This window comes from Misgurnus anguillicaudatus, chromosome 8 (genome assembly GCF_027580225.2).
Source record: "Misgurnus anguillicaudatus chromosome 8, ASM2758022v2, whole genome shotgun sequence".
NCBI lineage: Eukaryota > Metazoa > Chordata > Actinopteri > Cypriniformes > Cobitidae > Misgurnus > Misgurnus anguillicaudatus.
In genome coordinates, this window is record NC_073344.2 from 28620234 (window position 1) to 28872400 (window position 252167).

The following is a 252167-nucleotide window of genomic DNA, read 5'->3' on the forward strand; positions in this document are numbered from 1 at the left end:
GTGTGGCCAATAATTAAACTTTGCAAGCAATTTGCTGTCTTTATAATATTACAATTACCATTTTTCTAACAACGTTTAAATGTTTTTAGATATATAAATATAAATATAGATATAATTAAATATAGACATATTTTTGGAAAAGGGTCGCTCGCTTAAGGTTCATCATGAGGTCCCTGACTATAAAAAGTTTAAAAACCTCTGCCTTACACAACTCGGGGTCTTTTACAATATTTCAGGTGCTGTTAAGAAAGATGTAAATGTAACTGTAATAACAATTATACAGCATTTTATCGTGATTATGAAAGTTGAAAGATTTTAAAGGTTGAAGGCCTGATATTACAACGACCGGGCTACTGGCAGATTATTTGCATCGGTGTTGAATTTGAAAGCGCAGGCTTGTTAGGATCAGCTGATGAGCGAAAATGTTTGCTGTGTGTTGGACAAGACAGATGTTTGGACAGTGTGACGGTCTCTTCTGCAACATAAAGGATCTCTCAGGGACCGCTGTTACGCTTGGCAGATGGCAAGATGCAGACTGCAGAGACGCCGCCACAGTGCACACTCTCGCTGCCAGGTACACAACTGTCCTTTCACAAAGCCAAATGAAAGATAAACAGAGAACGCAACAGCAGTTTCGACGGCGATCGTGTGTAAAGTCCTTTCGAAAGCATTCCAAGAAAATCCGTCTATTAGCCAGAGGGTCATTGCTCAATTTAGATCAGGGAAAGCAGCCCAGAGTGTCTTCCATTTATTTCTGCTGCTGGACTCGCTCTCGGTCTCGAGTTAAAGAGGCATCTCTCAATCATACACACTGGATGGACCGTGTGTGTGTGTGTGTGCGTGCACTTGTGTGTTTTTCTCTCTTTCCCCGTGGCAGGAGCGGTAGAGTGGATGTGTTGGACCTGGAAGGCACTTTTCAGCCTGGTCACACACACTCGGGCCCTGCTGCTTGGCTGCGCACCATGGGTCACCGGCTTACATTAGAAAAACCCAGCCGAATACATTCATGCGTGTTACTCCAACATACCTGAAAAAACACAAGACTGTGCACAGAGCCCAAAAGAGACCAACGCTACATGATCAAACGAGACGTTTGAATAAAAATGTACCACTTGAAGATTGTATTATTTCAAATCGGTATAAATGTCAGGATTTGGCATGGTTGTCTGTATCAAATGCAGAACAAAATCATTTGATGGTTAATCTTGGATTAAGCACATTAACAGGGCGAGATCTGAAATGAAACGCAAGGTCGATTGTTTTGATCGGGGCTTTCACACCTCTGTGAGATAAATCTATTTCTTGGCAGCAGGCTGGAAAATGAGACGGAGACACGAGGAGAAATGGAGGTCTGCCGCTGGTCACAGAAGAAACTGAGACAGACCCCCAATGTGAGTCACTACACTTTTCCCTCGTTATATTGGGGTCACAGCCACAATAAATAAATAAGGATAATTAAAAAAACATATTTGTTTACATTTATTCTTATATATCAGAACTCTTTTGTAAGAATAGCATGTTATATATATATATATATATATATATATATATATATATATATACATAAAAAAATAATAAATAGTAGTACTTTATATACTGTATACTACACAAGAAACATTACATTGAATATTTATTACATTTATATTTATATTATACTATCCTACAAAAAAAATTGCTGTCATTTTTACTATAATGAATACTACAAAATACTATAGTATAGGATTAACAATTATTATAATAAAATACTACAGTATACTGCAATTAATAGGCTATAAATTAGGCTACTATAATATACAGAATTTATATTTGGGATTATATTTATTATTTATTTTAATATAGTCGATTATGTTTTATATTCATATTAAAATTTGTCCCAATTTGCTGCAGAAATATTCACGTGTTGCTGAGGTATCAATAAAAAAACCCACACAGCACAATAATGTCCACAATAATGGACAGAAATGAAAAGCTGTCTCTCAGGAGGACACGAAAGCGCGTTCCCGCGCCTCATCTCTCGTGCGCAATGATTGACGTGCGCTGAAAGCCGTCTGTGGGCGGAGCAACGCGATCTACGCGTCCAATCGGACAGCGAGGGCGGGGCTTAAGCATCAGTCCGAGCTGTTAGTGTTACAATGTAACAAAAGCAGCAGGATGAAACATTGAAATAACGCGCGCGTGTGTCAAGCGCTTGCCTTTACGCGGGAACCGATTAGTAGCAGCGCAACGCGGCACCGACAGCTCACGCGCACGGGTCCATTCAGTGTGTAAGGTCCGGCTGACACCGGCGGTAAGCGCGCTCAAGGTCTTGGCAAGAGGAGCACCGGGGTCAGGGTGAGAAACGGGACCGGTCCGGAGAAACCTCCGCCGCAGCGTGACAGGAGAACGTACGGGGCCGACATGGACGAGCAGCCGCGCCTGATGCACGCTCACGCGGGCGTGGGGATGAGCGGGCACCCGGGTTTGTCTCAGCACATACCGGAGAACAGCGACGGTGACGGGAGAAAGCAGGACATTGGAGACATCTTACAACAGATCATGACCATCACAGACCAGAGTCTGGACGAGGCGCAGGCCAGGTGACAACCAACACTTATTACATTACTAAATACACAAGAGTAAAATTAAAGAAGTGCAAATAATAATTGAATCAAATAACATAAATTACACATTTTATACCTGAAGTTTATATGGAGCTATAATTTACACACACACACATATATAATTGTTTATAAAAAGTGTAATTAATTATTGATTCATTAAAATGATTATTAATTAAATTATTACGTAAATACAGTTTTAAAGAAAATAAGAAATCATTCATTTATGCTCAATATTAATTATAATGCAAAATTAAAAGTGGACATGCATGCATGCACACATTTTTACATTTTAGGGTAATTAACCTCTCAGGTGAATAAATACTGTAGTATACTTAGTAATCACTACACTTTTTTACTATTTGTAACTATAGTGAACTCAAATGTGTAGTAAATACTGTAGTATAGCCTGCTATTTTAATATTTACTAAGTTATACTATATTTACTATAGTAAATACTACTTGAGTATTTTTTATCTCAGCTGAATTGGTATATTGTCAGTAACCCTTAATAAATGTAAAGTGTCATACAATCTCACAGGTAGTGTTCAACCTGTACCATAATATAAGAAATCCATATAAAACCTTCACAATCTTTCTGTCATTTTGTGTTTGCTTTGTTTATGACAGCTGGCTCACACTACAACTACAATTTTACTGTGGTATGACTACAGTAAATGTAATATTTGTGTTATGTTGATTGTCTGCATGGGTTTAGATGTTTGCTATCAGTATATTATTTGGCTGCATATATGCACATCTGATGTTATTGATAAAAGTAGATATTGAATGAGAACACAATAGCTGTTGTCAGTGTCTGGTGACAGACATCAGGGGATTTTTTTGACATGCGGTGCTCATTTTTTGTCAATAGAAATGAACAGATGCCAAGATAGAAGGTGACAGACAGCATTGAGACTCATATCATATGTGTAATGTTGGCCTTTTACTCACACAAGTACTGAACAGAGGTTTTTAATTTATAATTCAGTAGATTTGAAAATCTGATTTTTGTTCAGAAGTGTGAATAGTTAATATTGCAAAAAACAGTTTAAAATGTAAGAAAAAAAAATAAGATAAATTGCAAATTATTTCTAGAGAAATAATGGAAGATTATTTTTATTTTAGATGAATTATGTAAACAGTGAACGATTAAACTAGTTCTGGGTTGTTACAGACACAGCTGAAATGTATATAATTAATAAAAATAACTATTATTAATAATTGCATTTTTTAGTTTAAATAAAAATGCATTTGATTTCACTAAGACCATTTCACGATTAGCCAACAGGCCTAAAAAATAACTGTGTAGCAGAGTGAAATATCGAGCTTTTCGAATGCTTACCGTGGCCTTTCCATGTGTTTCAGGAAACACGCTCTTAACTGTCACAGAATGAAGCCGGCTCTATTTAACGTCCTGTGTGAAATCAAAGAGAAAACCGGTAAGTGATGTTATGCCTTCGAAATATACATCATGATCGCACGGGCCATTTAGCATTATATCCATCAAAGGATTGCATTGTTGAACATCACTTGGATATTTCGACTGTGGCTCTATATTTTAGCATCTGCTCGAAGGTTTCGTGTTGCATTTAAACGTTTGCACGTCGTGACGTATTTAGTTACGTAAATAACAGCAGTAAAAATATTATAATTGGAAACTCAGTGTTGTGTTGTAATGCCATGTTGTGATTTTATTTATTTATATTTTTACATTGTGATTGGCTGGTGTGTGAATGTGGCCTTGTGGGGAAATGAAGTAAACCTCTCATTGGTAAATCCTATTTACAGTATCGCTCTCATACTGTACTCGGTTTGTCTTTTTGCTCCCAAAACATCAATCCAGCTCTGTTCTGGTTAGGAAAGTATAATATTAAATTACAAACCACCATAACTCGCCTAGCTGCGGTGTTTATTTTGGGAAGTTGAATGAAATTTGTGTTTGTGCATTTTTGGAGCTGTCAATCATGGATTTTGTGGCTGTGATGTAATTTTCCAGCCATCAGAATGATTTAATATGTTGTATATGTAATAGATGATCTGCTGCTGGAAAAGGGGCAAAAGTCACATTTGTGGTGAGCGTGTCACGCTGGCTGTAGTATTGGTTTTTTATGTGGCTTCCTCGAGAGGAGGAATTACGTGTGATTTGCACTTGTGAGATATTGAGACGCTATCGCTCGGTGGTGGAAAATGGTTCCAGTGTGTTTCACAGTCATTAGTGCATGAAATAAAAAGGAGTAGATGAGGGATAAAGCAGATTTCTTTATCGTTATCTTTGTTCCAGCTGTGAGACGGTGGGAGATTGTTTATTTTGTCTCCTCGGCTGCCTGCCGTGATGCTCCTCGATGATGTTTTCATTGAGTTTCAGGCCTGAGCGCGGCCTGCTGCTAAGCTCCTGCTCTGCGTCCGAGAGAGGAGTGACACACAGCTATGCGTGGAGTTTCACTCCCTGCCGTTTCCTTCTCTGTTTGTTTTTCTTTTCGGAGTTCACTCAGAGTTCGAGCTCACATGAAACGCCGAGCGTTCACGGACGTATCCCAGACTGCACCGCTCCTCTGCGCCCAGTACATCAAAAATATGAAGGGCCAAAACTTGGAGCCTCGTCTGGGTCCCAGTTTGAGCTTCAGAGGACAGCACGGGTTAAAAAGAAGAGTTTATATTTGAGATTTGTTGTTTATCATTGCTGGTATTGTAAAAATGTTATAATTTGTAGGTAACATCTGTTTTATTTTAAACTTGAATGGATAAAAACATTTGGCATGGGTCACGTCTGAAAATATTTTGGAGTTTGAAATCCTCAGTGTTTACAAAGTCGAACCCAAAGAGCTACAGAGTCATGGTTTTATTTCGTGTATGATTGTTGCTTTGATTTGAGACTTGAGAATTAAAGTTTTTTGTTTTGTTTGATGTATGCGGTTTATCGACAAATGTGTGCATAAAAACCGTTGGAGATCACGATGTAAGATCATAAACATTAAGTTCTGACTCATGAATGTTATTTTAAAATGCAAAATGTTTTGTTACAGCCGAAATACGGCTTATTTGTGTTACCTAAACAAGATATTTAACAGAATCAATTTAAAAAAATTTAATTTAAGCATGTAATTTTCTTTACGGCAGTTTTAAAAAAAGTTTGCCTGTAATGTTTAATTCCCTTAAAAATGCAACCCTGTCTGTGAAAACCAGACTTAAGTCTCAAAATCGCATTTGTAGTACAAAGTTTGATTTCAACCATTAATTTCACATTGATTTTAATCTTTGCCATGGCTTTACTCAGGCAATATTAAAGATATCAAGATTATATTTTCACTAAATGTTCTTTACATTATGTAGGATGATATTATTTAACAGTAAATCTAAAAAAAAAGTAAAAATTATTTACTATTAATTGTTTAAATATTTCCACGTTTACTATTATTTTGTATCATTTTTAATTATTTATATAAAATAAAACACATTTTTTATTATAACAAATATAAAATTTGTTAAGTTTTACCGGGATTTTCAAAATAAAATTAAATGATGATTTGTTTGTTTTACAAACCAGTTTATGATGTTTTGAGAATCTTCTTCTATTGTGACTTACAAATGTCTTGTGTTTTTTAGTTAAAAAATCCTTTTGGGACATTTAAACGAGTAAAACCTGTACAGTCAAATACATGTAGCTTTCGTAAACATTTTTTTAACCTTTGCTAAAACATCACAATACTATAAAATCATATAAACGGATAGTTTTGGAAAAACAAAAAACTAGGAAATAGTTTTAATTACGAAGTCCCATTCATGAACGTGTGTGTGTGTGTGTGTGTGTGTGTGTGTGTTTGTTGAACTCTCAGCGTCCTGATTGACACCTGTAGGGAGGACATGAGCTCAGGTCACGACCCGACCTCATGACCCGGCTCTCTGTTTTTACTGAGATACACAGAACCACGGATACAGAGCGAAATCTAAACAGAGTCGCAAAGAAGGTGAAACAAGTGCTTTATTTTGCGTTTCCTCTGTTGTCTGTACATTCACTTTCATTCTCATCTGAGGAATGTAGTCTTTGCAACGGCTATTGTGTGTTTGTGTGTGTGTGTGTGTGTGTGTGTGTGTGTGTGTGTGTGTGTGTGTGTGTTTGTGTTTGTGTGTGTGTGTGTGTTGAAACAAGTGAAGGATCTGTTTATCTTTTACGGGATTTAAAGTGTTTTTATCCTAATGTAGTGACACCTTGGATGTCGACTGAGTGTAAAAACTCATTTGACACTCAATTCTGATTGGATAAGTTGTGCTTTAGGTCACATGTGAAACACTTTATATCAGAGGTCTTTAACCTTTTTCAGGGCAAGGACCTCTTAAAGGATATAGAGGAGGAGGAGCAGGGATCCCAGCATGCATCAAATCAAAATATTGATTTTATTGGTTTTATCTCATTTTATATGGGAACTTTTATTTCAGTTAAGTTTGTATAATTTCTATTATTAGCCTAATGCAGATTAGTTGGATGCATAATTTAATTTATTAAAATCAAACAATATTTGGAGGACCCTGAGTTATATCACCACGGACCCCCAAGGGGCCTCGGACCCCCTGTTACTTTATATTGTACTTGCATAGTTTGACGACCATAAACAAAAGTGTATTACTTGAGGGACTTTTATTGTGCTAAACTTTAAAAAGTTTATTTTATCAATTTTAGAAAAGTAATAAGCCGCTCAAGGTTGTAAATAAGAGTAACTTCACATCCTTTCCAGAAAATACAATTGTGCGGTTTAACTTCATGTTTAGATGTAATCCTAACAGTTGTTTGCTAGTTTATCGGCATGCATGCTAAAATGTAATCTGGAATGTAATGAGTTTGATTTAGAAATGTTCTGCTTGTTGACACCTTCATGAAAACAGAGGTAACGTCTCTCCGGCCATCTGTGATCTTTGAAGCGTGTAGCCTTGACTGATGTTGGAAATGTTTGTCACCGAATGGTTTTCCAAAAATACACTCTCAGCTGGCTCGCGCGGATCCAACAGCATGCAGAACCGTTTTCATTATTCTTTATAACGATATAAACCCAGTCGGCACTTGAAAGGAACACTGCAAATATCTTTCTTCCACTTTTGGTTTCCCGACACATGGAAACTCGTCTCCGTGGAAGAGGAATTCTTGGATCTCGTGGAACTTCAGAACGGTGTCAGGCATCTAATTGCCGATTGTCAGAGTTGGTTCTGTGACATCACCTTGAACCTTCAGCTTTGACAGAGAAACAGTCACGACACTTCACCGCCTCAGACTTCAGTTTTCAGCACCTGTCAGAGATTTTAGATGGCGTACGGATAGTTGTTATCTTCATAAACCTCCAAATGAAGCTCTAATAGAAAGTGTTTATCTGCACAGTGGGTTGTTTTTGTGTATTTCTTTCCTTATCTTTCAGTAGTTTTTCTTCGCTTAGCTATAAAAATGTTTATTTTTTCTATAATGAGTAAAAGTTTTGCACTTTTGGGTCATGAACACACCATCCGGCCTTGACCCAACCCAATCCAAAGAAAAATTAAGTTTTGTTTTTTGTTGACAACAAGCTGTTTATCTACTTGTTTACAGAATATGCTAGAAAGATTAATTCTTTTCTGAATACAATTTGGGTAATAAAAAATACTAGGATTTTTTTATTGCAAATGTAAATATCCCGCAACCATTATTTAAAACCGCTGTCAAATCAAACAAATCTCAGCTTGCAGTGTTTTTCCTGCCAGCGCTTTTAAACAAAAGGCTAGTTTTTCTTCTGGCATGCGTTTAAACGCCGTAAGGTTTAGCGCCTGGGGTCGGAGTGATGTAATGTTATTTTTTGATGTGTGAGGATAAGGTGAAAAGAAGGCAGGGTCGGGAATATTTGACAGGACTAAAATGAGCCAGAGATCCGTATGGCTACGTGTGGATTTTTCAGTCCTGTGGGAAGTTCGTCTCCTCTAACCGAACGCACCAGCGGCCAAAATATATACGTCTGCAGCTCATTACAACATAAATAAATCATCTACAGCGTTTCTTTGCGTGTCCAAACAGCAGCCTGACACACATTTAACACCTTTATAAAGGTTATACTGCTAACAATAACATGCCCGTTGTCACCGAATGGATTGAAAGGGGGAACATTCTGGCATTTTCTGGATTTCCTCACAAATTGTTACGATTGGTGCTAACTATTTCATCTTGGATTAGTTTTGTCCAAAAATGTCTTGGCAGTCGGTTGAGTTAAGAAACAGATGTTAAAAATCTGATGTTACTTTTGGTTTATTTCAAATGCTGGAAATGAAAAGTCAGACTGCAGATCTTGAACAGAGTGCATTATGGGATGCAGGATCTCATGCACTAATGCACATTTTGGCAAAGTTTTGCATACAGAAAATGTGCATGTTGTATCATATACAGCATCAACAATTTATCCATTAGTTATTTATACCAGATTGTGTTCTCCATCAAAGCTCCCAGAGATCATAAGTTGTTGCCTGTCGTCAATACCGCAGCTGTAAATGTTATTTCAGATATACTGGAGATGACCAGGGCCGGGCTCAGTCCTAAATTGTGTTGCAAATTCTTTCATTCGGTTGTTTTTTGCACATGTCCTTTAAACATGCTGATGCAGCATCTCTCCGCGGAGAGGGAACGAGCAGGATACGAGAATCACATCTGTCGGACGGGCTCATCATCCTTCGAGCGGAAACGCTAAAGCCTAATCCAGCACATAATAGAGCCACATGCAGCTGACTGGCGGCGTGCGGCCAACGTGGCGTTTTTTGGAACGGTTTCGCCGAAATGAGATTAGGAGAGCACGCGACAGCAGTTACGGAGAAATCTGTCATCGTTCGCTCTGAGTATACACTGGAGCACAATCGCATTACCTTATGAATTATGCAAATTGTCAGTGGCCTAATTGAGATGTGTTAATCATATTAAGAAGCTTAATAGCTGGAATTTAACTGTGATGCTATTTGGTAATTAAGCACGACGGCGAGTTTGGGGTGTCGTTGATTTAACTGCTTATGGAAGACGACGTCACGGCATCTGTCTGCCCGTATCGTGATGTTATTTCTCATTGTCACCTTAAACTATTAACTAGAGCTGTGCAATTAATCGGTTTTGATTTTCGGTTTTAATTTTTGATTCAAACAATTACAAAAACAAGATTATCGAGGTAAAACAATTATGAATTGCATGCTGCTAGACCGATGTGTATGTGAGGCACTTCGAAAGCACCACTGCTATGACACATGTAGCCTATTGCAACACTTACTTAAAGGTAGATTTTCTTTTTCCGGGTGGATCATCAAGACTATTGGTCCTCCTAGGTGTCAATCAGGAGTGTTGGGCAATTGCATTTTTTAAAAAAGTGGAGAAGGCGGTTCTTTTCTAAAATTCGAGAAAATCCTCCGCTACACCTTTAAAGGGGACATATCTTAAAATCTGACTTTTCCCATGTTTAAGTGCTATAATTGGGTCCTTAGTGCTTTTATCAACCTAAAAAATGTTAAAAAGATAAACCCAGTATCTTAGTTTTGGTAAACCACTCTCTGCAAGCATGTGAAAAAGTAGTTCGTTGAAATTTGGCCCCCCTTGTGATGTCAGAATTGGATAATTCAGCCCCTTAATCTGCACTATCCAACCTCGGCACTGTCATTTAATGCAGAGATCAGCTCATTTGCATTTTAAAGGACACACCCAAAACAGCACATTTTCGCTCACACCTACAAAGTGGCAATTTTAACATGTTATAATAAATTATCTGTATGGCATTTTGAGCTAAAACTTCACATATGTGCTCTGGGGACACCAAAGATTTATTTTACATCTTAAAGTCTTGTGAAATGGCCTTTTTAATAAAATGGTTAAATAAATGCATGTTTTTAAAGCCACTAAGTAATCGTGTTTAAGATTTCCCAAAATAACCGTGATTATAATTTTCGCCAATAATCGAGACACAAAGCATTATATGTTAAAACCACAGTATCTTCAAAAGTATTTTTTAATATAACAAATTTGTGGGTTTAGTTTTTTCAGAGATGTACTGATAAACGGCCATCTAAGTTTCGAAGTTTGTGTTTTTTTGTACTAAAATTGTTAAGTAACTACAAGTCATTTAAACTTTCATTTTGTTGAGTTGCTGTAACTTATAAAATAAATTTGAATTAGCTTAATTAGTTTTTCATCACATCACTAGTCAAGATAAAAAAATAAACGTTTATATGACTTGTGAATCCAAGTCGATACTACTTAATAAGTCGTCAGTTAAGAGAAAACGCTTCCCTGCCAATGACGCGTTTTTTCGGCAATCCGTCTTTCCGTTATTATCCACCAGGTGGCGCTCTTACCAACTTTTTAAAACCCGTAAACAATCCCTCAGGTCAAACAGTTCAAACTCAATGTATGTTTTCATCATCGCTCTGAATCTGATCTCTAACAAAAGTTGTTCACAAAAACGCAATTATCTCAGCTTTTTGCTAAAAATTTTGAGAAAAACCTACACATATTTGAAAAAAAGAACAAATGAAGATAGGATGAAATGTTTTTTCTTTTTGAAATTTGATATATTGCTTGTTTATACATTTAAAGAAGAACATTTTCTGGAAGGCATTAAACTTTTGTGAAAATCATAAAAAATGCTGGCGCTGGCTGTCAACAAAAAAAAATGCTTGGCGGGGAAAGAGTTAAAATTTTAAGTGCACATTTTCTCTATGTGTTTCTGATTTGTATTGATCTGTATGACAATAAATAAGCTAAAAAAAAAAATATTGATATAAGAATCTAAATAATTGGCCGTTCAATAAGATATTGCGATATGTACATGCTGCTAAGTCGCAATTTTTTTGTGTTGCGCGTTAGAAATTGTCAGATTTGTGTCTGAATGGCGTATCTAAAAATATTACACAGCTACTGCAATTTTAACATAATCTGTCTGATGTTTTTCAGCTAAAGCTCTTCTGGCGCTGGCCGGCCACCTTTTTTTAATGCTGGCGGGAAAAGAGTTAAAATTTTAGGTGTAATTTTTTTGTATGTGTTTCTGATTTGTATTGATCTGTATGACAATAAATAAGCTAAAAATAAATAAAATTATTGATATAAGGATCTAAATAATTGGCCGTTTGATGAGATATTGCGATATGTACATGCCGCTACATCGCAATTTTTTGTGTTGCGCATTAGAAATTGTCAGATTTGTGTCTAAATGCCGTATCTAAAAATATTACACAGCTACTGCATTTTTAACATAATCTGTCTGATGTTTTTCAGCTAAAGCTCTTCTGGCGCTAGCCGGCCACCTTTTTTTAAAATTCTGGCGGGAAAAGAGTTAAAATTTTAGGTGAAATTTTTTTGTATGTGTTTCTGATTTGTATTTAACTGTATAACAATAAATAAGCTAAACAAAAATTGATATAAGGGTCTACATAATTGAATGATCGATAAGATATTCCAATATTTTCGCGTCGCTATTTGTTGTGTTGCAATGCACATTAGAAATTGCCAGATTTGTGTTCACAATAAGTCTGAATGTCTAAGAAAAATATTACACAGCTACTGCATTTTTAACATAATCTGTCTGAAGTTTTTCAGCTAAAGGTCTTCTGCGCTCAGAGAGATCTGAACGGTCGCTGTTTACTACCATTAAACATCTCGGCGTGCAGTACATCAACGACACGCCGGCGATTTGATCAGTCCGTTTGCTTTGTTTCGTCTGTTTCAGGCAGCTCTTTATAAAGCGTGTAGGTGGAGACACACTTGGCCCGGCGTTACTGCCAGCTTTCTTTATATGTTACGACTTTAATCAAATCTGAAAATTTGTAATGCGCATTAAAGTGAATGAGAAGTGCTTCTTGCTAGCGCGGTTGCCATACCAACCCCAGAGGAGTCGTCTGTCTTTAATGCAAGGTTCAGAATCTCATTTCCTCCCCCCTGTCGCCATCACAGCCACTACAGGCAGTCGCCACATACAGAGAGAGAGGGAGAAGCGTCTCTTCACGTAGTGGAAATGACACAAATTAATATACACTACTTAAACCAGACCAAGATTAATGGTTGCCTTTCACTGCAGTTTAGTCCCACTGTCAGTTGCCGGGTGTTCTGTGGACAAAATCAACACTAATCAACGTTTATCCCCCTTTTGCCCTGGGCTCTTAGGATGCCCACAACCACCCCCCCGTTACGCTTTTCACCTCTCATGCATCTCGGCCATACATCACGATCCCCACAAGCCATACCTCAGTGCGGTACGTCGCATTACTGGCATAACCTTTTTATTTGCATCTTTGCCTCTGATATTTAACAAGACGCCGTATACGACACTTTAGTCGCTTTATGCGTGCTATCGCCTTTCATTCATAGTGCAAGTGGGATTATATACGATATGCTCTCATAAATTCTGTATTGTGAGTGACTATCTGTGCTTTTGTTTTCATTTTGTTTGCATGTTTTGCATTGGTGTAATTCAGACACTGTATCAAGATGCCTTAAAGTTATCCTTTTGTGTTTCGTAGGAAAAATTTTTTGTCTGACTTAACTGTGTCCAGACAAAACAGGGATGACTTTAGACTTAGACATAAGCTTTGTAAAAGCCTCGTATGGTCATAAAGTGTGATTAGAGATTGAATTGATGTGTTTCTCTGTGGTGATGTTACAAATCAATATAGGGATAACTGTTCCCGTGAGCATCCCTAGAGAGATAAGTAATGCCACGCTCTCTCTCTCATCCTTTCTCTTTGTCTCTCGCTCAAATGGATGGCCTTTCTATGCAAATTGCACATAATTAGACATGCTAATATATGGCTGCTGTCTCTCAGTATTTCTGTCTGTCTCCTCATTGTGTCCAGCGACAAAATATTTCTTACACTTTCAGAATCTTAAGTGTATTAGTGACATTACATTCACATCAGAACATTATACATGCATTCGTTTATTCAAAGTCACAGTTGAGCATCCGGTCTCGTGTGTCCGTCTTAAAATAGCCCCTTTGACACGGCATTCGTGGCACGGAAGTGTTTTTTTAAGGAAGCATGTGGAGTCTTGTGCCCCCTGAAAGGAAACAAATGTTTGCGAGAAGCAGCGCGGCGGTTTTGGCCGCTTTCCCAGCACAGACTCGAGTGCCATCCCGGAAGAAAAAGTTCCTGTCGCACATTTAACTCCAAGCACTTCGGGTTGTGCAGTGGCGTAGATGACCGAACCGTGGTCGTTTAATGCTCGAATCGGACGTTTTATGGTCCGTAACCCCATCTCACCTCGCTTACATGGGGAACGATGAGCTATTTTCTCTCCGGTCTTGTTCTTAAAGAGCTTTGGCGAGCTGTAGTTATGCTCTGTTAGGTCTTAGTGGTTTTGGTAAATGGAGGACATCTCCGTCCAGCTGGCTCAGCACTTCAGAAGACATTGTCCTCACGCAAACCTAGTGCGCTGTCAGGGATGTTAAAGATAAAACAGGTGCTCGCAGGTCATCTCGGGACTTCACCGTCGAAAAGGTTACGGCTGGAGACAGGCACGTTTGTGTTATTTGAAACAGAGGCCTTGACAACTTTGATCAGTTGTTGTGGAACGTGTAGTTCGTCTTGTACGCCTCTTTCGCTTTCATGACTTTTCAAAAGAGATTTCGAGATATGCGTTTCCTAGAGTTTTTCTTCTGTCCGTGCAGATTTGCTGAGCTTTCTCCTTCTATTTCTTTGGCAATTTATGACTTGTGGCCCAAAATACATGCATGAGTCATCTGGACTCAGAACCAGATCAGCATAACAAGCGTATGGCACTTCTCTGTCCCGTCACGCTTCATTTACTGCTGGCTGCATCCAGCTTGGACAGATTCAGTCCTACGTACAACTTTATGTGATGTCAGTGTAGGTATGCCAGATTTGGGGGCATTAACAAAAAGTAACCAATTACGAGTGCTCCCCATGGGTGATTTTACACTAGAACCTGAAACCGATTGTGTTTGGTGTGAAAGCGAGGGTTTACATTTTTATTATATCACTGATGGTATAAGACAGATCATACAGAATAGTGAAATTGCTCACAACAACATTAACTTGACTACGCTTAATTAATTATACAATAAAAATGCTGGGTTATTTCAACTCATGGTTGGTTAAATTAAAGACAAACTAGGGATGGGCAATATAAACGATATGCAATATAAACGATACAAAATTGGCTTACGATAGAGATTTTAATTCTATTGCACTATCGCGATAATGCATGTTGATGACGTTATCAACCAGTGAAATTTAGAGCCACGAGCTGCTGCCGGCTGCAACGCATAATCATATTCGTCATTTTGAATAAACATGGCTGAAAGCGTCAGCGAAACAGAGGAGCTCGTGAAAAACACTGGTGCAACATCTATTATTTGGACTTGGTTTGGATTTAAGCCGTCCAACAAGCAGCAGGAAAATATACTATATATATATATATATATGCAATATATATGCAAAGGCAATGCCAGTAGATCGCTCATAAGTTAACTGCTGCTTCACGCGCAAAATTGGCATTATGGACTTAAACACTTTTTCTAAGGGTCTTTATAACGTGTTCTGAAACAAGTTTATTAAAAGCATCATACCGCAATACATATCGCTATCGCAAGAGGCTGCAATGTATATCGCAAAATGGATTGTAGGGCATATCGCCCATCCCTAAGACAAACCTATACCGGGATGTTTTAACTAGTGGTTGAATAAAATATTGAAATTTTCTAGGTTAATTTACCAGTGGTTGGGTTTTTCCTTATTTTATTTAACCATGGGTTTAAACAATACAGCTTTTTTAATGTAGCATATTCACAGGAGATGGATCACCAACGCTCCTGGCATTTCGTACGTTTTTACGAAGTGATTAACTCGTACGACCACATTCGTACATTTTTGTATGATTAGCTTTGACCCCTGTGACGTTGGGGTTATGGGTGGGGTTTCGTTGTTGTTTTTATAATAATCATACGTTTTTGCATTTTGAAATTATAAGAGTAGCAATACGTAAAGTTTGTACGAATTCTATTGACATCAGGCTAAGATCACAGATGCTACACTGCATTAGTCCCATTGGTAATTGTTGCATTGCATCACTGCTAATTTGCATACATTTTGTTAACAGAACATGTCCACTTTTCTAAAAACGACCAACTCCTTACGAAAACAAATTCTGATTCTCGGTTCTAAGGCTGCACCGTATTGATGGAAATGCAATATCTGATTATGCTTCATGTTTGTAAAAACAAATTCCATTATATTGTTACGTAATGTAACGTAACTTTACGTTTAAGTGTTTTTTTTAAGGAAACATGTGGAGTCTTGTGCCCCCTGAAAGGAAACAATTGTTTGCGAGAAAGCAGCGCGGTGGTTTTGGCCGCTTTCCCAGCACAGATGCGAGTGCCATCCCGGAAGAAAAGTTCCTGTCGCACATTTAACTCAAAACACTTCGAGTTGTGCAGTGGCGTAGCTGACCGAACCGTGGTCGTTGCATTGCATCACTGCTAATTTGCATAAATTTTGTTAACAGAACGTGTCCACTTTTTTTAAAAACTACCAACTCATTACAAAAACAAATTCTGATTATCAGTGCTAGGGCTGCACGGTATTGATGGAAATGCGATATGTGATTATGCTTCACGTTTGTAAAAACAAATTAAATGATATCTTTACGTAACGCAACTTTTAACGTAACTTTTAACGTAATGTTTACGTCTTACGTAACTTTTTTGAAGTATTAAAATTATTTATTTATTGCAAACCATTGCTATATGCTTATTGTGACATTTGCAATTTCTTTGGTTGTTTTGGTACCCGGTGCTGTTTTTTAAATGGTGTGAACCGAAATGAAAGTTTGCGATAACATGCGGCCTGCGCAGTCGCTGCTTCTCATCTGTGATCAGCAGATCCTCTGCATTTTCAGGAGCACCGTACAGTGTTCCTAATGTAAATGGCATTCAACATCACGGTTATAATCTTCTCCAAAGCTCCTAGATTCATCAGACCGCTGATGGCTTTTCATACGTTCTTCTTTTGGATCACGATAGCTTCATCTGCCGTGAGCGTTTTGGAGGTTAAGGTAACCTTGATAAAAACGCTCATCACAAGTGACGCTCGTCTTCAATCCATCTTCCGCCATCATAGAGTATTGAAACGAAGCTGTCAAGAGCAACACAATACCGAGCAGTTAAATGGGCCATTTCAGATGTTTTGTGTACTGCCGAATCTCTCCCGTCTATTTTGCGTCACTTTCTTATCTCCTGTTATCTCCCCTCTCCACCTCATCTACTTTTCCTCCTCCTCCTTTTTTATTCACAAGCCATTTGTGTTGCAGCCAGTAACACAAATTAGGAATATACAGCCGGGTGTCAAAACGAGTGCTCATAAAATATTAACAGCGTGTAGGAAATTTTACACGGCCACATTCTTTTTCATTTTTGGTTTTGTCAGCACATGCGCTGGCACTGTTATTTGGGTACATTTATCTATTTTAATGCTGCTCAGCCTCAGTAATCTCTCAAGTATTTGGAGAGCCATGGATGTTTACTGGTTTCGACTAGATGTCCCACAAGTATCTTTTGCTTGATCGTGTTATCTGTATACGTTTATATCTTAAGGTGCTTAACTGTTTAAATTTATTTGTGGCCAAATATAATTGTGCCAACATATTCATTTGGGATATGAAATACTGTTGATCTTCGGGTAAGACCTCAAGAAGCTACTTGATGAAATTTATACAAAAATAATTAAATCTTAACATATTATGATATATGTTGATTTTTTTAGTAAAAAATAATTCCTGTAAAATTCATGTTATTTCATAGTTTTGATTTATTTGGAAATAAATCTCAGGTCTCACAGATCAACACTCTTGCAGAAACGTTGGCTATAAATGAATACGCATTTTTAACATCGGTTTGACATCTATGAGACATCAATCTGGTCAAATGTATCCTCTGGACATCAGATGATTGATTCTGAATCTTTTCATCTGCATGCTTTCACGACTGCGTCTGTCCGATTGGGCGGAGATGAACCCTGAACCAGCCTTTTCACGGGACGACGCCAATAAAGAGCAAGGTGTCAATCATTCGCCCCGGAGCCCGTCCGACGTCCTTCAGGCCCTCAAAGCCGTCACTCAACGTCCCGCCACCCAAGCGCTCGACACAGACGGCCGAACCTCCTCGGGAGTCACATTCGCATTGATAGGACGTAAATTACGACTTTCTTTAAGTAGGTGTGCCGCTGACAGTACGTTTATTAATCAGCTCTGACACGTTTCATTGTTATTCTCGTCCGCTGACATGTTTCATTGTTTTGATTGGTCCTCCTCTGCCAGTTTCGCGACAGACGGCTGAAATGAAGCAAGCATCAAATGTGAACGTGTCTTTGAATGTGTGTGATCTCATGAATGAAAGAAAGTTTAATTGGCAGTCAACTTTCATTTTGTTTTATCGTTGTTAACCTTTTTGCTTTAATATCTAGACATGCTTGTTAAAAGTACAAGTAAACTACACAGTTCATAAAAGTAACGAATGTAATAATTATAATCCAATTAGCAAAATACTCTTTAAAGTGGTTTTAAGATTTTTTTACAGCACAACACAGCGTAGGAAATCAACTTATTAAAAGTATTTTACATCAGCTTTTCTTTGTAGGTTTTGTCGCAATTCCAACTAGGAATGCATAACGATTAATCGCGATTAATCTATAGCAGAAGTTTTTGTGTACATCATATATGTGTGTGTATTGTGTATAAAAATTATGTACATGCATGTGGGTGCATTTATCTATACAAAGTTATTATACACAGTTCACACACACATATATTATGTAAACAAAAACTTTTATTCTGCTATAGATTAATCGCGATTAATCGTTATGCATTCCTAGTCCCAACCTTTAATAAATCCCTGTTTTTTAATTGTCTGAAAAGTGAACCAATCAGACAGCTCCTTGTTTATTCTGAAGTGGTCCGGTGAATTGCTGAATAGTGCGGTACGAGTTAATAAATACAATCTCCTTTCACCACAAACATCTCCGACACACACATAGGCGACAGTAATGATGAAGTCAAGCTCAGCTCAGGTAGCTGTCAGACTGCTGTGATTAATTAAATGCAAAACTAGGCCAATTTGTCACTTTCTTTGGTGCGGTCGGATAAAGAGACTCGCACCGTTGTCTCGTCACTCTCCCGTATGTTTATTTCTTCAATATAGGGGCGGAAGTTTATTCACAACGTCTTAATTGCTATGCGAATCCGAAATTGTAGTTGAAAAACGCAGAGCTGGTGAAGCGGCCAAGCCAAACATGCGTGGAAGTGCCTGACCCACAGTACGACACTCGCTTTCCAAGATGACTTTTTGCCAATATGACTTTTTGCCTAATAAATCAAGCGCCGACTGTTGATTTATTAGGAACGTGAATGAGATGGTTGGAGATATTCTTCTAAATGTCAGAGCTCGTGCTGTTGGGAATACGCTTGATCTCGCGGCTGGTGTATAGTTAGCTACTCTCCAGGTCTCTGGATCCCGGTTTAAATTTGTCAGCGGTCTGTCAGATATGCTAACACCCCGCGTCATCCGCAGGGTCTCGAATTCACCTCCGATCTGAATCGTTGTTTAGTTTTCCTGGCAGATGACTGTCAAGGCCGGTTTTTCAGAATTTGAAGATGAGACGTTCGGAAAGAGGGTCAACCGCAGTCCCGACCCAAACGAGGTACGTCAGATAGCTCACGCCTCTATGTCGGTGATGTCGGATTGTGGTTTTAAGGGATGTGGTGCGGTTGACAGCTAGCAGCCTACATGGAGAACGAGACCAGCAGCTTTTTGATTTGAAAGATCTCACGTGGATGTACACAGAAAATCGATAGTTTAATACATTTCCACTCATTGCATGTTTGTTTTGTAATCCAAACTAAACACTGAAAATCACCAACAGATACTTTATTCATTATCATTTCTGACTTAGATACTGTCTCAATTTCATTCCATTAAATCCAATTCCAAAGTGCGTTTTGATCTGGAATCACTGAACACTTGAATACATTTCTTCATGCATGTAAACAGAAGAGGACTGGTTAAGAGAAGTTTAACTTGTCACTTTACCGGTTAAATTTTGTTCATCACTTCTGCTGTTTTGACTGGCATAAGTGATGTGAGCTGGAGGGAGTCGTCTCTCTCTCTCTCTCTCTCTCTCTGTTTCTCTCTCTCTCTCTCTCATTGCCGCCAACACACACATTTCTGTTTCCCGTATGCATGCTCTTTGCGTTGGCATTTCAGTTGATCTGTAGTGAAGCAGACAGAGATGTCTGTGTACTTCATATATTCCGTCAGGCACATTACCGGCGAGCCCTGAACGCAGGCACTTTGACGTTAATCATTTAATTGCAGACGTGTATGTAGATGTTGTTGGATTGCCAGAGACATAAAGTGATGAATTCTTTCGGTTCTGAATGTGGTGTAGCGCAATCTAACATAGGGAACCACTAAAATCTTACATCACAGTTTGAATCGGTTTATTAATTTTTACTAAACGATTCTTTGTGAGGGTATTTGGTTCAATAAACACCCACTGAACCTTTCTGTTGCACCAAACGGTTGAAGTGGAGAAGATAAATAACAGAATTTTTAAGACCATAAAACTCAAGAAAATAATGTGTTAAAGGGACATTGTGTAACTTTAAGGAGGATCTCTTGACATACACCGTGGGTCCCCTTACATGGAAGTCGCCGCCATGTTTCTACAGTAGCCCTAAATGGACAAACTTCTCTATAGGGCGCGTTTTATCACTCTGTTGTCTCAGATGATGATGTGGCTGCTACGTAGCTTTACTTTGCGTTTCGAAAGGAAGGGGTGAGATGTCTCACTGCTAGATGCCACAAATTACACTTTTCCATTGCATAGTACCCCACAGTTTGGTTTGGGTCAGGTCGGGTCAGCTCACCTTACTTTGGCTTGGTTAGCTTTTCCATTGAGTTTAGTAACACTTTGGAGTGGGAGGGTTTATAGGTGTGTCGTTATATTTGCATTGTTGGAACGCTACATCCCCATACATTAATTTATTTCTGAGTCCGCCACAAAATTAAAATTGACATAGATGTTTTCACATCGCGTTTATTAGGGATGCACCGATATGTAAATTTTGGCCGATAACTCTTTATATTTGGGGGGCGATAACCGATATATATAGGCCGATAAATATTCATATATAATATTCACATGGCCAGCAATGAGCAAGTGAAGTGGTTCAACAAACCAAAATAATCCATAATTTATCGGCTTTCATTTATCAGCCTAATTTTGCTATCAGACCGATAACCGATAATATTAAAAATAAGCAGTTCGTTATCGGCCGATATATCGTGCATCCCTAGCGTTTATTACTACCCTTGTCTCACATGACAGTTTCTGTACAAACACCACTGAGCCTTATTTAAGTTGCATTTAAGCATATATGTGGACGTGCACATCACGAATATGCCGCCACAAACTGCAAATCTGGAAAAAACTGTTATGGTGTCCCTGATTCTCAACCTGTGGATGTTTTTCATCGCTAAAATTGAGTTTAGGAACTTACAGCAAAGCACAGATGACACCAGATTTACACAAGACAGCGCAAGCTAGCACGAAGGTAAAGCTAATCTTTATATTATAGCGATGACGCTGGTAGTGACGATCTGGTCTCAGACCAATCAGTGATCTACAGTGTTTTCACCTCAAGTTTTTGTATCAGCTCGGGTCGCTTGAAACCCCAACTGAGGTGGTACTAAAAAAAGTATTGGGTGCTAGTACGTACTACACCCAGTGGAAAAGCCTCCAAAAGTAAGCTGACCCGATCCAAACCGTGGGGTACTATGCAATGGGAAAGACCCACATTGCACCTTGAAAGTATTATCTAAACCGCATATTGTTTATCGGATAATTTAGTTATTACAAATTAAATTATTCGTCAATATCGTACAGCCCTTATATTGACTAAGGTCATATCAAAGATTGAAATCAATGTGAAATCAAACTTCAATCCTCCTAATCTCATAATCTGATTGTGAGACTTTAATCGGGGTCACATATTATAGGAATTAATAAGATATATTATTAGTGGGATATAAAGGCCTTACATAATGAACCGTAATGTATTTATTTACTTTGAATGAGCCGTTTTAATCTACATACACCGCGGGTTACATGGAAGTCGCCATTTCATGTTTCTACAGTAGCCCTAACGGACAAACTGATCTATAGAGCGCATTTTGTCTCAGACGATGATGTGTTTGTCCTGTGGCGGCTACCGTAGCTTCTCTACGTGTTTTGAAAGGGAGGGGTGGGCTGTGTACTGAGTCATTGGTTGCGAATTACAATCTCACCGCTAGATGACGCTAAACGGGGTCGCACATCGGACGCATAGCTCAGCCCCGCGTCGAGGACAACTCTGAGGTATCGTAAAACGGAAGTGCACATTAAATAGCGCGAGCTTCGTCAGATAGCGTCTACTTCAAAATGCAAAATATACGTTATATAGCCAATGTTAATCGTTAATGATTTGGGACAAATATGATGTTATTTAATGTTAAACTATGTGAGTGGCGCTCTGTGGCGCGACAGGGATTTGAGGAACTTCCTGAGTCGTAGCTGGGCGGCGCGGACAGGCGCCACATGTTGGCGCCAGTGTGCATATACTCATAATAAAAAATGTGTTTTTTTTTTTATAATGGCGCGGCGCTAAGCTGCGCGTCCGGTGTGCGACCCCCTTAACAATCAATACAGTGAAAGTCGAATAATTTTTATATAAAAATTAAAAATGACTAGTTTTATCTTTTACACTCCAATTTCTTTATTTAGCTGAGGTAAAATAAATTGTAATGTTCCTATCCACACATGATTTGATTTCTGACATTATTTGTGGTGTAGGAACTATAAACTCATCATTACAACCTGAACAAATTTGTGCTGTACTGTATGTTTGCACTCTTCATCACTCTTATGTGTAAATATAAATGTTTCATGTGCAAATGACAGTCCTGGCCAATAATAGCCTCACCAAAATATCTACAGCCGTGTATACTGTCACGCCGCCCGTCGCTCCTCTCACGGACACGCATTTCCATCCGCAGCCTCTGTTTTCATCAGTCTGTAATAACATGCGGCTCGGGGGTCCTGCGGGCGTCTGCTGTGATCTTTCGGGGGCTGGAGGTCTTCAGACCCTGAGCTCGCTGTCCCTTTAGCCCAAACCTTCACTGCTGACAGGGTTCATGTTTATTTCATCTGGTGTCTGCTCTGTCTCGGTCCTCGGCAGCCTGGCGTGTCATTAACGCGGGAGAGAAGACCCTGCAGTGGCGCGGTTAATGAATTCCACTGCGGCTCGGCTCTCCTCACCTCGTTACCCTGACTCAGGGTGTCAAATTAAAACTGCTGAAGAAAAGAGAGAGAGAGAGAGAAAGAAAGAGAGAGAGTGCATGTGGGTGGCTGTGAGTCGCTTCAACATTGCGGTCAATAATCAAGAGCGTGTGGTTGCTAGGCTGGAAATTGTGGTGGTGTTTGAAGGAAGCCGTCAGATTGATGGTGTTAGCGGCCTGGAGATGTTGATTGTCGCGCACGTCTAATGATTTCTTTGCTGGGATGAATCTAGAGATGGTTATTAAGGGCATTGGATTGAGTTGTCACGAGGGGCAAATTTACGGATAAGTCGCTTTGTATGCTTTGTATTTTTTAAGTGCAAAATCTTATTCCCTAACCCCCCATTTCAGTATGCATGACTTTTTCTTCCCTAGCTGAAGTATTATACTGAATTGAACTAAAAGATATTTGTGTGTATTCCCTATTAAAGATGCCAGGAATCATTTAACAATGGATTGAGACCAGCGCTATAACCCGACATATCCAGATGTGTAAAGTCAAACACATTTTTTTGGTATTTTAAAGAGTAATCTAGCTGCTTCTTCACTTTTGGCCTGTTGACTTTATAGACTTTTTAAGCTATTTTATTTGTGTATTAATCGTGTCCAACAGTAGATACACACGCATCACAGCAGAATTCTTACATTTTGGTTTATATTACATTTCCAGTTTCTTGAAGTCGTTCTGTATGGAAAATTATGTTGATGTGATATAACAAGTAATTTTATTCAATTCAATTATATTTAGATAATAAAAGCATTATTTAAAGTGAGTTAAAAAGACAAAAAAAGGAGAAATAATGTTTTTCTTTGTCTTCACTGACCACGTCTAATATTTAATCTCATATATTTTTTTATTAATTTTATTATATTTATATTTTAGGATACTTTCCAAGATTGTTTCAATGTGACCTTCATATGACAAAAATTAAAAGGTCAAAATTGCATGTTGTACCGTATTGTAAACTGAGATACTTGCTATAACATTCATTAAACTAAATTACCAGTGGAAATGTCGTTTGTGACCCTGGACCATAAAACCAATCATAAGTAACCGATAAATTGTGACGATTATGACGATTAATTGCCTGTTTTATTGCTTTGACATTTAATTATCATAATTTTTGTTTGTTCATGAAATAATTTTCACAAATTGTTGTGATTATTTAAATTAAATATTTTGCAAGGTTTTCCTGGCAGTAAATATTAATAGACACAACACATATTTAAAAGTAATTATTTAATGAATATATCTTTCAAAAACTGAAAATTCTTCATAAGAAATAAACACAATAAAGTGTCTCCCCCTTGTGTTTTTTTGAGAGATGTGCAATCATTGCGGTGATCTCAAATCATGAGGTCAAACTATCGCAATAAGATGATTATTTATTCATTGTGACAGTCCTTCCTGTATCCAATTTTTTCCGACCCACTTACATCATCTTTTAAAAGCGACTCGTATCTGATATCTGCATTTACACCAAACACTTAGAAAAACAATTGAAGGTAGACATACTGACAAAATGATTATACAAGATTATAGAGCTTTGTTTCTGTAACAAGACATAACACGTCAACATTACTCCATTAAATGGTGCCATCGTGCTCCATTGCCCTGTTAAAAAGAGTCGTGTCATTGTAGGCGGTGTTCACCTGAGTTGACGTAATTTGCCAGCGTCACATTTTCAATGAAGCACGACATGTTTTGAGATGGGAATATCAGATCTGTACGCTTATATTGCGGACATGAATGCATGTATCCGATTCAATATGGGATTTATTTCCGCATATAAATTAAGCCTGAAACCGAATAAATATCAGAATCTATGCGCTTACACGTTGGTGGGTCATATCACATCTGTGCCACATGAGGGAATTGAGTCACTTTAAACATGCAATACTAAATATGGACAAATTTTTCACATTTTCTTTTATGCCAGAAATCATTAGGATATTAAGATCATGATCCATGAAGATATTTATATTACTAATATATAATTATTAGTAGTAGTAATATGTGTTGCTAAGGCTTCATTTGGACAACTTTGAAGGTGATTTTCTCAATATTTAGATTTTTTTGCACCCTTAAATTCCAGTTCTTGGCCAAATATTGTCCTATCCTAACAAACCATACATCAATGGTAAACTTATTTATTCAGCTTTCAGAGGATATAAATCTCAATTTTAAAAAATTGACCCGTTTTGTGTTCTAGGGTCCCATTTATATTATTAATGTATTTTAGATTTTTCTACTCATGAAGATATGCAGATACGTCTCTTTTGTGATGGATTTAAAAGCTTTAATTAAAATTATTTATTTTGCAAACAAATCAGTGCATTTTTGCATCAGGGTCAATGGAAATATAGTCGGGGCAAGTAGAAATCTGAAACGTTGGCAGAAAATATGCTGTTGGGTCTTGGCAGGACCGTATGTGTGTGTTTCTCAGAAATTAAACAGAAATATTCCCTCTTTCTCAAATCTCTCTCTCTCTCTCTCTCTGTGTGTCTCCGACAGCACTGGCAGATGGGAAATGGTGTCAATCAATTCATCAGAGCTGTGTGTCTCCTATGGGAGTGTGTATATCAGTATGTGTGTATATCTGTGTGTGTTCGGCGATGTTGATGGGCGGGGCTTAAAGATCTAGAGAGATGTTATAATACAGACCGTCTGAAACGAGAGAAGCACTGCTTTTGTCGACAAAAGACAACACGTGTCATCTCAATGTTTGTGCATCATTTTGTCCACAAAAATACATTTTTGATGGTAGCATAGATGTGTCTAGGTACAACTCTGTAAAAATACTAGCATTGTAGATTATAGATGATTTATGCTTTCTATGATATCCCACAATCCTAAGCGATTTGGTAGTTTATTGAAAGATTTTGATTCGCTATTTAAAGCTTTGGTTAACACATTGCAAAGCATGACACAAACCTTACCTTCATGTAGCTGTGGTGTTTGTGAAGCAAACAATAAATATGGAGCATTAATAAACAATATCTAAATATCACTGAACGGATTTGCATATTGAGAGAGATTAGCCGCATAGGATGCATGATTTATTTTAATTAGATAATAACTGAAAAGTAATGAGACTGTTGTTAGCTTCTCAGCAGAATATAAAGCGCTGATGTGTGCCTCTCAGGGTCTTTCCTAAACAAACCGCTCGAAAACATCACGCCGGTGGCCTTGATGTGAGCATTGAAACGCTGTGGTCGCATGTGCGAGCGTTGCACTGCGGCTCAGAGGCGATGGGACACGCAACGCTAGTTGTGTTGGCAATTATGGTAATGGGATGCTATTAGGCCATGATTCTGTATGAGTGATCTGGGAGAGGAAAGACCCGGCGCTGGAAACGATAACAGAGCGCGTGCTTATCCTTGATACGACTCCAGCAACATCATTTGCATAATGAACCTCTTCAAGTAATGAGGGGGTGTGGCCTAAACCTGCTGTTCAGCAGAGAGAGAATCCAGAATAAACTCATAGATTTGGATTAAAGGGATGAAAGGTATGACCAAAAATATGCATTTTTAGCTTGTCTGATAACCAGGCCTCTCCCATCTTCTTTGACAGCACAAGACTCTAAGACAGGTGTGATTTCTCATGGCGTCCATCTCAATAATATCTGTCAGATGATAGGGACCTTTAACAAAAAATGCCTTATAGCTTTACGAGAGCCAGACGGATGGTGTCATTTCCATTTATGGGATGCTTTTATCCAAAGCGGTGTCTTTAAGTAAACTAAATACTGATAAATTTCGGTTTATCGGTTCTTTATTAATTTGGCCGAGCAGCGTGACATCTTGATGTCTGAAGCTTCCTCTCTCTGGCTCAGTATTGATGTTTTATTCCTGTAATCTGCGTCGTGGGTTTGGACGAGAAGGCCCGTCATCTCCGCGCCGCTTTCAGTGGATTTGATCGGAGCACCGTGAACTCTCAGAGGGAGATATTTAACACTCGCGGCTCGCCTCTGGCTCTGCATCTCTCTCTCTCGTCTTTTCTCATTCTGCCCTAATGAGAAATCCTCCTAATTATTTCAGTGGCTGTATTGGGGCTGGAACAGGAGCTGTGGGACGTGACTGTGTTGCTGATGAACGCTCACGATCAATAATTTAAGTCTGAGCGGTAATGACAGGGCTGGTAGAACACAGCACATCTGAGTCAGAGGTTACACCAGCGCCAGATATAGCTATTCATCCTTATGTGCTTTCTTTCATTTAAAGGAATATAGACCAGGTTATTTAAGACTTGTGAGTGTCTTTACAAAGTCTGGTCTAGTTTGAAACCCCTATGCAAATGCATTATCAATATTATAAAAATAATAGATATGCAACGACATTATGTTTTTCCACCAATACCGGTAGCCGATTATTTAGACTGATATCTACCGATACTAAACCGATATCTGCCGATAACTTGCATTAACAAATTTCTCAAGATTGAATTTTTATGTGATGACCATTTAATATTGAACATTAAAGGGGACATTTCACAAGACTTTTTTAAGATGTCAAATAAATCTTTGGTGTCCCCAGAGTACGTATGTGAAGTTCTAGCTTAAAATACCCCGTAGATTTATTATAGCACGTTAATGCCGTTTTTGGGTGTGCCCTTTAAAATGCAAATGAGCTGATCTCTGTACTAAATGTAAGTGTCCTGGTTGGATAGTGCAGACTAAGGGGCGGTATTATCCCCTTCTGACATCACAGGGGGAGACAAATTTCAATAAGCTATTTTTTCACATGCTTGCAGAGAATGGTTTACCAAAACTAAGTTACTGGGCTGATCTTTTTTTTTTTTTTTTACATTTTCTAGGTTGATATAAGCACTGGGGACCCAATTATAGCACTTAAATATGGAAAAAGTCAGATTTTAATGATATGTCCACTTTAAACTAGTGATGTTTTTTACATTCTCTATACATCTAGCTCAAATTCATTGCATTTTCCTGTACTTTTTTGATTGACAAGATCTATTGGCCATGACTATCGATTGATATCTGATAGTTTTAAAAAATTGCATTTATCGACGATACCGATTATTGCCTGAAATATCTCTAAAAAATAATACTAAAAACAGAAAGCCGAGACTCTTTTACCTTTCTAAAAGCACACCTTTGGTACAATGTTTGAATTATGTCAAAGATTTATGTCCCCTAGTCAAGCATTGTTGGGGGCGCCGTGATTTCACAAAGTAAGACGTGATCCTGGATCAAAGTTTTTATCAAAGAAACCCCAAATTACCCTTAACTCTAATCTTTTGGATTAGTTTATTGTGAAATTGGAACAAATAATGGAAAATATTGTTTTGTAATTTTTTAAATTTATGTAGTATTTTGATTTAATTAAAAACCAAGGGACCCCCCATTTTATATTTTAGCTTACAGGAGGTCCGGGACCACCCCTCAGTTTAAACACTGCTTTGGTCTAATGTGCATTGTTAATCAGATTAATCGAATGTTATAACTTAAGCTCCGCCTCTGAAACAATGTTTCTAGTTGGCTGATGTCATCAAGCCCTCTTATTTTAAGCCCCTCCCCTTCAATCACCTGCCTCCATTCTGGCATGTAGCACTGACTCCAATGAAGGTACAATATATGAAATAGCTTTTATAAAATTAAATATCCCGTTTCACTCAAAAATACCTTTGTTTCCTGATGACTTTCCAGGTTTAAAGTTCACGTGAAGTTTGAATAGACGCCATGTGATGTAAAGCAGTCTTTTCCTTCTCTCTCTCTCTCTCTCTGGAGGCATCCATCTTTTAAAGTTACTACCCCTCCGACAGGTCTTGCCTGTAGCCTTTCACTCAATTATTAAAGTCTGTTTCCTTCAATCTTTCTGTCGGAGGCTTTTTCTATGCAGGAGAGGGGCTGAATGTACCCAAACCCCCTTCAGCTCTTCTGACTTTACTCAAATCAAGGGCAGACCAAAGACGATCCTAAAAGCGGCTCAAAACTGCAGGATGGAAGAAGTGAATGCCCTGTGACTGCAGCGATCAAACCGCTTTCTAAAGGCCATCCGCTAATGGTTTTAGTAAATCCAGCTTTGTATCTGTTGGAAATATTCGATGATTTCGGTGCATGTGGGTTTAATATTTCAGACATAAGATGAATTGGGGGTTGTGCTACAGTTTTCTGTCACTGTGTTGGATATGTGACTGTGTGTCATATGAGGGATGCATTTGTTTCATATGTGCTCTTTGATTAATGTGTGGGGTCTTGAGTTTTTCTTCTCATTAAAACCAAATGCCTCTTTATTTAAAACATTTGCTATGGAGTTTTTGCATTTCAGGCCTTGTGGTAGAAAGAAAACTAAATCTGATACATTTTACATCCCTGACACAACAATTTACCATGGTACACATAGTTCCTGTCAGATAGCTTCTACCAGGGACGAAGGAATGAAAAGAAACATTTTGTAAGACATGCAACAGGGTTTAAATGCCAGGTTGCCACGGTTACTCTCATATGAGATATCATTTCAAAGCCTTAAAACTAAACTTAAAACATCTGTCAGTATATTTTTGATCATAAGTTTAGTAATTAGGTTTTAAAGAGTCATGAATATAAAATGCATAACTTTTCATTCATTTTTGTTTTTAATACCATAATTTTGGATCTGGCCTTTATATTTATGTAATTTTGTCTTTTTGATGGAAATGGATGCCATGGCAAATTTTTAAGAAGAGGATTGGTTAATGTTTTGGTAAACCCGTTCTACTGGAATTTTCACATTTGACATAATACATGTCAACATAAATATCAACAGTTTTTGAGAAACCATGATTCGGGTTCAGTATTATTCACAGCGAAAGAAACGGCTAAAAACTATTAAAATGACATGCAATAGTTGCTCTTTTCTTATGGCCTGTTGCCACAGCTGATCTGAGATCTGACAGATTTTAATGTTTAATCGCTGAATTCAAATAGATTTTGCATTACTCAGCGTGCAGTCAATATTCTGTCAGTCTGTGAGCAGGAGGCAGTGATATAATGTCTGATATCTGTACACACATCTACAGTCGGATCATTGACAGAGAGGAAAACAAGAGTAACACATAGACATCTGCTGTGACTTCATTAAATACTTCATGTCTCATTGATGTCTCGTCCAGAAATTTGTGACGATTTTCCACATTGTGGCTGTCGGACTGCCTTTTAAGTCTTCAATCTCCACAATTTTCAAAGTTAACTCTTTCCCCACCAGCGGGTTTTTTTTATTTGCCAGCCAGCGCCAGCATTTCTTAAGATTTTACAAAAGTTTAATGCCTTCCAGAAAATGTTCTTCTTTTAATATATAACCATACAACATGAAAAGAAATGAAAGATCAGACCCTCAAACAAAAAACATGTTTCATCCTACTTTCATTTGTTTCTTTTTATCACCTCTCAAATATTGGTAGGTTTCTTAAAAAATACCAAATTTTGAGCCAAAAGAGATCAGATTATCAAAACATACACAAAGTTTGAACTGTTTGTCGTGAGGGGTTGCTTCTGGGTTTAAAAAGTCGGGTAAGAGCGCCACTTGGTTTTTCCGACAATATGGACAATCCCTGCCAATGACGGAAAAACGCGTCATTGGCAGGCAAGCGTTTTCTCTTAATTGAATTCTCTTAATTATAGACAACTTGTCAATATTGAGGAAAGAGTTAATGTCAGCACAGATTCATAAAAAATCTGCATATTTTTATTATTTCTATTATTTTCTTATTTTGGAATCACTACTGAACATTCAGGTCCTATTTAAAAAAGAAAAAATAAATAAAATCTATATATGGACTAAGCCCTGTTTATGGACAGTTACGAATATTTGCATCCTGACTATAGTGCTTATTTTCATAACAGTTAAGCACATTTAAAGCGGAAAAAATAAAATATTTTAAATAATAATTTTTAATAATATAATAATTATTAAAATCATATATTATTTATTTTGTACTGTAATGTGACATGGATATGTTCTTGATAAGTTTCATGATATATCTGTGTATTCTTTCATTTCTCTGGAGCCGCTAAGGGGACATGGAGCAAAAATTAAATTAAATATGTAAATTAAATATCGCGGTTAGTTTCGCGTGTGCACGTGAAACTTTCACGCGCACGTAAAAAAAGCGAAAGATTCAAGTGTGCACAAGAAAGTTTTGCGTGCTCACGCGAAACTAAACTTTTTTTACTTCAATGTCACCTTGGGGGCTCGGTACATTTTCAATGCCTTTGAGCGCTTCTTTATTTAGTCCCTTTCATACACAGAGTACAATTTTTTTAATTTTGGTTCATTTGCACTGCAAAATAAATTCCGGAATAGGGTTGTAACGGTATGAGATTTCCACGGTATGATAATCATTTCAGAAACTATCACGGTTTCGCGGTTTGTCGGTATTAAACACTTATTTGATTATTATTATTATCATTAGCTACAATGACCCTTAAATTAATAAAAACAGATAGGGGTTTGGGGTTGAACATATGGTTTATTATATCAAACTTTTTTTGGGAAAAAAATACACTTTTCAAAAAAAGTTAACTTTGATTCTTTATTTATTACTATTTTTAATTTTATTCTTTTAAATAAAATGATAAAATCTCTCAGAGCTGCTCTGGATATATGAAATGTAAAGTTTTTATTATATGGCCTAAGTATAATCAATTTAAATTGATCTGTAATATAAATCACTTAAATGGGCTTTAGTGCCTCTTTTTGCAGCCACTCTTTGTCCACATTTCTTGCAAACTGGAAATCCATCTTCAAGGACAACCCCGCATTCATTTTTTGTATACCCAAAGTATTCCCATACTGTAGATTTTAACTTTTTTCTGGGGGGGGATAGAGGATAGAATTTGTAGTCTCTGACATTTCCTCTGCTGTACATAAACGAGTGTCGACAAAAGTCCAGCAGTCATTGTTGCATGTGCGTAGTAGCAACGGTGAGATCTGCTTTATTTTTTTTCCAAAACCGTGTAAGAGCAAATGTTTACGGTATGATCGTAAAAGTTAATATAAAGGTATACCGGTATACCGTTACAACCCTATTCCGGAATTCACATACATCCTGTAAAGATCTGCGAAGACACTTCTCGTGCATTGTATTTGTAGTCGTGCACTTGGTGGATTTCTTACACAGCATCTTAAGTTTGCCTATTTTCGCAATTTCTCTCTCGAGAAACCACGCACGTACAATTTTCTTTCTGATTTGTTCATAAACGAGTGCACAAGGTGTAGTTCAGGGAGTACGAGGCTCCCTTATTTCTGCCTTATTATTGTGTTATTATGCTAATCTGTCCTCACTACGGCACGCCCCTTACCGAATTGTTTTTGTTTTTTGTTCACACAGGACGCGTTGTGTAAATGTTACGGCAATGATCCCAGAATCAATTACGGGACGTGTTTGCGCTCACATTGCGTTTATGTGACTTTTTGTGCTGTGTGAATGGTGGCATAAATGCTGTATATGAGATTGAAGAATCATGCTGTGTTTAAACCTGTTACACTGTGAGATTGTTTTCACATCATTTATATGAGCCAAATGCCTAATTGTCTCTAAATAATCACATCACAGTTTGAGATCTCTGTCTGAATGTAGACAGTATGGAAGCAAAACGGTCCTCTAAATGGACAGTGAACGGCAGGACAGGAGTGAATTTCTCCGTTACGTGCGGGTCACAGGCTCTGGTCTGGATGGTAAAAGCATAACCAGACCCTTGAGATGGATAATCATGACAATAAAGACATCAATTACTCCTAGGACGACCATTTCAAAGTGCATTTTATCGTAGAGTCAAGAAGAAAAGGCTTTATTGGTGCATTTTACACAGGGACAGAGCATTGTGCTGTGTCCATTTTATGGCCCTGTGGTGACAGCTTAAACTTTATTGAACAAGACTCTCTAACATAAAGGAGGAACATAAATAATCATAAATTCTTTATAGTTTTTCTGTTAGTGTAATAATGGATTGAATGTCCAATTGTTACATCTTTAAGTCTTTTTTAGTTAATAGTCTGCCGGTTTAAGTCTTTACTGGTGATGGAGAGTTTTTTTTTAAAAGCTGGTGATGATGCAAATACTTACCTGTCCCATCAGAGGCAATATTTCAGCTGGGCGGTGCTTTCTGGAATCCATTTAAAGGAATATTCCACTTAAAAAAAATCTGATAATTTACTCGCCTCCCATGTCATCCAAAATGTTCAGTCGAGAAGAAATTAAGTTTATTTTAGAACTTTTTTTAGACTTTAGTGGACCTCAACAGATTCAATGCAGCTTCAAAGGTCTCTAAACGATCCAAGCCGAATCATAAGGGTCTTATCTAGCATCTAGTCATTTTCGCAAATTAATAAAAACGTAACCACAACTTTTTGGTTTGCACCAGCCGTGTGACGCGCTAGCGTGATCTTATGAATTACGTAATCGCGTCGAAAGGTCACGCATGACGTATGCGAAACTACTCCTCCAGTGTTTACATGTGTGGAGAAAGAGGACCAATCAGACGTTGTTTGTGAAATGATACTAATTATGTCTTTGTATCAGTTTATTGTTTAAAATGGTCCACAGGTGTGCATTTCACAATTGACCTTTTGATGTGATTACGTAATACGCAAGGTCACGTTGGCGCATCACACGGCTGGTGCAGGATGAGAAGTTGTGGTTTAAAAGTACTTATTTTTTATTTATTTTGGTAAAAATGATGATCGTATCGCTAGATATTACCCTTATGTCTCGGTTGTGATCGTTTAGAGTCATTTGAAGCTGCAATGAAACTGTTAACTGTTGAAGTCCACTAAGTCCACTATATGGAGAAAAAACCTGGAACGTTTTCCTCAAAAAAACTTAATTTCTTCTCGACTGAACAAAGAAAGACAAACATATTGGATGACATGGTGGTAGTAATCATTTAAGGTTGATTTACTTACACTAGGGCAGTATTGAAAAAAGCTATGTGTAACCATGGGCCAGTTACTGGTTTCAAGGTATACAGAGGTTTTAAAGAGTCAAGGTTTCAAAACCACTAACATTTTATGTGATACCGTTTTCAAGGTATAAGCTGTGTTTACACAAAATTAGTTAAATTATTAAGTCATGTAATTGATTTGATGTTTACATTAAACAGGGTTCCCACGGATCCTTGAAATCCTTGAAAGTTTGTGAATCTGAGGGAAATAATTCAAGGCCCTGGGAAGTTTTTGAAACTATACATAGATAGATACAGGTCATTGCAAATGCTTGAATCCATTTTATGCAAGAAGTTTTCTGGAAGAAATCCATATTATTCCCTGTGTAGTGTTGGATAAAATCATAAAATTTCTAGACTTTTTAAGCACACGTACTAAACTGTTCGCTTTAAATGCTTATATCTTCTGTATGTGAATGTTGATTAGAGCCCGACCGATATATCGGCAGGCCGATGTTATTGGCCGATATTAGGCATTTTCCAAACGATCGGTATCGGCATTCATAATGGCCGATAAATGAATATTTAAAAAAAACGGATGAAACAGCCTTCAACCATGTTGTTATTTATCAGAACTTAACAGAATTTGTCTCCAGTCCTATTTAAAGTTATATTTATGAACCAAGTCTTTTAAAACTGGTAACTTAGATTTGGTTGTTGTTGTTTTTGTGTTTTTGTTCAAAGGCCTTTACGTTTCATATCGTAAGTTTGTATTTTTATACAATTTATTTATCAGATCTTTTATATATTTTGATGTTCCTCTGTTCTGTTGTGACAATAAAAGAAACAAGTTTCTTTTTAAAATGCATTATCATATTATTTGAGTTAAAACTTATAAATAAACTACAAATAACTAATGTTAGGGAAATCTGTTAATGTTTTGCGGCGCGTTTCTGAAATAAAAAAGGAAAAAATATCGGCCGATATATCGGAATATCGGATTTTAAAGCCAACAAACATTTGTATCGGTATTGGCCTTCAAAATCCTTTATCGGTCGGGCTCTAATGTTGATTCATACCAAAATGCTTTTTACATAGTTGTGTTTGACACATGAAAACGTCTCGGGTTATGTATGTAAATGTTATTCCCTGAGAAGGGAACGAGACGCTGCTTCTCCCTTGCCATACTTCCTGCATCCCTATAACGCCGTCTTTGGCAATATTTCAGATAGTGATATACTTCCTGGCCCCCGCGTCACCCTGTCTTTGTTGTGAAGCCTCACCATTGGTTGAATTTGATATACACATACAGACGCACTTACCCCTGGAGGTGTCCCCAAAGTGTCACCGCAGTGACGCAGCACGAGTTCCCTCGAAAGGGAACTGTAACAATGTATCTTTAAAGGTAACACGATGTAACCTTGCTCTCACTTGAAATGCGTCCCACATTTAGTCCTTGAATTTGAGAGTATTGGACCTGGAAAGTCCTTGAAATGTCCTTGAATTTGAAGTTAAGTAGTTAAGTATCACTTTTCATTGTACCAGCCTCTGTATGGACCTAAAGCTTTGACCACACATTACTTTTTTAAAGTATTGACAACATATTTTAATTTGCGATATCCCAAGCATTTTCCGGTATATCTCGCAGCCCTACTAAACACCAGCATTTTGACAGATCAGGCTGCTGTACTGTGCTGTAGGTGGAGGATGATGCTCTCCTCATCCTCAGTCTCATTAAGTGTTTGCTGTTGGATGGAGTTTCAGTCGAATGTGAGAGCAGTCGGGGAGGTAAAACTGCGCAGGGGAAAGCAAACCAGAAAGTCAATAACACCTGAATGTTTTATGAAGGCAGAGCTATTCACATCACACCCAGACTGGCGGTATAGCAGGCAGACGAGAGGATGAAGATGTTTTTCTTTTAACCCTAGACTCATTAACGCCGAGCTGTAGTTCTGTGCTCGTCTATCAGAGCATCTCTCTGTCTTTTCTTCTTATCATTACACGAGTGTGAACAGACTTCAGCATTCGCTTTGAACTCGGTGAAATAATGAGCTTTTATTCAACCAAAGCTCAAGAATACAGCTAGCTAACACATTTGAATCTTTCCAGGCAAAAGCGCCACAATAAATGTCAAACTGGTTTGAAACCAGGTCAAAACGTGGTCCGTGTTACTCATTGTGTGTTTAGTACCGTCACATCTCTCTTTCTCTGAGATTGTCTTCTGTTGACGGTGTCGGTTCAGCTTCATGATATAAATTGCTGAAGGACTTCTGGCACCTGTGTTTCTTCTGTTCTGACGGTAGCCAGCGGTCTGTTCCCCCCCGTGTCATTAATCTGGAGGGAAAAGCCATTTTTATCATCACTGTTGAAGCTTGCAGAACAGAACGCTGTAGGAATCTAGCACACAAGGAGCAAGGTCACCTCAGCGCTGCTCAAAGACGTCTCATCAGAGATCCCTGGAGTCAAAACACAACACCCTGATGTTGAAACTGATGCTGGTGACAACACGCAAGCACAAGTGTTGGGCGATATGACTCAAAATGATAATGCAATATCAGTCATCAGTTCATATCATCATAATAGCATGTCCTGCTGCTACTTAACTAATTCACTAAATTGTCCAAAAGTAGCCATTTTGGTAGGATATTTTATAAATTATGCAAAAAGGTATTTGATTATTATTTATATTATTTTAGTTTTAACTCATTCCCCGCCAGCCTTTTTTGAAAAGTTGCCCACCAGCATTTTTTGTTGTTTTTACAAACGTTTCACAAAATGCCTTCCAGGAAATTTTTCTTCTATAAATATATAAACATACAAATATATCAAATGAAAGAACAAACCCTCTGCTTTCCTGAGCTTTTCATCCTATCCTCATTTGTTTTTTATCATCTCTCAAATATGGGTAGGTTTCTTCACAAATACCAAAATTTGAGCAAAAAGCTGAAATAATAGAATTTTTGTAAGAGATCAGATTCATAATGATTATCAAAACATACACAGAGTTTAAAATGTTGTTAAATTAGTTTTTGCTTCAGTTTTTTGTAAACTGGGTAAATTGCAGCATCTAGTGGATAATAGCGGAATTACAGATTGCCGTAAAAACTTGTCAGGAAATGTTTTCTCTTATTTTATTAAATAACTCGTCAATTGCGGTGAAAAAGTTAATTTATATAAAATTTGTGTTGCTCTGTATATTGCGATATCGCACATGGCCATATTACGGTATGCGGCTTGGGGGTGGCTTGCGGTATTTGGATGATAATAAGCTACGAATAATCAACAAATTCATACATATTTTACGAGTTATCTAACTGGATGATAGCAATATATTAAAATGTACAGTTATCATAAGAAAACCCACCCCTAACCCCAACGTCAAGGCGTCACATTTCTATAGAAATCATATAGAAATGTGCGAATATGGTCGTGCCAATTAATAGCCACCTTGTAAAATACATACGAATTGCCATGAGATACAGGACACAGAGAGACTGCTAAGACAGGTAAATTCAGGTAAAATCACGATTATTTTGGTAAAAATCATAAACCATAAAGATTATATTACACAATTACTCTGTGACTTTGAAAACATGCATTTGTTTAACCAATTTATTAAGTTTTGCAATTGGCTACACGTGTCAAAGCAGTGGTGCCTTCAAAGTGCCTTAAAAAAACACACCAGTCCAGCATCACGCAATTTATATTTTAATCGCACAACAATTGTTTTATCTTAATTATCTTGTTTTTGTAATTGTTTGAATCAAAAATTCAAAAACGATTAATTGCACAGCCCTAGCACCAAATAAATGCAATATAAATGCGACACATACACATGGCAGCCATGCAGTTGCACTTACACAAACATGCAGCAGTGAGGTGTTTGCAATTGAACTTCATTTGTTTGCATCTATGTCTACCAATGCCAACATGGTTTCATTTTAAGTGAAAAGCTCTCGTCTGCGGATGTTTATGTTGTTATTGATTAGCCGGCGCATGCGAGTGTCACTTTGCGCGTTTGTGTTGATGGTGTATGTTTGTGTATATGTCAGGCTTCTTTCACACCGTTCCTCGATCACAGCTCTTTGTCTCCATTAAACACATTGGTGGAGGGCTCATCTCATTTGCCATGCAGATCAACACAAACAAGTGACAAAAGCTGCCAAATGAGATGGGACCGGAAGAATGAGCCATTGAGGGACACAGAATACATATTGGGCTCTTTTAGCGCTGCCAGAACCACAGATCCATTCCTATGAGGTAAAGAGAACGAGGTGCGCCTTTTATTTAAGCGCTGAATAAACTGATTCACTTGAGCGTTGTTTGATTATGTATGCGTCCGTCGCAGGCTGCGTGTGTGTGGCCCGTATGTTTGGGTGCTGATAGAGTGTGGATTTGTGTGTTTGGGTGGCAGATAACCGGCTGTTTATAACCTTGGCAAAGTGTTGAACTCTAATCTGGTGGAGGCATATTTCCTCTCAGCGGACGATAAGACACTGCTAGTGACTTTATCACATTCACTGATACTGTAGAGCAGACACACACACACACACACACACACACACACACACACAATGCACGCTGTTGGGATGCTTTATTTTTAGAAAGCTCGCTCTACCCCCCCCCCCCCCTTCATTCCCCCGGTAAGAGCAATCAATTTCTACATCTGCCTTTCCCGGCTTCATGGGGACAATGCGACAAACCCAAAGGCCCCGGTGCCGTCATTAAAGCGTTTATTCTCCAGCTCTTTTGTTTTTATGGAAATCCAGTCACCTTTAAAAGCGAACAAGCAGTGTTTTGTTAAGCTCCTGTCAATGCTGAGTCTCGCATTGTCTTTAGTGTAAATGTTATAAGGCACAGAGGGAATTTTGGAGGAAAATCAGATGTTTTTGTTTTGTGGATATTTTTAAAATTAGATTTGATGTTGGCTGTTATAAAGTAGAGATGCTTGTAGTATCGGGGGAGTTACATAGAAGCGATAGTTTGCTACGAGCTATTCATAATAATTTAAAGCCACAATATGTAGGATTTTTACCAGTAGAGGTCGCATTTTCAAAACAATAACAAAGGCGAAGCTTAGTGACATTATGATGGAAAGTGGAACGGTGGGAGATCCGGAAACGTATGGAATTCACTAATCATGTTCCCGGATAAGGTAATGAATTCATGCGTGGATATTAAGTCACTAAAAGGGCGACAATTAGAAGGAAGACAAGAGACGAGCTATTATTTGAAATAGTATTTTTCCTGGATTTACAAATATTTTTGAGATAATGTAAGTACACAACTGCATTAAATATATCACACTGTGCAAGTAATTTTTGGATATTTTATTGCAAATTTTACATATTGTGGCTTTAACAGAATAGTTTACCCAAATAAAACAAACCTTCTGAAAAGAATTTGGTGCCTTTAAATGTGCTGTCATATACATGGATCACGGTTTTAGGACCCCCTTGAAAAAGAGATGATGCATCTTAAGGGGCTATCCTAAAATAAATAAATAAATTAATAAGTACATCATGAGGATGACTATTTCAGCAATACAGTTTGACAAATAACAGTACTGTTTGTTTGTTTGTTTTTTTACTGTGTTTTGATCTTGCTATTGATTTGATAGTTATAATTTTTAGGTAGTTACTCCTCAACATTATGTAAATGATTCAAAAGTGTGTTCATTTAAGGGTTGTTCACATTATAACGATAACCATATCAGGGAACTACACTAACCTTTTCCACTGGTGGCACTTGCGCTACCAACTTTTTCAGTTACTGGCGCAAAATATGATTTGGTCGCACATATTTTTTTCAAGTTATATTAAGGCGCTCTGGTTAATAATGAACAATAATGAAACTGTATTGCATACAGATATGCTTTTTATTTTACTTGCCATCTTTTAAACCACATGCCGCCTTGTTTTCTTAAACGTTTCAGTCAGTGTTTCCCACAGATCTGAAATTTACTTGGTGGTGGTAGCCGGTGAAAAGGGCAATCATTACCCACTGACAAATAATGGTCTACTATACATATGACGAAGAACTAATAATGTGTGACACAACACAATACTTTGATTTATTGAAAATTAAAATTAATTTGACATTATATTTCATTAATCTAAACACTCCAAACTTCCTTTGCCATTAACAAAGCTGACACTGTTTGTCAAAGCACCACGAAAACACTTACTGTTTTTGCACTGATATATGAAGCAATTAGACCCCTTTTATCAAACTCAATATAATACAATACTATGTATAATATATTAATAGACAGTGCAGGTCTATGGATTATAAATGTGACTGATGTTATGACTGATGTTATAATGGTAATAATTTCTATTAAATAGGCACTTTTACTGCTTCTGCTCTATCTTTCTATTTCTCTCTTGCCGATTTAAAAAGCTTAATCCACTTATTATTTCAATAATATTATTCCACTTATTTTATTTTCAAATCTACTTGCTGTCCCGGTGACAAACTTTACATTGCTTTGCTCGTTTAGTGCAATGGGCTTGACATTAGCACTGCTTTTTTGCTACAATCTGTGCAAACTTAATATGGATATGGTTTTAGAAAATATATGGTTTATTAATAATAAGATTATTAAAATGATTATACATGTGAGAAAAAAAACGCAGCGCGTGGTCGTAACAAGAACCATCGCCATAGAAACCGAAGGCACGCTAAACTGCACTCGAGCTTTAGCGCGGTAGCACTCATGGCCGTTTTCCGAATAAACTCAATATTAATCAGACTTGGGACCCAAAGTAATTAAACTAGGACCTAACCGGACCCGACAGACCATTTAAAATATAAACCCAGAACCATACGGGTCCCGCGTCCTCAGTGAAGAAAGACCTCTGCTCAAGTTCAGAAACATGGAAGACACTGCGCTTGCGTCGCGTCGCACCTAGTCTCAGCCTCAGACGTCACGCCCACAAACTGTTGGCTGAACGTCTGATGTTTTTCGTACACTTTTCTGGAAACCCTGTGAGAATGTTAAAGTCGTCTTTGATTGGTTGAAAAAAAACGGATTTCCAGGAGATGCGAGTGTCGCGATTAGTTTCAGTCCCTGGAAAACAAAGCTCTGACGTTCCATTGAGGAAGAGAATCAGTCGTGTTCACGTGGATAATAATGAGCAGTTATCATGATCAGCTAAACATTGGATTTTCAAAAATATGCAAAGTTCGCGGCATCGACTCTCTAAAAGATGTCCAAGAGTTTTGCTTGAGGCAGTTAGTTGAGTCAAAAAGTTTGGTTCTCCTGAATTGCTTGTATGTGTTAAAAAGTAGAGAGATATGCTTCAAACAGACGTTTAACGGGAGCATCTCATTGGTGTGGCTGTTGATGAAGTGCACAACGTTGTTCTATGGTGAGTAATGTTGTTTATTTAGATGCTATTCGGTTGCGACTGGTTATTTCAAAACCTGACTTGTTGCCAGCCGGCTCGTTATTGTGGGGAGTCCAAAACGTGACGCTAGATGAAACAAACTGTGATTGGTTGTTTGATATGTCGGTCAAACAGCTCGTGGGCGGGCTTTGTCCAGAAAAAGCAGCGAAAAACACCAGACCTTCAGTATTGAAGGTCTGGCTACGCGAGACTACGTCGCACCCAATTCATTGAGAAACAGCTGAGCACGCAAACGCACACTGATAGGAAGAGACACCACGTGCTTTTACGCAAAATGAAGCCAACGTGTTGATGGCTCAGAGCACGTTATTAAACGTATTCTTAAAATCCACATTTATGTTTTAATAAATGCTCATAGTAAATCATAGCATATGGTCTAAAACATTAGGTAGCACATTTGCGACCCATTAAAAATTAGGGTCGCAACGGCAGTTCAAAAGGTCGCATATGCGACCATTTTGGTCGCAGTGTAGCTCCCTGCATATTGGTTGAACGTGATTTCATCAAGTAAGATGTGATCCTGGATCAACACCATTGTTGGTCCTGGATCAACATTTTCATTAACCAATCAGATTGCAGCATTAAGATTAGTGTGCATGTTAGATTAAGGTTTAGGATTGGGTTAGGGGCTTTTAAGAAATACTCCTCAAACTAATATTTCACACTAATTTGAGGGTTTAAAAATGGTAAGGGTTTAAGTTAAGGGTAGGTTGGGGTATCTTTGATTAAAACGTTGATCCAGGATCACATCTTACTTGGTGAAATCATGGCGACCAACTATATTAGTGTCCACACCACCCGACGATAACGATAAATTTATGCTAATTCCACTTTATTGTTGTAATTATGTTGTGAACTAACGATTAACCGTGCAAATGTGCGTTTTCTCAATAAATGAATTTTAATGAATTTCGGTGAAATCCTGGCACTTCTAAAAGCCAGGGGGCGCTCTCGTGCAGAAACTCCCTGTGTGACACTAAAGAAGTAGCTTTACAAACGCTATTCCAGGAATATTTTGAATGATTTTGTTTAACGAGTGTTGCTTTTTTAAATGCACGTTACAAAGGACTCTGACCCATAATAATTTTAGATTGATAAAGACTTCCTACTGACCAAATGCCGTAGTACACGCACAAGCTGTGCATGAAACACAGAATCGCAGCCTTGCGATTCAGAATCGATTTCAGACAGCCATTTTTAATGGGACACACGATTAATCGTTACAGCCCTAGTGTGAACTCCGCTATTCAATGTAACTCATTTTCCGTCAGCCATTTTTTAAAAAGTTGCCCGCCATCATTCTGATTTTCACAAAAGTTTCACAAAATGCCTTCCAGGAAATTTTCTTCCAGGAAAAATATATAAACAAACAATCAAAACGGGAAAAAAAATTCATCCTATCTAAATTTTTCTCTGCTTATAAACTCTTAAATATGGGTATTTTTCTTAAAAAAAAAATGAAATAATTGCTTTTTTGTGAAGGAATTTTGTTAGAGATCAGATTCAGAACGATTATCAAAACATACATGGAGTTTTAAATCAGTAAATTATTTTTTGGCTTCAGTTTTTTCATAAATTGTGTAAGTGCGCCCAATTATCTACTGGATAATCGCAGTATTGCAGATTAACACAAAATTCTTCAGAAACACATTTTTTCATGCAAATGTTTTTTTCTTAATTGACGAGATAACTCATCAATGGTGGGGAAAGAGTTAATATTAAACAATTTTTTAAACTCTATTTTAGTTATATTTATAATGTGAACAGCCCTTTGCACTTGTTAAACTGTAATCCTGTCCCTAAATACAGCACAGACGTCTAGGCTAAAACACTGCAATTTGGGCTGTCAATGACAATTTTGTATACGTCTAACCGTAGCCCAAAAATAAATGAAATAAAATCAATAAATCACCAAACACCTTGTAGTAATCACTGTTGGAATATGAGACAAGTCAAAAACAACATTCAAGTTTATTTTGGCTAGAAGTGGGTTATTGATAGCCAGACTAGATTGGTATAGTTAACAACATGGGCAATGATGAAATGATGGTTATTGCTTGCTAGGTACATACAGGTGTAGTTTGTTGCCTGTAAATGTACATTGTTTCAAGCTTATTTTTCTTTCTGACATAATGACACAAATGTTGCAGTCTCGCTTCGCTATCGGCACAATTATAAATTGGTATCTTCTTTGTAAAAGGTTAAATTGTCATGCGTGCTGTAAATTACCGCACGTCAAAGATGCTTTATCTGTTGTACACTCAATTCTGTCCTTGCTCAGTGTGGAAGAATTTCTGCTTTGGAAAAATTGCTCTCCTGCATGCGGTGTACTTAAGGCTAAATGCAGGCCATGAGCATTAGCATAAGATTATTCCTGTCAGAATGGAGGAATAAAATCTCTCGGCATGTGTGTGTGTGTGTGTGTGTGTGTGTGTGCGCGCGCTCATCCTCCGTCAGGCGCTCGTATTCTTCTGAGTGAATCCAAACTGTGTTTTTCTTTCAGAATTCTTGATTTTTTTCTCCATGGTGTCTTCTCTCCATTGTTTCAGCTGTACAAGGACTGTCAGTTTTTCCTGAAACTTTCCTTCAGTGCAGACGCTGTGTTACTTTTCTACAAACATCACACGGTTCTGCTGAAGGAGAACAACACGCTGGAAGATGCATAGATGCATCTGTATTTTTATATATATGAAATGCACACATAGACATTCGGTGCCTGCTGCTACTTCATAAATTACAATTACACATTCACAGAGAGAGAGAGAGAGAGAGAGAGAGAGAGAGAGAGATAGAGAGAGAAAGAGAGTCTCATGAGGGCCACAGCATCTAGGGCAGAGTGATTTTATCATTCAGTCGGTAGCTGCAGAACGCAGGAGGAATTCTTCAGAGACGGCTGAAGTCGGTTACTACACAGCGCAGTAAAGTTTCTTAGACTAATACAAAAGCTTCAGGGATGTTATTAGCACGCTGCACTTGAGCTCGATAAATTTAATAAAGTATAAAACAGCGTGGACACTTAAGTCAGACCCAAAGATAAACTGTAAATACTCCTGACTTATTCTAGATCAGGGGTCTCCAAGGGCACCATGTTGGAGACCACTGCTCTAGATACTTACTTATACTTACTTATTACTTTATTTGTCCCTGTTAAGGGAAATTTGTCTTGGGCAGTACAGGTAAAAGTAAAGTAAAGCTGCACAACAAAAACACCTCTATCAATACCAATTCACAATCATACAGTCGTGTACTCAGTATATATGCTCTGTACTCTACTCGTAATGCTCTTTATATTGTACTTTAGATGTACTTTAGACATATAGTTTGCTCTACATTTACTTGCTTTAAATATATTCTACAAACTCTAGATAAACTCTACATACTTTAGATATACTTTAGAGTATGAAGTGTTTGGTTCCAAAACGCAATAAATTCATTTTGATTAATTTATGTAAAAATGTGTTTTCTATACCAAGAAAGAGACAAAATGAAAACCACTATTTTCTGTTACAAACATTCACATAGCATCTCTAGGTTATAAAAACATAAAAAAAATTCTAATCCATAGTTTGATTTTCAAAGATTTATTATAGAAACATGTTTTTTTTTTTAAATGCTATAAATCTATTGAATCAATATATAAATGTGCATTCATCTTTGCCATGTTAAATTCATTTAGTTGACTAGTGGTATACACTGATTAAAAATAAACATTAATGGCATAAATCAAAACACTTACTTTGTCATATTAAGAACACTGTCATTGCTGCTGTCATTCTCTGTCATTTTGACAGCGATCAGCTTATAATATGTTTTGGTCCTGCTAGATTTTTATTGGCTTTGAGTGAAACAATGAAAAGTTTTTTATAAGATCCTCTGGAGTCAATGTGTTAGCATGAGAGAAGCTTGATGCTGTCGGGAGAACAAGCAACCAGCTTCTGAGTGCCTCTTGCGTATATTATTAGATTTTGATGGCTTACGTTTCTTCCCCGCCACAGAAAACCACCACAGGTTTATCAATGCCATCAAAGTATGTATTTGTTAAGGACAAAGTAGATGAGGAAAACTAGGATTCTGTGTGTATTCAACGCACTGCCATTATTGTTTACAATTCGAGGAATGGGGCGCTGTGATTTGTTGAGCTGATTTTTTGCAATCTTTAGAGATGGAGGAGTGGCGTTTATCACATTTTGAGATTACAGATTTTGGATTTTGCGTAAAATTATGAATTGACTTTTTAATACTGACCTGATACACATAGACTGTGTAAAAAACATGGATGACATGTCTCCATAGACTTCCATAAAAAAATTAAGCCAAAATGTTTAAAAAGAAGCCAGCTGACATCATGCACCAATGAGGTGAAACCACAGTATCAAGGGCCCACCCATTTTCCCATTTGGCTCAATCACATTCAGACAAATCAAGTCGTCCCCCCCATTTTAATGCCATCTAATAACTAACTTAAAACACATTTAACATGATAAGTAATAACTTAAATAACAGAAACCATTGAAATTTGATTTTTAAGTTTGGTTTTTCACATTTACATAGAGGGTGGGGTTTATGAACTACTGCAGGCAGCCACCAGGGGCAATCTTAATGTTTTGGCTTTACTTTTTAGGACGTATGTGGCACGCCTGATCTAGACATACAGTCCTGGCCAAACTTGATGTCTTTGCTTTTATTCAAATATATTATTAAAGATGTTTTTTTTTTAAGAATTTATGAGGCTTGGAAAAAAATTACAATCAAGCCTCAGGAAAATGGCTACAAGATATTACTGCAAGAAAGTAAAGTTTTAATTACTGATTAAATTAAATTTAAAAATTGTCATATATAAAATTATTCATATTTCCTTTTGACATTTTAGTTTTTCTACACTGTTAGACTTTTTATTGTATATATTCGGTAACATGTTGCCAGTGAGTTACTGTAACTGCCCCATTACAGTACCATAACTGTACATGTTTTTACAGTATGATGCCTTTACTGCAGTTCCATTTTACAGTATAATACCCTTACTGTAACCTAGTTTTAAAAATCGACGGTCAAGCATTTATCCACAATCCCTTTCTTGTTTCTATCTACAATTCTTAATTAAAATTATTTACACTGCTGAAAAACAATTCACATTTTGAAATTTGCTTCACTACTAAAAGCATAACAGATAAAATGTATTTCATTTCATAGATATATTTTTTTTACCATTTTATATGCTTTTATAACACTATTTTATTCAACTACAGTAGCACTAGCGCTGTTGTTTTACAGCAGTCTACCGCAAATTCAAAACATACAGTAAATCACTGTAAATTAAATGTTAATACCCATAATGCAATGCATATTACAGTAATGAACTGGAAAAGAAAATGATGGTATTTTACTGGGCATTTTGTGGTAAGTAACTGTAGAAATTACAGTTAAGTCTAACAGTGTACATATGTTCGAACAAAACCCACATTCCATGCTATGCTGTAGTTTGATTTTAAACATTTGGTTTTTTGTCCATTTTGTACCATACACCTCATATTTGGGTGGTTTAATCTAAACTCTCCCCAAACATTACTTTTGGCCACTACTGTACTCTAGATGCTTCAGATGTATAGTAGACATATACTCTAAATTAGGGTTGCAAAATTCTGTGAATATGGGATATTTTCCATGGAAATTATACAGCAATATATGGGAATTGTGACACACATATGAAGACGAGTCAGACATTGAGGAAGCTAATGTTTATATGTGATGCAGTTTGTAAAAATGAACAAAATTGTACAAATAATTTCCTTTAAAGTTTCCAACTTGGAATATTAAAAAAATTCCTGAGCTTTGCAACCTTAATCTAGATATACTCTTGCCATGTATGTGACTTCAGACGCTGGCTATGCAAGACTGATTTCATGTATAGTTTGCATTTTGAAATGTGTTACATTCCCAGTGTCTTCTATAAATAAGTGAATAGCACACTTTTATGTTTTAGCGTTTAAAATTTAATTCTGCAGATTTTCTCAGAAACTCCAGCGTAGAAAATGACTTGAACTCAAACACATAGAGGAAATCATTCTGCAATATAAATTATATGATTTTTCAAACACCCGAGTGCATGGGACAAAAGCAGGTGAGAATGTGCACGTATGTGTTTTGTCTGTGAATGATAAATTATGGGGGATCGGGTCCATCATCTCAAGCCCATGAATAGTAATGCGTGACCCCCCCATCGTGTCTGTGATCCGGGGCGTATGGGAATATTCCTGCCCAGACCCCAGACAGCACAGGCCCTGGGGACAACTCCATCAGGAGGACTTTAGCACACGTGAGACCGAGATAAGGAGGAGCTTGGACGTTCATTACACGGCCACTATCTGGGTCACAGAGCAGATGCAAATGTAGGTCACGGGGAACTCCTGTTGTCAATCAACACACAAGAAATGAAAGAGCTGAGCTGAAGCGAAAGATCACGACCGTTCGACTGGACCATCAGAGAGCAGATGAATTGAATATTAGACTGGATGAGCACGGGTCAGAGGTCTCCAGACAAAGAGGACACCTTAAAGCAGATTAAAACCTTAAGCATCCGTCTGAAAGTGTCTGTATAGATATGACTCGGGACAATGTCAGTCTGTGTCGAGTGTCATGAAGGGCACCTATAGTTTAAATGCATATGCAAAATGAATAATATTTAATGCATTTATGTTGGGTTAGTTATATAAAAATGTATAAAACCAATTCATTTAAATGCTATCACATGGGCCACGGATACATTACATGTATAGTATAATTTTAAAAAGTTTACACAGCCTAGCAACTCACATTTTTTGGCTTTTATTTGTAAGGAAACACACGATTCTTTACACAATTCTTGTGTATTCGTATTAAAGTGTTTTCGATGGTATTTGTAAAGTCTCTCCTGCTCACGTAGAGGTTTGTGTGTTAACGGAAGGTGACATATTTTGATGTGTTGTATTACGCGTCTCTGAATGGCAGGAGGAAAGTCGCACCGCCCGTCTCCCGAACAAAATAAACCGCGTGGAGGACCCGTGGGAATACGTGCTCTTGGTTTCTCATTCGGTCTTTTTCTGCAGCTGTGAAACTCATCTCGGAGAGACGGTACCAGACAAACAGATGAAGCTTCGCTGGCAAACACAAAGAAAAAGATATTTATGTACCTCCAAATATGAGCAACAATACCTCAATCCAAGAGTTGGTATGCCGATGTCTCGGAGCAGCTTGCTGTACTTTTATCACATTTGTTTCAAGTTCTCTGTTTTACATCTGTAATGCTGTATTGTGGGCGTGTTTTAATATAAATTCTCAAAGAAGGCAGTAATTAAACTGCTTGAGCTTGCGTGGACCACATGGAACAAATTTCATCTTTATTTTTTCTACAATGTAATTCCCAGGAAAATCCGGATCCAATGTCAGTCTGGCTGTCTTTTGAAAAGTCTGTTTGTGTGAGCTGAGTTTTGAATTAGGGGTTTACCAATATGTGTTTTCCAAGTAGACCGATAGACCAAATTTGTTAACGATAATCATAAAAATGCTTAATAAAAGTGCCAATAATTGGTCCACCCCTATTTTGAATGTTATTAAAGAGGACACATCATGAAAATTTGAAAGTGCCATAATTGGGTTCCCGGTGCTTTTATCAACCTAGTAAATATGAAAAAGATCAAACCAGTAACTTGGATTTGGTAACCCATTTTCTGCAAGCACGTGAAAAAATAGGTCATTGAAATTTGGCTCCCCTTGTGATGTCAGAAGGGGATCTTATTATAATAGTACCGCCCCTTAATCTGGACTATATCCAACTATGGCACTGCCATATAGTGCAGCGATAGGGAGAGAGAGAAAATTATTAACAGCACAATTGAGTTTCAATTTGAACAAAGCACCATTATGGTGATCAGTGTTTGCATTTCATCAGCTCATTTGCATTTTAAAGGACACACCCATAAACGGCACATTTTTGCTCACACCTACAAAGTGGCAATTTTAACATGTTATAATAAATTATCTATGTTGTATTTTGAGCTTAGGGTTAGGGTTATACGTATACATGTCCCCTTTAAAATAGTCAAATTATGCAGATCAAATTTTGGAGATTTCATTTATATCTGGCAACCAAAAACAGCCAAGCACAAAAGAAAATGCAGAATTGGCATATAGGAACCATTGTTTTAGGCAAAGGACAAAGAATAGATTATTTTTAACAATATTTTCTTTGCAGACCTCTAACTTTTTAAATCTTTGATGTGTCATTCATCCTAGACCATTTGTGATAAATAAATGATCCCTAAAATTGTGCTTTGTTAAAATGGAATATACATTTTTTAAGAATGTGACTGTCCTTTGGCTTTGGTCACTGGTGTCAAGAAATTTCCTCCCTGGTTTAAAAAGAAGTTCATCTCTGTATCCATAAGTGTTGTGGATCCTGTGGATGTTGTGTTAGAGGAGTCCGCGGTCGTCCCACAAGCCTCGTGTGATGTTTTAATGAGAAGTAGAAACTCGAAGCGCTGAGCGCTCGGCTGCGTTTCCTTAAACTGCCAAGTAAGAGCCCCATTAATAATGCAGCTCATTAAAGTGTGTAATTAATCGGGTGCGGTGTAACGGGAAGGGGCGGAGGGGGGGTCGCATAGGGAGATGCGATGCTCCCTGCAGAGAGAGAGAGACTGCAGCGCCACTGCCACACGCCTCCCACTGATGCATTATTTATGTGCCAGAAGAGCAGCAGACTCAAATGAAATGAGATAGATTTGCTCGGCCTCAGTCACTGCTGGCATGATCGGAGACTTCTGCTGGCGTTCCGACCAATCCGGAATTCTGCAGAGAGCAAAGTGTGTGTGTATGTGTGTGTTTTGTACAATAAAAGACCAGCTTCTGTTATGCAGTCTCTGTGTTGGACTGGAAAGGTCACAGTCTTGGCTGGTGAGGGTTTTTGTTCTTGGGTTGTAAAATCCCAGCAGGTGAATTTCAAGCATTGGTTGCACACTAAAAACAACCCAGTTAACTTTCTTAATATGTTATTTCATCTGTGTTGTTATTCCAAAGAATGACATAAAGATTGGATTTTATAAATTAGTTTATTTAGGTTTCTAAAGAGTTTATTAAAAGGCCATTGAGATATTAGAAGAAGCTCTCGAGGCTAAACTTGACCTTTAGCCTTTATGTTTGTGTCAGAAGCCTCTTCAGAAGAGATAGCTAGCCGTGTGCTTATGGTGGAGAGGACTGTATTGTAGTCAGTCATACCTGCTGCTGGTTAAAATGCAGTGTGTGTGCATGCGTGCGTGTGTGCGCGTGACAGTAAGGGCAGTGCATCATGGGTAAAGGTCTTGCTTTATAAGCATCCTAACCCACCCAACCCTGATATAGTTGATGCAGTCTTCAGCGGGTCGTGGAGAACCCACACCTCCCCAAAGCTCCTCGCTTCACATGCGCTGCTGTAATTTACTGCGACTCGGCTAATCAGAGTAATTATGGCTTAATTACGGTTAATCACTTTTACATAAACTTGTTGGCTGAGAGAATGATGCTGTATGAAATGTGCCAAACACTCGCAGAGAGAGAGAGAGAATGAATGAGTGACAGAGACACTAGCCTGGTTTGCATTAAAGATATGTGCAATTAGTGTTATTTTGTCGAAAACTTTTCCATTAACCGATGTTTTGCGACTATAATGTAAATTTTGTCATTCCAAAAACCATGGGGACGGGTGTGTTCGGCTTCATATGGTGCAGCACAGACCGATATGCGGATGGCATCAAAATATTGTGAGAGCAACACAAAAGCATACAGAGCAGTCGACTCTCGAATCGCTCTTGTGGTATTTTGATGTCATGCACTTGTCGTGAAGTCGAACACACATTTTTTTTTATCTTGTCCTTCAACCAAACATACCGGGCCTTATTTAAAGAATGTGAGACTTTTATGCACGTCGAACTGCCTGAAAAACCACCTCAAACTAAAAACATTTCTGCATTATATGGGAGTTGAAGTGAAATTGCAGCGTTTGGATTTGAAATAGAATTTTCAGTTTGCTGTTTTAATTTGCACAATTTTAAGGAAAATAGAAATGTGAGAGCAAGAATGTGAAAGAGAGTAAAAGAGTGAGATAACTAAAGAGACTTGGTGAGAGTAAGTGGGAAAGTGAGAAAGTGAGCGAGAGAGTGAGCAAGAGTGAGTAAAACAGTGAGTGAGTAAGCAAGTAAAATAGTGAGTGAGCTAGTAAGTGAATTAGTGAGTGAGTGAGTGAGTGAGTGAGTGAGTGAGTAAAATACTGAGTGAGTGAGTGAGTGAGTGAGTGAGTGAGTGAGTGAGTGAGTGAGTGAGTGAGTGAGTGAGTGAGTGAGTAAAATATTAAGTGAACGAGGTGAGTGAGTGAGCGAGCGAGTGAGTGAGCAAGCGAGCGAGCGAGTGAGTGAGCGAGTAAAATAGTGAGTGACTAAAAGAGTGAGTGAGTGAGTGAGCGAGTAAAATAGTGATTGACTAAAGAGTGAGTGAGTAAGTGAGTAAGTAAAAGAGTTAGTGAGTGACTAAAGAGTGAGTGTTTGAGTGAGTAAGTAAAAGAGTTAGTGAGTGACTAAAGAGTGAGTGTTTGAGTGAGTAAGTAAAAGAGTTAGTGAGTGACTAAAGAGTGAGTGTTTGAGTGAGTAAGTAAAAAAGTGAGTGAGTAAAATAATGAGTGACTAAAAGAGTGAGTAAGAAAAAAAGTGAATGAGTGAGTGAGTGAGTGAGTGAGTGAATGATTAAAATAATCAGAGTGAGTGACTAAAAGAGTGAGTGACTAAAAGAGTGAGTGACTAAAAGAGTGAGTGACTAAAAGAGTGAGTGACTAAAAGAGTGAGTGACTAAAAGAGTGAGTGACTAAAAGAGTGAGTGACTAAAAGAGTGAGTGACTAAAAGAGTGAGTGACTAAAACAGTGAGTGACTAAAACAGTGAGTGACTAATCGAGTGAATGACTAAAACAGTGAGTGACTAATCGAGTGAATGACTAAACGAGTGAGTGACTAAACGAGTGAGTGAAATAGTGATTGACTAAAAGAGTGAGTGATTGAGTGATTAAGTAAAAAAGTGAGTGAGTGAGTAAGTAATAAAGTGAGTGAGTGAGTGAGTGAGCGAGTAAGTAAAAAAGTGAGTGAGTGAATGACTGAGTGAGTAAGTGAGTGAGTGAGTGAGTAAAATAGTGAGTGATTGAGTGAGTAAAATAGTGAGTGAGTGAGTGAGTGAGTGAGTAAAATAGTGAGTGATTGAGTGAGTAAAATAGTGAGTGAGTGAGTGAGTGAGTGAGTGAGTGAGTAAAATAGTGAGTGATTGAGTGAGTAAAATAGTGAGTGAGTGAGTGAGTGAGTGAGTGAGTGAGTGAGTAAAATAGTGAGTGAGTGAGTGAGTGAGTAAAATAGTGAGTGATTGAGTGAGTAAGTAAATGAGTGAGTGAGTAAAATAGTGAGTGAGTGAGTGAGTGAGTGAGTGAGTGAGTGAGTGAGTGAGTGAGTGAATGAATGAATGAAAGTGACAGAACTAGAGAGATTGGGTGAAAGTAAGTGAGAGAGTTTCTCATGATTTCTATCCATTGTTTCTACAGCAATGTTGAGTAGATAAATAAAAATATGTACACAGGCTGTTTTCTCTCTCAGGTCAGTTTCTGTCATGCAGTAGCAGAATAACAACACATCAGGTGTAATGATGTTTGAGGGAGACTCGATTTCCCACGTAAAGTTCTAAGGCTTGTATTAAATGGGAGCCGACAAATACAACTTGCTGGCCAGTCTTTTAAATCAATACAACAGTTTAATGGTTTGATGACGGGTTGGTGCCACCACAGCGAATATTAGTGTTTAAATTGTGATTGTAGTAGGGTCTGGCAACAGATTGTAGCCAGTTACTATCACATACTTTTTATCAAAACAGACATACACCACACTTACTGTACAACACAGAACACACTATTCCTGGAGTTACATTATTTGCTCAAGGTCATCTTGGGTTTGAACCTAGAAATCTTTTTGCTGGTTTACCAGTGTTGTGCATGGACTGACAGACTCATGATTCTGCTCTGATAGAGTTGTGTGTCCGTGACCCGTACAGGACAGGTACATTGATGATGAAAGCATGGAGAAGACGTTCAACTCTGTCTGACGTGAGCACTGACCACGCCCCTCGCATGCACTCATGATGTCATTGGTCATTCTGCCCTTTGTGGTTCTTTGAGATCCAGACACGATCCCTGTCGTCCCAGAGGATTGACTTTAATAAAGAGCTGCGGGGCAGGGATTAATGATACGCCTGTCTCTGACTCTTCCGCACCTCAGGGGTGCAGTGGGGGGAGAAATGGACCCCTGATGCTAGGGTCTTCATAAAGCTCAAATTTATATTTCTCACCATGTTTAACAGAGTTGACCTTATGTTTTTATGTACTTTAAGAGTTATACAATGTATCTATAGCCATGCAAGTAGCAACCAGTATATTGATTTATGTGCACATCACTATTATGCTTATTGCAATGGCTTGCTATAACAAAAATTATTTAAATACTTAACTTTTTTAAGTATAGTCTGAGTTGTAGATAGATGTAGATAGCAGTGAGACTACCAAGATGGAGAGAGTGATGCTTCCCCCCAAAAATGTGAAAAATGCATGTTGGTCGTATATTTTATTATCATTTAAATTAGCGTTATAAACAATATCATATCGTATATCATAAGTTATCGCATATCGCATTTATCTTCAATACCATGAAGCCCTACTGGATATTGTTGAGAAAATGTGAGGGTTTTGCATTTATTTAAAAATGTGTTTGTCCTGCGGTACCACCAGTCGACCCCCAAAGCTTTAGTCTTATATGTAGACTCTCCAGCTTATAGATCACATATATGTAATAGATCATATATGTAATAGAGGAATATGTCTGGCCTGAGGCTGGGGATGCTTTCATATGAGTTAAACTACTTTCTTTATGAATGACCTCTATCTCTCTATCTCTCTCTCTCTCTCTCTCTCTCTCTCTTTTTCTCTCTCTCTCTCTCAGGCTGTGTCATTACCAGCTACCCTCAGGCCTGTAATGATTATAATTATGATTATTAGACTCGACTCTGGAGTCGAGTACAGGCGTGTTGTGCTGGTCCAATGGACTGGGATCTGCTGGTCTTAGGTTCTTCGAAACACACACAGCACCTGTCAGTTCTGTTTAAACACACTGTCATGTCTGCACAGGATTATTCTTTTAATTGACTTTCTAATTTGTGATTTTATTCCATTTTTAATTGATTCATTTAGCTCACGGCACCTTTTATGCGTTACCTTGATGCGTTGACCTGCTTCTCTCCTCATAGTGAGCTTGAAATATTAGACTATTTAATATTAGAAATTATTAATGAATTTTGGCACTTACTAATATAATAACGTTTTATTAGTTTTTATATGCGTGTTGGGTATGGTAATGATTTTTCCATATGATCTTCAGGGTTCCCACGGGTCCTTGAAATCCTTGAAAGTTTGTGAATCTGGGGGGAAAAAATTCAAGGTCCTGGGAAGTTTTTGAAAATATACATACATAGATACAGGTCATTGAAAATACTTGAATTTAATTTACGGAATACGTTTTCTGAAAAAAAATCCATTTAATTCCCTGTGTAGCTTATAATATCATAAAAATTCTAAACTGTTCACTTTAAATGCTTATATCTTCTGTATGTGAATGTTGATTCATACCAAAATGCTTTTTTGCATAGTTGTGTTTGACACATGAAAACGTCTCGGGTTATGTATGTAACTGTTGTTCCATGAGAAGGGAACGAGACGCTGCGTCTCTCTTGCCATACTTCCTGCGTCCCTGTAATGCCGTCTTTGGCAATATTTCAGATAGCGATATAATTCTTGGCTCCCGCGTCACCCTGTCTTTGTCATTAAGTCTCACCATTGGTTGAATTTGATATACACATTCAGACGCACTTACCCCTGGAGGTGTCCCCAAAGTGTCACCGCAGTGACGCAGCGCGAGTTCCCTTGAAAGAGAACTGTAACAATGTATCTTAAAAGGTAACACAATGTAACTTTTATCTCTCTTGAAATGTGTCTCCACATTTAGTCCTTGAATTTGAGGGTATTTGACCTGGAAGGTCCTTGAATTTGAAGTTAACTAAGGTGTGGGAACCCTGGATCCTATACAAACATTGTACCATGGTACAGGTTCAGTACTTTTCTTGTAAAATTTTTTGTCAAGGGTGCATTTCAGGATATTTTTGTGCTTTTTATTATTTTGTATTGTTCAAAATCAGCTTTACAGATAATATGTTGTAAAGCAAACAGTAGCAAGATAAGGAAAAACAGTATACAGTCCTTCCAGAGTTTTTTTGTGATTGTTGTGGGCAAAAATCCTTGATCTTGCGGCACTTTTTCTTACAAAATGCGATGAAATATGCAGGATTTTTATGCAATGAAATTGCGTGAACTTGCAAAAACTGTTTGCAGCTTTTGCATTTTCATTGATGTTAACTTCACGTAATTATGTCACTTCCTAACATTCCCATGACAACAGGGGACATGGCTGCGCATGTGTGAAGTAAATGCAACATTATTCAAACTTTCTGCTAAGATATATGTGACTTTTTGCTATGAAAATGCGGGGATTATGAAATCACGCAAGCCCGCATATTTTGTGAGCGGAAATCTGCAATTTATGCAGCGAAAGTGCGGCGTATTTAAAAAAATGCGGCCCATGCATAAATATGCGGACTTTGGCTTATCATGCATTGAATCATGTGATCGCATAATCACGTTTTTCTGGAGGGACTGAGTATAGAAATAAAGATAAAAGAAGTCATTATAATATAGATTTGTTCAACTTAAAAAAAATAAGTTACCTGCTTGCTATAAAGTTTTGAGTTAATTCAACTTAAAAATATTAGTTAGTTTTTTGTAAAAATTGTCAACTAATATTTAAAAGCTGTAGTACCAACTCTTTTAAGTGTAGTATTATTGCATTGTCATAAGATGTACATTAGCAATACTAACTTTATCCTTATTGATCAGTATCAATTCCCCAAATTTGCATGATATGCATTATCCCTTACGAAAATTAACCACCTTTTTTGTGGTAAAAGTATAGTAACCTTGTATTTTTGGTGTACTGATTACTATTAGCAAAACCATGGTTTTACTACAGTAAACATGTTTTTTAGTTTTAACTGTAGTAAAACTATGGTTAATTTTTGTAAGGGATGGGCTGCTGTATGTTTTTGGTTATCTTCTTTGATAGATTCATTTTTCCTTTCCATGCATTTTTGTGACAGAAATGGTCTGATTAAACAAATTGATCACTGTTGTGTTGGTTTCTTGGTGGTTGTGCTCCACTCATGACTATATAATGAATAATGTTGGCGTTGAATTAGCATGAAGCTGGCATTTGAACTGTGGTCCGGTGATCTGGACCACCACAGCACATGCCGGTGTCGACCCACCCTGATTTATCAACTGCTGCAGCCACACTCGACTCAGCAGCGCAAAACAAACACGGCCAGAGCTGTCAGTGTAAATCTGAGCCAACGGCTTCAACACAGACCAACCAGCGAGGATTAATCTGACAAACACTGCAGCCTCTGTTTTAATGTTTACAGTGAACGATCGGCTCTCTGTAGGCTTGCTGTACCGATTTTAGATGCAAATGTATGGAAATACAGGCTTGAGTTTGTACAATAGTAAATAATAAATGCAATCATAAAAAATATAATAAAAGAATGAAGGAGTAAAAAGTAAGAAAAGAAAACAAGCAATAAAAGGAGCAATTATTTAGTTTCTAACAGCAGTATCAGGTAAACATTTTGTATAGAAGCAATCAAATATATAAGTGTCTTTTTTGCGTTATATTAAAATACAAAAGTATGAAACTTGGCCACGATACAATATGATATGGATTCTTTTAGCCAGCGATACAATGTTAGATAAACTCTTTAATACCTTTTTGTTTTGATTCGATTCAGGGGTATATTGATCATTTGATCAATTTTTAGACGAAGTCTGACAGTAGACACAAATTTATATGCAGTCTTTTCACTGCTTTGTTCATGCATAGAAATCTGATGCACAATCAGACAGTATTGTTTGTAAATAAAAATGCACACTTTGACAGAAAAGTGTAGACCAATGTTATGCAAACTTACATATTGATGTTTTACCTGATGCATCGTTACACGTGTGATGGATGCATTGATCCATATTGATGTATTGTTACACTCATACTAATCATTATGTTTTCTTTCTTTTAGTAACCATACCATTCCTCTGTATTGATGCATTTGGGTTAAAATTGCATTTGTAATTGTTGGCATAAATTATTAATAAACTACTGGAAGTGATCCTTCTGCTCCCTGCATAACGTACAACTGTACAACTTTTATATTTACTTGCTCTTGTCCAAACCAGTGTACAAAATAGAGCAGCGCTCAATGTGTGTGAAACAAAGCAGAGACATGTTACCCACACAAGACTGACAGGTAAACTGAACATCATTCGTTCAGCATCAGCATCACTTCTATCACAGCATCGCCATGACGACCAGCCATGCCATCCACCACTTTTGAGAAATCCACATAGGATTTTGTGTTCTTCCGGGTATTGACAGTCGCGTTTTATCCTGGGGTAAGAACTGCAGGGCAGATCCTGTTCATTATTTTGGGAGGAATTGATATTGCCGTTCAAACCTGTGGCATTGATATGGATGTAATCTCATGAATTGACCGCTGCTATCTTATGGCAATTTGTATGCATTTTACAAGGTGGTTAATTCGTATTAATTCATAGACCACGTTTGTACATTTTTGGTTCGATTTGCTTTTTCGGGTTAGGATGGAGTTTTGTTAGTTTTTTGTTTTCTTTGATAATTGTACACTGCAAAAATAACTTTCTTACAAACTTTTATTTTGTATGCAACTAATCGCGATTAGTCTTTTGACAGCCCTGATATTTGTAAATATAAAATTTTAGCTCACGACAATTTGTATGTATTTTATGAGTTGGCTAATTCGTGAATCGTACAAAAACATACACCGCAAAAAATGACTTTCTTACTCAGTATTTTTGACTTTTTTTCTGTACAAATAAAAACTAATCTAAAATCAAGATGAGTTTCTTTAGAAGCAAAACAGAAAATAAATAAAAAAGAAAATAAATTGAGTATTTAGACCACAAATATAAAATTTAAGTGAATTTGTGCTAAAACAAGCAAAAAAGAAAGAAAAAACATTCGGCCAATGGGGTAAGAAGAAAATTATTGAAATAAGTTACTTTTTTCTTTAACACCTAATTTAAGAAAAATTTTCTCACCCCATTGGCAGATATTTTTGTTTGTTTTAAGCACAAATTCACTTATATTTATTTTTTAATCTAAATGTTAGTTCATTTTGCTCATCAAGAAAAAGCATCTTGATTTAAGAATTTTTTTATATATTTCTACTGAAAACAAGACAAAAATACTAAGTAAGAAAGTCATTTTTTGCAGCATATTCCCGAATTAGCCAGCTCATAAAATACATACAAATTGAGCTAAAATTGTATATTTAAAAATATTAGTTGCATACAAAATAAAAGTTTGCATATTTTGCATAGTATATTTGTGTGTTTATTGTGTGTAATTATTTTGTATATATAAATACACATACACATATACAAAATGTTATATATTTATATATATTTTAATCTATATATAATATTAAATATATCAAAATAGTAATAAACATATACATAGATATGTGAAAGTTTCTTAAATACATACATGCATGTGTGTGTATTTATATATACAAAATAATTACACACAGTGCACACAAATATATTAAGCAAAAACAAACTTTTATTTTGTAAGCGATTAATCGTGATACATCTTTTGACAGCCCTAAAAAATACAGTACAAATAGTTTTGTGTCATGCATATCTGTTTCTTTTATTGAATTTTTTTTTTTTTTTAGAAATTGCTTTTGCACTTGGTACTAATAATTATCATAAAGCTATAGTAGTTTTCACAAGATATGATTTACAAAAATACTACAAACGTAAAGCAGCATTTAGTAGAGATTTAAGGAGGTGTCTTCAGAAACGCTAATGGTTTTTACTCTTTGACACGGTCCACTCACAGACTGCCATTTGTGTCTCGTGCTTGTTCAATTAAGACTGAAGGTTCAGCTCCAGCGATCTCGGCCTCCTTTTATAGAAGTTCAATTAATATTTCAGTATCTGTGGGAGTCCTGGCACAGGCCGAACCGCTCGGATGTTCAGTTAATGGAAAATGCAGAGGACCAGAATACTAACCGTCCTACAGTACACGAGAAAAAGACAAACACAGGGCTTTTGGAGAGTTGCCACCTTGAGAAGAAGCGCATAAATCGTGCATATGCCTTCCACCAATAACACGAGCGCTTCCAGAGCACTTTCTCGGAAACCAATCGCCTCCGATAAACAAGCCGACGGAGAAAAAACATCCATTGTCCGCTCTGGTTTCTTATTAAATATTGATTTGATTTGTAAAAGGCCACACGCCGAGAGACATAGCAAATGTCGTGAACTCCGGTTTGTTTTGTTTGGGTTCTCTAACAATCTTTTGAGTCGGAGAATGTTTGGTGTTTTGGGTCAGCGGCTGAAGTAAAAGCCATCCGGTATGCCTGACATCTAAACGGAGATCCGGCACAGCGACCCTGATTTATTTGCAAATATCGTTTTTGTTGTGCATGTGGGAAATAACTGGAGACTGGGCTGACAAAACAAGCCTGAGCGGAGTAAATCTTCTGGAATGTCTTAGCCGAAATGTTCGAAGGAGGTCAGTCAAAATCTAATCATGATTCACCATCACTTGATGGAGTTCTGGTCGCCAGGCAACAGCTGTCCAGCATCCTTTCAGGCTCTCAATGCCCATTCAGCTTCATAAAAAGCTGGATAAAAGCTAGTGAAACCGACAGTCCAGATGTTAACATCTTTTTCTTTGCATGCACTCCTTCCATTAGAGTTTTCAAATCAAAAGGTTTAATATTTTGATTTACTTTGTTCAACTTTTTTTAAACTGGAAACACTTCAGACCATTAAAAGTGTTCACCGTTGTGCTTTATTACAACAGTAAAGCATGCCTGCAGATGAGAAATGGACTTTTTGGTTTAAAAAGAAAACATTGTTAACAAGACTAGGGATAGCTTTCATCCCTCAGCTATCTTGCAGATACTGCAGCGTCGCCCTGCATGGAGGAAAATATTAGCAGGAATCAATTAGTCGGCCATTATGGAGTAAAGTGGCCTTCAGTGATTCGTGTAATTATGACCCACAGCCAAACGCAGGAACCTTTCTCATCATTCTGCATAATTGTATTTATTTAGAAGAATCCATTCAGCACTTTTAATTATGTGCTCAGGTTTACCAGATAGATGAATAAATCATCATTTGTCAAGTGAATTTTCTTTGCATGCGCTCTTTATCCCTGCGCTTTTCACTTTCCAAAGAAACATTCGAAACCAGCACGTGCAAAACTATAAACAGCTTCACGATGCCGGGTCTGTTATACGCTTGTAAATCTCACTTTTGATTGAAGTATTGCTCAATATGACCTCATCAAAATGCTATGCCTCTCAGTAAACGCTTGTACTTACAGATTATTTGTTCCCGTGACGTTTTTCTCTTTCGGGCGTGCGTATCGTATCGAGTTTGACTGCTTGGTTTTAGGCCCTTTACTGGCCGAACAGCTTTTCTTTTTAACAGACTGATGGTGTAGTCGCTCGTAGCCAAGTTAAATAAACACCCGCGTATGCGAGGCCGGGGTTTGGCAGAGGGGGAGCGAATCGCTCCGTGAACGAGGGAATTTTTATGTTCCATTATGCTTGACAGTCTAGACGTTTTATAACATTGGATGGAATTCTGTTGGCCTTGACTTTCCGCTGATGTCTCCCTTGTGCTCGCAGTCGACGTTCCGACTTCATCTAAAACATGTGCTAGTTGCATTTACGCTATAGATGCATTTGACTGTTAATAGAGTGAAATGCAAATACAAAACACTTTGTACACTTTGTATCATTGCTGTTGATCCAGATCTCAACATCAGCGTCATTTCATATTAGTTTAAGATAATAGGTCATTTTGTACATAATGATGCAGATTTTTTGTATTCACATTGTTTAACACGATGTCTTTATAAAGTACAGGTTTTGGCCTGTGTTCAAATTATGTCCGAGATTATGGGGGTCCTCTAGCGAAGCCCCATTCCCCTCCGCCTCCGCCTGTCCTTAAAGGGGGGCGCCGTGATTTCACAAAGTAAGATGTGATGTGCTGGATCAACATTTGTTGGTCCTGGATCAACTTTTTAATCAAAGAAACCCTTTAAATTACCCTTAACTCAAACCCTAACCATTTTACTCCTCAAATCAGTGTGAAATAATAGTTTGAGAAGAATTTTTAAGCCCCTAATTCTAAAGATTACTAAAGATCATAAATAAAGATGATTACTGTCAACGAGGTGAAAATAATCCACAAGTAGAGACATTGACTCGTATGTCAATTCCTCCAGAAAACAGCATGAAGCGCACTTGAGAGTTTACATTTATTTCAGACAGAAATCTTTTGGATAAGTTTATTGCGAAAATGGCACAAATAATTGAGGTAGATTCGTGTAGTATTTTAAATTCATGTAGTATTTTAATTTGAATAAAAACCAGGGAACCCTTTAGGTCTGTCAAACGATTAATCACGATTAATTGCATACAAAATAAAAGTTTGTATTTGCATAATATATGTGTGTGTGCTGTGTTTTTTATGTATCATATATATATATATATATATATATATATATATAATAATACATAATACATAATAATATAATTATACATAATAATTACACACAGCACACGCTCATATATTATGCAAAAAAATCACTTTTATCTTGTATCGCGATTAATCTTTGCCCAGCACTAATTTATATATATATATATATATATATATATATATATATATAAATATATATATATAAATTAAAAAATTATATATAAATAATTTTTTTCTTCAATACATACCTGTATGTGTGTGTATTTATATAGACATAATAATTACCCACAGTACACACACATACTGTGTATTTTGTATATGATTAATCGCGATTAATCGTTTGACAGCCCTTGCCCCCTAAATTGTATTTTTGTGCTTTATAGGGGTCCCTAAATGCTTGGGAGGTCCAGGACCATCCCAGCCATCCCTTAATTTGGTGTAACACAGTTTTCATATCAAAATGTATTTATAAAAACAACAGTAGTTGACCACTGTGCTGTACAAACCTTGCTAAAAAGACATAAAATAAAACCGTTTTTTGACCGCAAATACACTAAGGAGGAAAAATAAAACCACTGACTGATGATAAAAGATCCTTATACTCTAAGGACGACCATAAGCCTTGGAAAAAATGTAAGTTTTAACTTACTTTTAGTTTAGTGTTATGAGCTGTTAACATCCAGCAGTAATGGACTGAACTTACTGTGGCTCTAACAGAGAAACAACTGCTCAGTTTTTGCTTGCATTCGTGCCACTAAAATGATTTGCTTTTTATTGCTAAAGCATCATGTGCTGAAGTGTTATTGTAGCTCAATTGGTTTACACAAACTGATAAAACGTATAGAGTAAATGTACTGTAAGTTACTTTATATAAGCGTCTGCCATCTGCCAAACGCATAAATGTAAATGTAAGCATCATTGTTGTGCAATCTTAAAGACCTGAGACATATCTGGACATCAAAATATCATAGAGCATCTTGCACATCAGATGCTCGCTCTTGCACGATAATCTTAATAATATCTTGTAGTTTGTGATGCGCCATGATTTTCAGATGATTTAAAAATCCTGTAGTGTAAGGCTTTTGATAATTAATCAAACATCTATAGCAACCACCCAGAACACCCTAGCAACCATAAAGCTATGCCTTGACAACCATCAGCATCTCACAGACAAAGCTGTGTCTTTTGAGCGTCACATTTTCTTTAATATCTAAAATATTTATTTGGGGTTTTTTTGTCTGCACACATTGTCAATAACTTTTTAACAGGGTTCATGTCAAACATCATAATGATTCCTTGCATCATAATGATTCCTACTAAACACTAAACACATTATTTCTGACATTTTCATTTAAATGGGCCGCTCATGCCTTTAAAATTTTCATCTAAACACCTAAAAACATGATCCATGTGCTTCCCCTGTGAGTTTCACGATAAATATGTTTGATAATGAAACCGGATGTTTTCTTTTACCCGTGAAGCGCAGTAACGCAGATTTGCACAGTCCTGCTGAGCCTGAGGTGTTAACCCTTGACCTTTCCTGCTCACCAACAGTCTTTGCATTTGCATTTTGTCTTAAAGAGGAGGTCAGAGTCACCCCCCTAAGCGTTTTCCCGCTGGCCGTACAGCAGGCTCCGTTCTCACCGCCGTCACGTCCGAAACCGGTCTGGGGTTAATGCACCAGCGCAGGGTCTTTGTCTATGGATTAATGATGAGTTTTCCTTCATTCCCAAACAATGTGTCCTATAATCATCCTGTTTGACCATGTGTCATAATCTATATCTGATTGTTTGAATAGGTCTGAAGTTATAATATGACAGAGGAGAATGTCACTGAAATATTAAAGCGAATAGAAAATCAAACCGGGCGGCAGCAGGGTCATGTGACATTCAGAAGAGAATTGAGAATAAATTCATTCATTCCTAAACTTGAATTAGAAGAAAAGATGCAAAATTAGTCGAGTTAGATTTTAGGGAATGAACTCATAATAAATCTATAAGCATGTTATCATAAATGTATGATTTTATGTGAATGTGTGTGTTAAAGTATTAAAGATCACAGTTGTCCTGAGTCCATCTGATGTTAAATATAAACTGTAAGGCCCTCTAGTGTCCATCCAGCAGATCACAGGGGAGACACTTTATTAAACAGGACGTTCATGATATGAATTCGATCAAGTTGTATCATCATCAAACTTGGCAATGTAAACTGCAGCCTTGGCCTTTTTGTTGTTTTAGCCGAAAACAATTTATCAGAAAATTCATGGATCAATGTAGCTGCACTATTCAAAGTCTCAGGTGTCCTGCTGTCACGCAATGCATTCTGGGATATCGAACTGACCTCCTTCCTGTTTTTGTTGCAGTGTTGAGTATCCGTGGCGCCCAGGAGGAGGAGCCTCCCGATGCCCAGCTGATGCGATTGGACAACATGCTGCTGGCAGAGGGCGTGTCCGGGCCGGAGAAAGGAGGCGGGTCTGCGGCGGCGGCAGCGGCGGCTGCTGCGTCGGGTGGAGTCGGAGCCGATAATTCAGTAGAGCACACGGATTACAGAGCAAAGCTCACTCAGATCCGTCAGATCTACCACACAGAGCTGGAGAAATATGAACAGGTCAGCACATTTACACATCACGAACACGAGCGAAAGCCTTTTTTAAGTGTTTTATGTTGGTGAATACAAAAATGTATAATTACACAACACGAAGTATAAAAACTAGTGCTGGGCAAAGATTAATCGCATACCAAATAAAAGTGTATTTTTGCATAAATTATGTGTCTGTGCTGTGTGTAATAATCCTGTATATTTAAACACGGTCACTTACATATGAAGAGTTGCTTTGCAAAACGAAGATAAATCCGTTTTTTTAATTGTTCAGAAATCTAGTTTTTTGGTTGTTCATTCCAATTAATATCAATTCAACTGCAGTTGGTTTGTTTTGATTTAAACCTTCATAACTTAAAAATACAGCTAAGTAGCACCATAAAACAAAATAATAACATGATAACATAATAATAAACATGTTTTGACAAAAATGGAAAAAAATGGATTTATCTTGTTTTGCAACAAAACTGTTCATATATAGATTTCAGAACATTTGTATTTATATATTCATATATATATATATATGTAAATGTAAATGTTTCTTAAATAAATACATGAATGTGTATATTTATATATACATAATAACACACAGCACACACTCATATCTTATGAAAAAAATCACTTTTACGATTAATCGTAATTAATCTTTGCCCAGCACTAATAAAAACTGTTATTTTGGATGGATTCATCTCTACTATAAACTGATTCTTGCACAGTAACAACCAGATGATTTCAGAAACTAATACCATAATGCAGTGCTTCTCAATTATTTTCTGTCACACCCCCCCCCCCAGGAAGAAGTAAACATTTCGCACCCCCCAACTCTCTGCCGCGCCTGTAAATAGTATCATTTGTCTATAAAATGACACATCTGCAAAACATTGTATCTTTATTAACATTAAAGAAAACACAAAAATAGAAATATCGATCAACTTACAACAAAGAATAACTTTATTAACATTGTTTTTTAATCTGTAACAAAAAAGACTTAAAATGCATCAATTTGCCTGAAAAAAAATCCTTATTTAAAGTATAATATTTTTTTATCATTTGATACTGAAAAATTAAATTAAATATAATCAATAAATAATAATAAAAACTCAAGCGGCTTATCAGCGTGATTGGGGTGTAATGTCTTTAAGTGACAGTGCAAAAAAAATCACTTCCTGAAAAAGTTTTTCCCCGGGGTCTCGCGCGCCCCCCCCTGGTGTCGCTTCGAGCCCCCCCTGGGGGTCCCGCCCCACTATTTGAGAAGCAATAATGTAAGATATGTGTAAATGTGTTTCTGTCCCAAAACAGAAACATACTGTACACTATAATAAAAATACCTGTTTTACGGTAAAAAAACTGGCAGCCGTTAAAAAAATACAGGAAACACGTAAACAAATCTACAGTTTTAAACTGTAAAAACAATGACAACATTTTACCGCAACATTTTTTATATTTTATGTATATTTCACAGCTAAGTTTTGTATGTTTTACATTTTAACCTATATATATATATATATATATATATATATATATATATATATATATATATATAATATATATAATATGTTAAAATGTATATATGAAGAGTTTCGTCGATTTTTGTCAAAACATGTTTATTATTATGTTATGTTATTATTTTGTTTTATGGTGCTACTTAGCTGTATTTTTTAAGTTATGAAGGTTTAAATCAAAACAAACCAACTGCAGTTGAATTGAAATTAATTGGAATGCACAACCAAAAAAGGAGATTTCTGAACAATTAAGTAAACGGATTTATCTCGTTTTGCAACGAAACTCTTCATATATAATATGGTTGCTATTATAAATTTAATTTGTGCCTTATGAAATACAGTACAGTACAACATAACACAGGTTATGAAATGGACAGCCACATGATCAATCAAAGTGGTCATACCAGATCATTGCTAATAGTTGTGTAACGATGCACACCAGTGATGCGCGGATTGATCCGAAATGAGGTTACGAATCATCCTAAAATATTTTTAATAATATTCGGGTTGCGTCGGTCGGGTCGTTTGAAATAAAGATGCCAATTAACTATTTTATAAAATTAGTACTTTTAAAAAATGTGGGCAAGGGAGCGGGTCGGGTACAATATTTTTTTTTTTTTTTTTTTTTTTGCAGTCCGAGTTGCGGGCAGGTTAGTTGAAAACGTTGGTCGGGTGCGGGTTGCTTATACATTGACCAGCACATCACTGATGCACACACGTACAAAGGGTAACACATGTGACATGAGAATGATGTTATAAACAAAATAATGGTGTAAAATGTAGCATAAAACACCCTAATGTACGTATTTGGTAACAAATAATGAGGAGAAACATAATTATTTAAATGAACTTTTATCAAATGTGAAGAATCATGCAGGAAATGATGGGTAAGTCCATTTACGTTTTTTACCATAATTGTTTCGGTGACTTGTAATTGTAACTTAAAAAAACATAATTTTAACAATATTTTACTGTAAAAGTGTGTATATTCGTTTGTTAAACGAAACACAGATTCTCATTGTAAAACACATGGTAATTCTTAACGTTTACTATCCAAAAACATACATTTTACAATGTCTTGTTATATCTATTACAGTTTGTATCTGTTTACGTGAAGGTTTTATAATGAACAGCTTTTTACGGTAGCACATTTATTTTGCTATTAAAATTACGAACATTTTTACTATGTATTTAAGATATCACAGCATGGGCTAATAAAATAAATGTTATTAGGCTGATTGTGTACCGTTATAGTTCTTCTTCCCTGTGTTCGACAGCTGGATATATAAATGCCAGCCATATAAAACGGCGCTTGAAAACAGCGGTAAACCGAATGAACGAGGAAGCACTTCAAAATCTTCAAACATAGTGTATTTGTCAAGTGAAAGGTGAAGCCTGTTTTTTGGCCTGTAAAGGAGTAATATTTCATCAGAGACTGCATCAGGCTATAAAATACTCATTAGAAAGTTTATCAGTTTACTACATCAATATCATCCTTCATTTATAAGCTACGTTTATGAAAAATGAAATCAGTAGGTCTTGTACTCGCTCTCAGTGTGGCCGGACATTAGATCCATCAATGATGATATACGATTTTGACATGGCAGGGGTGATGCACTGAAATGCATTCTGGGACAGAGGCAGGTGTCCTCTGTTTGTTTGTTCACATAAGGAGGACATTCATAGCTGTCATAGAGGACCACAAACACTCCTGCCGCCCCAAAATCACCCACGGACCACCCTGTACAAGAGCAGAAACGTCCTTCATCATCCTTGCATTGGTGTTTTTGCCGTTTTGAATCGTGTGTTTTGTGTCTCTCTCCTCGTGTGCCCATCTGTGTGTGTGTGTGTATCTGTGAGTTATGAGAGCTCTCACGCCAGACAGGCCATTTCAAAATGAACTCACGAGTATTAAAAGTCTAACAACTCAATCAGACCTCAGTTTTATGCATGATAAATGGATACTAGAACAGAGCTGCTATAGAAGAGCGGACAGTATATGGGTGGCGCTGGTTTGAAAGATGGATGAGCTTAAACATTATTTTTATGTGCGTCAGTATATTAAACTGTATAGGGATGGGAATCAGAACCATTCAGATTCTAGTAAGGCGATTTTTTTCTCTGTATAAAGCCAGTTCATGCAGCATGATTTTTGGCTGTCCCATGAAAAATTTGTGACTGTCTCCTAAGATTGTAGATTTTAAACGGTGGCCCTTCGTCATACAATGAGAAAGATTCAAAGACTGCTGTTGTAACACTCTTGCCATCAAAGATAGAATGTGATTTTTTTTTCCTTTTAGTGTCAACATGCTCCTACAACGTGCCTGTCAACATTGGGATTTGAAAATAAGGAAAATTTCCTAAACCACATTTTTTGTAACTTTGCACGTGGTTCAGTATCGTCCATCCTCGCGATGCTGTTCTTCTTCTTCAACTGCTTTTTCTTCTTGTTTTTTATTGCCGGGTGTCATGAGTTATCACATCATTTAACTCTTTTCCCGCCATTGACGAGTTATCCCATCATTTAACTCTTTTCCCGCCATTGACGAGTTATCCAATCATTTAACTCTTTCCCCGCCATTGACGAGTTGTCCCATCATTTAACTCTTTCCCCGCCATTGATGAGTTATCCCATCATTTAACTCTTTCCCCTCCATTGACGAGTTATCCCTTCATTTAACTCTTTCCCCGCCATTGACGAGTTATCCCGTCATTTAACTCTTTCCCCGCCATTGACGAGTTATCCCATCATTTAACTATTTTTCTGCCATTGACGAGTTATCCCATCATTTAACTCTTTTCCAACCATTGACGAGTTATCCCATCATTTAAATCTTTTCCCGCCATTGACGAGTTATCCAATCATTTAACTCTTTCCCCGCCATTGATGAGTTATCCTGTCATTTAACTCTTTCCCCGCCATTGACGAGTTATCCCATCATTTAACTCTTTCCCCGCCATTGACGAGTTATCCCATCATTTAACTCTTTTTCCGTCATTGACGAGTTATCCCGTCATTTAACTCTTTTTCCGCAATTGATGAGTTATCCCATCATTTAACTCTTTTTCCGCCATTGACGAGTTATCCCGTCATTTAACTCTTTTTCCGCCATTGACGAGTTATCCCATCATTTAACTCTTTTTCCGCCATTGACGAGTTATCCCATCATTTAACTCTTTCCCCGCCATTGACGAGTTATCCCATCATTTTACTCTTTTCAAGCCATTGACGAGTTACCCCGTCATTTAACTCTTTCCCCGCCATTGACGAGTTATCCCATCATTTAACTCTTTTTCCGCCATTGACGAGTTATCCCATCATTTAACTCTTTCCCCGCCATTGTTTAACCTCTTATGGAACGGCTGAAATTCCACAAGGGGGCATATTTGTTCCTCAGACGTTGCACAATAAACGTGACATCCGAAAATATTCATTATAAATTGTGAAGTGAGATTCGAACGAATGTCCGTTAGTGAAGTAATTGTATACACTATTTATATCGTAATTCGGTCAGAAACCTCAAGATTGTGAGATGAACAAATCGTTTTGGATTAAAAGGCTTGGATATTCCATTTCCTTGGACTTTTGGGGATTTATGAACAATTTGTTTTGGACAATTTCACCGAAGCGGATAAAGGGAAGATTTTGAAGGCAAGTAAATATCCTAAATCGGCACCGCCCGGTTCAGGTAACTAACAACTAGATTACAGTTTTATGACTGCTATAAATCATATGATGCTTTGTGTGTGCGCTTAATGGAATCCCGAAAGTCTAAGCTTTCAAACGTGCCGCATGACCGTATATTTTGAAGATTTAATGCTTCAAAGTTACAATGACGTTTATGCAACAACCTCACGTGCAAGGGAGGGGGTGTGCCGTGTACGGCACAGTGTTCCTTATCAGGTTAATTATCTTGTCAACTAAGAAAAAACATTTGCATAAAAAAGTGTTTCTGAAGAATTTTTAAACAATTTATAAAAAAACTGAAGCCAAAACGTTATTTACACATTTTAAACTCCATGTATATTTTAGTCTTCATTCTGAATCTGATCTCTAACAAAATTCCTTCACAAACATGTAATTGTTTCAGTTTTTTGCTAAAACATTTGTATTTTTAAAGAAAAATGCCCATATTTAAGAGTTTATAAGCAGAGAAAAAAATAAAGGTAGGATGAAACGTTTTTTGCCCGTTTTGTTTGTTTGTTGTTTGTTTGAAAGCAGGGTATGAGTTAAGAGAAAAGGTTCCCCTGCAAATGACGAGTTTTTACGGCAATCTATATTGGCTCTTACCCAACTTGTAAAACACTGAAGCATTCACTGATCCAAAAACAGTAAAAACTCTGTATGTTTTGATCATCGCTCTGAATCTCTAAAAAGTCCTTTCATTTGATATATTGTATGTTTGTATATTTAAAGAAGAAAATTTTCTGGAAGGCGTTAAACGTTTGAGAAAATCAAAAAATGCTGGTGCTGACTGGCAATTAAAAAAAGCACTGGTGGGGAAAGAGTTAAATATGTTTTACTTCACAATCTATGTAAAGACCCTGCTGAACTTAACATTGCAATAGTCATGATAAATATTCAGTATTTCAGTACTACCAAATATACTGATGACGTTTACTACGGACCGTAGACTTCAACATTGTACAGTCCACATACAGGTCCTACCCAAATGTATTAGATGTCGCATGGTGTCATAATCTTATAAGATGTCAGAAACCACACAGTCTTCAGCAGTTTTAACTGGTTTGTTTTTGTCTTTACAGGCGTGTAACGAGTTCACGACTCATGTGATGAACCTGTTGAGGGAGCAGTCTCGCACGCGGCCCATCTCGCCCAAAGAGATCGAGCGTATGGTCGGCATCATCCACCGCAAGTTCAGCTCCATCCAGATGCAACTGAAACAGAGCACCTGCGAGGCCGTCATGATCCTGAGATCGCGCTTCCTCGATGCCAGGTCAGTGCTCGGCAGATAAGCACATTTGTTTCAGAGCGAATTCGAGCATAATCAGACCCCACGTTCCCGTTGCTGTTTTTTGAGCAAATCCGTGTAAACAAATGCCCCAAACCTGAGCTTCAAGAGCCCTGTCCAAACCCACACACACGCTATGGCGTGTTGAGTCCATCCCTGCTTCAATGTAATCGCTTGTTCGCTTTGAAACATGCTTGGGATTTGCATACATTTCGTGGCGGATAAATGACACGGGGAGCTTGGAGTCGAAAGCAGAGCATTTAAATGAGGTTCATGTTTTCTTCAGAGCATGCTCAGTTCCACCGGTTAATCCCATCTCTGCCTGAGAGCGTGCTGTGCTCATTTGCATATTGTGAAGAGGGGTTTCGGGGAAGAAATCGGCTCAGTTTGTACCGGCCCTTCATTTGTAAAACCCCTAAGCTCACAGGATTTTAACCCTTCAGAGGAGTGATTCAGAGAGGAGGTTACATTTATTGACACCGTCATATTTGTGTGGGGTCTGCTTTATGTTCTGCTTTCAAGACAATAAAAAACTGGCGTACAGAATTTGCTATGCACATTTGAATGCCATTACATAACCCTAATCCTAATTAAAAAATGTTAAAAGCTCTCTCATTTGCAAGTCGCTTTGGATAAATTCATCCTCTAAAGGAATAAATGTAAAGTATACGGTTTGCATATGTTAGAACAGCTAGCCACAAAAGGATATCACTATAACGCATACCCTATATGGGTGCCATGATACAGATCCCCTTAAAGGTATATTTCACTGAAAAATGAAAATTATTTTATCATTTCCTCATCTTCATGTTGTTTCAAATATTTATAGATTTCTTTGTTCTGCTGTACACCAAGGAAGATATTTTTTAAAAAATTATTTAAACAGATCTGGGGCACCATTGACTTCCATAGTATTATATTTTCCTATTCCTATTTTCCTATTATATAAAGCATGTGGTATCAACTATGGTGTGAATACATTAGCAATCTAAGTAAGTTGGAGGCGAAGGTGTAGTGGGATTTAAGAGTTTGAATCCCGACTCGAGGTCCTTCATCACCCTGTACTTTCCTGTCTTCTTCTTACACTGTCTATCAAGTAAAGGCAAAAATAGCCCAAAATATTACTTTAAAAAACAGTCAAAGATTACATGAGGTGCTGTATTTTACATTTATTTTTATAAATATTTTTCCTTCATTTAATAAAAATATGGCAATTGATTTGACCCTACGTTTACACCAGCCATGAGGCATCAAAATCGTGTCTACCACGTCTAGTTTGCCGCTTGAACATTTTGAGTTTACTTGCTTCATTTGCGCCTGAAAGCCCCGTTTGAAATTCTAGTCATTGAGACATTCACACGGAAATTCACGTCATGGGAGGGGCTTCTGCGACTCCGCTCGCTTTCTGTAATCACATCACTACTAGAGCAAGCTCCTGATTGGTTAACAAGGCGCGTTTTTACGCCAAAGTTAAAATTTTTCAACTCGCACGTTTGCTGCGGCATGAGGCGGAACTAGACGCGCGAATGAGGCGGAATCAGTTCTATCGCGCCGCACTAAACGCTTCATGCGCGCCGCGAGACCTCCAGACGCGCATCAACGCATCTTCACATTTACTTAACATTGAAATCACTCACGCTTGACGCCTCTACCGCGGCTGGTCTGAACGCAGCATTACACTGTCTATCAAGTAAAGGCAAAAATAGCCCAAACGTTATTTTAAAAAAACGGCCAAAGATTAAATTATTATAAATCTTGACAAGTTTTTCTTTCATTTTATAAAAATACGGGATGTGCCTAAATTTAGTTTAGAGCCCTGATGAAGGTTTTTTTAACAATGAAAATTCTAATTTGTGTAATGAAATCATTATATTGTTGGTTTCTCTCTGCTCAGGAGAAAAAGACGAAATTTCAACAAACAAGCCACAGAAATCCTGAACGAATATTTCTACTCGCATCTGAGTAACCCGTATCCCAGCGAGGAGGCCAAAGAGGAGCTGGCGAAGAAATGCTCCATCACAGTGTCACAGGTGAGATGCACCGAACAAACCATCATCACTATAATACAACATTACAAATAACTACTACAGTAGTACTGTACCAAATCAAATTAAAGGTGCAGTGTGTAATTTTTGAAGGATCTCTTGACAGAATAATATACAAAACTATATTATCAGGGGTGTATAAAGACCTTTCATAATGAACCGTTATGTTTTTATTACCTTAGAAGAGACATTTTTATCTACATACAGAGAGGGTCCCCTTACGTGGAAGTCGCCATTTTGTGACACCATGTTTCTACAGAAGCCCTTAACGACGACACTTTTTTACTAAGTTTTCTCCGACAATTACATGTTTTTCCGCTGGCAGCTACCGTAGCTTTTCTATGAATTTCAAAAGCAAGGGGTGAGCAGTGAACTGAGCCGTAGGTTGCAATTCACAACCTCACCACTAGATGCTGCTAAAATTTACATACTGCACCTTTAAACTATTGTACTTAAATAGAGATGCACAGATACTACATTTTTCTGCAAATATCCGATTATTAGGAGTGATGTCTGCCGATACTGATAGTTTGGTGGTTTTGCCGAGTTATCTAGTCAATTAAGTGAAAACATTTCTCTGCCAATGACACTTTCCTGATGAGTTTTTGCAGTAATCTGTCGTTCCGCTGTTATCCACTAGATGGCGCTCTTACCCGATTTATAAAAAACTGAAGCAAAAACTAATTTAATTATTTTTAAACTCTGTTTATGTTTTGATCTTCATTCTGAATCTGATCTCTAACAAAAGTCTTTCACAAAAATGCAATTATTTCAGCTTTTTGCTCAAAACTTTGTATTTTTGAAGAAACCTACCCATATTTGAGAGTCTATAAAAAAGAAAAAATGGAGATAGGATGAAAAAAATCCAGGTTTGTTTGTTTGTCTGTTCTTTCATTTTATACATTTGTATTTTTACGTATATTTATAAAAGAACATTTTCCTAGAAGGCATTTTGTGAAACTTTTGTAAAAATAAACAAACCTTTTCTCAAACTAACATTCTTAGCTCTAAATTCTGAATATTAAAATAGTTTTTCTTAAGTTTTATGAAATCCACGTGGTTTGGCCCGATGTTTTTTTTTTTGTTTACAAACTATTAAGTTAAATTTAGTTTAATACTATCTGAACATCAAGCTAGTGATGATTCTCTACGTGAAAATGTGCTTTTACCGGCTGATACCGATTATTGTCTGATATATCGGTGCAAATAATGTGTTATTATTTACAGCCCATGTCTGCTGCTTTCTTGTGAAATATACTCGCAAGTTAAACCTCGACAACAAAACTGATGAAAACCAGATGCCGCTAATCGCCTCTTTGCATTTTTCATCTGCATGTGTAAATGCATAATGCATGCTAAATCATTTAATAAATTTAGCTGAAACGACCGTACAATACGTTTGGAGTCACGTTGGCAGGGTGAGTGATGATGCGAGCGGTGTTTGTAATATAGAAACACTTTTAGTCTCTCACGGGAACAGGAAGCTTAGCGTCAGGATTGATTTGCTTTTCATCGTAATGGTGTTTATCATTAGCTGGTGTATTAGCAGTAATGGATGTCGGGTGTGTTGAGTGAATGCTGTCGTGTTTAGTGTGATCACATACGGTGAGATAGACAAACGTGCCTCTGTGAGGGTGTGTCTGGCACCACATGGTTTGTCGGTTGTGTTTCTTCCATCCGTGTATTAATGTGCCAGTGTTCATGAAGCTTAATTGCTAAAGCATTGCATTAGCAGCACTAAAGGTCATGGGTTCGAATTACAGAAAACAAACAAATGGATTTATAAAATGTATACATTGAATGCATTGTAAATTAAGTACCCTGAAAAAAATGATTCATTAAATTTACTAAATTTTTGTATTTATTTAAGCTACTTTTTAAATAAAACAAAAAAAATAGAAAAACAAAAAAATTGTGTTTAAATGTAGCTTAAATAAATTTATTGTGACCACTTACCTTAAAAAATTGAGTAAATTTAATGAATCATTTTTTTCATTGTATTTAAAGTGCAACTATTTAATATGAACTGCTTATTGTTGCATTCTACACTGTATGTACTGTATCCTTTATTTATTTATATTATTTTTATTAGTATTAAAATTTTATTTGAAACTTGCATATTATTGTTGCATTACACCATGAAGAAAAAATGCGATATGCTATAGAAATGCTAAATAACGCCCAACAAATTTTTTTCAAATATCTATTTAAATTCTATTAAAATGAATACTTTTTAATTATTTAATTATTTAAATAATATATTTCATATTTTCGGGAACAGAAAGCATTGCAACATATTCTGAAAGTGAACAGCTGTTGCGTAAAACAAATCAGCCATTTAAACAATGTAAACAAAGAAAAATAAATTTTAAAAAATCGCTGATATCATGCACAGTTGCACAAACATGCATATCCAATTTTTGGACCAAACATTACTTTTTGAAGTATTCAAGTTAAATTGCTTATTTTTTGCAAACTATTGCGATATGTATGTTTGCCTTAGGAGTGGGCGATAAATCCCCTGCAATTCTTATGCACATTACGGCAGTAAAGCCGACATTTACTACACAAAGCCATATTTACAGAGAAGCTCAGCAAAATCGCGTTCATAATCGTGGACAAATCGTCTCCGATAATGTATGCGATTTTGTCGGCTTTACTGATGAGATGCGCATGAAAATCCTATGAGAACCCTAATTTGCCTTTTTTGATATATTGCACAGCCCTAATCCTATGCACATCCCATGAATGTCTTGTATGTCATCCTTGTTTGTTTTTGCTTTAAAAACACATGGCTTTTGTGGACAGGTGTCCAACTGGTTCGGAAACAAACGAATCCGATATAAGAAGAACATCGGAAAGTTCCAGGAAGAAGCCAACATGTATGCCGCCAAAACGGCGGTCAACGCCGCGAGCGTGTCTGCGCATGGCAGTCAGGCCAATTCACCGTCTACTCCAAACTCAGCAGGTATGAAAGTAAACCAGAGCGTTCCCGAACATCGATATCTCTGTACCGATCGCATATCTTTATTTAGTAATGTCTTAAGTTTACACACTCGTTGCGTCAGTATTAAATCTCCACTGAATTTCTACTGCTTAGCTTGTCTTCTTTATGGTCTGCTGGTACTTTATGCTCTGTAAAGCAAATCTAACTATAAATCTGCATTTCTGCGCTCTTGAATTTTTCATTCTCTGTGATGTCTGTGTGGCCTTTTCATTTTTTCCTGCTCCTCGCTCTTCATCTCCTCCTCTACCCTTTTCCTCTTCTTTCAGGTTCTGCTGGCTCTTTTAACATGTCAAACTCTGGCGATTTATTTATGAGTGTTCAGTCTTTGAACGGGGATTCGTACCAAGGCTCTCAGGTGGGAGCCAATGTGCAGTCACAGGTATAAATACAGAAACTTCAAAGCATAAAAAATAACCTCAGGTGTTTATAGAAACTGCAGCGGATTCCACCGGGGTTATAGTACAGACCTGAAGGCCACCTGCTAGTGTATATTTGATTTTTTTATTTGTAAATAGCATTTCTGGCCACTTTCTATTCAGGTTGAAACCTAAATGCTTTATGTCTGCTGTCTACATAGTCAGATTTCTAACTGAAGTTGAACACTGCATAGTCAGCATGCCACACAAACAGCACTTGCATTTGATTTAGTTAGATTTTGACACTAGCTAGTGACCTACTACTCCAGTAAGCATAAAGGTGCTCTATTTACCATCTAAGGGTACGTTTACACGACAATGATGTAGTAAAATACGGACGTTTTTTCTTTGATTTTTTTTTTATTTACATGTGTGCACAACAACACCACAAAAAAGATTTTCCGCACGGTTTACACGGTTTCGCGAAACTTGAATAGTATTGTGCGTGGCAAGACAGTAAATGGCGATGTTATTTTGGTAAGAAACACTACACGCCTGCTCACAGATCAATCAAGTAGTTACGCCAACTTAGCGACTTTGTCACTATATTTAGGAAGTATTCAGACCCCTTTAGCAACATGATAATATGCTAATTTATGATGTCATCTAAAAGCATCGAGAAGTTTTGATTAAACTGACGTTGAGGTAGATTTATTACTACAAGTGACCCTGGAGTATAAAACTTGTAGCACAAACAAAGTCCTGTGGGCCGTCATTGGGTCTCATTCATTAAGCATGCGTATGCACAAATTTGCATACAGATGTTTTCACGAACAAATTATGATTCAACAAAAACTTTCGTATCAAAATGTCTTCTAAATTTACGCAAAAATTCAAGAAACCTAAAACCACTCATACACAATAATCACATACACTATAATCAAATACTAGGATATAATTAAAATGTTTATAAAAATGTTGCTATATAAAATTTACATGATTATATTTTATATTATAATATTTTCTGTTTTATATATTATTATTACCGAGCCCCTAAGGTGACATTGGAGTAAAAAAATCTAAAGTTTAGTTTTATGTGCTCACATGAAACTTTCATGTGCAGAATTTTTTTTTAAAGTGCCTGTGAAACCTGCAGAATTTTTCTTGTGCGCATGTGAAACTTTCGCTTTCATGTACGCGCGATAGTTTCACGTGTGCATGCGAAACTAAACGTAATAGTTTCACGTGCGCACACGATAGTTTCACGTGCGTACACAAAACTAAACTTTATAAAATTTTTGCTCCATGTCCCCTTAGGGGCTCTGTATATTATACATGATCTATATTATTATTATTATTATATACATTACATTATACATTATTATAGCCTACTTATTTTTTTCTACACAAAGAAGATGCACGTAATGAAAAATCTTCACGCATTCCTTCCTCACTTTTTAAATCTCTTAATGTCTAATGTAAACATCATGTAAATGTAATGAGAAGTCCGAACGTCAATCACTTGATCTCCTGTCTGTTTTATTTTAGATACAGATGCTCTGTCATATTAATTAATGTCATATTTGTTACTTATTAACGTTACTCCGGTCGGTGGACATCGCTGGCCTTCTCCAGCGACAGCAAAACCTCCCAAATAAAAATGCAAAACTTAACTTTAATGGTAATAAATATGATCATGGATTTTTTTCAAGTTCTTTTGCTTTAGTGTCAAACTGCTATAAAATTTTCTGTGGATCTGCGCTGCAGAAAACCTTTATATGGAGCTGGTATGGGCGTGTTTTATGCAAATTACCAACCTTGTGTACGCAGCCGCTTATGTAGATTACTCCAAATTCACTAACGTAAGAACGAGTATAAGAACTAATTCATGTGCGGAAAGTTAGGCGGAAAAATACGAAAAACCTACGCAATTATTAGTAAATGAGACCCAATGCTTTTTTGGTTGTACTCGCGCATGCCTATAAACTGAATGCGCATGACATCACCGTTATCACAAAGGCATTGTGATCAAAAACGTTTGAAACCCGAAAGTTGAGTTTACAGAATCCTAAAATGGTGTTGTTGTGTAAATAAAAAGCCAAACCTAATAAAAACTTCACCAGTTTCGGTTGAAAACGTTTTCATGTAAACGGCCTCTTAGATACGAGTTGTTTTCTTCAGATGTTCAATACATTAAAATGTTGTCTGTGTAGGCAGTTTACTAGGTTTTTAGTCATCTTTTGTATCAGTTTATTTTTGTTTGTTTGCCATCATTGCTTGTTTATCTGATTCAGATCGTCTTTGACTTTGTGTTGTCTTGTTTCATCATGTTTACTTTTTTGTCTCTTGCTGTTTGTTTTCTTTGACCTTGCTTTCTTGTTTGTGGAGTTGTCTGACCTTGCTTTGTTTGCACGTGACGATTCGAGCGACCTTGTTGTTTTGTGTTTCAGGTGGATACACTTCGCCACGTTATCAGCCAGACAGGAGGATACAGTGACGGCCTCGCAGCAAACCAGATGTACAGTCCGCAGGGCATCAATGTAAGGCGAGAAAAAAACACTTCTTCTTGTTTTGCCCTCTACCAATTATTTCTAAGCCATAGGGCTCAGAATGCCACTTAGTGCGACTTGTCTGGAAACCACGCTCACTTACTTGATTGCCCGCGTGTTGCGAACGCCACGGGCGTCGCGCTGCCCGGCGAGACGCGGACACGAGTCTGGCTCTCTTGCGCCCGGCGTCTGTCTGAGCTCATCACGTCCAATCAGATCGACCCGGCACCTGCAGCCACACACCCCGCCGATGGGAAACAGGTGACGCTTGGTACCCCAAAGTCACCTGACCCTGATTATCAGCCAAAGGGCAGCCAGACAAAAAAAACACTTTGTGGAAAATCTCGCAGCCATATTCTAAAAATAAATGCGGGAGGACCTCGTATGTGTTTAGCTGCTTTTTTACTTTGGAAAGGGGATGGGAGGGGTGCTGCTGGCAACTTGGCACAACGAGAAAATTCACAGCGACAAGCCGTGTGGTAAAGGGGAAAATCAATACGACAGACACACAGAGAGCGGGCGCGGACTCGGGACAGCAATCCAAGCACATTGCTCAGATCACGTTCCTGCCGAATTAATGGCCTTGACAGCGCGCTAGGATGAGCAGGGGGGGTCAGCGACAGCGTCTCTCGATCCTGCTTCCGTTCTGCCGTATGCTAATGAGATCAAGCGCACGGATGTATTAAAATCCCACCCAATCCTCCCGTTAAAGTGTTCGTTTGCAGGTTTGGGCAGGGGATTGTGGGATTGAGAGTATTAGCATATCCTGAAGGACAGCTTTCGCTTTACACATTAATAACATTTCAACTTTGTTTACATAAAGCCATGTTGATTTAATAAAAAAAAATCAAATTAAAACATAAGTAAGGTTTGCAAAAATGCAAAAATGACCCATGTTTAATAAATCATTACATTTGGTAATAATCACAATAACAAGGTCAAACATTAGGTTTTGCAGGTTTTCCATAAAATGGGCCGTGAATATAGTTTTGGAACGAATTAACATAATTTAACATTTTATATATGGTGTGTAAATAAGCGATTTTAAATATTTAAATTATTATGCTTTATCAAGTCAATCCAAATATAGTTTTAGACAAAATTAATCCAAAAACTTTTTAGTTTTATTCTATATAATTAACCCTTATGCATTGTTTAAATTTACTACCCTTTCGTGGTCACACGCACACACAATAATATGCTTTTATTAAAGAGTTATTCACCATATAACTCAAGGTACAAGCCAGAAATTAAGCTTTTTTGTTTTTCCACAGGCCCACTAAAGGGTTAATGGTGCCACATGCTGATCAACAGTAAAAATGACAAATTTGACCTCTTTGTAAAAGGAAAAACCACCAACAATCAAAAATGCATGATAATAAGATGTCATGGCTTTGCAATCAAAAAAATTTGGTTATAATGGAAGTCAATGGGACAAAAATAGCCACGAACAGTAAATGAGGGAGAAAAAAATAAAAACTGATGCTGCACAAAAACTAAAAATGCATCAAAGCCAACGTTTTTACTAATCTTTCACTTCCCCAAGAATGTGAAAAAGGTTTTAAAAAATCCAGTCCACAATCACTTTTTATTTTGAAAATCTGTCATTTTGTGAGTTTTTCCCCAAAATAAGTGACGTCATGTATGATCTTGGCAATTAAAGAGTTAAAATCACTGAATTTTTAGTACTGAGGTTTATTTAACAGATTTATGCAATATATATATATTTATTTTATTTTTTTGCATAAATCTGCAATAATTATGTTTATATAAATACACACACATACATGTATAATTTTAAGAAAAAAATATATTTATATAAATTGGCAAAGTAAAAATCTATAATTTTTAGAATTATACCCATGGTCACATATTTGCATACTCATTATAAATCATGTGTCTTATTTAATTATTAATGACTATGTTTACGCTGCAAAGATGGCATTACGATTTTTTGTGCCGATATAAAACAAAATGCAAACCGAGTCTCATAACATGTCGACTCTCTGTTCTATTACTGTCAAATATGAGAAGCTGTTTTCTATTCAGCACATGTAAATCTAGCTGTTTATTCATGTTGTCGGTGTTATAAAACTGTCATGGCACGAATGTATGTATAAGCGTGTGTTTTATTGCCTGGTTATTATACATATTGGTTCTCAATCTGTCTCAGGCAAACGGTGGTTGGCAGGGCCCCACGACTCCCTCCTCCGTCACCTCCCCAACAGAAGGACCCGGAAGCGTCCACTCCGACACCTCAAACTGATCCCCCGGCCCGGCACATCCCATCACAACCCTGTTCACCGCACGGAACGGACGGACGAGACACTCCATTCATCACACATGTTTGTGTGTAAATGACTTTTGTAAACACACGAGAGTATCATCAGACCTTCACATTACAGTGCTCATGCTACCTCGCAAACATTTATAAAGAATAGCGACAATAAACCAATCATGACAAAGATAATAGGGAGTTTAGTATAGACGTATAGATCTATATCAACCCATCTTATCATTCAATGCCTTCATCATTTTAACAAACATTGCATTACCATAGTGCCAAAGTACTTTTATACATTAACACATCTCAATAACCATTTTTGTGTACTGTATTTTTACCTCAGCCTTTTGGTTATTTTTAAAAAGCAGTCGATTGGGTTTATACACTCAAGTTAACTATATTTTGGTCCGTCTAATGATGAAAATCATTTTTATGTTTGATTCATTTCTGAAGGTAATTGTAAAATACTTTTTTCAATGATAAAGATCATCACGCTTTCATTTAAGGCATCCGATAAGTTTAACAAATTCCTATTTTAAATGATAACTCAATTTTTCTCCACTGCAATAAAAGGCAATCAAAAGAAGCGAACGAATCCGAAATGTGAATTTTCACCGCGCCGTTTTTTCCAGTTTCGCACCACGTGAGCCTGATCATCGGGCGATCTTGATACCAAAAACCACAGACGTGTCCGTTCTTTACATCGCTATCACTTTATTAATATTGTTCATGTTGTAAATTGTGTAATATCGTCGGCATTGGGCGACGGCCCGGTGCGGTAGACTCGAAACCAAAAATCCAGTTCTGTCGTGTTTCTTGAAATGAAAAGAAAATCAAATGATGGCACACAAATGCAGAAATTGTTTGGATATATTTTTGATGCCCTCCTGTTGTGAATAGCCATTCTCGTTTCTTATTTCATATCCGGCTTGTTTACAGGGCAGCCATATATTTAGTTTCCTCACGAGCATAATGTGAATGAGAATGCGCGCTAGCTTCTATATGTAGATGTGCACCTTTAATCTTCATTTGCTCTTTTGATTACAATCGCGTCCATATACAGACTGAAAAGGAATGAGAGAAGTGGGATATGAGGATATATTGCATTGCAGTGTCGATGAACTGAATACATTTTCGGAGCGAGCGTGAGGTCATCTAGAGGAATTTGACCTGTAGATGGTATCTGCTCGTAGTCTTGTAAGAAACGTTTAAATGGCTTCAGATTCAGGATCCTTTTGCTCATAATGTTTGTATCACTGCCTGCCCAGCAGCAGCACCAGGTCCAGATAAGCCTCATATGATGATGCTTTTAGTTTTTGCATATAAAGCAGTTTGTAAAACATCAAATGTTTACTTTCTTGCATGTCTTTCGTTCTTTCAAATCCTGCAGTGTTTTTGAATGTTTCTTCTTCTTTTTTTTATATCAAGCGCTGAGACGCTCTCTTCTCCAGTTTTAACTTTTAAGATCTCTGCATATGTACAAAAGGAAAAACATTGAACGGCAAACGTTGTCTTTCTGATTCCAACTTGTTTTTGTGAAGATAAAACTAACAAGGTGTAGGTTTTTGGTCTCTTCATTTGTACTGGTAATGCATATTCTGAATAAATAGTTTCTTTTGTTGCTATACGTTTCTCTCTGGTGTGTAATTTTTGTGATTTCATGTTATGAAAGAATTGAATGTGAAGAGCCTGCACTGCAAAAAATAAAGATTTTCAAGAAAAAAAATTCTTAGTATTTTTGTCTTGTTTTTAGTAAAAATATCTAAAAATTCTTAAACTAAGATGCTTTTTCTTGATCCAAGAAAATAAGTCTAGTTTTTAGATCAAAAATATAAAATTTAAGTGATTTTATGCATAAAACGAGCAAAAAAAATCTGCCAATGGGGTAAGCAAAAAAATATTGAACCTTGTTCTTAAACACTAAATTCAAGAAACATTTGCTTACCCCATTGGTAGATTTTTTTTGCTTGTTTTATGCACAAAATCACTTAAATTTGATATTTTTGGTCTAGAAACTAGACTTATTTTCTTGGGTCATTTTGCTCATCAAGAAAAAGCATCTTAATTTAAGAAATGTTATATATTTTTACTAAAAACAAGACAAAAATACTAAGAATTTTTTTTCTCTAAAATAATTTTTTGTAGTGTGTAATCCAGTATGTGAGGTCATTATCATTTATTTTTTATAGTGATGCATCAGACAGTTTGGCCTGTATTGATAGCCAATAATGATTGCTTTTATTGGCAATGATGGATGATGGTTTATATTATACATTTTAGTTATTGTATTGAGAGTAAAAAATTGTCCCTGGAGTGGTACCTTTTCAAAAACTACAGCTTTGATCCTAAAGTTCATATAAAGGGTCATATAAACTCTTTCCCCGCCATTGACAAAGAAGAAACGCTTTCCTGCCAATGACGAGCTTTTCCTGCAATCCGATTGTTTCGCTATTATCCAAATTATAAAACCCAGAAGCAACCGCTTAGGGCAAACCGTTCAAACGCTGTGTATTTTTGATCATCGTCCTGAATTTGATCTCTATCAAAAGTCCTTCACAAAATTTAACTTTTGTGAAAATCATTAAAAGGCTGGCAACTTTTTTTAAACGCTGGCGGGGAAAGAGTTAAAGGGAACTGCCCCAGTGACAGCTACATATTTTAAAAATTTCTCTTAGATTGTATTGAAAAACAATGCTCCACAGTACAATCTTTACAAAATATACTGGTCAACATTCGAAGTGGATCAAAAAACATTCATCAAAGTTGTCCTAAGACAAGAACGGGTATTGGGTATTGGTTTTGGGACAACTTTTAGGAAAGGTTTTGATCCGCTTCGAATGTTGACTAGTGTATTTCATGCATTAAGTAAAAGTGGACATTGTACAGTGTATAAAAGCTGCAAAAGTTTAATCAAATGGGTTAAGCAAATCAATTCAAACTTTTTTGTCAAGTTTTTGACTAGTAATGAGTTGATGTAACTTATTAAAACATGTGTTGATAATGACTTGCAGATTACAATATTTTTACAGTGCAGCAAATGAAGAAAAAAGTTGAGTACTCTTTGAATAAGACAACAGTTAAGTAATGTTATCTGGTTTTAATACTAAATATTCATATATTGTTAATGAAATTAAAACATTCCTATAAATAAAAAGTAAAAGTTTGATCTATTTAATTACTTTATTACTTCAATTTATCAACTTAAATTTTCTTGTTAGCTCTTTCAACTTACATTTTTCTCTTAAAATGAGAAAATTAAAGTAAAAATTTTTTTTTTAGGTGTTATCAATTGAAGATTTTTTTTTAAGGTTCAACCAACTTTCACGTTTTACAATGTATTCATGCGTGTACCTTTTAAATGCAAATGAGCTACAGCTCCTCACACCTTTACCAACCGACAGTGAGCGCTTTTGGTTAAAAATAGATCTGATTTCTGTGAATGCAGTTTGAGACAATAGTATATTTAGCTGCATTAGCACTACAATGTGCTAACAAAAACATTTAGAAAAACTTTTAGGTAAAGTTAACCTGTCAGTCATTGACTGTGAATAGAGCTTTATCAGTGTGACATCACATTAACAAGAGAATCAAAACAGCATGTCTAATGATGCTTTGGTTTAATGGGGATTTAAAAAAGGGCTTTTTTATTGTATGGTGACACACATTTTAGTCCAAACACCTTGTAAAAGTGGATTTTGCATAATAGGTGCCCTTTAAGGCTTGCAACATTAGCAACATATTGTACAATTGAACGATATTACAATGTGAAAGTCACTTTCTTTTTCAAAATTTTTAGAATGCTGCCCACCTCCTCCTAAATATTATTTGAATTAGTGTTCAACTGATAATTTATTCAATAATTGATTTCTAAATTATAATAGAAACATTTATTTCTTGGCACAGAGTATAAAAATATTGAAAATATTGAATTATATTATACTGAGTCACACTATTAAAATGTTTCAGTATTAAATCTAAGCGCAATATTACTCTTTAACACATTTATTATTGGGTCAATATCTAAAAGACCACTGAAATGCCACTGTTGTGGTCCTACAATGTCTATGGCAGATATGATTCCTCATATCAAGGTGATATATATTTAAAATGCTTGTGTGTTCTCCAATGTACTGTAGTAAACAGTGTGGTAACAATGCAGTTGATGTTAAGATGATTTCATTGAATCTCTGTGTAAAGATGTGGAGCTCTCGTATGTGCTCTGATATTCAGTCTATTCTTCAGCGGCTGCACTTTATAAATAAATGAGCTCTCAGAAGAAAGCTTTCTCACTCTATCTGCTGTTTCAGGACGCTCTTCTGAAAGGTCAGATGCTGAGGGACTGTTGTCTGGAAAACACATTAAGAGAGGAAGATGAATACAAAGCAGAGCGCCACGCATTTATTGATGGCCACCATTTAGAGCATCTCTGTAGTTCATTTTTCACTCGCCATGAATGAGACCTTGTTCTGAAATTGAATTCAGAGCGGGAACCTTTAGGTGAAGTCAGAATGCAAGATTGAGAAGAGACAGAAAACATCACAAACCCCTGAGGAGAGAGAGAGAGAGGAAAAGAGAGGTAAACAACACAATCTCATGACAATTCTTATGTATTTTATGAGGTGGTTTACTCGTATAAATTTATAAAACCATGTGTATGGGTTAAGTGGTGAGCTATCTTTTTTTTCTGAATAGGCATTCAATTTTTGTAGGATTCACTCACAAAATGCCTACGAGTTCCCGTGAGATCAGGTTGGGTAAACATTCAACACTTCTCCAAATTGGACAAACATTGTTTACATATAATACATATTTTCAGATGGGCTGGTTTGGAGACTTTCTCAGGATTTTTTTATACCCATGTTGGGTAAATATTGGAGAGAACACACCGCTGGGTTGAAAATGACCCAATGCTACATTGAAAATGACCCAATGCTGGGTTGAGAATGACCCAATGCTGGGTTAAAAATGATCTAATGCTGGGTTAAAAATGACCCAATGCTGGGTTGAGAATGACCCAATGCTGGGTTAAAAATGATCTAATGCTGGGTTAAAAATGACCCAATGCTGGGTTAAAAATGATCTAATGCTGGGTTAAAAATGACCCAATGCTGGGTTGAAAATGACCCAATGCTGGGTTAAAAATGATCTAATGCTGGGTTAAAAATGACCCAATGCTGGGTTGAGAATGACCCAATGCTGGGTTAAAAATGATCTAATGCTGGGTTAAAAATGACCCAATGCTGGGTTGAGAATGACCCAATGCTGGGTTGAGAATGACCCAATGCTGGGTTAAAAATGACCTAATGCTGGGTTAAAAATTATCTAATGCTGGGTTAAAAATGACCCAATGCTGGGTTGAGAATGACCCAATGCTGGGTTGAGAATGACCCAATGCTGGGTTAAAAATGACCTAATGCTGGGTTAAAAATGATCTAATGCTGGGTTAAAAATGACCCAATGCTGGGTTGAGAATGACCCAATGCTGGGTTAAAAATTATCTAATGCTGGGTTAAAAATGACCCAATGCTTGGTTAAAAATGACCCAATGCTTGGTTAAAAATGACCCAATGCTGGATTAAAAATGACCCAATGCTGGGTTAAAAATTACCCAATGCTGGGTTAAAAATGACCTAATGCTGATTTGAAAATGACCCAATGCTGATTTGAATATGACCGAATACTGGGTTAAAAATGACCCAATGCTGGATTAAAAATGACCCAATGCTGGGTTAAAAATTACCCAATGCTGATTTGAAAATGACCTAATGCTGATTTGAAAATGACCCAATGCTGATTTGAAAATGACCCAATGCTGATTTGAAAATGACCCAATGCTGGGTTAAAAATGACCCAATGCTGATTTGAAAATGACCCAATGCTGATTTGAAAATGACCCAATGCTGGGTTAAAAATGACCCAATGCTGATTTGAAAATGACCCAATGCTGATTTGAAAATGACCCAATGCTGGGTTAAAAATGACCCAATGCTGATTTGAAAATGACCCAATGCTGGGTTATAAATGACCTAATGCTGGGTTGAAAATGACCTAATGCTGGGTTGAAAATGACCTAATGCTGGGTTGAAAATTACCCAATGCTGATAATGCTGGGTTGAAAATGACCCAGTGCTGGGTTAAAAAATTACCCAATGCTGGGGCAAAAATGACCCAATACTGGGTTAAAAATGACCCAATGCTGATTTGAAAATGACCTAATGCTGGATTAAAAATGACCCAATGCTGGGTTAAAAATGACCCAATGCTGATTTGAAAATGACCTAATGCTGGATTAAAAATGACCTAATGCTGGATTAAAAATTACCCAATGCTGGATTAAAAATGACCCAATGCTGGATTAAAAATTACCCAATGCTGGATTAAAAATGACCCAATGCTGGATTAAAAATGACCTAATGCTGGGTTGAAAATGACCCAGTGCTGGGTTAAAAAATTACCCAATGCTGGGGCAAAAATGACCCAATGCTGGGTTATAAATGACCCAATGCTGGGTTAAAAATGACCTAATGCTGGGTTAATAATGACCTAATGCTGGGTTAAAAATGACCCAATGCTGGGTTGAAAATGACCCAGTGCTGGGTTGAAAATGACCCAGTGCTGGGTTAAAAAATTACCCAATGCTGGGTCAAAAATGACCCAATGCTGATTTGAAAATGACCCAATGCTGATTTGAAAATGACCTAATGCTGGATTAAAAATGACCTAATGCTGGATTAAAAATGACCTAATGCTGGATTAAAAATGACCCAATGCTGGATTAAAAATGACCCAATGCTGGATTAAAAATGCCCCAATGCTGGGTTGAAAATGACCCAGTGCTGGGTTGAAAATGACCCAGTGCTGGGTTAAAAATGACCCAATGCTGATTTGAAAATGACCCAATGCTGATTTGAAAATGACCTAATGCTGGATTAAAAATGACCTAATGCTGGATTAAAAATGACCTAATGCTGGATTAAAAATGACCTAATGCTGGATTAAAAATGACCCAATGCTGGATTAAAAATGACCCAATGCTGGATTAAAAATGACCCAATGCTGGGTTGAAAATGACCCAGTGCTGGGTTGAAAATGACCCAGTGCTGGGTTAAAAAATTACCCAATGCTGGGTCAAAAATGACCCAATGCTGATTTGAAAATGACCCAATGCTGATTTGAAAATGACCTAATGCTGGATTAAAAATGACCTAATGCTGGATTAAAAATGACCTAATGCTGGATTAAAAATGACCCAATGCTGGATTAAAAATGACCCAATGCTGGATTAAAAATGACCCAGTGCTGGGTTAAAAAATGACCCAATGCTGGGGCAAAAATGACCCAATGCTGGGTTGAAAATCACCTAATGCTGGGTTAATAATGACCTAATGCTGGGTTAAAAATGACCCAATGTTGGGTTAAAAATGACCTAATGCTGGGTTGAAAATTACCCAATGCTGATTTGAAAATGATTCAATATTGGGTTAAAAATTATCCAATGCTGGGTCAAAATTGACCCAATGCTGGGTTAAAAATGACCAATGCTGGGTTAAAATTACCCAATGCTGGGTTGAAAATGACCCAATGCTGGGTTATTATAACTCATGGTTGCAACAACAACCCAACATTGGGTAAATTTTAACCCAGAATGTGTTTTGTCTAATATTTACCCAAAATGGGTCAAAAATAACCCAGCCATTTTTAGAGTGAAGAAAGATTTGAACTTTCAGTAAACCAAGACATTGTGAGAACATTCATCATAGGTGAATTATTCAAATTATTGTTATTCAGAGATACCTGATTGTTATATAATACACATCCTTTTTATAGAAAGTGTTATAACATCCTAGTCGAGTGGTTTCAGTATAAACATCACACAAGTTAAGTATAGCCTACTCTGGAGCTCACAGAAGATTATTTATCCCAAAAGTTCTCTATAGTGTCAAATGACATTTTTAATCAAATTTGTCTTAAACAAGCAATTTATGCTTAAAACCCTAAAACATTTTTACACAGAATTTTGCTTTTATAATTTCGCTTCAGAGCCATCGGTGTACATTATCGCTTTTTGCATAATGCACAAACATCAATGGCAGTACAATGCACACAAGCCCACCCCTGTGCGATCGACCGGGACCCGGAGGGATGGAATTAAAAACCAAAGCTGATTGTAAGAGAGTCTTTGTTCCTGTGCAGGGATTATGGAAAAGCGGATATCTCATGTGACTATACGGGGGATGAGCCACGTCTTATCTCCTCTTGTCTATACTGAGCAAAGAAATTTGAAGTGTTCTTCACGGGAGGTTTATTATATTGACATGTCGTGAATTCTGTACAGCCGCAGGGACTTGAACTTCTTCAAAGCAGGAACATCAAATTCTTCCCTAATGCCTCTGGTTATATTGCTGAAAATACAACAATATCAATTCTAATGGTTTCCATTACAAGTACTATTATGAACCACCAATAAAACCATTAAACGAGTCCATTATGTTGTGTGTTTTAGGCCTAATTCAAGTAGAACCCAACACATTCACCCAGACAGCAGGCCAGATCCGCACCGGAACTGCTGACTCCGGTTCGGATCTGGCCCGGGGTCGTCTGCTGTCGGTGCAGTAGAAAGACCCACACAGTTTCCACGAAATCCATTAGAATCTCTGTGATGGTTTTGTTTGATGATATAGATTAGAGGACTATGTTAGATTGTAATTTAGGAGGACACACGTAACAGGGCCGCTGGATTTGTTAAGCATTGTTGCCTCAGGGGTGTGCTTGCACCCACAGAGAGATAATAAATTCCCTTGATCTGTCTCAGACACCAACTTTTCCCAAAAGAGAAGCGCTCGTCTCCGTTTGTTTGAGGAAGATCCACGGTTGGTGTCACTCACGCGCTTCATGTTGATCAAACCGCTCACGCGCTGAACTTTTGAGATGTGGGTGTTGGAAGTTAAACAGTGATGCTCGGCAGTGTTTGCCTAAAGAGTTTCAATGTTAATGAATCAGACGTCTGAGAGTCGAGGCTTTGAAAACAACGCCTCGAGACAAACAAGAAACTTATCTCTTTGAAACAAACTGCGAAAGTGATGCGAGGGTGGCGCGTGTTGTGTTGTTCTGGATGAAATCGGAGTTTCTTTTAAAGACGTCCTGGAGGAGAATTAACCAAACCTGTTTACTGTCTTACTTGTCAAACAATTACTGTTATGCGATCAAACTCAGAGAAATGTGTTTTTAAGGATTAAGATGTATCACAACTATTTTTGGCAGGCTGTTTATATTTTAAACGTTCAATTTGTAATGTTGGATCAGGATAAGTTTGTTTGTTTGTTTGTAGGTTGACAGCAAACACGGGATAAATGAGTGGTTGTGTTGTTATTTTGTCTGCAGAGATCTTTTAGTGTGTAAAACTGGGAGTATAGTTTGTTTTTTACGTGAACACGTACGTGCACGGCAGAATGCACAGCCTGTTTATTTGACTCATTAGCTCTGTCCCAAATTTCGGCTTCATGTGGACTTTCAGACTCGTGGCCTTAAAGGGACACTCCACTTTTTTTGAAAATATACTCATTTTCCAGCTCCCCTAGAGTCAAACATTTGATTTTTACCGATTTGGAATCCATTCAGACGATCTCCAGGCCTGGCGCTAGCACTTTTAGCATAGCTTAGCATAATTGATTGAATCTGATTAGACCATTAGCATCGCGCTAAAAATAACCAAGAAGTTATATTTTATTTAAAACTCGACTCTTCGATAGTTACACCGTGTACTAAGACAGACGGAAAATTAAAAGTTGCTCATTTCTAGGCCTATATGGCTAGGAACTTTTCTCTCATTCTGGCGTAATAATCAATGACTTTGCTGCTGTAACATGGCTGCAGGAGGCGCAATGATATTACGCACTGCCCGAAAATACTCCCCTGCCATTAAAAGTTACTAAGGGGACTATTTTCGGCTGCTGCGTAATTTGTTATTTTCAAAAAAATTGGAGTGTCCCTTTAAATTGCGTGTGCTTGCTTAGTATACGAGTCCATAGGGTGTCCCATCTGTAATTTTTACGCTGTGAAGTGTGCTCATCAGCGCCCTCTTTGCACCCTTAATGCCGTCTTCGGCGAAGCCCCCACTGCTGCAGGCTCCACACACTTTACAAACCCAGAAGTCCTTGCGAAAGAGCAATCAGACAACGGATGGGTGGAGTCATTTACGCAGACCTTCATGCGCCGCAGTGTGCATACTATTCCCTTAGACGATGACACTACCGTAGCTTCTCTATGTGTTTCAATACAGGTTTGTAATAACATGAGTCAGGTAATGATGACAAAATTTTCATTTTTGAGTGAACTGTCCCTTTAACAGTCGCACCGCTAGTCGCTGCTGAAGATTTAGGTTTATGTGTGAGGGTTGAATATCTTCACGAACGGTGAAAAATCATGAAAACTATTTCGGTGCTTACACGTTTTAGTAAAGGTTAAACAAATAAAAAAACTAAATTAATAGAAAAACAAAGAAAATCTATGAAATGATCTCAGTAATATAGTGCAGCAGACATGTTTTGTTTGTGTAAATAAGGAATCTGGTGAGTTCTTTATTTCTCTGTAGTATAAGCGCAGGGTTTTCACAAGGATTCACGTCTGAGACTCAGATGAGACTCAAGGCGGGAGGCGGCTGTCACATTGAGTCTCTTTGTCGTCTCAAACACAAATCGGTTTTCAGCCTCAAACCAAAAGAGCCCAGCCCTAGCGAATGTCCTGCGTGACAGATCCTAAAATTCACATTAATGGTTTTAAATAATCATAGATTATGGGATTTAAACCATCCATGACAACAATGAAAAAAATCATTGATGTGAAATTTGATGGATACACTTTGAATTTATAATTTTACCTAGACAAAAATTTTCAAGAAAATGTGATGCTTGCTCTGGTGTGGCCAGAGTCTTGAAAAAAGGAAATATGGTCTGATTAACATTGTAGTTTATTCAACAAAAACCTCCTGTTTGGATGAAATTTCGTGAAGGTTTAGTGAATGCACATCAGGATGCTCTTAGGTCCGGTGGGTGGTTGCTAGGGTGTTGCTATACACCTGCTAGTGTAGTGAATGTCCCCCAGACAGCAGACGACTCCGGGTTGAATCCACACCGTAGCTGCTGACTTTGGTGTGGATCCGGCACAGAGTCATCTGCTGTCTGGGTCATTGCTTTAAGCGGTGCTTTAAGTGTTCTAGGTGGTTGCCATGGCATTGCATCTGGTTTCTAGGGGATTTTCACATCTGTTTGATGATCAATTATGAAAGTGACAGCAAACGTCATGAGGATAACCATAAATATGAGATCAAATACACATGTTGTGACACAATCATGCTACTTTTATGGGGACATACAGACTTATTTACCATGGTCACTTTAAAGAATATTTAGATTAAAGGGATAGTTCACAGAAAAATGAAAAGTCTTTCATCATTTACTCACGTTGTTTCAAACATGTATACATTTCTTTGTGATACTGAAAAACAAATATAGATATTTTGAAAAATGTTTGTAAACAAAACAGATCTGGGGCACCATTCACAATATTATTTTTGGTCACACTTTATTTTACAGTGTCTGTGTTACAGTGTAATTAGATAATTAAATACTAAGTGATATAGGGGCGGTTTCCCGGACCAGGATTAGCTTAGTCCAGGACTAGGCCTTAGTTTAATTAGGAAATATAACTAGTTTTAACAAACATGCCTTACTAAAAACATTACCTGTGTGCATTTTGAGGTAAAACAAAGGGAACTGATGTATTTTAAGATATGTAAGTGCAAGTTGTTTTCAGTTTGGAGAGCTCTTAAATGTGTTTAAGTCTAGGACTAGTCTAATACCTGTCCGGGAAACCTCCCCATAAAGTAACAACATGTACTTACTATAGGGTTAGGATCGGGGTTTGGTTAAGGGTTAGTTTCATGCAATTATGCATAACTAAACGATATTAGTATAGTAAGTACATGTAACTTGTGTACTAAAGACACTGTAAAATAAAGTGTTACCTTATTTTCTCTTAATATGGAAGTCAATGGTGCCCCAGATCTGCAGAACAAAGACATTTGTAAAAGTTTGGAACAAATTATGACATTTGTCCCTTCAAGATAATTTCCCAACATACAGTGTGTGACAATTTTTGTTTCCTGGTAAAATACTCTTTATAAAATTTTCGCATTATGTTTCTGCTGAGACCAAAGTCAGTTATTTCTTGGCTAATATTTCCTGATATGTATTCATCGACACTCACAAAACACAAAAGAGAACTGAAATTTTATACATCATTTGTGTGCAAAAGTAGGAATGTGATTAAATTTAGGAATCCTCTGAGAAGATTTGTGTGTCTTCCGCCTGACGTGCTAATTGGATGCTCGAAGAATTAGAAAGAGTCCCAAGCCGCTTTCATTTTCACTTTTAAATTGATCATTAAACACCCCCGGCATGTGAAATGAGACTGAATATGTGTGATTTCATGGGATCAGTAAAATTTCATACACGATGAGGTGCTGACATTGAGGATCTGAGCTTTAAATATCATCAGGTTATATAAACTTTATTGATACAAGACACCAACAGTAATAGATCAGTAGTCACAGAAGTGTCACATCATAAACTGCAGTCACACATAAGTTTACTGAAATTGTTGTAATTTAAGTTATTTTCAACCTAGAGTTGGGTCAAACCTATATAATGGGTTAAATTAACCCAGAAAATGTTTAGATTCTGTCATAATTTTTTCACTATCATGTTATTACAAACCTTTATTTATTTTTTCTGATAAACAGGAAGGAAGATAATAGGATAAAAGAATACTATGAAAGTGAATGGGGCTCATGAATGGTTTGGTTTTGCAGTGTGCATTATTTTCTAATAATTCAACGACCCGTCATCAATTATTCCTTTCCTATAAAATTAAGATTTTAAAGTGTGTTAATATCTACACTATAAAAATGCTGGGTTATTTTCAACCCAGCGTTGAGTCAAAAAGGGAGGAGCCCAGCTAAATTAATCCAGAAAATGTTCATATTTGACACAACAATTGGTTGAAACAACCCGGCATAGGTTAAATTACAACCTAGCAAACTGGGCTTGTCTCTTTTTGACCCAACACTTGGTTAAAAATAACCAATCATTTTTAAGAGAGTACGCTCAGTTATTATATGTGAACTTCATAAAACAAATAAAAAATGTCTAAATATGAATTATTAAAATAGGTATAGTTGTTTTGTCAACCCTGTGATTGCTATATTATATCTGTAATATTTTGAGCTTTTTTAGATAATATTGATGTAAACTAATAAACAATTGAAGGTCATGTTACTATTATCAAAATTCATTTAATTTTTCTACTTGTGTTGACTGTAATATTAAAAGTAACTAAGATCTGTTCTTAAGAAATATACACTTATTACGTGAAATGACACAGTAAGTTATCACAAACACTTACTCAAATGCCCACATATGGACTTGAAATTGTTTCTATAAACATATTTATGACTGTATGACTTTTTTATATGTCCCCCGTTTTGTTTGTAGGAATGACTAATATGTGAACATACAACATATACATAATAAATCACGCTTTTAAACATTTTCTATAAACTTACAGCTGTATATTTCAGATATTTTTAATAACCTAAAATTTACATTGTAAACCCAAACTTTCCAGTTAAACTTAAAATACTACATGAAAATATTTTTCCATCTATACATTATAGGGCGATCCTAAGGTAAATCAAGTAATAGGCCAATGCTGCCATCTAGTGCTTGAAATAGGCAGATTTTTTTAAATACAAAGGAATTTCAGCATGTGACTTTAAATCATTGTTAAAAAACTGTCATAAATGATTATTTTAACAAAAATGTTTATTGAAGATGCACAAAAACAATTAGCATTTCTTCTCTTCCATTCCACACAAATAATCCTTACAAAATGCATTACTGATGTTCATCGATTGTAAGGATGCATAGATGCAGACTTGATGTTAGTCTTGATGTTACTGGGCATTTTCCCTGTTGATAGAGAGAGAAACACAGCATTAATGCCACATTACAACTTTGACGCTTCTATTGGCATTATACAGATTACAAATGTGGTACCTGGTTGTCCGGGCTGCTGTTGAGTAACCTGTCCACCCATTCCCGGCTGATGGCCTGAGCTTCCAGCAATAGTGACCTGCTGCAGTGTGGGACCTCCTGACATCATCTGTTGTCCAGGATGACCAGGAGCGACCTGGCCCGGTGGTCTGCACTTGGAAAGACCCTTTCCGAATCCCACTGCGGCAACCAGTGCGTTAGTTTCAGCTGGATTGAATGATGGTTTGTTTTGACGCAAAGCTAAAGAGAAAAAAAAATGTAAATCTCTGTGCACTCATGAAAAGCTGGAAAATATGCAATGAGACAGTTCAACAACCTGAGGTTTCAGAGTCTCTGTCATCACGAGGGTTGTTGAGCTTCTCCAAAAGGTTTGAGCACAGTTTATTTAATGTTTGAATCTGTTTCTACATACAAAAGGAAATGAAATTTAGTGAGTGATGTGAAAAAAGTGAAATGGATTTCATAGTCATATCCATGTGGCCTATGTTTCTGTGCAGCCTCAGGTCCGATCCTGGCTGCCTCGGCACTCAGTTGTTTCTCCTGTTCCTCAACCTCGGGGTCGGGTTTGGTCCTTAGATGGTCTGGCACAATCTCATGACTGAATACAGGAACTCGCTGCTCTGTTAGTTTCTAGATCATGAGTAGAAACATAACAATAAAGTTATTGCCCGATATTTGGATGTTTTAAATTATCATCCCAAACCAGCTTTACTGATTTATCGCCCACCCCTAGTTAAAAAATAGATCTGATTTCTGTGAATTGAGTCTGAGACAATATTATCTTTATCCACATTAGCATTACAATATGCTAACAAACACATTTAGAAAAGCTTTTGGGTAAAATTAAACGTGTCAGTCAGTGGCTGTGGGCGGAGCTTTGTCAGTGTGACGTCACATTAACAAGAGAATCACAGCAGCATGTCTAATGAGATTTGTTTTAATGAGGATAAAATAGAAGGATTATGGATTTTTTTTCATTGTAGGGTGGTTGTGTTCACACCCTGCCAACACACATTTATGTCCATTTATGCATACTATAGGCGCTTTAAGATTTCTAAATGTAAATAATATCTGTTATGATTGATTAATCTTTGATGAGGATACTCACAGCCAACTCTTCATCTCGATCAGGAGACAGCAGCAGTGGGATGATAACTTGTGATCTGTATGACGGAGTCTTTTCATTTCTTAAGAGTTTGTTGATGGTGTTTAACTGCCCAGACAGAAGGGCAAAACTATCCAGGACTGAGGGCCTGAAGTAAAAACATCAGTCAGTAACAGTGATAGTTACTACTTTAATCGGATGAGTTTTTTTAGTCTACTCACCATGTCAGTCTGTCAAATTCATTCTCCAGTTTATAAATGAAACTCTGTAGGGAGCCTTTTAAATGAGCCACGCGAGTGATCAGAGACTCGACGGATGCCTCTAACTGCTTCTCCTCTCGTTGCTATTAAAATAAAACACAACCTCTCATGTTTTTACATTCAATAATAACAATATCGCTCATTTTCCCTCTCGTGTACATCTCTATGGTGGGCATGCTAGCACTCTTTATGAGCAGAATAAACGATTTCAAATGGGGCTGTTCTACGAAATAAATAAATAAAATATGATATTCGAAATTTTAAAACAGCTGCAAAATGTCCACAAATGGATATGTGATTATCTTACCTGCATTTTACAGCCGCTGGATAAACACCACAACAAAGAGCGTTAAGCGGAAGTAAACAAACACTTGCAGCACTAAATAGAATCCGACTGCCGACACGCGCTGGACAGAAACGTTCCTTTAAGTTTGCGACAGAGGCTATTTAGCTATTTTTGTTTCCTCTGTTTAATAAAATGTTTTAGTCTACGATTTTAATCGGTTTATATTTGTCTATTTTAATCTTATTTTTTATCCATCTGTAGCTTGCATCAATATTTGATTGCCAGACATTTTTGATAAAGAAAAGGTTGGTGATTTGAATGAATGACTGAATAGAATTTAAATTTTAGTAGCTTGAGTTGATATTTGTATATGTGAAAGTAAGATTTGAGAAACGTTATAAGCATGGTTATAAGATACTGCTTTTAAATTTTCCATGTTGTACCTTTATACTAGGAAAAATATTTAGAAAATGAAAAATAAAAAAATAACATTCTGTAATATTTAAAAATGGTATGCTGATAATATAAAATCGAATGAAAAATAATTGCAGAATGTTTTATAAACTTTTACAGAAAGCATTCACCACATTGTCTTAGACTTTTGGACTTCAGCAAAAAAAAAATATATATACATATGTACATACATATATAAACATTATAATTCTTGATTAGATTTTTAATACGTTCAGTGCTATTTACAAGAATCTCCACAATATATAGAAAGCCTATTTATTTATTGAGCGAGAGCTTTTATTTTGAAATAATGTGCCGGAAGTGAAGAAGTCAAATTGGCTGCAGTTTACAGCTCTGTTGAGTTCTCAGAAAATTAAAACCCTGTAAACTCAACCGTAGCGCTGAAAAACAAACAGCCAGTAATGAGAAGCACGGCATGGCAGAAAGACAGGACAATGAGGTAAATTAAGCTCTTATATTTACCGCCTTTTTTGTTTTAGTCAGTTAACTTGCACGGACTTGTTTACAGGTTCAGAAACAGGACAAATAAACAGACCAGGAAAAAAAATTATATTAGGAAAAATATGAGACTTCTATTATGATATGTATTTTTCTGTAATTGATACAGTATGTTAAATAAATTTATTTAACTCAGCTAAATACATTGAACGCAGAGGTTTATATTGTCAAGAAAATCAATTGAATGCAGTTCTGTCATGTGCTTGCAGCCCCTCCCTCTTACAAAACAACATCATGCTGTTCTTGACTGACAGTGCACGTGCACACACTAGCATGTATTTACCACTTCTTCAATACTGTTGGTTAAAGCCAAACACTAGTAGAGTGATGTTATTTTGAGTTAAACTGTGTGCTTATAAAAGGTTTCTCACTGCTTGTCTACGCTGGTCACTGCAAAGGGTTTGTGGACATAATGGTCTGTTGTCTTTAAAGGGGATGATGTAATCAATCAGGGTTCATTTATCATTATCAATATCACCAATACAGCAGTAAATATTGACAATGAATACCAAAGTATCATATCTATCTATCTATCTATCTATCTGGTTACACCAGTTTGAGCACTAGCTGTGGAAAGTGAACATTACTGTTTCTTTGCATTTTCATAATAAATATAGTTTGTGTTGATGCTAAAGTTTGTATTTCTGTGTTCAGGTGGAGGAGGCTGATCAGGTGTATCTGCTGATGAAAGAGCAGTACAGGTTATCACGTAATGTGCGTCTGTCCTGGTTCCTCAGCAGATTAAATCAGGTCATCCGACCCAGTTCCCAGTCTGACCTGGTAAGAGAAGGAACTAGCCTTAACACTTACAGGCCAATGTTATGGTTCAGCAATTAAAAGGAACATAATATCATTAACTGTTTTTACATGCAAACAAAATGTAAAAATGTTTATTATTATCCACATATAAGATTGTAGGACTGACACAAGTGGGAAGTAAACACATAGTTAGTTTGAATATAATGGGTGTTGCATGATAATCTGGTATGATAATCTCATAATGACAAAATAATGTCTAGTTTGAGATTTAATAGATGAAATCGATTTCAGTTTTTTGTTCTGTCCTCAAATTAAAGTTTGTGTTTGACCAACAGCACTTAATATATTATTTAGTATTCATGCAAATCTTTTAAAAGTCATTTCTGAAAGCTCTTTTTCTCCATACCCTGTGATGATGTTTTTATGATTTGTGCTCAGCTGAAATCAGAGAACGAGTTGGATGTTTTGAGTGTCCTCCCGAAAGGATGGCAGCCCGGTTCTCCTCCCTCGTCTTGCGCGTGTCTGCTGGTTCCCTCCACACGCGTGATCTTCCTGGCTCGCCGGTACCGCCTTATCATTCAGCTGGACCTGAGTCCTTCTACCGGGATTGTGGTAACTGAACTTAATCATCACATGCAGTGAAATGCAAAAATAATCACCCTTGCTCACGCCATTGACTAGATCACAGAGCAGTGTTTTGGTTTACATTTACGGTGTAAAACAATAGCGCTTTTAGGTGTTGGTTTGTGTAGTTTTTATTAAAAATGAATTCAATATATTGCTAATATAAGTGGAATGTCTCTTTAGGATGATAGCACAGGAGAGATGATCTTTGATGAAGTCTTCCACGCTCTCTCTCGCTGTTTGGCCGGACTGGCGAGACCCTTTGTGGTTCCAGGAACTGGGCACGTGTTTAAGCCTGAGATCTTCATCACCATTTTGGCCTATTCCTCCATCATCGGTCTTAGTTCTCATCAGGTGGGTAGAGTTTCAGGACGTTTCAAACAAAAATCCTATCCTTTCATCTTACCTTCTTTTGTTATCTTTTTATTACCTCTCAAATATGGGTTGGGTTAGGGCACCATCTGGTGGATGATAGCGGATATACAGATTGCTGGAAAAACTCGTCAATGGCAGTGAAAGAGTTAAAGGAAATGCGATGTGCGACATCTTGCTAAATCATGCAATGTGCGATAAAGTAATGTTTTAAGTTTGTAAAATCAGTTTGAATAATAATAAAAAGTATTTAAAACCGCTAATCATATAACAACATGCATATTTGCATTTTTTTCTGGGAAAAGAAAGCATCACTGTCTCTGTCTCGCCAGTCTCTCCCCTATCTGCATCAATCTAAAACTTTGACTATGCATATTACATTTTTTTTTTAAGTATTTAAAAAACATTTAGTTATTGCAAACCATTGCGATGGGTGTTTTGTAATATGCACTTTTGCGATATTTTGATAATTTCAATGTATCTTGCTGCCCCGTGCATTAACCGTATTTTAACCATCAACAAATATTAATGATAAATTGGTTCCCTTTAGCTTATGCATTTACTGCTGTTACATTATTGTACAGTGTTATCAGTGAAGTAAAGATAAACTGAGTTTCTATGGTTGTATTCTGATTGGTAATAATCCTGGCCATCAGGTGCTAGTTCAGGGCTGTCAGCTGGGCTCCATGGATCTGGAGAAGTTCCTGCAGCAGATCTATCAGCAGCTGAGAGCCGTGGAGAGCAACATCGCTGTGGTCCTTCAACAACAGCAGAATCAGGCAAGACCAACTAATTTTTTTGTTCAATAGCATCTGTGCATTCAGTCTTTTAAAATATTATTCAGTTTTTATGGTAAGTCACTTGTTCAAGTCTGTGAGCGTTTCGCCAGACACATGTGCTTAAAACATAGCCAAAATTAAAGTGATGAATACATTATTTTACTCCATAAAAAGTGCAGAAACTCTTCAGAAGGTTTTTGCAGATTGTTTTTTAGTGCAGAAGTCTGTTAATTAAACGGTAAGTTGTTGTATCTGTTCGTTTAGTTGTGTGGATTTCTGAGTCAGTCCTTCTGTAATGATGCTGTGGAAGAGACGTCTCAGAGGAAGCTGGCGGTTTCCATGGTAACAGCGGATGTTGGACTGGTCAGCATGGTGAGGCAGGGGATTCTAGCACTACAACTTCTTCCTCCAAACTCTGGCGCAGGTCAGTGCAACACCTGCATTAACTCTTTCCCCGCCAGCATTTTTTTTTACATTTTTTTATGATTTATCACAAAAGTGTAATACCTTCCAGAAAATGTTCTTCATTAAATATATAAACGTACAATAGGATAGGATTTTTTTGGGCCGATACCGATTTAAACAGACAACTTCTGTCCAATACCGATATTAAACACTTGTATACAATACTATACAGTTGGTCTATTAGCTAGTTTATTTCTGCATCAAATTATTTTTACTGAACATGGATTGGATCTAATTAACATTCAACTGACCAACATAATAAGAGAGGCACAAATTAAGCTAAAACAAATATAAGACGACAACATGACAACCTTCAAGGTGGTTTTTGCAATTCAGCATTTCTTTTATTAACAACATTAACTCATTTTTTACATATAATGGATTTCTTTAATAAACATAAATAATGCCGGTGCTATTGCAACTTCAAAAAAAAGTTGGACTTCTTTTCCCCCACTAAAGTGCAGTCTGTTTCTTTTATTGTCCAAGACATTTGAGCCAGCTCAACAAAGGTTTTCTGTCGGTGCTTAAGTATAGTGCACACCAGACCATTAAATCAATTTAACTGAACAACAGACATGCAACTCATTGCCTTTATGTGGTTAATTAAAAAACAATCGGTATCGGCCTTTCTTGTGCTATTACCGATATGCCGATGGTTTCAAATTCATCAAATATCGGCCGATAAATATCGGCGGCCGATACATCGGTGCATCACTACAATATATCAAATGAATATACAGACCCTTTGCTTTCAAACAAGAAAAACGTTTCATCCTACCATCTGGTAGATAACATGGATTGCTGGAAAATATTGTCATTGGCAGGGAATGCTTTTTCTCTTTATTGACTCGTCAATGGCAGGGAAAGAGTTAATGACCATTACAGTCTTGAAATATGGCAATTATTTTTGCTTTTTTCTATAGTCATGGTCACTTTGCAACATCAAATAAGCATTAATAACAGTATAAAACTGTAAAAGTAGACTGTAAGAAACATTGTGGCAATAATCAATGTTGTGTTATGTGCTGACGTACAGGAATAATAATCATTACGGATGGAGTGACGAGTGTTCCTGATGTAGCTGTATGTGAAACTCTACTGAACCAGCTGAGAAGTGGAACCATCGCCTGCTCATTTGTCCAGGTCCTGCAAATCTTCTTATTATTGTGTCATTTATCTCTCGTATAAGTTTATAATTGATGTTACAATATTTATGTCAATTTAACAATGAGTTTTCTTTAGGTGGGCGGGGCTTATTCATACAACTGTAGTTTTGGCTACATCCCCAATGTGGAGATAATGAAGTTTATCTCCATGGCAACCTTTGGCTCATACCTGTCCACGTGTCCAGAACCCGAATCTACAGGCCAAGGGATGAACGCCTATCACCGCGCCTTTCTCACATACTCCTTCTTCAGGACGGGCGAGTCTATGAACCCAGAGTATTACTGCTGTAAGCCCGGTGCTTTACCTTGTTTTTGTTGTTTCATTTAAGCTAGATTTAGATAGATAACACAACGGGCAAGTTTGCATAAACATAGCCATTAAGTTAAGACTGTGTCTTAAGAACTAATCTGGCAAACTACCAATTAGTTAAGACTAAACGGCTTCAAATTAGACTTTAAAAAGTTATGACCAGTTTTAAAGAAAAAAAATGAAATGACTGCAGTTTATGCAACCAGTCAATATGCAGGCAAGCTATGCAAGAAACTACTTTTTCAAAACTATCTTTACTTTTCCAAGCCTTTCTTGCAATGACAGGGTTCCCACGAGTCCATGAAATCCATAACAGTATGTGAATCTGGGAAAAAAATTCAAGGCCTTGGAAAGTTTAAAAAAATATACATACATAGATACATTATTAAATGTGCTTAAATCTATTTTGTGCAAGAAGTTTTCTGGAAAAAATCCATATTATTCCCTGTGTAGTGTTGATCCATATCAAAATGTTTGACGCATGAAAACGTCTCTGGTTACGTATGCAACCCTTGTTCCCTGAGAAGGGAACGAGACGCTGCGTCTCCTTTGCTATACTTCCTGAGTCCCTGTTATGCCGTCTTCGGCAATATTTCAGATAGCAATATATTTCCTGGCTCCCGCGTCACCCTGCCATGACGTTACGCCCCACCATTGGTTGATTTGAACATTCAGACAGACTTGTGCCTGGAGGCGTTCCCAAAGCGTCACTATGGCGACGCAGCGTGAGTTCCCTCACAAGGGAACTTTTACAATGTATCTTATAAGGTACATGATGTAATCTTGCTCTCACTTGAAATGTGTCCCCACATTTAGTCGTTGAATTTGAGGGTAGTGGACCTGGAAAGTCCTTGAATTTAAAGTTAACTAAGGTCTGTGAACCCTGAATTACTTTTAAACAACTGTTTTTGAGGTTATTGGATGTATGTTCCTTTATCACAGATTTGTTATTTTCCTGTAAATCCTCTTCGCATCTTAGTATGCCTGCTTTTCATCAGAAAGTTGCTCATGTTACATTAGAGAGGGTTTCATAAATGATCATGAGTTGTGGTTAAATATCACTTCTCTAATGGTCATAAGTCATATGATCCTTCGTCGCCCTCCTTCCAGAATGTTCAAATGTTGCCGAGTCCTTAAAATAACTGTAGCATCTGTCTGACACCGCAGACCATCGCAAGAAACCACAAGTGTTTATTTCACTTTCACTACCAGAGCTCTGGCTGTATTTTTGTATTCAACACACTTCGTATGATCCATTCAAATACACTAATACAAATACAGCCTTTTCAGGCCACGGACCCCTTAATGGACAGAGAAAAGGAGCAGGGACCCTCACTAGAAATGATGGTTATGCAACCAAAATATTAAAATAATCATCTTTGGTATACATTCACATTCTGTTACCTACATAATATTTCAATTTTACTGAATAGAATTTCAACTGTGAACGTTATGCTCTTTATTTTAATCAAGTTTTAATTTTCATTATTACCGTGGGTTTACAACAGCATTTGAGGTGTCAAAATTCGCGTCTACTGCGCCTAGTTTGCCTCTTGAACAGTTTGAGTTTACTCGCTTTATTCACGCGTGAAATTCTGGTCATTGAGACAATAACGCGAAAATTTGCGTCATGGTAGGGGCTTCTGCAACTCCGCTCGCTTTCTGTAATCACGTCACTACTAAAGCAAGCTCGTGATTGGTTAATGCGGCGTGTTTTTCCGCCAAAGTTCAAATTTTTCAACTCGCGCGTTTGCGCTCAATTCACGTCTTCACATTGACTTAACATTGAAATCACTCAACATGCTGCGTTTACACCAGCCGCGTTTGAGGTGTCAAAATCTCGTCTACCGCGCCCAGTTTGCCACTTGAACAGTTTGAATGCGCGGAAAAAGCAAGTGTTTGACGTGCATCAAAGGCGAACTTGTGTGGTATAGCTCCGGGTGACTGCTTACAGACAATATCAAGCGTTGGTTGAATGAGTGACTCCGGGCGGGGCTGCGCCACAGCAGCAAGCAGGCTCCTGATTGGTTAACGCGGCGCAAAAATCCGGCAAAGTTAAAATTGTTCAACTCGGGCGTCAGCCGCAAATTCGCATTAACCGCAAAATGCCCAAAAAAAGCACCATTTGCGCGTACCGTGCCAGGCGCTCAATTCACACCTCCAGACGCAGTAAACGCGTCTTCACATTGACTTAACATTGAAATCACTCGCGCTTGACGCCTCTACCGCGACTGGTTAAAAGGCAGCATTAGACTAATTTGATTAATTTTTTTAAATTCAAACAATATTTGGAGGACCCCGTTAAAACCACCACAGACTACCAAGGGGCCCCGGACCCCCTGTTGAAGACCCATGCACTAATAGATAAAACTGCACCTTGTGCTACTTTGTTTCTTGTTAATAATAATCGTTGTTGTTCTGAAATATTGTTTCACATGAAATTGTTTGCATATATTAACTTTATGAATGGTATAATATCATGTGTTTGTTCAGTCTCCCAGCACAGATTGTTTAATGAACATCTGGTGTCGGCCAGCGGAAACCCGGCGCTGGTCATGCGCAGGAAGAAACACACGGAAAAGGAAGTTCATGCCGATTTGATCAGCGTGCTGTCTGTCAGATTAAGAGAAGGATACACCATCCGAGAGATTAACATCACTAAAGGTACATTACCTCAGACCTGTGGAGCAAGAACAAACAAGATTAAGAAAGTTTTTTTTATTGACTATGACATGCTACATAAAGTCAAAATATTTAAATGTCCTATTAATACTCACTGCAAAGATCTTTTTCTTACCTAGTTGTGCACAACAATTATCAAAACATTGTTAATATAATATAGTTAGAAAATGTTTTTGCAGCGTTAAAATCCAATACAAAGCAAAGTTTTGATAAGATAAGGAAATAAAAAGCTTATAAAATCTAGACTGCCAAAATAGTTTTTTGGTCTCTACTTCTGCACTCTATAAATGAATTGAAATGTAATTAATTATTTTCATTGACTTTTGTTTAAAGGATTAGTCCATTTTCTTAAAAAAAAATCCAGATAATTTACTCACCACCATGTCATCCAAAATGTTAATGTCTTTATTTGTTCAGTCGAGAAGAAATTATGTTTTTGAAGAAAACATTCCAGGATTTTTCTTATTTTAATGGACTTTAATGGACCCCAACACTTAACAGTTTTGATGCAGTTGAAAATTGCAGTTTCACAGGACTCTAGGCGATCCCGGGTGGGGCATGGGGGTCTTGTCTAGCGATACGATTGTCATTTTTGACGATAGAGATATGCACTTTTGGACCACAACTTCTCATCTATTTCCGGTCCTGTGACGCCCAAGCGACCTCACGTAATACGTCATCACGTCAAAAGGTCACGGATGATGTATCAAAACTACGCCCCAGTGTTTAACAAGTGTGGAGAAAGAGGAGCGTTCCGACAATGTTGTATGTTTAATGTCTTTGTGTCAGTTTATTGTTTAAAATGGTCCGCAAATGTGCGTTTCATATATGTAACACGTGACCTTTCGACGTCACTACGCAATTACGTGAGGTCGCGCTGGTGCGTCACAGGACTGGAGATAGACGAGAAGTTGTGGTTTAAAAGTGCATATTTTTTATTTTCTTGTCAAAAATGACAATCGTTTCACTAGATACGACCCTTATGCCTCGTTTGGGATCATTTAGAGTGCTTTGAAACTGCAATTTTAAACTGCATTAAAACTGTTACGTGTTGGGGTCCATTAAAATGGGAAAAACCTGGAATGTTTTCCTCAAAAACATAATTTCTTCTCGACTGAACAAAGAAAGACATCAAAAGTTTGGATGGAGTAAATTATTTGGATTTATTTTTAAGAAAATTGACTAATCCTTTAAATCTCTCTTTCTCTTTAAAGGAGGAACTCAGCTGGAGGTGAAGCTGGTTCTCCTCTGGAAGCACAACATGCGTATCGAATACCTCGCTGTGGCTCCCTGGCCCCTGGATCCGGCCAAACGTGTTACGTGGATGGAAGTGACCATGGAGGGCAGCTATGACATCCTGCACGACATCAGCTGTACCATGCGCAAGCCAATCACGAGCCCCTATCGCACATCTGTCATACGGCGATTCTGGAACACACTGCAGAGGTCAGAAATCATCTCTGAAGATCTCTTACATTAAATGCAGCTTTGCAGGCAGAATGAAGATCGCACACCTGTCTTCCCCGACTTCTTTTTTTGCTGACGTTGTAGTTTTATGCAAATCTTTCTTTTGAACAGCATTAACCAGACAGACCAGATGCTGGTACACCTGCAGTCATTTAACTCCATCCCAGAGCATTACACGATTCCTGAAAGCACAAAAAATGGAGTTCCTCTGTTTTATATCCCACCTGGATCCACCACACCGGTACGTTCACACCAAGCCATATAGCAATACGGCATTTCTGCATCTGACTGATGTTAACACGCTTATCATCATCTTGCTCTCCCTCAGGTCCTCTCCCTCCAGCACAGTGGCTCTAAAGACTCCAGCCAGTCACAGTTTGCCTTCTACTGGAAGCCCATCCTGTCAATGGACGCCAACGTCTGGCAGCGCTGGCTGCACATGCATCGCATTGCCATGATTCTGGAGCATGACATGTGAGTTCGGCCGGCAGGATCACATTTCTCTGTGTTGACCGCTGAAAGGATACAGAGGGTTTTGTGTGCAACTGCAATATAAAGTCTATGTTTTATAAATCGTTAAAATGGCCATATTGAATGTTTTGTGGCATCAATATGCATTGTAAGGATTATAAAGATTCTTCTCTTTCCTGTGATTTGCTTTGTGTCTGTTCAGCCCCGTCCCAAAGCATGTGCACAATGCCGGCAGTAACGGTCGATTTAGTACCATCCAGTGCAGGATCTCGCATTCGGCCCTCACCTCGCTGCTGAGAGATTGGAGCTGTTTTGTCCTGGTGGAGGGCTACTCGTATGTCAAACTCATATACAGGTACTCCACATGTACAGATGGGTGTATCCGATAACATGATCTACAGTCGTAGTGTGTAATAATCAGGATTTTTCTTGCAGTGGCCCTGAGTCGCCGCCCGTCTCTTTCTACCTGGTGCGTCTGATCTCCAAAGCTCCCTGCATGGTGCTGCGATTAGGTTTTCCTATAGGAACTCTAGCCCACACCAGGAACAAGGTAACAAACACATATTTTTACTGAGATTTGCTTTACAAAAGCTTTACAAGTGCACTTTAATCTTGGAGAACCCACGGGGTCAAATTAGGCAGCTGATAATTGCTGCTACCCAAAATCTTCTTGGGTTCACCAGGGTTAAATTTCATGTAGTCTCTACATTAACATGAGCTTATTAAAAAACATTTTATGCCAAGTTTTGCCAAAAGCACCACATTTTGGAGCACTGCCCACTACACCATCAGCTCCGACCACACTATAGGATTTTTAACCCCGATTTGCAAGTCATCACGCTCACCGACAGTGCGGCCTGTGATTGGAGGCAAATCAGCGGGCGATCAGCAGGCAAACAGCGCTCGCCAATCTTTATTTGGTCGCTTATGCATCACAGACGCCAGACAAATATCTAGTATGATAAATATCTGGAGCTGTTGTTCCCATATATATACATAATAAAGGTTAGATGTCTTACGGCGGAGTCTGTAACGTCATCACCGGCGGCCATCTTGTCACAGGCAAGTGTTCTGTCGGGCTTTGTGGTACCTAATGTAAAACACTCTTATCTCGCTAAAATCTTGAAGGATTTACAAATGGTTTGGTTTCTTACAAACGTTATTTACTTGGCTACACTGCAAAAAAATGATTTTCAAGAAAAAAAGTATCTAAAAATTCTTAAATTAAGATGCCAATGGGGCCTGCAAAAAAAAAGTTTCTTAAACACTAAATTCAAGAAAAATTCAAGAAAAATTTGCTTACCCCATTGGCAGATTTTTTTTGCTTGTTTTATGCACAAAATCACTAAAATTTGATATTTTTGGTCTAAAAACTAGACTTATTTTCTTGGTTCGTTTTGCTCATCAAGAAAAAGCATTTTCATTTAAGCATTTTTAGATATTTTTACCGAAAACAAGACAAAAATACTAAGACATTTTTTCTTGAAAATCATTTTTTGCAGTGTGCAATGCAAAAAATGATTTTCAAGATAAAAAAGTATCTAAAAATTCTTAAATTAAGATGCTTTTTCTTGATGAGCAAAACGACCCAAGAAAATAAGTCTAGTTTTTAGAACAAAAATATAAAATTTTAGTAATTTTTTGTGCATAAAACAAGCAAAAAAAATCTGCCAATGGGGTAAGCACATTTTTCTTGAATTTTTCTTGAATTTAGTGTTTCAGAAAAAAAAATTTCTTTGCCTACCAAATTGGCAGATTTTTTGCTTGTTTTATGAACAAAATCACTTAAATTTGATATTTTTGGTCTAAAAACTAGACTTATTTTCTTGGGTCGTTTTGCTCTTCAAGAAAATGCATCTTAATTTAAGATTTTTTAGATAGTTTTACAGAAAACAAGACAAAAATACTAAGATTTTTTTTTTTTTTTGCAGTGTGGGATTAAGTTTATTTTTCTTATTGCAGTGGCAGATATTTTGACTTGTTTTAAGTAAAAAAAAAAAACCTCTTGATTTGCAGCATTTATTTCAATAAACAAGACTTAATATCTTAACCCACTTGCTTACCAAGTAAATGTATCTCAATTTTAGAATTTTCAGATATTTATATTAGAAAACAAGACAAAAATACTTTTTTAGTATTTTTGGAGTGTGTATATTTATTGCACCTATCTGTTCTGTTCAATGTTATTTTCATATGGAATTCCATAGTTATAATTATTCATAAGTATGCAGTGTCATAAGTACATCTCTGACATTTATAACAAACCAAACAGTTTGAAAATCGATAGAAAATTGAGCAAGAGTTATGAGTAAGTAAGTGAGCTGACTGTGGCAAGATGGCCGCCTGCTGCAGACTTCGACCTCCATTGGCCAGCAGAGTGGATGAGACATCTAGCCTTTATTATGGATACCTCTGGTTGTTCCAGTCGACATCCTGTGATGTCACGTGTTGCGATGAGCTACAACCAATTAGGGCTGGGCGATTTGTCCCCCTAAAAAAATCTGTGATTTAAAAAAAATCTGTTTTTTTATTTTTTTTATTAAAAAAACTCGATTTATGATTCGATTCAATTTTTTCCCCCGCCCCCATTTAAAACAAAATAATTGCAGACTGTACATATATTTTAAAAATATATATTTATTATATTTAATTTAAATGCATCAACATGAAATTTACGTAAATCCAAACCAACTTCACACGACTGAAGTCGAAGAGCATTTTTTTGGAAGGAGCTGCTCTCTGTCCCTGGCTATTTTTGCCATGTTGTTTGTGTATGCATGTGCTGCCATCGGGAGAGGGGAGGGGCAGAGGGCTGCGCCGCAGGGATCGTGCTACGGAAACCCTGAAGGAAGATTTGGCGAATGCAAAATGTATGAACAGCGCTATACTGCAGAGGGGGAGAAAAAAAAATCTAAAAAATCGTTTTTTTTTTTTTTTAAATATGATTCGATTTGACCTACCAACTCAATTTTAAAATCAAATCGATTTTTTCCCAGCCCTACAACCAATAAGAGCAAAGCATGGGTTGAGGTACCCAAATAGGCCGATTCATTTTTCCGCCCACATTCTTTGTTTTCTCCTTTCTTTTATTTTGAGCAGATTATCAATCTCTGAAGTCCATTTTTAAATAAACAATTCCTGTTTCACGGTTGTTTTGCGTCATTTCCCGTTCCAGTTTTCGAACGTTTTTTCGTGACTAAACTTGGTTTGGGGACCAGATAGAGTCGCCGCTGGGAGTCATCTAATCTGAACAGTAATGCTATCGGCCGACGTTTAAAGTCATGTAGTGTGAACTTGGCATTAGATCATGTCTATCATTTGATCATTTCTTACTCTAAATCTTTTTGTAGATCGTGGATGAACTTCGACAGCAGATTCTACGACTGCGCTTCCCTCATCGCGTCCAGAATAAAGAAGCCACCCCAAAGACCAAACGTAAGATTTTGGGTAACTCATCGCCCTCGAAATCGCCACCTCTTCCTGCTCCAAAGCCTGCGCTGTCCGACCGGCCATGCGTGGTGCTGCTTAACAAACCTCTTGAAAAATTACTGATCAGGTTGGTGATGTAAAACAGTCTGGCCACCAAAAAATCTGGCCACTGATGTCATTCTAACCTCTACTGACATGTCGCAGGTACGACAAGCTTCCGTCTGATTTCCGCACGCCTTTCATTTTAAACATGGAGCCGTTTGCCCAGCCGTGCCCAGCCATGGGCGGCTCTCTCAGCGTTGCCGCCAGCCGGACCGCGTCCTCCACCATGGCAACGCTCTCCAGATACTTTCTGCATCAGCGTTGGGTTTGGGCTGTGCAGAACGGACCGGGAACCGCTGTATCCCTGCAGGCTGTGGCTCACATCCTCTCCATGCTCTCGGAGTGAGTTTGTTACCATTCATTTACCTATAAAAGGTGTTTGGACAGCTATAACACTATAACAATACTGCCATTGCTTTAGATATCAATAGCAAAAAATACATGATAAAGATGTTTTACAGTGTTACAAGGATCCATATATTTTTCAAGCTCACTGTTAGTGATGTTGACATATTAGTTTAAGGCGGGGTGCGTGATTAAAAAAAAAACACTTTGGAAAAGAGAGTCGGGGCGACTACCAAAACACACTTGTAGCCAATCAGCAATAAGGGGCGTGTGTAGTAACCGTCATCGTTGCCTGGGTTGCGTATGTGTGGGGCGGGTCTATCAAAAGAAGGTCCAGATTTTATTGGGGTAGGGCCGATCATGCACCACGCCTTTAAAGATGAGCAGATAACGTAACAATCGATAGCAACACCTATCATAATTCTTTGCAATTTTTTCCCATAAGCCTCTCGGAGGTGAATGAATCCTTTCATTTATTAAAAGGTACCATGGTTATAAACACATGCATAGTTTATTAGTTTAAGAATGGGATTGGCAATATGAATGTGAAAATAAAAACAGTACAAATGTCATATAGTTTCAATGAACTTGAAAAAAAAATCAATTTTGTTTTTCATTACTGTACGTGACGTCAAATGGTTGTATTAAAACTCGTTCTATTAACGCTACAGCGAGGTAAACTTGATAAACAAGTCTTCAATCAGTAGATTAAACAATTATGTGTATATTCATAGTTGGGGTACCTTTTAAAAGGCAAACATTATGACAAATTTTCCAAGATGTAATATAAAGATTAGGTATGTCTAGTATACAGATCATTTATTATAGCATTTCCAAAATGCCCCTACTTGGGTGGGAGCAAAAAGCACTTTTTCATGTGTGTACCTTTAAATGCAAATGAGGTACAGCTCCTCACTCCCTTACCAACAGACAGAGAGTGCTTTCGGTTAAAAATAGACCTAATTTCTGTGAATACAGTCAACAATAGTAGCATTTAGAAAAGCTTTTGGGTAAAATGACCCAGTCAGACAGTGGCCGTGGGTGGGGCTTTATCAGTGTGACATCACATTAACAAGAGAATAAAAACAGCATGTCTAATGACATGTAATACGGATTTAAAAAGGAGTGGGTGGATGTGTTTAATGGAGGGTTGCCAACACACCTTGTCGTCCAAACTTCTTGTAAAATTGAATTTTGCATAATAGGTGCCCTTTAAATGATTATTTTTGTTTACTCAGGATCCGACTCTCTGAGGGCTTCCATTTCGCAGCCAGCGCTGAGGGTATCGTCAACATGGTGATCGAACTGCCAGTACAGGTCAAATCTCTTACACCACCTATTCCAGTACTGCTCAGTTGTAGCGTTTTGGTTGATGTTTTCATGAATTTGATGTATTGTAACATTCGGTGACTGTGTGTGCAGAGTGCACCTGTTGGTTTGGACCGAGAACAGCACACCTGTATAGTGCAGTATATCCTGTTTCCACCTCACTCAACCTCCACCAAAGACAGGTAACCGAGTCGATCTGAGTCAAATCTAAATTTGTTAAATTGTTGCTGCAGAGCAACAGAGATTAACCGACAATGCATTTACCTATGCAATAATATGAGGCACGGGTTTAAAGGCGGGGTGCATGATCTCTGAAAGCCAATTTTGATATTTAAAATAATCTAAACACACACGCCCCTACCCCAATAGAAGGACCTTCTTTTGATAGACTTTAAAGGTGCATTTTGTAATTTTAAGAAGGATCTCTTGACAGAAATGCTATATAATATATTAACATAAGTACAGCAGGGAAAATAAGTATTTGACACATCAGCATTTTTATCAGTAAGTGGGCTATTGACACAAAATTTCCACCAGATGTAGCCATCAAGCCAAATATTGAATTCATACAAAGAAATCAGAATATTTAAGTATACAAGTTGAGTCATAATAAGTGAAATTACACAGGGAATGAGTATTGAACACACTTTATTTAATAGTTTGTAGAAAAGCTTTTGTTGGTGATTACAGCTTTTAGATGCTTCTTGTTTGGAGAGACCAGTCGTCTGCATTGCTTAGGAATGATTCTGGCCCATTCTTCCACACAAATGGTCTTTAAATCTTGAAGGTTCCTTGGGCCTCTTTTATGAACTTTGATTATCAGTAGAGTATAAAGACCTTACAAAATGAGCTGTATTGTTTTTATTACCTTAGAATAAGACGTTTTTATCTACATGCAAGTTGCCATTTCGCACCGTCATGTTTCTACAGTAGCCATAAACGAACAAACTGCTCTATGGAGCGTGTTTTGTCATTACGTTGTCTCAGACGATGACATCTTTGTCATACTGGCTACTGTACCTCAGGGGCGTAGCCACGAGGGGGCCTGGGTGGGCCTTGGCCCCCTCATTTACATGTCCGCCCAGATTTCCAATTGCTTAAAATAAAATAAGATTGCTGATTTCTTAGTCCGATTGATAGATTGACCAAACAAAATGATGTGCGGTAAAATGCAGCTATTTTCAAACTTGATTGGATTAGCTCATGTCACCGCGTTGTTGTGCTTAACTTATATAAACTATATATATACAAGTTGCCCCCTCATTTTAAGATAGGACCCCCTAAAATAAAATTCTGGCTACGCCCCTGCTGTACCTTCTCTATGTGTTTCGAAAGGGATGGGTAAGCTGTGAACTGAGCTGTTGGTTGCAATTCACAGTCTTACCACTAGATGCCGCTAAAAATCTACACAGTGGACCTTTAAATGGAGCAACATAATGATAAGTGAATATCAATGTTTAAGAAAGAAACGCATCAGGCTTGTTGTTTACATACACCGTGATCTGTGCACAAACTGCTTTATCTTGTATGAATCCAGAAGATTAAGCAGTTTATAGTCTCCACTTTTTTATAAAATAATTACCATCTGGATATAAATTTGTGCTCCTTCTCCTGATTTCAGCTATAATACTTGCAATACTAATGGCGTAATTCATGATGGCTCTACTCAGAGTAAATACCCAGAATGCACTTCACTTTCTGTGAAGGGCTGTAGCTCGTCTGTATGTATAAATGCACAGGCTTCGGTCTCTGATGTTCTCTGTGCTCACAGTTTCTCCACAGATGATGATAATGACACAGAGGTGGAGGCTATAGATGTGGACACGGAGCTCAGTTTGGTGACCGAGTGTTGGGTGGAGCCTCAGAGTGGAACCGTATGCAGTTCACTGGATCAACATCAACACTTTCAGAACCTCATGTATCAGGAGATACCTCAGGCTGTTAGTCATCACATCAATAATAATGATATTAGCAACACATAAATAGTGCTATTAAAGTTTAGGGTCACTTGTTCTAAACTTATCCAATGGGAATTACAGTTGTGTTCAAAATTATTCAACCCCCAATGCTGTTAAGGGTTTTAGGGATTTTAGTGTACATTTGTAATTGTATTCAAAATGAAATCCTACAATGACTTCTTAAAGAACCATATGCAACTAAAATGACATCAATTGGTTTTGTAATATAGTAGTAAATGTTTCTTTTGTGAATTCTTCATTGACACAATTATTCAACCCCTTAAAGAACTACCACTCTGAAGAACAGAGTTTCATTGAAGTGTTTTCAATCAGGTATTGAAAACACCTATGGATGTCAGGGAACAGCAATAAAGCCTAATAAGCACCAATTAGGCAGCTTTAAAATGACTGTGATACTCAACTCCTTCTAAACATTTACTGGTGTGGTTACAAACATGGTGAAGTCAAAAGAATGGTCCAGGAAGACAAGAGAAGAGGTGATTAATCTTCACAGGAAGGGCAATGGCTATAAGAAGATTGCAAAGATGTTAAACATACCAAGAGACACCATAGGAAGCATCATTCGCAAATTCAAGGCAAAGGGCACTGTTGAAACGCTTCCTGGTCGTGGCAGAAAAAAGGTGCTAACTGCGACTGCTGTGGCTATCTGAAGCGTAGAGTGGAAAAAAGTCCCCGTGTGACTGCTGAGGAACTGAGAAAAGATTTGTCAGATGTGGGTACTGAAGTTTCTGCTCAGACAATACAGCGCACCCTGCGTACTCAAGGCCTCCATGCCAGAACTCCCAGGCGCACCCCCTTGCTGTCTCCAAAGAATAAGAAGAGTCGACTGCAGTATGCCAAAAGTTATGTGGACAAACCACAGAAGTTTTGGGATAGTGTTCTGTGGAAAATTAGAACTGTTTGGGCCCATGGATCAACGCTATGTTTGGAGGAGGAAAAACAAGGCCTATGAAGAAAAGAACACCTTGCCTACTGTGAAGCATGGTGGGGGGTCAATCATGCTTTGGGGCTGTTTTGCTTCTGCAGGTACAGGGAAACTTCAGCGTGTGCAAGGTACCATGAATTCTCTTCAGTACCAGGAGATATTGGATGACAATGTGTTGCAGTCCGTCACAAACCTGAGGCTTGGGAGACGTTGGACCTTTCAACAGGACAATGATCCCAAGCATACCTCCAAATCCACTAGAGCATGGTTGCAGAAAAAAGGCTGGAACATTTTGAAGTGGCCATCGCAGTCACCAGACTTAAATCCGATTGAGAACCTCTGGTGGGACTTAAAGAAAGCAGTTGCAGTGCGCAAGCCTAAGAATGTGACTGAACTGGAGGCTTTTGCCCATGATGAATGGGCGAAGATACCCGTAGATCGCTGCAAGACACTTGTGTCAAGCTATGCTTCACGTTTAAAAGCTGTTTTAACTGTAAAAGGATGTTGTACTAAGTACTAAGATTGAATGTCACTTGGGGGTTGAATAAAACTGAAAATGATGTGAGCACAGAAAAGACATTTGTGGTTATTTCATTATAAATGTTATGTTATATTTGTCTGACCTACACATGCCTCTTTGATGTAATTGTAAGCAGGATGACTGAATGATCAAAATCAATGTCAAACCGGCCAAAACAATCAATTTCAGTTGGGGTTGAATAATTTTGAACACAACTCTATGTATTATGTAGTCTAGTTTTAGCCTGAGATGATTAACTCTTTCCCTGCGTTTAAGAGAAAACGCTTCACTGCCAATGACAAGGTTTTTTTGGCAATCCATATTTACGCTATTATCCACTAGGTGGTGCTCTTACCAACTTACCAAACATTGAAGGATCCACCGATCCAAAAACAGTAAAAAATCTGTGTATGTTTCTGATCTCTATCAAAAGTCCTTCACAAAAATGCAATTATCTCCAAAATGTGGTATATTTGAAGAAATCTACCCATATTTGAGAGGTGATAAAGGAGATCAAATGAGGATAGGATGAAAAGTTTTTTTTAAGCAAAGCGTCTTATTTCTTTTGATATATTGTATGTTTATATATTTTAAAGAAGAAATTTTTCTTGAAGGCATTACATTTTATGAAAATCATAAAAATGTTGGCGCTGGCTGTTTTTTAAAAGCGCAGGCGGAGAAAGAGTTAAAGATTATTGAAGGACTTCTATTTTGGCCTCTTATTGGCAATTTTTTCTTGATTATTTAATCCATTCAAGTGACCCAAAACCTTTGACTATGCTGTAGCCATTTTTGGAGATATTAATCGAATCTTTGATTGTTTTCTTTTGCAATTGTAGATTTTTCCACGCGATCTGTCGTGCATGTCTACGATGATTACGTTTGAATACCTCATTCAGCTGTGTCAGAATAAAGAGCAAGTGTGTCCTCTCAATAGCGGCAGAGACGCTCCAGGTACCCACCGCATCACATCGAATCAGTTTGGCTGTGAATGTGTGTCAGTTTTGTTTATCTGATATTTTTCTATCAGGCGAGGTCACCACCACCCCTGTCGATGACTGCATACACATCGTGCCTTTCCAGTTTGACCTGATGAAGCTCCTGCCCAAGTGCCAACAGATTGAGCTCTTCTTCTATACCTTCGGTTGGGGTACGACTCCATTACCTGACCCCTAACCTGTCCTTTCATTCTTAAATACATTTCCAGATTTTAATTCGAGGGCACTTAAATTAAAAAAACAAATAATGACCACATGGATAAATAGTTTAAAATGAACCCTGCAATTTTTCCTTAAAAATAACAGCAGTCAGTTTTGATTTCATGGGGACTTTAACACCCAAAAAAGCACCCAAGAGTTTCACTCAGTGTATCTGTCGCAGATCAAGAGGAATCGACTCAATGCTCCACCTCTCTGCCCAATGACATCCTGTTGAGCCTCTTCCACGGCTCTCTCCAGACCGAGCTGAGTGATCGAGAGATCCCATTGGACAGCGGAGATCATGTGGCATTCATGCATCACATTCTGGAGCGGGAAAGGGACGGTCACCTGGCTCCGTTCTCATTACCTGTCATTAAAGGTAGTCTGTGCAAATGTCTTCCCGGAGACAAATATGTTTGTAAATTCTTAAATTTCTGAATGCACAAATTGGTTTAATGTGTCATGATAAAAACCTTTAATAAATTAATAGCATCTTGATCGGTGAAGGAGACCATAGGGCTTAAATTAATTAAAGGATACAAAAACACTAAACCCCCTTGAGAAAATTCATGCTAATGGATGTCAACCATCCCAAAATGTCCTTTTATTGCTTTATTAGTAATTTGTATTGCCATAAAGGGCTGACCTCAGACCTGTCCCTGTTCTCTTTATCTATGCGTGTTTAGAGGAGTGTTTGAGGGGTGCAGAGAGACAGGACACCGTTTTGTCCTTCAACACTGTTGAAAGCAGTAAAGAGGTGACGGGTTCATCCAGTACACTTCAGGTACGAATCGTATTGTAGCAATGCACAAACACACTCATAACTCATGCACCTGACCCGCACAAAACTAAAATACAACACTTTGTGTTTGTTCTGACAGAGTTTCAGTAATGCAGATCTTGTGGAGGATGATGGGATAGCAGGCGTGGAAAGAGACGACGCCTTACCTCAGTGGAAATGTTATGCCAAATACATCAGCCATCAGCAGATATTACTCACTTTCCTTCCAGCAACATTTACAGGTGCGTTATATCTCAATATCATCCTTTTCTGACTGAATCATCCCTTATTTAAACGTATCAAGGGATTAAAGACAAAATCTATAAGCTTTTTGCGTTAAAATATCAAAAAAACACTAGCACAGTGTTATATATGTGTTATACTTTATCCTAAATGTTCCTAAGTGAGTTTAATAAGTGTCTTGACTCTGCAGATGTGCATCTTTTAATGTCATCTGGACTGGACACCGAAGCTCCCTTCAGTAGCAGCCTGCAAGAAGAGAAGGAGACCTGTAGTCATGACAACAGCCAATCACAGCCAATCAGCAGATTAGGAAGCAATGGTCAAGAGGATGCAAGTCATGCTGCTGATGTTAAAGATGACGTTAGCTCCACAGCGGGATCAGAGTCAACTCTGGAAACATCTAAAGATCAAACAAGCATGAGTACAGGAAACGCAGGTAGAAAAAAAATCACTGCATCCAGAAGTGGCACATTACCGAAAATCGTTGTTTGTGCTATTTTCGAAATCACCCTTTATCCTCTTTTTATTTTAGACATTTTTTCTAATGCGTTGTGCTGGGTTGTTCTGTCAAGTGTGAAATATTATTGGTCCAAAACTTGAACATCTGTATATATTAAATAATGCTGTTAATTGCGATTAATCGCATACAAAATAAGTTTGTGTTTATATTTATACACACACACACACTTCCTTTACTTCCTGCTCACTATGCAGGACTGGTCCCGAAATCGCTACTGCGCAGACTTAAAACCTAAGATGTCAGCGCCGTATCAGGACACCGGCTGCTTCACCTTTTACCAATGGAAGAGAGCGAACGGGGGTCGTCCATCATGTTTTACAGACTATGGTTAATAGGAATGTGTAATTTTTGAACCAATTATAATTGACAATTTGCGGAACAACCCAGAAACTTTTATTTTGCGTGCGATTAAAGGATTAGTCAATTTTCTTTAAAAAAATCCAGATTATTTACTCACCACCATGTCATCCAAAATGTTGATGTCTTTCTTTGTTCAGTCGAGAAGAAATTATGTTTAAAAAATGCAGCTTTAAATTGCAGTTTGAAAGGACATGGTGGTGAGTAAATTATCTGGACTAATCCTTTAATCGCAATTAATCGTTTGACAACACTATTTAATCTATATAAAGATGTGCAATTTTGAACCAATTATATTTAACAATTGGCGGAACAACCCAAAAACTTTTATTTTGTATTCGATTAATCACGATTAATCGTTTTACAGCACTATTTCATATATATAGAGAGATGTGCAATTTTAAACCAATTATATTTTACAATTGGCGGAACAACCCAAAAACTTTTATTTTGTATTTGATTAATCACGATTAATCGTTTGACAGCACTATTTAATATTTATATATAGAGATGTGCAATTTTAAACCAATTATATTTTACAATTGGCGGAACAACCCAAAAACTTTTATTTTGTATTCGATTAATCACGATTAATCGTTTGACAGCACTATTTCATATATATAGAGAGATGTGCAATTTTAAACCAATTATATTTTACAAATGGCGGAAAAACCCAAAAACTTTTATTTTGTATTTGATTAATCACGATTAATCGTTTGACAGCACTATTTAATATATATAGAGAGATGTGCCATTTTAAACCAATTATATTTTTCAATTGGCGGAACAACCCAGAAACTTTTATTTTGTATTCGATTAATCACGATCAATCTTTTGACACAGAGAGAGAGAGAAAGAAAGAAAGAGAGAGAGAGATATGTGCAATTATATTTTTCAATTGGCGGAACAACCCAGAAACTTTTTTTTTTGATTAATCATGATTAATCGTTTGACAGCACTATTTAATATATATAGAGAGATGTGCGATTTTCCTTGATGCTGGACACTAGTGTTACACTGTGTGAAGATATGACGTCTACAGTTTATTATGGGCTCTTAAACTACAGTTGATCAGAACCAAGGGTTGTTTAAAAAGATTTACATTTACGCTCTCCTCTAAATCTCAGATGCAGGAGAGAAAGACGGCGTCCAGTTCTTGGAGCCCCAGAAGCAAGATTGTCGAATCACATTCAGCCGACAGACGTCTCAGCCGAGCAGCGGTGACGCAGCTCGACCCCGCTGCCCGATCTACATCTACAACTGCACACTAGACTCCCTCAAAGAACAGCTCGTCCATCCGCGATCAGGACGTCAGCCCAGAGACGTCTTCTTCAGGTACCGAAACACACGCTTGATCATTTCCACCACGAAATCGCTATTTTATTTGTGTAGTTCAGTTTTTACCTCAGTGAAGGTCTCAGTACAGTTATGAGCTCTGTTGCAAATTCTAGTGAGCTGGCTTGACATCTACTTAGGCAGCACAGATTATCACAATGCTTTTCATGAAAAGAAAGACACATGTAATGGTGCTGCCCACTTAAAGTGTCAGCTAGGTAGACCGCTCACTATGTTTTGTTACAGAGCTATTGTGTTTGGTTATGTGGCCTAATGTTATACTGTTTGGTTTTTCTTTGGTCGAGAATAGACCTCAAGAAACAGATTGCTGGGATTTGAATCAGCAGCTCAAATACAGGTAGCCCTGCTTACTGCTTCCTGATGCTGCGGCCACCCTGTAGCTGTCATGAGGGTCATGATCTGTCACGTATTTCAGGAGATGGGCCCGTTTTTGTTACTTTAGGGATATCTTTAACTTTTTCTCTCTCTCTATCTTTCTCTCTTTGGAGGGTTGAGCTACTACAGGCTGGAGTCTGCACAAATCTATGGCTATGAGGTCTTAGAAGTAGCCAACAAGAGGAAAATTATAGTTGTACTCTTTTATCTTTGCTAAGTCCATATGTACAGTCAGTACAGTGATATGGATTTTTTTTTTGTTGTTTCTCATACATTTTAAGACCTCATATCCTGCTGAGGATTGTTCTCTCTCTTTTGAAATCTTTGCCCTCTGCTTATGATTCTGATATAAGTCGACTTAACTTGAGACTTGAGACTTCCCAAAGTTCCTAAACTCTGACTTTTTCCAGTTTGGTGACTAGATAAAGCTCTCTTATACACATAAAAAGTGCCACAAGGAAAATATTGCTCATTAGTAAGTCGATTTTTTGAGACTCAAAGCCTTCCCATAACTTCATCACCATTAGTGTGAATGTCAGACATGCTTTCTCAGGTTCTGAAGAGTAGAAATAAGTAGGAATGGTATTTGTTGGAGAATTTGACTCTTGTGTTGCTACAGCTGTGCTTATATATTGGCTGTTTTACAATCAAAATTTTATATACAGTGAGGAAAATAAGTATTTGAACACCCTTTTATTTTGCACGTTCTCCCACTTAAAAATCATGGAGGGGTCTGAAATTGTCATCGTAGGTGCATGTCCACTGTGAGAGACATAATCTAAAAAAAATCCAGAAATCACAATGTATGTTTTTTGAAACTGTTTATTTGTATGATACAGCTGCAAATAAGTATTTGAACACCTGTCTATCAGCTAGAATTCTGACCCTCAAATACCTGTTAGTCTGCCTTTAAAATGTCCACCTCCACTCCATTTATTATCCTAAATTAGATGCACCTGTTTGAGGTCGTTAGCTGCATAAAGACACCTGTCCACCACATACAATCAGTAAGAATCCAACTACTAACATGGCCAAGACCAAAGAGCTGTCCAAAGACACTACAGACAAAATTGTACACCTCCACAAGGCTGGAAAGGGCAACGGGGAAATTGCCAAGCAACTTGGTAAGAAAAGGACCACTGTTGGAGCAATCATTAGAAAATAGAAGAAGCTAAACATGACAATCTCCCTCGGACTTGGGCTCCATGCAAGATCTCACCTTGTGGGGTCTCAATGATCCTAAGAAAGGTGAGAAATCAGCCCAGAACTACACAGGAGGAGCTGGTAAATGAACTGAAAAGAGCTGAGACCACCGTTTCCAAGGTCTAAGACAGTGTTTCCCAATCCTGGTCCTCGGGCACCCCCTCCCAGAAAGTTTTAGATGTCTCCTTATTTAAAACACCTGATTCGACTCATCAGCCTCCTTCTAAAATGGTAAACATATGTCCCTAACGAGCTGATGAGTTAAATCAGGTGTGTTAAATAAGGAGACATCTAAAACTTTCTGGGAGGGGGTGCCCGAGGACCAGGGTTGGGAAACACTGGTCTAAGATGCCATGGTTTGAAATCATGCATGGCACGGAAGGTTCCCCTGCTTAAACCAGCACATGTCCATGCCCGTCTTAAGTTTGCCAATGACCATTTGGATGATCCAGAGGAGTCATAGGAGAAAGTCATGTGGTCAGATGAGACCAAAATAAGAACTTTTTGGTAATAATTCCACTAAACGTGACAATTTCAGGCCCCTCCATTATTTCGAAGGGGGAGAACTTGCAAAATAGCAGGGTGTTCAAATACTTATTTTCCTCACTGTATATGTCAATTTTATAATTTTTTATATGTGAATAGCTCAGATGCAAAAGGCGCTAAACGTCACCTCCATCAAAAATGAGAGAATGATATTGACCAAATGCTCTCGGCACGTATTATACGTTCATCGAATACTTTCACTTGAAATACGGTTAGTTCTGGCCTTAGGCAATTTAGAATGATTTTTTTTTGGGGCAGAATTCGTTAAACGACACAACGATTTTTCAGCAAAGTCCTCTAAGTGCACAGAAGAAGAACCGGATGAAAGACAGCAGGCTTGCATTGTATTTTAATTGTCAAGCCTTTTTCCAATTTATCAAATATATTAGGATATTGACCGAATTCTGGAGCATTTTATCTTAATTCAGAAAGGACAGTGAAGAGTGACTGGAGACTTTTTTCCGAAGTGGAAATTTTTGCATTTGTACTTAAAAGGTTTTGCAGCGAAAGACAAATTTGTTAATTACCGATAAAATGACTTAAGGCCGAAGTATGGTCAATTTTTTTTATAAAAGTCCACGAATAATGTGCATGACGCAATTTTTGTCAGAAGAGTGTCCACATACTGCGCCTACAGGAGAATGTAGTATGGCCCTGTCCCAAATAGCACACTCCAGACTTGTGGTCCTCCTCAGAGTCCACACTTTGATAACATCATGTAGTGCAGACTTTAGGGACCCTTGATGCGAGTCCATGTGGGTGCACTGGAGTCGTATTTTGGGACAGACTCGAGTGTCACGCCGGAAATAGGAAGAGGAGTTGCCCGTCAGTGTGAACTCCTCCCTACCGTCGTCTGACTGGTCTGATTGCCCTTTCGCAAGGACTTCTGGGTTGGTAAAGTGCGCAAAGCCTGCTAGGGGGCGCTGATGAGCACACTTCGGGGTGTAAAAAAGACAGATGGGACACCCTACGGACTCATTGACTAAGCGAGCACGCGCAATTTAAGGCCACGAGACCGAAAGTCCACATAAAGTGCGCCATTTGGGAGAGGGCCTACGTAGCCCAGGAGATGCATTGCATTTTGTCACAATGCGTTTGCGTCAAAGTCTGTGTATACATACGTGTAAAAAAAACTATACATTGCAAGATTGTGTTCGACTGCACATATGTTTAAAGCACAGAATTGATCTTTACGTTTGATTAAAATTTCTTGCGTAAGCGTTCATGACAGCTCATCTTATAAATGATTATAGTGAGTTTACTGTCATGAATCCTCAGGTAAGTAGACAATTTTCAACAGATATCTTTGATCTACTTTCTCAATAACTTACTTTCTCTCATTTTCAATAATTTTTTATTTGGACTGCAGCTTTAAAACGTAAACTTTCTGTTGAACGGCCAGCGCACATAGCAGTATTGCAATACATCTACACTTGGCTGTATAAAGGTCATCATTCTTTATTAGATGAAACAAGATTTCGGACCTAACACCCGACCTTACATCTGTATAGTTCAATTTGTGGTGTTTAATCTCAACTAATGATGCTTATGGCTGGAAATCTTGCTTGCTGCAAAGCCTGTCAGTATATTAGATTTCAGGCGACTCTGGGCCGAAGCCACACTGGATCCGCTCACTTAGGCCCAGATCCGGTGCAGATCCGGCCCAGAGTCATCTGCTGTCTGGGTAGCATATAGATGTAAAGATCATCTAGAATGTTTATATAAATGCCATCCAGCGTAATCTGGGGTGTTAAAACTTATTTTTTGGTTGTCACTTACAGTCTTTTGCTTTTTTCTGTTGTGTTGGGCTGGTGTCTGGGTTTAAACGTACAGTTAACGGTCAGTAAACGTTAAGACAAATGTGTCTTCATGTTTTTCTGGTGGTGTGTGTGTGTTTTGGCAGGTCTATTTCTCAGGAGCGCAGTAGCGCCTCCTCTTGGACTGAACTCATGGCTCATCCTCACAAACACAAAGAACTCGCCAACTACTGCAACCTGCTACAAGAGCATTACTATCAGAGCTATGTCAAAGGTCACAGAAAGGATGATTTTTTATTTAAAAAATTGTATTACAATGATACAAAGCTGCACTAGTAACATTGTTTTTGATAACATTTACGATGATTGACAGGTGTATATCGCAGCTTGCAGCAGTCTTACAGCGTGAGCTCTCAGGACGTGTTGACGGCGATGGATTACTGCGAAGAGTCGCTGCAGGAGATCGACATCACTTCCTTCCTCCAGACTCTGTGCGGACACATACGTGTGTTTCGTGAGAAACACGAACTACAGGGATACGTCGAGGTTAGCAGGTCGGGCGACGTTCCCACTACCTTCATCATCGGCGAAGATGAAGACGGAACCGACAGAGCAACACTCATGTCTTCATCCAGGTACCTGCAGTGCATTGTGTTGTTATTGTTGTAGTTATTGTTTGTGATTCATCAATGTTGGTTTTTTATGTCAAAAGTGTTGAACTGGAAGACGTGAGCGAAGCGGATTCCAGAGGAAAACTCTCTGTCCCAGCTTCCCCTCTGGCACTGGATGAACCCAAGTCTCCCAAAATCCCAGAATTCCCTTTGTCTCTCCTGCAGTCCCAGCAGAAGTGTGAGGTGTATGCTGATTTGCACAAAATCATACAGGTATATATAAGAGTACAGCTGTTAGGAGAGATACAAGAGTACACAATATCACAAAGTTTGCTTGTTTCTTTTCAGGATAAGTTCATGGAAATTGGAGCTCAGTATTTTAAGACTGTGCCTTCCAATCCGCATTATTTCTTTTACTGCCTTCCATCTTCCAAGAAAGAGGTATGTTAAACCATTCACATGCATTAAGGTTTTAGTGATTTAAATCATGTTTAAACCCATTTTTATCATAATCCATTTAGGAGGAGTCAGACAGAGAGGGCGACAGGAGACCCAGCGATGAGTGTGAAGTGTCTGATGCTGAACTAGCCACAGAAGATGGTTAGACTGAATTTAACTACAACAGGGTTAAAAGTCGTATGCATGCTGGCATTTCAAAACTGACCACGAGTAAAGCAGACCATGCAGGTCACACTATGTATTTTTAAGATATTAATATGGCCAAGCATGGTAGTAGATGCAAACGTAAATAAAAATGTCTGCTCGTTGTTTCTTCTGATCGATCCATCACTTTAAAACTCACCTAGTCCGAAAACAACTCGAGGTGTGCAGAAATAAGTGTTTTGCATGTTTGCAGAGAACGTGTCTGGCTGCTGCATCGTCACGGAAAGTGATACAGATTTGGAGGTGGAGTATCAGGAATGTGTGAATGGAAAAGCAGAGGATGTTGAAGAGGAAGTTGGGGAGGGCAGGTCACCGTCTGACTCTAACACTGTGAACCAGGACGATGATTCCTTCAGCATTTTGGATGGGGATTCACTCCTGGAGCCCGAGAGACCCCAGCCGGAGATGCCGCCTCTATTTGTGCACCTTACCTGTTCGGTTAACATGAAGAGCTGCCACGGCTCCATGCCCACACAAACACTGCCCACCTGTCTGGGTAAGACACGGGACCCGGACTGTGGCAGTAATATTAGTCAAACTTTAGCGGCTTGTGTTATGTGTGTTAAAGCTGCAATCCGTAACTTTTGCACTTGCGGCAGTAATATTAGTCAAGCTTTAGAGGCTTGTGTTGTATGTGTTAAAGCGGCAATCCGTAACTTTTGCACTTGCGGCAGTAATATTTGTCAAGCTTTAGCGGCTTGCGTTATGTGTGTTCAAGCGGCAATCCGTAACTTTTGCACTTGCGGCATTAATATTAGTCCAGCTTTAGCGGCTTGCGTTATGTGTGTTAAAGCGGCAATCCGTAACTTTTGCACTTGCAGCAGTAATATTAGTCAAGCTTTAGCGGCTTGCGTTATGTTTGTTAAAGCGGCAATCCGTAAATTTTGCACTTGCAGCAGTAATATTAGTCAAGCTTTAGCGGCTTGCTTTATGTGTGTTAAAGCGGCAATCCGTAACTTTTGCACTTTGGGCAATAATATTAGTCAAGCTTTAGCTGCTTGTGTTATGTGTTAAAGCGGCAATCTGTAACTTTTGCACTTGCGGCAGTAATATTAGTCAAGCTTTAGCGGCTTGCCTTATGTGTGTTCAAGCGGCAATCCGTAACTTTTGCTCTTGCGGCAGTAATATTAGTCAAGCTTTAGCGGCTTGCGTTATGTGTGTTAAAGCAACAATCCGTAACTTTTGCACTTGCGGCAGTAATTTTTTGTCAGGCTTTAGCGGCTTGCGTTATGTGTGTTAAAGCGGCAATCCGTAACTTTTGCACTTGCGGCAGTAATATTTTTCAAGCTTTAGCGGCTTGCGTTATGTGTGTTAAAGCGGCAATCCGTAACTTTTGCACTTGCGGCAGTAATATTAGTCAAGCTTTAGCGGCTTGCGTTATGTGTGTTAAAGCGGCAATCCGTAACTTTTGCACTTGCGGCAGTAATATTAGTCAAGCTTTAGCGGCTTGCGTTATGTGTGTTAAAGCGGCAATCCGTAACTTTTGCACTTGCGGCAGTAATATTAGTCAAGCTTTAGCGGCTTGCGTTATGTGTGTTAGAGCGGCAATCAGTAACTTTTGCACTTGCGGCAGTAATATTTTTCAAGCTTTAGCGGCTTGTGTTATGTGTGTTAAAGCGGCAATCCGTTAATTTTGCACTTGCGGCAGTAATATTAGTCAAGCTTTAGCAGCTTGCCTTATGTGTGTTCAAGCGGCAATCCGTAACTTTTGCATTTGCGGCAGTAATATTTTTCAAGCTTTAGCGTCTTGCGTTATGTGTGTTAAAGCGGCAATCCGTAACTTTTGCACTTGCGGCAGTAATATTAGTCAAGCTTTAGCGGCTTGCGTTATGTGTGTTAAAGCGGCAATCCGTAACTTTTGCACTTGCGGCAGTAATATTAGTCAAGCTTTAGCGGCTTGCGTTATGTGTGTTAAAGCGGCAATCCGTAACTTTTGCACTTGCGGCAGTAATATTAGTCAAGCTTTAGCGGCTTGCGTTATGTGTGTTAAAGCGGCAATCCGTAACTTTTGCACTTGCGGCAGTAATATTAGTCAAGCTTTAGCGGCTTGCCTTATGTGTGTTCAAGCGGCAATCCGTAACTTTTGCACTTGCGGCAGTAATATTAGTCAAGCTTTAGCGGCTTGCGTTATGTGTGTTAAAGCGGCAATCCGTAACTTTTGCACTTGCGGCAGTAATATTAGTCAAGCTTTAGCGGCTTGCGTTATGTGTGTTAAAGCGGCAATCCGTAACTTTTGCACTTGCGGCAGTAATATTAGTCAAGCTTTAGCGGCTTGCGTTATGTGTGTTAAAGCGGCAATCCGTAACTTTTGCACTTGCGGCAGTAATATAAGTCAAGCTTTAGCGGCTTGCGTTATGTGTGTTAAAGCGGCAATCAGTAACTTTTGCACTTGCGGCAGTGATATTTTTCAAGCTTTAGCGGCTTGTGTTATGTGTGTTAAAGCGGCAATCCGTAACTTTTGCACTTGCGGCAGTAATATTAGTCAAGCTTTAGCGGCTTGCGCTATATGTGTTAAAGCTGCAATCCAAAAGTTTTGCCTACTCGGTGCGGATGAATCTGAGGTTACCACATCAGAGTGGATCTGTCATTTTACATTGACATGACACTAGAAGTACCTCCTAAAAATCATACGCGCTGTTTTCGTGTGTGTACCTTTAAATGCAAATGAGCTACTGCTCCTCATTCCCTTACCAAAAGATACCGTGGGCACTTTCAGTTAAAATTTATAGGATTCCTGTGACTACAGTCTGAGACAATAGTATCAATAGTACAATAAATTTACTTACATTATACATGTTTAGTTTGAAACCGATCACTCTGTCCTTTAGTAATTGCCATGTGTTTGTGATTTGTTGTTGCAGGGGAAGTTATTTCCTGTCTTGAGAATGCAGAGAATCTTCAGTCTGTGGATCTGAATGAGTTGTCGGTGACTCTTGACATATTTGTGCTTACGTTACCACTGGAGATTGAAGCCATGCCCCCTGATTTCTGTCACAACAGGTCAGTGCTTCATGAGCCCTGCTTCAAAACCAAGTGAAGTGCCCTACTTGGCCTGCCTCATAGGCTGATCTGTTATGCACTACGTAGACAGCAACTTTGTGCACCATTAACACAGCACGTTCCCTTTTTCCAACATTTACTTTTTTCCTCTCAGACAGTGCATTTTGAGTACATTAGTGCTGCCGCGAATAGTCGACGTAGTCGACGTAATCGACGATGAAAATTTGTCGACGGCAATTTTTTTAGTCGAGGAGTCGCATATTTATTTTTTTCCGTCTCAAACGGCCCACTGTAATTCTGTCTCATGTCTCAAATGGCTCAATGTAATTCACCTCCACACCAGTCTGTGCGCTGTTTGCGCCCTGCTGGTTAATCTGCTACGCTATCATCTTTCTTCCCTCTCCCCCTGCCTTCACTGCTTTAATTTTGAAAAATTGGCGGTGGCAGGTGAGTCTATGGAATTATGAGTCGGAAAGCTTCCGAAGTATGAAAGTATTTTAAGCCAAGTTGTGATAAAAGAGTGGTCTGTTACACCGTGCCAAACGTCGCTGGCTTATCACGGGAGCACAACGACAATGCACGAGCATCTCAAACGAAAACACTCGGGAGTTATTGACGATACACCCACAGAGAATAGGACAACGTAAGTAACTGTTATATGATTATTAATGAAACAGCGAGCTAGTCAGTACTGTTTTATTAACTCTTTTGAGAAGTACAATGACTCTGTCTTTGGATGTTAAAGGCTATCAGTGTTTGCTCGTGATTCCGCCACGGAATCAACACTGGGCGCAACAAATAGATTTTTCATGATTCCCATTTACATTTTTATTTTACTATTTTAAACGGCTCAATTCATTGTTGCGAGTGTTCAGCGCGTCTCTCTCTCTCTCTCTCTCTCTCTCTCTATATATCACTCATGTTGCTTGCAGCGCCTCGACCGCGCGCGCCTCTCTCTTACGTGACAGTGAAAAGGTGGCAGTGTTTTTAATGTACTTTCTTTTTCGCGTAAACGTCAACATTCACAGATGTCTCTGACAAAGACGACTGTTCGAGTTAACATGACTTGAAGAAAGATTAGCAGTAGTGTGAGTCTGTGTGCGAGCTTTCTCCCTCCCTATGATGCTGTATGCCGTGTTCTGTAGTCTATGTAACAACAACAACAGTGTATTCTCTTATATTTCTGAATTTGCACCGAATTGTCTGTGCTATATCACTCGCATTTAAAATCAAGAAATGGCTCAAAACACAACAACAATTATGAGAAGAGCAACAGCAGTAAAGCTACAATGTAAATGTATGGTGATTTTTGCATATCTAAATCAGGATTTTAGCAGCAGTTAAAGGAACAGCTGGTTGGATAAAAAACGAGGTGATGGGTCATGTTTAGTCACTATTTTATAGGCTACAACAGAACAGATAATATGTAAAATAGCATTCAGTTGTGTTAAAATGCAATATAAGATCAAAGAGTAGAAGTGAAACATTTCATATTTTTGTTAAGCATCTTCTTTGCACTGGAAGTTTTTATTATTATTTATATTGTTTACATTGTAATTTTTTATTTGGTAACATTTAAGTTATTCATATTGTTTATGACACACCGGTGGGTTCAAAATAAAATGGACACAATGAAATAACAAACACTTGAGTTTTTTTTAATTAGTCGTTTAGAATAGTCGACTATTCGAAAAATTAGTCGAAAGATTAGTCGTTAGAAAATTAGTCGTTAGTGGCAGCACTAGAGTACATACAGGGCTTTTTCAAAAACAATATAAGATAATTTATCTGCTCACCAAGTCGTAAAAAAGCATCATTACTTAATTATGTAAATGTTTGATGTATGCAGGTACACCTCAGAGAGCAGCGTGTCTCTGAATCGCTCTCCTGGACAGCCATCATCTTACCGCTCAGACGAGGAGCTCATGGGAGATCTAGACGGCCTGCGAGGGGTCGGTGTGGAGGGGTGAGTATTTAGACATCAGCGGATCTTAAGTCGTCTCTAAACACGGGCATTCAAACCCTTATTCATTTCATCTTCTGCAGTATGTCTGGAGATCCTCTGTCCAAACTTCCAGTCCCTCACAAAATGGCAGTTTTGGCCACCATGGATGAGGTAAGAGTCAGTTTTTATGGCTTGGTTACATAGTCAAATATGAATTAGTTTCATATTGTTTTTCTGATTCGTTCAGATCCGCTGGCTACTGGAAGATGAGATCGTCTCGGCTCTACGACACTCCTCCGTAATCAACTCCTCCACCCTGCAGAAGGTCTCCGATCACGTGTGCCGTTCCAGCGGCCGACCGCAGTGTTACAGCGAAGTCGTTCCTCTGCAGTTTGTGTTCGGTCCCGAACAATCCCTGGAAAAGTTTCAAGAGGTTCGATGACCTTTATTAGTGTAGATAAGACTCCTCAGAACAGGTGGAGTATAAGAGATTACGTTCTCCCCCGCTGTTTAATAACACACGCTCGCTTTGCCACCGCAGGAGTTCAAGAGGCTATCGATTCCCGGATACCTGCTGAACGCCGAGCAAGACAACTTCCACTACGTGTCTCTCAGTCGGCAGCGGGCTCACAGACTTCAGGCTGCTAGACAGCTGTCTCGCATGACGACTGAATATTCGCAGCAGACCGACGTCTGTCCTGAGGTGGGCAATAGATCCACAGCGACCCTCACCACATGTGACGAAGAACCAATAAAAACAGAGCTAGATGTTAAGGTTATTAAAAAAGCAGTGTTTTCACCATAACTAGTTAACCATGACACCTTCTGAACAAGGGAGGTTTGCTTTGTAAAGTCCTGTATTGCTTTCTCCCAACAGAATTATCACGGAGACGGAGATACCCAGCAGGTGTGGAACGACTCAGACCCGCGACCCACCGAGTCATCTGATCCTGGTCCGATCAAACAATCAGAGGCGGAAGAGACTCAATCTCAAAATGCATCCGTCCTGCAGATGGGCAGCAGCATGGAGCGATCGTCCGATCACACGTCCCCTCCTAAAACACCTTCTGCCGCCAGTTTGGCCGAGTCCATGCAGTCCGTCACACACAGTAAGTGACCGATAGTGAATCTGTGGTCTGTTCGTGGCCTTAGATGGTCTGTCAGCATCACAGCTTATTTTTTACCAAGAAAGGTTCACACATTTGCTTTTTAGGCAGTGGGAAACGGCAGCCCAGTCGAGTTCAGAGCGTGGTGTCAAGTCAAGGCAGTCTGGACTCAGATATGCTGGGTAAGATACGTTTACTTAATGTGCATTACATCATCATTCCTCGTGTTCCTCATCTGTCTGTATGTGTTTCAGGTTATGATGGAGGCAGCAGTGATTCGGAGTGTGACGGACCCACTATGAACGAACAGGAGAGACGGACGCCCCTCATGCCTGATTTCTGGCTCATCATCAGAATTCATCACGACAGGGTGGAGGTCTTCTCTCACGCCAGGTACAAAGACACGCACGTTTGAAATTCATGTCTGGAACGTGTCAAATACATCAAACCAATAGTTAGCAATCTTTAGGCTGTTCCAAGCTTTATAATGGTAGAAAACCGGATCCATGACTTTCAAACCAAAAAAGTACATCCTTGGTTAAATCGACTTCTAATTCGTAACTGCCGTTGTTTTGGTCTCTCTGTGTTCGACGCTATTGTCAGTGGCGTGCTGTGACTTCTCTTCTGGGGAGGCAGGAATGCGAAACTCGTCAAAACATGCATGTGTGTCGCTCGTGTGTCGGTCAAAATATGTGTTCGGCGCATCATGGTTCATTTTAAAATGTGGGCCTGCTGCAGGTGCGTCGAAGCGGTTTATGATAAAAGAGACGCTCGCGCTTGCCAAATACTCGCCTAAACTCATGTGAAATCAGAGTTTAAGTGTTAAGCGTTTAGTATCGTGTGAACTCGAGCATCTCTTTTATCATAAACCCCTCTGGGCACCAAGCACGTATTTTGACGTATTTTGCATGATGCACATAGGTTCACATGACACGGCAACTAGGGGTGCGACGAGATCTCATCCGACGATCTCGCGAGATTAAATATGTATCACAAAATTAATTATGTCACGAGATTTCTCGTGGAGGTGAAATGCCGGGCGTTTCTCAGACAAAAGGCTGCATCCTTTTGAGGGCGCATTTGTAGACGTCATAAAGACTGTCTTATTACAGAATATTAACAATTATAAAGTTTACTATTATATTTAGTTAATCGTAAATTGTTGTAATATGCTTATGACTTGCGAATGCAATGCTCAGTTAACTGAAATAAAGCAGGCTTGATGACGTATGCAGCCTGCCTATACGACCTCTTGATGCTGCAGCTTTCTGTTTGAGAAACGGACACTGTCCTCCTGATATAAAGTTAAGTTTCTGGCTAAACCTTTTACAGAGCATGCATTATATTCTGTCTTTTACTGCGTGTGCTTTTTTGTTTGGGTTTCCAATAATGTTCATCGGAGACGCGTTGTGTTTGTCTGTTAATCAGTGTCAGATGTGAAGTCTCAGCAGATTAACCCCTCACTCGAAATTGACATGATTTTATGTCTGCATGTATCATTTCAACATATAAACGTTGTTTTGCTAAAAAGTAACCTTCTGAAATAAAACTAACAGAAGCGGGTCCTTTTGCGCCCCCCTGCAGGCATTTGTTATAATACATAATGCTGGTGTATTACAAAGGGTACATAGTCATACTATATTACTGTAATGTGTTTACTTGTTTTGATGGTTTATTTGAACCAGTTATTACTGCATTATTATGTCATTTTAAAGGTTACTTCTCACTTGGGGCTATTTTTACCACCAAAAAATATCAAATTACTTCATTATCAATTAGCAAAATAATTGTTAGGGACAGTCCCAGATTAGTTAAAACATTTCAAAATAACATGATTTGAGTTTCCTCTTAATTTATTTTATCATTGAGGATTTCTTAAAAAATGTCAGAATCTCGTCTCGTTCTTGTGAACCCAATATCGTGTCTCGTCTCGTCTTGTGGATTAGGTGTCTCGTCACACCCTTAACGGCAACACACATTTTGACATGATGCATGATGCACATTGGTTCACATGACACGGCGAACACAAATTTTGACATGACGCATCATGCACATAGGTTCACATGACGCGGCGAAAACATATTTTGACATGACGCATGATGCACATAGGTTTACATTTTGGCATGATGCACATAGGTTCACATTTTGACATGATGCACATAGGTTCACATGACATGGCGAACACTTATTTTGACATGATCCATTGGCTAATCACATGCCTGCGTTGTGTTTTCCTGCAAATATAGAAGAGAAAAAACAAGATGATAAATATTTTTCATAAGGATTTCAAATTGTTTATGGGCATAACCAGGTCATCATTTGATTGATTCGAGCACATTCTCACAATGTCTATGTTCAGATTTAAGCTTGCAAACATCAAGGCGAACATGAGCCTTGAGATTTCTCTCCCTTGTATGTTTACGTTCGTAATGATGGTCTGCGTTCGCTCGCTTCTAAAATACACCGCTAACAAGAGCATCAAGGTTTTTTATAATGAGTCAATTGCAAATTTGTGTCCCCGGACATGCAAACATAGTTACGTTTTGCATTTCTATCTGTGACCATTAAACGCTTTGTACTCGTTGAACTCGTTGAAGTTTTTTTTTGCATTATGGGATGATTTGTGATTAAACCTCACGCTCTAGACGTTTGTTTTGTGTCGACAGGAGCTTCAACAGAGGAAAAGAGGAGGAAGAGGATGAGATCCCAGAGTTCTTGCGTCTTCATCAGCTGGTGGTGAGGAGGATCGGAGAAATGTGCAGAACGGTCAACCAGGTACAAAGCAGAATAGTCTTAGAAAGCTTAATCGGGCCAAGAACATTTGTCTGACATGTACAGATGACAAATCGAGGGTGGGAATATACTACACAGGCTTTCGTGCTCAGATTTTAAATCGCAATTATTGCTTGCGTGTAGCACAAAATATATTGTCCAGCTGAATATCTTGGCCTTAGTACTTGGATAAGTAATGGGTCCTTAACACCTTTTCTCAGTTGTTTTTCGCTAACCTTTGAACTTTTTGCTTCACAGCGCCTCCTACTGCAGGACCTGCATGATAGTCACGTGTGTCACTCACTCCTGGTGGCTGAGAGCGAGGAAGACATCTGGAAACATGAATCTCTCTACAGGCCTCGCATGACCAATTCAGACGGTACAGAAGACATCTACATAAGAGCTTAACCCGTGTTAGCTACATATACCAGAGCCACACACTGTTGGACAATGAGTCTTATGGCATTCAGTAATAACACCTAACGATTGCTCTTTAAATTCAATCACATTCCCACAATAGCACACTTTGCAAAAACCCACAGGAAGTTCATATCAAGGTTAACATGAATGAGAGATTTTGGCAGCTGCGCAGGTCCCCTCTTTCGCTCCAGTTTTATAGCCGCAGTTTAGCGTGAATTACTGCTAATGTCCCAATATCGCAGACTGTTTCGGCTCTGACTGTGCAAATGAATTTGATCCAGAACACAGCGGAGACAAATTACCGAATGCCTCAGTTGTGTCGTACAACTCTGTCGAGTTCAGATAATCCCGCTAATCTCTCCTTTGTTATAAAAGTGTTACGATGAAAGTCTTTATTGCACCTCTTTTCTGTCCCAGACTACAATGCAGATGAGAGCTATCAGCCTCGGGACTACCTCGCCGCCACCATGCAATTCATACCTGGGTACTTTGCTTGCGATGTGGTTTGGAGTACCGTCATTTACATTCACCCGCGCCTCAAGATGGGGCCCAACATGGGTGTTGCACGCGGTAAGTGTGCGGCTGTGTGCCGTTCCTCGTAAAGTATGTATTTTATATCCCAAATATAATTTTTCCTCTCTCTTTTGTTTAGCTATGCAAGCTTTGCGTTCGGTCCTAAATGCCTTTTGTGTGGTCAACCGTAAAAACATGTTTGTGTATCAGGAGCGATCCACCAAATCCGTCTTCTATCTCCGGTGAGTCAATACCTCGTAATCAAGCATATATATATTCGTTTTCTGCAATTGTTTTTTATTCCCATCTCTCTCTCTGTAGACTCTCTGAGACTTGTCAGACAGGGAGATACAGCGATCTGGACAGAAACGTGCACGTGGTTCGCTCCGTGAGTCTGGCACGCAGCCAGGAGCCGCTCGGCTCCGAGGACCTCACGGTAACGTTCACATACTGTCACTTCTCATTAAGCTTTAGGAAACTGGAGCCCTCAGGAGCCATTAGGGCTCCGATTGCCGTCTAGTTTGAATGATTTACCTGCTGCTTACAAAGCACCGACCTGTCCTTGCATTTATGGCGCCACATCCTGAAGTGATGAGAGAGATCTGAGAGATTGTGTTGTGTTTATAGACTGAAAACAGGTCAGGGAATGTTTTCCCAAGAGCATCTTTAATGCATCTTACGTGTACACAGGGTCCTCGCTCATCTCTGGAAAGTTCGAGGCTGGTTGGACAAGTGGACAAACACATATTATTGCTGGTCCACGGCGTGGGGACTGCAGGTGAGAGACAAATAGTGCATTTCTTTCTACGTGCCGTCTGCATAATTGCAAAAGCAATTATGGTGATCAGATAATGACATGATCACTCAATCAAAATTTGTGCTAAATGCGTTTTGGGTGATTCTCACAAAATCCAGATTTAAAAGGTGTCCAGCATCACAATTTTTAAAAAGCCCTTGAAGCCATTTTTTTGCACATATAAGATTAAGGTCTGAACTTAATATAACCATTATTTTTGGAGGATTTAAAAAATATTTCCTATAGAATTATTTAAATGTTTTAGATTATCATTATCAAAAATGATCATTACCGCAACATGATATTACATTAAATATATGCATTTACAAACTCACGTTTTGGTAATGAGAACTACAAAGTTGTCTAGGTACTACGACAAACAAAATTTCAACTTTTATCTGGAAAGAAAAAATAAGAACTGCTTACCTGGTAGCCATCTTGAGTGTCACAGTCAATTATGTCCCTTCCAACAAATTTTGAGGGCTTAAACAATGATTGAAAATTGTTGCGGAGGATGAGAAAATTGGTCTTGGACACATTTATATTCCTTATTATTGTCTCTACATTTACCAATGATCACCAAACACCACATGTTTCTTTACTGTAAATGTTTATAGTTTTACATGCACTGAAGCTTTTTATTTTTTAGATTTTTTATTATAAATATTTTCATGTCAAAGAACCCAAATCATGAACACATTGCGGTAATGAAAAATGTTCCCTTAAATGTGAAAAAAACAACAAAAATTGGTTTGTATGATGTCATTTGAAATCATGTGAAAAAATAGTACATGAAGAGATGTTTGTAACTGTATGCTGCTTATTTTGATAGCATTTACTTTTTTATCAAAATGTTTCATGACACCTCATAAGTCGAATTTTGCGAGAATCACCCGTTTTGCATCATGCGGGTCAATTTTTTATAAAATTGTATTTGTTGCTGCTAAATGTGAATGCTAACTTCACAATGTCAATTGTGTCAGTAAAGTTGTGTAGTTGCATTTTATGAATAAGACCTTGTCTGTAATGAGCTTTAATCACATGGTAGGCGTGTTTACAATGTAATAAATGATGACTTGATTGAAATGCTGGCGCTATTTCAGCGCTTTTACTTTCGAGCTAGTGAATGATGTACTGCACCCAAAACAGCAGTATTGATTTTGGGCAGAATCAGACTCTCAATGTCATTTAAAACCACCTGCATTACTTTTTGGAGTATGTAGGGGGCACTGTTGCTCTTTATCCTGTGTACTGACAATAGGGCTATGATGTCATTTCTGTGCTATAAATGCTTGTACTTTAACTGCAGGGCTATTCACAGCAACCCTTTAATAGTTTTCCCATTTTACTTATGTAATGTGACGTGTTTGTGAGTGAAACAGAATATTTGATCAAATAAGTGGCATTATGAATTGATAGGACATAAACAAGGTTTCTATGTTATGGATGGTTCTTGATGACATCATCGAGAAAGGAAAGTCATTTATTTGATTGAATTTTAATAAAAGACAATAATTTTTCAGAGATGATGAATTGTGCATAATACGTTAAAGGGGTCATATGACGTTGCTAAAAGAACATATTTGGTGTAATGCAATCTGTTTATGCATTTTAAGGCACACTGTTTTCACATGCCGTACGGTATTGTTGCGCCTCTATGCGTAATCTTTTTATAACATAAATTTTTAACAAGCTCATCGTACTGAAAAGTGCGGTGTGCCCTGATTGGCCAGATCTCCAGTGCGTTGTGATTTGAACAAATTATCTTATATAAGAAATAAATAAATGTTGATGGGCTGATTTAAAGCGCTGGTTTAATTTGTGTTTGTCCTGTGATTGACAGGTCCAGAGATCACTGATGAACTAGTTAAGGTTTTGAGGAAGCGTTTGGACGAAGCCACGTTGGACATCATCACTGTCATGCTGGTCAGAAACTGCAAACTGACTCCTGCAGATGTGGAGTTTATTTCGACTGTTTCTGTGTTCGTCTTTCTCCCCTTTAGACAACTATAAATGAATCTGCAGAGCTTGAACAGAGCCAAACACGTGACCGTCAGCATAGTGTCTGAAAATCTAACAGATATAACAGCCAGACACGTTTCATATGTGAGCATATTTAAAAGTTGTGTGGCACGTTGTGGGTTTATTTCAAAGCGATCAGATGTATGATTTGGACTTGGTGGATGATGAAAGGAGGAAAAGAGTTTCATGCATTATATGCGTCTTGTTTCCGATGCATTCCCACAATGATCCACAGCTGCAGTGCATTTCTCACCACCTGGATTCAAGAAAAATGAGTCTAGTTAGTTACTTAGTTAGTTTCTCTGGCAGTCGCTCTTGTTTATTACATTATTTATTATACCTTTTAATTCCAGCGTTTCATCTTGTTCTCAGTTTATTCAGCCTCCAGGCTCTCCTGCTACTGAAGTGATGGAGTTCTGCCTGCCTCAGTACTGCATGCCGTGGATCCAGGCTGTCGCTCACTACCTCCGTCAGAACCTCCTCATCTTCCTCCACATACCCAAATACACCGACAGCAACACTGTACACCACTTCAAGGTAAAAGCAGAGGATAGCCTTTCATTTATGTTGTAACAGCATTGCTTCAGTGGCGCAGAGCATTGCGTTCATTTGCAATGGGACACACATACCGATAAAATGTATAGCTTTAATGCCCTGTAGGTTGTTTTGGATAAAAGCATCATGTAAATGTGACCATAAACGTTTACTAGAACTAGCGGGTATCAGATTGTTTTAAGGAAGGACATTCTCATTCTATAACGCATTTATTTGGACAAAAATTTGGATAAGAGTTGCCTCAGAATATAAGTGCAAGATGATGTCATTATTGTTTCTGATAACTTAGAATTGAAAAAGCGTATGGAGACCTCAAAGATACCAGACATGGACAAAAAACTCAAATAAAATATAAAAAAGTGGTGTATATGTCGTGTTTTTTATATGCTTTAAATGGGACTTTTTTAAGATGTCAAATAAATCATTGGTGTCCCCAGAGTACATATGTGAAGTTTTAGCTCAAAATATCATATAAATAATTTATAATAACATGTTAAAATTGCCACTTTGCAGGTGTGAGCAAAGATGTGGTGTCCTTTAAAATGCAAATGAGCTGATCTCTGTACTAAATGGCAGAGCAAACTATCAGATTTTTCTCTTGACACAAATACAATAGCATGGATTCAATCTTATCTTAATGACAGACAACAATGTGTTGAGGTAGATAATACAAAATCACCCTTAAGATCCTGCAGCATGGGAGTGCCACAAGGCTCCATTCTGGGCCCCCTGCTGTTTACATTATACATAAATGGTTTGCCAACTGTGTGTAAGAGTAAAATTATTATGTATGCTGATGACATGATGCTATATGCACATGGTAAAACTGCGGAAGTTGCTCAAAAACTGACCGTAGAGATGAAGAAAGTTTCTTTGTGGCTGAAAAACTCATGCCTCACCTTAAATCTCGATAAGACTGTTTCAATGTTTTTTACAAATCGTTATAAAATACAAAATTGCCCTAAGATTTTAATTGATGGACAAAAGATTTCAAATCCAGAGCAGGTAAAATATTTAGGTATCATATTGGAACAAAACTTAGGCTTTAAAAAGCATATAAAAAAGTTATCAAATACAATCAAATTTAATATGGCACAGTTTAGATACATTTGAAATTTCCTTACGATCGAGGCCTCAGGAGCCTATTTAAATGATATAATCGTTCCACATTTTCTTTATTGTATGAGTCATTGTATAAAAGTTCTTTAAAGATTCATGATAAGAAAGGCAGACGGATGTTGTGCATGTGAAGTCTTGACTTTTTATTTGACCAATTTAAATTTTGTACTCATTTATGTATGTATGATGTAGTATGTATTTTAACATAACAAAAGCCTGCCCAGGGACTACGGATGGGAAATAGCTCTTGAGCTATAACCTGTTACTATGCATCTTTCCTTTTGAGGTTAATGTTTAATGTATGCTGTTCCTGTTTCTTTAAATAAATAAAATTCAAAATTCAAATAGAAGCACTGGGGACCCAATTATAGCACTTAAACATGAAAGAAGTCATAAAAATGTCCCCTCGCAAATTCATCTTTCAACACCATTGTTGAGTGTTTTTGCCATAAAATTAGAGTTTTCCGTAGACGGTCTCATTCCGGTGGTTTAAAATTACCTCGGTTTCCTACGTCACAAGCATTTAACCAAACACATCATTACAGTTAAAAAGCCATAGATATTATTTATGGATGCCGCACATACTCGCCCTAAAAAGATTAGTGATGCAAATGCGCAGATCACGTATTCATTGTTTTGAACCAAACTTAGCAGTATTTTCCGGACTATAAGTCGCTCCGGAGTATAAGACGCATCAATCAAAAGTGCGTCATGAAGACAATAAAACATATATAAGTCGCAATGGACTACACGTTGCATTTATTTAGAAAATTATTTCACAAAATCCAAGCCGAAGAACAGACATTTAATCTGGACATTCGCGGCTGTAGACGGTAATGATGTCTCTTGGTTCATATGTCAAAATTAATTCATACTGACTTACAAGTCGCACCTGACTAGAAGTCGCAGCACCAGCCAAGTTATGAAAAAAATGTAACTTATATTCCAGAAGATACGTTATGTCTCTGAAACTGCCAAATGTAGCATCTATTTAAATATATATCCATGGTCGGAGGTGGTGCTAAAATGTGGGGGGTGGACTAATTTGCATATTCATATCTATGGTCCAAGCTGTGTGATTGAGTAGAGGGGCTAATTTGCATTTTCATAGACCTGTGTATATTAAATGAGGCAAGGTGTAGAGTTGCATTTAAGCTGTTTTTAAGCATGAAGAAATTACTGTCACAAAAACTTTTAAATATGCTGTTATGATCCCAAAGATGAGTTTTCAGTGATAAAATTATAGACTACAGGAGGACTTTAATAACTCAGAAAAAATACTACTTTATTTTGTTATTACCAGCTTCTTTCAGATTCATACACTTCAGAATCTCACAGGCGGTAAATTACATCCTTAAAAGTAACAGGACATTTTACCCTTTGATCAGTTTCATTTTTATTGAATCTTTTCTTGATTTATTTTGTTTTGCACCATGCGATGTACATCTGTGTCAAGTTAAAGTAGTTCAGCTTAATATTCTCCAGTCAATAATCCTCATTCTCTCTTTCTTTCTCTCTCTCTCTCTTTCTCTCTCAAGCATTACTTTCACACAAGCAGTGAGATGCCTGATCATGATATCTACCTCTACAATAAACCTGGAGGTCAGGGTACGGGAGGAAAAGGTAAGTTATATTGTCCCTCAAAAGTGTCCTGCCCACCTGACCAAATAACACAAAACTGAAAAAAGACAACCTTGAGTAAGCTCTGATGTTATTGGGTGACTTTATGGCTTTATCTCGCTTATTTATTTTCATGCAGGTCTCTGATTAACACAAACTATTAATCAGACTCTGATTGGTTGCTTTACATGTCAATCAGACGCCTATTCTATCACGCTGGGCGGGGCTTGTCCCATTGGAGCTGCGAGCTGCAGCCGAACTTTCGCCGCAGTCTTAGATCAGTCTAAGCGTGACTAATACTCTCCCAGCTCAACAGGAGAAAAGCTTTGATTTGTTCCTGCAGCGACTTGTTTAGCACCTCCTAAATCTCTCTGTTGACTTCGATACCCCTGAAGTCCTGCAGAGTTACACAGACTTCGCTTGTTTACCGTGCAGAAATAATTTAGTGTGGTTTATTGCATCAGTGTTTGTTGGCAGGACTGCAGAGTTTCCCCGTGTTAAACTGTGAGGTGCTGTCTGATGATATTTTTGGTTTTGCTGACTGGTGAGCGTGTCGTGTATTTATTGCTTCACCCTAATTAACAAGTGGAGGCAGTGGTGTAGTCTAGATTTTTGTAGTGAGTATACTGTGATTTTTCCCTCTCACCCTTATGCTCACTCGTCCCAGAGTGACACCCCATAAGCACCACCACACTTACAGATGCATACAGTATGGATCTTCATGTAATCGAGAGCATTCTGAGAGTGTACTCATAAACACATAAACTGAATGTGTTATCAACATGTCAGTTTATTATAAGAAAAAAAGACTTTAACAGTCAATGGGTTTACAGCTGTGGAAACTGGATGGATTTTTAGACTGGTTTAGTGTTAATCAACATCTAACTCAGGGCCAAAAGTTACTCAACTGTTAATTAAAATTAAATAAATTGTTTCCAATCTTCAATCCGTGGCTAACACATGCATTGAAGGAGAAAAAAATATCCACTCTTTCAATAGCTATTATCTGACAACTATTGATAACATTACCATGTGTAATTTAATGGTGTAAATGTTTTTAATTAATACACATTTAAGATGAATTAACTCTAATTTGCATAGTCACTGAAATAAAAGCTTATTTTATGCATATAATACAAGCAGTGTCTAAAAATGAAAATAGGCTTTTACTTAATTATTAATACAAGACCATCAAGTATCCAAATATTATACACAAAAAAAAAAGTGAAGAAAATTATCTTTAATAAGCAACAATGAACTGAACAACAACGAAGACATGATTAACATCACAAAATTTTAAGATAATATACATATTGAACGTAGATATATAAATTAACCCAGATAAGGAAAGTTTAACACTATGAACCACAAGCAAACATGCTTAAAGCTAAAACCACCATGATATAATTACGGTCTTATTTTTTTGCATTTGGAGCATTACCTCCAGATAAAGTAATAAACTGGACTGATGTTTTAAATGTTGTTTACTCACATGTGCGTTGTTAACTTTCCGGATTTTATATTGCAGCAGCTCGTTCACTTCACATGGATTGTTTACAGTGTCGCGTGAGCAGCTACACTGCAGGTTCGACTTCATTTGGCGCTAAGCAGACCCTTTGGTGATGTCAAAGTACCACGAGAGCGATTCAAAGCAGATTTCTCCATGTGATAAATGCAATCGCTCTCGCGGTACTTTGCTGTCACTCGCATGTGGGTTCTTCTGGTGCCACACCAGTCTGCTCCCCAGTCACTTTCGCGCCGCTATGGTAATTTGATTTCATACGCGAATCGGATCGCGCAGTTCAGCAGAAATTCAAACACACCAAATATATAGCCTAATATATATGCAGTTCAACCCGCTAAAATAGCAAGTGTAGCATGCTACTGGTCAGTGCTTTACATCTGAATTATGACTAAAAGTTTGAAATGTCAGAAAACCATGCTTACGCTGTTACGCATCGTCAAGCTATTTTTAGTGGGTATACGGAAATCCTTGACAATTTCTAGTGGGTATACGGCGTATACCTGCGTATCACGTAGACTACACCACTGAGTGGAGGACATTGCTTGACACACACACACACACACACACACATTTAAGATTTATAAGTCTAAGTAAGATAAAGCTCAGCTTATTTTATCCTACTTCAGATTTTAAGCAACGTTTACATGTCGTAGATTTAGAAAAAACAAACCTTTTCCTTTGAATCGTTACAAAATTCCACATACACACGACACCGCTGAAATAATGCACACCCAACGTGGTAATGTGGCACGACGCGAAGCGGTGTGCATTATTTTCAAATAATTCAAAGGACCGAAGTCAATTATTCCGCTTATTTCACGGTAACCACAAACATTGCTCTGGTGACAATTTTTAAGATGTTTGACTAGTTAGGTGTGCGGTTTTTGAAAAATAATGCAGATTACAGCATTCAAGACCTGTGGTTTAATTATAAACAATCAACGAAGGCAAAAGCATTGAGTTTTTTTGTTTAGACAGATAATGAAGTAGGTTTATTATTGCAAGTGACACGGGACTAAAGTGGCAAAATTGTATAAACTTTGTCGGAGAAGTGTTAATAAACTGTAAACTCTTGTTTATACGGAGATGAACTTTAAAACAAGTCTTCAAAAATTTGCGTTTTTATGGCAACAAAACATCATTGTTGTTTAAGGAATAGCCAAACCACATAAAACTTTCCTGGTTTTGGTTGAAAACATTGTCGTGTAATCCGCTATACCGCTATTATAGGTGACGCACTTTCGCAACTTATAAAACCCGGAAGTATCGCCCTAGGGCAAACAGCTGTAGGTCCGTCTAAGTTTTGAGGATCGCTCTGCATCTGATCTCTATCAAAAGTCCTTTACAAAAATTGAATTATCTCAGCTTTTTGCACAAAATTTGGTGTTTTTGAAGAAACAAAAAGAGAACAAATGAAGGTAGGATGAAACTTTTTTTTTAAGCAGAGGGTCTGTTCTTTCATTTAATATATTGTATGTTTCTCTTGGCTTTCTATGCCATTTTGTACCTTGTTCTCTTCATGTGTTCAATACTTATTCCCTGTGTCATTTCACTTTATTTATTATGACTCAACTTGTATACTTAAATGTTCTGATTTCTTTGTAAAAATTCTGGTGGAAATTTTGCCCACTTAGAAATTCCTTTACTGATGAAAATGCTGATGTGTCAAATACTTATTTTCCCCGCTGTATATGAAAACTGACACGTCAAGCCTGTGCAGTAGGACCTACGCACAACTATAAATAGCCTATTAGACTTCAGTTTTATTATTGAATCCACTTAGGATGTAAAGGTCGTAAAGTCGGTCAAACTTTGTGCCATTTCAGGTTATTTCTAGCATCTACATCTCTGCATAACATTAGAAACAAGTCTGAAGTTTACTTTTATAAGAGTCCCTGTTAATTTCTCTCTGATCTGAACAGTTTGTGCAGCTCTGTTTTTTGTCTCATTGTAAGATAGCATTGCAATGATGGCTGTCGTTCAGGGACAGGCAGTTGAAAACTACATGGGACTCGTGTAAGTGCACTTAAGCCCTGCATCTCATTTCACAGCCGAAGAGGCCGCTGCAAAAAACAACAAGTTTAATTCTAAGGGTCGCAGAGAGGATGGAAAACAGTCATAAGAAACATTATGACTGTTTTAGTGCAAAACAATTTCTGACATTTAAAGTGGATTACAGGCCAAATGAAAACAATATTGTTATGCTCCTGTGGCTCAACTGGTGGAGCATTGCATTAGCAGCGCAAAAGGATGTGGGTTCGAACACTGATACTGTATACACTGTAAGTTGCATTGTATAAAAGCATCTATCAAATGCATACATTTAAAAATAAATGTATACATAATTATATATTGCATAAAATGGCAACTCTCATGTACAGTAAGTGCAAAATACTTTCAATCTAAAGTTTTAGTTTTTAATGCTCATTTGGAGCGTATACGAAAAGACCATTTTGGAGATCTTGAACAGCTGCAGAGGGAAAACTCGGGCTTCGTCTCATTAGCGTGACGTGTCTTTAACAAGACTCTGAGGGTTCTAATATGACTTGATCCCAGATTGCTGTGAGATAATTGTCAGGTGGAGACAGTGATAGTCGTAGCGGCTCCGGTCTGGAACCGCAGGGTTACTTCTGCATCCTCTGCCAACCGCTAATGAACCGAAAGTCCACCCAAGTACCTGCCGAGGCGAGGGCTGCGGTTCCTGTCTTAAGATATGATCTTCCAGCATTATGATGTAAATAGGATAACCTGGAATCATCTCCTCGTGGGTTCATTGATTCTGGATGACCGTAATAACAGTTCTGCAAGGTCAGATTTGATCCTCCAGGGTTTTGAAACGCTGCCAGTTAGAAAGACGTCACTGAGATCCGCCTGGCCGGTACAGTGTGGGTATGGCGCAGGTCTGAATTTCCCACAAGCTTTCACTTGTCTTGAGCGGTGTGTATGTGTGTGGTCCACAAATCATCTATTAACTGCTCACAATGAGACCTGTTCGTGTGCTTTTATTACTTTCCTTTCCCTTGATAATCCTCTAACATCCATTTCTCCTGTTCTGTCAGCTTCTCTATATTTTTATGTTGCACTGCCAGTATCATGAAAGCTGTGTCTTGGCAAACTACTACACTCATACACAGCATGCATAATTATTAGAAGGATGTTTTTTCTTGGACACTAGAGCATTGTATCTGTTCAACATTGAATATCGGAGTAAAAAAGTCAGTTTGGTTTAATAAAAGCTGCCTAGTTGGCCAAGAAATGCCAATTTTTACTAAATGTAATATAAGTCTCAGGTGTGCTCAGAATGTGTCTGTGAAGTTTCAGATCAAAATACCCCACAGATCATTTATTATAGCATGTGCAAATGGCCCTATTTTGGTGGGAGCAAAAATGTGCCGTTTTCGTGCATGTACCTTTAAATGCAAATGAGCTGCAGCTCCTTACTCCCTTACCAGCAGACAGTGAGCGAATTAGGTTAAAATAGATATGATTTCTGTGAATACAGTCCAAGACAAGTATTTTTAGCCGCATTAGCGTTACAACATTTTGCTTTTGGGTAAAATTAACCAGTCAGTCAGTGGGCATGGGCGGAGCTTTATCAGTGTGACATCACATTAACAAGAGAATCAAAACAGCATGTGTAATGAGACTGCTTTTGTTTAATCAGTCCTTCCAGAAAAACGAGGAGTTTTTTTGTGATTGTTGCGGGTAAAAATCCTTGATCTTGCGGCACGTTTTCTTTAAAAAAGCGATGGAATATGCAGGATATTTATGCAATTTTATTCAATGAAATTGCGGGAACTTGCCAAAATTGCGAGAAGTTGCAAAAACTGCGTGAACTTGCAATTACTGTTTGTAGCTTTTCAATGATGTTCATGTCACGTAATTACGTCACTTCCTAACATTCCCATGACAACAGGGGACATGGGTGCGCTTGTGTGAAGTAAATGCAACATTTTTCAACTTTTTGCTAAAATATGTGACTTTTTGCTACAAAAATATGGGGATTATGAAATCATGCAAGTAAATATTTTTGTGAGCATAAATCTGCAATTTGTGTGGCGTATTTAAAAAATGTGACCCCCGCATAAATATGTGGACTTTTGCTGATTATGCATTGAATCATGCAATCGCATAATCACGTTTTTCTGAAGGGACTATTTAATGGGCATTAAAATAGGAGTGGGTAAATTATTTGCATTGTAGGGTTGTTTGTGTGGATTTTACATAATATGTGCCCTGTAATATTATGTCACAGTATGACCGCAGCATCGCTGATTTTATTTAGCTCCTCCCCATTACAACTCATTGGCTGATTTCTTTGTGGGTGTGCATCTGTTCCATCTGCTGTTCATTCATTTCTATCTTGTGGGTGTGTCTGTCAGGTACCATGTCGGAGCTTGTTCAGAATCTCTTCCCAACCTCACAGTTTCAAGGTACAAGACCATCCCTCCAGCACCCGATGGATGCGTTTGTGTGTGTGGTTCTGCTTTAGGTCACGTGATGCTAAGCTTAAAGTTAGCATGCATCTTCGCTTGCATCTCATTTAATTTTGCATGTCAAATGTTGTGTACAACTCAAACTTGCACATTAGGAACTGACTGGATTGTGAAAATAGGTCTCCTAGGTGGTTAAAAAAGAGGGGATAAAGAAGAGTGTTTGATGATGTCATCAGAGGGGCGGAGTTATTACATTTATAAGCAGTGTTGTGGAAAGTTACTTTTAAAAGTAATGCATTACAATATTAAGTTACTCCCCAAAAAAGCTGATTTTGGACATACAGATATGATTTATACATCATTTAAAACGTTAAAGTAGCTAGTTTTTTTCTGTCCACTTCCAATAAAAAGAGAATGTTGTGCTTTTCGCAAAATTAAGAAAATAAACATGATGCGCGTTTTGTTCTCTCTCCCTCAGTGAAGTCCTTTCAGAAACCCGTCAGAAAAATAAACTGTAACTTAATGAATACTTGTCATAGAAACAAAAGATAAATGTCTATATAATGATTGGAATGTCAGCTTTTGAATGATGTGAGATCGAAAACATATTGTCATTCGGTGTAAACTGTATGAGAAGGAGGAGAGGGATCGTCTTTCTCCTGTTACCTGTTTATCTGTAATGAGATGAGATCGGCACACCCACGCGCCATTGAACTGAATGGACAGAAACATCCATATGCATAACTTGTGCCTCCTACAGTCAATGAATACGCAATCCACAAGCCAGTCTCTCCATTCCTTGTTGTTTCATCCGAGTGCACCAAACATGACATCTAAATCCTTATTTACTTGCGTGTGTGTTTCAATATCTCCAGACGCGAGTGTTTTCTTTGTCTTCCGTCAAACAGTTCACGCAAGGAAAACGCACAATACACAAACACACGAGTCAGGAAACTCGACGTGCTTTTTGGTATTCTTATAAAATACACGATTGCAAACAGTACAATCCTTATTTAGTTGCGTTTAAGCGCGTATTCTCGTTACTTTTTCCTTACTTGGCTGAGTCAAGGTCTGGGTTGCCATCTCCGTTTCTGACTTAAACTGTTCCCGTTCAGGTGCACACGCATAGAGTGGGTAATTGCGTTCAGTTTAATTCATTACATATTTTTTTTATCAAATTGATTAAACTTGCATTACTTTTTTATAAAAGTAACTAAAATATTAATGTGTACATTTATAAAGTAATGCGTTACTTTACTCGTTATTTCAGAAAAGTAATATTATTACGTAATGCACGATACTTGTAATGCGTTACCCACAACACTGTTTATAAGTATGCATATTTAGATTTTATTTACATAATTTTATTTTATCAGAAGCAAATCCTATTTATATATAGATATATATATATATATATATATATATGAAGAGTTTGGTTCCAAAACGCGATAAACGCCATTTTTGAAAAAAATGAGTTACTGCCAAAATCAGTATTATATCAGGTCAGTAGTTAAAAGTAAATAATTCATTTTACGCAAAATCCAATACCCGCCGTGATATTCTGTCATCTTTTCTCCCTTTTTTCCCAAAATGCGACAAATGCCACTCCTCCTTTTTTGGATTTATTGCGTTTTGGAACCAAACTCTTCATATATATAGAGAGAGAGAGAGAGGATTTGCTTTTGATAAAATAAAATAATGTAAATACAATCTAAATATGCATTTGGTTTTAACGTTTAATGATTTGGAGAAAACAAGATACGTAGGCTGTTGCTAATTGGAGTTCATTGGTCATTGCAAAGGCCACAAGGGCCTGCTCGATAACAACCATGAGAAATTTCCAAATTATTTGTTGCTTCAAAGGGCAGAGAAATGGGTTGGTAGGGCAAATAACACATCGGGGAGTTTGTGGTGCTGCTTAATGTTCGGATGCTAATTAAATTTTGCACCACTAAAAACAGTTTAATAAAATCTGTTAGTGTGCAGTCAGCTGTAGTCCGTAGTATCTGCATTTATTTAACATTGCTGTGGTAGAGATGAGCTGCTCACACCTGCATGAGACATTTTGCATGTACATTATAGCGTTACTCTGTTTTGACTTTCTGTTATATATTATTAAAGCAATCTAATGGCTCCAGGTTCTAAGTGCTTGACGTTCCCCTCAGGCTTTAAAGAGCTTTTCAGATCATTTAGTTTTAAACACAGAAGCTCATCTAGTATTTATTCATGTCGATCAGCACAGAAAATACTTTTTTCTACTTCTTAAGCCGGGCATATGCTGTTCGACTTGCGTCTAATTTTGTGCCGATTTTTTATACGTGGAACTTTTTTAAGTCATGCTTTGTCGTGCGTCATTTGTTGCGCAGTGTACAGGGGAAACAAGTGCGGTTAATATCTCCCAACCGGCAATTGGGTGAATTTCTGACCAAAATTTTGGTCGCTCCTTATGAGAGTTCTGCCTTGCGCCACCTGGTGGATATTCTGTGAAGCACAACACATTTCTTTAAAGGAACAGTATGTAAGAAATTTATATCAATTAATCATAAAATGGCCCTGATATGTCACTAGACATTAAGAAATCATGTTCATTTCAAATACTTGTATCACTCACAACAGTGGTCTGGCCAGGATATTGTCATTTAAAAAGGGGAGTTGCAGCCCTCAACTGATGTTTATGTTGTCATGTTGTGTATTGGCCACCAGTTTTGTGATTGCAGTACCAGTTTTGGCCACAATCCTACATGCTGTCCCTTTAACTTCAAAGAAACGTGCTGGCTAGATTTTGTGGCACTCAGCGAGACAAATTCGCAAATGCCGCTAAAAAATTTTTTTCACAGAATGCCTTCCAGGAAAATGTTCTTCTATAAATATATAAGCATACAAATACTGTATATCAAATGAAAGAACAGACCCTCTGCTTTCAAACAAACAAACACACAAAACTGAAAAAATAATGTTTCATCCGTTTTATGTTTTTTCTGCTTATGAACTCTTTAATATGGGTATTTTTCTTAAAAAAAAAAAAAGTTAAAAAGCTGAAATAATTGCAAAAGGAATTTTGTTTGATTTAGAATGATTATCAAAGCATACACGGAGTTTAAAATTAGTAAATATTTTTTTGCTTCAGTTTTTTTTAAAAAGTGCGTTAATCTAGTGGATTATCGCGGTATTACAGATTAACATAAAGCCTCACGAGAAACAAGTTTTTTAAGCAAATGTTTTCTCTTAACTCTTTCTTCGCCATTGACGAGTTATCTCGTCAATTAAGAAAAAAACATTTTGCATAAAAAAAAACGTGTCTCTAAAGAATTTTCATGTTAATCTGCAATATTGCAATTATTCACTAGATGGATAATCCAATCGCTTACCCAATTTATGAAAAAAAAAACTGAAGCCAAAACGTTATTTACTAATCTTACACTTTATATATGTTTTAGTAATCGTTCTGAATCTGATCTCTAACAAAATTCATTCTCAAAAATGTAATTATTTTAGCTTTTTGCTAAAAAAATTTTTTGAAGAAAAATACCCATATTTATTATTTGTTTGTCTGTTTGTTTATTGTTTGTTTGAAAGCAGAGGGTCTGTTCTTTTAATTAATATATTTGTATGTTTATATATTTTCCTGGAAGGCATTTTGTGAAACTTTTATGAAAATCACAAAAATGCTGACAGGCAACTTTTCGAAAAATGGCTGGTGGCGAGTTAATAATTCAATGGCGGGGAAAGAGTTTTAATGGCCACATCCTTACATTAAAAACAAAATGCAATGTAATGTATTATTTCATGAAAATCAATGTTTCAGCGTTTTTGACTTGTATTTAATGCAATTAAATGCATAATTTCAAATTTCCTGTGTTGTACGATAGAAATATTTGCATTGACGTAAGGGTGAGTCGATGACAGATTTTTCGTCCTTGTCAGGTTTTGTAATGTATGTCATCAGCATGCCTGAGCATTCGATCCAGAATCATCTCCATCAGCACTCACCCCATTCATTATAAATCACTGATGGACTTCATCGGTCCTGCCCTGACTATCTTCCCAACCCCTAGAGTCCAGCAGAGATTAAAGGGCCCTTCTCTTTCTTCTCGTGTAGTCTCAGTGGAGCGCAGGGGCCGTACGGGTCACCCTAGACTACATCACACCTCATCAAGTACTCTTAAAAGATCACAGAAAACACTATGAGAGGGCAAAGAGATGATGTTGAGCTGCTCCATCATTGATTGAGTCTCGCTCACATGCACACATTTGCTTTTACTTTATTACTGAAGTCATTGATTTTATATCAGGCTTTTGATATGTTCCTCTAACCGTAAACCTCACAATCGTGCATGGCAAAGTAGATTGAAAGGAAAAAATGATTAATGGACCTTTTTATCTAGTGAGTACCAGTAAAATGTCTTCACAAGTTCCACCCAGCATTGAGCCAATTTAAGTTCATAACGCTGACTTTACTTTGGTGATTTATGTCAGGTGATCATGTCGGATGCATTAGCGTCATGCATTGATCATGTGACGGATAAATCCACGTTCGCTCTCCACAGTTTGCTGCTAATGCGTTTTAATGTGACTGTCACAGCCAAGGTGCTGTTTGTGAGGTTTTTTTATTGCTAGAATTCGCAGGAGTGACGTGCCATCGATCTCCGATGTGCTAATGATGGAAATCTCTCGCTCTCTTTGAGCTTATCAGAAGCGTGCCTTCCCAAGGCCTGCCGGCTCTATGCTGTAAACCCAGTCAATACAACAACATAAAACCCATTTAGAGGATTTATGAGCGTTCATACTGAAGTTAGGCGTTGTTTTTTAAGATGTAGTTTGTGTTTATATAATTTAAGGGCGTATGTATTGACGCATTTGTCTAAAGCGTAGCCCGCTCTTTCTTTCTGCTCCAACTAAATTTATTAGATTTCATTTTGAGGTTGCACAGAGAATTATTTCCTACATAATTCATACCGGTCTTTCCAGATCTATTGTTTAATTCACTCCTCAATCTTTTTCTCCCGTTTACGTCGCGCACCCCAGGTATCGCCTGTATCACTCTGTCGTTCGTGGATGCTAATGGGTGCCCGCTGCAGGTTCCGGCTCAGGACGGCAGCGGTCTGGCTCTCAGAGGAGACGTCTCGACCATCTCTCTTCAACCGGATCAGTTTGAGGCCTTGACGACCGTTGTCAAGATGGATTCTCCCAGTCAGAGCTCAGGTTCGGAGATGCTTTTTTTTTACATTTGCAGTCCAGTATTATTCAGCTCTTTTACAGGTGTATTGGGGGCTATAAATTAAATCCTATAGTATTGTAACCTGAAGAACTATAAATCTAAAAGCCAAATGGCTACAAAGTGGGAATGAGTGGTGAGACACTCCAAAGTCCCATTTAGAGAAGTCTTCCCGCTCGGCGGCCATATTTGTAATGCCTCCGGGCAACTATTTCAGTAAAACAAAGCCAGGTTTTCTCTACTTCAGTGGGGGAATGTGCTATCTTTAAAGGGACATTCCACTTTTTTTGAAAATATGCTCATTTTCCAGCTCCCCCAGAGTTAAACATTTTGATTTTTACCATTTTGGAATCCATTCAGCTGATCTTTGGGGTCTGGCGGTACCATTTTTAGCATAGCTTAGCATAATGCATTGAATCTGATTAGACCATTAGCATTGCGCTAAAAAAATCAATAGTTTTGATATTTTTCCTATTTAAAACTTGACTCTTCTGTAGTTACATCGTGTACTAAGACGGACGGAAAATTTTAAATTGAGATTTTTCTAGGCCGATATGACTAGGAACTATACTCTCATTCTGGTGTAATAATCAAGGACTTGGCTGATGTAACATGTCTGGCGTAGTGATATTACGCAGTGCCCAAAAATAGTCCCCTGCTATTGAAAGTTACTAAGGGAACTATTTTCAGGCAGTTCGTAATGTTACGTCCTTGATTATTACGTTAGAATGAGAGTATAATTCCCTAGCCATATCTGCCTAGAAAATAATTTTTTTTAATTTTCTGTCGGTCTTGGTGCACGATGTAGCTACAGAAGAGTCAAGTTTTAAATAGGAAAAATATCAAAAGTCTTTGGTTGTTTTTAGCATGATGCTAATGGTCTAATCAGTTTCAATGAATTATGCTAAGCTATGCTAAAAGTGCTAGAGCCAGACCCGGAAATCAGCTGAATAAATAGATCTGATTCCTGTGAATACAGTCTAAGGCAATAGTATCGTTATCTGGGTAAGGGTTAAAATGTGCTAACAAACACGTTTCGAAAAGCTTTGGGGTAAAATTAAAGGTGCCGTAGAATGTAAAACTGTATTTACTGCAGGCATAGATGAATAATAAGAGTTCTGTACATGGTAATGAGATATTGTGAGCTTAAAATATGATTGTTTCCTCCTCCTTATGTAAACCTCACGCATGCAAAAGACCGCTGGAAAACAGACCAACAGGCCAACGTTACAGTCGATATGTACGCCCCAAACATTAAATTAAACTAAAATTTATTTAGCGACAAAGTTGTAACTGCTGAGTTAGCGCTACATGCTAGTTAATGCTATATGCTAGTGTTTAGGCTAAAGTTCTACTATTGACGTTTCAGTTACGTTTTGCAGTCCATACTGAATTAACACAAACTTACCACTTAGAAACATCTATTTACAATCTCAGAATAATTGATTAAGACATAAGGTCTGTTTTTGCACACACAGAGCTACTAAACTGCTCTGAGAAACAGCCAATCAGACCAGAGCTCAACATTATTATTCATGACCCTTTCAAATAAGGTTATAATACACAATTTCATTCTAAAGGCAAATCCTAGGGTTGTAAATGGACAATGAACAATTTATTTCAATGCATTCTTTGGCACTTTTAACCAGTCAGTCAGGAGCTGTGGGCAGGGTTTATCAGTGTGACGTCACATTAACAAGAAAATCAAAACATCATGTCTAATGAGACTGCTTTGGTGTAATGGGGATTAAAAAAGGAGCATGGGTGGATTTTTTTTCATTGTAGATGTTCACACACTGCCAACACACATTTTTGTCCAAAGTGGATTTTGCATAATAGGTGCCCTTTAAATATTCTCCTCCTGTCAATTTTGCGTCTATGCATACAATAAGGTCAGTCGCAAAAACCACACCTTTTCAGCGCAAATTTTTCACTTTGTGTGTTTAGTAAATCCTACAGTCGTTTTTTTTATAGCAAAAGAGGCATTTGTGCTTGGGAAAGCTGTCTTTAACAATTGATGACAGTCTTTTGACACCTACTACATCAGATTTAGTAGATGGGCATTGGAACAGGATTAGCAGCTTACAGACACTTATATATAAGGAAATAGATGTGCAAATGAGCGTTGTGGGATCTGTAAATTTTTCCCTGTAATGTGATGAAGTCTCAGACGGGCTGAACAGATGTACCTGCTGTTTTGTGTGAGGAGGTCAGACACCTCCATGTGTGTGATGATGTACACGTGTGACCTCTGATCCGCAGGTGCGGCCGTACGCGTGAGGTTTGACATATGGGAGCAGGGTAACATCAGCCCCCTGCAGCTGATGGACAGACTGAGGGCCGCCCTGCGCCACGCCCTCTGTGATGTCATCATGGAGATGCGTGTGCTGCTGAATCCCTTGTGTCTGGAGACATTCTGCCTTCCCTCTGCCACCCAACAGAATGAGAGTACAGGTGAAATAAAACTGGTCAATTAATCATTTTGAATATGATCTCTGCTTCTTGTTTACAGTACTTGCAGTTATAATTTACACAGCCAGCAAAGCATATTCGTGAGAGGATTTTCCAAATTGCGATAAAAAATATGCATCATGGGCAGATATTTTTAATACATATTTCAAATTTTGATAAACATTTTAATTAGGGATGCAAAGATAGAAAGTTTCTGCGCCAATACCGATATTTGGTTGACATATACCATCACATAGGCGTAAATCCTGGGAGGGGGGTTAGGGGGACAGGTCCCTCCATCTAATTATTGCCCCTCTTAAATTATCATTAAAAACCATGTGTATTAATTAAATATATTAGGGGTGTCACAATTAATCGATTGTGCGATGCATCGCGATGCGGGGGTGGACGATTCTGCATCGATGCAGTAATAACCCATAATCGATTATAGCCTGCTGACATCATTCGTCGCGTACAGGTATGTGGCGGTAGAAAAAATGGCAGAGGGTTGTGAGAAACGAGTGATAAAAAATGCACCGGGTATTTTAAAAGCCGATGTCTGGGCTCATTTCGGCTTCTATGAACATGCTGGTAAGCACGAACTGGACAAGACACACGCTGTGTGTAAAGTAGAGCTGTAATCGGGCCTTAAAAGTTAGGCCCGAAATGACCGGAGCCCGACATAATGCAGCCCGAACCCGAACGTACATTTAGATTGACAGCTTTTTAAAAGCCCGAACCCGTTTACAGCACGACATTATTTAAATGTGCGCACACACACAGCTTTTGTAAAGATTCAAGAATGAGAAATTTACACAGGTTTTAACATTATTTATTCATTACTAATAATCTACACGCAAACTTGGAAGTTGAAACAAAGAAATAAAATAAGTCATCTGTAACATTGTAACATCTCATTCTAAATAGGCCTATGCAATACACTATAAATAGGCCAATAAAAATATTATTTCTTAACGAATTAAATTAAGATAATACATTCTGAATTAAGATGGGTATTTGGCAATAACGAAATTAAGAGAAAGGCTCCGTGGGATTTGCGTCGGCACTTCTCTCCATTACTGCCAACATTAGTCTATATCCTTTGTCTAAATTATGTATTTAAGTCTCAATTAATATTTAGTTATACATTGAAAAACCTTTTCTCACCAAGATTAGGCTACATGTTTTTGATTAGAAAAATTATTAAATAAATGGCTTCAGCGTGGTCCTGCGCTACTGAACTTGACTGCTCATTTACCTCACAAAGCCGGAGCGGAAGCCCGAGCCCGCCCCGAGCCCGTGTAAAATGTTAGAAATAAAGCCGTCGGGTTCGGGCAAAGATCTTCAGCTCTAGTGTAAAGCCTGCCATGCACAAATAAAATATGTAGGCAATACCACTAATCTAAGAAACCACGTTAACCGTTTTCACCCCGAGCTGCTAAAGAATGCAAGTGTTGATAATGCTTTAATTGACAGTATTATGCACTTTTAGTTTTTCCTAATGTTTTAGTTTTAAATGCTGCTGTTGTTTGCTGTTACAGAACAAGTTTGTCTTGTTTCCTATTAAAGGGAAACTTCACCCATTTGCATTAAGCTTTGTACCGTTAGAACCCCAGTCATGTTTTTGAATGGTCGTGCACCATTCCCTCAGTTTCCCCTGAGAGGGGAGAAATACTGATTTCAGTGAGGCACTTCCTTCTTTCAATGATGTAAAAATCGTCATTTTGCGTCATTGAAAGAAGGAAATCCTGTATCTCTATTGAGTGTGAAAGACTACAGACACTCATTCCTCATTTTTCCAAGGTGGGGGCTATGGGTGGGACCCACTCACGCTCCAGACCAATTACAGATATGTGGGTGGGACTTACTAAAATATACCAACACCCACCCAAAAAAAAACGACCAGCCGCCATCTTTATGCTAAGCTAAGCTAAACAGAAGTTGTGGAGCGAGCCAGAATTCATGTTACAATAACAGTGGAAGTTAATCAATATTACATGGAAGAGGGTGATTTTACAAGCGTGATGCTCTAATCCGCTGTTCATTGCACCTTTATGAGCCACAATACTGCAAAGAGCTGAGGCAGATGTAGGAACAGAAGCCCGAGGAGTAGGCCGGAGCCTGGGCGTCGGCTGTGTAGAGGAGCCCGGTGAAGACGCAGCAACCATCGGCCTCTGCTGCGTAGAGAAGCTTGCCTGTTCTCTCGCTGTGTGGCTTCTTTATAACATTTCTGCATCAGATAAGGATATGGACGTTTGTTTGGTGAAGGTTTCTATGCAAGAGAGGAACTTTGCGCGCGTTTGGAACGTTTATTTCACGGACATGTTTCGGTTTACGAGCAGACGCGCTGCGGAGTATATAAGCTTGGACGGACTCGCGCCGTTTGCTTTCGGTTTAACATTTCTGGATCAGATAAGGATATGGACGGTTGTTTTGTGAATGTTTATGGTAGCGGGCTTATTTAAAATACGTGTTTCGGTTTACGAGCACAAGCTCCAAGAGCTGAGGCAGCGCGTCTGTGGAGATATTATGCAGGGGACGCGTTTGTGTGCAGGATGCAGGGATAAACGGACGTCTGACTAAAGTGAGTGTTTATATTTTCTTTGTTATACTAACGTGGCATTTATGTACACAATAGCATATCTGAGCGGTGTTTTATATGTCTATATTGTGAGAGCAGTGAGGCAAATAATAACACAAATGTAATTACAGTAAACAAGAGACAAAAAGAAAATTGGTAAAACTAAATAAACATTTAAAATGCATACACTTTTTTTAAGTACTTGGAAAGACATTTGTACTGCGCATCTGAAACCGCACGTTACTGTTTGAATAAGACTTTGCTACACACCAGGCCAGAGTGTTATTGTGTGTACCACAATGTAACATCACGTTTAAAAGTAAATCATGATTGGTGTCTGTCAGACACAGTGGTGGTGGCTATTTTCTTTGTTTTACTAACGTGGCATTTATGTACATAATAGCATGTCTAAGCCGTGTTCCGAGTAATGGGTGTGGCTTGCAGAGCTGTGCATTGTGGTGCATAGTGGCAGTTGTAGTTTTTCATACAAATGTGCTCTAAAGTCACATTTTGTCTTTTCTCTGTCAAATAGGCACAAAATTCTACATTTATGTTACATTTTGACTACAAATATGACTCACTTTCCATAAAGATTAATGTTCCTATCGGTGAAATGGCCCTTTAAGTAGTATACTTTAGTATACTTCTTGAAGAAAACAAAATACAAAGGAGTTCAAATACTGTATCTGACTTCTTACATTCATCAAAATAAATGTAGCAATGTGCAGTAATAAAAAAAAAGGATGCAATGCATCGTGATGCATCATGATGCATCGTAACATCGAATTGAATCGAATCGTTAACTTAATAATCGGAATCGAATTGAATCGAGGAACCAGTGAAGATTCACACCTCTAAAATATATACTTTAAATAATCATGTTAGTAGTTAAACAATACAAATGCAAGCCGGGCAGAAAATGTGTAGTATCATTAACATATGTCTTTTCGAAGATTTTCAGTAATACTAAATAATAGAATGTATTTTATAATTTTTTTATAAATATATTTTTATCTCATTCCCCGCCAGCCATTTTTTGAAAAGTTGCCCGCCAGCATTTTTTGTGCTTTTCACAAAGTTTCACAAAATGCCTTCCAGAATTTTTTTTTCTAAAAATATATAAACATACAAATATATCAAATGAAAGAACAGACCCTCTGCTTTTAAACAAACAAACCAGGAAAAAAACATTTCATCCTATCTATATATTTTCATCTGGTTATACACTCTTAAATATGGGAATTTTTATTTAAAAAAATATTTTTTTAGCAAAAAGCTGAAATAATTTTTGTGAAGGAATTTTGTTAGAGATCAGATTCAGAACAATTATCAAAATATGCACAGAGTTTAAAATTAGTAAAAAAATCATTTTCTCAGTTTTGTATAAATTGGTTAATCGCAGTATTATAAATTAACATAAAAAATAACCAGGAACACGTTTTTTGTGCAAATGTTTTTTCTTCAATGGCGGGGAAAGAGTTGATGTTTTTCTTTTCCTGTTATTACTATTATTATTATTATTATTATGCTACAATATTATTATAATTATTTTAATATGTATTGTATTATTATTATTATATTATTATTATGCTGCATTATTATTTTATATATATATATATATATATATATATATATATATATATATATATATATATATATATATATATATATATATATATATATATATATATATATATATATATATATATATATATTGTCTGTTTGTTTTACAATGTGTTTTTTGTGCAGTTACTTTGCAACAATGCAAAACTGAACATTTTGCAGTGTTGCAAAGGTGCATTAAATTCTAATGTAATCTTTTTTTTAAACTAGGATTGAGTTGAATGCACCTGTCACATGGATTAGATGATGATTTGTTATTGTAGATCTAAGCTGAAACATATAATGCGCATCATTTTTTGTGTGTTGTTGTCACAGTACCCTTGAGTCTTCCTCAGTCGGACGGTAGAGAAGTGAGGGAGAGTTTTCGACGTCCCAGCGGTCCCCACGGGATCAAAAGCAGTCCGTCCCCCATAACCTTCATGTCCACCCCCAGTTCCACCACAACCACAGGAAGCAGCACGCCCGAATCAACCACGCCCACTGGAAAAACAACTCGCCGTAGCTTCTGGGAGATGTTGGTGCGTGTCTTAAATGTGCTCGCTCAGCATGTGGCGTCTTCATTAACAGCAAATTACCCTCATTAATTACGACTGTCAGCGCCTGTAAAACTGTATTGACGGTCAGCATGAATCAGTTTGTTCTGGGACCGGTGAAGTGTGAATGCTGAAGAAAGGATTGCACTTAAGAGCTTTACGCATTTGTTTTTTAACCATTTAATTATGCAAATGATGTCGCTGGACATTGTCATGAGATGCTAAGTCTGCCATATTTAAATGATCTTTACAAGAAAATTATTAAGAACAGTAAGATAAGCATATGTGTTTGTTTTGGTATTGGTAGAGTAAAACAGAAACTGCTGAGCTTGGCAGTCCAAAGACGACCGATGACATCATACCCGAGCGAGCAGAAGACAGCCGCGTGGGCCGACGGAGACACAAGACCGAAAACGTGAAGCAACAGTGGAACCATGAGAAAGCAATGGCTGTGGAGCAGGAACAGGCTCAGAGGTCTGTCAGAGTTTAAATATTGTATATGGTTTCGATTCGGTTTTTAAATCAGTCCGGTATCGAACACATTTTAGTTTGGCAGACATGTTCTCTCACTTTTAGACCTACTTGTAATGCACGGATCCAATATACTGTTACACACAAGCATTTTTTTACTGAATTGTTCACATTTACACAGACTGCGTTATTGAGGATAATCGTGGCATATTAAAATAATTAATGTTCGTTTAAAGTGAACCCAGTATTTGCAAGCTGTCTGAAACTTGCGTTATTCTGGGCGCATGCTTCTGACTTCTCAAACAATGCATGAGGAGTGCATTAAGATCTGTTTAGCTGCTTTTTCCCTAAATATTTAAATTGGCAAGGCCTAAAACACGTGTAAATGATAAACTTTGTCTTTGATGACGAAGATACAGTTCTGTCAACTGTCCTGAGCATCGTTCACACTTGCCCCGCGCCATCAAGCACTCCTTACAAGCACTATCTAAAGTAAAGCACACATATAAAGAATCGATTCAGAGATTTCCAGAGTTAATATTGTTTCAGTTTTTGAAGATTGACAAAAAGCTGAGAATCTATATTTTTACCCAGCCCTACAGTTGATGTTACTGTACCTTTAAGACTTCTGTGACCACGTACATTCTGCACTTATAGACCTACTGAATACCTACTACGTGATGGCCCAAGGCCAGCATGACCAATGATTTGGACATCTGACAATACTGTCACTTTACCTATCGGGCTAGCTCTGCATCTTCATTATATTTGTTATCTGCGTGCGTTTAAATATTAAAGAGCAAAAAGACACGAAAGCATTTTCAATGCACTACTCACGCCCTGTTTGAGTTTTGTGTGTGCGCCTGTCCGAAGCACGCAACCAATATCTTACTGTGGGTTCACACCAGCCACGTTTGAGGCGTCAAATTCGCATCTGCAGCTTGAACATTTTGAGTTTACTCGCTTTTTCCGCGCGAAATTCTAGTCATCGAGACATTCACGCGGAAATTTGCGTGATGGGAGGGGCTTCTGCGACTCCACCACTGATCTATATAAATGACTGGATTGCGCATAGAACGCTTAACGTAACAGCGTGAGGTGAAGCCAGCGCAGAGTTCGAGCCGCCATCTTGGTATACACAACCGGCAGAGAGCGTCATTGACTTCCATAAATCATTTTTTAAATCAGTCACGCAAGATTACTTTTAGGATATGTGTACGTAAATTAACTGTTAATTCTGGTGTTATTTGCAATGTTTATGTTTTAATCGGGCAGGAAAATGGATTTATAAAAAAACGTTAAGGTGAGTGTGTCTGCTGCGTTCTGTTAATGACACGGGTATAAATAAAGTTTTTTTTGACATTCAGCTACACGGTCAGCGTTATTTCTCTAAATAAGTTTAGGTAACTTGTAAGTTTAGATAACATAAAACCAGCAAATTATTGCATGCACATACGGTACAAAGTATGATTATTTATTTAGATTTCAGAATGAGCACGTTTGTCATTAATACTAAATATGCTGCGGTCTGTCTGCTGATCTGATACTGTAATGAAGATGAATGTATAATAACTGATTAAAAACTAAAATGTACAACTTTCAGTAAATAACTATGTACATGCTTAGGACGTTTGTGTTGTAATAATGTACAGGGTAACTTCAGATATAAAAACGAAGACTAGTAAAGTGATGTTTTATCATTAAAATCTGATCGCGTCCATTGATTTAATAGAATGTTTGGGTATACCAACATGGCGGCGTGGTGGCTTCACAGTTGTGACGTCATGCGCAATCCAGTCATTTATATAGATCAGTGGACTCCACTCGCTTCCTCTTATCACGTCACTACTAGAGCAAGCTCCTGATTGGTTAACGTGCTGCGTTTTTTCTGCCAACGTTCACATTTTTCAACTCACGCGTTTCCCGCGGCAACACTCAATTCGCGCCATTCGCGTTAACTAGACGCGTTTAGCGTGGTGCGGTAGACGCGCCTCATTCCCGCCGCGAGACCTTCAGACACGCGTCAACGCATATTCACATTGACTTAACATTGAAATCACTCGCACTTGACACCTCTACCGCAGCTGGTGTGAACGCAGCATCAAAGCTACATCTTAAGGCTTCAGACGGTGCGCAAATAGTTCAAATTTTCTTCCCCTTGAATAGACAGAATAAGTTATTTCTAAATTCTGTGATTATCCTTGTAAAGTGAATGTAAACAGTTGAGAAATAAAATGTATATGTGACCCTGGACCACAAAACCAATCGTAAGGGTAATTTTTTTAAATTTGAGATTTATACGACATTCAAAAGCTTTCCATTGATGTATGCTTTGTTAGGATAGGACAATAGTTGGCCGAGATGCAACAATTTGAAATAAATGCATATTACTAATGAAAAGGTTAATTTTAGCGGTCTCTACTAGCTTACCACTGTTATGAGCTTGTGGACTAAATGGGGATACATAAAAAACTAATTTGAATGGGAAATCCTTAGGGAGAGGGTAGCAACAAGAGCGAGTTTCTGGCCAATTTTGTTTGCGATTTTGCTGCATCCACTCACAAAAATAAAGTTTTGATATATTTACGGTAGAAAATTGACTTCATGGAACATAATCTTTACGTAATATACTAATGATTTTTGCTCTAAAAGAAAAATCGATCATTTTAAATCATGCAGTGTATTTTTGGCTTTTTCTACAAATTAAGAATTTGGTTCCAAAACGCATTAAATCCATTTTGACTAATTTTGGTAAAAATGTGTTTTCTATACCAGGAAAGTGACAAGATGAAAACCACTATTTTCTACATAGCATCTTTAGGTAATAAAAACTTAACAATTAAAATCCATAATATAATTTTTACTGAGCCCCTAAGGTGACATTGGAGTAAAAAATCTAAAGATTAGTTTCATGGGCTCACATGAAACTATCGCGCATGCACGTGAAACTTTCGCATGTGCACATAACCTTTCGTTTTCACAGGCACGCGCGAAAGTTTCACGTTTGCAAGCGAAACTAAACGCGATAGTTTCATGCGTGCACGCGAAACTAAACTTTTAAAAAAAAATTCTCCATGTCCCCATAGGGGCTCCGTAGATTTTGAAAGATTTATTATAAAAACTGATTATTTTTTCCACAAAATGCTTTTAAATCTGTTGAATAAATATATAAATGTGCATTCATCTTTGCCATGTTATATTCATTTAATTGACTAGTGGTATACACTGATTAAAATAATAAACATTAATGGCATTAATCAAAACACTTACTACACTGTCAATGCTGCTGTCATCCTTGAGACGTCGTCGCTAAACCTTTTTTGACAGCAATCAGCTCAGCTGTAAAATGTTTTGGTCCTGCTCGATTTTCATTGACTTCAAGTAAAATAATGGAAAGTTTTTCATAAGATCCTCTTGGGTCAATGTGTTAGCATGACAGAAGCTTGGTGCTGTCTTGTAAGGATCAAGCAACAGTCGGGATTTTTCCGTCTCCCGAGTGCCTCTCGCATAAATTATTAGATTTTGATGGCTTACGGTTTTTCCTTATCAAAGAAAACAACCACAAGTTTAGCAATGTCTTCAAAAGTATTATTTTGTTTTTGTTTGTAGATGAAGAAAACTAGGATTCTGTGTGTATTCAAAGCGCCGTCATTGTTATTTACAATGCGTGAAATGGTGCGGTGTAATTTGTGGAGTGGATTTATTGCATTCTGCTGAGAAGGAGAACTGGCGTTTATCGCGTTTCGGGAAAAAAAGGAGAAAAGATGACAGAATAACACGGCTGATATTGGATTGCGTAAAATTAAGAATTTCCTTTAATACTGATCAGATTTTTTTTTTAAATGGCGTTTATCGCGTTTTGGAACCAAACTCTTCAAATATACCTGTGCAACTTACGACTGGTTTTGTGCTCCAGGGTCAATGATTACAATATATACAGATAGTCAAATAAATCCATAGGAATGAGTGTAAAGTTTGTGTCTTTGTTCAGGAGGCATGTGGCTCGGCTGGAGGAGGGAGATACAGGCACTCTTCACCAGGTCTATCAGAATACGTTCCTGCCCTGGGTCACCTTCATGAACAAACTGGGTGAGTCTTCACAGATCTGTGTTCAATTTCACTTCTCTTCATAACAAAACGTATGATGTTCTGTTGTTCCCTCGCAGGTTGTCCATCCATCCAGTATTGTGTAGCTGAAGTCTCGCATCATTTCCTCCTGCCATCCATCCTCACAGAGATTGTTAATCTGGTCAGCTCTCTGGCCAGTGACACCACGGTCAAAGTGTTTGAAAGAACCAGGTGTGTGGCAGAAACATCCGGCCAGATTTTGTGTTTAAATAGGACGTGCTTCTGTATTCGTTAATGTAATTTAGCTACGAAATCAGATGTTTTTACCAATACAGTTTTGATGAGCTGTTCCCCCGTGTGTGTTGACAGTTGTCCTCAGGGTGACATCTATGTCCCACTGTCAATCATTCAGCACATCAGCCAACCTCCTGCCACCACCAGAAGCTTCATTCTCATTGGTCGCAACTTCAGCCAATGGCATTGCAGTACAGAACAAGGTACCTCTTGTGTGAGACAGCATTTTATCATGTTGGCTTACATTACACACACACAGTTACAGAATAATTTCATAGGTCTTGAACCAAAAGGAAATTTTGCACAGCGTGTAATGATGCTTATAATGCATTATCATACTTAAATATTTTTGATAGTAATTTTAAAGCCATTTTAGCAAGTAATACATGCAGTATAGCGACAAGTTGGGTATTAATCATAATATATGATATTATACTCTCTAATGGGGCAAGTATTGTGATGTATTATAGATGTGGCTACAATAATCATCAAGATAAAGATAAAGAAGACTTTATTTTAATGCAATGCCTTTATAATGTATTATAATTGATATGCACTTTCAGGTGAACACAGGGAAATGTCCAGGTCACAGTTAATACAGCAATTAATACATTTAGGAAAGTCAAAAAGAAAAAAAATGAAAATGAAAGAATTGGATGTATTTAAATATTAATTAATGTAATAATTTAATATGCTTAATATAATTTTTTTATTTCGCACTTCTGTTTCCCCATGCTAGAGGTATACTTTACCTAGTGAATAGTTGTGTAAAATTATGGAAAATATATAATTTTTTTGCATTTCGGTAATGACATTTTTCTGTAGTCTTAAGGGCCGTTTACACTGGACGATAATGATAACTATAAAAATATAGTTTTAAACAATACAGACACAAGGAATGATGTTGTTGAGATCACTGACAGAGCAATTTTTTTTTCCCCGACTGACGAATGATAAACCATTAAGAGCCAATCAAATATAAGTTCTCAAGTATTTAAAATGGCAGATAAAGCTAGAAGTATTGTTTCATTTTCACGTATACGCAAGGGTCCGCATACCATGTATGCATTGTACATGGATCATCCAGATTGTTGTAAGCATGCATAATTCATATGCATAGGTCGCGCTTGTGCGTACAAGACAATGTAGCCCAATGTAGTTTTTTTTTGTCGCAATGCGTATGCGTTAAACTTCTGTGTACACGTACGAGTCAAATAAACTATGCATTGTAATGGTGCATTCCCACCAGCCACGGTAGAGGCGGCAGAACCGCGCTATTCACGCGTAGTTGGAAACACTTACTACACTGTCATTGTTGCTGTCATCCTTGAGACGTCGTCGCTAAACCTTTTTTGAAAGCAACCAGTTCAGCTGTAAAATGTTTTGGTCCTGCTCGATTTTCATTTCATCATTCCTTGTATCATGTATGCATTGTACGTGGATAGTCCAGATTGTTGTAACCGTGCATAATTCGAATGCATAGGTTGCGCTTGTGCGTACAAGGCAATGTAGCCAAATGTATTTATTTTATTGTCGCAATGCGTATGCGTCAAACGTCTGTGTACACGTACGAGTCAAATAAACTATGCATTGTAATGGTGCATTCCCACCAGCCGCGGTAGAGGCGGCAGAACCGCGCTGTTCACGCGTAGTTGGACGCTTGAGCATTTGAGTTCACTCGCTTCATTCACGCGTGTAAGGTGTGCGTGAAATTCCAGTCATTCGAGACATTCATGCGGAAATTTATGGCATGGGAGGTTCTTCTGCGACATCACTACTATAGCAAGGTCCTGATTGGTTAACACGTTGCGGAAAATGTCATGTAAATCACTCGCGCTTACCGCGTCTGATATAAACCCTGCATAAGTCTGTGCATTTGACCACGCTCACAAAGAAAACAAACTATACTCCAGGCTTGACACTGTGGAAATGCTCATTGCTGAGATCCATAACATAATATTATCTCCGGTATCTAGCGCAAGGAAATCAACAATATTAGTTAATGCTGTTAAAGGGTAATCATTTGCCCAAATATTGCGGTGCGAGAGCGAATTAATAATGTAAGGTTATTATTCAGTAGGTATCTTTACTATAGTACTATACTACAGTTATCTTTATAGTTAAAGTGTGAACGGCCCTTTGAAATATTATCATAATGTAAAATATCTTATGCTGTCTACACACCAAACGTGAAGCATTGCGTTCCTGGCTCTAGATTAATCGTGGGATTTAACTTTGTGTTATGCAAATTTTTAGCTTGAGTTGAATATTTTAACTTGCGCAAAGACGCGTTTGAGGAAAATAGTGTATGTTTTTGCTGCAATTGCTGCGGCCAATTTGCATCATTCGCATCGCCTCGTGAGAGGACAAGATGCTTCACGTTTGGTTTAAAATGGCATTGCTGAGATCCATAACATAAAAATAAAATTTGTATTAAAAAACACGAAGCATTGCGTTCCTCGCTCAAAATTACGTGCTGGATTTCATTTCGTGCCATGCAAATTTTTCACTTGAGTTGAATATTTTCTACTTGTGCAAAAAGGCATTTGAGGTGAATAGCACGTATTTTCGCAGCGACCGTTGCGCCAGATTTGCATTATTTGCATCGCCCTGCATGAGTTTGCATCTATTCGTGTCTTTGCGTCGACTTTTTATGTAATCTATTTGCGAAAATGGTTGAATTGCGTTTAGTGTGTACGCCACATTACACTTTAAGAAACATTTACCCAGATATTTTTATAATAAGATTTATTAAAACGTATAATAGCAAAACATTTAGAATTGAGTTGAATATTTTCAACTTGTGCGAATACGCATTTGAGGTGAATAGCGCATATTTTTGCAGCAACCGTTGTGGCCAATTTGCATTATTTGCATCACCCTGCATGAGTTTGCATCTATTCATGTCTCTGCGTCTATTTTTTTATGTAATCTATTCGCGAAAATTGTTAAATTTCGTTTAGTGTGTACGCCCCATTACACTTTAAGAAACATTTACCTAGATATTTTTTTAATAAGATTTATCAAAGCGTATAATAGCAACATTTAGAATTGAGTTGAATATTTTCAACTTGTCCGAATACGCATTTGAGGTGAATAGCGCGTATTTTTGCAGCAACCGTTGTGCCAAATTTGCATTATTTGCATCACCCTGCATGAGTTTGCATCTATTCGTGTCTTCGCGTCGATTTTTTATGTAATCTATTCGCGAAAATGGTTAAATTGTGTTTAGTGTGTACGCCCCATTACACTTTAAGAAACATTTACCCAGATATTTTTTTAATAATATTCATCAAAACGTATAATAGCAAAACATTTAGAATTGAGTTGAATATTTCCAACTTGTGCGAATGCGCATTCGAGGTGAATAGCACGTATTTTTCGCAGCAACCGTTGTGCCCAATTTGCATTATTTGCATCGCCCTGCATGAGTTTGCATCTATTCGTGTCTTTGCATCGATTTTTTATGTAATCTATTCGCGAAAATGGTTAAATTGTGTTTAGTGTGTACGCCCCATTACACTTTAAGAAACATTTACCCAGATATTTTTTTAATAAGATTTATCAAAACGTATAATAGCAAAACATTTAGAATTGAGTTGAATATTTTCAACTTGTGCGATTACGCATTTGAGGTGAATAGCGCGTATTTTTGCAGCAACCGTTGTGCCAAATTTGCATTATTTGCATCACCCTGCATGAGTTTGCATCTATTCGTGTCTCTGCGTCGATTTTTTATGTAATCTATTCGCGAAAATGGGTAAATTGCGTTTAGTGTGTAATCCTCATTACACTTTAAGAAACATTTACCTAGATATTTTTTTAATAAGATTTATCAAAGCGTATAATAGCAACATTTAGAATTGAGTTAAATATTTTCAACTTGTACGAATACGCATTCGAGGTGAATAGCGCGTATTTTTGCAGCAATCGTTGTGCCAAATTTGCATCACCCTGCATGAGTTTGCATCTATTCGTGTCTTTGCATCGATTTTTTATGTAATCTATTCGCGAAAATGGTTAAATTGTGTTTAGTGTGTACGCCCCATTACACTTTAAGAAACATTTACCCAGATATTTTTTAGTAAGATTTATCAAAACGTATAATAGCAAAACATTTAGAATTGAGTTGAATATTTTCAACTTGTGCGATTACGCATTTGAGGTGAATAGCGCGTATTTTTGCAGCAACCGTTGTGCCAAATTTGCATTATTTGCATCACCCTGCATGAGTTTGCATCTATTCATGTCTCTGCGTCTATTTTTTATGTAATCTATTCGCGAAAATGGGTAAATTGCGTTTAGTGTGTAATCCTCATTACACTTTAAGAAACATTTACCCAGATATTTTTTTAATAAGATTCATCAAAACGTATAATAGCAAAACATTTAGAATTGAGTTGAATATTTCCAACTTGTGCGAATACGCATTTGAGGTGAATAGCACGTATTTTTGCAGCAACCGTTGTGCCAAATTTGCATTTTTTGCATCACCCTGCATGAGTTTGCATCTATTCGTGTCTCTGCGTCGATTTTTTATGTAATCTATTCGCGAAAATTGTTAAATTTCGTTTAGTGTGTACGCCCCATTACACTTTAAGAAACATTTACCCAGATATTTTTTTAATAAGATTCATCAAACCTTATAATAGCAAAACATTTAGAATTTAGTTGAATATTTCCAACTTGTGCGAATGCGCATTTGAGGTGAATAGCACGTATTTTCGCAGCAACCGTTGTGCCCAATTTGCATTATTTGCATCACCCTGCATGAGTTTGCATCTATTCGTGTCTTTGCGTCAATTTTTTATGTAATCTATTCGTGAAAATGGTTAAATTGTGTTTAGTGTGTACGCCCCACTACACTTTAAGAAACATTTACCCAGATGTTTTTTTAATAAGATTCATCAAAACTTATAATAGCAAAACATTAAGGATTTCATTTTTTGCTGACCGCCAGAAATATAAGGTCAATGCTGAATTCTGTGGTCAACAGCTCTTGCTTTTAACTGCTTTCTATCTCTGTGCTAGCACCAAATGCATCCTTTACCAGAGCCCATGGGTCTTACCATTAGCACAGATAAATCTCATATTTTCCTCTCTCATTACATGAGCTGCCTCATAGCTGTTTTATCAAATTCAACTCATCTTGCTAACTATTTCTGTTTTATGTTCCATGTGTAATTTTTAGCGCTTTTTTACCTTAAGAGTTTGTGTTTAGTATTAAGTATAGAGTCTTGCTCTTCTGTTATCAGCTTGTACTGTAGATTCCTTTGCTTAAGTTGTTTTGTGTGTGCACGTTTGTGCGTGTGTGTGTGTGTGCGTGTGCGTGTGCGTGTGTGAATACAGCATTAACATAGAGTTGTTTCCTTTTGCAAAGCTATGTTTGCTCATCTCTGTTTGCCCACAGAAGACAGTTCAGATGACGAGAACAGTCCAGTTCTAAATAGGTGCACACGTAAGTTTGGCCCCTTATGGGGACCCGAGCGGCCCCTCACAGAACGGCCGTCTCTTCAAATCACACTATCACTACACCACAATCATACTGTGAATCCTAAAATAGACTTTGGGTCTCCGCTCTCTGCTATGTCTTGCGCACAATTCGAGTGCTATAAATTTCATCATAGACAGGGTCTGCGCAGACTGTGCATGTGCAGCCTGGTTTTTCTAGCATGTGCATGGGATTGAATACACTTGATACTTGCAGTTGTAGTGTGCATGGTCACAGTCAGAGGACTTTACTTAAAGACTACATGTGTATTTAAATGTGCACGAGATATAACAGTGTGTGGAAAGTCAAAATATGTACTAGCGATATTTTTGCTTAGTGACACTTAATCTAGCTTTTAAACGTTTGAACTGCAATTGAAGAATCACTCATTTACATCATTTTATACTTTAGGTTTTTATATATGTCTATATAAACAAATGTTTGAATGAAAGGGAGAGAGAGAATCTGCAGTTTATCTTCTGTACGCTGAGCTCAATCGCTCTATAAATGATATAAATGTCCAGCCTCACGGCCATTCAAGCTGCCGCTTTGTTTTCATTTGCTTCTTTCAGCCCTGTTTATGATTTAATTTTAAATGTATTTTGTGCTCTGAGATCATATTATTCAGAAGCGAAGTGATTTGAATAGATTTAAAAGTGATGATATAAGTTGCTTTGAAATGAATATTTAGGGGGTGTGTACACCACAGCATTTAAAGTCCTAATGATATCAAATGTGACCATTCCTTTTTTTAGTAATGTGTAAAAAAAAAGTAATTTAATATTGCAATATTTATTATAAACAATATATTGGTGTAAGTATTTTTTTAAACATTTATGTGCCCTCATGAAGTTCATTTTCTTTAAAAAAATCCAGATAATTTACTCACCACCATGTCAAAATGTTGATGTCTTTCTTTGTTCAGTCGAGAAGAAATTATGTTTTTTGAGGAAAACACTTCAGGATTCTTCTTACCCTAATGGACATTAATGGACCCCAACACTCAACAGTTTTAATGCAGTTTAAAATTGCCGTTTCAAAGGACTCTAAATGATCCCAAACGAGGCATAAGGGTCTTATCTAGCGAAACGTCCTGCGCAACCCGTGTAATGCCGTGGAAAGGTCACGTGTTACATATATGAAATGCACATTTGCAGACCATTTTAAACACTGAACTGACAAAAAGACATTAATTAGTATCATTCGACATACAATAATGTCATTACGGTCCTCTTTCTCCAGACTTGTAAACACTGGGGCGGAGTTTCGCATACATCATCCGTGACCTCTTGACATGATGACGTATTGCGTGAGGTCGCGCTGGTGCGTCACTGGACCGCAGGAAGACGAGAAGTTGTGGTTTAAAAGTGCATATTTTTAGCTTTCTAAAATGACAATTGTTTCCCTAGATAAGACCTTTATGCCTCGTTTGGGATCGTTTAGAGTCCTTTGAAAAAAACTGTTAAGTGTTGGGGTCCATTAAAGTCCATTAAAATTTGAAAAATCCTGGAATGTTTTCCTCAAAAAACATAATTTCTTCTCGACTGAACAAAGAAAGATATCGACATTTTGGATGACGTGGTGGTGAGTAGATTATCTGGGTTTTGTTTGAGAAAATGGACTAATACTTTAAACTTCAATAAAAGTCTGAAAATGTACTTCTGCCCTCTTGTGGCGATCGTTCTCTGATGACATCAGCTAGACGGCTTGGGCGGGATCATCTGTTAACTCCGCCCCCTCCAACTGTCAGTCTGCTGCCAGTTCCATTTCTGAATGAAACGCCTACTTTTGTATATCAAATCAAAGCACAGTGAAAAACACAAGCCACACCCACTATTTTCTTCGTGTGATATTCTGTTTCACTCTGAAATACGTCACAACACAGAAGTTGTATTGCGACTTTCGGTTTACAGAGACTTTAACCGCAACTGAAAACGCAAGACGTACACCAAATGTAGCCGCTTGCCTAGTGATTTGTTTGCTCTGATACGTCGTTTTTATCAGTCATTGTACGATGTGCCGATTGGTTATTGTGGTATTTGTCCCGCCCCTCCTTCACTGTGATTGGACGGCTAAGTAAAAGTGAGCGTTTCACAACATTTTTCTTGCGCCTTGGAAAAACGCCTTGGTGTACACACCCCCTTATTCTTTCTAATCCATAATTGTGATTTCTTTCTGTGTCTGTTTATCGATTCATCTCACGTCAGTCTTTCTGTCATTTGTTAAAGCTCATAAGGGTCTGCAGCGATTCGAGGCTTTGGAGCACAGTGATTGGCTGAGCTCAGGCCAGGCTGCGAAGGGTGTGGCCCCACGTCAGCGCTTTCTATACATACACGTTGTCAATAAAAAGGTCAGTTAGGTTAAATGTGATGTGAAGCTTTAAGGTTTGGGGCTTCGATATGATCTTTCAACACTCGCTGTGTCTTGACAGGTGACCCTGTACACGTATAACTGGTCCGTGGATCTGGGCGGTTCTCTGAATCAGGGTCTGTGCAGATTGGTGCATTGGCAGAACGCTCGGGCTCATGTGGTCAACTGCTTACTGAGCCAGAAAATGGGCCTGTTTCATCATTACTGCTTCTCTGATACACCTGCTCACGAGGACCTTAAGCAGGTCAGTACAATTGGGATCCCAAATCGTCTTTCCCCAACTTAGGTGTAGACTAACTCTGTATAGATCAGTGGTTCTCAAACATGGGGGGGGGGCGTAAGATGGTGCCAGGTGGGCCCCAGTTTTATGATATTTTGTTTAAAATGCATTCATTTTTTTAAATTGCAATTAAACCCCAGAAATATAAGGCTACTAACCAACAGCACTACATTGTATAATTGTATAATGTTATTAACGTAATTATGCTGTGTTCACATGTACACTGTTAATACACCTGACAAAACAGAGAAACTTTATGTTATAAAATATTGTATTGATTCTCTTGTCAAAAATGTCAGGATGTATCTTTAGAAAGCTGACAGCTTTTGATGTTTTTATCAAGAGTTTTTGTGTTGTAGTTAAAGACCTTTAGAGTAAACTCATTTGACATGTTTTTATGTCTTGTTTAAGGGCTCAGCATTTATTTGATAATTCCTGTAGCTCACCTGGCATTGCATTAGTAGTGCAAAAGGCCATGGGTTTGATTCCCAGGAAACACACTTATTTTGTCATAAAAAGCTTTACACAATATGATGATGTTATATTTAAAAGCTTTCCAGGTGTGCAGTAATATCACCTGTAAACTGATGCATCATGAATGTATTTGTATGTTTGTGATTGAAGATTAACACGACCCCGGCTCTCTGATCTTTCAGATGAAAGTTTCTTTCTTTATCATGTAGTTGTTTGGAGTTAAAGCAAAGTCCCTGTGTTCATGGTAAACAGGGTTAAAGTGTGTACGGTTGCTAGTATCACAGGGTATGAATGTCTGGAGTTTATTTTGTGTCAGATGATTGAAGGTTTTGAGATGTTGCTTTCTTTGACAGATGGGTTTCTGATGGCAGACAAACTCTTTTAAGACCCTAGATAGTGAGCAGCGAGACTGTGTTTGATCACTTTGTCGTGTTTGCCCTTTAAGGAAACAGGGTGATGGAGCAACACTGAGATCTTTATTGTTTTCTCTGTTGATGGCATCGTGTCAGTCAGCTCACGCATGCTACAGTGTTTGTTTGAACCTTTGTGTACAGAGAAAGAGAGAGAGAGGTGTAGAGATATGTGCTGAAAAAAATCTACTGATTTTATCTTCTACATGCGAGTTGAATAAAAGGACTCTGAGTTTGTGAGCTGATGATTTCGTATGTTTATCATTTATGTTAGTAATCTGACCATTGTTTTCACCATTAATCCAGGGTTCCCACGGGTCCTTGAAATCCTTGAAAGATTGTGAATCTGGGAGGGGAAATTCAAGGCCCTGGGAAGTTGTTGAAAATATACATACATAGATACAGGTCATTGCTTGAATCTATTTTACGCAAGAAGTTTTCTGGAAAAAAATCCATATTATTCCCTGTGTAGTGTAGGATAATATCATCAAATTTCTAGCCTAATAAGCACACATGCTTAACTGTTCGCTTAAAATGCTTATATCTTCTGTATGTGAATGTTGATTCATACCAAAATGCTTTTTTTGCATAGTTGTGTTTGACACATGAAAACGTCTCGGGTTACGTATGTAACTCTTGTTTCCTGAGAAGGGAACGAGACGCTGCGTCTCTCTTGTCATACTTCCTACGTCCCTGTAACGCCGTCTTTGGCAATATTTCAGATAGTGATGTACTTCCTAGCTTCCACGTCATGTCACGACATGTCTTTGTCGTTAAGCCTCACCATTGGTTAAATTTGATATACACATTCAGACACACTTACCCCTGGAGGCGTCCCCAAAGTGTCACCACAGTGACGCAGCGCGAGTTCCCTCGAAAGGAAACTGTAACAATGTATCTTTAAAGATAACACGATGTAACTTTACTCTCAGTTGAAATGTGTCCCCACATTTAGTCCTTGAATTTGAAGTTAACTAAGGTGTGTGAACCCTGTTAATCACTCGATGCCAAAAGATTAGCTTTATTTTTTTTTAAAATGGAGTATCAAAAATGATGTATTTCATTGTAATGATTTATTTCAATGCTAATTATTAATGGAGATGTGTTTAAGATTTATTAATTTAATATGTAATAGTGTCAAGTCAGTAAAATTGACAGACTTTAATGAAATACTTTACTGAGGTCACCTGTTTAAACACCTAAACAAATGAACAGCATTTACTGGCCTTAATTTGATTAAAACCTGTTTGACTTACTTTTCTTGCATGTTTAATGCTTAACTTTGATTTTTCTTTACAAAAAATGAAAAGTTTTATGTGTGCTGTGTACAATTTGTCCTGTTTTTCAAGCTTGTTGAGCAGAACATTGAAATTTCCCTAAAAATGCGGACAAAAGGACAGAGCAGTTTGTTTCCTCGTCTGTGATTCTGCACTTTTAATCTGCGTTCAGCTAATGAGTGCTGACAGAAGGCAGAGCCAACATAGCAGAAAATTTGCCCTGACCGTCAATCATCTGTCAAACTCCCAGGGGGCGGAGTCTTGGCAATAGAGGGCAGATCATTCGCCCATAGGGCATATCGGGCATCCAGGGAACACCGTCCTCCATTGTGGGGCATCTGGACTGACGGCTTATAGAAAAGCCTCCAACGTGTCCTACAGGAGTTTAACCAGCCGTCTAACTTCTAACTCACCCAAAAGTTCCCAAAAGAACAGAAAAAAGGCCTTGAGATAGTCTGAAAGGAGTTTAGTAGTTTTTAATCTCTTAATTTTGCTATGTTGGTCTAGTATGTGTTTTAACAGTCTGGGCATTATCACGCCACATAGAAGTTTGTTAATTTTGTGGATGGGGCTGAAGGAAAGTCCTCATAGTGGAAACATTTTTTACTGTGTTTGTATGCTGATGAATCACTATAAAAATAAACATACCATTTTGTACAAAGTTTGAATCAGGGTGAGGATAAAAATCAAAAACTGAGTTTTTGACAAGATCACAGTGAGATAGATGAGCTTTCAACCTGGCTCTTTGAAAATGAGAATTCAGTCATTGACATCAAAAGAGTCGAGAGGATCTGAAGGCCAAAGGAGATACACTGAGTCTTTCATGGGCAAAAAATGGAGCCAGCATTGTTTTTCTTTCATTGTTCAGTTTCAAAAGCCTGGTTTCCATTGCAGATTTGCGCAAAACTTTTGTGATATTTGTAAAATGATGCTGTTTCCATCAATTTTTTCTCTCACGATAAGTCGTTCCCAAAATCATGGCAAAGGATGTCGTTAGGTTTACGTAGATCACAGCTGATGCACTAGTCAATATTTTTAATCAAAGAGATGCAGGCATGTTAAGCATTAATAGCAAGGAAAGCCTCTTATACTTGTGAGCAATCACATTTGAGGTGTTTTTTGGGAAGTTATAATACATGTCTTTGAAAAATGATGATGTGACCTATGTACGTCAGGTGACCTTTTATTGCACTTTTGCGATAAATAATTTTTTCGAATTGCCTAAAAAAAAAACTTTTGCGAAATTGTTTCCATTGCAGTTTTGTGATTATAGATGGTTTCAGCAGCAACAACATAAACAAGTGGCTTTCATAGCCCAAACTGAACTACAAACGACTTAACCAAGCTAATAGTGTTGGGCGATATGCCCTATTTTCAGATCGTCCTATCGTCAGCCTGTGAGATCGGCGATACACGATATTATCGGGGGGCGTGGCAGTACTTTACTCTTTTTTTTATTTGTTAATTTTTACTCATTATAACAAGTCACTTGATGGGTGGACAAAAAAAACAAGACCGTAACACCGTCATGACCGCAACCTTCTTAAAACTGATGCCATTAAAGCGAGCGCGTCATTAAAACCCTATCATGATTACTTCATAACTGTAAAAACATGCATCTGCGCACGCACACACACGTGCGCGCACATACAAACAATTCAATGCATTTATTTAGTGCTGTTGCAGAAGAAGACTACACGTGTCAAGCAGTGGTGCTCTCATGAGGTGCCTTTTTTAAACGCATCGGTCCAGCGGAACGCGATCACATTTTAAACACAAACATATATTAAACACGAGGGACGTGTTGCTACAACTCATTGAAATGCATATCATAAACAGGATTAATACCTAGTGATCTGACTTCGGACAGACCGCAGCTCTCTGCACGTACACGAGAGTGAGAGAGAGAGACGCCAATATGCAGCGGGTCATATTTTAAACAAAAAGTAAAGTTTGCCTCAGCTCACATGAAACGCATTAAACTGAACAAATAAGGATTACTACTTTAGTTTATGTTCAGACTGCGGACAGAGGCGAGAGCGCGTGAACGTGAGACAGAGAGAAGCGCAGCTGCTCATGACGCGGCGCGCTGGATTTAGTGGTAGAAGGAGACCAAGACGCGCGCATTAAGGGCTGGTTATACTCGCGCTTTGGTCCGCAACGCAAGCCTCCGCGGATCGCGCGCGCGTCTCACCAAACGGAAGTGGCGTTTATAGTTAACGCGCTCGCCGTTGCACTATTTTTTTAACCACCAGGCGGCGACGCGAGCAATAAAGTCAAAAACAAACACAAAGAAGAGGATAGAAGAAGTCGTCCGCTGGAACAACCCTACTGCTTTTAACATTAGAGTTTGATATATATAAATATGAGAACATGAATAAAACAACAATCTTTTAAATATGTCTTTATTAAACATTATCATTTCATTAACGTTTTTATTAAACAAACAGTACAGACATCTTAAGGTTTATATTTTATTCCTCATCCAGTGTATCATTCAATACAAATTTAAGCCAAACATTCTGAATCATGTAAAATAATTCGTGTTTTAAACTGCAAAGTTTCCATACTTTACTTCCAGAGTGTCAGATAAATATATACATTGTTTTGCTTGGATTTATCAAAGAGATACGTCACAGGCTTGCCTGCTCGGACAGAATCGCCTCGAGTTCGGTCATTTTCGGATGTGGAGCCGAAAGTATACTAGGGACGTCCGCGTACGCGCGCCGTCCGCATGACGTCATTTTCGTCATCAAGAGGGTCCGCGTGCAGCCCAAAATTTGGCGGCGACCATAAACTAGGCTTTAAGTGCAGGTACGTGCAAGAAGGAATTCTCTCTTTACAAGCTCTCCGCGTAAAGTGAAGCCCACAAACCCTCATGTGAGGAACAGCATGCATTGTCGGTGTTAATATAAAATTATGATGATAATAATAACAACCATTCTCCAACTATCGTCTTGACTATCGCCATGAAAGCCTGCCATTGGCGATATGTCTGAAGATCGTCGATACACGATACTATCGTCTATCGGCACAACCCTACAAGCTAACGTTACTGTTGCTAAAAAAACTGCGTAAACTACAAATCGACTGCCAAATCTCTCTTTCCTCAGGGGAGATCCATGCTCGGCATCTCCCCTCATCTTTACAAAACCGAAACATTTTTCTTTTCCACATTGTATTTGTTCAAGAGGTCAGTTTATCGACTAGCAAGACCATTAAACGAACACAGACCTGAATTTAACTTCGGGCCAGGCTTGTAACTGTGACAATGCGCAAATGTCTATACATTTTTCTTTTTTTCAAATTGCCTGAAAAACAGCTTGTACAAGCATAAAAACGTTTGCAAAATTGACATTGGACGTATTCTTAATTTGCACAATTTAAAGAGTAATTGAAACCCAACTAATGTTGTAACTTTCTTCATTAATTGATGGTTTTCTTTATTTCCAGGATCCCAACCCTTTTCTTAGTTCCACAGTCGAGGCAGATGCTCTATTGAGGAGTCCGGTTCCTCCGGCTCTCGGTAAGGATCAGGGACGGTTGGGCAGCTCAGGTCGTGGTCTGCCACCTTTGGCTTTCCCCGGAGAGCTTGTGCCCTTTGATGAAGCTCTGAGAGATGTAAACACAGTAAGATCGTTGACCAATCAAGATGGGGCGGATATAGTCGCCCGCCATGGAGCACAACTTTTGGACGTCAAAGCAGTTGAGCGCAGAGGTACAGATACACCTTCAAACACTGTGTGACCAAAACAGAAGCACTGTAATGTAATATCAAAGCTGTTTTGTTGGAAAATAAACTAAGTTGCAACATCAGAAAGTGAAAGCAAGTGATGGTGACATTATGTCTTCATGTTTTCAGAGTTGGAAAGACAACTGAAGATTGAGAACTTGTTTGTGACGTGGCAGCAGAGATCAGCCCAGTCCAACATGCCAATCTCTGTAAGTTTGGACTTTTATATTTACCTTTATATTTAGCAGATGCTGTTATCCAAAAACTTTTAGGCCAAAAACGTTGCACTTGCACTCTTGGTTGCCATGCCCTCTGTGCCACAAACCAGGTAGCTACAAAGAAAATAAAAATTTTAATAAAGCATATCCAACTCGCTTGGCAAACCAAATAATGCATAAAATTAAGCTTGTGTAACTACAATCATCTTGCATGTTTTTCATTTTCAATAGTTAAAGGGTAGCCTGGGTGCCAGCCGATCTTAGCCCCGCCCACCACATTTGAAATACGGGGAAGATCGGTCTGGGGATTCACCGTTGAGGAGCTACTATGCGAATACCAAAACCGGCCGACGAATCAAATTGTGAGGGCGGGCTTTATACGATGATGGACAGATGATCAACAGTAACGTATCAACCACGTCACCAAAGAGCACGTGTGTTCAATCTGTTTACAATGAAATGGCTGCCGCTGGTGAATTCAGATGTGTGCATTCTGACATTGAGTCTGTTCTAAAAGATATCGACAGAGCATTGATTTAAAAAGAGGAACAGAGAAACGCGATCAAGGCATTTGTTTATGTTTTCGCCGTCCTTTCTATGGAGGACAAAGTTAAAGAAGCAACTGAAATGGGTATCATTGCGATGCAACTCGGTGTGCACGACGAGATGGATATAATTAGCGGTCGTTGCCAGCTTCTTTTCGGAAGCCCGGAATCGTGACTGCTGAATAAGTGGAGGGACATGCTAGGCTCCGATATTTTTCAAGCCAACGTAATGGGTAGCTATCGTCGTGGATGAAGTTCACCTAACGTACAAATGGTAAGAGATAGTCTTACTGTATGACTTAGTAAATACTTAATGTTGTGATATAAATGAAATGTTGTAAACATAGTAGGTGTTGATGTACCTTCGCTAACTCAGACTTAGTATAATTACAATGATGTTAGTATCATTGTAGCGAAATTACTAGCAGTTCGGTCAGGCTGCTAAAGACGCCATTTCAACATCACACACTCTGTTGCTCTGATTGGTCGTATGTCTATCCAATTGAGTGCAGAGGCATTTTTCGGTTGAGACACGCCTCATAATTTTAGCTCAATGGAGCGGTATCAGACTCAAATTCTGACTAGAATTGAGTATGACAACGTCAGGCTAGTTAAAGGGCATTTATTATGCAAAATCCACATTTACAATAAAAAACCACCCACACCTACTTCTTTAATCCCCATTAAACCATTTAAAGTGGCAGATGTCGATAATGAAAAAATGCTTGATATCGACGTTGATAATTAACCAGGGCGATAATTGATTGAGCCCTAAAAGACACGCAGTGAAAAATTTGCGCTGAAAAGGCGTTTTTGCGACTGACCTAATTGTATGCATTGACGCAAAATTTATTGGAGGACAGTATTTAAAGGGCACCTATGATGCAAAATCCACTTTTACAAAGTGTTTGGACATAAATGTGTGTTGGCAGTGTGTGAACACTACAACCACCCTACATTAAAATAAATCTACCCCCTACTTCTTTTTAACCTCTCGACGTGCCTAGCCTACTGTCTACAAACAATAATAATATTAACAATACTATACATCATATAAAAGGTCTACGGCAGGGGTCGGCAACTGGCGGCCCGCGGGCCAAAAGTGGCCCGCCAGCAATATTTTCTGGCCCGCCTGATTAATTTGAAGTCCGTTTTTTTTTTTTTTTAATCAGACTTTTTTATTTTACAATAACAGTTTACAAAAATGTCCCCGTGTATCATTCCTTCATTCGTTTTTTCAAATCAAAACCAAAAAGAAAATAAAGAAAAACGACTTGTTTTTCTATTATTTATTTCCTGAACTAAAATCAAACGACTCATTTTCTGTGCGCTCAGATCAAAAATAAAAAAATGAATGAAAACGGGTTCGGACAAATTTTAATTGAACACCTTAGCAGACATATACCAATGAAATAAATTTAAACAGATCAGGTACTAACAGATTACATTTTAATAAGGGTTTTAATAAGGGTTTGAATAGCAACCATGCTTTCCTGTAAGTCTCATTAGCTTACAGTCCGACTTTTGAACTTTTTTCATTATTATTTATTCGCGTATATTATTATTATTATTATTATTATTTATTGCTACACTGACAAATAGCAAGAATGTCCTGAAAAAAATGCGTATAATAGCTATCTTAACGGGCCGCTTTTTCTCGTTCTCTTTCTCTACCAGCGCATCCGCGATCATAACTGTCATTAGAGTTTGAGCATACTTCTAAAACACAATCGATCAAATAATTGCAGAGGTATGACTTCATGAATCATTTGCAAATTTACCTCGTAAATCATGTCAATTCATCACGCGTGAAGACGTTAAACTCAGTGACATTGCAAATTACTGAAAAGTAATTGCTGGCTTTTAGAAACCACTACAAAATATGATAAAATAAACTCTTTAACTGCAATAATATTTTAACTAATACACTTTTAAAGTAGATTTGAAAGGAATACTGTTGTTTTCTGCTACTTGAACTTGGGGCTCGAGCGCCCGACCTAAGGTTCGACCTGCCTTCGAAAACAGCAAGTCAAGTTCGTTTACCGTTAATTATTAAGAATAAATGGGCAGGTAAATTCGTTAAAAAAATGAAAGTAATCCGCCAAAATATGGTTTTACATGTCTATTAAAATAAAGCCATTATTAATTTTCCTAACGCATAGTTCTTTGATCTTTACCTCCGTTTAAAACGTTATAAATTTGGCAAAGGAGGATGTTCAGCAATTTGAACAGCAACTCCGCAACCAACTCGGTTTATGATGGTGAGAAATTTGAGTGAGAGGCTTTGTCCTATTTAATTTATTATTTATATTTCATTATAAATACAATGAATACAATGTTAATATAATATTTTTATTGGCACGAACACAATTTTTGTATAACATTTAAAATTATCTGTCTCTTTTCGTTAGAGACATTTGAATGTGAGATTCTGGAAACGAAACGTGACGTTAAGTTTTGCGGACCCGTCAGGTTGGGAAATAAAGCGAGTGAACACAAATGAATCTATGAATAGAACCTTGTCGGAGCTGGACAAAAAACAGTCCAGCGGAGACCTCCTTAAACCTTAGGTGTGTATGTGTGTGTCCCGGATAAATATTAATAAAAAAAGGAATAGTTCAAAAGTCGGACTGTAAGAGTATTTCATGAGAGCATAAATGCCTGTAATATTACCACTATAGTACTTGATCTGTTTAAAATTGATATATTATGCCTATAAAGGAGTTAAATAAAAAAAAAGTCTAATCCAGTAATTAATTTTTTTATCTGAGCACACAATCAGAAAACCCGTGGTGGTTAATTTTTTCATTTTTGTTTTTAATTTGAAAAAAAAAAACGATTGAACGAATGATACACAGACCCATTACCATGTTTTTAGCAATTTTTAATGCCGTCTTTCGTCTTTTAAATAGGAAATAAAGACAATGTTTCTTGACAAAAGATCAGATAGCCTATACTAGGCTAATTCAAAATAAGACGTAAGTGTGCCAACAACAGTTGGCCCGCCATCTACTGGCTAAAAAAAATATTGGCCCGCGGCCAAAGTTACTTGCCGACCCCTGGTCTACGGGTTTAACATCAGTGTATGGTCTCTGTTTTGAGATACAGATGCTCCAGCATCATAAATGTAATATTTTGTGACAGAAGTCCGCATGACAACATGCAAAATATAAACGGGACTCCTTACCTTTGTGTTGGTATAACGATCGCGAATCTAATCCAGTCTGTTTCAGATGTGTGAATAGCTCATGAAAACCGTCTAATAGAATACATCCAATGACCACTTATGTCCACAAATGCGTATAATCCGTGAAATATAGATATATTGTCTATTGTTTAAATCAGATTTCACATGCACGTCTTGTAATAGAATATAATATACAATCTGAGGACTATTTATGTCGTAACACTTGTATATGAGATTACACTCAAGTTCAAACTCGCGGTGAAACTTTGTTTCTAAAAGAAGGCGGGAGTATAATACATAATATCCAAACAGTGCTGTCAAATATTGTGACGTCATTTGACTTTATCATTCCTCCAATGACTTCATGGAAAATATTGATAGACAGAACGTGTAGCCAATTAGATAACGAATCCAACGAACTTTGTGTGACGTTTTATTTCCTGGTGTGGAAACGGCATTTTATATACGCTTACATAAGAATAAACAATAATAAGAATGAACGTGTATGCATGTAAACAAAAGACTTTTATTTTGGGGCTGACTGGCACTTGTCTTACAAAAACTCTTGCAAGAACCTCATTTTTGGGCCTATTGACTTCAAACATGAAATATAACTTCTTTAGACTTGTGGCTTTGGCATCATTGCATTTCTAGGTTTCACACACATATTTATCATTAAGATTTTGTCATGTTATGCAAAAAATGTTTCATTACAATGTACTTCAGGCTCTCTAACTTTTTAAATTTTTATCTTAAAATAATTTTGAAACCTGGAAAATGAAGCTCAACGTCTCAGTTATGCTTATACTCTAAATGGTTTAGTAAAAACAGCCCTTTAAGTGAAAGAAGGTCTTTTCATGGTTTGGGCCAGAGTGGGGGTGCTTTTCAAGAGGTTATCACCATTAAACCAAAGCAGTCTCATTACACATGCTGTTTTGATTCTCTTGTTAATGTGATGTCACACAAACTAAGCCCCGCCCACAGCCACTGCACATTGTAGGACAAGTGCTGCTAAAGACACTATTGTCTCAAACTTTATTCACAGGAATCAGATCTTTTTTTAACCAAAAACAGTTCCTCATTTGTATTTAAAGGTACACAGATAAACTTTATTGCTTTCGCATAAATAGGGGCATTTTGGACAAGCTATAACAAAAGATCTGTGGTGTGTTTTGAGCTAAAACTTCAGACACATTCTGGACACACCTGAGACTTGTATTACATCTTGTAAAAATGATCATAATATGAAGAGTTTGGTTCCAAAACGCAATCAATCCATTTTGACCAATTTGGGTAAACGTGTTTTCTATACCAAGAAAGTGACGAGATGAAAACAACTATTTTCTGTTACAAACTTTCACATAGCATCTTTAGGTTATAATAACATAAAACATTTAAATCCATAATTTGATTTTCAAAGATTTATGATAAAAACTGATTTTTTTCGAAATGCTATAAATCTATTGAATCAATGTATAAATGTGCATTCATCTTTGCCATGTTATATTCATTTAGTTGACTAGTGGTATACACTGATTAAAAAATAAACATTAGTGTGTATTCAAAGCGACGCCATTATTGTTTACAATGCGTGGAATGGTGCGCTGTGATTTGATGAGCAGATTTATTGCATTCTGCAGAGAAGGAGGACTGGCGTTTATTGCGTTTTGGGGGGGAAAATGACAGAATAACACGGCGGATATCGGATTTTGCATAAAATTAAGAATTTACTTTTAAATATTGACCTGATATAATACTGATTTTGGTGGTAACATTATTGCATTTTGGATTCAAACTCTTCATTAATTTAAAAAGATCTTGTGTATCTTAACATATTACAGTGCCATTATTTGTCTTAAAATGCACACCAGTGTTGTTTTTTGTAAGCTATGTTTGTAAAACTACTTAAAATGTCCTAATACAACTAAGGCCTAGTCCTGGATTAACCTAAACCCTGTCTGGGAAACTGCCTCTATATGTATCTGTTCTCTGCTGGTTTAGTCACCTGTCATCACAGGTAACCTCCTGTCCTGAGATGCATCACGCTATTTCTCTAAATAAACTGCTCAGAATAAATGACCTTTTTAATGTCTCTACATGTATATGAAGACTCATATAAAGGTGTGTGTGTGTCTGTGCACATGCTGTGAAGTGATGCATTACTGTCTGAACGTTATTATTTTCCATCACACTTTCAGTACATGCTTTTCTGAGTGCCTCATCAATTCAAGATACAATCCAATGCCTGCGGATTTCAGTTTTAGGCACGCATACGGACTCACAGATCCATGCGTGTGTGCAAGGCCCGCTTGAATTTAATGATGTGAGGAGGGAACATTAGGCAATTCTATAGTGTGTGACGTTACTTACATAATCTCACTGTTATCTCATAACTTTTCTTGTCTGCGTGTATGCGTACAGGTAACGGATTTGGACACGCTGAAGCAATCGTCTCGACTGGTCCATTACTGCGCCACTCCACTACTCTTTGACTCTGTGTTTCGGAAACAGATTCAAGAGGAGCAGGTCGTCCAGCCACAAATGAAGGTCTCCTCTTTATTTATAGTTCACCCAAAAGTGAACTTTTCGTTAACATTTACTCTTATGTTGAGTTTCTTTATTCTTTTGAACACAAAAGATGATATGGTTCCTCCTATGTTTCACTGTCTGATCGCAGAAAAGGCATCGCTCCAGCGACTCCACGGCGTCCGGTAGAGATCGCAGCTACAGTACAGATTCGGCAGACACGCTGCCCAGTCGACTGAAGGACGAGCCGTGGCTGCAGGAGATCTCCAGTATGTTCATGCAACAGTACGTTCAGTATCTCCAGAGCACGGGCTTCATCCTGGTCCAGGTCCGACCGCAGTCGCCCGCCCGCAGGTCTGCCAGCATGTCATTCACTTTACTTTTACTCTAGTGCGCCCCTGTTTACCGTATATTTACCATAGTAACATTAGTGTAAGTCAACAATTATTGTTAATGTGATAAACTAATCTCAATCTCTCTATCTCTCTCTCTGTCTCTCTCTCTATCTATCCCTAGCATTGCTCGAGCGAGAGCCGCCCTGTTGAGTTCTTTATCTACTGAAGGCAGATCTTCCTTCTCCTCATTTTCATACAATAAACAGAAAAGTGAGGAAAGTCCCAAGGTACAAACTAAATCACACTCATGACATCATTATACGTATCAGTTCTTCACACATCATATGTACAGTTCAGTTTATCATGATTTGCATCCACATTTCACCTGTGTTTCCACTGTGTCCCTGTGTCCACCAGAGGGTTTTTTCCTGTGATCAGCATCCTGGTATTTGTATGAATAGAGGAGATCACACCGGTTTATATTGCCGCTTTATGTAACATATGGCAATATGGCTGCTCTAGTCCCTCCTCCCAGTAAAGAGAACCAATCGTCAGCCATTATAGAATGACATCATCTGGCGGAGGGACTTTGTGCAGCATATGGCAGGTCTTGCTTTAACAAGACCTGGGGGCATTGCTTAAAAAGACTTTGGTGTATGTTTTCAGCGCTCATTTTTTCCTTTATCACCGAATTTCATTATTGATTAGATGGTCTGTGACGTCACATGCTCCCACACCACTGTCGTACACTTCATACACGCGTCCGCCTCATACAGTGCGAGCTGCATGCTTAAAGTCGGGCACGTTTGCTTCATACAACACGATCTGCATGTTTATCAGGCGCTTTTTCACACCGCGAAACCAGCTTGTTTTAAAGCAAGGCAGCCTTGCCCGAACTGCAACATTGCATTTTTGGCGAAGTTCTGGATTGGGCTACTTTTAAACTGTTTAATTCTCATCAAGGTCTAAAGTTGAAGATTAAAACGGGATTATTAGTCTGTGGCAAAAACTGCACAAACTTTATTATTTAAGGCCTAAAATATCAAAATCAAAAAGATTATATTAGTAAAACTCTGTAGTAGCATGTGACTTTGCACTTTTTAAAGGACACCTAATTTAGTGCCTAGTAAAAAAACTTGAATAGAGTAATATTTATGTTTTTATCCGATTAATCGACTAATTGAAAAAAAGAATCACCCGATTAATCGATTAATTATGAAAATAATCGTTAGTTGCAGGCGTATAACATAACAACCAGCCAACAATACAAAACCCTTAGCTGAAGAAACGCTGTCAAGTCGGCATTGCCTGGCGTTTTTAGCCGCTATGATGGACACATGGCCTAACAAGTTTCACAAACTTCAACGCTTTGTACTTCTACCAAAGAATAAATAGATTTCACTTTACGCTTGCCTTTTAAAGCAATCGTTAACCAAATATGATAATGTTCAAGCATCTGGTGCAACTTGTCAAGTTGAAGTAAAAATGTTTATTTTCTCTTACAGCAGAGCAGTAACTCCAGCTCGACGTCGTATCACCTGCAGAGGGCGCTGCCGGGAGGCATCGTATTAATGGAACTGTCGTTTCAAGTAAGACCTTCATTTGTCTTTACGTCTCACAGTGTTCAGAGATCAGGGCACCGAATCAGCCTCTTAGCACATCAGCTGAGCTTTTCACAAGAACGCTGTGAAAGTCTCAATGGAGAAGCGGCTAAGATGTTTAATGGAGTCTTTCTCTCTCATAAGCTATTTAGGGTTATTAATATTTAACTGCACATATTTGCAAAGGAAATGCCACGTCATCTCTTCCTGAGCTCTTTTCATCTGTGATGGATCTCGCTTTTTCTGCTTGGTCCTTGGTTTAAAGATATTAATGGGACTTTGGTTTGTACATATGGGTGATTCTCACGAAAACTTGGTTTTAAAAATGTCAAGCATGAAAATGTAAAAATTGCTTAAATTTACTTTTTTTCCCACCAGACATTGAAAAACAAAGTCTGGAGTAAATGGGAACATTAATTCAAAAACTTTTACTTATCATTTAACACTTTTTGTAACATAATTAAAAAATTAGTCCTAAAAAATCTCATTACCGCAACAGTCAGAAAACATCAACACATATTTTCAAAATGACATGACAAACCTGAAAGAACATAATTTGGAGATTCTGCACATGCATTTAAAATCAAAGAATTATGCTTCTATTAATTAAATTTACATTTAATAAGCATCTGTTGCGGTAATGATAATCAAAATGTCGTGTAAGCATTCTGACAAGACAATATTTCAAATTAACTGTAAAAAAATGATCTGGTAGCCATCTTAAAGTAACTAATCCATGTGCTTGGTCACTCAAAATCAAACTTTATTAAAATTCTGTATGTGTGCTTAAACTGTTCTCAAAAAGTGTTGTGGAGGATGAGAACATCAGGCATGGACACATCATTTTCCTAATTTTTCTTCATTATTATTATACATGAATATTCAGTAAATATTTTTTCTGTCATCTAAAGTAGTCTAGCAAAACATCCATTTATTTTTTTCCTAATATTTTTGTGTTAATTTGATTAAATTACAACATAACGCATGTTCAAACACAGCCGGACAAAATTGCGGTAATGAGAATTTCAGCAGAAAATGAGATAAAATTTACAATTATAAATTCTTATGTTGAAATCACACATTGTGCAAGGTAGAACACAGTATTGTGTTAATTCTGATGCTTTTTAATGTTACTATATTACACATTTTAAAGCTAAAATCATTAGTGCCGTGGTGTTTCAATGGTTTCGTGACATTCACCCATATACTGAGCAGTGTAAATGAAAGTGTTTTTATAGGCAATATATATTTTTAACACACAAAATGTAGGTTTTAAACAAACAAACATACGTTCAGCCAAAAAAACATGAAAAAGCTCAAAATCAATAGTCCAACTAAAACAAACATTGATCACCATAATGTTGACTTTAGCACATCACTACATGTATTTAGCCCGTCATGTGTATGTGGTTCGTCATTTCAAAATATGTGTTTGGTGCATTATGTGAACCATGACGTCAAAATAAGTAGCAAAATAAGTGCCTGCTGCAGATGCGTCTAAAGGGTTTATGATAAAAATTATGCTTGCGTTTGCCAGATACTCACCTATTTCATGTGTAATCAGAGTTTAGTGTTAAATTAGTGCAAGTATTTTGTGAACATGAGCGTCTCTTTTATCATAAACTGTTTTGACGCGTATGCAGCAGGCACTTATTTTGACAAGTCGCATGATGCACATGGTTCACATGAAGCAACGAACATATATTTTCAATTCGGCACCTCTGAAGAGAAGTCACCAGCTGCCACTGTTCGAGTCATTTCAGGTTGGGTACATTTATTTAAACCTTAAAAGATGTCAAAACACCTGATGCGAAAAACGCAGAAAACTGAACCCGATCTGGATTTTTTTATGGTGGACTAAAGTTTCTGACGCAGTGTGTAAATGTGATTGATGCTACACAAGGTTGTATTCATTTTTTAATGTGCGAAACTTTCTGACCCAATGTGCAAAGATCTTGACATGTATATGTTACTCTTGAATATGATGATCAGTTTTTCTCTTATTTCTTTCAAGGATCCTATTTCTGTGTAAAGCAGTTTGCATTGGAGTGCTCGAGGATACCGATGGGTCAAACGGTTAATTCTCAGGTAACTGTACAAATAAATCATATACAACACAATGTATATATGTTAGTATAAAGAGAATGCTTAAGAGTATGTACACTACAATATGTTTTCTGTATTGTCTGCTTTATGTGCCTGTCTGTAATCTTTGTGGAGGAAAATCTGTATTATTAGAGCGAAAGATTTAATACAGCATCAAGAAATACTTCACGCAAACCTCATATACTCGCCCTCATGGGTGTTACACATCAAAAGACGCTCTACATGTTTATATTCAGATATTAAATATAAGATTATGTGTTTTTATGAGTTTTGGATTCTTCGGTGTATTGTAAGAGATATCAAATGAAGAGATGTAGCCGATTGGCTGTGATTTTTGATTGATGTTGTGAAGTCACAGCATCACTTTTAGCATAAAATTGCAATCTTTTGGCGCTGGAATCTTGTCGTGACACAGGATGCTGTTATTGTGTTTTATCGTCTGAGCTTCAGTCCCTGTTCGCTTTCACTTACACACAACAGCATCAGTGGATTTTATCTTATGAGAAAGAAAATGAGTATATGTATGTGATGACTGTTCAGATCTACATCCCCAAACTCTTTAATCTTAACAACATGTTGAAATCTTCTCCATTGTTAGTGAGATCAGATGGTCAATGGTTGTTTCGTTCTGTCTGATGTTGTATTTAATGTGTAATTGGTCCAGGTTGGCTTTAAATGAGGGGTAATTAAGTGTAAATATTGGTAAATGTCCAGATGTTTGTCAGCAGGATGCATTGGTTTTCTCCTTCAGCGCAAAAGCCTGTAAGGTGTCTCTCAATACCAGCTGCTCGTATCCAACAATTAAATCTTAAATGGCTGTGTTTGTTTGCTTCTTTTAAATGCAAAGAGAGTTTTTAGGGCAAACAGAAATTTCGTTTTTTACGATCATTACACAGAAACAACTTCAGCATTATTTTTATTTTTTTAAGTTGCACCAGGGGCCTTTTTTGCAGCAACTGTGTCGAAGTAAAAAAAAAACATAGTTTGTACATAGAGTTTAACAAAGCAACCGTTAGGTTGTGACTTAGTGACCCCTTACGTCAAAACGAAGTATTTACGAAAGCCTCCGATCGGGAGTAACGGTTGAAATAAAATAGTGACTGACTGAACTAAATCAACAAGATCTTGTTTTACTCAACAGACTTGATTATGATAATACAGACATTTATACTAGCTTATATTTCAAGAGAGAGCACATTATATGAATAAATTACCCGTCCTAAAGTGCACATGCTCACCCTTTTGTGTGCATCGCTCCGTGCATGTCGATTAAAATCATATATAAATGTAATTTATTATGTTTTTGTAAAGAATTTATGTATTGATCAGTGGTTGTTTTAAATACAGTTTCTGAGTTAAAATACACATTCAGTATTATTTACATAAATATACATATTTAAATTACATATTTTTCCATTGCAATAGTAAAAACAATACAAATAAATGTGACTTGATATGCCTCTTATGATATTTATAATAAAGCAGTGTAGTATTGAATATAAACGTTTATTTAATAAAATTGCTTGAGGCAAATTAAAGGCGGAGTCCACGATGTTTGAAAAACGCTTTGGAAAAGGAGTCGGGCCGACTACCAAAACACACTTATAGCCAATCAGCAGTAAGGAGCATGTCTACTAGCTGACATCCTTGCCGGGTTGCGTATGTGTGGGGCGGGTCTATCAACAGAAGGTCCAGATTCTATTGGGGTAGGGGCGTGTTTGTTTAGGTGATTTCAAATATCAACATTGGCTTTCAAACATCGTGGACTCCGCCTTTAAGTCAAACTGAAATTTACAGCATTTCAACAATTTCTGCTCACAAATTTAAAGGCTGCTATTGGATTATTGAATGTTAACATCATGTGATTATGCATTACTTATGAAGTATGTATGTAGGCCAGGAGAGGTATTGAAATTTTTTGCAATGCGCATGCATCGAACGTCTATCTGTGTATGCATACGAGTCAAATAAACTATGCTTGGCCAGGCTTGGGCGTTCGACCGAGCATAAAAAATAATGAAGTCTACTCCAGGCTTTAAGAACAAATGGTGCAACTTAATAAATTACATTGTGGACTTTACGTTACAAATTACATAAGAACTTAAAGGGACAGAAAGTAGGATTTTAAGTGTTATTTAAGTGTTTTTATTCATGAATATGTCCTCGTTGGTGTCAAATGACCTCTGCCAGTGATCTGACTTTTCTTTGTAAGCTTAGAAATTCTTCTCTTTACTTTCATTGAAGCATCCATATCGTTCCACCGTATTGATAAACTATAATTGCAGAGAGGGACAAAAAGCACTAGCCTACCGCAACGTGTTTTCATTCAGAACACGTGAACCAGCTGAAACGGACCAGGAGATCAGTGAGTACATAACGGCTATCGTAGTTGCAACACGCATTTGGAAAAGCGAGGCGCTAGAGAGCACTATTCATTTGGATGCAAAATACAATTTCACCACTAGATAAGGGGTAAATCCTACTTATTGTCCCTTTAAAAAATCCAGATAATTTATTCACCCCCATGTCATCCAAGATGTTTATGTCTTTCTTTGTTCAGTCGAGAATATATATATTTTTTTTAGGAAAACATTCCAGGATTTTTCTCCATATAGTGGACTTTAGTGGACCTTAACGGTTTACAGTTTCAATGCAGCTTCAAAGGGCTCAAAACAATCCCAACCGAGGCATAAGGGTCTTATCGGTCATTTTCGTAAAAATAAGTACTTTTAAACCACAACTTCTCGTCTTGCAGTAACCATGTGATGCTCCAGCGCGACCTTACGTATTACATAATTACGTGGAAAGGTCACGCCTTACATATGTGAAACGCACACTTGTGGATCATTTTAAACAATAAACTGGCACAAAGACATTTATTAGTATCATTCCACATACAACAATGTCTGAATGGTCTTCTTTCTCCACACTTGTAAACACTGGAGCGGTAGTTTCACATACATCTACGTGACCTTTCCACGTGATTACTTAATACGCAAGGTCACGTTGGTGCGTCACATGGCTAGTGCAAGTTGTGGTTTAAAATTACATATTTTTATTGTTGTTGTTTTTTTTTTGTAAAAATGATGATGGTTTAGCTAGATAAGACCCTTATGTCTTGGTTGGGAGTCTGTTGAAGCTGCATTGAAACTAAGGCTGTGCCCATTAATCGTGTGTTCCATTAAAAATAATCGATTCTGAATCGCAAGGCTGCGATTCTGTGTTTCATTCACAGCTTGTGTGTGTACAACACCGTTTTGGTTAGTAAGAAGTCCTTATCAGTCTAAAATCATTATGAGTCTGAGTCGTTTATGACGTGCATTTAAAAAAGCAACGCTCGTTAAACAAAATCTTTCAATATATTCTTTATTATCGTGAAAATACATTAAACAATTTGAAGAAGAGCGAAATAAATAGGGATGCACGATATATCGGCTGACATATCGTTATCGGCCGATAACTGCTTATTTTTAATATTAACAGTTATCGGTCTGATAGCAAAATTAGGCCGATAAATGAAAGCCGATAAATTATGGATTATTTTGGTTTGTTGAACCACTTTACTTGCTTGCTGGCCATGTGGAGTTTTGATTGGTGCTTTCTGTGACATAGCACGAAGATGACACATGTTGCGGGCTTAAGCTAGTCTAGCGCAAAGACAAGAGTTTTTCATTGTGAAAATAATATGAATATTTATCGGCCTATAGATATCGGTTATCGGCCCCCAAATTTAAAGAGTTATCGGTATCGGCCAAAATTTCCATATCGGTGCATCCCTAGAAATAAATATTCTTGTAGATATTTCCTGGAATAGTGTTTGTAATGGTACTTTTGTGGCACAAATTGAGTTTCTCCACGAGAGCGCCCTCTGGTGTTTGGATGTGCCATTGATTTCACTGTAAAGGGGGTCGCACGCAGGACGCGCAGCTCAGCGCCGTGCTGTTCTAAAAAACACGAACGCATTGTTTTCTATGAGTATACGCACACCGGCGCCGACAGGTGTTCGCGCCGCCCAGCTACGACTCAGGTAGTTGCTCAAATCCCTGTCGTGCCACAGAGTGCCACTCACATAGTTTAACATAAAATAACGTCATATTTGTCCCAACTCATTAACGATTAACATTGGCTGCTAACGTATATTTAGCATTCTGACGAAGCTCGCGCTATTTAATGTGCACTTCCGGTTTACGAGACCTCCGAGTTGTCCTAGACGCTGAGCTGCGCGGCCGGTGCGCGACCCCCTTAATTCATTCAAATTAATTAATTGAGAAAACGTGCATTTGCATGATTAATCGTCACAGCCCTATTTGAAACAGGAAAATGTTGAGATCCAATAAAGTCAACTATATGGAGAAAAAAAACTTAATGTCATCTCAACTGAACAAAGAATGACATAAACATCTTGGATGACATGGGGGTGAGTAAATTATTTGGAAATTTTATTTTTTAAGAAAAGCTGGTACAACCCTACCCAGATGAACTTGATTTTGCCCCACTTGGTTTTGTGATGTTACATTAGTGCAGTCTATATCTGACATTTCCATGCAGTATTCACACAGCAGTTAGCTAGAATGAGTGTGGGAATCACAGATGGCTGAGAAGGTCATGTTGGTCCACCTCATACCTCATCATCTCTTACGTCACTTCCTGTAACCTCACCCTCATGCACCAGTGCAGCCCGTCGCGTGACGGGCAACTTTGGCACATCTCCATTGTGTTCATTTTTGTGTGAATTGACCTCTAACCTCGCTGTGTGGCACGTTTCTCACCTGCCTCTCTTGTGTGTGTTGTCTTCTGTGTGTATGTGTGTGTGCATTCGGATCTCATCCTTTCTTTCCATCAGGGTTCTCTTCTCAACAAACCTCCTAGCAAGCCGTTGCCCGAGGTGCCCGTGGGCTCCGACTCTGCGGTACGTCTCTGAATACTCGGGGCGGGCCCGTCTCCCATCGATCAGGCTTCAGTCTTTCCCTCAGGCTCCTCCCCTGTGTAGTGCCTGGCTCCTCCCCTTTTCTGCTGAAGCGTTTCTTCCCAATCATACGATTCTTTCCCGATTCTGTAAATGTCAACCTGGTTAAATGTGTCGCTTTTCCTCAAAAATGAAAGCCAGTGATTTCTTTGCTTTGCTTGATGATTACCCTTTCTTTTGCTTTTGTTGAATGTTAATTTGAATCTGTGCATTTTGTGACGTTTCTATTTAAGTGAATCATCACGCGTAAATCCAGATGCAATGATTATATACTGCAAATCTTTGCTAAAGGAACATATAGCAAACATGGTAATAATTGTAGATTCGTTCAGTGATTTTCACTTTTCAGCTTATTTTGGGCTCATTTTTTGGCTAATTTTGGATATTTGTCGTACACAATGGAGCTTTTTGTAAATGACTTGATTGCAAATCCCAAAGCTGTTAAAAGCCAAGTGCTTCCACTTTGTCACGGCAAAATCTACCTCACATAGTCAAAAAGAAAGATTAAAATGCCTGCCCATTTTTCCATCGAAGCCTAATTCATGACGTGCGATTTGTTTAATTCAAGATTTCCAGAGCTAAATGTTCATGAAGCATCATGCAGGAGTTTGAACTGTGCACCGTCAGTGTTCAATGTGTTGTCGAAAGCTGATGTCACAAGCCTTTATTTTTAATTTAAGCTCCAAGTTAAGAGTATTATTGCAGACGTTAATTAAACTGCTATTAATCTTTCTTGCTAGTTTTCACATCCTTATCTTTCCTCAGATTGTCACGGGAGTTTGAGTCAAACCGCGCAAGTCGAAGTTTAAAAAGTATGAAGGGTTCAGTTGTGTGTTTTCTACAAATTGAACCGCCGTGGCTGTTTTTTTGTAATCCTTGACTCAAACCTATTTGCATTCATTCCAGTGTCACGGTCGAGATGAAAGCGACAGCAGTAATAGCGTTTAGCCGGCGTTTCTATTGTACTGTAATTACTACCTGCTTTTCCTCTATACAGTCATTCGCATTTGCCACTAATGCTTTTGTGAGCGCGACTTTGATGTTAGATTGAATTAAATAGGATACGGTTATTAAGTTGATTGATATCACAGATGTGATATTTGCCAAGTCAGAGAGGGTTTGGCTTGTAACTAAAGTTTTTTTTTTTGGTATGTTGACTTTGCAGTGTAGTTTAGCCATCTGCAGGAGTTTTAGGTACAGGGTTGTTTCGGGTTGTAGAGGAAAATGTTCAGGATAACATTTCAACTAACATTTCTGATGTCTTGCAAGATTCAATCCTTTAAAGAATCCATATCAGCGGATCCTCCCTGAAGTCAAATTAAATACCTGAATAAATCTAATAAAAAGCCATTGCTGTTACTATTTGCGATGCTGTAGTTTATTCGCACAACAGGTCATAGATATAAACCGTCTGCTTGAGGTTAGAATGATTTATTTCTCCATTCATACCATATAAACAAGGTGAAATAATGTTTTAATAAATATATATTTGAGCATCATTACATTATTGTTTTATCATCATAATCTTTATCAAGATATTTTGACGTTTTACTATTTTAAAACTGCACAAACTATTTTATTTATGGCTGAAAATATCAAAATCAAAAAAATCATATTAGTAAAACTCAATGTGTGACTTTTACACATTTGTCCAATTAATCAATTATAAATATAATCATTAGTTGCCGCCCTATTTGAATGATGTCTATAATACTTGAGGAGAGTATTTGTAAAATTTCCCATTCATTTTCCATACATCACTTAAATAGCTCGACCGGCATACAGTATGACCCTATGAAGTATGTAGTCTCGCGTAGCCAGACCTTCATACTGAAGGTCTGGTGTTTTTCGCTGCTTTTTCTGGACAAAGCCCACCCACAAGCTGTTTGACCGACATGTCAAACAACCAATCACAGTTTGTTTCGTCTAGCGTCACGTTTCGGACTCCTCACAATAACGAGCCGGCTGGCAACAAGTCAGTTATTGAAATAACCAGCTGCAATCGAATAGCATCTAAATAAACAACATTACTCACCAAAGAACAACGTTGTGCACTTCATCAACAGCCACACCAATGAGACGCTCCCGTTAAATGTCTGTTTGAAGCATATCTCTCCACTTTTTAGCACATACAAGCAATTCAGGAGAACCAAACTTTTTGACTCCACTAACTGCCTCAAGCAAAACTCTTGGACGTCTTTTAGAGAGTCTATGCTGCGAACTTTGCATATTTTTGAGAGTCCAATGTTTAGCTGATCATGATAACTGGTCATTATTATCCACGTGGACATGACTGATTCTCTGCATCAATGGAACGCCAGAGCTTTGTTTTCCAGGGACCGAAACTAATCGCGACACTCGCGTCTCCTGGAAATCCGGTTTATTTCAACCAATCAAAAGACGACTTTAGACATTCTCACAGGGTTTCCAGAAAAGTGTACGAAAAACATCAGACGTTCAGCCAACAGTTTGTGGGCGTGGCGTCTGAGGCTGAGACTATGAAGTATGCAACCTCTTAACTTTGGTCACTGTGAAAGACATAATCTAAAAAAATCCAGAAATCACAATGTATGATTTTTTAAAACTTTTTTTATTTGTATAAAAAGCTGCAAATAAGTATTTAAACACCTGTCTATCAGCTAGAATTTTGAGCCTCAAAGACCTGTTTGTCTGCCTTTAAAATGTCCACCTCCACTCCATTTTTTATCCTAAATTAGATGCACCTGTTGAGGTTATTAGATGCATAAAGACACCTGTCCACCCCATACAATCAGTAAAAATCCAACTACTAACATGGACAAGACCAAAGAGCTGTCCAAAGACACTAGAGACAAAATTGTACCATCCACCATATATTTATGATAGGAAATGTACAAAATATTTTAATGTAACATGATCTTTATTTAAATCTCCCATAACACAAGCTGTTTCTGCTTATCTCATGTTAATCTGGAGTACCTATAGAGTAGTATTACATCATTTATATCCCCGAAGAGTCTTTAGCTTTATCAGATTTATAAAAGACATATCAGGTGTACCGATTCTTTCCGTATAAACCGAACCCCTTGGGGCGTGCCTCGGGAGCAACGAGTCACAAGCAACCAACACTGGATAACTTATGATTCACTACATGTTCGTGTCATGTATATAATATGCACTTACGTGCCAATTTCCAACATAACACAGAAGTCTGTCTTACCGCATGCAACTCATGACTCGGTTGGGATGAAATCCAGCGTTAACCCACACGCAAAAACACACGCAAAACTCTTCTGCTACCCCAAAACTATATTCATTGTTTCCATAATGCAGGCTTACTTATCCATACATCTAAAAGGACGACTTCTTCCATGCCATTGTTGAGTCTTGATATAAAACCAAGCTGTCTCGTGAAGTGATGCCTGTGACTTCTAGCGTCCTCGGTTATCACTCTCCGGCTGATTGACATGTGGGCGTGCTTTTCCAGAGGGAAGTTCCCATAAAATAAATTATACCTAACGTTTACTTGTGTGATTCTCACGAAAACTTGGTTTTAAAAATGTCAAGCATGAAAATGTAAAAATTGCTTAAATTTACTTTTTTTTCCCACCAGACATTGAAAAACAAAGTCTGGAGTAAATGGGAACATTAATTTAAAAACTTTTACTTATCATTTAACACTTTTTGTAACATAATTTAAAAAATTAGTCCTAAAAAATCTCATTACCGCAACAGTCAGAAAACATCAACACTGACATATTTTCAAAATGACATGACAAACCTGAAAGAACATAATTTGGAGATTCTGCACATGCATTTAAAATCAAAGTATTATGCTTCTATTAATTAAATTAACATTTAATAAGCATCTGTTGCGGTAATGATAATCAAAATGTCGTGTAAGCATTCTGACAAGACAATATTTCAAATTAACTGTAAAAAAATGATCTTACCTGGTAGCCATCTTGAAGTAACTGGTCCATGTACTTGGTCACTCAAAATTAAACTTTATTAAAATTCTGTATGTGTGCTTAAACTGTTCTCAAAAAGTGTTGCGGAGGATGAGAACATCAGGCATGGACACAACATTTTCCTAATTTTTCTTCATTATTATTATACATGAATATTCAGTAAATATTTTTTCTGTCATCTAAAGTAGTCTAGCAAAACATCCATTTATTTTTTTTCTTAATATTTTTGTGTTAATTTGATTAAATTACAACATAACGCATGTTCAAACACAGCCGGACACATTGCGGTAATGAGAATTTCAGCAGAAAATGAGATAAAATTTACAATTATAAATTCTTATGTTGAAATCACACATTGTGCAAGGTAGAAAACAGTATTGTGTTAATTCTGATGCTTTTTAATGTTACTATTACACATTTTAAAGCTAAAATCATTAGTGCCGTGGTGTTTCAATGGTTTCGTGAGAATCACCCACCCGTGATATGCAATATGTACCCATGTTTAAAAAAAAACTTTCTGAAACTTCCTGGCGAAGTGCATTCGGCACAGAAATACCCTGCCACAAGAATGCATGAAATACAGTTATACCACAGGGCTGTTAAATGCTTGATTCTGATTGGCTAAGAAATGTTCCATGGGTGTCGATTATTTTTCAATAACTGCACACCTAACCTTTAAATGTCTTAAAAATAGGCACCAGAGCAATTTTTTTGTAACCGTGGTATTAGCGCAATACCACCTTGTGTGTGCATTATTTTCTAATAATTCAATGGCTCATCGTCAATTATTCCTTACTTAAACACCCCCCCCCCCCCAATGATTTTTGCCATAAAAAATCTGTAATATTGATGCAATGTATTGTTGGCTATTGCTACAAATATACTTGTGCGACTTATGATTGGTTTTGTGGTCCACGGTCACATTTAATGATGTAGGTACAGCATCTGCCAGCAGGTGCATCCTGGACCGCACTAACCAGCCAATCATTGACCTCTTGGTTAACACTACATACATAATAAAGTGATTTTTATGATTAAACTTTATAACAGAGCACTAATAAAAAGTTCAGGGCATGCAGTGGATTGGCTTCGGGATGCAGGTGGTAACGGATTCTGCAGAGGGAATTGAATCTTGCGGCGGGTCTGGTTTAATTTGACCATCTGTTGGGGCTTCTCTTTAAATCACTCTTGAGTCATATTGGATTGGGTTTTCAGTTACTATCACTATTAGGATTTAGAGGTTTTGGAATGATGTTCCTGCTACTGCTTGCCGTCTTCCTCTGGGGGTTCTGGTGTCTTTAATGAAAATGGTTTTGTTCGGTTATATGGCGTTCAAGGAACAGCGTGTTCTGCTCTTTAAGTAACCGTATTGGATTTGTGTGTTTGTCCCCTTCAGCTGTCGATGCTGTTCACCGAGGAATGCGATAAGGTTCGAGATTTGATGCACGTTCACTCGTTCAGCTACGACTTTCACCTGCGTGTGGTGCATCAGTACCTGGTGGGATGTCAGATGACCCTGCGGCAAGGCTACCAGCTCACCAGCTTTCTAGAGGATTTTATCGCACATCACCCCGATATACCCAAATATGGACGCAACCACGTTTTCCAGGGTGAGTATGTTTAAGGGAATTGTTCACCCAAAAATGAAAATTAGCCCATGATTTACTCACCTTAACGCATCCTAGGAGACCTTTGTTTAGCCGAACACATGTAGAGTTACATTAAATAATATCCTGGCTCTTCCTATAGCTTTGTAATGGCATTAAATAGTCACTGTGTGTTTGAAGCCCATCTATCATCAAAAAAGAAATCCATAGGTATCTGGTGTGTTTATATATATCTTGTGTGAAAGAAAATTATAAATTTTCCGAGTGTATTTAGCAATCGATATGACGCGGTTGATTGTAAGTATATCTACATCTAAAATGGCGACATTTTGGCTTCATGCCGGTTAGATAATTATTGGTTCTTGCGTGTCTTGTGATTAATCATCATATGCGTTGTTGTTGAGACACGCAAGAATCAATGATCATCTTATGTACTGACGTGCAGCATTTTTTGACTAGATTTTTTACTTTTTGTGATAAGAACTATTAGTATTTTAAAAAAGGATACTTTATACAATATTTAAAATTATTTCTAGGTTGCGAATAAAGTTTATTTTGTTTATTATGGAAAGTTTATTATGGAACTCGACATGTTAATTGAGAGTCAGATATGCATAACATGTTTAATCTGCTAAATACTTTTGGTAAAAACTTAAATGATAAAAGTACAAAATTGTTACTTGCTTGTTACGTTATGTTTATATTTATATATTAGGGAATTTTTCGATATCGACGGGGATGATCACTGCACATCAGCTGTATAACTACATCACTGATCACGCTGGTACATACGGGATGAAACCCCTGCGCATGTCTAAGGCTGCAGTTACAACCGATAACAAAAAGGGGGCGCCAAGCTCAGACCTGCACGAGTACGCGCTGGTAGCTTTGTGGAACAGGTACTAACGTTTTTTCTACTAATCCGAACAAATGTTAAAACATTGTTTGCAGTCATTTTAATTATATTATGATCATTTAGCTCTGGCTCTTACAAAGACCTCGATGGACTACGACACCATGATGATTTTGACGTGTCGTTGCTCGTGTGTCATAACGCAACTCCGTTCGAAGAGCAGTCTGAAGGAGAGAGACACCTGCTCAAGTGAGTACAAAACAAACCTGTAGCATAAGATGATGAGTTGTGCACAACAAAATACAAGATCAGTTTTGTGTTTTTAACAACACAATCTCATTGCAATTTTTTATGTATTGGCCAATTTGTATAAATTTGTATGACCTCAACATTTTTATTCTAGTGACGTTAGTTTTAGGGGTGGGGCTTCATTGTTGCTTTTTTAGTAATCATCATACGTGTTTGTACATTTCACATAGTACTAATTTATACGAATAAGCCACCTCGTAAAATAGTTACGAATTTTATATTCCGCTTTCATTCCAGTGATGTTAGTTTTAGGGGTGGGGCTTAATTATTTCTTTTTAAGTAATCGTCGTACGTGTTTGTACATTTCACATAGTACTCATTTATACGAATAAGCCACCTCATAAAAAGTTACGCATTTTTATAATCCGCTTTCACTTCAGTGATGTTAGTTTTAGGGGTGGGGCTTAATTATTTCTTTTTAAGTAATCGTCGTACGTGTTTGTACATTTCACATAGTACTCATTTATACGAATAAGCCACCTCATAAAAAGTTACGCATTTTTATAATCCGCTTTCACTTCAGTGATGTTAGTTTTTAGGGGTTGGGCTTCATTATTGCTTTTTTAGGAATCGTACATTTTTGTACATTTCACATTGTACTAATTTATACGAATTAGCCACCTCGTAAAATAGCTACAAATTTTTATACTTTGATTTCATTCTAGTGACCTTAGTTTTAGGAGCGGGGCTTCATTATTGCTTTTTTAGTAATCGTACGTTTTTGTACATTTCACATTGTACTAATTTATACGAATAAGCCACCTCGTAAAATAGCTACAAATTTTTATACTTTGAGTTCATTCTAGTGATCTTAGTTTTAGGGGTGGGGCTTCATTATTGCTTTTTTAGTAATCGTACGTTTTTGTACATTTCACAATGTACTAATTTATAGGAATTAGCCACCTCGTAAAATAGCTAAAAAATTTTATACTTCGATTTCATTCTAGTGACCTTAGTTTTAGGGGCGGGGCTTCATTACTGCTTTTTTAGTAATCGTACGTTTTTGTACATTTCACATTGTACTAATTTATACGAATAAGCCACCTCGTAAAATAGCTACAAATTTTTATACTTTGATTTCATTCTAGTGATCTTAGTTTTAGGGGTGGGGCTTCATTATTGCTTTTTTAGTAATCGTACGTTTTTATACATTTCACAATGTACTAATTTATACGAATTAGCCACCTCGTAAAATAGCTAAAAATTTTTATACTTCGATTTCATTCTAGTGACCTTAGTTTTAGGGGCGGGGCTTCATTACTGCTTTTTTAGTAATCGTACGTTTTTGTACATTTCACATTGTACTAATTTATACGAATAAGCCACCTTGTAAAATAGCTACAAATTTTTATACTTTGATTTCATTCTAGTGACCTTAGTTTTTGGGGCGGGGCTTCATTATTACTTTTTTAGTAATTGTATATTTTTGTATATTTCACATAGTACTCATTTATATGAATTAGCCACCTCATAAAATACAGCGGGGAAAATAAGTATTTGACACATCAGCATTGCAAATGCACAGCAAATGCGCCTATAACCATTCCCCCATTCAACAATAAGATTACGAAGATCTTGAGAGAGTTCTTTGCTTTTACCCATCATGAAGTTTTTTCTGTGTGCCTCCTGGGTAATGAGAAGCCTTTATAGGCCATCAATTAGGACTAAAGCAGCTGATATCAATTAGTACTGATAGGGGGCAGGGTTTGTCTCTCAATACTGACAGATTTCAGGTGATCTCCTGGCTTTCTATGCCATTTTGCACCTTGTTTTCTTCATGTGTTCAGTATTTATTCCCTGTGTCATTTCACTTTATTTATTATGACTCAACTTGTATACTTAAATGTTCTGATTTCTTTGTATGAATTTAATATTTGGCTTGATGGCTACATCTGGTGGAAATTTTGTGTCAATAGCTCACTTAGAAAGCTCCTTACTGATAAAAATGCTGATGTGTCAAATACGTATTTTTCCCGCTGTAATTATGAAATTCTTATACTCAGTTTTCATTCTAGTAGTGTTAGTTTTAGGGACGGGGCTTCATTATTGCTTTTTTAAATACAATTTTTTACATTTCACATTGTATTCATTTGTACAAATTAGTCACCTCGTAAAATAGTTACGAATTGACGTAAGACAGGGCTGGTTTTATACTCTTGTGTTTGTGTCAGGCTGTGTTTTTACGTCATCATGACCAGTCAAAGGGAACTCTTCCCCCGTTTGACCGCCGATATGCGCCGCTTTAAGAAGCTTCCTCAGATCCACCGTGACCCCGGTGACCTCAGCAGCCGTGTCGCCGCAGATCGACTGGACGCGAGCAGCACTGGGGCACGGGAATCCGAACTGGACCTCTGGGAGGAGACCCCCACCACCCCTCTCAGCCCTCCGGCCAGCCCCGAATCAGACACCACCGAGTCCCTTCCACATCCGGGTCAGAGCGAGGACTTTCACGGGCTCTTCTACCTGTCTCCGCTCTTTCCTCTGCTAAACTCCGAGGTGATGTCTGCACGGCGACAGATTCAGAGCAGCGTGGAGCAGGCCATGGGTCACTGCCGCAGGGATAACCTCTGGAGGAGACTGTTTCACGGGGAACATTTGGCTCTGGATAAGCTGAAACTCAGCAGGCTGGCCTTCAGTGAGCTGGAGGAGCTGCTTTATGCTGTGCAAAGCAAATCTATCGCTGAGATCGACCCGCAGCTGGTATGTAAACATACCATTTTCACATTCCCTACACCTTGCATTTACACACATTTATTATTTTTACTCTTTTTTTACTCCTCTCTAACAGGCAACTTTCATGCATAAGGTCTGAAACTTGAGAAAAATGGCGAAAAAAAGACTTTATAAACAAATAGTTGAGCTTGATAGTTGCAGTCCTTTTGTGTATTGAATTATTTGCCAGGTCAAATTTAACTCCAATGTACACTGCAAAAAATAACTTTCTTACTTAAACTGCAAAAAAATTATTAAATATAAAATTTAAGTGATTTTGTGCATAAAACAAGCAAAAAATCTGCCAATGGGGTAAGCAAAAAATCTTTAACTTTTTTTTAAACACAAAATTTAAGAAAAATTCAAGAAAATTTTGCTTACCCTATTGGCAGATTTTTTTGCTTGTTTTATGGACGAAATCACTAAAATTTGATATTTTTGGTCTAAAAACTAGACTTATTTTCTTGGGTCGTTTTGCTCACTGCAAAAAATGTATTTTTTACTTAGTATTTTTGTCTTGTTTTCAGTAGAAAAAAATCTTAAAATTATTTAATTAAGATTTAATGATTTTTCTTGATGAGCAAAATTACGTAATAAAATAGGTTTAGTTTATAGACAAAAATATACAATTTAAGTACATTTAAGCTTAAAACAATCAAAAATATCTGCCAATGGGGTGAGAAAAAATCTAAAAATAAGTTAATTCACTTAATTCAAGCAAAATTTTCTCACCCCATTGGCAGATCATTTAAATTCAATTAAATTGTATATTTTTGTCTAAAAACTAGACTTATTTTCATTTTGCTCATCAAAGAAAATACATCTTGATTTTAGAAATTGTAAATATTTGTACTAAAAACAAGAAAAAATACTAAGTAAGAAAGTCATTTTTGCAGTGTATTAGTACAACATATTTAGGGGCGGTTTCCCGGACAGGGATTGGCTTAAACCAGGACTAGGCCTTAGTTTAATTAGGAAATATAACTAGTTTTAACAAACATGCCTTACTAAAAACATTACTTCTGTGCATTTTAAGGCAAAACAAAGGCCACTGATGTATTTTAAGATGTGTCAGTGCAAGTAGTTTTCAATTTGGACAGCTCTTACATTTATTTTAGTCTAGGACTAGTATAATCCCTGATCCAAAAACTGTAAAACCTCTCTCTGAATCTGATCTCTAACAAAAGTCCTTCACAAATGCTTAATTTGGTATTTTTAAAAAAACCTACCCATATTTGAGAGATGATAAAAAGAGAACAATTGAAGGTAGAAATGTTTTGTCTGAAGGCTTGAAGGTCTGTTCTTTCATTTGATATATTGTATGTTTATATATTTAAGAAAGGACATTTCCTGGAAGGCATTAAGTTTTTGTGGAAATCATAAAAATGCTGCAGCCATCCGGCAACTTATATATTTTTAAACGCTGGCATAGAAAGGGTTAATGTAAAATTGTACTGCATTTATTACTGTAGACACTGGGGTGTGTGACTTTTGTTGCAGTTTATGTTCGGTACAGTTCATTGGATAAGTGGTTGAATACAAGTGTGCAAATGTGGGACTCCATTGGGAAAACTCGCTCATTGCCACAGCGAAATAAACATCATTTAATGAGTGCAGGAAATCAGGCCTTTAATATTACACGCCATTTCTTATTTACGCCTTAAGTCATCCCTGCCGGATCAACATGTGCATGTGCATTCACACCGCCTGTCCTTTACTGACAGTACACTCGTGATCTGATTACACAACAGATGCTAAACTTCCCGTTCCTGCCAAGAGAGCTCACAGTGTTTGCCACAGTGTTGTCATATTTGGCTTAAAAAGTAAATAAGAGTTCCTTGTAGGTAAACGTTGAACACTGACATGTGCCAGTTGTTGAACATTACCAACGGTTCATCAGCAAAGGCAAGACATTAACATTCACAAGTGCATCTTCACTGAGCTTTAAAGGGCACCTATTATGCCAATTTTTTTACAAGATGTAATATAAGTCTCAGGTGTGCCCAGAATATGTCTGTGAAGTTTCAGCTTTATTATATCATGTCCAAAATTACTTTATTTGGGTGGGAGCAATTTATTTGGGTGTTTTAAGCCCGGAATACACTGCACGATTTTTGTCCTCTTATAAGATCATTACCTTATCACACTGTGCGACATGTATCGTTTAAACTCGGGTACGAGAGGCGTGTAGACTGTACGATGATGACACGGAAGCTTCGGCGGCTGCGTCACACGTTGCGCAACGTCACCAGCATGCGCTCGTGGTAAACAAATACCGGCGCGAAGGTCGTAGCAGCAAACACACTGTGCGGTGATCATGCCGAATTTCTGACACTGCCAGAAAACTATCGTAGGCTATCTTTGGACGCAAGACCGGGAAAACGGCCGTCTTTGAACCTCTCTCACTGTACGACATAGGACCACCGATGAAGAGCCACGATCACAGAAATCGCGACGATAGTTTCACGATGGCAATCTTTCGTCTGGGACAGCCAATTATCGTGCAGTGTATCTCGGCCTTTAGTGTCATCTCTCTGTTTGTGTCTTTCCTTTGACTGTTGTGTTTGTTTTATAGGACTGTTTTCTGAACATGAGTCCCAACTGGTACCAGACGCTCATCAAAGTTCTGCTCACACGCTTCCCACAAAACTGCAGGCATTTTAAAGATGACGGCGGGATTCAATATCTGGTAAGAGATCCTTACCCAATACAAGGGTTCAAGCACGGGAACTCGAGAGTATTATTTGAATAGTGCAAAGTATATCATATCTGCCAAGTATTCTCAAAAAGCTGAAATGTCATGTTTGTACCACTAGCATCACCAAATAAAATTCAAAACTGGTTTCCCAAAACCTCAGTTAACAGTGAAACAAATGAGCCACCCCAAACGTATAGGGTCGGTTTCCCAGACAGGAATAAGCTTAAGCCAGGACTAGGCCTTAGTTAAAGTGACACCATGTAATTTTTCAACCTTTATAATAAATTTTCATGACCCTTGTGATAGTACCTCGACTTTAAATAGGTTGAATGACATGTCTACCATAGCCTGACGGGGTCTGTATCACTTTTACTCGTACTTTAAAACTAAGGGTTTCTGGTAGTAACCAGAGCACAAAAAAAACTACAAAATTCGACTGCTTTACGGCATACGTCACTTCCTCCACACAATTTGTTTTTAACGTGAATTTTGCTGGAGGCTACTTAAGGAATGTAGAGAGCAGTTTCTATTATGTGACTCTGTGGCACAGTCTTTAGTGTCACGGACCTATGACACGGGCGACCCGGGTTCGATTCCCCTTTAAGGCAATTTTTTTATATAAACTCTTGATTCATACATAAATAAATGCGATCTTCTTTATAAATGACGGCGATTATCTTGCATATAGTTCCCTGTATTCACATGCGGTGTTCACGTATTTACCTTTCTTTTACTGTGTCTATGATATTTACATTCCAATCCAGGATGCAATAGCAGTCAAACTTGCTCAAACTCACACAGTGTAAAACCAAACACTATTCATTCACCAATCAGATCCGAGCGTTTCTCTCTTCTCTCTTCCTCATTTGCTGCGTTCCGCTGTCACTCGCGTGACGCATTACAAAGCGGCAGCCTTTAGGTCTGCTTGGACCACATCGGTTTACTTGGATTTGGAGCGACAATTTTCACACAAAAGAGAGGAAAAACAAGCGCCATTGCGGAAAATCCTGGTGGCGAGGGAGAGAGAGAGACGATGCAACAATATTTGTTCGGGAAAAGGCAAGGAAATACTTCTGGTCGTTTTTCAATTGGAAGGCTGCAGCCTCCGGAGGTCAAATATGCAGGCTGCACACGTCATCAAGCCTGGGTTATTAAGGTAAACTGAGCATTACATTCGCAATTCATAAGCATACTGCAACAATTTACGATTAACTAAGTATAAACGTCAACTTTGTAATTGTTAATATTGTGAAATAAGACAGTCTTGATGACGTATTAGAAATACGACATCTGGAGGCTGCAACCTTCAGATTGAGAAATGGCTTCTGCCACGACGAGTTCCTCATCAGAAAGTTGTAACATGACTGCGTTTCTCCCTGTTGTCTCAAAATGTTGATCATTTAGCGTTTTAAATGTTTAGTTTTTAGTTTAGTTTTAAGGTTGGCCTGTTCCTTTCCTTTGCGACAGTGCTGCGGCGCTTGTGAGCTCTAGGGGCGCTAGAAGTGAAAAATACATGTCTAGCACCCCCTAGTGGCCAAAAAGTTTCATGGTGTCCCTTTAAATTAGGATATTTAAGTCATTTTAAAAGCATAATTTATAAATAAAAATTACAGGGGTACATCTTGAAACACAACTCTGGATGAGGCCTTGGCAGTTTTCATTTAAACTACTTGTAAAGGACTTTTAATGCTTATTTTAACATTTAACAACTGTACAGACGGTTTCTCTTCGATCTTCAAGGATTTGGCCCAGAATCAGTCAATCCAGAATTAAAGTTTCCAGCTAACAGATGTGATGTCATGCGATTATGTGAGGGACATTTTTTATTTAGATTTTTAGAAATAAACTTTCAATTGATGTATGGTTTGTTAGGATAGGACAATATTTGAAAATCTGAAATCTGAGGGTGCAATAAACAAAATATTGGGAAAGTTGGCGTTAAAGTTGTCCAAATAAAGTCCTAAGCAACACGTATTTCTAATGCTTAATACATTTTTTAAATATTTAAGGAAGGAAATGTACAAAATATCTTCTTGGGACATGATCTGTATACTAATGGTTTTGGCATACAAAAATGTTTAATTTTGACCCATAAAATGTATTTTTGGCTTTTGCTACAAATATACCCATGCAGAGTTGTATAGTACTTAATTGTTTTTACTTTCTACATAAAAGTAAATTTTCAATTATTCGTATTTTATTAGTGTTTTTCTTTGGAAAACAAACATTCCAAAACATATTATCATAATTTTTACTCCACTACATTTCATAATTTCAAGTTTTTGGTTTATCCTTAATATTTAAGTACATTAAACATCTAGTAATTTTTCGTACTTTTACTCAAGAAAGTAAAAGTACACAATTTTTATGTAATTAGGCATGAAATCAATTTTAATATGCAATATATATTGAATACACAGTATGATTTTATACTTTAGAATGTAGTGAACATTTTTTTAGTAAAGAAAAGTACATTTTTTCCCAAGACAAACACTCTGATAAAGCATAGATGCTTGGAAAATGTAACTAAAATTCTTAAGTATTATACACCTTTGTACCCATGCTACTAATGACTGGTTCTGTGGTCCAAGGTCAGGATATAAATCAAGCCTCTCAAATATAACTGAATGCTTATGGCATTAACCACCTCATTCCACTTTAAGCAATGCTTTATTGTTAATATGAAACTAATAAAACTGGTTAAATCTCCTCATAACTAAACTACAGTAGGTCTGTAAACATGTTTCCTTGCTCTTTAGATTTATATAGTCATGTTTAATACAGTTATTATTACATCGGTTCACAAAACCCTGTAATTATTGCTTGTGGCTATACTGTATTCAGTCATGTTTGCTAAGTCAAGCATCGCTTCTAATTATTGCTTTTACTTACAGTATGGTTAAACAAACCCATTTTCATCAAACCCATAATTTTAAGTGCTAAACTTCATGATCCTGAAATCTGTCTGAAGCCGCCTTTCCCCACTGTACACGACAAAACAACGACTGATAAATCCATTAAAAACTTGTGCGACTACACCGCATGCGATACACTGACTGGAAGTGATGGATATTCCAATCAAAAACTGTGTGAGAGGTGAAAATTATTAATCCCATTTTGTTTCACTTTTAAGTATAAATTATTATTTGAATATTTACACGTTATTATTTTTAGCCTTGTCTACATATGTTCTCTCCAAAAATATTGTCGGTCTTTGTCATATATGCACAGCTGAAATGTTCTCTCTCCTGTTGGCACAGATTTAGATTAAACAGAAATTTCATGACAACTACCACTAGGGGGCAAACTCTGACAGTCGTGTCTCAACGTTGTGTACAGTGTGATCAATCAGACTTTAGTATTTTAGCTGAAATGACAATAAAATGTTTGGGGAAAAACATAAGCCTGAATCTTACATTTTTCACATAAAAAATTACTAACTAAATTCTCAATTTAAGTACACTCAAACAAAATGGCTTTAATTTTTAAGTTTAATCTACTTGAATTTACAATTCATTACAACTTGACTTGACTAATGAGGAGTTGATATAAATTATAAAAATAAAGTTGAAGTTATTACTCCTCATTGGTCAAGAAAGTTGAAATGAATTGTAAATAACTTAAAAAACTTAAGTGCAACAAGGAGTTTTTACAGTGTACAGGTCCAACTTTCACTTTCTACAGTTTAAGTGCTATTATATAAACATTTCGACTGTTTTTCTCAGGCTGTTCTGAACCAGAAGTTCACCGACTGCTTCGTGCTGGTGTTCCTCGATGCCCAGGCAGGAAAAACTGTGAGTTCTTCTTAAAAACACACGGCACAAACTTTGTAAAGTTTTTTGAGTTTAAATGAGAATGAATTACAGTTGCCACTCCCATAAATAACTGTAATAACTAATAATAAGTGTAAGCATTTTACTGATAAGTGATAATTATTTGAGTAAAAGTGAAGTGCTCCTATATTGCTTTATAAAGTCAAATAGTTTAATGAATATTTATACATTTTCTGGTAACACTTTACAATAAGGTTGTTTTAACTAATGGTTATCCATATTTTTACCCAACCATTGGATACTTCAATTCAGAATACTTATTGAATAAGTCCAATATTAAATGTGTTCTCAATTTATCCTAACAAACAATTCTCTGAAATAACTTTGTGCAAACTTTAACAGGCAAGAGCACTTTTACCCAATAACAAGTTAGATTTGGTGGGCTTGTCTGATTTACTCAAATCATTAGCTGAAAAATGACTCAAACCACTGCAAAAAAATGACTTTCTTGCTTAGTAATTTTGTCTTATTTATTTTTTGTACAAATATCAAAACATTCGTCAATCAAGATGCATTTTGTTAATGAGCAAAATGAAAATAAGTCTAGTTTTTAGACAAAAATTAAGTCAATTTGGGATTAAAACATGCAAAAATTACCACATTTATTTTGCTTGTTTTCAAACACAAATTTACCTAAATTTGATATTTTTGTATAAATCCAGACTTATTTTCCTAGTTTATTTTGCTCATCAAGAAAATACACCTAACCAAACCATTTGTGAGCCCCATTCACTTTCATAGTACTCTTTCTTTTCTTTCTTTCTCTTTTATTTATATTTATTTATGGACTTGAATATCTTCGTGTTCATCAAAACAAATAAATGTATACAGGTTTGTTACAACATGAGAATGAGATGACAGAATTTTCTTTTTTGAGTGAACTATCCAGAGGTGGACACTACTTGAGTACTTTGAGTAAATTTTCCAAGAAATTACTTTACTAAAAAAAGCATAGAATCATACTGTGTATTCCTTTTATATTGCATGTTACAATTGATTTAATACCTAATTACATAAAATATGTGTACTTTTACTTTCTTAAGTAAAAGTACAAACATACTTTTTACATAAGTAAAAGTAAAAAAAAATACTAGATGTTTAATGTTCCTAAATATTAACCTCTCAACGCGCACCAGCTCGGGGGCGGAAAGATGTCAGGGTTTTTTTAACGCTGCTAACAATATATATATAGCCTACTGTCTACAAACAATAATAATATTAACATTACTACACATTGTATACATCATATAAACCAAAAACTTGAAATTATGAAATGTAGTGGAGTAAAAATTATGATAATATGCTTTGAAATGTATGTTTTCCAAAGAAAAACACTGATAAAATACGAATACTTGGGTGATTCTCACGAAAACTTGGTTTTAAAAATGTCAAGCATGAAAATGTAAAAATTGCTTAAATTTACTTTTTTTTCCCACCAGACATTGAAAAACAAAGTCTGGAGTAAATGAGAACATTAATTTAAAAACTTTTACTTATCATTTAACACTTTTTGTAACAAATAAAAAAATAGTCCTAAAAAATCTCATTACCGCAACAGTCAGAAAACATATTTTCAAAATGACATGACAAACTTGAAAGAACATAATTTGGAGATTCTGCACATGCATTTAAAATCAAAGTATTATGCTTCTATTAATTAAATTAACATTTAATAAGGATCTGTTGCGGTAATGATAATCAAAATGTCGTGTAAGCATTCTGACAAGACAATATTTCAAATTAACTGTAAAAAAATGATCTTACCTGGTAGCCATCTTGAAGTAACTGGTCCATGTGCTTGGTCACTCAAAATCAAACTTTATTAGAATTCTGTATGTGTGCTGCTTAAACTGTTCTCAAAAAGTGTTGCGGAGGATGAGAACATCAGGCATGGACACATCATTTTCCTAATTTTTCTTCATTATTATTATACATGAATATTCAGTAAATATTTTTTCTGTCATCTAAAGTAGTCTAGCAAAACATCCATTTATTTTTTTCTTAATATTTTTGTGTTCATTTGATTTAATTACAACATAACGCATGTTCAAACACAGCCGGACACATTGCGGTAATGAGAATTTCAGCAGAAAATGAGATAAAATTTCCAATTAAAAATTCTTATGTTGAAATCACACATTGTGCAAGGTAAAACACAGTATTGTGTTAATTCTGATGCTTTTTAATGTTAATATATTACACATTTTAAAGCTAAAATCATTAGTGCCGTGGTGTTTCAATGGTTTCGTGAGAATCACCCACTTAAACATTTACTTTTACGTAGAAAGTAAAAATACTTAAGTGGTGTCTGCCTCTGAAACTATCCCTTTAATTTTTTTTAGATATTTAAGTCAAAGATACTAAGTAAGAAAGTAATTTTTTGCAGTGCAGTAGTGATGCCAGCACACATTTCATTATTTAATTCCTCTTTTCTATGACTCTTTAGAGTTTAAAGGTGGTTTTCCGAGAGCCGTTACCAGCTCCGAGTCAGTCGAGCAGCAGTCCTCCACCACAGCTGGTCTCCATGTACCATCATCTGGAGTCCGTCATCAATACGGCATGTTACAACCTCTGGACGGGTCTACTGTAAACCTCCTGTATGTCCATCAGATCTCCGTCAATCACCTGCAGGCTAAATAACACCGCTTAACTAAAGTGGAGATGCGCTCGGATTGGGCCGCGAGCCGCCTTCAGGTCACAGACTGAGACCGAATGCATCTTGCGTGTTAAATGTGCGTCGGCCGGGGTGCTGCTGTTTAAGCAATTAAATCGCCCACATTTTGCACAGAAAAGCAACTAAATGGTCTGCCCTGTTGATTGGAGAGGGCGATTATCCGGTGGGTGTATGAAAGTGCTTTGCCAAAACCACACTTTCTCCTTATGTGCATCTACCTGTGTGTTTTTGTGTTGTATTTCATCTCTCTCATCAGTTGCTGATGTTACTGTAGATCTCGTTCAGATAAACCGGCTGCATAACGCATTACGCTACGTTATTAGGGGTCAAGCCCCGAAGGGGCGTAGAACCCTATTGTTATTGTTAGTTTTTAGGGGTCAAGCCCCGAAGGGGCGTAGAACCCTATTGTTATTGTTAGTTTTCTTATTATTATTATTATTATTTATCTTCCTCGTTCTTCCGCCGAAAGTCAATGGCAGCCCATAGAACCATACATAGGAAAGTTATGAAATTTGGCACACATGTAGAGGACAGTCTCAGAAGTTACTATAGCAACATTGGTGTGTCTGACTCAAACCCTCTAGCGCCACCAACAGTCCAAAAATCCACTTATGTTCATGCTCATAACTTCTGACCCATGAGTCCTAGAAACTAAATTCTTGTTTCCTCTGAATCCTTGGCTCATGATGATTCAAATGCACACATTGATGTCATTTGTGTCATGCACATCTTTCCGCCATTTTGAATTTTTCGTAAAACCTACTTTTTCGAACTCCTCCTAGACCGTTTGTCCGATTTGCATGTCCTTTGGTATGTAGCATCTAGAGACATCCAAGACAAAAAGTTATCAAAAGCTTTTTGATAGACCAATGCGTTCTCGTATACAGTGACAACATACAAGGCGGCGAGCACGCCAAAACAGACGTGAGGCCGTATCTTCGCAAAACTTTATTGTATCGACATGAAACTTGGTATATGTCATTACAGTCATGACCTGAGGGTGCCTGCAACGTTTCGTCACAGCGCCACCTAGTGGTCACGAGATTCGAAAAATGCCTATTTTCGCTTATAACTACTTAAAACTTAAGTCTAAAATCATGAAGGTGGTCTTGTTAGATTCCTTGAGGCATGCCGAGTCAAACGATACCAAACGGTTTTCGGTCGGCCATTTTGGGTGTCGGCCATTTTGAATTTTCTCATTAAGTTCAGTATTTCACAAACAGATTGGCGTATCGCTACGAAATTTGGCATGGTTCATCAGTGACATGTTCTGAGCGCACCTATAAATCTTTAGGACGGCGCCACCTAGTGGTCAGGATATGTAAATAAATTGTTTAAAATCTTTATATCATTTGATTAAATTGCCACACTGACATAAGTCTTCACTCTATTGATTCCTTGGCTCATGTTGAGTCTGACTGTACCAATTATGTCCGAGTCAAACCTACTTCCTGTCGGCCATTTTGAATTATATTGAACACCTTCTTTTTCGAACTCCTCCTAGAGCGCTCATGTGATTGGCTTGATTTTTGGTATGCATCATCTAGAGACACTCTAGACAAAAAGTTATCAAAAGCTTTTCGGTAGACCTATCCGTTGTCGTATAACGCATCAAAGAATGCGAGGGCGAGCACGCCAAAATGTGTTTGAGCCTGTATCTTCGCAAAACGTTTGCGTATTAATATGAGATTTGGTATATGTCATAACAGTGATGACCTGAGGGTGCATGCACCATTTCGTCACACTGCCCCCTACTGGTCACGAGATATAAAAAATGTCTATTTTTGCTTATAACTACTCCAAACTTGAATGTAAAATTATGAGACTGGTCTTGTTAGATTTCGTGAGGCATGCAGAGTCAAACGATACCACATGGTTTTTGGTCGGCCATTTTGTGTGTCGGCCATTTTGAATTTTTTCTTTAAGTTCAAGTATTTCATAAACGCAATTGCGTATTGTTATGAAACTAGGTATGGTTCATCAGCAACATGTTCTGAGAGGGCTTGTAAACTTTTCGGCGCCCCCTAGTGGTCAAGAAATTTGAAGCTATATCTCTGCATCTCTTTATCGTATATACACCAAATTTGGTGGGTGTCATCACAATCAAGACCTGAGTCACAATTTATTGTTTGGTCAGTGCCTCCTAGTGGTCAAGTCATTTAAGGCTATATCTCTGTATCGCTTTATCGTATTTACACTAAATTTGGTATGTGTCATCACAGTCATGACCTGAAGCACCATCTATTGTTTCGGCACAGCGCCACCTAGTGGTCTCAAGATACGAAAAAATTGCTATTTTTTTCATAAAACTAATGCAAACTTAGATCTTAAATCATGACAGTCATCATGTATGAATCATTTTTTGCCATGTTTGGCTTGACCCCGGTATCGCTGCTTGCAGCTATATTCTTATTATTATTATTATTCATCTTCTTGTTCTTCCGCCATTGAAGTCAATGGCAGCCCATAGAACCGTACATAGGAAAGTTATGAAATTTGGCACACATGTAGAGGACAGTCTCAGAAGTTACTATAGCAACATTGGTGTGTCTGACTCAAACCCTCTAGCGCCACCAACAGTCCAAAAATCCACTTATGTTCATGCTCATAACTTCTGACCCGTGAGTCCTAGAAACTAAATTCTTGTTTCCTCTGAATCCTTTGCTCATGATGATTCAATTGCACACATTGATGTCATTTGTGTCATGCACATCTTTCCGCCATTTTGAATTTTCCGTAAAACCTACTTTTTCGAACTCCTCCTAGAGCGTTCGTCCGATTTGCATGTCCTTTGGTATGTAGCATCTAGAGACACCCCAGACAAAAAGTTATCAAAAGCTTTTTGATAGACCAATGCGTTCTCGTATACAGTAACAACATATATGGCGGCGAGCACGCCAAAACGGACGTGAGGCCGTATCTTCGCAAAACTTTATTGTATCGACACGAAACTTGGTATATGTCATTACAGTCATGACCTGAGGGTGCCTGCAACGTTTCGTCAGAGCGCCACCTAGTGGTCACGAGATTCGAAAAATGCCTATTTTCGCTTATAACTACTTCAAACTTGAGTCTAAAATCATGAAGGTGGTCTTGTTAGATCCCTTGAGGCATGCCGAGTCAAACGATACCAAACGGTTTTCGGTCGGCCATTTTGGGTGTCGGCCATTTTGAATTTTCTCATTAAGTTCAGTATTTCACAAACAGAATGGCGTATTGCTACGAAATTTGGCATGATTCATCAGTGACATGTTCTGAGCGCACCTATAAATCTTTAGGACGGCGCCACCTAGTGGTCAGGATATGTAAATAAATTGTTTAAAATATTTATATCATTTGATTAAATTGCCACACTGACATAAGAATTCACTCTACTGATTCCTTGGCTCGTGCTGAGTCCGATTGTACCAAATATGTCTGAGTCAAACCTACTTCCTGTCGGCCATTTTGAATTATATTGAACACCTACTTTTTCAAACTCCTCCTAGAGCGCTCGTGTGATTGGCTTGATTTTTGGTATGCATCATCTAGAGACACTCTAGACAAAAAGTTATCAAAAGCTTTTCGGTAGACCTATCCGTTGTCGTATAACGCATCAAAGAATGCGAGGGCGAGCACGCCAAAATGTGTTTGAGCCTGTATCTTCGCAAAACTTTTGCGTATTAATATGAGACTTGGTATATGTCATAACAGTGATGACCTGAGGGTGCATGCACCATTTCGTCACACTGCCCCCTACTGGTCACGAGATATAAAAAATGTCTATTTTTGCTTATAACTACTACAAACTTAAATGTAAAATTATGAGAGTGGTTTGTTAGATTTCGTCAGGCACGCAGAGTCAAACGATACCACATGGTTTTTGGTCGGCCATTTTGTGTGTTGGCCATTTTGATTTTTTTCTTTAAGTTCAAGTATTTTATAAACGCAATTCCGTATTGTTATGAAACTAGGTACGGTTCATCAGCAACATGTTCTGGGAGGACTTGTAAACTTTTCGGCGCCCCCTAGTGGTCAATAGATTTGAAGCTATATCTCTGCATCTCTTTATCGTATTTACACCAAATTTGGTGGGTGTCATCACAATCAAGACCTGAATCACAATTTATTTTTTGGTCAGTGCCCCCTAGTGGTCAAGTCATTTAAGGCTATATCTCTGCATCTCTTTATTGTATTTACACCAAATTTGGTGGGTGTCATCACAATCAAGTCCTGAGTCACAATTTATTTTTTGGTCAGTGCCCCCTAGTGGTCAAGTCATTTAAGGCTATATCTCTGCATCTCTTTATTGTATTTACACCAAATTTGGTGGGTGTCATCACAATCAAGACCTGAGTCACAATTTATTGTTTGGTCAGTGCCCCCTAGTGGTCAAGTCATTTAAGGCTATATCTCCGTATCGCTTTATTGTATTTACACTAAATTTGGTATGTGTCATCACAGTCATGGCCTGAGGCACCATCTATTGTTTCGGCACAGTACCGCCTAGTGGTCTCAAGTTACAAAAAAAATAGCTATTTTTTTCGTTAAACTAATGCAAACTTAGATCTTAAATCATGACAGTCATCAGGTATGAATCATTTTTTGCCATGTTTGGCTTGACCCCGGTATCGCTGCTTGCAGCTATATTTATCTGTACTGCCGTTTTATCATCCTAGAAGTGCCTTTATTTGTATTTCTTGCTGATGCGTGTTAGTGTATTGACAGCACTACATCACGACATCGGTGACGTGCATGATGCATGAAGGAAACCAAATGTATTGGGCTGTTTTTAGCTCCTGTAAGTCAAAAACTGCAGAAGTGAATGAAGAGATGTATTTTATTGTTTTCTGTAAGCACACTGGACTCATGATGTACAAACACTGATGTGAAACGTTCAGGTGAAAGTAATTCATTGAATATGTACATGCTGTATATACAGATAGATTTGTAACAGTAAATCTTAAGTTAAAATGTGATTTTATGTCTAGTGCTTTATGTTATGTTTAATATGGGTGAAAGAAAGTGTCAAAAGTGGAAATTTGCTATTCACTTTTATGTCTTGAGTATATGAAGATCATGTCATTTTTATACAAGGTGTCAAATAGGAAACACAAACACTCCGACTGAAAGTTCACAGATCCTTGTGGCTGGTCCAGTATCTTCTGACCCAGTCCAGACCCGCCTCTGTGGAGCGCTGGAGAACCAGTTTTGCACATTAAAAAAACATTGTGTTATTTAAGATGTTGTATTACACTGCAAGAAATGATTTTCAAGAAAAAAATTGTTAGTATTTTTGTCTTGTTTTCAGTAAAAATATTGAAAAATTCTTAAATTAAGATGCTTTTCTTGATGTGCAAAATGACCCGAGAAAATAAGTCTAGTTTTTAGACCAAAAATATGAAATATAAGTGATTTTGTGCATAAAACAAGCAAAAAAAATCTGCCAATGGGGCAAGCAAATTTTGCTTGAATTTTGTGTTTAAGAAAAATTTTCAAGATTTGTTGCTTACCCCATTGGCAGATTTTCTTTGCTTGTTTTATGCACAAAATCACTTAAATTTCATATTTTTGGTCTAAAAACTAGACTTATTTTCTCGGGTCATTTTGCACATCAAGAAAAAGCATGTTAATTTAAGAATTTTTTATATTTTTACTGAATACTAAGAATTTTTTATGTCAGTACTCACGCTGGGGTTTGTATTCACATCCGATATAACCCTGATAGTCCAGTTCCTCCAGCAGTTTAAAAAGATACGAGAAATTCAGCTCTCCATCGCTGTCTGGTTCATGACGGTCAGGGACTTGAGCGATCTGGATGTGACCTGCCATGGTGTCAAAACACGCTTACACTGAAACAGTTTATAATATCTACTATAGGTTAACTCTTTTTCCGCCATTGACAAGTTATCTCATCAATTAAGAGAAAATGCTTCCCTGCCAATGACGAGTTTTTATGGCAATCTATATTTCCGCTATTATCCACTAGGTGGCGATCTTATCCAACTTATAAAACACTTAAGCATCTACGGATCCAAAAACAGTAAAAAATCTGTGTACGTTTTGATCATCGCTCTGAATCTGATCTCTATCAAATGTCATTTACACATGTTTTTTAAGAAATCAAACCATATTTGAGAGGTGATAAAAGAGAACAAATGAAGGTAGTATTTGACGTGTTTGTTTAAAAGCAGAGGGTCTGTTCTTTCATTTGATGTATTTGTATGTTTAAGTATTTAAAGAACAAAATGTTCTGGAAAGCATTAAACTTTTGTGAAAACCATAAAAAATGCTTGCGGGAAAAGAGTTAAAATAGTTATTATCACAGCAAAAACAGTTCACAATAGAAGGAAATATTACTGAATGCTTATTATAAAATGTTACATTTCAGTCCTTGATTCTGATTGGCCAATAGCTGGGGTTTATTTATGATAAAACATCTAATTTTATGCTGAGTTTACACCAGCCGCGGTAGAGGCGTGAAGCACGAATGATTTCAATGTTAAGTCAATGTGAAAACGCGTTGATGCGCGTCTGGAGGCGCGGCACGGAAGACGCAATTACACCTCATTCACACGTCTAGTTGGAGCGAATGGCACTTTTTGTGCATTTTGCATTTTATGCGAATTTGCGGCTAACGCCAGAGTTGAAAATTTTTAACTTTGACGGAATTTTGTGCCATGTTAAAGCAACACTATGTAGTTTTTTTACCTTTAAATAATGTCTCTAAAATTATTTCAGTGATAGAACAACTTTTAACTGGACAAATTGTACTGTTGCTGCAACCTGAGCAGCCTCCTAGCTGCTACAAGCACGCTATGAAAGTGTCGGTGGAGGGTAGAGCACACAGCCCCGCCCCTCCCCCTGCCTGCAGAAGAGTGTCTGATACCAGGCACTGTTGCGCTTTTCAACCACATGGGGGAGCTGTAAGTCATTTTTACATGGAAACTACATAGTGTTGCTTTAACCAATCAGGAGCCTGCTTGCTGCTATGGCGGCAGCCCCGCCCGGCGGAGAGTCACTCATTCAACCTGAAGGAACGCTTGATATTGTCCGAAGCAGTCACCAGGAGCTATACGACGCAAGTTCTTATTTCTATAGAGACAGGAATTAAAAGGACCCCGCTTGGAAGAGTGTCAGTGAGGACATTGGCTAACCTGGTAAGTTGTAAATACACATTTCACTTTTGAGTCACGTGACGTTTATCTACCCGCACCTTATATTTTCCCCCTATAAGTAAGGTTACCAAATACAAACTGGTAACTCTCTCAATAAATGCACAATCAACATCAGTCATCTTGCAAACAAACAACCGCATGGCACTTGCCCCTCCCACAAGAAGCGGATTTTGCCTCTGACGCGCGTCAAATGCTTGCTTTTTCCGCGCGTCTACTTTGCTCTAGACGCGCAAACTGTTCAAGCAGTTGGTGTAAACGCGGCATTAGCAATGTAAACATATGTGAATCATTTTGTTGCTCAGGGACTATTTTTTCCAGCAGAGGGAAGACTTTTAGCATTTACTTCATGAATGTTTTGTTGATACATATAATATGAACTAAAAAAAATTATAGCCCACTTATCCTCAGCCAATCACGTCCTGTGTCTCTTAAACTTTTTCGGCGCGCATCCCTTTGTGCCCACTCCAAAGAAAATGTATGACACAAACCTTCTAATACTTAAAATTTGAATTAAACAAAACATTTTAAATGATACAATGTAGTGCTGTTGGTTAGTATCCTTATTTTTCTGAGATTTAATTACACAGAATTTATGATAAATTAATGCATAAATTAAAACTTTGCACAATCTCCAGTTTGAGAAGCAATGCTTTATATGACAGGTGATGTAATGCTGCGTTTAGACCAGCCACGGTAGAAGCGTCAAGCACAAGTGATTTCAATGTTAAGTCAATTTGAAGATGCGTTGATGCGCTTCTGGAGGTCTCGCGGCACGAATGAGGCGTTTAGAACGACAGACGCAATTTCACCTCATTTGCGCGAATTGAGAGTTGCTGTGGGAAACGCGTGAGTTGAAAATTTAAACTTTGGTGGAAAAACGTGCCGCGTTAACCAATCAGGAGCTTGCTCTAGTAGTGAAGTGATTACAGAAAGTGAGCGCAGAAGCCCCTCCCATGATGCGAATTTCTGTGTGAATGTCTCGATGACTAGAATTTCACACGCGAATGAAGCGAGTAAACCCAAAATGTTAAAATGGCAAACTAGACACTGTAGACGCGAATTTGACGCCTCAAACACGGCTAGTGTGAACCCACAGTTAGAGTGCCTCATGACATCATCTGAAATCGAAAAGTATTTCATAGACGGAGCAAGTAATTTCATTTTAAGTTAGTTAACTGGGTTATAGTTGACTTGCCTGTCATTGGTAAATATTTCCGTATATTTTGTGTTAAGTTGCCATCCATGATCTGCCAATGAAAGATGTCCTAGAATAAGGGAGCAGAAGAGACTTTTATAATCTACACATCTGCTTTTCTTTCACATTGCACTTGATCGTGTGATTATAACTGTGGCTTTATCGTCAGACGGACATGACCAGACAACATTTCTGAAGCAGTCACATCTGTGAGAAGCTTTCAGTGTCCCTGCAGTTTGTCCCCAAACATCATTTATTTAAGAAATCAGAAAGCACTGGAAAAGCACGACATGACTGTTTTATAATTACTGTGTAGATCATTTAAAATAACTTCACGTCATCTATTGAGTACAAACACAGGTTTAAATCAGCAGTAGCATGAAACAACAGGTAGATGAATAATAGTACAAATCATGTTTCTCATTAAAGTTTCAGTGTGGTTGTCAGTGAATGTCTGCAAGTGAAAATTGGGAGTATTTTTTTCTGACAGTGTAACTAACATAAATAATGCATTAATAAATAAGTTTCATGTGAATGTAGCAGACGTACCATTTGTAGTTTGATGTTGGGGTGACCGACTTTCTGTAGAATCCCAGCGGCTACAGAAAGTTACAATAAGAAGAAAAACAGTCATTTGTAAATAAAACAAACCTACATCTTTGGAACGACACAAATGAAATATTTACCTTGATGTGGTGAGTCGAGGAAATATCGCGCATCTGTTATCCGAGTGTTGATCGGCTCAATCAATCCAAGAATTTTTTCCTACACAGAGAGGAAAATGTTTCTTAAGCACTATTCGGACAATAAGTATTTGACACATCAGCATTTTTTAGTAAGTGGGCTATTGACAAAATTTCCACCAGATGTAGCCATTAAGCCAAATATTGAATTCATACAAAGAAATCAGAACATTTAAGTATACAAGTTAAGTCATAATAAATAAAGTGAAATGACACAGGGAATGAGTATTAAACACACTTTATTTAATACTTTGTAGAAAAGCCTTTGTTGGTGATTACAGCTTCTAGACGTCTCTTGTAAGGAGAGACCAGTTGTCTGCGTTGCTCAGGAGTGATTCTGGCCCATTCTTTCACACAAATGGTCTTTAAATCTTGAATATTCCCTTGGGCCTCTTTTATAAACTATGATCTTCAGTTCCCTCCATAGATTTTCTTTGACAAGTTGATTTTCTTTCTTTGAAACCACTTCATTGTTTCCTTGGACTTGTGTTTGGGATCATTGTCTTGCTGAAATGTCCACCCTCATTTTATTTTCAGCTTTCTGGTAGGTGGCAGCAGATTTTTATCCAGAATGTCCCAGTACATTTCTCCATTCATCCTGCCTTCAATAATGTGAAGTCTGCCAGTAGCCCTTGCTGAAAAGCAGTCCCAAACCACGATGCTTCCACCCCCAAACTTAACTATTGGTATGGTGTTCTTGGGGTGGTGGGCAGAGCCTTTTCTTCTCCAAACATGTTGTGTAGAATTGACTGCCCAAAAGTTCAATTTTGCTTTCATCCGACCATACTATAGTCTCCCAATAATTCACAGCCTTCTCCAAATGCTCTTTCACAAACTTTAACCGAGCCTCAACATGCTTTTTTTGTTCAGCAATGGAGTCTTGCATAGTGAGCATGCATGGATGCCATGGCGGTTCAGTGCATTGCTTATAGTTTTCTTTGAAACAACAGTACCTGCTGATGCAAGGTCTTCCTGAAGTTCTGCCCGAGTGGTTCTTGGCGAACTCTCCTGATTATTCTTTGGACTCCTCGGACAGGGATCTTACATGGAGCACCTGATCGTGTCTGGTTTATGGTCAAGTGATGCACTTTCCATTTCCGGATAATGGCCCCCACAGTGCACACAGTAACATTCGGCATTCTGGAAATGCACCTATAACCATTCCCATCAAAATGCTTTTCAACGTTAAGATTACGAAGATTTTGAGAGAGTTATTTGCTTTTATAGAAGTCTTTCCTGTGTGCCTCCTGGGTAATGAGAAGCCTTTAGTGGCCATCAATTAGGACTAAAGCAGCTGATATCAATTAGTGCTGATAGGGGGCAGGGTTTCTCTCTCAATACTGACAGATTTCAGGTGATCTCCTGGCTTTCTATGCTATTTTGCACCTTGTTCTCTTCTGTGTTCAATACTTATTCCCTATGTCATTTCACTTTATTTATTATGACTCAACTTGTATACTTAAATGTTTGAATTCTTTGTATGAATTCAATATTTGGCTTGATGGCTACATCTAGTGGAAATTTTGTCTCAATAGCCCACTTAGAAACCCTCTTACTGATAAAAATGCTGATGTGTCAAATACGTATTTTCCCCAGTGTATCTACTGTTTTTTGACGAACACAAAGTTTTTTGGTAATTTATTTGCCGTCCGACTTAATAAAAGGGGATGAATGCAAAAGTCATTCTGCACTTCCTTTTAGATCACTGAAAAGCACCGTATGGTCACAGGCTTTGTGTTTATTCTGCACCAGAGATAAGTCTTTCTTTGCCAGCTTTTTAAACATTGACATCTTCATAACTGAAATTATGAGAAATAATGTGATCAAAGTTTCATCATTGCTCCACTACAGCGAGTGGGAGCAGATATAAATAAAGAGAAGAAAATCACAAAAACGTTTAAAATGTCTATTACCAGCAACAAGTGATAATTACAATTAAATATGTATTCAATGATATATATTTCATATACATATAATCAAGTATCCGGGGCATGTGAATTATCATATAATTAACCACACATACAGCACATTTCCAGGTGTTTCCAATTATAAACTCACACATCCATTTATCTTCATCAAATGCATTTTTAGAGTTTTATCGCGGAGGAGCCAAGCCAAATATATTTTCACAGACATGAGAAACAATTACAACCCGAATAGGGAATTTTTACGTTAGTTTTGAGAGAAAAACAGAGTCCGAATAGGCTCATCTGAAAATACACAGTGTTGCTGTTTAACAGAAAATTACAAACTTCCAGCTGTTAAAGAGCAAAACATGAGTGTTTAATGTGTGTGAGGGAGCAGCTAAAATAAATCAATCTAATATAATAGAGCATCTGAAGTGGCATATAAACAATGTAAACATACACAGAATTCACAATAAATCTGTTAAATGTCCCTGCGGTTTGTTGATTTTGGTGCAGTGAAACAAGTCAATTATTCATGAGTCTATACTGGACAAGACCCCGAGAGACTGTTTAGGATTTCTTAAAAGTCCCCCTGTGGTGAAAATCAAGTTTTTATTGGTTATATGTCTATGTGGTGTTTTAATATGCTTTAAGACAAACCATGTACAAATTCATCATTCAACACCATTGCTGAGTATTTTGAAATCATTTCGGTTTCCTACGTCACAAACCAGTCACATCAACAAGGTTGAATGAGTGGATCAGTTGTTTTATTTTTCTTGCCAAAAATGACAATGGTTTCGCTAGATAAGACCCTTATGCCTCGTTTGGAATCATTTAGAGTCCTTTGAAACTGCAATTTTAAACTTCAATCAAAACTGTTAAGTGTTGGGGTCCATTAAAGTCCATTAAAATGAGAAAAATCCTGGAATGTTTTCATCAAAAAACATAATTTATTTTCGACTGAACAAAGAAAAACATCATTTTGGATGACATGGTGGTGAGTAAATTATTTGGATTTTTTAAGAAAATGGACTAATCCTTTAAATAATTATCTCATCGTGATGATTTCAGATCACCGCAATGATTGCACATCTCTTTAAAAAACACAAGGGGGAGCTGCAGCGCCTGTATAAACGTGTCGGTATCTGATGACGCTCCTTAACTGACAGTGTAACGTGATACATTGCAAAGCCATAAATGCAGTGGAAAAAACAGCATTTAAAGAAATGCAAAACTTTGATAAGTAGTATGAACTGCCACGTAAAACATAAATTTCCAAAACAGCATTTGCAAATTTGGGGAAGTGAAGGATGCTATTCTTAATGATTTGTAAGCAATTGATTTTTTTGCAGCCACAACAGACATGTGGTCCAGTACTAATTTGACCTTAGTAGGATTGGCTACGATTTAAAGCCTGTTCTGGTATATTCAGTTTATTTTGATTGCATTTTTATTTTCAGTTATTTTTCAGACACTTTGTGTTTATTTTTTATGAAAAATGTTCAGTTTTTGAAAGATATATTAATTAAATAAGTACTTTTACATATGTGTTATAGAGCTGCAACTAACAACTATTTCTTCTGTCGACTAATGTAGCGATTATTTTTCCGAATAGTCGACTACTCTAACGACTATTTTTTATTATTAATATAGTGTTCTTTTTTTGATTAGCTATTTAATCTGTTGGATAATCTGTTTTTCTACTCCGTCTGATCTGACAGTCATTGTTTGTTTTATTGTATTTTAACACAACTGAATGCTATTTTCACATATTATCTGTTCTGTTGTCAGACATATAGGGGCGGTTTCCCAGACAGGACTAGTCCTAGACTAAAATAAATATAAGAGCTGTCCAAACTGAAAACATCTTGCACTGACATATCTTTAAATACATCAGTGCCCTTAGTTTGGCCTCAAAATGCACACAAGTAATGTTTTAGTAAGGTATGTTTGTTTAAACTAATTATATTTCCTAATTAAACTAAAGTCTTAAGCTAATCTCTGTCCAGGAAACCACCCCAAAGACTATTAAAATAGTGACTTAACATGATCCAATAACCTTGTGTTTAATCCAACCAGCTGTTACTTTAACTACTAAGTTACTAAAATCTTGATTAATAAACGCGACATCGCAGACAATTCGGCGCAAATTAAAAAATTGCCATTACACAGAGTTACTACAGAAGGCATGCGCGGGCATAGGAGAGAGAGAGCTCACGCACAAGCACATAGAGAACCAGTGTGTGTGGGGAAAACACTGCTAACCTTTTATGATAAACTCGAATCAGTCGTCTTCTCTGTCAGTAACATCTGACGTTTACGTGAAAATGCAAGTACACAGAGGAATCCGCATGGAAAACACAGCCAACTTTTAATTCTTTCACTGTGTCATGTATGAGAGGCGCTGTCTAGGGGCTTCACGCAGAGAGAGAGAGAGAGAGCGCACAAGAGAGGCACCACCGAGCGCTCACAACAATAAATGAAGCCGTTTTAGATGAAAATAAAAATGTAAATGTTGCGACCATTGTTGATTTTGTGTCGCACACAAACAAATCAATGTATGGAAAACACTGCCATTACGCGAGATGAATGTAAACAGCGTGACGCTTCGACGCATTTTACGCATGTCGACGTATTTTCGTAGTCTACGTAATCGATGAAGTCGACGCGTCGTTGCAGCACTAATGTGTTATGTGTATTTATATTTACTGCCAGGTAAACCTTGCAAACGATTTAATTTAAATAATCACAACATGTGAAAATTATTTCATGAACAAAAAAAAAATGTGACCCGTCACGGAAACCAGGGACACAAGTCGGCAGCACAAGTTCCGAGAAAATGAGAAACAAAGTTTTTTTTTCAAAATTTGTGATTTTCGTTTTATTGGAGAATCTGTTAGTTGAGATCACGAAGAAGCCTCTCCATGTTTGAGATAGCAGTTTTTGTATATTTAAAAGCGTACATTTTGCGGTTAAAATAGGCTTGTTTTTCCAGAGTTTCTAGCGTGCAGCGGGGGGGCGTCATTGTCTGTGTATATTTACATACTGTATAAGCTTGTGTTTTCGCCTCCGCCCCCAAAGGGAACAGCGTGACTACTAAATAAGGATTGTTCGCCCAAAAATGAAAATAATGTAATTAATGACTCACCCTTATGTCGTTCTAAACTCGGAAGACCTCCGTTCATCTTCGGAATACAGTTTAAGATGTTTTAACATTAGATTTAGTCCGAGAGCTTTCTGTCCCCTTCATTGAAAATCTATGTATGGTTTCCATGTCCAGAAAGGTAATAAAAAGATCATTAAAGTAGTCCATGTGACATCAGTGGGTCAGTTTGAACGTGTTGCGGTATCGAAAATACAGTTTGGTCCAAAAATAGCAGAATTACGACTTTAATCAGCATTGTCTTCTCTTCCGGCTCGAGCGCGAAGTCACGTGACTGTAGTGACGCGGCTGCCCTGTTCCTCAGATATGTTTGCTAAGTTGTTGTTTTTTCAAGCGTATAGCGTGCGTCTCCCCAGACTGTAAAGCTCGGGCGCACAAAACAAAAGAAAAATAAAAGAAGCTGGGGCGGAACAAATAACAGTCAGCTGCATCGTACGTCAGCCGCGTCACTGATCTTATGCGGCGCCGCAGTCGGATGACGTCAAACTACCGCGAGAGCTCCTCAAGAAATCTTTCGGAGTAGTTTAATTTCGAGTCGCTCTCGCGGTACTTTGTCGTCATCTCTTTGTCAGTTCCTGCAGCGCAGCATGAGTCCAAACACACAGAATTTACATAGAGATTGTTGAATTCATTATATAATTGGCTACATGTTTTGTTTATCAATATTTTCCATGAAGTCATTGGCTGATGGAGGAACGAGCGAGCGATTGGTAACATCTCTAAAGGACGTCACGTTTTCGACGGCGCTGTTTGAATGATCTGTTATACTACCTATAAAATAAAAACTTAACTTTGAAGGCGGGTTCACGTGTTTAACGGAGTGTAATCATATACCCTTACATGTTACGATGTAAATAGTCCTCAGATTGTATATTATGTTGTATTACTAGACATTCATGCAAAATCTGATGTCAACAATATAGACTATACATCGTTATTTCACGGATTATACGCATTTGTGGACAAAATGGTCATTGGATAATCTGAAACAGACTGGATTCGAGTTGTGATCAACACAAAGGTAAAAAGTCAATGTTTATTTTTGCATGTTGTCATTTGGACTTCTGTCATAAAATACTACATGATGCTAGAACATCAGTATCTCAAAACGGCTTTACAGAGGGTATGGCTTAGCTTAATGAGATGTAAATGAGCCCTATTGTCTCCCCCAGTTGGAAAGAAGAGTCTCTTTCGTCTCGATTTTCTCGGTTTGAGTATTTCTGAGTTCCTATATTCAAATGGCCACAACTTCTCCATATGTTATCAGATTTCCATGTGTTACACATCGTTGGAAAGCTTAGAAACTGCACTTTCAGAATCTGTGAATAACTCAAAATGGCCCAGATCCGACTTGTGTCCCTACTTTCCGTGACTGGTCACAAATGTATGAGAATTAAAAGTCAAGGCAATAAAACAGATAATTAATCAACATAATTGTCACAATTTATCAGTCAATTAACCGCCAAATTTCATAATCGTGACAGACCTAGGGGGCTTATTCACATATTCATATAATCTGAGCTGCACAATTGAGTAGAGGTGGGGACTAATTAGCATATTCATAGATCCGCGTATATACTAATGAGGCAAGGGTGTAGAGTTACATTCAAGCTGTTTCAAAGCATGAAGAAAATACTATCACAGGAAAAACTTTTATATATACTATTATGATGCACAAATATGAGTTTTAAGGGATAAACTTATCGACTACAGGGGGACTTTAATATTTCTTTTTTGTCATGTTTAGCAGCTAGAAAAAGGGTTGGTATTGCTGAAATTCACATTGCCCGTTTAAAGAGTCATGCAACATATTGATTCTTTTACATAAACAGTGTTATTACAGCTCTGAGGTCAGTGCTCATGGCCGGACTATTGACCCAGGCTAGTCCTTTTTTACACGGAGTAAAAAAGTGAACACACAGGTCCTGGAACAGAGGCATGCATTAACCGAATATTTCTTGTAAGTGTAACCAGTGTGTGCCCCCCTTTAGTTGTCTCTCAGAGGCAAAGATCTGCATCAGTTTACGAGTTTGACTGTGCTAACCCTTAAAACAACTGAAGAGATTGGACATCTGCATTTGAAACACATCTCTTGTTTGGGTCTGAAAAAATCCAAAACAAGCTCTAAACACAAAGGTTAAGCTTCTCTGCTGAAACTAAAAACATATTTTTGTCCCTCTGCCAAGCGTCGCATTACAGTGTGCAGTAAGTGTTGGGTGATCACCTTTGAGAGGACACCTGCCGCATGTTTCAGGTTCTGCACAAAGGTGTCCTCCATCTCCATGGCAACAGCGGTGCGGTCCACCTCCGCAGGCACTCTCCCGGCCATCAAGTGGATCCTGAAGAGAAACATTAGCAGAAGTTTATCTCAGCAGAGGTAAAATACAGTTAAACATCTGTTGGGTTAAGTCTGGCCTGCGAAATCGCATCTGACTGAGATGCCGAGCTTCCCATCGGAGGTTGTGAATGTGTTAGATAAGACATTCAGACATCCGCTGTACCGAGACACCCGCGGGGAAAGTTTCTTTCAGCGCGCTTGAAACCATTTTAGCGAGCGACAGCGTGAACCTTCAAGTCTAGACTTTCATCTTGCATTTTGTATTGCGATGTGAACCTTGTGCTTTGTTTCCCATTATATCAGCTTCGAGTGGGAGGTGATGTTTTACGCTTTACATAATACAGATGGAGCATGAAAACTTATGGTAATGGAGCGCGGTGAATATAAATCAAGCCTCTGTAATATTTATATTATGCATTAAATGCATTAGGATGTGTCACCTGCTGCAGTCCAGGGCTTTAGCGTACTCTACTGCCAGATCCAAACCTCGTCTGAATTCCTGCTCTCTCCCGGGAACGGCACCCAATCCCAAATCTCCATTCTTTAAATCTCCTGCAGGATGAAATAAATCACAAAGCAGGTAAGAAACTACATTTGCATTTCCTGAAGGAAATGTCAGCGCTTGCAAAGCAGCAAAAGGATCTTAAACAGAAGTAATAGGACTGAGGCTGTGTTTGAAATGGCATATTAGCATAACAATATCATTAACACTAAATACTATTGTACTACTACTGTAGTGTGTATAAAATAGATTTAATTTCAGTGTACATAATGCTTTAGTTTGTAATTGTACATACATATCTCAGTATTTGTGATTTGTCTTGAGTGCTTTATTTGACTGTGTAGTCCATCCGAGCAGAATTTCATCAGAGATGAATGTAAGTGGTGCTTGTTTCCCACATGATCAGAGAAAGGTCTCACCTCTTCCATTAGACATTTCTCTAGCTGAATATAAAGCACCATTACATCTATGACCAATGAACTGAACGGTCATCTATTTCAGTCCATAACAAACTCCCCGCAGAGACCTTTAACTATCACATGACAACTGAAATCCTCTCATCTCACCTGCATCTGCATTCTCTAATCAGTGTCTGTCCAGACATCCATCCATCTATTTAGTGCAATAAATTATCTATCTATCTATCTATCTATCCATCCATCTGTCTATCCATCTGTCTATCCATCTGTCTATCCATCTGTCTATCCATCTGCCTTTCCATCTGCCTTTCCATCTGCCTTTCCATCTGCCTTTCCATCTGCCTATCTATCTGCCTATCTATCTGCCTATCTATCTATCTATCTATCTATCTATCTATCTATCTATCTATCTATCTATCTATCTATCTATCTATCTATCTATCTATCTATCTATCTATCTATCTATCTATCTATCTATCTATCTATCTATCTATCCGCCTGTCTATCCATCAGCCTGTCTATCCATCAGCCTGTCTATCCATCAGCCTGTCTATCCATCTATCCATCTATCTATCTATCTATCTATCTATCTATCTATCTATCCATCTATATATCTACTTATCTAGTGAAATAATTTATCTTTCTGTCTATCATCTATCCATCTATCTATCCATCTATATATCTACTTATCTAGTGCAATAATTTATCTTTTTGTCTATCATCTATCCATCTATATATCTACTTATCTAGTGAAATAATTTATCTTTCTGTCTATCATCTATCTATCTCCCCACCTACCCATCTATCTACCCATCTATCTACCCATCTATCTATCTATCTATCTATCTATCTATCTATCTATCTATCTATCTATCTATCTATCTATCTATCTATTTACCCATCTATCTATCTACCCATCTATCTATCTACCCATCTATCTATCTACCCATCTACCTATCTACCTATCTACCTATCTATCTATCTATCTATCTATCTATCTATCTACCCATCTATCTATCTATCTATCCATCCATCCATCTGCCTATCTATCCATCTCCCTATCTATCCATCTGCCTATCTATCCATCTGCCTATCTATCCATCTGCCTATCTATCCATCTGCCTATCTATCTATCTATCTATCTATCTATCTATCTATCTATCTATCTATCTATCTATCTATCTATCTATCCGCCTGTCTATCCATCTGCCTATCCATCTATCTATCTATCTATCTGTCCATCCATCTATCTGTCTGTCTGTCTGTCTATCCATCTATCTACTTATCTAGTGCAATAATTTATCTTTCTGTCTATCATCCATCCATCCATCGCCTGTCTATCCATCTGCCTGTCTATCCATCTGCCTATCCATCTATCTATCTATCTATCTATCTATCTATCTATCTATCTATCTATCTATCTATCGCAATGATTTATCTATCTGTCCATCCATCTATCTGTCTGTCTTTCTATCTACCTACCTATCTATGTATCTATCTATCTATCTATCTAGTGCAATAATTAATCTATCTGTCTATCATCTATCCATCCACCCATTTCTCTCCCTGTCTGTCTATCTACAGTATTGTTCAAAATAATAGCAGTACAATGTGACTAACCAGAATAATCAAGGTTTTTAGTATATTTTTTATTGCTACGTGGCAAACAAGTTACCAGTAGGTTCAGTAGATTCTCAGAAAACAAATAAGACCCAGCATTCATGATATGCACGCTCTTAAGGCTGTGCAATTGGGCGATTAGTTGAAAGGGGTGTGTTCAAAAAAATAGCAGTGTGGCATTCAATCACTGAGGTCATCAATTTTGTGAAGAAACAGGTGTGAATCAGGTGGCCCCTATTTAAGGATGAAGCCAACACTTGTTGAACATGCATTTGAAAGCTGAGAAAACGGGTCGTTCAAGACATTGTTCAGAAGAACAGCGTACTTTGATTAAAAAGTTGATTGGAGAGGGGAAAACCTATAAAGAGGTGCAAAAAATGATAGGCTGTTCAGCTAAAATGATCTCCAATGCCTTAAAATGGAGAGCAAAACCAGAGAGACGTGGAAGAAAACGGAAGACAACCATCAAAATGGATAGAAGAATAACCAGAATGGCAAAGGCTCAGCCAATGATAACCTCCAGGATGATCAAAGACAGTCTGGAGTTACCTGTAAGTACTGTGACAGTTAGAAGACGTCTGTGTGAAGCTAATCTATTTTCAAGAATCCCCCGCAAAGTCCCTCTGTTAAAAAAAAGGCATGTGCAGAAGAGGTTACAATTTGCCAAAGAACACATCAACTGGCCTAAAGAGAAATGGAGGAACATTTTGTGGACTGATGAGAGTAAAATTGTTCTTTTTGGGTCCAAGGGCCACAGGTAGTTTGTGAGAGGACCCCCAAACTCTGAATTCAAGCCACAGTACACAGTGAAGACAGTGAAGCATGGAGGTGCAAGCATCATGATATGAGCATGTTTCTCCTACTATGGTGTTGGGCCTATTTATCGCATACCAGGGATCATGGATCAGTTTGCATATGTTAAAATACTTGAAGAGGTCATGTTGCCTTATGCTAAAGAGGACATGCCCTTGAAATGGTTGTTTCAACAAGACAATGACCCAAAACACACTAGTAAACGGGCAAAGTCTTGGTTCCAAACCAACAAAATTAATGTTATGGAGTGCCCAGCCCAATCTCCAGACCCTAATCCAATTGAGAACTTGTGGGGTGATATCAAAAATGCTGTAAAACCAAGAAATGTGAATGAATTGTGGAATGTTGTTAAAGAATCATGGAGTGGAATAACAGCTGAGAGGTGCCACAAGTTGGTTGACTCTATGCCACACAGATGTCAAGCAGTTTTAAAAAAACTGTGGTCATACAACTAAATATTAGTTTAGTGATTCACAGCATTGCTAAATCCCAGAAAAAAAAATGTTTGTACAAAATAGTTTTGAGTTTGTACAGTGAAAGGTAGACACTGCTATTTTTTTGAACACACCCCTTTCAACTAATTGCCCAATTGCACAGCCTTAAGAGCGTGCATATCATGAATGCTGGGTCTTGTTTGTTTTCTGAGAATCTACTGAACCTACTGGTAACTTGTTTGCCACGTAGCAATAAAAAATATACTAAAAACCTTGATTATTCTGGTTAGTCACATTGTACTGCTATTATTTTGAACAAGACTGTATCTATCTAGTGCAATAATTTATCTATCTATCTATCATTATCCGTCTGTCTATTTATCTATCTATCTATCTGCATGCCTATCTGTCTATATATCCATCTATCTATACATCCTGCTGTCTGTTTATATGCAGACAGCAGACAACTCCTGGCCGTACCTGCACCGGAGCTGAAGACTTTGGCGCGGATCTGGCCCAGAGTCGTCTGGGATATACGCACTGGGGTAGTGCAGGGTATACGCAGGTATACAGAGTATACTCACTGCTTGATTTGATGGCATAGGGTATACCCACTTCTACTTTAAAAAATGGGAGCATAAATTAAGAGTATACCCACTTCTCCAGGCACCACTACACCATTGGATATACCCTGCTTTCTATACATCCATCTATCTATGGATCTATCTATTTAACTATTAAAAAAAACTCCACATTGTTGTTTTATATGCATTACAGTAATGCATACACTTTATTGTTTTCTTAACCCTGTAAGACCCACGGTTGCAAATTTACAACATCACTTTTAACAATAAAAAAAATGCCTGCAAATGTTTTTTTCCTCTCAAAACCACATTTACATAGTTAATGGGTCCTATTGTTTGTCCTCACAATCCTATTGGATAGAAGAAGTGTTTATAGGTCCGGTCATCTGGCAATGAACTCACTCTACCTGCAAACTTCCCGCTGAGCTCATCTCCTTTTTTTGCATGACTGGATTTGTCAGGATTAAAGTAAGTAACATTGCTTAAATATTTTTTTGGGTGTTTATTACAATGTCTAGAACATGTACATATTTAGTTATTTTGGAAAACTTTCATCAAATTTGATTTAGAGCTTGTTATGTCTATGTTGTAATTCTACAACGTTGGGTCAGAGTGGTAGTCAAAATACCCTGTGCACCTTACACATTACATAAGGACACTGCACTTTTCAAATGATCACAAATTGAAAAATAAATGTAGTAGAAATGTAGTGTTACATGATTAATTGTAACTAAGCTCTAAATGTGTTTTTCTGTTAATTGTTTTACTTAGTTTAGCTTAGACCATTATTAAACACATGAAAAAATGTTATGGGATATTTGAAACTTCAGCATCTATAGCAGTATTTGAAACTCCCTGTATCTTTGTAGTTTTTTTGTTTGTTTTTTAACTTCTAAATGATCCTGAGCCATTTTTTCTCAATGTTGCCCAAGCAGCTGTAAGTAGCATTAGGAGATAGAAAAACAGATTCTGAATGTTCTGGAATTTTTGGAATGCCTGTTGCATTGTCCAGGGACAGGTGCGAATGGTCTTGAATGTGAACCTGTAAGTGCTCTGGGGGGATGCATGTGTTCCTTTAGTATGATAAGTAGAGAGCATAATAGGCTGTAATAGACAGTATTGTTTGAATGTAGTGAAATGTTGATTATCACTTCATTGAAATTATAATACTTATGGGCATGCTAATGGCAATACTTAGATTTCTACCCACATGGTCTACCACCCTGTCTATTCGTTCAGTTTATCTACTACAATGTAAGACCCATATGTATTATTCACATATTTAACTTCATTTTTTTTACTTTTTCCATTTCAGAATGCCACCAGCGCAGAAAGGTATTTTATTCAGTGTGCAGGATGTGATTGCTTTCAAGTGCAATGTTCGCCTGTGCTTAACAGATTAAAAGAACTGTTTTAGGGACTATCACTGTAAGTGAACACAGACTGCCTTCAAACCACAGTTTTTTTTTTACGAAAAGTTTTGTAAATATTTTTTTTCCAATATTTTTTATTAATAAATGCTTATTCATAAAACTATGATTGTTTTGTGGTTATTACTCATGATATATACTGTTATGGGGCTAAGTAAGCAATCAACCCTGCAAATGAATGCTTAAATGTTCTGTATATCTGTTCAGACAAAGTGAGTACAAACACAGAAGTTCTGCTCCCAGCAATGCCCAATGTTGCAAATTTACAACATTTTCCTAAAAACTTACTAAAACGTAAAAAATCAGAAAACTCTTTCATTTCTACATCAGAGGCCTCCTAAAACAATATCTGGGAGGTCAAAACATTTTTTGCTCATTTTTTTCTATATTTGGGTCTTACAGGGTTAAACTGTAAACTTTCGCACATCCTGCAATAATGATCAGTTTTTGTCTCTTTTTCTTACATTTTTTTCTAAATTACGATGTATTTTATGTTTATGCTGTTTTATACTTATGTAACTGTCAATTCTTCATTGTTAAGCCCCAAGACACCAAGTTAAATTCTGGTAAGTTTAGTATGAGTGCTAATCTGTCAGTAGCTAATTCATTGTGAGTGTGAGTGTGTTGTGTCTCTCCCGGTGGTGTGTTTATAAGCACAAACTCGAGTCCTGTCTCATCTTTAACTCTCTTTAGCTCCGTGATGTCTGTGTCGTAGATCCACGCCGCTTCGACCGCCTGAAAGCCCGCAGACGCGGCGGCGCGCAATCGGCGCGTGATCTCCGGGAACTCGGTGAAGAGCCATGAAATATTCGCGCCAAACTTTAACGCAGACATTTGGAACTCTGCAGCAGCACAGACTCGTACATCTGTCATAAACAGCGACTAAATAACTAACTGAGGGTACAAGGTTCAGTTTACTGCTGAGCTCTAAGCACGTGCTAATGTTTACACACTCCTGTCTGCTGAGCGGTCACGTGGTTCTGCGCATGCGCATTATCGTCAGCATTTTGATTAGATCCGATTGTTTTATTACTCGTTTGCAAAAAGGTAATTGTAATATTATTAATTATTATTGCTTGAATAATGAAAATATGACGTTTTATCATACTATTGTTTTAATAACTTTCAGACAAGGAACTTACGACGATTTTTATTCTAAGAAATTATCATCTTAAAGTACACACATCTTAAGGTGGCTTTAAGGCTACATCATTTTTAACTTTAAAACTTTGAAAAGGAAGATTACACCAAACACTTTGACTTTATGTGGTAACTTGCCCCAATTACATACATAAAAAAATATCTTATAGAGGTGTCATGCCCAATTTGCATGCAACTTTCAAATCAAAGAAGCGTCTATTAATCTGTCACTTTTCTTTTCATCTGTTAAATAAGCACAATATTATCAGTGTGCTGCATTCTCTTTGCTTTTTAGAGATTTTCACCAATTTGATAGGGCTCAGATTGTTAGAAATGTAAGTGAGAGTGAAAAGGAAAGGACTCTGAATTCTCTATGATATTTCTTTTAATGTCTGTCTGTCCACCTGTCTGTCCATGCATACATTTCTGTGAGCTGTGCACACTTTTCCCCTCTTAAAAAAATATGGTGCATGCTCCTGGTTTAACCTTTTAGTTAAAACCTGGTACTGTATCCTTTGAGACAAAGCCCATGTGACAACTACCCTGCTGAAAAAACAGCATACCAGTAAGACCAGCATATGTTGTGTTTTGGTGCTGGTTTGCTAGTGAACACCAGCTAAACCAGCACCAAACCAGCACTAGCACCAGCACATCATGCTGGTCATACCAGCAAGACCAGCATATGTTGTGTTTTGGTGCTGGTATGCTGGTGACCACCAGCTAAACCAGCATAAACCAGCATAATTCCCTTGCTGGTTTGATGTTGTTTTTCAGCAGGGTAGCTTGTTAGTAAACACACTCCGGTTAGTTTGTCACCTACCCTACTGTACCTGCACCCTATCACATGCTATCAGCTCAGTCCCCTCTAATAATTTAGGATTGTTTATTAGAAGAATGCAAATTTGTAACATTTGTGTTGATCTTTTTTTGTTGTGTTATCCTGCAGAGGCTTTTATAAGGGCATAATGTACAGGCAGCCAGTTGTTATTGCAGAAATAAGACCTGGCAGTGTAGGACCCGATGCAAAGTGGGCTTATTTTGTGATAACAACCGGCTGCCTGTATCCCGCTTATTACCCGGCTATTTACCTCATCATGAGTAAGGTAAGGAACATTAAATATTGATTTGAAATATTTGCTAATTTTTAACGAATGCAGACCTTCTGTAAAGAAACCTGTTTACTTTAGGTTTTAAGATAACCTAGACAGCATACGACTTCAGGCCGGATCCGCACCAGAGCTGCCGACTTTGGCGCAGATCCGGCCCTGAGTCGTCTGCTGTCTGAGAAGAGACGTAAAAATGTTTTGTTTAATTATTTGTAAACATAATGTCATATGTTATTAAAAGACATATTTATATTACATTTTTGTTTAATATTAAACTATACCTATGAAAATGATTTGCAGCATCTGGTTACCGTATCTGGGAATAACAAATCTGCGAATGTTGTGACTGGCCAATCAGAATCAAGCATTCCAACGAGCCGTGTAATAAAAAAAAGTATAAAGCCTAGCCCTAGAGTCACATGTGAAATACAGTAAGATACAGCTGGTGCAGAGATCAATATTCCTGTATGTTTGAGAATGATAACAATGGTCAGTGTAAAAAATGCTGAAACTGCGAATCCTTTCTGCTTGGCTGGTGTATATACTGTATGTGTCAAGTAGATGATGCATTGACAGTGTTTACAACAGACAACTGATTTCAGAGCTGTGTATCTTACAGAAGTACATGCATATTTATCAAATCACCTCTACTGTGGTCGGTTGGGTCACAGTTTGATATCTTTATTCATGTTTTCTCTTTCCTTGATATATTTGGTTTGACGGATCTGTAGAAGTCTCTGAGGTACTGAACAATGGCGCTGCTGTATAACAGCTTTTTTTATTTCTGACTGAACAGAACAACATTGCATTGTGTAAATTGAAAGGGCACTCACTAATTATACTTAATCACACAAAATATATAGCACCTATATAGCATACCCTGTATATGAAGAACCATACAGGGGTGATATGGTTCTATATAGCACAATAGGGTTCTACACAGGTGCAACACAGATACTACATAGATGCTATATGGCACTTAAAATGGTTCCCCTGAGATTATGAACCAGATTATGAACCAGTGAACCATTTGTAGTGCTAATTAGCACTGTTTTTTTTTCTTTATTTATCATATTTTACATAAACATAACTGCTAATTGATTTGTTTTTCATAGAAAGACATTTACTACCATTTAAAAAAACATGGTTACTAGTAAAACCATGGTTTTGTCAATAATAATATTAATAATAAAACATGTTTATTATTATTAAACATGGTTGATTTTCATAAGTTTTTGGATTGTTTTGTGTTGTTGTGGTTGCAGTGACATTTTAGTTTCTTCTCTCTTTATTTTTGTTAGTGGAGCTAAAATAAGTTTTGGAAAAATACTTTAGTAGGCAATGCAAGGCAAGTTTATTTGTATAGCACATTTCATACACAGAGGTCATTCAAAATGCTTTACATAAAAATGAAAAAAACAATATATAAGAGAGAGAAAAAAGTAAAACTAAGAGACACATGATAAAATCACAATAAAACAAAGGTACATGAGAATTTAAAATATCAATTAAAGAAAATAAATCTGATTTTAATAAAAACAGTTTAGAATATGCTAATAGTTGAATAGCAATGTGTACCTTAAAGGATTAAATTGAACAATGAATAAAGCCATTCTTTGCTTCTCTCCATTGTTTTGATCTGTATTTAATGTACAAAAGATTTATGTTACAGTGATGGACCTTAAAAAGCATATTTTAGGACAACTGCTTGTAAAAGTATATTGTAACAGTAAAAATGGATATGCATAAATGGATATTATGGATATTTCATAATTATACAACAGTTCTTTCTGGTTCTCAAATCTGATTGGCTAAGAGCTATGCGATATTGTGCTGATAACGGCACTGTAACCGCTTCACCTTTCGTATCATTCCGCCACCTAGTGAATGGAGGTCCTAAGCAGGCTCATCTCTGAATGGAAAAACACAGACGCGCTGTTTTTAAACACTCTCCGTGTGTCTCATTAGTTTACTAGCTCATAAATCAGTCTGTGAATCCCCAATCGGAAGTTATTATTCCGTCAAAGATCAGCGCTCTTGGATGTTATGTTAAAGTTAATGGGAGAAATGTCTTGTCACATCGCGTGGACGATTAACACTTGGAAAGAGGAATATAAACACTCGTTTTTTTCTGGAGCTATATCTCTTATCAGAACGCGAAAACACCGTGGAACTGCAGGTAAGCACCGCAGCTTTAAAATGTGGACATTGATCATTTACTTTATCGTGACGTGACTATTAAAACATGTTATGAGATATCGCCACTGGTATATTTATAAGCAGCATGCAAAAACATCTCTCTGACACTTATAAAAAACAGTTTTATATAGTACTGACAGGAACAAAGTTTAATAATAATAATCGAAAAACTTTTACCTCGCGCCAAAACAATAACAACACAAAAGACACTAAATATGAATAAGAAAACAAGTAATAGTTTTATCATGACACCAAATACAGCTGATTTGATCTCATTTTGACCATCAAAAACAAACAAGGCGAATATCAGAGCCAGGGAATCCCTGTCAGAGATGTAGCCCAGAGAGGGCGGTGGTCAGCGGGGCGAGTGAACACTGATGTCCGCTCATGCTTTGGTTCTCATACATACCGAATCTCACTAAGCAAGCGGTCAAACAGGCGCTATCTTTACTAATCGACTGTAGATTTAAATATAATAAATATATATTCTCGACTGAACTAATCTTAAAACTACACTTTGTGACCAAGAAACGTTAATATAAAGAAACGCCTATCCGTCCATTGAGTTATTATGAGATTCAAAGCAGCCGAAAGTGTTCTGGCAGCCCTCAAATCCGTGGCGGAAGAAGTAGTTCTCAAACAAAGAGGCTTTTAAAATAACTCCGTTGTTGTTTTCTAGTTTTCGTTTTTCAAACGTGTGCCGTCGAACTGTTGTATAAAAGCAATATCGCTCTCGGAGTCGTGCGACACAGCTCTATATCATCACGGCTGTGATTGCCTACGGCCTCGTGCCTCTGGCCTAATCACAGCCGTGATGATATAGAGCTATATCACACTCCTACTCGAGCGATATTGCTTAAATATGATCTAGATATTGAATCATAACCTTCCAAACATTATCTCCCTTCCAGTGTGTGAAAGAAAATTAATTGCCATACATATAATTTGATGTATTCAACATTGATAGTACTAGAATAAGACAATTTACATTTATTTGTATAGTGCATTTTACAGTACACACAAAAGGCATTTTTACAAGATGTAATAAGTCTCAGTTATGTGTCTGAGTTGTGTCTGAATGTGTGAAGTTTCAGCTCAAAATACCACACAGATAATTTATTATAGCATGTCCAAAATGCCACTATTTTGCACTGTTTTCATGTGTGTACCTTTAAATGCAAATGAGCTACAGCTCCTCACTTCCTCACCAATAGACAATGAGCGATTTTGGTTAAAAATAGATCTGATTCCTGTGAATACAGCCTGAGACAATAGTATATTTAGCTGCGTTAGCACTACAATGTGCTAACAAACATAAAAAAGCTTTAGGGTAAAATGAACCAGTCAGTCAGTGGCCATGGGCGGAGCTTTATCAATGTGACATCACATTAACAAGAGAATCAATGCGGCATGTCTAAACAGACTGCTTTGGTTTAATGGGGAATAAAAACAAGGAGAGGGTGGATTTTTTTCACACACGCTGCTTTACCGAAATGCATGGTCCTGCATCTCATTCCGGTAATAACGCATTGAGCCATACAGGATTCAAGTGATCGTACCGCTGATCATGAACTCTAAATGATTGATACTTATCAAAGGGTTAATAGTGGACAAGTGCAAGGTTTGTCAAAAATTGTATCCTGAGAGGATTTTATTTCGACACCATCTTTCAAGTGGGCACATCTCTCCGAGTCACAGTATATTAACAACACATACAACAGGGCTGTTGATGCTTTATTCTAATTGGCTAAAAATTATCCAAGGGAATGCATTATTTTTTGATAAGCGCACACCTGACCTTTCAAATGTCTTAAAATAACCACCAGAGCAATGTCTTATATAACCGTGTTATAAGTGGAAAATTGACTCTGGTCTTTTTGATTATTTGAAAATTATTTGAAAGGTGGCATTGCCACCTTGGATGTACATTATTTTTGAATAATTGAACGGCCTGTCGTCAATTTTTCCTTACATATATCTTAAAAAAAAAACTTAATATTAATACAAATGTGATTGTGTGATTGCACTTTTCTAAAACAGATTATAACTTTATGGTTGTTCGAGATCGCCTGAAACTGATTCCTTTGTTTACCCACATGTGTCCCTCTGTACCACTGCGTGATTTTCAAACCTCATTTTGTTCATTTAGTGACTTGCCATGGTAAACACCTTTAGAGTAGGTTCATAAATTTTTATGAGTATGTGTTTCACACTGAAGGATTTCTCATACTCATTTTCAGGGACAAAAGGTGATGTAAGCGTATGTAAGTGTCTTAAGTTCCATTTCATCTTGTTTGTAGTAAACAAGATACAAGATGCACACGGAGGTCAGGCACATGTAAAGTAAATGAACCACCTGAGCTCAGCTGCCCTCTTGAAATATAAAGACACAAGGAAGGACAAACTCTCGGAATATACACATGATTCACATCCAGCAATGACTTAGAAAAGTTGCATGAAAGTAGTTTGCCTTTTTACCTCCCCTGCGGGACTATCAATCCCTAATGCAACCACATCAAACATCCATTAGAAATGAGGCAAGAGCTTCTGTAAATCTCTAAGTATTTCCGACTGGCCGTTTTCCATATGGAGTTTACCAGAATCCACTCTAAACACATTAAAAGCATTCATGTTTGGAGATGTAGATCTCTGAGCAAAACATACTCATTGAAGACTCTTTCTGCAGTATATAGTATGTATACTGTGTACAATATGCATTTTTATGTATCGAAAGTGCCCCTTCACATTCTGTAAAATCCAGTTAAAGTCCCACAATGAGATTAAAGGATTAGTCCACTTTCATAAGAACATTTTTCTCCATATACTGACTTCAACTAAACCCAACGGTTTGAAGGTCCAAATTGCAGTTTCAGTGCAGCTTCAAAGGGCTCTAAACAATCCCAACCGAGGCACAACACCAGGGTCTTATCTAGCAAAATGATCATCAATTTTGCCAAAAATAAGACAATTTCTTGTCTTGCACTAGCCCTGGGATGCACATCAGCGTCAATATTAAAGATATCAAGATTATATTTTAACAGCAGATGGTTTTTTACATTATGTAGGATGATTTTATGTAGAAAACAGTAAATCAAAGAAAAAAAAACTTTAGCTGGGTTTTTAAAGGCTGGATCACATTTGTCAAGATATGCAGTGCAAAGAATTTGTATATAATGCTTATTTAATTTCCAGTGTGATGAATCTCTTTCTTGACTCTAGAATTTTTATACAAAATTTTATAAAAAATCTCACCATTTTTCGTTAAGATGATAATTGGAATGTCATTGTTTATTGCTATTTAGAGGCCAGAGGTTTTTGTTTTAAAGAGCACCTATTTCATTGCTAAAAAACAACGTTAATTTGTGTATTTGGTATAATACAATGTGTTTGCGTGGATTATGGTTTATAGTAATTTTCCAACAGAAACAGTATTTTAACGTTTCCGGTTTTCGGATCAACCCTAAAATTTACCTTCCTGAACCGGTTAGAACAAAAAATTCTCACACCGGTTAATAACGTTCCATGTCAGCTAGGGAACATACAAATAAATAGGCTGATTATTAGGACATTAAACTTAAATTATTAGTCTACATAATTTTCTCTATCTTGTCATCAAACATTAAAAAAGGCTACATCATGTAAGCGGCATAACTGTAATTCTGACATGCCTACATTTGTTGAATGCACTTAAACAAGCGCACACACGTAGACGGAGGACGAATGCCAAACGGCGCTTCAGGAAGAAGATGCTGCATAAACAGTCACTCCACATAAAGTGAAAATTACGTTGTTTTTCAGTGCTTTATTCGTCAAATGTATTTTAATGGACTACAGTATGAGACACAGTAGCGCATCTCTCTCTCTAATTTATACATGAAGAGTTCTGATCTTGGAAGGGCATAGGAATAATCACCGGACACATTCAACCGCATTTGCGTGTACGTACAGAAAATTGCTCACTTTAGCGCCTTTTTGTGGTTAAATTGTTTAAAATAACTTAAGTGTTAACATTTTCAAGCCTTTGAAACACGTGCAAATAATCAACTTTCACCCTATTTAAATTTGCGTATTAATCCGCGAATCACATGCGAGCTGAACCGTGGGTCGTGTTTTGTATGGATCACGGATCAACTGTTATTTGTTACACAAATTAGTATTAAAAAAACAAACATCTTGAGATACTTGGTAGCCTACAATATTTACCTCTTATGATTGAGCATTAGAGACTAGAGACTGGTGTCAAGCTTCTCATTTCTCCGATGAGTCATATTACACAGAAATCTTGTTAAAGAATGAAAAAAAAAAATGGCATTAACCGGTTACCATTATTTTAAATAAACGTTTCTGTTCCGGAACAGAATATATAATGCATATATAAATTTCTGGTTTCGTTTCTGTTCCTTGCAAAACATCAAAAGTTTCAGGTTTTCGTTTTCGTTCCATGAACCGGTTCAAAGCCTTGCCAAATACACAAAATAACGTTGTTTTTTAACAATGAAATGTAGCCTGTAAGTTAAAGGGCACATGAGTCAAAGCGGGACAAATTATGATAATGTCAGTCTTGTCAATATCATCAATCCCATGAAGTAAACTGTTGTCTACAATCCGTGTGTTTGTTGTAGTCCAAAAAAGAGATTTACGTTGGAGACAATAACCCGCGCCATTGGCGTTTGTACCTTTTGCATATCATTAACATGTACTAATACACACTTACACAACAAAGGAAATGTAAAATCGTGAATCGGACCATAGTTGCTCTTTTATTTATGTTGTATGCAGTAGTTTAGTGTATAATGTGTGGTATTTAAGAGTAAGCTGTATGTGGTTGTGAGTTGGATGATCTGATCCACGCCCCTCTGGAGAAGAAACCCAGTAGGAAACAGGGCTCACTGGAGCAGGAAATTGAAAATGGAAGCGTTCCGACCTCTCGGGTCGGAGTCCTAACAAGCCTGCTGTAACTATGACAGCCGGACCTTCTGCACGTATCAGTCCAATTTTCAGGAAACGCATCCCATCAGACACTACTTCAGCATGGACAGATGTTTCAAGCTCTGCTGAAGTCATATTTTATATATTCTGTACATTTATCTATGTCGTACATGCCTAGTTCTGGACACTAAAAGCATAATAAAAAGTTGTAATAGTGACATAAAATAAATGTTGATAAAATTTTTTATACAAAGTCTTTCCTTGAACAGACTATATAAGCATTGTGTTTGTGTTTGAATTGATGTACAGCAAACTTTGCTACAACAAGTGGTTGGTACATTTTTCTGTGTGATTGTTATGCGGTTGCTAAAAGGTTACTTAGACATGGTAAAGAAGCAACTAAGGTGTTCAGCAGGTTGCCAAGGCAATGTTAAGGTATTCTGAGTGGTTGCTATGCTGTTGGGTGTCACGCATGCTGCAACCAAAATTGCATACTATATAGTAAGCAAACATCATGTGAGGCAAGCAGTATGTCCAAATTCATAGTACTCGAAAAATCAGTACACAGATAACCTGGCTAGATTATTAAGTGTACATTTGATGGACACTTATCCCACGAGCTAAGGAGTCACCAAATTCAACAAAGTGAATAAAAATACCAAAAATATCTTAACATATATAAGTATCAGTATTGTTTTGTCTCAAGAAGTACACCAGTATTGTTTTTTGTATGGTTTGTTTATAAAAATTCTTAAATGTCCTAATTCTGGACTAATCTAAACCCTTTCCAGGAAACTGCCCCTAAGTGATTTAGCTACCAAGAAATTAAATCCTTATTATTAATTATAGTCGAAATTGTTTTGAGTACAGCATAGGCTAGAGGATATACGTGTCACATGACAATAATAACATGGCAGATGCAGTAAATCCAAAATGTATTCATATTGCATCCACACATATTATACAGACACTGTTTTAACTATGAAGCAGTAGGTACTTCATATAATTCAGTATGTACAGTAACGTATGCCATTTCGGACACAGCAATAGAAAATTGCGTTTCTATTGAAGATGTGCGTAAAATTTTAGGTTTCTTTTCTAAATGTTGACAAAAAACTATTACGAAATGATGGTGTTTGCATGATCGATGTTATGCGGCTAAAACTTAATTTTGTTGTTTTGCATTAAAGGAACAGTATGTAGGATTGTGGCCAAAACTGGTATTGCAATCAGAAAACTTGTGGCTAAAACTGGTACTGCAATCACACAACTGGTGGCCAATACACAAAATGACAACATAAACATCAGTTGAGGGCTGCAACTCCACTTTTTAAATGACAATATCCTGGCCTGACCACTGTTGTCAGTGATATAAGTATTTGAAATGAACATGATTTCCTAATGTCTAGTGACATATCAGGGCAATTTTATGATTAATTTATATACATTTCTTACATACTGTTCCTTTAAGTCATTCCATAAAGGCGTGCAGACTAAATACAGATGACATCAAAGGGCAATTTTGCACAATTTTAAGGGTAATGGAAAGTTACTTTTAAGTAACTACAGTCCCAATGAAATAAAAGTAGCGATTGTCTTATTTTCCTTATCGTGATGATATGAGAGTGAAACGGCTTCTGACATGAAAAAAGAGGTATGGCTGGACTTGAAATCATCCATCGAGAACTGATTAGATTATTTAAAGTTGGGTCATGTTGCAATTTGGTAATCACTGCGATATTTTCCCAAACCCGGCCCACCTTCCATACCCCGTGACCGGAAGTAAAGAAAGATTGTTTCTTCCGAAGAGCGTGTATTCAAAATATGTGTTCGGGGTGTCATGTGTGTTGCTCGTCATTTCAAAATATGTGTTTGTTGCGTCATGTTAACCTTGTGCATCATGCATCTTGTCAAAATACATGCCTGCTGCACACTTATCGAAAGGGTTTATGATAAAAGAGACCCTAAACTCTGATTACACATGAGATTAAGTGAGTATCTGGCAAACGCGAGCGTCACTTTTATCATAAAACCCTTAGATGCGTGTGCAGCATGGTTTACATGACGCGCTGAACACATATTTTGAAATGACAAGCAACACACGATGGGCTACATACATTAATTTTTAAAGTGCACCTATTTCATAGCTAAAAACCAATGTTATTTTGTGTTTTTGGTATAATACAATGTGTTCGCGTAGTTTGTGGTTAAAAACACATTATTTATTTTTGAAGATCCAGATTTCACTCTTTTCCTGAAACGCACGGATTTGAAAAGCTCTGTGTCCCTAATTGTTCAGCTAATCTGTACGTTGTGATTGGTCTGAATACCTCCGACGTCAGCCAGAAATGTGACGCTCCTTACCATGTTTGAAAGATTCGCTCAATGCAATGCTAACAGGAGTTAACTTACAGGTTGTGAGTCCGAAGCGGGAGGAATTATGATAATGTCGGTCTTCTCTACATCATAAATCCCAGGAAGTAAATTGTTGCCTACAATCTGTGTGCAGTGTTGGGGAAAGTTACTTTTAAAAGTAATGCATTACAATATTAAGTAACTCCCAAAAAAAGTAACTTATTGCATTACTTAGTTACTTTTCATGGAAAGTAATGCTTACGTTACTTTTAGTTACTTTTGGGTTACTTTTTCTTGGCTAAAGCTTGATCTCTTTCAGGCCTTGCAAGTGTTTTTATGACTGAAAAGTTCTGCATTCAGAAATTGCATATTTCATCAGAAAAATGTTTAGCTCTGGCCTGCCATCTCAGTTTCTGACTCAAAATGTTTCCACACAAGCACAGAGAGTGCATACGTTCAGTTTAATTCAGTACATAATTTTATTTTAATCAAATTAATTAAACTAAAAAAGTAACACGCGTTACTTTTTTGAAAAAGTAACTCAAATATTAATGTGTACATTTAAAAAGTAATGCGTTACTTTACTCGTTACTTCAGAAAAGTAATATTATTACGTAACTCAAGTTACTTGTAATGCGTTACCCCCAACACTGTCTGTGTGTTTGTTATAGTCCAAGAAAAGAGATTTACATTGGATTTACATCGTGTCATTGTTTACTTTGGGATATGTCCCTTTTGTATATCGTGAACATGTTATTATCACAAAATGTAAAATTGTGAATCGGACAATAGGTGCTCTTTAAAAAAATGATAAGTCATTTGTAAACATTACCACAATATTCTAAAATACGTTTTTTATTTAATTTCGAAGATTATTCCTGTACATGTAGTACAGTTGGTCGAGCAAAGCTTGTGGGTTTGATTCCAGGGAACATTTAAAAAAAAGTTATAGGAATCACATTGGACAAGTGTCTGCCAAAATCTATTCACACATTAAACCGTTTAAAATAAACATTTTGGCATAATCTCGTTACAGGGTGGTCATATTCTAAGATCAAAATATAACAATAACTGAGACATGATTGAATAAAGTGATTATGTAGTGTAATTGTACACAGTTTTATAAACGGTATATAATTCAGCATTATTTTGGGAATACAGCTCATTCTTAATCAGTGTAAATGATGATTACCTGTGTGCTCTGGACTGGAACGTTCCAGGTTTTATACGTTCTAATTTTCCACAGTCATTATTGTGGAATAATCCACAGTGACCCGCTGCTATACAGCAGGGCATTGTGTTGCCATAATAACCTGGCTTCGGAATGATGTTTTGGGCTCTGACGGGAGAAACCAGTGCCCGGAATCTTATTACCGTGTAGCTCTGCCGAGCATGTGCTTCCTAACACCGGAGCAGAATTACAAATCGAGCCGGAGCAGAATAGGAGAATAATAATATCTGCAGCAACAATGAAATTAATCATGGGAGGAAATGGATTCGCTCTGTAGGGGAGAGTTTGATACATACAGTAGTAAATGTCACCACTGGAAATAAACTAATAGGCCTATTTCTTCATTGGATATGGAGGGTAGTTAAGAGCGTTGAGGTTGTGTCCTTCTTAGTGAGCTTTAAGTTAACAATGCGTGTCCTCCTACTCCTCATATTAGGATGTGCTTTAAAATATTTCGGGCCTGTTCGACAGAATCGCTTTGAAAGGAAATGATTTAAATGCAAATGAAGCGACTAACTGTGCTGCATAAAAAGAACACGATGGCCTTTAAGTTTCATACAAACACCGATAAGACACATGCATGCAGGTCACTTTCAGATTTAAATGACAGATTTTGCCTGTATTATTTTGATCTCAACCCAAGCTATTTTTTCAGACTAAGGGGAAAAGCACTTTTTTTGGTTTAGCATCAAAATCTTGTGTGACAGCATCATATCAAAGCGTGTGCAGGCATTTTTACCTTCTCATATGTTCATTCTTTAGTCAATTATTCATCAAGCCTGCCGTTGTATTTGACATGCAGTAATCCTGGTAGAAGTGTGTTATATACATGCAAACATGAAATCATCTTTGTGTATGATGAAGATAACACAGTTCCTTGTCTTTACCTCTAGGTTTTACTGAAACCTGTGCTTAAATGGCACAAGAAAATGAACGAGATGAATAACTATGATGTATAAATATTTATATGAAGATAAAATCTTTTAACTGTCCTCCTGTATTGTGTAAAACCAGTCGTACTGTTTTATAAAGGGTTAAAAAAGCAAAATCATGTCAGTGTGGATTATTGATTGCAAGTGCTTTAAATTTTCTTAAAATAATAACGTGTTGAGATGTCTTCTGTGTCTTTTTGATGGTTTGGTTAATTAAAAACCTTGCAAATTAATGCTTTTTTCTTTAATTTGAAAATTGATGAACCAAAACCAAAGGATAAGATTAAAGATAGATTTACATTATGTAACACTTGAGTTAAAAACAAAAGACTTAAAACAGTAAAACTAATGAATAAATTGATCATTCTGATAAGATGAGCCACACTTAAAATAAGCAATGCTCCTGACTGCTCAACAATTCAATTCTGATTTATTGTGGTAGTAGCTTTTATACATTTACATGTTTGTGAAAGCCCACACTACTGAAAAGACCAGCTAAAACCAGCCCAAGCTGGCTGCTTGGTTTAAGCTGGTTAAGGAGGCTGGTTTTGGGCACCAGATTAAGCAGGCTAGAAGCTTGACCGGCTTAGACAGTTGGCTGATCTTAGCTGGTTTAAGATGGATGTAGCTTGTTTAAGCTGTCCTGGTAGCCTGGCAAAGCTGGTGAAGTTGGTCTCCCAGCCTGGTCAAGCTAGTGGGTCAGCTGGTTTTAGCTGGTGTGTCAGCTGGTCTCCCAGTCTGACCAGCTAAGACCAGCTTGATCAGTGAAAAGTGTCCAAAACCCCTCTAAAACCAGCCTGCTACACCAGAATATCCAGCTAAAACCAGGCTGAAAGCTTGGCTAAATCAGTTGGCTAGCATCAGCTGGTTTAAGATGAATGTAACTGGTTAAAGCTGGACCTCCCAACCTGGAAAAACTGGTAAAGCTGGTCTTCCAGCCTGATCATCTAGTGGGTCAGCTGGTTTTAGCTGGTGGGTCAGCTGGTCTCCCAGCCTGACCAGCTTAACAGGCTAAAATCATGCTTGGAGACTAGCTGAACCACCAGCTTAAACCAGCTTGACCAGGCTGGAAGCTTGGCCAAGTTGGTTGGCGGGTCTTAGCTGGTTTAAGATGGAGGTAGCTTGTTTAAGATGGGCCTCTCAGCCTTGCAAAGCTGGCGAAGCTGGTCTTCCAGCCTGGTCAAGCTAGTGCGTCAGCTGGTTTAAGTGTCAGCTGGTCTTTCAAAGCTCCTCTAAAACCAGCTCCTCTAAAACCAGCCTGCTACACCAGCTTAAACCAGGCTTGGAGACCAGCTGACCCACCAGCTTAAACCAGCTTGACCATGCTGGAAGCTTGGCTAAGTTGGTTGGCTGGTCTTAGCGTGTTTAAGATGGATGTAACTGGTTAAAGCTAGTGATCAGCTAGTTTTAGCTGGTGGGTCAGCAGGTCTCCCAACCTGACCAGCTAAGACCAGCTAAAAAAGTAGCTAAAACTCCTCTAAATGCTACACCAGCAAAAACCAAGCTGGGAGACCAACTAAAACCAACCAGCTTAGGCTGGTCTTAGCTGGTCTTCTCAGTAGGGTAGACCAACATGACTTTCAAACATTCACAAATTCCATTCTAGACATGAAACTGTTTTCCGAGTGAGAGTTAAAGTCATAGATTTACTTCTGTCATTGCAGTCTTTTGAAATTGCACTTTTCTTGGGAACAGATGTTCGAATAAGGTGTTCGATAAAAGAGCCCACACTACTGAAAAGACCAGCTAAAACCAGCCCAAGCTGGCTGCTTGGTCTTAGCTGGTGTGGCAGGCTGGTTTGGACACCAGCTGGCTGGTGTAGAGGGGCTTTGGACACCAGCTTAACCAGGCTGGAAGCTTGACCAGCTTAGCTGGTTGGCTGGTCTTAACTGGTTTAAAATGGAGGTAGCTTGTTTAATCTGGTCCTCCCAACCTGGCCAAGCTAGTGGGTCAACTTGTTTTAAGCTAAAAAGTGTCCAAAACCCCTCTAAAACCAGCCTGCTACACCAGCTTTACCAGCTTAAACCAGGCTTGGAGACCAGCTGACCCACCATCTTAAACCAGCTTGACCATGCTAGCCTGGCAAAGCTAATGGATCAGCTGCTTTTAGCTGGTGGCAGCTAAAAAAGTAGCTAAAACTCCTCTAAATTCTACACCAGCAAAAACCAAGCTAGGAGACCAGCTAAAACCAACCAGCTTAGTCTGGTCTTAGCTGGTCTTCTCAGTAGGTCAGACCAACATGACTTCCAAACATTCTTCAATTCAATTCTAGACATGAAACTGTTTTCCGAGTGAGAGTCTTTTGAAATTACACTTTTCTCGTGAACAGACGTTCGAATAAGGTGTTCGATAAAAGATCCCACACTACTGAAAAGACCAGCTAAAACCAGCCCCAGCTGACTGCTTGGTCTTAGCTGGTGTGGCAGGCTGGTTTGGACACCAGCTGGCTGCTGTAGAGGGGCTTTGGACACCAGCTTATCCAGGCTGGAAGCTTGCCCAGCTTAGCTGGTTGGCTGGTCTTAACTGGTTTAAGATGGAGGTAGCTTGTTTAATCTGGTCCTCCCAACCTGGTCAAGCTAGTGGGTCAGCTTGTTTTAGATGCTGTGACCAGCTTGACCAGCTAAAAAGTGTCCAAAACCCCTCTAAAACCAGCCTGCTACACCAGCTTTACCAGCTTAAACCAGGCTTGGAGACCAGCTGACCCACCAGCTTAAACCAGCTTGACCATGCTGGAAGCTTGGCTAAATTGGTTGGCTGGTCTTAGCTGGTTTAAGATGGATGTAACTGGTTAAAGCTAGTCCTCCTAGCCTGGAAAAGCTAATGGATCAGCAGCTTTTAGCTGGTCTCCCAGCCTGACCAGCTAAAAAAGTAGCTAAAACTCCTCTAAATTCTACACCATCAAAAACCAAGCTAGGAGACCAGCTAAAACCAACCAGCTTAGGCTGGTCTTAGCTGGTCTTCTCAGTAGGTCAGACCAACATGACTTTCAAACATTCTTAAATTCAATTCTAGACATGAAACTGTTTTCCGAGTGAGAGTTAAAGTCATAGATTTACTTCTGTCATTGCAGTCTTTTGAAATTACACTTTTCTCGGGAACAGATGTTCCGATAAGGTGTTTGATAAAAGAGAAATCTGCTGGAATGTGTTCGAGGAATCCATAAAAGTGAGCATTCAATCCTGTGAGACTTCTTTTAAAGTGTTCTGTCTCCTAGCGTCAACTACATTATCTGTCAGGCAACAGGCAGTCACACTTATTCTAATGTATGCAGGAGCTAAGAGCAGCATTTCGTTCTGACACCACCTGATAATTACGCTTTTAGTGGATTT

General features: G+C 37.7%; 4 protein-coding genes across 7 annotated transcripts; 2 read left to right on the forward strand and 2 right to left on the reverse strand.

The window, feature by feature from the left end:
* The first annotated feature begins 2110 nt into the window (after positions 1–2110).
* Positions 2111–82976, forward strand: pbx1b (pre-B-cell leukemia homeobox 1b). 3 transcript variants are annotated; one of them, XM_055213465.2, is made up of 9 exons: positions 2111–2576; positions 3966–4039; positions 64398–64642; positions 70903–71093; positions 73003–73138; positions 75962–76121; positions 76427–76539; positions 78967–79056; positions 81239–82976. In XM_055213465.2, exons 1-9 carry the CDS (start codon positions 2398–2400, stop codon positions 81329–81331), a joined length of 1281 nt encoding a protein of 426 aa, XP_055069440.1. In that variant the 5' UTR covers positions 2111–2397; the 3' UTR covers positions 81332–82976. The 3 variants fall into 3 exon arrangements, with proteins under 3 accessions (XP_055069440.1, XP_055069441.1, XP_055069443.1); XM_055213466.2 differs by having other exon boundaries at positions 76427–76515; XM_055213468.2 differs by lacking the exon at positions 76427–76539 and having other exon boundaries at positions 2115–2576.
* A 12235-nt stretch (positions 82977–95211) lies between these two features.
* On the reverse strand, positions 95212–97279 carry med8 (mediator complex subunit 8). The gene is made up of 7 exons (XM_073870657.1): positions 97133–97279; positions 96787–96908; positions 96569–96713; positions 95945–96090; positions 95777–95859; positions 95464–95700; positions 95212–95376 (listed from the first exon to the last, which is right to left on the reverse strand). The coding sequence occupies exons 1-7, from the start codon at positions 97136–97138 to the stop codon at positions 95312–95314; spliced, it is 804 nt and encodes a 267-aa protein (XP_073726758.1). The 5' UTR covers positions 97139–97279; the 3' UTR covers positions 95212–95311.
* A 584-nt stretch (positions 97280–97863) lies between these two features.
* On the forward strand, positions 97864–212954 carry szt2 (SZT2 subunit of KICSTOR complex). Its single transcript, XM_073870658.1, has 75 exons — positions 97864–98024; positions 98738–98863; positions 99281–99454; positions 99650–99820; positions 100495–100617; positions 100882–101041; positions 102119–102225; positions 102325–102535; positions 105052–105222; positions 106455–106686; positions 106819–106948; positions 107036–107181; positions 107381–107533; positions 107614–107728; positions 110529–110734; positions 110812–111051; positions 112293–112371; positions 112477–112565; positions 114155–114323; positions 116647–116761; positions 116838–116957; positions 117188–117385; positions 117693–117790; positions 117888–118029; positions 118221–118466; positions 120035–120242; positions 120553–120600; positions 124291–124418; positions 124518–124779; positions 124857–125028; positions 125104–125196; positions 125277–125355; positions 125612–125914; positions 128280–128418; positions 130268–130384; positions 130465–130534; positions 130611–130796; positions 130905–131138; positions 131241–131472; positions 131577–131651; positions 131724–131862; positions 134136–134244; positions 134500–134620; positions 135079–135231; positions 135314–135416; positions 135496–135610; positions 135865–135952; positions 137814–137944; positions 138365–138529; positions 141205–141289; positions 152273–152449; positions 154725–154916; positions 159433–159635; positions 159958–160124; positions 164113–164210; positions 164288–164420; positions 164559–164686; positions 169894–169941; positions 172203–172324; positions 172406–172588; positions 178239–178503; positions 178648–178727; positions 184890–185015; positions 185146–185348; positions 185511–185616; positions 186835–186912; positions 188938–189018; positions 193880–193945; positions 199349–199562; positions 200275–200458; positions 200539–200661; positions 202893–203421; positions 206009–206122; positions 209857–209925; positions 212411–212954. Exons 1-75 carry the CDS (start codon positions 98001–98003, stop codon positions 212552–212554), a joined length of 11133 nt encoding a protein of 3710 aa, XP_073726759.1. The 5' UTR covers positions 97864–98000; the 3' UTR covers positions 212555–212954.
* Positions 212955–217439: 4485 nt separating this feature from the next.
* On the reverse strand, positions 217440–235919 carry hyi (hydroxypyruvate isomerase). 2 transcript variants are annotated; one of them, XM_073870660.1, is made up of 8 exons: positions 235584–235919; positions 229585–229698; positions 229031–229145; positions 221677–221755; positions 221540–221589; positions 220991–221060; positions 218307–218442; positions 217440–217812 (listed from the first exon to the last, which is right to left on the reverse strand). In XM_073870660.1, exons 1-8 carry the CDS (start codon positions 235817–235819, stop codon positions 217752–217754), a joined length of 861 nt encoding a protein of 286 aa, XP_073726761.1. In that variant the 5' UTR covers positions 235820–235919; the 3' UTR covers positions 217440–217751. The 2 variants fall into 2 exon arrangements, with proteins under 2 accessions (XP_073726761.1, XP_073726760.1); XM_073870659.1 differs by having other exon boundaries at positions 229585–229692; positions 235578–235918.
* Positions 235920–252167: the final 16248 nt, after the last annotated feature.

Excerpts from the sequence above, each read along its gene's own strand:
- pbx1b (XM_055213465.2), top strand. The coding sequence starts at position 2,398 with ATGGACGAGCAGCCGCGCCTGATGCACGCTCACGCGGGCGTGGGGATG. Across the intron at positions 4,040-64,397 it reads TGAAATCAAAGAGAAAACCG|TGTTGAGTATCCGTGGCGCC; the intron begins GTAAGTGATGTT and ends TTTTTGTTGCAG. Across the intron at positions 76,540-78,966 it reads GAGCCAATGTGCAGTCACAG|GTGGATACACTTCGCCACGT; the intron begins GTATAAATACAG and ends TTTGTGTTTCAG.
- med8 (XM_073870657.1), bottom strand. Across the intron at positions 96,091-96,568 it reads ATCGAGATGAAGAGTTGGCT|AAACTAACAGAGCAGCGAGT; the intron begins GTGAGTATCCTC and ends CTCATGATCTAG. Across the intron at positions 95,377-95,463 it reads ACAGCAGCCCGGACAACCAG|GGAAAATGCCCAGTAACATC; the intron begins GTACCACATTTG and ends CTCTATCAACAG.
- szt2 (XM_073870658.1), top strand. The coding sequence starts at position 98,001 with ATGGCAGAAAGACAGGACAATGAG. Across the intron at positions 107,534-107,613 it reads TATGTCAAACTCATATACAG|TGGCCCTGAGTCGCCGCCCG; the intron begins GTACTCCACATG and ends TTTTTCTTGCAG. Across the intron at positions 189,019-193,879 it reads GTCAAACGGTTAATTCTCAG|GGTTCTCTTCTCAACAAACC; the intron begins GTAACTGTACAA and ends TCTTTCCATCAG.
- hyi (XM_073870660.1), bottom strand. The coding sequence starts at position 235,819 with ATGACAGATGTACGAGTCTGTGCTGCTGCAGAGTTCCAAATGTCTGCG. Across the intron at positions 221,756-229,030 it reads CGGCAGGTGTCCTCTCAAAG|GAAAAAATTCTTGGATTGAT; the intron begins GTGATCACCCAA and ends CTCTCTGTGTAG. Across the intron at positions 218,443-220,990 it reads GAAATATTTACCAATGACAG|GTCACATCCAGATCGCTCAA; the intron begins GCAAGTCAACTA and ends ACACCATGGCAG.